Below are 285,962 nucleotides of genomic sequence, written 5' to 3' on the forward strand. Positions count from 1 at the left end.
AAGTTTTCACTGATTTATTTAGGGAGCTGACTGAGCAAGAACTGAATGAGGGAATAATCCAACCACCATGTGTGGTTAGAGGTCTGGAGAGAACAGCCACATCTTCAGACAAGGACCAGCAGAAGAGATTCATATCTCTTAGTCTTGAGAAGAGAAGGCTGAGAGGGGATCTGATCAATGTCTATCGATTTCTGAGGGGCAGGTGTCAAGGGGAGGGGGCCAGGCTCTTTTGGGGGGTGTGCAGTAATAAGACAAGGAACAGCGGATACAAACTTGAACACAAGAGGTTCCATCTGAACATGAGGAGAAACTTCTGTATAGAGAGGGTCCCAGAGCCCTGGAGCAGGCTGCCCAGAGAGGTTGTGGAGTCGTCTTCACTGCAGACTTTCCAGCCCCACCTGGATGTGTTCCTGAGTGACCTGCCCTGGGTGATCCTGCTCTGGCAGGGGGGTTGGACTGGATGGTCTCTGGAGGTCCCTTCCAAACTCTAACAGTCTATGATTCTATGATATCTTCTTCCTGCTAATACCTGTGTACAGCTATAGCAGAAATTGCTCAAATATTTCAAAATGTTGATAGTTCTTTAATTGTTTTGGTAGCTCAGGTTACATAGGATCATGTAAATAGCATATTAGTAGTTTCTCTTCTGATAGTGGAGTGCCCTCAGCTTATACCAGTGTAACAGAAAGTCATTTGTGTTTGTGGATAAGCAGCATTACCTATATGATGCTTTTTTCTACATTATTCTGATTTTATAATTGTTTTAGAAATAAAATATAGAGGATTATAACTCTTTATCTAACAGGCTGAGGGAGCTGGGCTTGTTCAGCCTAGAGGAAAGACTCTGGGGGGACCTCAGAGCTGCCTTCCAATAGCTGAAGGGATCCTGCAGGAAGGCTGCAGAGGGACTTTTCATCAGGGCCAAGGTGGAATGCTTTGCAGCTGAGGGACAATACCTTCTTGGGTATGCTTCATATATTCCCATGATTCCAAGCTGAACTAGGAACAAGAGAAGAAACTCCTAATCCTAAAGCACTGAAGGGATGGTCTGTTGCCTGGAGACATTCCAACCCCACCTGGATGTGTTCCTGTGTGACCTATCCTGGGTGATCCTGCTCTGGCAGAGGGGTTGGACTGGGAGATCTTTCATGGTCCATTCCAGCCCCTAACATTCTGTGATTCTTTGACCAGCTTCTGCAAAAAAATCCCATCTTTTGCTGAAATCAAAGCTTCCTCGTGGAAGATTAAGTGAAATTTAGCCAAAGAAAAAGAAATAGGGAAAAAAAATAACATTCTGTCTTTAAACAACCATTTGTTTTTCTGGACTGTGAGTGTTTCTAATGTTCATTTCTTTTATGGTGTTAGAAAACACCACATCCTTAGTAAATTTCAGTGTAAGGAAACTAAAGGCTTTCCATTTTATTTTGATTCTCACAAAACTAAATTTCAAAGTTGTGCAACTTCTGCAGTTGCATAATTTCAAATAAAATGTGTCCCTTCACAGCCTGTGATTTATTCCCTGGATTCCACACTGGAAATCTTTCGGGACAATAGTATAAATCACACTTTACAGTAGAGTTAAAAGTTATGCATTCAGATCTCAGGCTGGCCAAATATAGTTAAAAATAGTTCTGCAACGCTCTTTACCTCTGGGGCTGCCCTTCTGGCTGTTTACCACCATATAGGCCATGGCCTTTTATGGGCTTCAAAGACCTCTGCCTTTGAAGCTGCAGAGGTTAGGCTGGGAAATCTTTCCACTTGAGGTTGTATACCTCCACTGGCCACATCCTTCAAAGCTGCTGGGGAAAGCATCCAACTGACTTCCTCTTGGTCCCACGTTCGCTTTAAACGTGAATGCTGTGATTTGAAGGCTGAAAAACGCACAGATGAAATGAGACCACACTCCCCAGTTCAGCAGAGTTTAGCACAGAGTTCCACGTGCTGAGGAACTAAAGCTTGGCAAATTAGCTCCAGAGATGGCCACATTAGTGGGAGCTGGACACAGCCCTGCAGGGTTGGCTTTTTTTTGACTGAAGAAGTTGGATGTTCCAGGACTGCCTTTGTTGCGATCATGTAAAGCATATCAGCACGTTATCTTTGAACCCAGTGAGGTTACCCCCAGTCACAGTATGGCATGGGTTTAATTTAGATTTAGTGGGGACTTCAGACTTCAGTGAGTTGATGAGAGCTACAAAAGTCATGTATGTTTAATCACTTGTCCATGAAGATCCCCACACGGTGGCTGGTGTCTTGGCGTGGTAGAAACAAACATTTGGAGAGTAAGATTCCTAATAACAACAACAGATGAGTGAATGGAAAGTTGCTTTAGCAGCTCTTAAATGAGCTTGACTTTATACTGTAATTGGAGAATAGGGCATTAGTCAAAGAAATGCCCTAAAAAAGCCTCTCTTGAACTGCTGAAGGCATTATACAAACAGCTAGGAGGCAGTTGTTGGAGGCTGGTAGGAAGCTCCTGTATCAGCAGATACTGATTATGAAGGTTTCTTAGCTCCTTTCAGAAAACAACATCCTGTCCCAGCAGTGACAGGCTTGCCAAATGGAGACTTTCTGGCCACTAAATGCCTAAGTGCTATTTTGTACTTTGTGGCATGTGTGGTGCCTTCTGCATCTCTGAAGCCCAGAGAAAGGCCAAGGATTCCAATCAGTAATCTGATTTGTAATGGAAAAATCATTTATCATTTACTCAAAGTAAGAAATGATAGAGAGGCTTTAGGCCAACTGAAGAGGTCATCAGAAGGTAAATAATGGGAAACCAGGGAAGACAAATTAAACTAAATTTAATAACAACACATCTTTCTCTCTTTAAATAAAAGGAAAAGCTTAGCTTCAGTTTGTAGAGTGGAAATCATGGAGGGTCCCAACCATCACTATTCACACCAAGTTAAATGAGATCAAAATGGAGTAAGTTATTTCACTGAGGAATGAGAGCAGTGAGCAAAGCTGGTTTCTGCATGTGTTTGTTGGTGGAATTTGGTATCTGAATAGCTAACATTTATTCTGAGTAGATACCCTAATTAAAGCCAGCACAGCCCTTTCCATTAGCTTACACTCAAACTTGCACAGAGCTATCCGTCTGGTTTTAATCAAAACCAAATGGGGATCCAAGTTCTCAGGCTGAAACAGCTAAGAGGAAGTCATTCAGAGGAGGCAGAAGGCAGAAAAGATAAACAGATGATATTCACTAAATTTGTGCAGAGCAGAGGATGTAGATGCTGTGGGTTACTCTGGAGACGTGGTTCAGGCACCCTGTCAAGCTGGAACAAAGTAGTTACAAGTGGTTTATGTCAGCAAAATACTAATATGCTCAAGATGGAGTCTGTCCTTTTCCTTTTGCAGAGCTGGATTTGTGTGACTCTGGAGGATTCTCAGCAGAGGTAAAGCAGCATATTCCACTGCCTGCAGTCTGACTGTGGTTAAGCTGCAGGGTTGGCTTTCTCCGCTCCAGCCGACTCTGCTGAAGGGGCACAGGATTTTAGTAACACCCATGTGTAAATGGTGTGCATCTAAGTGTGTTTGCTGCTCAGAATGGCACCAGACCCTTTGCCAGTGCAATGTGTTAGCTGTGCTGCTCTCTGCCTGGCTCTCGCTACCTGGTGCCACAGCCCAGGCAGTTCAGAGAGGTTCTCCGCTCCTTCTGAATAGCTGCTGCCTTCGCACAGGCAGCAGAGCCCAGAAAATATTTTTTCAAAGAAAAAAAAAACAACAAACAAACCAGGAGGGAGGGGTTTGAAAAGACCCTTACATTGTGTAGGTGTAGCACAGCAAGAGCTCAGCAGTGTTAAGCTGGGTGCCTGGAAATGTTGGGTCCTGCCATCTGCGTTTCTTCCCCATCCCTGTGCACTCTCTCCCTGGCGCAGGCAGGCTCCGCTGTCTCCCTCTCCCTCTCTCTCAAAGGCAGGAAATACTTTTCAGGCAATCTGGGCCTGGTTGTTGAGGCCCCTTTCACAAAACATCAGTCTGAATTTAGTAGACAGAAGTCACTGGGAAAAGCTTGACAGGCTTGTGCTTAGCGAAGGCTCCCTCCAGCTGCAGAGGGTGTTTTTGTTAGAGTCATACATGGAGCAAAACTGCTCAGAATAGAGCAATGAGCTCAGTGGAGAAATCTCAACTTTTGTGCTAGCAGGAGCTGACTGGGACTGGGCTCTTTTGTTTGTTTGTTTGCTCCTTTTTATTTTATTGTATTTAATTTCGTTTTTCTTCTTTCATCGACCAAAGATTCTAGGGAGGTCATATTTCCACTCCGTATTCTCTTCGTCTGCGTAAGGCTGCCTTGGAATCTTTCTGTGCTTTAAACTATCCAAAAAAAAAAAAGTCAAAAGTAAAGGAAGGAAAAGAAAAATCAGAAAAGAGAGAAGCAGGATGCAGCAGTGGAGCTTTCTGCAGTCAGGATCTCAGCACCAAAACTGGAGGTAAAAAAAATACTCTAATCTTTAAATTCGTACATTGAGCTGCAGGCTGTGCCAGCTCTGTTTGGCAAAATGTGCCAGAGCTATAAAAATGAAATTATTCTTCTGCACTTCTCTTTGTGCTGCTAGGAATCTGCTCGATATGCTGAAGTTTTGTTTGTTTGCGTTCGGACGTAAATAGAGCTGCAGGATCTGGCTCGTGTGGCTTTAATGGGCATGAAACAGGAGAGCTGGGCTAGGGAAGGACTTCTTTTGTCACCTCATTTGCCAACAGAGAGGGCATTCAGGGCTACCGGGTATTCTCTGCCCCCCACCTTCCCTTCCCTCCCTCCCTCCCAGCAGCAATGACGGCGAGGAGTGTTTGAGGTGGACATATCAGTTGCACCTCTGCTGGGCTTGCTCTCCAGCCTTTCCTCAGCCCTAGATGGAGTCTGTGGAATAGCTGGCAGTAGAGTCCTTGACGTGTGCCCTCTCAATCTGAAAGGCCAAGGTTTGTTTCTTGGCATTAGCTAAATTAGGTTACATTTAGCAGCTTCTGATTAGACACACAGCTTGGGGTGTGCTGTGCTAGCATTTGGAAGAGGTAGAGCAAGATCCAGTGAATGCCAGCTGACCCTAATTTCCAGTGAGAATGCATGATTTTGCTCAGCCTTTTCCTTAACCTAGCAAACATTTAACTATTAAAAATAACAGGAATCTGCTGTTAAAGAGTTTGGGGGAAATATGGGATGTTATCTTTAACTGGTGTGTGAATGGAGCTGCTGCTGCTGCTTTACATAAAGGAGAGCTGTAGTTGGACATCAAAAAGCATTTTTCATGGCCATCTCTGTGGTATCCTTTGTTCCTGGAAAACTAAGAGGACAGTTGTTGCTTATAAGAAATAGGAGAGGCTTTTTTGTTTCTTTCTTACCTGCATCCCTGAGGCTCTGCATAAGTTATTGGTCAGATTGGTAACTAAACAGGAGTCATCTGCTCACATGTTTCAATAAGTTTTTAAGTGCATTATTACTGAATTATTGGTTTGTAAATGATCGGTGAGTAACAAGATGGCTTTGTGGCATGAAGGGAGGTGAAGGGACTAGTAAGTGCTTCAGAACAGATTAAAATAGCTCCGCTCCAATAAATTGAGGATTTGTTCTCTTTATCGCCATTCAGGTCGAGGCAAATTGTTCATGGTGGTGAGAAATGGCTCTGGGTGGTGAAGGACCTGGGTGTGAAGTGCACAGGTAGCAGCTGGTAGGCAGCAAACGTTCCTGAGTCCATCCTGGGGTGAATTTGAGAGCCACAAACTCTCATTTGCTTAGGGAGGTGCCTCCTCCGCTTCAGGGCTGCGAGAGCTGTGGTAGGTAGGTGGTGGGAACAAAAAGCTGAGAGGAATCTGAGTGGCTGGGGCTCTGAGTCACTCCTCTAAAATTTGTGCTGGGACTTTGATGTCTCAGAGGGTTTTACATTCGTGGCTTTTCCTGCACTGTATTCCCATACTCACTCCTGCAATGATGTTTGAACACAGTCAGTATTAGCCAGGACTCTGCTTACACAAAAAATACCAACGAAGAAAAGCTGCTCCATGGAGGGGGTACCTTCCACTTCCAGATAAAATGACCTGACACCTGAGACACTTGAAGTGTGAGGCAGAAAACAGCCTGGGACCCAGAAAGTATTCTCTCATTTCTCTATGAAGCTTCTTACAGACTATAAGGAAATGGAACACAAACAGCTGCCTGTCTTTTGGCTTAGAAAGTGGATTCAAAGCTCCTGAAGGCAAATCACTTCTCACCTCCTGGTTCTGCTTAGTCCAACCTCTCTGTTATGCCAACCTGGTTTTGGAGTTTTTTTGAGATACTTTTATTTAACAAAATTAGTTCACAGAAAGCTTTTTGGCCAAAAAAACCTCAAACCAAACCAAAACCCCAAACAACCCCCCACCAAAAAACCAACCAACCAAACAAAAAAAAACCCAAACACCAAAACCAACCAACCAAAACCCAAAAAAAACCCCAAAAACCAAAAAACCCAACCCAAACCAAACAAAAAACACAAAACAAGAAAAACAAAACTCCCCTGAAATTCAATTTTTAGATATATAGCAAAAAAAAAACCTAGAACATGAGCCACTAAAGTTTTGACCTTGCTCTGTTCCCTCAGAAATGTTCCAGTTCTTGATCTGAAGCATGAAAATAGCCCAGATAGTTCTATCAGGTGGCTCCTTCAAGCAATGAAGCACCTAATTCATCTGCAGCCCTGAGTAAAATGCATAGGAAAGGCTCCTTTTCTGTAGCAGGAATTGTTCCAATCGCTTTCCTTCACCAGAAACTTAGGTGCTTGTAAACTTCTTTCCTTCTGAACCTTGTGCCTGTTGATCTCAGTGTTAGATTCCATAAGCAGATCTCCTGAGCAAAGGAAGTTTGTCTCTTTGGTCCTGCTTGATGGAGATCTCTGACAACACAAAGCAGGATGGATTTCATCCTAAAAGGAAATGGAAAGCAAAGAGAGGAGCTTAGGAGTGAGCAGCTTTGAACAGCCAGGGCTTCTGGAAATCCTTTAAATTGCTGAGCTAAAAAACAGTTTTCAAATTATGGAACAGCAGAAGGAGGCTCATTTTGACTTTTTCATCTCTTTGTTTGTTTTTTTCTTTCTTTTTTTTTTTTTTTCAATTACAGTGTTAAGCTGTATTTTATATTATAATTTCCTGTTGCTCTAAACATGAATTTTGGGGCTGAAATGTCCTTTCTATGACAGAAATCTTTCCTGAGGAGCAGTAACAGAAGAAGGCAGACATCCTACCATTTTCTTTGTTCTCAGAAAGGAGACATATTTTAGAGTATTCTCCTTTATTCTTTTTTTTCTTTTAAGTCATCTGGTTCCATTTTCTGTTGTTTGTCTGGAGAACAAATTAAAAGGCTTTTCCATGTTGGTGTTCTGTGCCTTTTACAAGAGAAAAAGGAAAAAGACAAAAATGGAGTAGCAGAGGGCTTCAGAGCACTTGAAATAGCATATCCAGAGGGGCTAGATCTTGATTTCCTTCCTAATAGGAAAGAGCCTATGGAGATGACCTCTGGTCCAGCCTCTCACTTGATGTGAGCAGCTTGCTCGGGTCCTCCTCCCCTGGAGTTTTAAGTATCTTCGACGATGGAGCTCAGTGGGAATGCTTAGCAAGAACTGCAGCCTGGCTGTATGCACAGGAGGGGGTTTAATGTATCTTTGTGTAGGGCATAGAACCCTAGAATGGCTCAGGCTGGAAGGGAGCTCAGAGCTTATCTCCTCCAACCTCCCCACCATGCCCAAGGACACCTCCCAACTAGATTCAGCTGCTCAAGGTCTCATCCAGCCTGCCCTGAAACACCCCCAGGCAGGAGGCAGCCGCAGCCTGTGCCAGAGTCTCACCACCTCCTCCTCAACAGCTCCTTTCCCAGCTCCACTCTAACCCTGCTCTGCCTCAGCTTCAAACCATTCCCCCTTGGCCTGTCTCTAGACCCCCTGAGGAGAAGTCCCTCTGCAGCCTTCCTGCAGGATCCCTTCAGGTCCTGGCAGGCAGCTCTAAGGTCCCCCCAGAGCCTCACCTCCTACTGAAGAACTTGTTGCTGAGATTCATGTCTACCTCCATGGACACAGATATGTGTATTTATCTAAATAAAAATTTTCCTCAAAGCCAAAATGGGTACAGAGGTCCCTTCCAACCTGGCATTCTGTGTGTAGTAGGATTGTGAATATTATTTTTAGGTAAACAATTACCAACAAAGAACTTGGCTATGGTTTTGGGCTGCTAACTGCAGCCCTTGCTTCAACATCAATATTTGTTGATGCTCTTACAAGCTACATATTTTATGAGCAGACTGTTGAAAGAGGATTTCAAATCCACTGTTACCACAACTGCCTTTTTTTCCTCTTGCATGAGAAAAATTCCTTCTGCTGAAATCAAGAATGGCTGAGTTTTATCTCTGGCATTGTACATCAGCCCCTGGTCACAAATACAGAGTTTTGCCTTGGGCTGTATCTACATTAGGACCAACTGAACTCATAGAACATGTTCTTTGCTTCTAGCCTTCACTTCCATCCAGGCTTCTCTTTCTCTTACTCCAGCTCCTGGTATTTCCTCTTACATTTCACCTTGTGTCAAAATCCAGTGGCTTTGCATTAAATCCCTTGACCTTTCCTGAAGTTTGTAAACAGCTTCTGTTACCTCTGAATCTTCACTGATCCTACCATCTTAGGAAGAAGTTGTTGAGGAGGAGGGTGGTGAGACTCTGGCACAGGCTGCCCAGGGAGGCTGTGATGCCTCCTGCCTGGGGGTGCTGAAGGCCAGGCTGGCTGAGACCTTGAGCAGCTGAGTGTAGTTGAGAGGTGTCCCTGGGCATGGTGGGGAGGTTGGAGGAGATGAGCTCTGAGCTCCCTTCCAGCCTGAGCTGTTCTAGGATTCTGTATGCTCTGCATAACAATGTCAAAAATACTTTCTGATCCTTGTCTACACCAGGAATGTAAACACGTCCCCTGCTAGTCAGTGAGTGGACTGGCTGCCAAAAGTCATTGCCCAGAGCACCTCAGGTTTCACAGCTCATGGCTGTAATGAGCACCAGCAGCTTTCCTTTAAATGGAAACACTACATTAGAAACATCTAAAAGGCATCAGGAGTACAATCTGGTTAAGTTATATTTTTTCAGAAGACCTCCTGTAGGTAGAAAATTAGTTTTTCACTAGATTTGGCTAGAAATGGAATTTCTTCCTTCTGGAAGGAAACAAACAAACAAAACCCCAAAGCAAACCAAATTCAGGATGCAAAATAATGCCAATATTTTTGGACTGCTACCTCTTGGGGAATGGTCTTTTCTCACTCCATTTCTTTTTTACAAGGGAACTACAGGCCAGTCAGTCTCACCTCTGTGCCTGGTAAGATCATGGAGCACATTCTCCTGGAGGCACTTCTGAGACAGAACAATAGTGAAGAGGTGATTTGGTACAGTCAGCATGGGTTTACCAAGGGCAAATCCTGCCTGACAAACCTGGTGGCCTTCTATGACAAGGTCACAACATTAATAGATGAGGGGAGAGCAACTGATGTCATTTACCTGGACCTGAGCAAAGCCTTCCACACTGTCCCACACCACATCCTGGTCTCCAAACTGGTCACACATGGGTTTGATGGGTGGACCACGAGATGGATAAAGAACTGGCTTGATGGTGCACCCAAAGAGTGGCTGTCAATGGCTCCATGTCCCAGTGGAGGCCAGTGACAAGTGGAGTCCCTCAGGGCTCAGTCCTGGGACCAGTCTTGTTCAACATCTTTGTTGGTGACATGGACAGTACAATTGAGTGCACCCTCAGCAGGTTTGCTGATGACACCAAGCTGTGTGGTGCAGCAGACAGGCTGGAGGGAAGGGATCCATCCAGAGGGACCTGGACAGGCTGGAGAGGTGGGCACAAGCCAACCTCATGAGGTTCAACAAGATCAAGTGCAAGGTCCTGCATCTGGGTCAAGGCAATCCCAAGCACAAATCCAGGCTGGGCAGTGACTGGCTGGAGAGCAGCCCTGAGGAGAGGGACTTGGGGGTGCTGGTGGATGAGAAGCTCAACAGGAGCCAGCAGTGAGCACTTGCAGCCCAGAAAGCCAACCAGATCCTGGGCTGCGTCAAGAGAAGTGTGGCCAGCAGGTCAAGGGAGATGATTCTTCCCCTCTACTCAGCTCTGGTGAGACCCCACCCGGAATACTGTGTCCAGTTCTGGAGCCCCTATTACAAGAGGGATATGGACATGCTGGAAGGTGTCCAGAGAAGGGCCACCAGGATGATCAGAGGGCTGGAGCACCTCTCCTATGAGGACAGACTGAAAGAGTTGGGGCTGTTCAGTCTGGAGAAGAGAAGGCTCCGAGGTGACCTTATTGTGGCTTTTCAATATCTGAAGGGGGCCTACAAGAAAGTTGGGGAGGGACTTTTTAGGATATCAGGTAGTGATAGGACTAGGGGGAATGGAATAAAGCTGGAAGTGGGGAGATTCAGGCAGGAAGTGAGGAAGAAGTTCTTCCCCATGAGAGTGGTGAGAGCCTGGGATGGGTTGTCCAGGGAGGTGGCTGGGGCCCCATCCCTGGAGGTGTTTAAGGCCAGGCTGGATGAGGCTCTGGCCAGCCTGCTGTAGTGTGAGGTGTCCCTGCCCATGGCAGGGGGGTTGCAACTGGGTGATCCTTGTGGTCCCTTCCAACCCTGACTGATTCTATAAGCTTCCATTAAGGTAGGAGGAGAAAGGAATAAGACATCTGCCAGCTGTGATGTTTTTTCCTACTCTCTGGGGATGGAGGAGAGAAAGTATTTAGGGGGAGGATTACAAGCTGCTGACATTTCTGTATAGAAGGACTTCCATCTTTGAAAAAGACAAGGAAAATCAAACCCATTAGGGAAAGAAGAACCTCTGTGAAAAAAGAGACTCCAAAACTTTATGCCCTAGATGACTTCATCCCAAAGGAATAAGTAATTTGCATCATGTTGAAGTCAGGGTGCTGTAGTATCTTTGAGACTACTAAACCCTGGAGCGCAGCAGACTCACAGATCACAATTGTTAGATATCATTGCACTGATTGTCTTCTAAAAATCCTGTGCTGGAAGTGCACTTTTGGCTTAAAACCTCTCCTCCTCGTGGGCAGCTCGAAATTCTCTGGCTGTTGCCACTGGAATGCTGCTGTGGGGCAGGGGATGGATTATCATAGCAGCCAATAAGAATGTAATGTTGCTCACTAATATATAAATATTATTTCTGACTTATATTTTGGGGGTGGGACTCGAAGATCTCCAGAGGTCCCTTCCAAGTCCTAAGATCCTGTGAGCCTGTGGTACCGAAATGCCATGAACAAAAGGCCAATGAGGTAGTGCAATTCTCCAGTAAATACTTGCAGAAGTAGTGCTTCCCTGCTTTAATGACTGCTTGCCAATGCAAAACAGCACAGAAATAGAAAGCTGGGTGCTTCAAATGGGGTTTGATTTGCCACTTAAATTGGGTGTTAATGATGTAGATCTTAAGTAAGCCTTGGATAAATGTGGATTCAGGTCGGATCCTGTCGTTTCCCCTTTCTCATCCTTGAGGAAGAGGCTCAGCTGATCTGAGGCTCAGCACTGGAAATGAACCAAACACAAATGCAACCAAGCTAAACCCCACTGTAATCACACATTGGCTGCAAGTAACAGCCATTCTTTGTGTGGTGATGAGCACTGGTAACACAGCTGCTTCTTGAGGAGAAGGAGAAAGGAAAGCAGCTCCATACTGGTTCCAACAAGCTGCTGAGGCACACTGGCAAAGCCTGGGCTCAGATCTTAGGAACCAATCACCTTTTCACAAACAAGGCTTTGGATGGCTCTGAATGAACACCTTGGAGATCTTAGATGTATGGAGATCTTAGAACACTGCTGGGTGGTGTAATAAATGTTCTAGCAGGTTGTATGTATTTTAAAGAAAGGATATCACCAGCCTTAGAGTCTTACCCTGTTACACTGACAGTAAACTGTATTGAACATGTGTGACAGCTGTCAACATCCATAGAGGAGAAAAGCATTGCAAAGGGGTAATGAGACTGATCCCCAGAGGAGAGGGGAACACTTACCCAGCCATGAGTCATTCCCTCACAGGCTGAGGGAGCTGGGAGTGTTCAGCCTGGAGAAGAGAAGGCTCTGGGGGGACCTCAGAGCTGCCTGCCAGGACCTGAAGGGATCCTGCAGGAAGGCTGCAGAGGGACTTCTCATCAAGGGGTCTAGAGACAGGCCAAGGGGCAATGGATTGAAGCTGAGGCAGAGCAGGGTTAGAGTGGAGCTGAGGAAGAAGTTGTTGAGGAGGAGGTGGTGAGACTCTGGCACAGGCTGCCCAGGGAGGCTGTGGCTGCCTCCTGCCTGGGGGTGCTGAAGGCCAGGCTGGCTGAGACCTTGAGCAGCTGAGTGTAGTTGAGAGGTGTCCCTGGGCATGGTGGGGAGGTTGGAGGAGATGAGCTCTGAGTTCACTTCCAACCTGAGCCAGTCTAGGATTCCATGATTCTTTTGGAAAACTTCTGGGACTTGCACTTGTTTTATTAAAGTATCTCCAGAAGCTTAGCCTATGGCTTTTAGTAATCCTAAATAAAGTAATGGATCATTCACTCTTATCCACCTAAGGCTATAATATAAATACATTCAGAAACTCCCCCCATTTGTCTGGCTCTATATAGCCAGAGTATTAAATCTCTGACCATTTTCCATTGAGATAGTTACAGCTGAGTCTAACTGTTAGAAAAGTTAGGATTTACTATCTCACAGGTGCCAGCACCTTCAAGAGGTAAGCTGTGGTCCTAGATGGTGTGTATCCATCACTGCTAGCATTGCTTTCTCAGAATAAAAATCCATCCAGAAACAAAGTGTGAAGTAAGAGAGGAGTTATGACCTTTGCTTTTTGTCATTCATTTAAGTTTGTCTTGAAAAACCTGCAGGAGGGAGAAGGCTGAGTGGAGACCTCATTGCTCTCTTCAGCTACCTGGGAGGAGGCTGGAGTGAGGCTGGGGTTGGTCTCTGCTCCCAGGTACTCAGAGACAGGACAAGAGGCAATGAGTTGAAGCTGTGCCAGGGGAGGTTTAGGTTGGACATGAGGAAAAACTTCTTCAGTGAGAGAGTGGTGAAGGGTTGGAACAGGCTGCCCAGGGAGGTGGTGGAGTCACCATCCCTGGAGGTGTAGATGTGGAGCTTCAGGACATGATTCAGTGGTCTCATGGTAGGATTATTACCCTAAACCTAATGCTGATCTTTCTGTTGTAGGACATCAGGTGGTAGCATGTTCTGCACCTCTGCAACAGTCAGGCTGTTACACAGAGCCTGCAGCCGGAGAGAGCCATCTCTTCAGTGAAAGCCCAGGGCTACTCTCTGCCCAGGAAGGATTTGTAACTTCTAAAGCAGGAGATATTTTAAATTAACTGGAGGAGTGAAGACCTAGAGGCTTATGTTTTATCTCAAATATTTGTAAAAAACCTTCTGTCTCAGAGCTTGGTATGGAGTTACTGAGGGAGCTGAAGGCAAGCCAGAGGAGGAAGATGTGAGATGAGTTTATAGGAAACAGACTCTTTTCACTCAGACTTCCTTAAACAACATTTGCTGACTGGGGTCACAGAGCAGCAAAGATAAAATAATGATAACCAAATAAATATTTCTCCTTGATCTCTGTGGCTTGCATGTGCCTGCTATGTGAAAAATGCAACGAGCCAGGCTTTCATCTTTCTGCAAGTTCATGAACTAATGCTTTGCCTTAGTTTTTTGAAGCCCTTGTAAAGCATTAACAAAAACTGAATCCTGTTGGCAGGACGCCAGGGGCTGTGCTGCCCATGACACACTCTCTGGAACCCTTCTGCTGCTTGCACTTAGTGAACTCTCTGATGTTCTCTGCACCTTTCTCCCTGTCAAAGGTCTTCTAGTTCCAGCAACATGGAGGTTGTGCATGGTGCAACCAGTCGTCAGCATGGGGGATCTGGTGGGGGGCAGCAGAGATGTCCTCACTTTGGCCAGCTGAGAATCATGGAATTGTCAGGGTTGGAAGGGACCTCAAGCATCATCCAGTTCCAACCCCCTGCCATGGGCAGGGACACCTCACACTACAGCAGGTTGCTCACAGCCACATCCAGCCTGGCTGCAAAAACCTCCAGGGATGAGGCTTCCACCACCTCCCTGGGCAACCTGTGCCAGTGTCTCACCACCCTCATGGCGAAGAACTTCTTCCTAACATCCAATCTGAATCTACCCACTTCTAGTTTTGCTCCATCCCCCCCAGTCCTCCCCTGACACTCTAAAAAGGCTGCCACTGGGGTGTCCCCCTGCATGGCTGTGTCCTATTTCTGCCTGCTCTTGCCATAGTCCTTCCAGCCTGATACCATGGAGTTCAGTATTACACCCTGTGTGGTGGTGGTGGTGGTGGTGGCGGCGGCGGCGGCGGCTGCTGCTGCTGCTGCTGCTGCTGCTGCTGAGCAGCTGCACATTTCCTTTTGATCCCTTTCTTCCACTCTGGGAAAAGCAGAGTGGTTTCTGCTCCTGTCCTGGAAGGCTGAGGGAGCAGAGGGAGGAACAGAGAGGCCTGGCTGTGTGCCTCTTTCTCTCCAGTCATGTAACTGGGAGGTTTTCCTATGCAATCCTGTTCCCCAGAAGGGGAGCTGGGTCTCTGACAGGGCTGGATGGACGCTCACAAATACAGAGACTCAAGAAAGTCTCCTTTCTCTTACCATTTTCACTCCAGCTCTTGCTGCATCTTGTGCAGCCTTCAGGAGAAGCCAGCTGTAGGTGTTGGGGCTGTTCAAAGATATTCTTGCAGGCCTTCATGTTTCCTTGAGGGGGGAAGCAAGAGAAGGCAAAATGCATCTTGAAAAATACACAGCACAGCCAAACTGGAATGGAATTTGATGAGATAAAGAAAGGCTGCTTCCCTCTTTCCATTTTGGAAGCCTGTTGCAAAATGTTGTATTTAAGCTTCTAAGGGAAAAAAAAAATCAGAGGAATCCTCTTTGAAGGAAAATGTTAGACAGGCTAAGCAGAGCAGAGCCTGCCAGCTCTTCTTATACATCACTCTCTGCTTTAGCAGTTGCAAAGTAACTGTCAGCTCCATCAGAATCAATCAAAGCTTCCCAGAAAAGAAGCAAACATAAAAACTTGCCCTAGTTTTCATCCCCATTAGATTTCACTGTAAATCATCACAAAAGCCATCTGAGATGACCTCCTGTTCTGTAAACACTGGGAAGCACCACAGAGGCTGCTTGAGAGGGATTGTGCTGTGGCACGATCCCCCACTGCTCGCTTCCATTTCCTCTGCTCAGGAATTGCCTACTGGCTTGGTGTTGCCAATATTTCTTACTTCACACCCAGGAGCAAGGAATTTTGTCCAGAAGCATTTATCGTTCAGGTTTAGTTTCAAACTTCTGTTCTTCAGAAAGTTAACAATACTGAGCAGTGCTAACCTTTGCACTGTTGAAAAGTAAAGGCAAAATATTGTCAGCCTGGATGGGAGCAGCATGGTAGGTGCCTGGATCAGAAGAGATCTTCTCAATCTATGAAACATTTTAACAGGCTGGGAAGAGTTCATCTGCCTGATTGAAAACTCTGGAAAAATCAGATAGAAAGGTTTCTAGTTGTGGGATAGTAATGACGGAAAGGGAGAAAGGGATAGAAAGGGAGAAAGGGGTGGAAAGGGAAAGAGAGATGGAAAGAATGAAAGAGATGGAAAGAAGGAAAGGGATGGAAAGGGGTGGAATGGGATGCCTCTTCCTTTGGTGATGAGTACAAGCAAACTGGAGAGAGGCATTTCTCAAAGATGCTGCATGTCAAGGAAAAAGTGAGCGTCAATAGCAGAAAAGCAGTGATGAGGACAAAAGCATTTTCCTCTGCCAAGTGCCAAGGCACTTTGTTCTCTGGCAGAGAAAGGAGATCAGTTAGGAATCTCATCAGGGTGTCTAGCAATAGGACAAGGGGGAATGGTTTGAAGCTGAGGCAGAGCAGGGTTAGAGTGGAGCTGAGGAAGAAGTTGTTGAGGAGGAGGGTGGTGAGACTCTGGCACAGGCTGCCCAGGGAGGCTGTGGCTGCCTCCTGCCTGGGGGTGCTGAAGGCCAGGCTGGATGAGACCTTGAGCAGCTGAGTGTAGTTGAGAGGTGTCCCTGGGCATGGTGGAGAGGTTGGAGGACATGAGCTCTGAGCCATTCTAGGACTCATTTCAAGGTCTGGAGTAGTGAATCTTCCAAAGCACTGCTAATGTGCCTGCAGGTGAGTGCAAAGGAAATAGGGTATGGTGCATACAGAGGGAGAAGAGAGACAAAAGTTCCTGGTTGGCCTGTAACAGCCAAGCAATTCTAGCAGGAAAAGCATTCCTAAGCTGATGGTGGCAGATCATGCAGGTTTTGAGGTGTGGAGGGGGATCAGAAAAGAAGGAAGCATCCAGCAAAGCAGGGACTCCTGCATGTGCCAAGGGAATGAGGGCACTTCAGGGATAAACAGCTGAAGCTGCCTGCAGAGGGGGGCACACATAACATGCATTTCTCATGCTCCTGTTTTAGACAACAATGAAAGTGCCCTTGTCAGGGATTTATTTGTCTTACATTTCAGGCAAAGTATTTGCTATCCTCCTGTTTCATCATTTTTTTCCTGCACCCTATGAGGCAGCCAAAGCTGGTGATAGTGCAAGAAAAACAGAAGGGCTCCTGAAGGAAAATTTATTTGTTTTTCATCCCCCATGAAATATTACTCTTCTCATCCAAAAAAATGAAAAACAGTGAGGGATCTGTTCTCCTCTTTCTGCACACGTGTAACTCTATTCAGCAGCAGCAGCAAGATTAACACACCCCCCTTAACCCTTTCAGGGGCTGCTTTCTGCAGGGGAGGAGCAGCCTAACTCTTGGCTGGATGGACGCAGCTAGGGCAGGAGGAAGTTGGATTTTTTAGCCTTTTACCCCTAGTGTTACCGGTGTGTTTTCTTGAGTTTTGTCAGGAATTCCCCTATGTGGCTGCAGCAAAGTGTTTAATTCTCTGTAGAGTAGATGTGGAGCTCCTGGTCTAGCAGGGAAGCTTCAGGTGAGTTACACCCAGGTGCAACTCCAAGCAGTGCAAACTGAGGGCAGCAGAAAGCACTGAGCCCCTTTTTAACAAACCTGACTCTTTTTAGAGGTCAAAACAAAACACAGTGGTCTTGTAAAATGAATTGATTTGGTTAGGGCCCATCAGCAAAAGGTTCTGTGGGAATTTTGGACCATGCACCCTTAGAACTAGTGGGAGAATATAAATAGGGAATGCAGTCAGAGTGAGAATGAAAACGCACTGCAAATATATAAAACGGTTTGACTTTGCATTTGAATGTTTGCTCTCTCATTTGACTAGGGAAGAAAAGAGAATCTCAGGTTTGTATTAACTTCTTACTACCACATTTTGCCTCTGAAAGCAGATAATTTTCTTTGGCCTGGCTCTCTGAGTGATTTTCCATCTTCCTCAGCCTCCCACACGCTAATGACTTGCGCATGGAATTCTCTTACCCCACCAATATATTTTCTTTTTAAGCACAGTCTCCACAGAGGTGGAAAATGTGAATGTGAAATGAAGCTTGTCATCCTCAAAGAAGGTTAAAGACCTAGCAGCATGTACAACTCTATCCTGGAAGTCAGGTCGTCCAGACGTAACTCAGGGAGGTTCAGTTGCACAGGCAGCTCTCAGCATTGCTTTTGTACCTTCGGGCATGTGATTTGTCAAGGCAGCTCTGTGGCCTGGTGGGCAATCAGAATTTGCCTTAGTGGACTGAAATGACCCAGAACAAACTCAGTACTTAATCATCTTTATTGCTGAAATCAATAAGCAGATCCATGCTAAGTGCTGACAGTTCTTATGTAGAGAGTGAGAAGTGGAAGCCTCTGCTCCTTTGAACGTTTTGTGGGCCACTGGACAGAGAACTTTTCCATGTTGTTTTATCTTGCACACAGTAATAGGAGGTGTTTTCTTTGGGCTAATTTGTGAATTATGTTGTGAATTGTGAATTATGTATGAATAATGTTTGTAATGCCAGCTTGTGCTGAAGAGGGTGAAACAATGGCAATGGAAACACAGCCCAGAAGGCAGCCAAGTGCTGGGCTGCAGCCAGAGGAGTGTGGGCAGCAGGGCAAGAGAGGGGATTCTGCCCCTTAGCTCTGCTCTGCTGAGACCTCACCTTCAATCCTGCCTCCAGTTCTGGTGTCCCCAGCATGCGAAGGACACAGAGCTGCTGGAGGGAGTCCAGAGGAGGCCACAAAGATGATCCAAGGGCTGGAGCAGCTCTGCTGTGAGCACAGGCTGAGGGAGCTGGGGGTGTGCAGCCTGGAGAAGAGAAGACTCTGGGGGGACCTTAGAGCTGCCTGCCAGGACCTGAAGGGATCCTGCAGGAAGGCTGCAGAGGGACTTCTCCTCAGGGGGTCTAGAGACAGGCTGAGGGGGAATGGATTGAAGCTGAGGCAGAGCAGGGTTAGAGTGGAGCTGAGGAAGAAGTTGTTGAGGAGGAGGGTGGTGAGACTCTGGCACAGGCTGCCCAGGGAGGCTGTGGCTGCCTCCTGCCTGGGGGTGTTTCAGGCCAGGCTGGCTGAGACCTTGAGCAGCTGAGTGTAGTTGAGAGGTGTCCCTGGCATGGGGGGGAGGTTGGAGGAGATGAGCTCTGAGCTCCCTTCCAGCCTGAGCTGTTCTAGGATTCTATGATGAGACCTAGTGAAGGGGCAAAGCTCCCCATAAAACCAGTGGGTTACAGATGGAAAATCAGGAATAACCCTCAAGTTCTGCTGTACCTTTTTGGGAAGCAGGCAGATTTCTGCACACCATGGCTAACTCCAGATAAGGAAGAGATACAAAGAGACTTTGTGTGCAAGCAGCCATAAGACATCATGGCATTTGCACCCATGGAGCTCAGCATCTTATGACTGGAGGAGTGAAGACAGACCTATTGTCAAATGCTGGCTCTAGAGCTACTTGCCTGTCCATGTGCTTCTTTACACCATCTTTCTTGATATTGGAGAGTTATCAGAGGAACAAAGACAAGTTGTGGTGAATTATGAGGGCTGTCCATTTTTGTATGAAAAGCTCTAAAAACTTGACACAATACAGTCCTATGAATCCCTGTCCTTGTGGTCCCACAGCTTATCTTGCTTTTACACTTTTGTTTAAACTGTTCCTTCCCTTTCCTTCGCTCTCTCTTTTTTCTTTTTTTTTGGTCCCTTTGGAGTGGATTCAATAACCTGGTCTCTATTTCTTGCAGATGTTAACATGATGAACCCCTCTCTGGCCCCGTGCACAGCAGCCATGACATCTCCCCTGGCCCTCTGCAGAAAGTCCTGCTGCTGAGATGTGATGCCATGTCTGTAGCCATCAGGAAGAAAAGCTGGGAAGAGCATGTGAGCCAGTGGATGGGGCTGGCTTTGGAGGCTGTGCAGTGTAACTCAGCATGTCGCCATGGGCTCGCAGCTGACAACTTGCAGACCAGCATGGAACAGGATGAAGTTTCCAGTGTGGACCACAAAGAGCAAAGTGCTTCCTTCCCAGAGTGCTGCTACAGCGGAGAGCTGAGGGACTGCCCTGCAAAGCAGCTGGGCAGTGCTTCAAAGGAGCTGGATGAAAACGACAACCACGAGGATAAGGAGCAGTTTCTGGAGGCCAGCACAGAAACCCTGGTCCACGTGTCTGATGATGACAATGATTATTCAGCACTCAACCTGGAGGGTGTCACTTACCACCACACCACTGCTGCAGGAAATGAGGAAGATGAGGAAGAGAATTTAAATGGATCAGCCTCCTCATCACAGGTGCCACCAATAACAGAGAGCAACAAGGCAGCTGAAGCATCTGAACTAGTTGGAGGTATAAGTGAGGAACCTGCCTGTGCCATAGCTCCTAAAGAGGGGACAGAAGGTGATGATGTTTGTGGCAGTACTGGCCAAAGCCTGGAGCTTTGCAGCACTGAAGCTTTAAGGGAAGTGGTAGATGCAGAGAAGGAAGACTGTCCCAATTCTCCAAATGGGAAGGAAATGATGGTGCCTGAGAAGCAGCTGCTCCATGCTGCTGCTGTTGCACAACAGCACTGGAAACCTGATGGTCCTAAAGATGGGCCTGGAAAGTCTGAGTGCAGTGTGGCAGAGAGTGGAACTGCCTCTGAGTCATGCACCAGCACTGACCCACAGCTGCCACCAGCACTGCAGTCCAGCAACTGCCTGATGCAATCTGCTCCTTGCTCTGGCACTCTGGCAGTGGAGAATGGTCTGGATGAAAGTGGTTTCACAGCCCCTCAAGTGGTCCCTGAAAGCAAAAGCCTTTCCAATGTGGCTTCAGCAGAAGACATTCAGCGCTTACATGTGAGGAACCCTCCAGCCACAGCAGAGCATGCAGGCAGCCAGGTGAAGCTGCGCAAGAGAAAGGTAGGATGCTCACAAACTGCACACAGCTCTTTTCTCTCTTCTCCCCCCATTTTTAATGAGGGTGACCCTACACCTGACTGACTGTGGGTTTCAGCCTTGTTTCAATAATCTGCCAGATACTTCTGTAAATGTTTTGAGGGGGAGAATGCATCTCTACACCAGCTGAGTGTCAGGAGCTCCTGTTAAGGACTGAAAATGGCTGAGGTGTGAGTTTGGAGTGGACTTCAGATTCACTTAATCCATATTAGTATTTTATCCATGTTGTTCAAGGCTGAGTGAACAAGTACCCTCTGGGAGTTTGGGGGTTAGTTTTGGTTTTCTGCTCCAGTGTCTATGTCCTCTTAGGAAGCCATCTCCAGGGGATTGGGAGCCTTGCTGAAAATAAAAAAGAAGAGGGAAAAGATGCAACAAACCTTTAAGAAAGGGGAAAAAAGGAGTGGAAAAGTTTTGCAGTAGTCTTTCAGCTCAGCCCCATGAGTAGGCACAGAGAGGTGTTGCAGGGTTTTAAACAATATTGTGTCATTTTGAAGTAACCAGATTGCTCTGCTGCCTCCACAGGGGAAGGAAGGGTATCAGTACAAAACTGCAGTGGGCAGATCCCCTGGCAATAAAGCTCTGGCTGGCTTTAGTGGAAGGGGCTGTGCTTGCTGTGGCGCTAGAGAGTTCAGCCCACAGCCTGGCTCTCCAGCTATGCTTGCTAATAACCAAGTTGGATTTGTTTACTTCTTTCTGCCTCTTCTCATTTCACATCAGCCAATTTCTTTTGCCTGTTTTTTGTTGGGTGGTTGATTTTTATCAATCTGGTTTCTATTATTTCTGTAGTTTGTGGTTTGTTTGTTGTTTTTTTTTTCTATTGACTACTCTTGAATTAAAGCACAAATTCAGATACCTAAAGTACTATGTAACAACACAGCATCCTGAGCTGCTGGCCACTGCTTCCTTATGTAGAGCCTTTGATAATATTAACATTCTGATAGGGTTAGAAGCTGTAAGTGACTTTTGCAAAGGATTTCAGAAGCCCTGAAGCCACTTTCCCTTTTGCAGTTTATGCCATCACAGTTCATGTGGCAGCTGCTCAATTGATCTTGCAGCAAACATGGCTCTGAGGTACAATTAAGGAGCAAAAAATGTTAACTAACAGTACCACAAATGCTCAGCTTGCTGATCTGTAGAAAACAGTTCCAGATTAGAAACAAAGAAAGAACAAATAAACAACAAACAAGGAAACTAACACCACCAAAAAATAAACTAACATCATATTAGAGAACTAATTGACTATTACGGCCATACTCTCAGTTGCTCTGCTTCAGCACCTGTTTTTTTTTTTCTAAGAACTATTGCTAATATTGATGCCTGCATTTCATATGGCCAGCAAAATGTAACATGCTGTATTTTGTAATAGCTCACATCCTGCTGCTTTCCATGGGTCTCCTTGCAGCTTGTTTTGAGGTCACAAACTCATCTTTTCAGTGCACACTCATGAGAGTTTCATTTGAAAACATATTTCTGTGTGTACTGTTAAATATTTCAATGGAATATAAATATTCCAGTAGGACTAACAGGGAGAAAAAATAAGGAAGGATATGAGCATAGAAACTATCAAAGCCAGGAGAAGGGCCAGGAGGATGAGCAGAGGGCTGGAGCTGCTCTGCTCTGGAGACAGACTGAGAGAGTTGGGGTTGTTCAGTCTGGAGAAGAGAAGGCTCCCAAGAGACCTTGTGGCCATCTAGTATCTGAAGGGGGCTCCAAGAAAGCTGGAGAGAGACTTTTTAGTATGTCAGGGAGTGATAGGACTTGGGGGGATGGAGCAAAACTAGAAATGGGGAGATTCAGATTGGATGTTAGGAAGAAGCTCTTCCTCATGAGGGTGGTGAGACACTGGCACAGGTTGCCCAGGGAGGTGGTGGAAGCCTCATCCCTGGAGGTTTTTGCAGCCAGGCTGGATGTGGCTGTGAGCAACCTGCTGTAGTGTGAGGTGTCCCTGCCCATGGCAGGGGGGTTGGAACTGGATGATCCTTGAGGTCCCTTCCAACCCTGACAATGCTGTGATTGGGTGAATTCAAGGAAAGTTTGAGGTGGCTGCAGCAGCTGCAGACCTGTGCAGTGTAAAGGGGATGGAGTCTGGAGAACTGCGGGAGTGACCTTGTACCATAGTGATTAAAGAGGTCTTTACCAACAACTATAAAATGTTTGGCCAAAGAGAAAAGTTCCAGTCTGGTGTTGCTTGTGGTGTTGTTTATTTCTGAGTTTGCAGGACACTGTTCCTGTGTGCAGGAATGTTATCACTCATCTCTCTATCGTGCCATGTTGCACCAAAGCCTGTGTTGGTAGCAGTCTGTAATGAAAAAATGTGCCTCTGTTTACAAACTTTCCCTGAAAGACACTTCTGTAATTTTAACAAAACATTAGGAAAAAAACACCAAAACCCCGACTTGAAACTGAATCCATCCATAAAAGCCAAGAATTTGCTTTGCAGAGACTTAAGGGCTTGGGAATGGGATATAAACCCTTTTCTTGTTCTCAAGGTCAGCAGTTCAAGCAGTGCAGTTAAAGCCTGCCCCACAGCACTGTCTGATTAATCATAGAATCATAGAATCATAGAATCAAGAAGGCTGGAAGAGACCTCAAAGATCATCGAGTCCAACCTGTCACCCTAAACCTCATGACTATCTAAACCATGGCACCAAGTGCCACGTCCAATCCCCTCTTGAACACCTCCAGGGATGGTGACTCCACCACCTCCCTGGGCAGCACATTCCAATGGCCAACCACTCTCTGTGAAGAACTTTCTCCTCACCTCCAGCCTAAACCTCCCCTGGCGCAGCTTGAGACTGTGTCCTCTGGTTCTGCTGCTGGTACCTGGGAGAAGAGACCAACCCCCTCCTGGCTACAACCTCCCTTCAGGTAGTTGTAGACAGCAATGAGGTCTCCCCTGAGCCTTCTCTTCTCCAGGCTAAACAGTCCCAGCTCCCTCAGCCTCTCCTCATAGGGCTTGTGCTCAAGGCCTCTCACCAGCCTCGTTGCCCTTGTCTGGACATGCTCCAGCAATTCAACATCTTTCCTAAACTGAGGGGCCCAGAACTGGACACAGGACTCAAGGTGTGGCCTAACCAGTGCTGTGTACAGGGGTACAATGACCTCCCTGCTCCTGCTGGCCAAACTATGCCTGATGCAGGCCAGGATGCCATTGGCTCTCTTGGCCACCTGGGCACACTGCTGGCTCCTGTTCAGCTGCTGTCAACCAGTACCCCCAGGTCCCTTTCTGCCTGGCTGCTCTCCAGCCACTCTGTCCCCAGCCTGCAGCTCTGCATGGGGTTGTTGTGGCCGAAGTGCAGCACCCGGCACTTGGACTTGTTGAATGCCATCCTGTTGGACTCTGCCCATCTGTCCAGCCTGTCAAGGTCCCTCTGCAGAGCCCTTCTACCTTCTAACAGATCAACACCTGCTCCCAGCTTGGTGTCATCTGCAAATTTACTGATGATGGACTCAATCCCCTCATCCAGATCATCAATAAAGATATTGAACAGGATGGGGCCCAGCACTGATCCCTGGGGGACACCACTAGTGACAGGCTGCCAGCTGGATGTGGCACCATTCACCACCACTCTCTGGGCTCTGCCCTCCAGCCAGTTCCTAACCCAGCGCAGAGTGCTGCTGTCCAAGCCACAGGCTGACAGTGCTCAGTGTCAGTTACAGCTGCACATAAAGATGTGTCCTTGAAGGGCAGAATATGGACAAAAGGCACATGGGGGAAATTGCTACAGGTATTTTGAGCACCCAACCTCCAGGCAGCACCTTGGAGGATCATAGGAAGATGCTGAACTTCAGACACTTCTATGACAGCAAAGGTCTTAGGGTCTTTGAGCAGACCTCATTCTGCTCTTGCTGGGGGTGGAGTCTCCTGGAAGCCTGTTCCTTGTTAATATATTTTAAGCTGTTTTTAGTTGTGGCCATAGAGCATGACCTTGCCTCTTATCTTTAGATCAGCTGCCTTCAAACTGCAGCTGAGTTGGGACTGTGGCTCTGTGGTGCATGCAGGGTTTTGGCCTTAAGGGCTCAACCTTTAGAATCTTTGGCTGGCACCAGCTACTCCTGATGAATCGCTTTAGCCATGATGGATGGATTGGCTCTGGAGATGCTTTACAGCTGGCTTTGCTCCCTCAACTCACCAGGGTTCATGTGCTTGATACAAGGAACCCTCTTTTTCCCCTCCATTGCTTTCCCAGAAAGGCTTCCTGTAAGGCTGACAAATAGGAAGCACCTGAATTTAATTGTGAGGGCTTAATGAAGTTAGGTCTAATTGAAAGAACCCAGAGTAACCAGGCTTGCCTGGGTTCTGTGTTGAGTGGGAATCAATTCAGCTTCTCCACAACATGAAGCTGACGGGTATTCATGGTTCAGAGCAGCAGAGAGGCATAAACGGACTAACTGTGTGTGGCTGCATCACCTAGCCCCCCTCTGTGCTTTTAGAAATAGTCACCTCACTGCAGAATTGCACACTCGGAATTCCCAACCTCTGGAAGTACCTTTGGAGCTCATGAGCAGGCTATGATCCTTGGGGCATTCCAACAGACCACACCTATGTTCCCAGCTACAACACAACAAAGCTTTTGGACAACGTTACACAGAACCTGAAGGGTATTGATTATTAGGAGAATATCCTAGAATCATCCTAGAATGGCTCAGGTTGGAAGGGAGCTCAGAGCTCATCTCCTCCAACCTCCCCACCATGCCCAGGGACACCTCTCAACTACACTCATCTGCTCAAGGCCTCTTCTAGCTTGGCAGGGAAAAAAAAAAAACAACAATCTGCATCCTCAGATTACAATGATCCCTGGAAATTCTGAAAATGTGGACAGCAAGGAAGGTTGTCTGGATGGCTGTAGGAAACCAAAGCTTCTCAGCTGAAATCTTGACATTGTCAAAGCACTGCCAGATGCCAGTGTGTTCTTAGAGCATGTTTAAGTACCTCACTCAATTTAGGTGTTACAATAATTTTTAACCTTAGAGACTACAGAAGCTAGTTACAGAATTACAGGATATATCTGGCTGGAAGAAACAGAATCACAGAATATATCTGGATGGAAGGAACCTCAAGAGATCAATAGTCCAAACTGGGATCAAACTTTTAATAGAAAACCTCCACATTGGGTATTACCAGTGTTTATTGTCACAGTATTTTACCTTCACCTCATCCATCATATCATAATATTGCAAGACTTGTGATGAGATGTGTCATTACAAAATGCTAGCAGCCATTTAAGCCCTTCAGGCATAACTGAGTGAGATACTGGTATCTATCTTCATAGCACAATGTTGTCTTTTTCTGCATCACCTTTCTCTTTCTTTCCAGAGCAGTGAATTACTTAAGCATATGAAAATTTAGAGTATAATTGTTGACATGGTAACATTAAAATAAGTGGGGCTGCACCCAGGTCTCAGCAAGGTTTCTGATTACACTAAAATCCTTTAGACATTGTTGTCCCAGCCATAACCAATCAGCTTTCAAAACTTGTTTAAACTTCAAAATACAATTTCAAGCCTACACTAAATACAGCAGGGAATCACTTAATCTGGGTGTGATATGTGAAGTTGTTAAGACATACAAGCCTGATCAGTAGCTTTTATTTTGGGGCCAGACCAGTGTGATTAGCATAAATTCTGCTGTGAATTCAAAAGCAAATTTCATGTTCCTTTTCCTGAGTTTTGGTTTATACATCTTGTTTTCCATCTTCTTTCACCAAACCAGCATATTCCCTTGTGTCTCTGGGAAGGACAGAAAAAGTAGAGAATAAGTACAGAAGTAGGATGCTCAAGCTGGGAAACACTAGTTACACCTCTTCCTTTGGCTGGCTAAAATCAAGTTGCATCATGTACGCTTCCTGACCTTGGTTCATTGTAGTTCAGATTCCTCTGAATTGCTTTCACTTATACTGTAATTGTGCCTTGAAGATGAATAGTCCCAGTCCAAGCCCCCTGCCAGAGCAGGAGCACCCAGGACAGGTCACACGGAACACACCCAGGTGGGTTTTGAATATCTCCAGAGCAAGAGATTTGACAAGCCCCTGGGCAGCCTGTTCCAGGCCTCTGACACCCTCACAGGGAAAATTTTTTCCTCCTGTTTCCATGGAACTTCCTATGCCTCAGCTCCCACCACTGCCCCTTGTGCTGTCATTAGGCATCACCCAGCAGAGCCTGGCTCCAGCCTCTGGGCACTCCCCCTGCACATCTTTATCAACAGCAATGAGGTCACCTCTCAGGCTCCTCCTCTGCAAGCCACAGAGCCCTCAGCTCCCTCAGGCTCTCCTCATAAGGAAGATGTTCCACTCCATCATTTTTGTGGCTCTGTACTGGACTCTTTCAAGCAGTTCCCTGAGGTCCTTCTTGAACTGAGAGGCCCAGAACTGGACACAGTATTCCAGATGTGGCCTCACCAGGGCAGAGTAGAGGGGAAGGAGAACCTCTCTTGACCTACTCACCACAGTCCTTCCAATCCACCCCAGGATGGCATTGGCCTTCTTGGCCACCAGAGCAGATTGCTGGCTCATAGTCAACCTCCCATCCTCTTGGACCCCCAGGTCCTTTTCCCCTTCACTGCTCTCCAACAGGTCAGTCCCCAACCTGTCCTGATCCATGGAGTTGTTCTTTCCCAGGTGTGAGACTCTAGAGCTGCCCCTATTGAATTCTATTCCATTTCTCCCTGCCCAGCTCTCCAGCCACCAAGACCATCCAGTCCAGCCTTGCTTCCTGTAGAAGCACTATCCCAGCAAAGTTAAGCAGATGGTTCTCTATCTACATTGCCTGTACAATTCTGGTCTGTGTCTATGCCAGAAGAGTTTTGTTTTCATATACTGGGTTGAAGAATGCATCTAAGGAATTGTTTTTCTTACTTTTGTGAAGGATAATGACAAACACAACTATTGGAGAGCTGATCATGTCATTTTAAAGATGACTGCTAAAATCTGCTGTCTCACATATAGAATTGGAATTGACTTGGGTTCCATTCCTGCCTCTCCTGTTGTTTTCAGGCTTCTCTAGGAGCTGCAGTCTTTAGTATTAGTGCAGTGAGCAGCTCTTACTGAGAGCCACAGTTGCTTCACCACGAAGAATTCACTGCCTTTGCACACTGCTATTAAATGGTCATCATTTTGAAGGCACTGGGAAGGGTCTGGCCAGAGCTGCTAGTAAAGCACAACAAGAACATGGTGTCTTTAAAAAAAACCTGAAACCTTCTTGCCTGTCTTGAATATTTGTTTCCCTTTTCTGCACTGAAAACTTGCTTGCTGAATTCACTGTCTAATAGTGAAGACTTGGTTCCAAAATAGGAATTAGATAAAGCAGCTGGATCTACAGGTTTCAAATGATGCCTGCTACCTGTGGCAGTTAGTGGAAGGTGGTGGTCATAAAGCCCTCCTCTTGCTGTGCTTACATGCCAATGAATGTTCTCTGCTAGTCTCCCCAAACCAGGTCTCATCAGTACTATCTCCATCTGGGAAGCTCAAGAATGCTTTCCCACAGACTTCCTTTGTGTTTGGACTGAGGGAATGATGTATTCCAAACAATGAGCAAAGTATTTAAAACAAGCTCAGAGCAGGGTGGGATGGATGCCAGGCCATTACAGTACAACCTTTATGCAGATTTTTACTTTGACACATTTTTGTGACCCTCTTCAGCAATAAATTTTCCAGGCTGCCAGCATTGTCTAGACTGCAAAGCAAGGGGCTGCTGCACATCAAGTTATGCATTAGCTGGAGCTAAGCTACCTAAAATGGGCATGAAACTGTTTGTATTTATACACAGTTCAGAGTCACTATCCCTTCACCAAGGCAGCATTGCACACTTCCAGGAGCAGTGTGAAGAGCTTTCCTTTCATGCAGTTTATACTCAGAAATTCCTCATCTTGTCCAGATTTGAGATAATTGGCTGGAGGAAAACTTTAAAATCATTTTTTGTTTGTTTTTCAAGTGAACCTTTAAAATTATTTGCTGTTTGCAGTCTGTAAATCACAGAGAGGCAGGTTGGAAGGGCTCCCAAGGATCATCTGATCCAACCCTTCTAGGTGCTAGTGTGGTTTAAATGAGCTGGCCCAGCACCCTGTCAAGCTGAGTCTTAAAGCTGTCCAGTGCAGGGGAATCTACCACTTTCCTTGAGAGATGATCCCAATTGTAGGTGATGTTAAATGCACCAATTACCACTCCCAAACAATGCCACTAGTGCTGTAGTTAGCACCAGGTTTTGAGGGAACCTCTCTTGGAAGAACTGAATGGGCATAGTGCACACAAACCAAGCTAACCAAGCTTAAAGCTTAGGAAATGAGAAGTGGAATTAAAGTATCTGGGCAGAACCTTCTGGTCTGCATGACATCAGTAGCCACACCATGCTTTTGCATGGGCTAAAGGACCTTCCTCCTACAACTGTTCATCTGGGACATTCACTGTGAATCAACAGCCAAGTGAGGGACCGAGAGGTACACAGAGACACAGCTCCCATCACAATCCAGTCAGTGCAGCAGGAACCTGGAATGTCTCTGTTGGAGCACTCCTGCCTGTGTTCAAGAGCCTTTGAAGACACAGCTATGGCAGACAGCAGAACCCTTTAGTGTAGGCATCACCTGTGCTGTAAGCAAAAGGAATTTCAGTTAGTGGTGCTGCATCTGAGGAGGAGGCAGAGAAGAGCAGCCCATGCTGGCCAGCTCTGGGAGCTACACTCACAGAATTGTCAGGGTTGGAAGGGACCTCAAGGCTCTAGTTCCAACCCCCCTGCCATGGGCAGGGACACCTCACACTAGAGATATAAAGCTGAGGCTTTACAGCCTTTGCCACTGCTACCAAGGAGTATTTGGTGGGGGCAGTATGGTGGTGGGGAGGTCCATGGCTGGCTGAGCAATTCCCACGTGGTAGGTAACAGCAAACAAGCAATGAGAGGTCCCTTGTGGGCTGAACCACAGCAAGGAGGGAGTCATCTGCAAACTGTTTTCTGGGGTTGCTTCTAGTTGCTTCTTTCTTTCTTTTCTTTTTCCCTTGCCCCCATCACAGTAGTCCACAGGGTAGAAACACCTCCCCATTTGTTGCCCATGTTTGCATCTTTTCACAGGCAAGGTTTGGGAGGACAGGGGAGTCTATGCCACAGACAGGCTGCATGGAACATACAAAACGAAACAATACTGCTCCTGATGCCAAAACATCTCTTCAAAGCTCCAGAGGATATGGCCTAAAACGGTTATGAATTCAAATCTAGAGGCATATTCTTGTTCCTATGGGAAAAAAAATAGAGTACAGGCAGCAATGCAGCTTCTCTCTCTATGTATGTGTTGGGAGTCTGTGCACTCCATGGCAAATGTAAACCAGGGCCCTGCTCCCCTCCTGACCTCTGTCCCAGCGGATGTCTGAAGCTTATACAGCAATGGAACTTAAGGAACTTGGTTTCTGCACATTGTGTTAATGTAACATTAACACAAGAGTGTCCTTCCATAACCTGCCATCTTGAACAAGAACTTCCTCATCCTCAGCTGCACATGGCTCTTGTAGCCTCACCTCATGCAAGAGCTAGACCAGCAAATGGGATTGCTAAATGTGACCTCTCAGCTAGACTCAGCTGCTCAAGGCCTCATCCAGCCTGGCCTTCAGCACCCCCAGGCAGGAGGCAGCCACAGCCTCCCTGGGCAGCCTGTGCCAGAGTCTTACCACCCTCCTACTCAATAACTTCTTCCTCAGCTCCACTCTAACCCTGCTCTGCCTCAGCTTCAAACCATTGCCCCTTGGCCTGTCTCTAGACCCCCTGAGGAGAAGTCCTTCTGCAGCCTTCCTGCAGGATCCCTTCAGGTCCTGGCAGGCAGCTCTGAGGTTCCCCCAGAGTCTTCTCTTCCCCAGGCTGAACACCCCCAGCTCCCTCAGCCTGTCCCCATAGCAGAGGTTTTCCAGCCCTATGTAATATACCTATTTAAAATCATTTTTCTTGTGTGTGTTTTAGTCTCTTAGGTAACATCCTGAACCTTCTTTAAAAAGATGATTTGCATGCATTAACCATCACTGATACCTGATTCATAGCCATTTGGTATGAAGATATGGAGTACCTGGCAAAATTCAACAATGCTAAAGCTCATGAGTTGTGCAGGATGTCATTTTAGCTCCAAAACATTCAGAGGCAAGACTGAAAAATAAGTAGGTGAAAATTGATTTTTCATGTAAAGTCATTATTCAGAGTATCATTAAGGTTTGAAAAGACCTTTAGGATTATTGAGTCCAACCATTAATTGCACAAAGCACTCTTAGCTCACAAAACCAATGCCCAGGCGATCAATTTGGCTGTTTCCAAGTCTTCCTCAGTACTCCTGGGACAGAAGTTCTTCTATAGCTGGACATTATTATTATTATTATTATTATTATTATTATTAATTTATTATTATTATTAACCTTATTATGGCCATCTAGTATCTGAAGTGGGCTAGAAGAAAACTGGGGAGGGACTTTTTAGGATGTCAGGGAGTGATAGGACTGGGGGGAATGGAGCAAAACTAGAAATGGGGAGATTCAGATTGGATGTTAGGAAGAAATTCTTCCCCATGAGGGTGGTGAGAGACTGGCACAGGTTGCCCAGGGAGGTGGTGGAAGCCTCATCCCTGGAGGCTTTTAAGGCCAGGCTGGATGTGGCTGTGAGCAACCTGCTGTAGTGTGAGGTGTCCCTGCCCATGGCAAGGGGGTTGGAACTGGATGATCCTTGAGGTCCCTTCCAGCCCTGACAATTCTGTGATTCTGTGACTATTGTGGGTAAGTATTCTGCAGGACTTGTACTTTAGCACATTCCCCCAACATTTTATTGAGCTCTTAGAGCAGTTACATTGTCATTCTGACTGTAGGCTCTCTTGGTTTAAGTGGTTTAAATCAATCAGTTTTGCTTTTGCATAGTGAAGCCTATGAACAGTTCTGACTATGGGGAAATCAGCTGCAATTAGTTTCAGAAGAAAGGTGAATATTCCTGAATTTTGCTCTCTTGGGAATGGTAGCAGAAACCTTAGGTTCGAATGTCAATTATTTTTTTTCTAGGTCATCCACATTCTGTCAGACAAAAAAAAATTCTACTTCATCCTTACCTGATACTCTTCTAATCACCATGTTAAAATCACCAATTCTTCCTCTTCTCTCCTGTCTCTTCAGAAATGTTTTGAATTTTTATATTTCCCTTTCCCCCCTCATTTCCTGCGCTAATCTTGGTCACAGTATTAAACTTTTTAGCCTGTTGGAGCTTACACATATGTAAGGTAAAGAGCCCTCAGTAATGTGAGAATCCTCTGTATCTTTCTCCTTGCCAGTATCATTATTTCATGGGACTTGATTCTGGGCTCAAGGTACCAGCCAGGCAGAGCCAGGCAGCCACATGACAGATTTGGAAAGGAATCTTGTTGGAGAAAAGGGTGAACAGCTTCCATGACTGACTCCACTTAGTATGAGGGGAAGACTATCCCAAACACACAGAATGGTAGGAGTTGGAAGGGACCTCCAGAGATCATCCAATCCAACCCCTCTGCCAGAGCAGGAGCACCAGGGCAGGGGTCACAGGAACACATCCAGGTGGGTTTTGAATGTCTCCAGAGGAGGAGACTCCACAATCTCTCTGTGCAGCCTGCTCCAGGGCTCTGGCACCCTCACCATACAGAAGTGTCTCCTGGTGTTGAGGTGGAACCTCCTGTGTCCCAGCCTGTCCCCATTGTTCCTTGTCCTGTCACTGGGCAGCACCAAACAGAGCCTGGCACCTGCATCCTGACATCCACCCCTCAGACATTGATAGACATTGATCAGATCCCCTCTCAGCCTTCTCCTCTCAGAGAAAAGAACCCTGATAAGATCCCCTCTCAGCCCCATGTCTCTCAGTCTTTCTTGGTAGCAGAGATGTTACAGTTCCTCCATCACCCTCCTAGGCTGTATTGGACTCTCTCCAGCAGATGCCTGTCTCTCTTGAGCTGGGGAGCCCAGCACTAGGCACAGTACAGGACAAGTGTTGTAGCAATGGGAATAGCTGCTTGCCCTCTTGCCTAGCATTCCTTTCTAGAGCTGTGTAAAGCTCTATTCTGCCCCATGAGGGAGACTGCCAAAGCCCTGCCTCTTCTGTGCCTTTGCCACAGCTTCCCTAGCAGGTACAGCCTGCAGGGCCTCCGTCCCCCATTCCAGGCTCCCTCCCTGTCCTTTCCATGAGGCTGTGTCCGTGTAGGACAAGCCCTCCTGTGTCAACAGCATTGCCTCATGCAGCACTGTGGTGAGACTTTAAATGTCAGCATCTTAGTCACTGCTCATTGCCTTAGGACTCACCCAGAACTTTCTGATTTCCTAGCTGCTGTCTGCAGAGGCAGTAGTTACTAGCAGCCAAGTATCCTTGTGGAGCTTTGATCTTTGCTTTGAAACCTCTTTTAAAGTGTAAAGAAAACTCATGTATGCTGAGAACAACATGAGAGGCTATTGCTGGATCCAGACCAGGATTCTGAAGGTGAAAGGACACTTCTCCAGCTCTCTCAACAAGTCCCTGGGAATGCTAAAAATAAGCCTTGCTGGAAAAAAAAAATTAAAAAAATAAAAATTGGCACTTGTTATTTGAGAAAATTTCTTTATTCCAGGAACTGCCTCATGTAGCAGAAATTTATTTACCATCTGTGTAGACTTGAAAAATTTTCCATCTTACCAGATACAAAACTGAAATAGTAACAGATTTTCCATCCCTGCACACTCCACTGAGCTCTGCTTTGAGGGAGTGCTGCTGTAAGACCCTGGGCAGCTTTCTGTGCTCCCCAGAAGAGGGGTGGCTCAGTCCTAGGCTGGCTGTCAAACCCTGAAGTGACATCCAGTGATGTCACCTCACTCTTGTTAGAGCATGCCTCTTAGGAGAGGAAAAAGGAGGAGTACACAGACCTAGCAGGTGAAAATGTGCTTAATTATTGTTACAGCTGCTTTAATTACTGTGACAGGACTGACTTCATGGAGGAAAAAAACCAACAAACCACCAAAACCTCCAACCCCCCAAACAAACAGTCACTTGAGACTATAATTTATGTCTGAGTACAGAGGTACTTCCCTGATTTCCTAACTTTGCAGCCATGGGGGGAAAAGAAAGGTTTAAAACCCCCAACAACAAAGCAATCCAACAAAACCAACCCAACCATCCCAGGCACACTGAGCCTCGCACTAACTGCTCCTCTGAAGCACAAAGCCACCTGGCTCCAGTTCTGGCTTTTGCTTTTCAGTATCTGCACCAACGCCCAGGCCAGAAACCATCAGCTATTCTCTGCTATGAGGACAGGCTGAGGGACTTGGAGTTGCTCAACCTGGAGAAGAGACATCTTCAGGGGCACTTAGAGCTGCCTGCCAATAGCTGAAGGGATCCTCCAGGACAGCTGCAGAGGGACTTTTTATCAGGGTGTCTAGAGACAGGCCAAGGGGAAATGGTTTGAAGCTGAGGGAGAACCACAAAATGATTAAGGCAGTGAACATCTCCCTTATGAGGAGAGCCTGAGGGAGCTGAGGGCTCTGTAGCTTGCAGAGGAGGAGCCTGAGAGGTGACTTCATTGCTGTTGATAAAGATGTGCAGGGGGAGTGCCCAGGGAATGGAGCCAGGCATTGGATGATGCCCAATGACAGCACAAGGGGCAGTGGTGGGAGCTGAGGCGTAGGAAATTCCATGGAAACAGGAGGAAAAGTTTTTCCCTGTGAGGGTGACAGAGCCCTGGAGCAGGCTGCCCAGGGGGGTTGTGGAGTCTCCCTCTCTGGAGATATTCAAAACCTGTCTGGCTGTGTTCCTGTGGGATCTGCTCTAGGTGATCCTACTCTGGCAGGGGGTTTGGACTGGAGGATCATTCAAGGACTCTTCCAAACCCTACCATTCTGTGTGTGAGAGCAATGTTAGACTGGAGCTGAGGAAGAAGTTCTTCAGTAGGAGGGTGGTGAGACTCTGGAGCAGGCAGCCCAGGGGGAGGCTGTGGCTGCCTCCTCCCTGGGGGGCTTGAGCAGCTGAGTCTAGTTGAGAGGTGTCCCTGGCCATGGTGGGGAGGTTGGAGGAGATGAGCTGCCTTCCAGCCTGAGCCATGCTGTGATTCCGTAATGTGCCACACTACTGCAGGTGCCTTCAGCCTTTAAGGGCAGAACTGTGAGCCTCAAAGGTCAGGTTTGCCTCTGCAGGGACAAGAAAACCTGCATTAGCAGACTCAAACGTTAGCAGCTGATTCCTTCTTGGGAGAGGTTTTTCACCAGAAATGTCTCATGGAATTATTAAACTCCAAGTGCTAAGGGGGCTGCAAACAGGGATAGTTTTAGCCTTGGTGTTACTCCAGATTCTTCAGGGCAGAAGAGAAATTCAGCAGCTAGCAATGGTTGCTGTCTCCTGGTCATGGCAAGGCCATTGGAGGGAATTGGGGAGGTGTTTCATCAAAAATCCAAAGGAAATGTTTGTCTCGAGTTTATTTTTAGGTTCTTTCTGTGTTTATTGTGAAGCCTGACGTCGGATTTGGCAGCATACAGTGCTTGGATTCAATTTGAAATATGATTCTGTACAGGCAGGGGAAAAAACCTCTGTTGTGCAGAGGATTGTGTAACAGCAAGCACAGTTTGTAGTGGCAGGCCTGGATCTGGGCCATCTGTCTCGTTTGGATGCTCTTTCTTGTTTAATATGGGCTGAGATTTACACCCAGGCCACAGCTCCAGCAGGCACCACAGATATGGGCTGTGACTTCACCCAGTAGTAAGGAGGAGGCTGTATGTTGGGAGGAATCTATGACATCTGCTTGATTGCTCTCTGCCTGAGTGGTTCCCATTACTCCATGACCACCAGGGAGCTTTATCTTCTCCACCATGACCAAAGCACACAGTCTGCTCCCTTTCTATGGCAGTCCCCATGCTGTAGCTGTATCTAGTACGTGGCAGTGGTTGTGAGAGGTTTTGGCAGTGTGAGGAACAGTTGCGTTGTGATCAGCCTGGAGAAGAGAAGGCTCCTTGAAGACTTTCTAGTGGCCTTCCAGTACCTGAAGGGGGCTACAAGAAAGCTGGGGAGGGGCTGTTTGTAAAGGTGTGCAGCACTAGGACAAGGGGTAGTGCTTTTAAACCAGAGCAGGGTAGATTTGGACTGGACGTTAGGAAGAAGTTCTTTACTCTGAGGTGGTGGAACACTGGAACAGGTTACCCAGGGAGGTGGTGGAAGCCTCATGCCTGGAGATATTCAATCTCAGGCTTGTTGGAACTCTGAGCAACCTGATCTTGTTGGGGATGTCCCTGCTGATTGTGGGGTGCTTGGACTGGATGAGCTCTGAGGTCCCTTTCAGCCCAAAGGATTCTGTGATTGGATGACTCCACACGTCCTGTAGGAAATTAGCATTAATTTGTCCTGCTTCAGTCTGCCCTGTAGAGCTGCTCTCCATCAGTGTATTAACGGTGGTTTAAAAAGCAGTGTGAGACTTTTCAGAATGGATGATTGTAGAAGCCTTTTGTTACAATTATATATAGCATTTATAGCATAACCTCCAGCAAACACCCTACCTTTTGGATTTGTTGTTTAGAGACCCTAATTGAAACTTAAAAGATTGGGAGAAAAGGTCCTGGTGATATCTTCAGCCTAAACATGGATAAATCAAAACACAGAAGTCATCTCCTTTATTCTCAGTCAAAGCCAGAGTTGGTGCTAGGACTCAGCTTGAGTTCCTTGAATTCCAGTACCTCATTAAGGGTATATATCATGCAGGTAAAGGGAGCATTTATGATGAAGAGTATTTCCAATAGGCAGTAGCATCATATTCAATATGTAATTTATAAAAGGAAAACAGCAGCTGGAAGAATAGAACCACAGAATAATGTTCACAAACTGAGAAAAAGACAGAAAGGAGAAAAATAACTTGGCTGTGTTTCTGGGGATTTTTGCAAGCTTAAGCCTGAGCTTTAGTAGCCAGGAATGTCCCTAAAATCTGTTACTAAATCTCCATTTAATTATGCTCATCACTTCAAGGTTTTCTTTGCCATCAAAGAGGAGTGGATCAGTTGAGATTGGTGCATATGATCTTTCAGGAGTGCTGATTCCCTCTGTTTCTGCCAGATGTTTTAAGAGAGTTTTCTTGCTAGTCCCTGGAGCCATCCTCATTTTCTTGGCTCCAGAGTGTCAGGAAAGATGCTCTCTGAGTGGGGAAGTCTTGAGATAGGTCCATGGTTTCTAAGGTCAAATCAGCTGCCTCACCTGGGCAGCACAAGGGCTGAGGGCACTGATGAGGAGGATACAGGCAGAAAAATGACAAATCTGGAACAGTGCCCATCTGTCACTGGCTGCTGCACCCTCCCTCACCACATCCACATCAGTCATACAGGAGAATCCTGTTCCTTGTCACTTGGGGATTCATTGGACATGATAATTGTTCTGTAGGCTTTTTATAAACAGTAGGAGAGCTTCCTGGCCACAAGAAAATGTACTGAGGGAATGACAGGCAAATTTCTAAAGCAGCAGTGGGTCTCTGGTGGTAAGGTTTCATTAAATGGACTGCTGTGTGTGAAGAAGAGCTCCTACCACTAGGCAATCTCTGCTCAAGGATGTGGCAGAGGAATTCACTAACCAGAAAGAGAACGCTTGTTCTTTGAAAGAAAATCTCAAAAGAGTTGATAATTAGCTCTCAGAGGAGTCCATTGGTTGTTTTACAGCTGTGGAGAACACAGTGGAGAGCTTATTTCTTGACCTGGCTATCCGATAAATCAGGAAGAGATCAGTGTCATGGAATCTTTTTGAACAGACCACCTCCTGACACTGGGAAAGATCCAGATGAGGTCAAAGCCCTCAGCTTCCTGTCTCAGAGAGGAAAAGGGGAAAAAATCTGATAAACAGAAAGCTGCCCAGAGCTGCCTTGGAAATCTCTAGAGAAGAAGGCAGCAGAGGAAGAATGTTTTTAAAAATAATCCTCCTGTTGGCTGTAGCAAAACAGTGCAGACATTCAACAAAGACCAGGAAAGCTATGTTTGGTGTTCTTCCCAGTCTGATCATGCTGTCAGAACTGAGCCTGAAACACGAGAACCAGGGATGGACCATCCCCCAACAGCTACAACCATCACAAGCACAGCGACCACCCCTGCCACGCAGAGCTTTAAATGCACTTGCAAGGGATGGATGAGGGAAGCAGGATTAAAAGCAGAGGGGAATTCAGCCCAGTGCCCCACTGTTGATTAGGTCAGGTCTGCATTAGCCTCGGGAAAACCTCTCCTGCCTACCATTTCCATACCTTTGAAATGGAGTTCATATCCTTTTCCCTTGTCACAATAGGGGGTTAGCTGTGTCAAACATGCACTGAAAGGTTCTCTTGATTAGCTCTGTGTGACTGCCTGAGCTACACAGGTGGAAGTGGAGCCTTGAAAGCTGTCGTTCAGCACTGCAATGTGGCTCCTGCTTGTGCTATTCTCTTCTATCTGCATTCATCCTCAGAGTTTCCACCCAGTGAGCAAAAGTCTCTCCGTTTTTGCAGCACCCATGCTTCAAAATCAGATTTAGATGAAACTAAACATTCCCACACAAAATTACTTGTAGGTCTTCTCAGCTAGCTGCATGTGCTTCCTGTCTGCCTGAGCTGTCAACAGAGCAATTGAAGGGAACTGTGTGGTGCTTTCCCAGTGCCCTGTCCTGTCAGGCTTCTCCACAAGCAAGTGTTCCTCTTGGCTTTCTGTTCACCTCCCTTCTGCTCAGGAATAGCACAAAAGAGCAGCTGGATTTGAGGGTATGGGGGGACCTTAGAGCTGCCTGCCAGGACCTAAAGGCATCCTCCACACAGGCTGCAGAGGGACTTCGCATGAGGGGGTCTAGAGACAGGCCAAGGGGGAATGGTTTGAAGCTGAGGCAGAGCAGGGTTAGAGTAGAGCTGAGGAAGAAGTGTTGAGGAGGAGGGTGGTGAGACTCTGGCACAGGCTGCCCAGGGAGGCTGTGGCTGCCTCCTGCCTGGGGGTGCTGACGGCCAGGCTGGCTGAGACCTTGAGCAGCTGAGTGTAGTTGAGAGGTGTCCCTGGGCATGGTGGGGAGGTTGGAGGAGCTGAGCTCTGAGCTCCCTTCCAGCCTGAGCCATTCTAGGATCCTATAAACCATCAATGTGACTACTGAACTTCACTGCATATTCATCTTCCTAAGCATAAACATCTGCTGAGCAACTGTGCCATCGACAAGAGACAACTCTCAGAATGAGTAGTCTTCCTCTGACCATGGTTGTCTTGGACATCACACACAGCAGAGGCATGCAAAACAGTTCACTGAAATCCTCTTTTGTTGCTAGCAAACTCTCAGTCACTTCAAAGGACCTCAGTTTTCACCTACAGTCGTCTAGTTGCCTGGGTCTGCTAACAGGTGTACACCAAGTGGTGTTGTTCTGATGTTAATAATGGACATCTGACTTAGAAGTGTGGCCAGCAGGGTGAGGGAGGTGATTCTGTCCAGAGAAGGGCCACGAGGACGAGCAGAGGGCTGGAGCTCCTCTGCTATGAGGACAGACTGAGAGAGTTGGGGTTGTGCAGTCTGGAGAAAAGAAGGCTCCAAGGAGACCTTCTTGTGGCCTTCCAGGATCTGAAGGGGGCTACAGGAAAGCTGGGGAGAATGGATCCAAGCTAGAGGAGGGGAGATTCAGATTAGATATTAGGAAGAAATTCTTCCCCATGAGGGTGGTGAGAGACTGGCACAGGTTGCCCAGGGAGGTGGTGGAAGCCTCATCTCTGGAGGTTTTTGCATCCAGGCTGGATGTGGCTGTGAGCAACCTGCTGTGGTGTGAGGTGTCCCTGCCCATGGCAGGGGGGTTGGAACTGGATGATCCTTGAGGTCCGTTCCAACCCTGACAATTCTGTGATTCTATGACTTAGTGGAGCAGGAGTGTTGGTATCTGTGTGGTGTGATGATAGGAGCCCAAGGAGGCAGGAGTTACCTCAAATAATGATGGAACTGTGCCCTGTGAATCTTTGGTACTGGAAATGCTACAGCTATTCAGCATTCCTCTTCCTCCCACAGCTAGGACATGTTTAGTACTGGCAACACCTGTTTGAGAATCCAATTTCTATACAGTAAGAAATGCTTCCAAATGCCCTGTTATCAGAAGTGAGCAGTCACTGCCCAGCACCTCTCTCTCTAAGCTGCCTGCTGTGTTCCTTGGGGAAGCAGCTGGTGGTGGCCCTGAATTCACTCCAGCCTGCCTTGGCATTGGTTGTGCACTGAGTCAGGTCCTTCCCCAGCTGTGCATTTGTGCCACCCATGCTGAGGCTGTGATTTCACTCTTTGGGCTCCCTTGTGAGTCAGGAGCTGGAGTTTTCAGGCAGTTTCTCTCTTCCTGAGCTCATTTTGCCATGGTGTGTCTCGTGTTCGGCCAATAGAAGTTGGAATACAGCACAGATAGAAATCAAGCCCAATAACCTGATACTGAATACATCAATGTGTAATAGTGTGGGGTTGGCAGCTCTCCTGCTCTGCTGGGATCATGCAGTCATATCTCATGAGATAATGCTTGATTAAATTGGGAAGAAAAAAAAACAGCACTGGAGTGCACTGCAATGCTCTCAAGCTGGTTATCTCAAGTTCTCTAACAGAAACATTTTGATTCCATGAGGACATAGGCTAATGTGTGCCAGCTGCTCTCTACTCCACCAGTCCAAAAGCCTCCTTCTCCTTTCTCAAGCAGTTTTGTTTCCCTGCAGGCATATTTCATGCAAAAGCTATGCCGACCTTTAAAGATGTTGTATGTTTTTGTCACAAGATATGGGGACAGTGTTTGTTTATTTCCTTCAGTATCATGGAACCCTGCATCTTAAAGGGTTTACAAAGGTGTAGCCAAACCAGATTTTCACTTCTCTCTTTATTAACTGCAAACAGCCACAGAGCAATGTTAGTTTGAGGAATATGGGAAAATATTTAATTCAGAGTAATGCTACTGTTTTGTCAGACAGAAGAAGAAGTTCAGTAGTCACATTGATGGTTTATAGGATCCTAGAATGGCTCAGGCTGGAAGGGAGCTCAGAGCTCATCTCCTCCAACCTCCCCACCATGCCCAGGGACACCTCCCAACTACACTCAGCTGCTCAAGGTCTCAGCCAGCCTGGCCTTCAGCACCCCCAGGCAGGAGGCAGCCACAGCCTCCCTGGGCAGCCTGTGCCAGAGTCTCACCACCCTCCTCCTCAACAACTTCTTCCTCAGCTCTACTTCTAACCCTGCCCTGCCTCAGCTTCAAACCATTCCCCTTGGCCTGTCTCTAGACCCCCTGAGGAGAAGTCCCTCTGCAGCCTTCCTGCAGGATCCCTTCAGGTCCTGGCAGGAGCAGCTCTATGGTCCCCCCAGAGTCTTCTCTTCTCCAGGCTGAACACCCCCAGCTCCCTCACCCTGTGCTCACAGCAGAGCTGCTCCAGCCCTTGGATCATCCTCTGGACTCCCTCCAGCAGCTCTGTGTCCCTCTTCTGCTGGGGACAGCAATGAACTCTTATTTAAAGAAGTGAAGGTTCCAGTCCAGGATGTATCCATGTTCCTCCCCACCTTTCCCATTAACCTGAGATGATGTCTGTTGTTTCTCTAGGGATGCACCTAGCCATAAGAAGTTTATAAACCATGGTGCCCTCCTGTCTCACCTAGCTGGCAGAGTTGTGAACAGCAGCTGTGCTGCTCCCAAGGGCCATGTAATCCCAGCTGTACAGTGCTGTGATCAGTTGCTGTTTTTACTGACCGTGCATTGGCAAGGGGAAATAAGCCAGGCTTTAGGAATTCTGGAGCTACATTTCCAGCTCCTAGGTCTTGCTGCTCAAATGTCTATCTACACAAGTGTAGACCTCCCAGTAGGTCTAGGGTGGCTCTCCTCCTCCTCGACGCTGCAATATTGTGCCCTGTTTTGGGCTCCCCAATTCAAGAGAGACAGGGACCTCTTGGAGAGAGTCCAACAGAGGCTATGACGGTAGCTGGGGGGCTTGAATCTCTCTGCTGTGAAGAAAGGCTGAGAGCCCTGGGACTGGTTAGTGTGGAGAGGAGAAGGCTGAGAGGGGATCTGATCAATGTCTTTCAATATCTGAGGGGTGGGTGTCAGGATGAAGGTGCCAGTGGTTTGGTGGTGCCCAGTGACAGGACAAGGAACAATGGGCACAGTCTGGGTCACAGGAGATACCACCTAAGCACCAGGAGACAATTCTGTATGGTGAGGGTGCCAGAGCCCTGGAGCAGGCTGCCCAGAGAGGTTGTGGAGTCTCCTTCTCTGGAGCCTTTCCAACCCCACCTGGATGTGTTCCTGTGTGACCTGCCCTGGGTGCTCCTGCTCTGGCTGATAGGGGTTGGACTGGATGATCTCTGGAGGTCCCTTCCAACCCTTAATATTGTGTCTCTCTGTTTGAAAAAAAAATGGCCTGTTCAAGAAATAGCCCAGCAGCAAAGTCACTGCATTGCAATGGGAAAGTCTTCTAAGAGTCACATTTCTGAAGTATGAATCATAGCAACCCAGGCAGATTTTAATCCTGAAAAGCAGAGGATGAAGGCTAAACCGAAGAGTGGCATTTCAGCTGGTTAGCAAGAAAAGCTCATAAAAAGACAAAAGAAAATACCTTGGAAAATATCAGAAATGCTTCCACTGGGGACAGGTTTTAAACAAATGTTTCTCTTCCATTCTGAGGTAGCTTTATACCTTTTGCTTGAGGATCTGCTATTGTTCCTGCATCATAGATTGGGCTGGGTTGGAAGGGACCTCCAAAGGTCATCCACTCCAAGCCCCTCCAGTGTGCGCAAACATCTTTCAAAGGCACACAAGAAATAGCTGAATTAATTATAAAGAAAAGTGGAATCCTGGGTCTGAACCACAGAATTCTGAAAATTCCAGGCAAGCACTTCCCACATGGTCAGGCACTCAGCTTGGATGAATTTCAGACTGCAATATACACAAGACAGATACCAACAAGGGGACTCTGAGGTAAACAGTGGTTTTTCCATAGTCTTTACCAATTTGAACCATTATCAGTTCTGCTGAAGGCAGTGAGGGAATCTCTTTCTGCATGCTGAGCACTGCATCCAAAGTAGTGTGACCAGCAGCACAGAGGAGGTGACTCTGCCCCTCTGCTCTGGTGACAGCCCACCTGGAGCACTGTGTGCAGTTCTGGTGCCCCCACCATAAGAGGGACCTGGAGCTGCTGGAGAGGGTCCAGAGGAGGCCACAAGGATGATCAGAGGGCTGGAGAACCTCCCATATGGGCACAGGATGAGAGAGTTGGAGCTGTTCAGCCTGGAGAAGAGAAGGCTCTGGGGACAGCTTAGAGCTGCCTTCCAATTCCTGAAGGGGCTACAGGAGAGCTGGGTAGGGACTTTTTACAAGGGCTGGGAGTGATAGGATGAGGGACAATGGACTGAAGCTTGAGGAGGGCAGATTGAGACTGGAGATTAGGAAGAAATTCTTCCCCATGAGGGTGGTGAGACACTGGAACAGGTTGCCCAGGGAGGTGGTGGATGCCTCCTGCCTGGAGGTGTTCAAGGCCAGGAGGTGTCCCTGCCCATGGCAGGGGGTTGGAACTGGATGATCTTCAAGGTCCCTTCCAACCCAACCCATTCTGTGGACCTAACCCATGAACCTTGTAATTGGTGCAGGATTTCCAAGGGTCTGACTGCTTCAGCATTGTGGCTCTTCCATCTGGGAAATCCCTTCCTTGTACAGCATGGTGTGAGCCCTGGAGATGGTAACCCAGCTGCCTCTGATCCCTCAAATCCTCTGATTTCCATTTATTACTCCTTGCTAAGAGTTCAAGGTGAAAGGCAGTCTGCTCTAGCAATGCTTTTTTTGAGCTATATAGAGTCTTCCTTCATGTGGCTGGAAAGGAATAACTGTTCCTTCACCAACATTTCCACTCCCTACAGAGCTGATCCCCATCTCAGTTTGAGGAGCTGCATTTGCCTGGAAGCAGTTTTCCACACACCTAAGCTAAGTCTAACACAAACATCTAAATTTGAAATCCTTTTGCTGAAACACTTTTGCTGAGTTCCGAAAATTCAAGGGTGTTGAGGCTTAACCTGACCCCTAGCTTTGGTTTGGTCTTATGCACAAATACAAATGTTATCCTCTTTCACTGACTCACAGACTGGTAGGGGTTGGAAGGGACCTCCAGAGATCACCCAGTCCAACCCTCCTGCCAGAGCAGGGTCACCCAGGGCAGGTCACACAGAACACATCCAGGTGGGGTTGGAAAGGCTCCAGAGAAGGAGATTCCACAACCTCTCTGGGCAGCCTGCTCCAGGGCTCTGGCACCCTCACAGGGACAAAGTTTTCCCTTCTGTTCCCTCCTGTGGCACCTCCTCTGCTCCAGCTTGCCCCCAGTGCCCCTTGTGCTGTGCTTGGCCATCCCTGAGCAGAGCCTGGCTGCATCCTCCCCACCCTGCCCTGCACATGTTTCTACAGCAGATGCTTATGAAGAGTCCCTCTGCAGCCTTCCTGCAGGGTCCCTTTCCCTTTCATTAGCATCGTTTGCTGGCTGTAGCAGCAGGGTTTGTAAACTGTTTTCCTTGTTAAAAAACCTTCTGATTTCCTTTAATATGACCTTAACTTTTGGAGTTTTGTAGTTAATTTAGGAGTAGCTTAAGCTTCCCTCATTCTGGGAGCAGTCACAATGCTTCCTGCTCTAAACATCTGAGCATGTTCAGGTTTAAGCAGCTCCTTTATCACACCACTGAGGACAGAAGCTAAAGAAATATTTTTTTTCCAGTTCATGACCTAAAGTATTTCCTCTTTGTGGGGAGACATGTTAAAAATAAAATCTCCAGACAAATCACATCTGAAGCTTGACCTCCTGTGTATGTTTGTGATACGTTCCAGAACTGCCCAGTTCAGAGGCTGTAAGGGCAGTCTTTGACCAGGCACCTTCTGATGCCCAGGTTCTGGCTTCAGGCAGGATTTGGCTCTAATTCTATCAATGATCATTTTGCATTCCAGTTTGGAAGGTAAGTAGCTATCAGTGGGGGAAATGTGGAAGCCTGGCTGCCAAGGAAATACTCTTTGCAAAAGAAAACAAATGAATTGCTAATATCTTCCTGGCTTTAGATCATATCACACTTCAGTAATAAAACCTCAGAATATACACACAAGGGAAATACCAAAAAAAAGACAAATAGGCTATAAAGCTCTTGGAAATCTATTATATAATATCAAGGGTAAAACTGTCTAAACATAAATTAATCTTCTAATAATATTTATTCGATGTGTTGCATTGACTTTCCAACTCAAAACCGTGGTGTTTTTTTGGTTTTTTTTTTTTTGATTGTGGTTACATTTTTGTTTTGACACTTAGACTTCCATGTACACAGCTTAGTAGTGCCCTGGGCAAACAGAAGGTGATCTTTGTGTTCTTTAGTGTAACATAAACAGAGAAACCAGAGTGAAAATGTTAACACTTCTCATGGCAAGGTTGATGGCAGCAGCAGTTAGCACCACAAAGAATTGCTAGGACTTCTGAACAGAAGAGCTCAATTCCAGTCCTGCCTCCAGTTCTGGTGTCCCCAGCAGAAGGACACAGAGCTGCTGGAGCGAGGCCAGAGGAGGCCACAAAGATGATCCAAGGGCTGGAGCAGCTCTGCTGTGAGGGCAGGCTGAGGGAGCTGGGGGAGTTCAGCCTGGAGAAGAGAAGACTCTGGGGGGACCTTAGAGCTGCATGCCAGGACCTGAAGGGATCCTGCAGGAAGGCTGCAGAGGGACTTCTCCTCAGGGGCTCTAGAGACAGGCCAAGGGGGAATGGTTTGAAGCTGAGGCAGAGCAGGGTTAGAGTGGAGCTGAGGAAGAAGTTGTTGAGGAGGAGGGTGGTGAGACTCTGGCACAGGCTGCCCAGGGAGGCTGTGGCTGCCTCCTGCCTGGGGGTGCTGAAGGCCAGGCTGGCTGAGACCTTGAGCAGCTGAGTGTAGTTGAGAGGTGTCCCTGGGCATGGTGGGGAGGTTGGAGGAGATGAGCTCTGAGCTCCCTTCCAGCCTGAGCCATTCTAGGATTCTTTGATTCTCTGCTATTGCTTTGTGGAAGTGCAGTTTGCTTGCAGACCCAGCCCCTGTGTCAAGCCTGAGTATCACTTTGAGCAGTATTTTGATATTTCCTCATGTTGCCAGATTCCTCTGCAGCATTCTCAATCTGCTCTGTGCAGAGTTGGTTTACACTCTTTTGGCAGGCTAAGGCAAAAAATTCCCTGGGGGAAGAATCCAGGTTTTTCTTGTTGCTAATCTTCATGTCAAACACCTCCTATCTCCTCTGCTCTGAGAATGAAGAGCTACAAAACAAACAAACTGAAAACCACCACCGAGGCACCACTGCTCAGTGTGCTCTTGTGTGGCAATTAACTCTTGGGTTTTAGATCAAGTGCAAGTTTGTTGGGCCAGGATGGGCTGGAGGCTGAGCTGCTGGAGAGGAGCTGTGGGGAGAGGACCTGGGAGTGCTGGCAGACAACAGGATGCCCATGAGGCAGCAATGTGTCTTTGTGGCCAAGAAGGCTTATGGCAGCCTGGAATGGAGTAGAAGGGCTGTGCTGAGCTTTCCCTGCCCTTCTACGCTGTCCTGGTGAGGCTCCACTGTAACAAAAATTGTGTCCTGTTTTGGGGCCCTCAGGTCAAGAAGCTGCTTGAGAGAGTCCAGCACAGAACCACAAAACTGCTGCAGGCAGTGGAACATCTCCTGTGAGGACAGGCTGGGGGAGCAGGGGCTTGGAGTTTGGAGCAGAGGAGCCTGAGGGCTGCCCTAATTGCTGGGGATAAAGATGTGCAGGGCTGGAGCCAGGCTCTGCTCAGGGATGGCCAAGAACAGCACAAGGGGCACTGGGGGCAAGCTGGAGCAGAGGAGGTGCCACAGGAGGGAACAGAAGGGAAAACTTTGTCCCTGTGAGGGTGCCAGAGCCCTGGAGAAGGCTGCCCAGAGAGGTTGTGGAGTTTCCTTCTCTGGAGCCTTTCCAACCCCACCTGGTTGTGTTCCTGTGTGCCCTACCCTGGGTGCTCCTGCTCTGGCAGGGGGGTTGGACTGGATGATCTCTGGAGGTCCCTTCCAACCCCTAATATGCTGTGATTCTGTGATCCTGATGGGTTCTGCAAGACAGTTGTTATCCTCAGCTGGGAATGGCTGCCTTGAGCTTCCTTCTCTCCCTTTTCAATCACACACTAACCTTCATCATCTGTATGATGGTGACTTGTACAATCAAACTAATGAACTTGAGGGGAGTATTTGGAGGAATGTTTCAAGTAAGTAGCTCTGTAACAAGTATTTGTGTCAAGGAAATGGTAGTGGCAGATTTGTCCCAAAGCACTTCGCATTGCTGTGACACAAAATGTTCTCCCAGCAGCAAGCAATGCTCCGTGAATTGCTTACACACCACAGTGGTGCTCCCAAAGGAGACATCTTTCTGCTTCTTATTCCAAGTGATTTCCAAACCAGTTCAGAAACAGACATTTCCTGCTTTAAGTTTGTTTTTTTTCCTAGGTGGTGCCATTTCAGATCTAGCAGCTGTCTGCTCTGTTCCTTAGGAAGTGCCCGAAGAGCGGGACCAGTCGCGGCTGGATTCCATGGTGCTGTTAATAATGAAACTGGACCAGCTGGACCAGGACATTGAAAATGCTCTCAGTGCAGGCTCTTCCCCATCCAGCACCCCCACCTACAAACGGAAGCATGCACCTGTAAGTCACTTTACCTGATCCTTCTTGTTATTCCAAACAGATTCTGGTTTTAATTCACCTTGCTTTGGCCTTCAGTCCTCACGTTTCTCAGCTCCTTGATTTCAGAACTCTTTGCACAGTGTTTGTCCTGTATTTTGTCTGTATGTAGATATGGATGCTGAAGGCAGCAATATTGGCATCCATTATTGCCTTTTGGCAGTGGCTTTGATGGACTGTAGATGAGCAGTATGGAAGTTACAGTGAATTGAATGAACTGTAGATGAGCAGTATGGAAGTTGCAGTGGGTTTGATGGACTGTAGATGAGCAGTATGGAAGTTGCAGTGGGTTTGATGGACTGTAGATGAGCAGTATGGAAGTTGCAGTGGGTTTGATGGACTGTAGATGAGCAGTATGGAAGTTGCAGTGGGTTTGATGGACTGTAGATGAGCAGTATGGAAGTTACAGTGGGTTTGATGGACTGTAGATGAGCAGTATGGAAGTTGCAGTGGGTTTGATGGACTGTAGATGAGCAGTATGGAAGTTGCAGTGGGTTTGATGGACTGAAGATGAGCAGTATGGAAGTTGCAGTGGGGTTGATGGACTGAAGATGAGCAGTATGGAAGTTGCAGTGGGGTTGATGGACTGTAGATGAGCAGTATGGAAGTTACAGTGGGTTTGATGTGCTATAGGTGAGAAGAGAGCAGGATTTCCGTTCCAGTGGGTTTGGTCAGCTGAGGATTCTCTAATACCCTTTTGAAAGAACAAAAGCTAGTGACACTTCTAATAGCTGAGCATTTTTGTGGTGTATATCCACATTTTCACAGTATCTCCTTGAGCACTGATGGCACAGGAAAGCTGCAACAGGATGTTAACATCTGCTCTCCATTTCTCACCAATCCCTGCCAGCATTCTAGCTAATTTCTTACAGCAAGCAGGGGAGTTGAGGTAATCTGTAGCAGTAAGCCTGCATGACAGTCAGAGCTTGTGTGTGCTTCCATGCTGCAAAGCAGCCCTCCAGAAGGGCAGCTTGCACCAAACATGGTCTGTGTGCTACATGGAATTGGTCCTCTTGGAAAGGACCTCTAAGATTGTTGAGTCCAACCATCACCCATGGCCACTTAAACCATGTCCTGAAGTGCCATGCCCACATGTTTCTTGTGCATCTCCAGGGACAGTGACTCCTCCACCTCCCTGAGCAGCCTATTCTAGTGCATGATCTTCTAGGAATGTTTAAGCCTTTGAGCTTTTGAGCCTCTGAAGATCTAAAGAGCTTATGTTTAGAACATCTCTGCATTGTGTTCAGGCTTATATTGACTTTACAGTAGCCAAGCATTTGAATGTGATGCCAACCCATGGCGTAACAGGGCAGGGGGCGTGGTTCTGCACCTTGGCAGCATGGCTTTGCTAAGCAGAAGCTTCTTAAGAGCAGCTGTACCCAAGCTCACTTCTCCAAAGGCTTTTCCATCCATGGATCTGTGCATTTCTCAGTGCTTCACATTGCACAGGACTCACTGGCAGGAAATATCTGACTGAAATCCATGACCCTAGCTGGAGTGCAGCTCTGTGTCTCTCTGACCCTTTTCAGAAAGCAGCTCACTTGTGCCCTTGCTGTAGAGGCACCTAATTGGCAGCTGCACTTTGGCAGGAGCAGGGATTCACCTGGAATTAAGGAATCAAAGGGTTGCTATTTTCTCCAGTTCAGAAGCAGAACCCCTCAGGTGTCTCTGCCCCATGTTTTGCCTATTCTAGGAACTTGGTGTTGGGAACCTGAGGCTTTGTCTGCACAGAGCTGGCTGGGGTGAATAGCCCAGGCTCTTTCCTGTGTAGCTTTGTGCATGCAGGCTGCAGCTCAACTAACAACCCTGACAATACATGACTGGTCCTACATAAAGCCAGCCCCTTGCCAGACACGTGGCACCATTCATCTGCCAACAGTGTAATCCCCTGCCCTCACTCCAAGCAGTAAATCAAGTGTGCTCAGTACTTTTACTGCCTCCACAATAAAACATACTCTATTTCTTTTCCTTTTTATTCCCAACCAAAAAGGTATGTAATCAGTGTCACTAAAAGTAAGAACATTTTAACCAGATATAACACTTGGCTGATAAGTGCCTGCTGATTCCAAAAGAAACCTAGGGGGCTGTAGATCTGAGCTGTACACACTGCTGGCTGCTGATGTCACTTCAGCTGGGGAATGCTCTACAGATGTTCACTGAGCTTGCAGTGCTGCCAGAGACAGAAGGTGGAAGCACACAGGAAGTACTGAACATCAGAGGAGAAGGTCAGAATTCTGCAGCCTCTGATTTCTCTTACCTTGCATCCTAACAGCCAGGGAAATTACAGATTTGATGTTAGTGGTGATTTATCATCTCAGAGCAGCAGCTGATGCAAAGTACCATGTGGAAGAGGAGAGCAAATGAAGGTGTAGGTACTGGGGAAGAATGGAGGTAATGACTCTTAGACAGAGAATAAAGCATATCTTGTGGAAGTGAGCCTGCCTGAGTGCTTGCATCCTTTAGATAACTAGAGATTGATTCCAGACTTGCATTTACCAAAGAGGCTTCCAACCTTTGGTTTCACAGGATGCTGAATTTGGTTCTGAAAGTGGAGTTGAAGTCCCTTCAGCAGGTCCCTCACACACAAACTTGTCTGCTCCTGATGCAGCACCTCCCTGCCCGGTAGCCAGCTCGGGAGCTAAACCAAAGGCTGGGGTGAGTACAGAGATCACATTGTCTAAACTGCACACATGAGAGCAGGTTGGAAGTGAAAGAAAGGGATGTTAGACAAGAAAGCTGGGGAGGGAGTTTTTAGGATGTCAGAGAGTGATAGGACTGGGGGGAATGGAGCAAAACTAGAAGTAGGGAGATTCAGATTGGATGTTAGGAAGAAATTCTTCCCCATGAGGGTAGTGAGACACAGGACCAGGGCCCAGGGAGGTGGTGGAAGCCTCATCCCTGGAGGTTTTTGCAGCCAGGCTGGATGTGGCTGTGAGCTACCTGCTGTAGTGTGAGGTGTCCCTGCCCATGGCAGGGGGGTTGGAACTGGATGATCCTTGAGCTCCCTTCCAGCCCTGACAATTCTATGATTCTATACTATTCATTACTTGGGTTGGACAACAGTGTGTGGATGACACTGGGTTTAAAAAAAACTAATAATTCAGGTTGCCTCAAAGTGCCATTTGAGTGGCAAACAGCCCTGGAAGGTCCACATTTAGAAACACAGCTAAAGATTGCAGTAAGCTGAGCTGTCACATAAGCAAATAAATCAGGCAGTCACAGAATCATTGCAAGTGACCATTAGGGGCATGCAGTCCAGCTGTGAAGCCAGCACTGCCACATCATCACTGAACCACAGCCCTCAGCCCCTTGGGATCTTTTCCATTTGCCTTAGCAAGACAAAACTTCCTGAAGTGGTATCTCTGGGAACAGTTTCCAAATCTCATGGAGGATGCAGCCAGAGATAAAGATGGTTGCATCATTGTTGTGCTTTAGCCCCAGGCAGGAGCAGAGCCCCTTGCAGCCACTCACAAAACCCAGTAGCATGAACCAGCTGAAGGGACAATGTCACTCTAAGGCAAACAATTGGCAAGTGGTTTCACACACAGAGGAACAAAGGGAAGCCTCTGAGCTGCTGAATCTTTTCCTGCAATGGCCAAGGGCACACTTGGTGGTGAGGAAGGGCAGGTCTGGGAGCTCAGGTATGGCCAGGAGCCCCGCTCTGTATCCAATACTATTTATATGTAGATACCAGGAGTGCAGACCTTTCCTCTGCTGTTGTCTATCTGCTGAGGAACCCTCCTTCATAATGCTCCAGCCAGCAGCAACGAGCTTGGGTGTCCCAGGAACTCCTGACAAGAGTTCCCTTGGGCACTGGCTGCTTCCACTCCCTCCAGCAGCAATCAGGGCTCCTTGCCTAGGCTGAAGACTCTGACCATAACTGCTGCTCCATCTGCTGCTGGTAACCAAGGCAGGAGAAAATCTGGGATTAAATATTACAATATGAAATGTGGTTAGCATGAGTGTGTATATTTACAAAAAGTTTACAAAAAATAAAGGCCAGCTGTCATTTATTGCACTGCAATAGCAACTCAGCTAATGCCTTTGACTGGCAATAACCAACATGCCAATAAACATTTCCATTTAGGATTGCTCACTTGTGCAAAAATAAATGCATTTCTAATTTATCACCACTGCATGCCTGGAGCAAAGAGAGAGCTCTGCACTCTGTCATGGTGCACAGTGCAGCACAACTTCTGAAGTGCAGATGTCGTGCCAGAAGGGGATAGCCCTTTGTGCCAGGAGAAGAGCACAGACACAGCCAGGTATTAAACATCTCTTTTAAACTGAAGTTTCTCTCCTGATAGTATTGTGGGACAAAGCACTAGAGGGAAGAGGGGCCCAGAACAGCTGGTGAGTGTTCAAGCATCACCATCTCCTGCCCATGGCAGGGGGATTGGAACTGGATGATCCTTGAGGTCCCTTCCAACCCTAACAATTCTGATTCTATGATATTTGAGGGACTCTTAACAACTGGCAATGCAGAAGTTACATCTTGTGTGTTAATTCACCTTTAATAAGTATTCATTTGACTTTACTGGGATGGATGCATCAGGCTGAAGAGATCTCTGAACATTGTCTTATTATATAATTTTGAATATGGTTTTGGAGAGATTTCTTCCTGTGCCAGAGTCTCACCACCCTCCTACTCAACAAGAACTTCCTCAACTCCAGTCTAACCCTGCTCTGCCTCAGCTTCAAACCATTGCCCCTTGGCCTGTCTCTAGACCCCCTGAGGAGAAGTCCCTCTGCAGCCTTCCTGCAGGATCCCTTCAGGTCCTGGCAGGCAGCCCTAAGGTCCCCCCAGAGTCTTCTCTTCTCCAGACTGAACACCCCCAGCTCCCTCAGCCTGTGCTCACAGCAGAGCTGCTCCAGCCCTTGGATCATCTTTGTGGCCTCCTCTGGCCTCACTCCAGCAGCTCTGTGTCCTTCTCCTACTGGGGCCACCAGAACTGGAGGCAGGATTGGAGGTGAGGTCTCAGCAGAGCAGAGCCAAAGGGCAGAATCCCCTCTCTTGCCCTCTGCCCACACTCCTCTGGCTGCAGCCCAGCACACAGCTGCCTGCTGTGCTGCATGAGGGCCCTGCTGGCTCCTGGGGAGCTGCTCAGCACTCAACACCCCCAAGGCTCTTTCTTCAGAGCTACTCTCAACCCACCCTGCACCCAGCCTGGGTTTGTGCCTGGGACTTGGGACTGGCCCAAGAACACTGCAGAACCTTGCTCTGTGTCTTGCTGAACCTCATGCAGAGGTTAGTTCCAGCAGCCTTCTCCAGCACCTGGGTTAAAGCTAACTAGCTAAAGAACCAAATATTTTCTTTCTTTTTTTTTTTTTTGTTCTCTTAAACAGCTATTTGGCTGAATGATAACAGCAACTAAGGTCTAAAAGTTGTGGCCAAATCTCTGTCCTTGAACATCTGTTGTGAACAGCTTATCTATTTTGTGTTCAGGTGAAAAAAACCCAGCCAGGATTATTTTGTACTGCTTTTCTTGGCAGTCCTGTCCCTCTTGCTTCAGCAGTGTCTAACTTAGCCCTAATCACACCATGCAGAGGCAATCAGAACTCTCTTCTCACCCAAACAGCTGCTCTGTAGGAGAAGATTGGTTTTCAGATTAGCTTATTTAGAAATAATTCATTTCTCAGAATGCTTTTGGGCACCAGTTATGCCTGCAAGTACCACGTGGCCTAGCCTGACTGCACACTAGAATGGGACTCAGGTGCAGCTCCTGGTCTCGGTGAAGCCCTGGGTGGTCCCTGGAGACCACTTTCCCAAATCTTCTTACTGCTTTGGAACAAAAGGTTGTATTATTTAGATGACAACTAAGTGCTAAAATAATGTAGCCTTTCCCAGACATTTTCATTCATAAGATACTTCCAAATTTCTGCTCTTTCTCTAAAGGCAAATCGTTCTGTGAAGAATTATTTATAGATTTAGAAAGAGACTTCAAGTTTCTTCCTACCATACCACACAGTTTTTTTAATTTAGTAAAGCTGAACTTTATCATAAGTATAAGAAAACTTTAATTTCAGACCTAAATATTCATTAAAAAAAATTCTCAAGGCAGCAACACTCTGAAATGTTTCTGTTTCCCACTGCACTACATAAAATAGTAAATTCAATGAACTCTGAGGTGTGCACACACTGAGAACGCCAAGGAATGACTGCAGACAAATGACACTTAAGGGTGACAGGTTTTGGTTACTGAATCATGAGGGCTGGAGCACCTCTGCTGTGAGAACAGGCTGAGGGAGCTGGGGGTGTTCAGCCTGGAGAAGAGAAGACTCTGGGGGGACCTTAATGCTGCCTGCCAGGACCTGAAGGGATCCTGCAGGAAGGCTGCAGAGGGACTTCTCCTCAGGGGGTCTAGAGACAGCCCAAGGGGCAATGGTTTGAAGCTGAGGCAGAGCAGGGTTAGAGTGGAGCTGAGGAAGAAGTTGTTGAGGAGGAGGGTGGTGAGACTCTGGCACAGGCTGCCCAGGGAGGCTGTGGCTGCCTCCTGCCTGGGGGTGCTGAAGGCCAGGCTGGCTGAGACCTTGAGCAGCTGAGTGTAGTTGAGAGGTGTCCCTGGGCATGGTGGGGAGGTTGGAGGAGATGAGCTCTGAGCTCCCTTCCATCCTGAGCTGTTCTGTGATAACCAGAGTGATAACCATCTTTCATAAACAGCAGCAAAGGTTTCTGACTCCTTCAGCAGTAAGGTTCCTAACTGGACTATTTCTGCTGTCAGAAATAGTCTGCTGTCCTAACTGGACTATTTCTTTTTTTTCTTTCACGGCATGCTGCCATCTGCTGCCTTGTTCTTGTACATGAAGGGCTTTGGGCAGGAGAGCTCAGGCTCTCACAGCAGCATTCCATCACTGGACATGCAGACTGTTCAGCTTTGCATCCTGTTCAGATCTTTTATCAGCGTCTGTAGGATACAGTCAAAGAGAGGTTGGCATTTTCCTGTGAAGCTCTCAGAGAAACAGAGAAGATGAGGATGGTGTTAGAGAAATTCCACACAGCCCTAGAAAGAATTGCTTTGACTTTAGCAGAGGACAAACTCAGCTCTTAATGGACTTAAGATGTTTGCAGCATTTTGAGATTAGTTCCTTGAATTGTAAGTTTCATGTTAGGAAATCCTCTTTTTATATTCACATTTATATTTTACATTAAGTGCTGGCATTCCTGAAAATCATGTCCTGCTTTCAGCCAACTACATAACTGCTGACACAGCAAATCATCACCACTGCCTGTGTACCAGGACAGGCTGGGGGCTGAGCTGGTGGAGAGCAGCTCTGGGGAAAAGGACCCAGGGATCCTGCTGGACAACAGGATGGCCATGAGCCAGCAATGTGCCCTCATGGCCAAGAAGGCCAATGGCATCCTGGGGTGTGTTAGAAGTGGTGTCCTTGCATGAAAGTCAGGACAGTTAGTTACACCAAATCATACTCCCCCTACTCCAAAGAAGACTTTGTCTGCCCTGTGGTCCATGGCTGTCTTTCACCAGATCAGTCCCAGCAAGACCACTGGCATGGCTGTGCAGCCACATTTTGCTTAGTCCTAGAAGCATTTGAATTTCTTTTCTTCCGATGTGCAGCTGGATAATGTCTACCTGTGACTTGAGCAAGGCAGAAGAGATAGCTGCACTTACAGCCAGCACAGGTATTAGATATTTTCCAGGCCAGGGACTGAAGACCAGTGCCTCTGGGGGGCAGGCACATCACTCACCACTGCTCTTCATGCTGTCAGTCCTGTTTGTACTGCACTCAGCCTCCATGAATCCCTGTCTGCACTTGCAGATATGGTTATTTTAAGGGTGCTACCAGCTAAGTGACTGCGGGGGTGTGGATTTGTGATGTCTGAAATTAATGAGCATTTAGGTGGAGAGGGAGTATGCAAAACCTCAAGAGAGAAAAGCTGTGTTAAAGGGGAAAGAGACTATGTCATCTGCAAATGTGCCTTTTGGTGGAAGTTCCTTGTGTTTGATCTCAGAAAGACTTTCAGGCTTGAGTCCAAGACAAGTAAGTGACAGAGACACAGAGTTTGAGTTAGAAAAGCAGCAGCAGCAGCAGTTTAATCTCTCTACCAGTAGATGGAGAGCACACGAAAGTAGAAGCGTGCACAGGAAGGAGGAAGGAAAAAATCTTTGCATGAGCTTCTTGGAGGAGGCAGGAGATTGTCAGCTTGGTCAGTTCAGCTTGTTGATAGGGAATAAATACCCAGATGATCTTCTTTCATGCCTTAAGCACAGCATTCCTTGCTCCAGGAACATGGTTTGGAAAAGTGGCAGGAATAGTTTGCATTACTGAAGGGAAAGAAATCTAAGGCTGCCTTGTCAAGCACGTTTCCAGACACAGACTTGCTGGGAGTGACATCATGGAAAACCATTTTTTCTTCTCCTTTACATATGCCTCTCTTACAAGAGTGCTTCTGCACTCTCCTTCTCTCTCTCTCTTGCCCTCTCTGTATCTCACTCTCTACTATGCCTCATGTGGTGCTTTCTTTCTCTTTTGTCTTCCTTTTCTTTCCTTTTTTCAGTTTTTGGCCTTCAAAGCCAGAGTGGGAGCAAAGGCTCTGGTTAGCTCTCTGTTTAATAGCTGGAAGAGCTTGGTTTGGGGTTTTTTTAATGCACAAAATTCCTCTCAGGGAGACATGCCACACATTCTGATCTCTCCCCTTCAGCAGTTGCACACTATTATGTAGGGGGCTGGAAATGACACGTGTCTGGAAATACAGACCTCGAGCAGCCTGCCACTCTCTGCACTGCCCCATACGATGGAGGTGTTGGGAGCTGCCCAGGGAATGCCATGAGCTTTCTAGTCACAGAAACTACACATGCCACTTTTTACTTTCTTCACACCAGCAGCATACTCCAAACTTTTTTGTCCCCTAGCAGTGATTAGCAAAGCTTTTTTAAGTTGTATGCTTTGAAATGTTGTTCTACTTACCTTACCAAACCAGCTCTATGGATTTTGGTACTATCCCTAGTTTAAAAGAGAACTAAAATCCAAACAACCTGTGATGCTGCTTGAGGTATCCCCTGTATTCTACACCCAAATAAATAGTACTATATATTTACTGTGTGTTAAATAGTGCTGCAGATACTAGGTAGAGATTAATAGCTGATGTGCTACCATGCAGAATGCAGAGAGGCAAGCAGGGTACTGCTTGAGATGGAAAGCTGGGAGGCAGCTTTTGGGTCCCCACTCTGAGCAGACAATGGTGTCTGTATGTGAATGGCACTACACTGGGAAGTTTATCCTTCCATAGCAGTTCTTTAGGTGGAGCCTCACACAGAAGGCAGATGGTGAGGAATCACAGACCATTGAGACTGAAGACTGTAATGTGAAAATAAGGTAGGCTTTTGTTTCAGAGAAGGGAGAGGAGTGGGTGCTGGCATTAATTTGTCAGTAGTCCATGGTCCTGCAGAACACTGGCACTCTTTACAAAGCTGTTTCTCTCAGCCCAGCATATTTGATACTGCAGCAGTATAGCCTTGGGAGTGCTCAGAACAGCTGACAAGTATTGATGAGTAAAAGTGATATTAGATGTGTAATTAAACACACTGTCTATAAACCCTGATGAGTTCCACAGCACCTCAAGTGCTTTGCCAAGATGCATCTCCTGGCAAGCCTGCAGGACCTGTAAGGTACTGCTATTTAGAACTCTGCATTTGCTGCAAGTGGCAGGGTTATCTAGAAGAGAAAGGGAAATTCAGCATAGATATTTAGGCTGAACAGGAGCAAGGAGTCTACTTTCACAATAAACTCAGGTGGCTGATGTGTTGAATGACCAAACAGTTCAGCAGGTTGGTATCTCACTGAGAATTACTAAGATGGTAGCATAAGTGAGATAGAAAAAAACATGACAGAAAGCAGTACCAAACCAGTAGAACTGAGTTGTGTTGGCTCATTGTGGAGCTATGCTGCACAGCCACATACCATTTTCTGCCCCTCATTCTTCTGTTGCTGTTTTGCCAACAAAAAAAGCAGTTCAAGAAGGATCCAGTTTGGCTCTTGCCAAAGCTGAGAGATGTTTCGACATGCTCAGGGATTTCAGGGTGTTTTGAGACCTCTATGTTCTTAGGGGGCGGGGGGGAAGATTTTAATGGATTTCTGACAGTGTTTAGAACACCCTGTGCATTATCTCTAGAAAATAAAGTAGTTGTAAGGAGAGAAAATGGGAGCACATGGGCTCTGTGTTAGGAAAAGAGAGATTTAAGATTTCCTTGTACAATTTCAGAGCGTCTGCTTCCCTAGAGCCTGTTCTGCACTTCAGGAGGACATGCAATTGGCCAAATTGAGCCACTAATTAATAATTTCAGAAAATGACTAGGGGGAATGATTTTTTAAAAGCATTAAATGCTTCAATATTATTTCCAGGAAGGGCAACTCTGTTTCTGTATCTCCTTGTGTCACCTTTGTGGCTGAACAGTAGGTTTCATGCTCCTGAATTACTTTTGAAAGCTTCTTGGTAAATTCTTGCCTATGTATTCAGTAATCTCACAGCCTACTGTCTCTTCCAGAGCGACTTGTGAGAAAGAGAAATTATCCAGCAATTACCACAGCTAAGAAAGCAGGAGAACAAAATTCTGGTGACCAAATTATTTGGTCACTTTGTTTTGGTTACTCAGAGGAAGGGTAGGGAGATAAGGAAGGAGGCGTAAATGCTAAAATACAACACTACAAGTAAGAGCTACCTTCTTGCAGTCAAAAGATGAAGGGAGAAGCAGTAGGATTATTTAGAATCAGAGAATGGCTCAGGCTGGAAGGGAGCTCAGAGCTCATCTCCTCTAACCTCTCCACCATGCCCAGGGACACCTCTCAACTACACTCAGCTGCTCAAGGTCTCATCTAGCCTGGCCTTCAGCACCCTCAGGCAGGAGGCAGCCACAGCCTCCCTGGGCAGCCTGTGCCAGAGTCTCACCACCTCCTTCTCAACAACTTCTTCCTCAGCTCCACTCTAACCCTGCTCTGCCTCAGCTTCAAACCATTGCCCCTTGGCCTGTCTCTAGACCCCCTGAGGAAAAGTCCCTCTGCAGCCTTCCTGCAGGATCCCTTCAGCTATTGGAAGGTTTACATCTGAAATGCTGAAGGCTGCCACAAGTCTCATGAAGTATTTTATATTTCCTCATTTTAGATGAGTTGTCTTTTTTCAGGAAATAGAGGCAGGCTTAATACTTTATGATTTCTGTACCCTTTTTTATTTACCTCTCTGCTTACCTGTCACTGCAGGGCTTTACTTCATTTAACATTCCATTCCAGCACAGAGGCCACCACACTTGCAGAAAAAACACTGCCAATAACAAAGGAGTCCAGGGAATTTTATATTCTCCTGCTGGTACTTCTAAGGAGGCAGAACTTGTAATTTCTGCCAATGGCTTAAGTTCTACCTTGAAAGCAAAACTCACAGTAAAACCTTCAGGAGCCTTATTGACTTTTCATTAAAAGTACTCTATAGGCAGCTTGGACACTCAGCAGTCAATGAAATTAGCCTTCAAAGTACTTTTGGAAATGGGTGGCTCTTTATTTCCTTTTTTTTTTCTTTTCATGTTCCAAAGATATTTGAACTTCTTTGGAGCAGCTCTTCCCTTTCTCCATGTGAAAGCAGCATGCGGCCTCCTCACTGATGGTTTGAGCATGCACACACATAGAATGTTGATAGATTTCCAAACAAATTGCTGTCACAAAGAGTCTCTGGTAATGTTTTCCTCCTGCCCTACATGATATTTATAGAAATATTTTCCCTTTTTATTTTTTTTTTCTGATGGGTGCTTTGACACACCTAGAGAAGAATGTTAGGCTGCTAGATCAGATTATTTGCCAAAGGAGTTTTGAAGAGCAAGAGCATTTGAAGAGCAAGGCCTTGAGTCACCGAGACAGAGCCCATCAGCCTTGAAACTTTTTATTCAGAATTTCACAATACTTGCTAAACTGCAAGATAAGGGCCAAAGGCAACAAACCAGCAGGAGCCAGCTCAGAATGTGCCAGAGTTCATCCAACGGTTGCTTCAGGCTGGAGTTTGCTGACCCTTAATCACTGGAGGTCATCGATGGTTCTGCTGCAGGGTCCTGCAGAACGTGAGTCGGCTCAAATCTCCTGGTGCTGCTGGCCAGGCTGCTGCTGGGGCAGGGTCAAAGCTGGAATACAGGAATTCCAGGGCAGCATTTCATGTGTGTTTGCCTGTCAGTGTGCTCCTCTGCACTGCCATCCTCCTGTAAGGCGTCTGCTTGCTAATGCTGAACTTCCTTCACCTCCTGCAAATGCTGTAGGTGGGTTAACCACAGCACAGGCAAAAGATTCCTCCCAGTTAGCATAGCTTTTACCCTTGCAGTACTGGGTTTTGGCACTGACTGATACTGCTGTAAGCACCTGCTCACACAGTTGAAGTTGGAAATCATTTTTCCTTAAGCCACCTGGAGAAATGCACTTTTCCTGCTGAGTCTCCCTTGGCTCTTGGTGTATTGCCTTGAACAACTGCATTGCAACAAGATCACTCAACTGCTGTAAAGTGCAGAGTGCAAGATCTTAGGGAAAGAAATGGCATTTCCAACCCAAATCTTGCAGCAAATCCAGTATCTAAGCATGCACTGACATAAACAAGCTTCAGTTTTGTGCTCTGTGACTTATACACAGAAGTTCACAGAATCCCACAATGGCTCAGGTTGGAAGGGAGCTCAGAGCTCATCTCCTCCAACCTCCCCACCATGGGCAGGGACTGCTCTCAATCAGACTGCTACTAAGCAATAGTAACTAATTTATCAGTGATGCTGTTCATGGCATAATAAGATCTTTAATGCCTATTTTTATGGGCTGGGCTGTACCATATTATTTGTACAGCTCACAAAAGTCATCTTCATGACAGTGATAGAACTTCAGAACAAGATCCTCATTCCTGCCACCTAAAGGTATTTGAATCCAGTCCATGCAGCATGTAAGATGCATGCAGTACATATGGTTTGATAATTCTTCTACTGCTTTCCAAAGCTCCACAACTGGCAGCATTTCTTATTATCCTCTTCCATATGAAAGAGGCAAAGAAAGAGGAGGTGTAAGGGCATTTTGACCCCTGTGCCACAGGGGCTGAGTGTTTGTGAATCTTCAGAACAGGATGATCCCCTCTGAGAAGAAGTAAGTGAGGAAAAGGAAAGGATAATGGCAGCTCTTCACAGCAAGTGAAACCAGGAAAATCCTGTGCCCATTGCTGGCACTTTTGGCAACAACAAAAGGGTAAATGAAGCTACCTGTGGGCAGTGCTGTACTTCCTAAAGACAGAATATTCTGAATCAAAAATATTCTAGATTCTGCATAGGGTTATGAAATCCTAAGTGCTTTGGGAAAATGCTCATAGAGTAGCATTCACAACTGCAGGACAAGTGTAGGTAGGTCTGGAATACAGGAGACTGGATTCCTTCATACTCTTCCTCGCAAGGACCCTCCCCACAGCAGCAAAGCTATCAGCTGTTCCAGTGTGCTCCTTTGCTGGGGTATCCAAACAGGTTTGATCTCAGTCAGGATCCCACTGTTCCCAGGCTGCTTAAAGCATTGTTTACAAGGCACAAATGATCATTTTCCTTCTACTCCACACCAGTATGCAGGAGGATTCTTGCTTTATACTGGTCACATTCCTCGTGCTCTGTGGGCAATCCTTCTGCCCTGTTTGTACAGAATCTTGCACAACGAGCTTGTGCTCCAAGTCTGTGGCTTCAGTAAAACAAATAATGTTGTCACCACTTAAAAATAGGTTTGTGAATTTAGGCATGTCTGATTTTGAGAAGGAAAGCAAAAATACCAGCAGGCTACCACTATCACCAGTGTTCTTGGGTTTAAATTACTGCAAGTCTCTTGTTTAGTTTCAGTAACAGTCCTACAGCAAAGTTCTCACTCTAAAGACCAAGGTGAGGAGACAGGGAAAAATTACAGAATGATTAATGTGCAAAACATTTCTAAAAACATTACCTCATTATTTTCTCTTCAAATAACAAAGGGCCAGGGACAGACTTTGACATGGGAAGGGACACTTAGATGTCTTTGGGGAAATAATATTTCAGAGCAATCTGAATAGTTGACTGGACTTGGCAAAATGGGTTTGAAAATTCCTTCCATACCAACAAAGACAGACATAGAGAAGCCAATGGGGAAGGCATCTGTGAGCATGCTTGTCATCCAGTACAGATGGCATACTGGCAGAAGGAAACAAATCATAGGGGTCAAAATCCCTGTGTTAGTAGCACAGAACAAAAGAACAGCAATGCAGATGCTGATTTGGACAGTGTTGGGTGAAATATGGAGGTGATGACTGCTAATTTCAGTCTGAAATTGGTGCCTGATGATTATGTCTACAAATGAATCTGAAAACAACTTAAGACAGCAAATAGTTTGTAGTTTGAAACATGGAGGTTGCACTGTAAAATTCATTCAAGGAACACACAAAATCCCTAGCTCTGAGAGGAAAGTGTAAATGAAGACTTAAACAGGAACTGTAAATGCAGTACTGTTTTTATTGATATAAAATGGACTAAGGATATTTTTTTAAATATCTGCCTTTTTGCCTAGCTTGATTTCTCTTTTGAAAAGTTTTTTCTCTCCTACCTATTGAAGAGTGGCTTTTTTATCATTACTCTTTCGGAGTGTGTCCAGAGGCGGTCCACAAGGATGACCCAAGAGCTGGAGCACTTCTGCTCTTGAGGGTAGATGCAAACACATAACTCAGTCCTTACCTGGGAAATGGACACAGTGCAGACAGAAGGATTGTGAGTTCCAAGGCCTGGAGCAGCTCTGCTGTGAGGACAGGCTGAGGGAGCTGGGGGTGTTCAGCCTGGAGAAGAGAAGACTCTGGGGGGACCTTAGAGCTGCATGCCAGGACCTGAAGGGATCCTGCAGGAAGGCTGCAGAGGGACTTCTCCTCAGGGGGTCTAGAGACAGCCCAAGGGGCAATGGTTTGAAGCTGAGGCAGGGCAGGGTTAGAGTGGAGCTGAGGAAGAAGTTGTTGAGGAGGAGGGTGGTGAGACTCTGGCACAGGCTGCCCAGGGAGGCTGTGATGCCTCCTGCCTGGGGGTGTTTCAGGCCAGGCTGGATGAGGCCTTGAGCATCCGAGTGTAGTTGAGAGGTGTCCCTGGGCATGGTGGGGAGGTTGGAGGAGATGAGCTCTGAGCTACCTTCCAGCCTGAGCTGTTCTAGGATTCCATGATAATAAAAGGATCTTTAAAAAGCACAAGTCATTGCCACCTGGGAGCAGATATCCTCTAAGATTCAGTGTAAAAACACTTAACAAATTTTTCCATCCCCTGCTGCAGTTTGCCAGTAGCACTTGCAGTAATACTGGTTAATGCCATCAATTTTGCTGTTATTTCAGTATTATTGGTCAGTTCTACACCGGAAAACATCATCAATATCATCTTCCAAAATCAGAAATGAACTTCCAACCAGTAAATCCCCATCCTGTATGAGTCCACATGGAATACACAACTCCTTCCATAAAACGCTAGGGAAATTCTTGCCTAATTCCTGTTGAGTCCTGTGTGGTTATCTGATGTTCCCACAGACTCTCTACAAGCTATTAAATCTCTCCTTATTGTTTTCACTGCAGTTCTAGTAACTCAGGTGCCCCAAGCAGCAGTTATGCTGTAGCTGTGTTTTTGACCCTGGGCTGTGTGTGTGCATGCAAGAGGTTCCCAGCACCGCACCCAGCAGTGCCTGTCAGCTGTCGAGCTCAGCACTGGAGCTCTGGGGTTTGCCAAGCATCTCTGCTCCAAACAGATCTACTCTGTCAGCTCCTGGGGACTCTGCAGCCCATGCACACCCAGCTGAGCAAATATTTTCCTAAGTAAAATGGTTGTCCTTGCATTAAAGGAATTACATGAGGAAAAATGTAGCAGTTCTGGGGGTAACCCTTCCAAGTGTTGGCCCAGTGTCCAGGCCCAGACAATGGACTCGGGATGCTTCGTTACTGGGATCTCAAAGTGCAAAAACTCAGGTGACTCACCAGGGGGTTCACTTCAGTCAGCAGCTAAACCTCATTGTTTACCCATAGGAGGTAAACAAAAAGTGAGGGAAGAAAGGGGGAAAGTAGAGTGAAGAGAGGAAAGGGAAAGAGGTCTATAGCTACCAATAATGCAAGGGTCCAAAGATGTCTCTCTGGTCATTAACACTGTAGTGACTCCCCTGTGCTGAAGAGCTCCCTTCTTCATCTGCAGGGTGAATGAGACTGGCAGAGGGTTGTGTTCTAGTGTTCCTGCTCTACTTGCCCCTTGTGATGTGCTTGGCCATCCCTGAGCAGAGCCTGGCCCCAGCCCTGCACATCTTTATCCAAAGGAATGAGGGCAGCCCTCAGGCTCCTCTGCTCCAAATTCCAAGCCCCAGCTCCCTCAGCCTGGCCTCATAGGAGATGTTCCACTGCCTGCAGCAGCTCTGTGCTGGACTCTTTCAAGCAGTTTCCTGAGGTCTTTCTTGACCTGAGAGGCCCAGAACTGGACACAATATTCCAGATGTGGCCTCAGCAGGGCAGAGTAGAGAGTGAGGAGAACCTCTCTTGACCTACTCACCACAGTCCGTCCAATCCACGCCAGGCTGCCATTGGTCTTTTTGGCCACAAGGGCACACTGCTGGCTCATTATGGTAATTTCATTTATAGTTAGTGGGTAACTTGTTGATCACCAAGTCTGTGTAACAACTTGAAGCAATTCTGTGCACTCTGAGAAAATTCTTTCCCAGCATTACTGTACTGAGTCAGATAAATAAATTGGTTATCATAAGCTGCATCATGTCAGAAGGCATTTTAAGCAGAACTTTAGGATTCTTTTTGACATGGCTCTTCTAACTCCTCTACAGGATAAACCCGAAGTCTGTCCCCTTCTAATCCACTCTCATTATTTGGGCAGGACTGGAGGATAATTGTTGCTTAACTCCTCCCTATAGCTGGCAGCAGGACATGGGGTTTGTCTTCCCGTTGGGTTTGTGAGCTGGGTGACTGAAAGCTTTCTGAGCATCATGCAGCTCAGCAGTTCATCTCCTCCCCCATGAGACACTCCATGGCACAACTCTTGCTTGAATGGGTGCATTCGGTTGGTTCCCAGGTACCAACTCTCCCAAACTTCATTTCAGTGGTACTTCCTATCACTGACCAGGCAGATAAAGCCTCTAATGAAGGTAAGATTGAACTGGCCAAAGCAGCATCATTTGCCCTGGCATCTGGAATCAGAAAAGATCAGGGCAAAGATAATCTTTAGTGAGCTAGGAGCCAACTGAGTGCTTGGCAAAGGTGAGGAAGGCTTCCCATTGATTTATCCTAAATAGAATTAACAAAATTCCTCTGGGTTGTGGAGTCTCCTTCTCTGGAGCCTTTCAAAACCCACCTGGATGCAGTCCTGTGCAGTATCCCCTGGGTGATCCTGCTCTGGCAGGGGGGTTGAACTGGATGATCTCTGGAGGTCCCTTCCAACCTCTAACATTCCATGATTCTGTGGTAGAGCTGTAACAGCATTCAGGGTTTTGCATGAGGTCATGCTCTGGGATTCTACTGGAAAAGTTCATTTATGCCCAGGTAATTCAAATTAAATTAATGCCCACAAGTGGAATTGGGGTTAATTTGGTCAGCTCAGGAGAAATGAGTATTTTTATAGCATATCATACCTCCCATTCTTGGTGAGCACTTAGGAATCAGCCCAAAGGATAATGAATGGTTTGATAACTGTATGTAGGAATGTGGACAAGATATCTAAGAGTGGCTGGCTTTGAAGTATTGCCAGCAAGGAGTAAGGAGATTCATCTGCTGCAGCGTTCAGCTGAAGTTCAACCTTGCACTAACATCCACTTTCATAGCAAGAGAGGAGTAAATTGCTACGTGGCTCTCTAGAAAAGACTGCAATCATCTGAACTCCTCAAAGCACATGAAGTTAATGCTTAGGTAAAAAAGGTGGGATGCATCCCTCATATTGGGCATCCCACAGGTGTGATAGAGTTGCTGAGGTCTCTCTGTCATTCCCATGCACAACCATTTCTTTCCTAGGTGTTGGGAAGATCAAGACTCGTACTGATCAAAGTGCCTGCACCTTTACTACTGTAGTGTCTCAGCAAAATAAGAGCTGAACTGAAACCTCAGGTGTGATTTCATCCCCTCTAGACACCAGAACCAAATGAACCCTGGCTGCTCAGGGGTTTTGAGAGGGCAGAGGGCCAGCTGTGTTTGTCTGGAGATAGGATACAGAGCAGACAGGACCAGTGATGTTATGCACACTCTCTTCTCTCCTCTTGAGCAGATACTCTCAGTAGTACAACAATCCTCAAGAGGACTCTCCAGACACCACTGGCAGAAGTATTGACTTTATTTTTTTTTATCTTCATCATAATATCCTAAACAAAACAAAACAAAGTGGCATATCTTATCTGGCTTATTCAAATTCATTTACCTCTCCTGAACATTTGAATCTCCTTGTTTGAGCTGGATGATAGATAATTGCCTACAGGACACAGAGATCAAACCAGCAGCTCTGATCTACTTTGTTTTATGCAATTTCTGTGATACCAGCTCATAAAAGCTGAAAGTGCTGAGGTGGGAATTTTGATCTGCCTTTACAAATGAAGGACGAAGTCAAAAGGAGAAAATCTAGGAGAAAAAGCTACCTACAGCTACTTACTGAAATTCTTTATCTCCTAGAAAACTTCAGTATGTTAAACAGCTTGCAAAAGAAATAGCAATAAGAGTGAGCAACCATTTTCAGTACTTGGCAATTAGTGGCAGTCTCCACAATTTACAGGCAGTGAAAGAGGATTTGTGGCTTTCTAGAGTTCTTTGCACCATCCTTAATGGTCAGGAATACTTCTCAATGCTTGTGCAATATTGATTCTAGGGGAGCTGAGTGTGAACAGAAGGTTCAGGCAAAAGAGTTTTTGCAGAGAATGTTTCCTGCTTGGAATAGTCCCTCCTAACTAAAACATGGAATAACTCAGGCTCTCCTCAGGGGACTGGTGCTGCTATGCAAGCCAAGAGTGCACTTGGACTCCTGTGTGCTCCTTCCCTCTGGGAAGTTGTGAAAGCTTAGAAACTGCCAACTGTGATTTTTTGATATGCCACACAAAGTTTGGGAAATTTGGAGCAATTCAGAAAGAAGCTCTGCTCTTAGGCATGATCCTTCTCTGGAGACATTCCAAACCCACCTGGAGGTGTTCCTGTGTGACCTGCCCTTGGGTGATCCTGCTCTGACAGGCGGCTTGGACTGGATGATCTCTGGAGGTCCCTTCCAACCCCTGATTCACAGAACTGGACCTGCCTCATATTCTGCAGTGCATCTGTCTGTAAGCCCAAGTGGGATTTTCATGGGAATAGTGTGGGAACAGAGGTTGATGAGATACTCCTTTGCCTTGTGCCTGCAGAAACCAAACCTAAAACTCAGAACAAAATAAACAAAGTGATCACAGATATCACAGAATGTGGTCCCAAATAAAGGCCACTTTTAGAACCTCTGCAATGAAGCAAGAGCTTCGCCAGGCTGTCTTTGGAGGAAATGTAGCAATTACTGAAAGGTTGGATAGAAATCCTGGCTTTGAATATGAGATTTGCCTCCATTTCATGCATGTGCATCAATAGATGCACACAGAACTCAGTCCTTACCTTGGAAATGGACACAGCATAGACAGGATCCCAAGGGCTGGAACACCTCTGCCATGAGGCCAGGCTGAGGGAGCTGGGGGTGTTCAGCCTGGAGAAGAGAAGACTCTGGGGGGACCTTAGAGCTGCCTGCCAGGACCTGAAGGGATCCTGCAGGAAGGCTGCAGAGGGTCTTCTCCTCAGGAGGTCTAGAGACAGGCCAAGGTGGAATGGTTTGAACTGAGGCAGAGCAGGGTTAGAGTGGAGCTGAGGAAGAAGTTGTTGAGGAGGAAGGTGGTGAGACTCTGGCACAGGCTGCCCAGGGAGGCTGTGGCTGCCTCCTGCCTGGGGGTGCTGAAGGCCAGGCTGGATGAGACCTTGAGCAGCTGAGTGTAGTTGAGAGGTGTCCCTGGGCATGGTAGGGAGGTTGGAGGAGATGAGCTCTGAGCTGCCTTCTGACCATATTCATTAGGTAGGTGCTCGAAGGTATTTGGTGAGGTGGAATCAGATTTAATGACAGATTTTACCTTCTAATATCACATGACTGAAATGAATTTTTACTTACATGAGAGATGGACTCGTTGTAAGGGTGTAAGTTCTCTATGTAAGGAGATGAGAAAAGACAAACCCCCAGGGTCTCCTGTCAGCCAGGTAGAGCCATTCCCCAGGCTGTAGTGCTTAAAGGTGCCATCAGGTCTGAGACACCACAGGCTGCTGAAACAAACGAGGAACAGAGGCTTCAATTCCCTTTTACAGAGCTGGGTGCCCTCTGGTTCCCCAGCAGCTCAACTTTTCCAGTCTTTCAGACTTTGTTGATGTGTTTGCTATTGTAAAAATATTTTACAAGATAAACTTTAGCTAAACTAATGACTTCTGAGCTTGGGAAAAAGCTCTTTATGTGTAAATGAACCCTAGCAGAACCTCTGGTCATTGATGAAAAGCATGAGCACTCTGGGAGCTGCTGCAGTGCGGTTCTGGAGGTAGTGAGTCCTATCTCAGCCTTGGTGCTAACATGCAGGTTCTGTTCTCTTCAGGGAAAGGACACAGCTGTTTGTTGGAACTGCAGCAAACTCATGGTTTAGTATTACCAACAGCTAACCTTAAACTAAAACTGTGCTGACCTCTCCTTCACGTCTTGCATGTCCATCCCAGTAACTAAAGAGCAGTTCCAGTGGTTCCTTATCTGCTGAACTCCTGGAAAGTGTAAACAAGAAGTTTATTTTACACATTTGTTTTGATTCTAGGTCCTGATATGCAAATAAGCTGAGGTCTAACAACTACTAATTGTTAAGCAGAAAATGTATGATAGTAACTGGCAGAGTATTCAGGACCTTGCAGCTGCTGCTCTGAAAACTTCAGCATCCCTTAGGAGAAAGGATTTAATTTTATATTAGGGCCAGATTCTGCTTAATGGTCTGGACAAGCTGCAGACAGGCTGTGGTCTTATCTGTCATACAAACCATCTGTATGTGGTCCTGACAGGTTTTAGAGCACTGAGGGCTTAGCCTGATCCATGGCAAGCCTATGATCACACCACACAGGGCACAAGACTGTTACCCTCTCTCTTTGTGTTGCACTTCCAACCCAGCAAGAGACACACTGCCAGTGAGTGACAGAGGCAGGAAGCCACCAGACCACCCCAAGCACAGGCTTTTGGCAAATGCCTCATGGAAGGAGAGCTGCCAACCACCCAGCAATAACTAGAAGGGGTCTCTGTGCAATGACCTCAGTGTCATGAAGGAGGCAAGAAAACAGAAACATCTAGCCAGAAAACAAAGCAGTTGGGGAGAGGCATGCAGCTGGCTGCAGGAGAACACATGCAGGCAAGCACACAGATCTGTGCTGCCGCTAGAACTGAACTCGCAGTGGTGGCAGAAACTCACCCAGAGACTTCTGAATGTGACTTTAATTTCTTTCTAAACTTGAGTTAATTGATGGAGCTTTGTTGCTGGGTGGACCTTAATTGCCTCCTGCTCCACTTTTAGTCATTACAATCTTTAGTAAAACGCAAGACTGCAGACGAGAAAGACCTTACTGAATTCCCCTTCTAAAGCTGGACTGTGCTGGAAGTTGATGGCTTGGATTTTGCTTTTTCCATAGCCAGATTGGGGGGGGGGGATCAAAATTCTAAAAATTGGAGAACTGAAAACTTACTTGTTTGATAAAATAATGTTTTGTAACCAATCTTGAATGCTAGCCTAAGAATTCTTGTTTGCTATATTATAGGTTTGAATTCACTTCAATGTTAGTGCCACAATATATTACTCTAATTACTATTTCCAAATGGATTTCCCACAGGTTTGCTCTCCTAATCTCATTCCTTAACATAAAAGGCTTTGATTATGAAAGCTTTTTTTTTTCTTTCTGGTGGAGATATTTATTAAATGTTTTGTTGTACTGGGAGTATAACCAAGGAATTTTCTGATCATGGGCTGCAGCGTTGCCCTCACTTCAAGCCAGCTGAATGGCCTTGAGGTTTTTGTTATTCTGTAAAATCGTGGAATTGTCAGGGTTGGAAGGGACCTCAGGGATCATCCACTTCCAATCCCCCTGCCATGGGCAGGCACACCTCACACTACAGCAGGTTGCTCACAGCCACATCCAGCCTGGCTGCAAAAACCTCCAGGGATGAGGCTTCCACCACCTCACTGGGCAACCTGTTCCAGTCTCTCACCACCCTCATGGGGAAGAATTTCTTCCTAACATCCAATCTGAATCTACCCATTTCTAGTTTTGCTCCATTCCCCCCAGTCCTATCACTCCCTGACACCCTAAGAAGTCCCTCCTCAGCTTTCTTGTAGCCCCCTTCAGATCCTGGAAGGCCACAAGAAGGTCTCCTGGGAGCCTTCTCTTCTCCAGACTGAACAACCCCAACTCTCTCAGTCTGTCTTTATAGGGGAGGAGCTCCAGCCCAGCTAATAATAACCCAGCTAATTTTAATTGCTATTCATCCAAATTAAGCAATCTAGAACATACTTCCCAAATGAATTGAAATGTCTGACTGCAGATGACACAGGACACTGACTATTTGATGAGAAACCACATTATGCCTAAGTTTGCTTATCTGGGAGTTATTGACCTCAGTTTTCAGTTCCTGCTCTTGTTCCCTGAAATAGAGCTCTCTGTCATTAGGTTCATTAAGTCCTTCCTTGGTAATTGTTTGTTGTGTTGGTATTACCTCCTTCCTGCCTGCTCAGAAGCTCAGGAGATTGTTCTTCTTTAGAGGATTTTAGCTTTTTGTGTGTTTTGACCACTTGAGTAGGAAAACAAGAGAGCTGTAAACCTTCAGCTCTCTGGCTGTATGAGGAGAGCGAGCACTCATGTGAGGATGCAGTGAGCCCATCTGGCCTGGCAGCACAATCCAGCTTCACTGCTCCTTTGCCAGAAATCTTAAATCACTTCCTGGGAATGCAGCTCATGTGCAACATATGGAACTCATTGGAAGGAGGTCTCCAGTGAATTCCAAACTGCTGTGGAGTTGAGAGCATTTCTCATAAGCACCAATCCTGTTTCCCTACCAGACAGCACAGAAGCAATGTGTAGCTGCATTAACAAACACCTAAACCAACAGCAGGACCTGCTGAGATCTTGACCAAGCTTTGCTCTTGGTTTCATGCAATTTTTCAAGATTTTTTTTTTGTCTCAGCTTTTAAGCAGCAATAGAACCTTCTGATGTAGTTTTTAGCTTGTTTTTACATCTTGATTCATCAGAGTTACACTCTGCTTAGAAAAACAGACTTATTGAAAACTACTGTCCCAAAGGTTTATATGCCACATATGTTCCATTTTACATTAATGAAAGAAAAACATCATATAAAAGATGTTTAAATGCATTGGGAAAAAATACTAATAATTTCCATGTCTAACAACAATTACAGCTGAAAATGCAAACATTTGTGTTACTTGCATCCTGGGCTGCATCAAATGAAGTGTGGCCAGCAGGCCTAGAGAGGTAGGACCTCACATGGAGTGCTGCACCACCTCTGGGGCCCCCAACACAAGAGAGACATGGACCTGTTGGAGCAGATCCAGAGGAGGGCCACAAAGATGATCAGAGGGCTGGAGAACCTCTGCTATCCAGGCAGATTGAGAGAACTAGGACTGTTTATCCTGCAGAGAGAAGGCTCTAGGGAGAGCTGCATTTAAATAAACCTATAGGATGGCCGGGGAGGGGCTGTTTAAAAGGGCCTGTGGTGATAGGATGAGGGGCAATGCCTTGAAATTAGAGCAGAGCAGATTTAGATTGGATGTTAGGAACAAGTTCTGTACCATGAGGGATGGAACACTGCAAGAGGTTGCCCAGGTGGGTAACAAAGGCTTCATCACTGGAGGCATTCAAGGCCAGGCTCAATGGGGCTCTGAGCAAGCTGAACTAGTTAAAGATGGCCCTGCTAAGTGCAGGGGGCTTGGACAAAATGCCCTTAGAGGATCCCTTCCAACCCAGTGCAACCTGTGAAGCTGTGAAATTGGTGTGTTACAGACCAGTGTACGTTTGAGTCCTGGCTGAGCAAAGCCAGAGACAGAACTCTTGAGTTCTGCAGGAGAAAGATTTGTCATTTCAGTCTCATCTCCAGCCACAAAGTTTTTTGTCTTCACTCCTTCAGAATTTAGTAACCTCCCAGTGGACTTTTGTGGGCATGTATTCTAGGATGATTATTTCAAAATGCAATCATTGGAACAGCTTCTTAACTCCATCTCCACCCTTCTCTCCTAGCCCTTCTTTTTTTTTAACAGCAATTAGTTTCATATCGATTGAGACACTCGAGTGGGAGCTGTGTGCTTGTCTCCAGAGTGCTCAGCACACTGAGACCTCAGGTTTTTGGAGGCCTTCTGGATATTCACAAATTCTACCTTAAGATTTTGCAATGTGTCCTTAATAGTCTTATTTTTCTCTTGTAATAGTGATATCATTTATTGTTTTCTTTCAGGCCATGCCAATTATTTCAGAGAAGGAGAAGGCTGGTGAGTAAATATTTCCTTGTTTTCTGGTTGCCTTGCGTTTGGTTTGTGGAACTGAGTTGTTGCTTCCCTGCTAAAAGGCAGGCTTCAGCTGAGGGGGGCTGGTTCTGTAGGATTTCAGCCTTGTGAAGGTTATTGAGTGGCTCCTAGAAAGGCTGTTTTCTCTCTCTGCAAAGCAGGCAGCTTTCAGTCTGACCCTGATCAAGAGGTTTCAACCTACCTGCTTGAGCTGCAGCTGCCTGCTCCATGGCTGTCTTCCTCTGGGTGCTATCTTGTTGTTAAAATCTCCTTTGGTTTTGGCTGTCCTGGTTAACAGCCATGGATGCCAATGGGCTTGTTTGAGGCAGTGGAGCCTGGTGACAGCGTGAGCTTTGCTGTCTTTAAGCAGGGCAGAAACGTTGGGTTCTCTGGAATACTTCATTGGAGATAATGTTGATTTTGGCTGAGTACCTCCAGAGTATTAAAAGGTTGTTTCGTCTGTTCTTTTCTGCTGTATTTCCCCTGAGCACTGGATGTAGTTTGGTGGTAGTGTGTGAACCCTGCTAGACAATGTCAGATGGGTGTGCTGTGATCAACACCAGGGAGCACTCCATGCTGCAGACCTCTCCAATGGCAGCTGCTTTCTTCAATATTTATCTCAATTGATGCTTTGCTCCTGTGCTTCAAATATGGCTTGAAAATAATTCCCAAAATAGCCAAGTGCCACCTGGGATTCTGATTTGCGTCTGCTTGGGTTGTTATCCTGGTCTGGATTGTTTCTTTCCTTATTAAGAGAGAATAATAGGGTTAAAACCCCAAGGTTTGGAGAGAAAAGGCAGAGTGCTAACTCAGTCCTCTCAAAGCTGTGGAGCTGTTTGTTTAAGATGGTGTTATTCTAGCTATGGTCACTCATAAATAATTCCTAAACTGTGACCTACATTTAGTAAGTGTTTTCTGTATAGATTCCACAGGTGCTATTCATTGGTATTTCTTCTTCCCAAGCACTTCATATTTGGCCACATCCCCTGGTAATTATCTCCAGACATGCAAACTGAAAATAACTGTGCCTGCTATTTGCACTTCATTTCACATACTTTGTCCAAGCAGCCATGCAACTTTGTAGGGATTTTGTACACCTGTGTAAGGGTTTGTACAGATTTGTAGGGGCTTTTGTACCTCTTTGTAGGGCCTTTGTACCACCTGTCTAAGGGCTGTGGTCCCCCTGTGTAGGGTTGGGTTTTTTTACATCTTTGTAGGGTTTTTTTTGCATCTTCAGCATTTATGCACCATACAGGATTAAAAGGTAAAAAGTTTCAGGGCATAGAGTTGTAATGACTCTGATTTTATACTAAAGAAATAGAGCTGCAATAAACTTTTGTTATAGCTACTGGCTTGTAAAATCAGGGAAAAAAGAAACCAAACTCGAAGCTCTCTGTTTACTCCTTCAGAGAAAAACTTCCTGTCGTGTCAGTGTGGATGGTATGAAATAAATGCACTTGTGACATACTCTTTATAACCTCTACACATGCAGAGGAAGCTGGCTGTCTCTTCCTTCTCCCTGCCCAGACTTCAGTGTTATGGGTTTTTGTAGCCAGCATTCTAACCACTACTAGAAATACTGGGTGGAACATCAGTTTGCTGCCATTTCCACTTCCATGAGCAGGAGTTAGACTGTAAGTGGAAAGGCAGTTAGCTGTCTTTTAATCAGCTTGGCTTTTGTTTAACTCTACAGCTCAGGATGCCATGAGATGAGGATGGTTGTGTGGAAACAGTAAGCATGCATCAGGGAGGTGATTATTTACACCAAGAGTACTGACTGAAGTCACCTGCTGCTGGGGGTAGTCAGTCCAATTGTTTTCAGATGCGGTTGGATCTCTGTGGAGATGTTTGGGTCTGTGTTTTGCAGTTAACCGACTTTTGTGTGCTCGTTGCTGCTTGCACTCATCAGGTAATGACATTGCTTAAGGTTCATGACTGATAAAGCTGTAAGGAAGGTGTGAAAGCCCTCAAAGAGAATGTAGCATATTTGCCTGCCTGCTGTAAGGGAGCAGCACAAATACTGATTTTTATGTTTATTTGGAAACAACAACAACCTCCCTCTTTCTGGTTTGTGTTATTCCAAACAAGCTGAAGCATGTTGCCAAATATTACAGAATGAAAAGTAGTTGTTGATTTGACTGCTGATGTTAATAATATATAAGCAAAGGGGTTGGATAGCACTGTATTAAAAATGGATTTAAAATCCACTCAAACATCCTTTCTGAGAATCTGAAGGAAGAATTCGTTGTAGTTCCATCTTTCCTGCTTAGTGCTATTCAGTTTCATGTGGCACTGGAATGAGAAATCCAAGCAAGAAGGGGGGCTCTTATTTCAGTATTTCTGGTTTAGAAATTCTATATACATAGGAAAAAAAAAAGGGCAGCAAAAAACCCTCCAAACCCCCACGTTTTTACAAGACTTTCTATTCTGCACTCTCCAGATGCTTTGATACTTTCAAATGCTTTTCTCATGGAGCAACCTTAAGTGGACCAAGCTGCTTAAGCATCTTACAAGTTCACAAACTCCTGATTATGTTTGGAGCAGTTTCTACTCCCTGGAATGAAATCTTTTCTCAGTTTTATGTATTTTCCAACACACAGTAAATGTTGGCTACATCACATCATACAACTTCCAAATGGAGTACATCATGTTGAGTAAATACTTTTAAAAACCCCAACACACACACACTATTTTTAGGTGTAAAGCAAAGCCCAGCATCACCTGAAAACATTGCTGCTTTTGTCAATTAATAACTCCAAGGTTACAAAAGCAGTCAGGTTTTGTTATTATTATTATTTTACAGTGGAAAGTGTAGTAAAACCTGCAGTTGCAGAGTCCCGTTGGCAAAACTCTATAAATGCTTAGAGTATTGAGCAGACCATCAGTTGTTGCCCCACTGTGCCCACTGTTGCTGCAGCCTTTGTGAGTTAGGGCACTGCAAATGCTGTGCTGCAGCATGGGCTGCTGCTGCTGAGAAACCTGATTTTCATAGTCATGGAATTGTCAGGGTTGGAAGGGATCTCAAGGCTCAGCCAGTTCCAACCCCCCTGCCATGGGCAGGGACACTTCACACCAGAGCAGGTTGCTCACAGCCACATCCAGCCTGGCTGCAAAAACCTCCAGGGATGAGGCTTCCACCACCTCCCTGGGCAACCTGTGCCAGTGTCTCACCACCCTCATGGTGTAAAACTTCTTCCTAACATCCAATCTGAATCTACCCATTTCTAGTTTTGCTCCATTCCCCCCCCCCCCCCCCCAGTCCTATAATTCCCTGACACCCTAAAAAGTCCCTCCCCAGCTTTCTTGTAGCCCCCTTCAGATCCTGGAAGGCCACAAGAAGGTCTCCTCAGAGCCTTCTCTTCTCCAGACTGCACAACCCCAACTCTCTCAGTCTGTCCTCATAGCAGAGCGGCTCCAGCCCTCTTCTCATCCTCGTGGCCCTTCTCTGGACACCTTCCAGCATCTCCAGATCTTTCTTGTTATAGGGGCTGCAGAACTGGATGCAGTACTCCAGGTGGGGTCTCACCAGAGTCTCAGTATTCTTGACGTTTCTGGCAATGGTGGGAAAAAAGGAAACCTTTCCAAATAACTGTTTTAAGGTAGAAGTTAAGATGGAGCAACACGCAGTCAGGGAAAATGATGGCTCAAGCCAAGAGATGACTCAGAGCTGGGACTCCTGGCACCTAAAGAAGGCCTGCAGGCCAGCAACCTGTTTCAAAAGAGTATTTTCAGATACATCTGCCTCTCTTCAGAGTAATTTCTGTGTTCCCAAGCCTTTACTTACCCATTGTGATTTTTATCCTTAAATTCTGTTCACAAACTCTAAGGAATTTGATTGGTGGGAGATTCATCTCAACTATCAGTAATGAAGGTCTTTGTCTCAGAGCTGTGTTGTCTTCATCTACAGTCCAAAAATAATTACCATAAGAACCTTTGGTTCTCCTGGCTGTGTGTCAGCATTTAGCTTATAGATGTCAATCACCCACAAAGGCTGATGAGCAGAATTGGTTAACTCTCCACTAACTGCAGAGTCAAGGTGGCTCCTAACACAGGTCCCAACGTTCAAGTATGCTGAACCCACTGCCAGGTTCCTAATTCAGGGCTAACTTCAATTTCTGGAGCAGTGTTCTCAAATCAAAGGTGAAATGACCAAAAGTCAATAAGTCAATATTAGAAGTATTGCCTAAGTCTCTTTGTGGACCTATTTCATGATTTCCCAATTCACCTTCAAATATTTGTAGGGAACAGTGAACTGTTTGCAGCTCAGAGACATTGCTACAGCAGAGCCAGTGGGAGACATGGGGTGAAGATCCACATCTGGTCAGGGACTACCACAGCTTGTTTCTCCTGAGGTGGTGAAACTATGTGCTAGCACATAAACAGGACAGAAGGTTTAGTCTAGCTCTAAATAAATGTTTAGTAACCATTAACACCATTGGTACATAATGTAGGGCATTATAAACCTTTCTTATACATAAAACAACTGACCTGTGGTGTTCTGCTTGAGCACAACTTCAGAAGAGTTGAAATAAAGAGAGTAGAAATAAAATAAGGGAGGTTTCATACACTGAGGGTTATTTTTTAGCCATGAAGTACAAGCTTGGATCAATTAAGAACCACAGGACACGTGACTTGAGCTGAAAAAGCAGCTGGCACTCCATACCTGAAGCAGTGACAATTCCTTAGCCAACTAGCAAATGAAGGCGCTCCTGAGAGCTTTCGTGATTCTATCATTATAGCCCTGCTGCTGGGTTGAAGTTGGACTGGATGATCTTCAAAGCCTCTTCCAACCAGATCTATTCTGTGGCTCTGTGGAAGGTATACTGTGGGAAGAGTGCACAGCCTCTTTGGGTAGATCTCAGTAGGCTAGAGAGAGCTACTTCAGCACAAATACAAGTGTCAGTCTTTGACAAGGAGTAGAAGAGCTCTGACAATCCATTTATCCTCTGTGAATTGGTGGGCAGCAAGCAGATGAAGGATTCAGCACTGTTGAAGCCAGCAGGCTTGTTGGGTTTCTTTCCTGTGCCCGGCATCCAAAACAGAGGGATTAACAAAGGTGGTGGAGTCTCCAACCCTGAATGTGTTTAAAGGTGGTTTGGATGTGGTACTTGGGGCTATGGTTTAGGGGTGAACCTTGTAGAGTAGGGTTAATGGTTGGACTTGGAGATCCTGAGGGTCTCTTCCAACCTGAATATTTTTGTGATTCTGTTTGAAAGCTCCACAGTGTTGATATATGGGCATAGAAATGAATAGATCTCATTTTTTGTCTCTGTCTTCTAGATTTCTGGTGAAGACACTGCTTACTGAAGTGTGGGCTTGATGTCCTTTGGTGTTGGTTTCCCTGGTTGCCTTTGATTCATGAGAAGGACAAGCGAAGGGACCTTTATGTCAGGGTATTTCCCTTCACAGGCTCTAACTGTTGGTGTCAGGCAGCAAAGGACACTTGGTGCTCAGCCCCATGGTGAGGTGAGCTGCAGAACAGCAGGTGATAGGGTGAGGACAAGGTGGGCCAGACCATTCTGTGAGAACTCACAGCAAGAGGACTTTGCAAAGCAGGTAGCAAGAGGTTCCCTGGCATTAGACAAGGCACACAGAAGGCCAAGTGCTTGCCACACTACGCAGAGCTCCTTTGAGTTCATTTCATTTAACTACATCTCTCATCAAAAAGGATTTTCCACAAATGTTCTGCAACCAGGAAGGTCACTTCTGCCTATGAGCAGTGTCCATTGAACCTAGAGCAAGCATTACAAGATTTGGTCTGGCTGGCCACAGGATACCAATTTCCACATAAACTGGAGGGAAATCCAAATGAATCAGCACAGTTACTACTTTACTGGATGCTTTAAAATACCTCTAGCCGCATTCTAGAATAAACTGGGCAAAAATTAATGAATTGCTCCTTTTTGCAGCATTTCTGTGAGACCTTACTCTAAAGTACCAATTCCTAGATAGGTAATCTTTCTTCTACTGTTGGTATTGCAACAGGGCTAAAATTTGTTTTAGCTGAGTATTTGCTTTGTAAACAAAACTGTCAGGTGAGCCCTCACACTTCAATCTGTCACACTGAAAAGCAGGTACAGAAACACTGCCAGCACACACGTGGAGGGCTGCCAAACACTAGCAGATGCTAATAGATTTCATTCATTTCATTACTAGAAATCACAGTCTGGAGTGGAAGGGACCTCCAAAGCTCATCCAGTCCAATCCTCTCTGCAGACAGCAGGGACATCTTCAACTAGATCAGGTTGCCCAGAGCCCTGTCCAACCTCACCTTGAATAGCTCCAGGGATGGGGCTCCAATCACTTCCCTGGGCAACCTGTTGCAGTATTCCACCACCCTCATAGTGCAGAACTTGTTCCCAGATAAAGGTTTGTGTCATCAATAGATACCCAAGGCTGACCTTTCATGCTGGCTCCTGATGATCTCTAGTTGTTGAGGTTTTTGTTTTGTGGTTTTGTTTTGTTTTGTTTCTTTTCCCTTAAATGCAGTAATATCCTAGAATCCTAGAATGGCTCAGGCTGGAACGGACCTCAGAGCTCATCTCCTCCAACCTCCCCACCATGGGCAAGGACACCTCTCAGGATTAAGCACGGTTAAAACCAGGCTCAATGCACTGAAGACAGAATGGCCTCTAAAACTCCCCAGAGTTGTCTGTTCTACATTCCCTTCTTGAGTGTTGAAAAAGGGAAGGTAGGTCCAGGCAGGGTGAATGTGCTCTGAGGGGGGAGTTGGCAGTCTGGAGGGTTGTATAGTGTTGAAGGATGCAAACATCCCAGTGCCCTGCTGGAAGGAAAGGGAAAACAGTTGTTTTCTGGTGGCTAAAATGCCATGAAATCATTGCATAATAGTAAAGTCCATCTGAAGTATCTTGAGAACTAACAGAACCTCCTGTGGATCAAATTCTTAACTATTTAGCCAGCTTCTCTTTTCTGATTCCACCTGTATGAGCATAGCCCAGCAGCATAAGCATAGCCCAGCAGCATGAGGCTGCTTTCACACTCACTTGGAAGAGCTTTTTAAAGCAAAACCTGCTGGAGTTATGTCCAAAGGTGTTTCATTTTCTTCATTTCTTTAGTCTCAGCTATTTTCATCTTTAAAAGAGAGGAAAGCTTACCTGACTCATTTTAGGCCACTAACAAGGCCAGGCTGTTCCTTTCACATTGCATTGGGCCATACCATACACCTTAGTGCTCTTGGAGCCGTGGTGTTTTCTGGATTCTTTTGATGTCTGTGTTAGTTGTGGAACCACTTTTAAATATTTCCTCAACAAATATTGCAGTGTTGATACTCCCTTCAGAGCAAACAAGCAGTGCCTCAGTGCCTTATGCTCCTGTGGGGAACAACTGCATTCTGATTTATCTGGTAGTTTGCTGTCTGAAGTTTTGCAATAGAATTACCTTACTCCAACCAAGGACAGATACTCTCAGAGGAGCAGAGATGTATGTAGGGCCAGCTGAGTGGATTGCTGCTGCCAGCTTGCACACCACATCTTTCTGCTGTCCCCTTTCTCTCCAATCCAGTAGGGGTTTGAGACAATATATGCTTTTTTGTTGTAGTTGTTAAGGCAAGTTATTTTTATCCCAGAAGCTGTGTGACTAGGAAAAAAACCTAATCATGGGCATTTTAGAAAGATTTTGACATTAATAATATCACAAATTGATAAAATGTTGGAATTTCTCTCAGACTTCAACATCTAGTAGTGAAATACAGCTAAATGATAATTTATTATAACTTCCTTGAAAGGGACCTCTGGAGGTCCTTTCTCCACCCCCTTGCTCAAGCAGGAGCAGCTTTGAGGTCAAACAAGGTTGCTCAGGACTGTATCCAGTTTGTTCTTGAAACCAAGGATGGAGCCTGTGCAGCCTCTCCAGGCTGCCTGCTCCACTGCCTTAATGTCTCCATGGAGGAGATGATTTTCCTTATATCCAGCCTGATCCTCCCTGGTTTCTGTTCCTGCTGCTTGTCTCTTGTCCTCCTCACAAGCACAATGTGAAGAGCACAGCTTCCTGTTCTTGCCATCCTCCATAAGGTGCTGAGGAGCTGCAGGTAGGACCCCAAAAGCCGTCATTGGAGGCTGAACACATCCCTCAGCTTCAGCTCAGAGGCCAAGTGATCCACATCCTGACCTGCTTGCTGATGCTCCTCTGGATTTGTTCCCTTTTGTTGATGCCTTTCCTGTACTGGGAGGAGCTCCAATCTGGGTTCAGTATTGCAGATGTGGTCTAACAAGAGCTGAACTGCTGGAGGCAATCCCTTCTCTCCATCTACATGCCCTACTTTGATTGGTACATCCCAGCATGCTGCCAGCTCTGCTGCCAGGGCACACTGCTGGGTCATGCACAGCTTACTGTCTGCCAAGACCCCAGGGCCTTTTCCACAGAGCTGTTTCCCAGCCAGCTTCTTTTCCAATTATTTATCCACCCTTCCGGGCTGTAAAATCCCAACTGGCAAACAAAAATATGGAGGCAAACAGCGTTTGATGGTTTGTTATCAAACATAGTAGAAGGCTTCCTGGCTTGTTACTTCCAGCCAGTTCAGTTTGGTGTTCCATTATAATTAGTTGTAGTGTGCTCACCTTTTACAACACAACCATAAAGACTGAACTGGTGCTCAGTATATTCCAGCTAGCATCATACATTTCATATTAATCAAGTTGCTTTTCAGTCTAAAATTAGTTATCAGTTACAGAGTGGCTTGGCAGCATTTATATTACCCAGCCCAAACTATGGTCTTTTGTTCTAGAGACACCAGAAACAGTCTCCAAGAGGTAATCCCTGCCCCAAAATAGCTTTTAAATCAAAGCAAAGATGAACAAGTTGTTCTTCCTTTCCTTTTTAGGCTATAACAAGGATACCAGAGGATGGTAATAACCAATCATCAAGTTATTTCTAGCCTAATTTTGCTCAGACTTGTGTTGGTTCAGATGAAGTATAAACAAGGTCACTTGGTCCTAATTGGTGCTGGCAAGTAGTCATTAGGCCATAGTTTCCCAAGTGGGATGTGGGATTGGAGATCGGATGATGAGCTTCCCTTCCCAGTGTGCAGACAAAGGGGCAGCTTCTGAGAAGCTGAGGTACTCAGAGTCAGGTTTTGTCATTAACTTTGGGCTACCTTTTCATAGTTACCTGGGAACCTGAGGAGTTAAAAGCAGCTCTCTGTTGTGACACCTGCTAGCTGTACACAGCTTCCCAGTAAAGGCTACCTTTGGGCAGTGAAACCTGCACGTGGCACAGCATTCTGAAGGTACCTGGCTACTTCTGCAACACTTCCTGAGCTGTGCTTCGCTTCTTTGGGTCCCTAGGCAACATTCAAACACAGTGACGTCATAGTATGCTTCTGTGCCTCTGCTGGGAAACAGGCCTTGCGGTGCTGACTTGGTTCAGTCAAAGGTGAACCAGAGAGCTGAACAGTTTCAGTCATCTTTAACACCAAGTGCTGGAAGGGTGGCAAGACAAGCCTTTTCCTTTTGGACCTGTTGAAGAGAAGGGTTCCAGCCCCAGCTCACCTGGGACGTGGGCTGCGCTCCACACAGCAGCACAGGGGGTGTCTTGTTTAGATGTATTTTAGGTACTTCCATGCATGCTTTAAACTCCTCTCTTATCAGACCAGAGAGCTCCTTCTCCCAGGTGCTTTGAGACAAGAGAGAGCTCTCTGGTGTTTGATGGCAAGTCAAGCTTATTTACACTCCACTAAGGGCAAACTCAGGTGAGAGACAACCAAAAGCATACTTTAGATTAGGCACAGCTGGCAGTGTGTCCCTGGTGTCAGCTCAGTGCTAGGGCTGTAGATGACTGCAGCACCACTGGTGGCTCAGGCTGGTTTAGTTTTGCCTTGTTAGAGCTCTTGACTTGTGTGTTGAATGCTTTCTGATACAACAAGTGATGCTTGAGAGAATTGCTGTACCTGCCTGGAGTGTGTTCAGCCTGAGCAACAAGATCCTTTATTGTCTATAAACACAGAGGTTCCATCCTTATCTGATATAAGCTGCTTTCTGTTCCCTTGAAGGGTTTGCAGTGCCTCATAGCATCTGGCTTTGACACTGCCTCAAAGCTTCTCTGCAAATCCTCTTGTGAAATTAGATTGCTTGTGCACACAGCAGGAAGTGGCAATCGGTTCAGATGGTGATTCCTTAGCACATGGCAGATGCCACTGCTCTTTAAAATGTACCAGTGGTAGGACTCTTGTAGGCAAAGGCAGTCAGCCACCTCATGCAGTTGGTTTATGACCACCTTTAATCCACCTTTGTGTTGATTTTGGCTGCTGGTAAATCTGCCCTTCATGACAGTGCAGGAAAGGATCAGATAACTGCATGAAATTATTGCTCAGTCCATGAGTATTGCAAAGAGCCAGCTGAACACCAAGTGTATGGATGGACACAACTGCCAAGTGGCCTACAAACTGGAACTCTGCCAGGCTCTGCTCATCATTCCACTCATGCAACCATGGACTGAACTGGGAGGTAGAAGCTTCCTAAAGCAATCTAAAATGAAATCATAGGAGAAGTGGCAATGGATATAAACTCCAGCACAGAAGGTTCCACCTCAACATGAGGAGGAACTTCTTCACTGTGAGGGTCACAGAGCACTGGAACAGCCTCCAGAGATCTTGTGGAGTCTCCTCTGGAGACTTTCCAGCCTTATCTGGATGTGTTCCTGTGTGACCTGTGCTGGATTCTCTGGTCCTGCTCTGGCAGGGGGGTTGGACTCAATTATCTCTGAAGGTCTCTTCCAACCCCTAACACCCTCTGCCCCTGTGATCCTGTGGAAGTTTCTCTGAGTGAACAGCCCCTTTAGCTCAGTTGGTAGGGATTAAATTCCAGGCCACTCTACACTGGATTCCATTGCACCTGCTGCTGTACTTGGACCCAAAAGAAGAGGAGCTAGTTGGTAACCAGTTTCAGAGTGCTAGCCAGGGGCATCATGGCTCAGCATCTGCCTATAAGGAGAATTGGAAGGCAAAGAGGAAAGTATCTAGAGGTTTTAATGCACAGCAAAATTTTGGCCTGAAATTAGAGAACAGCAGTCAAAATATGTTAAAAAGCAAAGAAAAAAAAAAGTTTTGAAAAGCAAGGAAAAAATCAATAAAGCAAGGGGAAATTACTGAAATAAAGCACTGCTTCCTCTGTGAAGGTTGCCCAATTCATGTTGTCAGCCTGGAGTCAGCCTCTCTTTGTATTACAAGGAAGAAATTGAAAGACTGAGACTTTTGCCAAGAGCGTATCTATCAGTTGACTTACACAGAGCACTGTTTACAAAACAAAGCACATGTCTGCATTAGAAGGATTTTGCTTTTGCTATTGCCATGGGAGGATCTCAAAGCAGGGATGAATCTCCACAAGGTTTGGAGAGTGCCAAAGACTTGTTTTGGTGAGGTAGGTGGGGAGCAGGGGGTGTTCAGTCTGGAGAAGAGAAGACTCTGGGGGACCTTAGAGCTGCCTGCCAGGACCTGAAGGGATCCTGCAGGAAGGCTGCAGAGGGACTTCTCATCAGGGGGTCTAGAGACAGGCCAAGGGGCAATGGTTTGAAGCTGAGGCAGAGCAGGGTTAGAGTGGAGCTGAGGAAGAAGTTGTTGAATAGGAGGGTGGTGAGACTCTGGCACAGGCTGCCCAGGGAGGCTGTGGCTGCCTCCTGCCTGGGGGTGCTGAAGGCCAGGCTGGATGAGACCTTGAGCAGCTGAGTGTAGTTGAGAGGTGTCCCTGGGCATGGTGGGGATGTTGGAGGAGCTGAACTCTGAGCTCCCTTCCAACCTGAGCAATTCCAGGCTTCTGTGACATTCTTACCACTGCTTTGTGTAAGACTTGCTCAAATCATATCCATCTATGAACCAATTCAAAACTTGCCCAAGATGTCAAATTATGATCACAATATTTCCAGTGAGTAAGTCACTACTGAAATAGTTCTCTCTGTGTCAGAAATGGCATTTTGTAGTAAAAATATGTTGAATGTTCAGCCCTAATATGTACACTGAATACATTTTTGTTACATGAGTGTTTCTTTAGCTTGGTAAGGGGCATGTATTTCCTCCAGGAAACTGTAGCAGCTATCCATCCTCAGACTGAGGATACTGCAGAATTTACAGCATAAGTGCCTGTTAGCGAACTTCTAACAATAACTAGAGGGAAGTTTGCATGAATCAATGATCAGAACACAGTAAGTCAAGGCAATTGTTCAGCTGAATAAAGAAGTAAAAGTACAGGCATCTTTTCATCAAGAAACCGAGATCCAAATCATCATCAGAGTAAATTGCCTTTAGTTGTGTTAAAGGACTGAGAGATAAGGAATGAGCCCTTTCTGTTCCTTCCTGAGAATAATCATTTTAGCTTAAGTAAGTTAAGCTAACTCTGCTAATCCACAGAAAGAATTCCACATCTGGAAAATCTTTGCTACATCTGTGTTGGGGTTTCATGCTTTTTGGTGCTTTGTTCACCAGTTCCCATGACTCCAACTTAAATCTCTTTCTTATTTTCTTAAGTACATTCCAGTTCAAGTAAAGATGTAATGATCATTTCATTTCCTGACAGCTGTTATTTCAACTTCCTTTTCTGTCTTCATAAACAAAGCAAAACAAGCCCACAAAAATAAAGCAGCTTTCAAAAAGACAAAGTAAATGTCTTTGCATATTCTGCAGTATGGGAAATCATTAACAGAATGAAGCAGGAAGAGAAGTGTAATTGTCAAAGGTAACAGACAAGTCAATGTTATTGTTAGCTTCTAGCTGTGTTTAGGAAGCATCAGCAAGCACAACACTACCAGGGGAGACCTGCTCCAGCACCAGAGCTCCTTGGCTGCCATGCACTATGCAGCACTGCCTAGAATCTGAACCCTGTTAGCCACACCAAAGCATCTGAGCTTCCCTCCTGGGGTACCTAGCTGAGCTGCACACCCATCCTCCTCATCTGATCTTCCCTCCTGAGGTACCTAGCTGAGCTGCACACCCATCCCCCTCTGAGCTTCCCTCCTGAGGTACCTAGCTGAGCTGCACACCCATCCTCCTCATCTGATCTTCCCTCCTGAGGTACCTAGCTGAGCTGCACACCCATCCCCCTCTGAGCTTCCCTCCTGAAGTACCTAGCTGAGCTGCATACCCATCCTCATCTTGGCTGTCCTCATCCAAGACATGCAGCTTGCCAGGGTTCTGCTGCCTTATGGACTTTCCCCATGCCCATTGCATTAGGACTCTGATTTGGGCCTCTTGAGCTGAATTTCTTTGTGGATCCTTTAGCATTTCCCAAATGATGTCACACATTCACTGTACAAACCATATCTTCACATAGACTGCTGCTCTGTTGCCATGCTCTAGTCCTTCCTTCTCCTGCTCCTAACAGAGGTGCCCACCATTAGGATCTCTTATTTGGTGCCAGGAGCACAGGAATGAGGTACCCTCTGTGCAGAGAGAGCTCTGCTGGGCACTGCAAAAGCAGCTTGCTTACAGTAACCTTAGACATGGCTGCAGCACAAGGCAGCAGATTTTTCCCACCAGGAATACAGCTCAGTGCTGCTCAGGCAAGGAGGAACAGAAAGCACCTGAGGTCAGCACGTGCTTGCTGCTGACACACAATTCACTTTGTTTCAAGCTTCAGTCTCACACTTAACCAGCCTGGTTTTGAGCTTCATTGCTTGGTAGAGGTTAGGAGTTAGTAGTTGATCTCCCTTTAGTTTTCTAGGGGAGCTCCTTCCATGGGTTGGTTGTCACTGATCAGCTAAATAGAGCAAGTGCAAAAGTTTGCATGACCTCTGTGTTCCACAGACTCTTTCTTGTCTTTACACCCAACACAGAAGGCACAAGAACAGGATTTTTTTTTTTTCTTTCACAGAGTAATCAGACAGGAATGTGCTGCCCAGGGAGGTGGTGGAGTCACCAATCCTGGAGATATTCAAGGTGAGGCTTGACAAGCCTCTGGGCAACCTGATCTAGTGGAGGATGTCCCTGCAGACTGCAGAGGGGTTGGACTGGATGAGCTTTGGAGGTCCCTTCCAACCCAGGCCATTCTGTGATTCTATGATTCTGTGTTTAAAAGTGGTATGGATGTGCTGCTTGGGGATATGGTCTAGGGGTGAACTCTGTAGAGCAGGGTGAATGGTTGCACTGGGGATGTTGAGGCTCTTTTCCAACCTGAATGATTCTGTGTTTCTGTGAAGGAAAAGTTCCTTTTTCCAGACCTTGGTGCAGAAACATCTAATCTTCTCCAGAACATGAAGGTGGATGTGACAAGGGATCAGGGCAATCATGGAAAAACTTCCAGAAGTGACAGAAAAACTTCAGGAAATGACAATATTTTTAAAAACCCCTGGAGAACCCCTAGAGCTCCATGGTAAACCAGACACCATTCCACTGGGGACATTTTTACATTTATTTTGGATTGCCTCTTAGAGAGAATGAAATGTAAGTTCTGAGGGGGCTTGGGGGGGCTATGTTTACTCTTTCATAGGTCTGTCTGAGGTCTGTATGTGGGCCATGCTTTGGTTGGTGACCAGCAGCACTTCAGTGAAAAGGTTGTAGCAAGGCATCCATGCCTACAAGTCTTCATTTGAAAGTAGCCTGGAAACACTTTTTCTGCATTCTTCTGCCCTCTGAGGAGAGGGAAACTTGAAAAAGGACTTCACTCTCCTGGAGGGAGACCAATAAAAGCTCTTTCATCTTGCAAGCCCAACATCCAGGGTCCAGCTAATACATCTTGGAGCTAAACTCATTTTCAATATCTGTCAAGGACATCCCTGAGAGTTTGTTTGGATTTTTTTTTTTTTTTACAATTTATTTCAAATCCTTAACCCAAGATGGCAGAGTTTATTGTTCAGGGATGTGATTGTTCAGATGCTTGAATCTTGCCCCCCTTACCAGAGGAGAAGGCTTTCAACGCAATGACTAGGGTGCTCAAGTTGAATGAGGTCAATTACTAATCAAAAGTAATCCTATTAATTGAAGCTCAGAGCTGTCAGACTTGGCAGGGTCAGAGCCTTTCAGCTGTCAGGACTTTGCAGGAACAGAGCCTTTCCAAGCTTGTTCAGTGTTGTAGGCTTTACTTTAAAACTTGGCTTTTCATTGCCCCTTTGGCTTTTCTTATGCATTTTCATGCTTGAAATTTTGACCTTGTGAAACACATTTCTGTTTTATTTCTCACTTTTAACACTGGCTATCCAAGCTCAAATTTGTTATCAGTGCACTGACAGCTGCTCATTGCACTTTCAAGCCCAAATTTCAAGCAGCCAGCCTAGAATCACTCTCAAGCAGCACAGAGAGTAGAAGACTATCCCTGCTTGTCATACAGTGGTGCCACATCTTCTGCTGTAACTTGTGGTGGAAGATTTCATTAAATGTAAAGTATTTCATTTTGGTCCACATGCTAAGGTTCTCGAGTACTTCAATAAAGGGGAGCATCTTTGGACTGAAAAAAAAACTTACCAGCAATCTTAATCTTGTCAAAATGCCATCCTTTCATACTCTCTTCCAAAGAACTTCTCTTTCATTCAGTTCCTTACGCAGAAAGGGTTAAGGAGTGTCCCTGACATGAAAAAAAAGCTCCTGGTTGTCCTTCAAAAGTCACCTTCAGAGACATTAATTCTATAGCAGTGCCTTCAGAAAGCTGTCAGTTGTATGAGCAAAGGGGACTGAGTGGATTTAGTCCATGAAAAAGCAGCCAGGGGGTGTCTGCTGTTTCAGTTAACCTCTCAGTCATAAGCCTGAAGTCTTGATGTGACAAAGGTGATGGAGCAGCTCTCAAGGACTTACCAAACTTTTCAAGCAAAGCAAACCGGCTTTGAGGGTCAGCTATTATTAAAGAAGGTATGAACTGTGGTACTGCTGGAACAGGGCTGGAGCAGCTCTGCTGTGAGGACAGGCTGGGGGAGCTGGGGGTGTGCAGCCTGCAGAAGAGAAGACTCTGGGGGGACCTTAGAGCTGCATGCCAGGACCTGAAGGGATCCTGCAGGAAGGCTGCAGAGGGACTTCTCATCAGGGGATCTAGAGACAGGCCAAGGGCAATGGATTGAAGCTGAGGCAGAGCAGGGTTAGAATGGAGCTGAGGAAGAAGTTGTTGAGGAGGAGGTGGTGAGACTCTGGCACAGGCTGCCCAGGGAGGCTGTGGCTGCCTCCTGCCTGGGGGTGCTGAAGGCCAGGCTGGATGAGACCTTGAGCAGCTGAGTGTAGTTGAGAGGTGTCCCTGGGCATGGTGGGGATGTTGGAGGAGATGAGCTCTGAGCTCCCTTCCAGCCTGAGCCAGCTAATGGGCTGATAGAACAGGTCCAGCCCATGCAGCAGACAGAGCTTAGACTCCATTTTATCTGGCACAGCAATTCTATATGCTCCTGGATTCTAGATGCTTTCTGTAGTATTATATATTCTGCTCACTTTTCATATTAAATCTGCTCTGTTTAAGTAGAGACTCTCCTGAGGACCCAGCTGCTCTCTTGATTTTTGTACTGACATGTTTGATTTTGTACTCCACGCATCACTTAGTCTTAACTGGGAGGTAAAACCCACACAAACCCCAACATTCTCTCCACCAGCAGGACAGTGCTTCAAATCCTTGTACCACCTTAACCACTTCCACTCTTTTGGGTGTGGCCAGGCTTTAAATGCTTGTAGGCTGTTATCATGTCTCTCCCTGTGCATTATTAGCTGTTATTTGGCCAAACAGACCTTGGTTTAATATTTCCTCATCTATCAAACTCTCCAGCCCCTTAATCATTTATGTTGCTCTCATCCGAATTCCTTCAAAACTCGTGGACAGCTTGGTGGTGCTGGAGAGGCTTTGTCCGAAGAGGGCTTCCTTTGTGCTGAGTGTATCTGGTTGACATTCATGGAAATGCTGAGAGTGTAAATAAAACCAGCAGCTGGGGTTCTATTTTACAAGTGAGGAAGATAGTTAATATTATGACTAAAACATCAGCACTAGTAAAGAAGAAATGCCTTAGATTTTACCACTCTGCCCAGTCAAATACTTGAGAGAAAGGTCCTTTCACCATTACTGCAACTAGCAAATGCACCTTTCAGGTGTTGCTTTAACTTTATCAGTCTCAGACGTGAGCTGTTTCTTCTCATTTCTTTGCTTCCTCAGCTTCTTAGGGTGGTATTTTCTTCCCTTTTGCCAGTCATCATACTGTTCCTAGGGATTTCTACATGATTAATATGAAATACTATAAATAAATATGAAATACTTTCCCCACCTCTTTAATTTTTTCCCCCTCACCCCTTCTGCTCTGAAGTATTTAAAGAAACACTTCTGCTGGCTTGCTCCTGGTGCACAGAAAGCTTTGTAAGTAGTTTTTACATGGAGGTGTTGCTGCTGTTAGTTTTGATACTCACATTTTTTTTCAAGGCCTAATTTTGATTATGCCAGAGCCAGCAATCTTGCATTTAACCTGAGGGTAAGACTGTGCCCAACCAAGCACAGAGACTCATATTTCCTATTTATTTACTTTATAACTGTATCAATTCAGTGTTTTAATGATAGCTCTGAAAACTTTAAGCTCACAGAAAATAAACAGAATTTTAGGTTCTCCTATCTATCACACCTCATCACTTAGAAATCTTTTCAACAACGAATGACTACAGCATTTCCAAACTGAAGAAGACCAGAGCAGATAATCCTAATTTCAGACCCAGTTCCTGTGGGGCTATCACCATATAGCTCTTCTTTTTCAAAATAATCGCTTTACTTGGCAGTAAACCAACGTTAGGTCAGGTACAGAGCTACAGCAAAACACAGGTCAGGGTGCCAGCCCTGCAAACAGGACACATTTCACATTTGCACCTTGCTTGTCAGTCTGGGAAGTGCACAGTTTGCTAAACATCTAATAAAGAAATCATAGAACCCTAGAACAGCTCAGGTTGGAAGGGACCTCAGAGCTCATCTCCTCCAACCTCCCTACTGGGAGCAGGGACACCTCTCAGCTAGACTCAGCTGCTCAAGGCTTCATCCAGCCTGGCCTTGAATGCCCTCCTAAAATAATTTAGGAGACCTTGCCAGGCTGTAGCTGGTCTCAGGACCTAAAAGTTAGGCTTAGCACTGCTGTTTCAAACCAAGCCTTTAGTCCCAAAAGCAGCTGGTCTGAGCTCACTATTCTTCCCTAGCCAGCCCTCAATAGCAGTGCAGTGACCTTGACTCTGAGTGAAGATTTTCCATCTTCACTCATCCAGTGGAGCACTGTCATGATGCTCCACAGGGCAGATGTGCCATGTCTCAAATCAGCAGGACCAGCAAAGTGCATGCAGAAGCAGTTTGGGCTAATTAGCTGTGAAGTAAATTAAGTACTGAGATGAAGAAATCCAATTCCTAGAATAGCAACCCAGAGTGTCTCATTAAAACCTCATTTAAGAGTGTAGCTAACCTCATGGAGTAAATATGAAACATTAAGATCTAATGATAATCATTTCAGCTGGAGTGTTAGGTTCCCTTTGTAGGTGCTGGAGGTATGCTGTGTCCATCCATTAGTCACAAAGGATTCATTATGGACACCAGAATGTGGCATTCAGTTGATAGGATGACTGCCTTAATCTTCAGGATAATTATGTTTGACACTCCCTGTAAAGCTCCAGCTTGCATCTGTGATCCATTAAGCTTACAGAAGGTGAAGTGAAATGTTAGATTCTTTATCTGTCAAAGATTAGGCACTAGAACTTGTAATCAGCATTTCCTGCAAGACTTCAGCTGAGGCAAGGAACCCCAGAAGGAAGGCATCCTACAAACCAGCATCAACACCTAGAGGAGTACCAGAGGTTTTTATTTAAAAACCCATGGCAGAGACCAGAAACTGAAACCCTGAGTGGGAGGAAGTCAGGCAGTGTTAAAAATAGATCCCCGGTCTAGCTTTGCAAATAAACATTTGCACAGAAATGGAGCAAGGAGAAGTCACCACTCACAAACTGTCCAGCAGAGCTTTAATTAGTGAGATCTTCGAATCTGCTGGGGGTCTGCTTCCAAACCTTTCCAAATGTTTAGGTCCAGTTTGGATCACACTTCCTGCTTCCTGTGAGAATTCCACTTCTGCTTGGCACTGAGGCCAAAGCCCAGCAGTTCAGGGAGGGTTACATTCTGCTTCTCTTCCCCCTGACAAACAAACCTTCTGTGGAGATTGTGCTTCGCAGAGCTGCAACAGCAGCAGCAGGGATGAGAAGGGAGGAGGACAGCTCAGCCTCTTTACATCACTTAATATAATACACATTACACAGGGCAGCACTAATGAAAACAACTTATATGAGCCCCCTGAACCTCACTAAATCTTCTCAGGAATGAGCTTTTTCCAGCTGACCCTGCAAGCACTGGGACTTGGTCTTTGGTTTAAAATTTCTTGCTGCTCTTTGATCTCTCTGCTCAGAACGCTCTCAGTCTGCATTCTGAATTATCTCCCTGCTTACCTTCATCCTGTCCACTGCCCTGTACACAGCCACCAGCCAGCCACCACTGGATTCTTTTAAACTCCTTTAATCATACTTTGCAAGCAAATCTATTCACAAGCAGTGCTCATGTTGGTCATTGCAGGCAAGCTCAAAGAATGTTGCTTCAACATCTTCTTTTGTAGAAGTGATATCTAAAGAGGAAGACTTTTAATCCAAGCAAGCCACCATCTTAGTAGGACTGGGTAAACATGAACAGGAGAGATGGGAAGAGGGAGTGGCAGATAAAATAAAAACAGAAAACAAGAAAAATAGCTAATTATGGGGGGAGAAATATTATATAGAGAGAATTTGACTAGGGAGTTCCAACTGGGAGCTGTGTGTTTGGAAACAGCTGGGCTGTTTGCCTGCCTTTTATTTTTTTGTTATGGGACCTGCAGTTTTCTATCCTTGTGATTTCACACACAGCCACATCAGCATTTCCACTAGGCAGAAAGTAGCACTTCATGCCATCTACTTTATTCTGTGAGATGTTAGTCACCCTGCCCTAACCCCACTGGTGGGACCACTCACAGAGTCCAGGGGCACAATCCCCTCTCTTGCCCACACTCCTCTGGATGCAGCCTACGACCCAATTTGCTTTCAGGGAAGCACATCTTCTTTCCTGTTATCCAGTTATTCCTTGCTGGTTTGTGTTTGCGGCTGTGGTTAGCAGTGTGTTTTGCTTTGCTGGTTGATTATTTTTGGAGCACACAATGATAGTGAGGCAGCAGCTCAGAAGCAGCCAGATAAGCTGAGGCTTTGAAGTGCACAGGACTCCAGTGAAGATATGGAGCTGTTTGCAAAGCAGAGCCACAATCACACCCTGAAATTTGCTAAATATTGGCAGTGTTTGTTTAGAATCACAGTGGAGTTGAAACTTATCAATGTATAATAGAACGCTACTGTGCTTAGTGTACACAAACCCATCAGCATGCACTCATCACACAACCAGAGGCTGTTCAGGTAGATATTTTGACAAGATCTCCTCAGTGTTCCACAGAGAGAACTCTTCAATGTTTAGACATTGAAAAGCCCATGAAAGCAGCAACAGTCATTGTGGTCTGCACCAGAGACTGCTGCTGGGGAAGGTGGATTCTGTGCATAGGATGAGAGGAAATGGCCTCAGGTTGCATCCAAGGGAGGTTGAGGTTGGATATTAGAAGAGTCTTCAATCTAAGGGTTTTCAAAGACTGGAATGGCCTCCCCAGGGAGATGGTTGGATCCCCAGCCTGAAGGTGTTTGAAAGACATCAAGATGTGGTGCTGAGGGACGTGGCTGAGCACCAGACTTGGTAGAGTTAGAGAATGATTGGACTCAAAGATCTTAAAGGTCTTTTCCAACCAAAATGTTTCCGTGATTCTATGATGCAGACGGGAGAGGGCTGAAGAGAACACTGTACAAAGCACGAGGGAGCAGCCTTTAGGAACTAGAGGAGAAAAGTAGCAGCAAGGAATAATTTGCAAGGGAGTTTGGAAAGGAATAAAAAAATGGAGAGGCTGAGGACAGAATGCATGAAGAGGAGAGGGCATCATACACAGATCAGTAGACAAATCCAGTCCATGGAATGGGATCTGTCCCAGCTTGTTCTACACTTTTTTCTCATCAATAACTAATGTTCAGTTTTACTTCATATTATCTGTGTCACACAGTGGCACTTGAAACAAGAAGGAACCCCAATGTTCTCCCTCAGAACCATCTCAGTAGGAGAGCAAAACATGTGGAAGAGAGAACCCTTCCCCTGCCTCCAGGTCTGGAGGCCTGGGCTTCTCTAACATGCCAAGTTTCACTCCTAGGGCAAGAAATGAGAACAAAAATGTCCTTCTGCAATTGCTGCTCTCAGTTTAGAACAAAAAAGCCAAGATTGCCCTGGCAGGATCTTTTCAGCAAGGTGCCTCTGTGGCAATCACCCTACTGCATACCCATCCCCCTGCACCCATGGTAGGAGGGAGGAAGTGATGGGGACAGTGTGGCTGCCACTGTAAGGTCAAATTCTGCCAGCTGCAGCTTGCTCCCCAAAGAGGCACAGGGACAGCTGAGCACTGGAAAGTAGTGCATGGGACAGACAAACTGCCCAGCAGCCTCACAAGAGGACCCCTCTGTGCTCAAGGAAATGGAATATATACCTGGTTGAAGAACTGACATTTATTTTTGTTTAAACCCAGATCAGATTGGGTAGAGATTTGGCTTTGTCCTGTCATTTTGTTGGGACTCATCAAGCTTCTGCTGAAACTTTTCTGCTTCCCCAAAGTCCATTTTATTTGTCTGTCTGCCCCTTGGAATTCCTCTCAGTCTGTACAGTCTGCTGTGCTTGGTGGCCGCTTCTTGTCTACAGACCAGTAGCAGATTCCTCAGACACTGCAGAGGCTGCAATCCCAGGTCTTCCTTAGCAAAGCAGCACATGTCCAAGTCAACATCCACAGTGTTCCTTTCCCAGTCTGCTCTCCTAGACAGCATTTGGAGCCATCTGCTGAAAGCCAAAGCAGTGGCCCATGCTATGTGCCCAGCAGGCATTTTCAATTAGACCTGGAATTTTAACTCCAAATCAGTCTTCAGTTTTGTGGTACTTTTGGAGAGCTGTGGCATGACCCTTCTGCTCCTGTAATGAGGGGAGAGACAGCTGCAGGCGTCAGATGAGGCAGCAGGCAGAGAGCACCCAGCCAAGATGATCTGCACTGCCATACCTCTCATCACAGCAAAGCTGCAACTGGCAGCATGTTCATGAGGTGCTGTGTCTCTGCCTGGCTGTGCATAGTTTTGATTCATGGATCATCATCACATGGATGAACCAGGGATGAAGATAAGAATTTGCACATTTGTAAACACTCTGGAGGGAGGTTGCTGCATTCGAGCAAGCCTGAAGAGAGTGAGGCTTGCATAATTGTGTGCTTCCTTAGGAGGTGGGTGTTGCCAGAACTAAAACCAAGGTCACCATTGCCATCTATCCTGGTACCTGCTCTCTTCTGGCTGCTCTGCCTTAAAGGGGAAAAAGCATCTTTAATGTTACCTTTGCAGGCTGAAGTAAGGACAGAACCACTGAAGGGCAGAAAACAGATATGTTTGGCAAGCTTAGATCCTGCAGCTTGAACTGCTGAGGTCAGGCTAGAAGGAATCACCTTGATCTAACAAAAATAACCTTGTAATTAGTAATAATAACCTTGTAATTGATACTGATCATAACCTGCCTTCTGCCGTCGGCTGGTTTAAGAATGATATATTTAAGGATGATGAGCAGAAGCAACCTTGAGAGGAAGATTGGAGAGGTACAGCTTTGCTTTTACTAACAAGGCACTTCCTAAGCTATTTCTGGACAGAGAAGAGGGAGAAGGCAGTGGTTGCAGCCCAGAGTGGCCAGGCCTGGGTAACAGGAGAGATGCTGTCCTGGGAGCAGCGGTGGCAGGGCTGATCTGGGTTGGCAGGAGCACTGGGAGGCCAAGGCACAGCTCTAGGACAGCTGGGCAGGTGGGTAGGGATCTGGCCCCTCTAAATATTTGCTTCTGGAATTCCACAAAGTCTCTTCCCTGGGCATGCATGCTGCTCTGCACGTGTGCATGGCTGCCTCTCTCCTAGGTATGCTGTCACCTTCCTCCCAACAGCAGCTGCTGCATTCCCCCCCCTGCCAGCAGCAGACCCTCTGCTTTGGATTCCTGGCAGAATATCTTTGGTCTAGCACACACCTTTACTCACCCATCCAGTTTACCTTTTCAGCATAAGAATTTCTTTGAGGTTTTTTTGTTTGTTTGTTTGGGGGGGGGGGGGTTGTTTATTTGTTTTTTTTTTTCACCTCAGCCATTGAGCAGAAAATACTGAATGAAGTATTTTTACTTGAAGATAGCTGAGTGCTGACTGCATTCTGACTGCCATCACTGTGTATGATTCAAATGCAAAACCTCTGCCTACTGGTGACCTTCCTTAAGTTTCCAGACATGGTGAAGTCAAGAGATAGAGCTGCAGTCTTCTTCTCCTTCTCCTCTCCAGGCTGAACGCCCCCAGCTCCCTCAGCCTGTCTCATAGCAGAGGTGTTGCAGACCTTGGATCATCTTTGTGGCCTCCTCTGGCCTCACTCCAACAGCTCTGTGTCCTCCTCCTGCTGGGGACACCAGAACTGGAGGCAGTATTCCCAGTAGACTCAGATTTTTCCATGCAATCCATCTGGAAATAACTGCAGGTGTGAGATTCAGGGAGCTGTCTCCCTGCAAAGAGCTACACCTGCAAGGGGGAAGGAAATAGGCTTAAGCTGAAAGGGTTCAAAGTAACCCCAGCTGGAGATGTGTTAGAACCAGGGTACCATTTGTTTAGCTGTACCAATCCAGTCCTTCAGGCCATGCTGCTGGTGAAGCTGGCATAGCCACTGATAGCTAAAAATCTGCTTCCTGCTTCTTTGCCTTCTGCTCTGCTCCAGCAGTGGTACTTAGCTGAAACAGGGAAGTACAAACGTTCAGCTCCAGATTTAGACACTGCTTACTGCATCCTCCTCAGAAATGAGCCAGTGCTCTTCTGAGCTGGTCACTACTGGAAGCAGATGTGCCTGGGACAGGGGTTTGTGTCTCAGAGTAGATAGACACATTCTGGTCCTCATATCAGCCATTGTCCCTTGCTCTATGAGGAAGTTTTGTCCTAATCATATGAAAAGAAGCCACCATGCATTTCAAGGGTGCCTAATCATGCTGAACTTCTCCAGGAGCTGGCTTGGCTGCTGCTTTCTCCATCCAGCCTCAGAAAGTAGGGGTGGTGCAGTGAGGAAAGCAACTGCAAGCTGCAGAGGTCTCTTGCTGCTGTTGGTTTTGTTCACAGATGTACACAGAAGGTTAGTGTTTGCAGATGCTCTACAAAGATAAAAGCCAAAGGCTTCAAACAGCTGATGAGCCAATTCTCCCCTCAGTTCCATCAGTGCAAATGCCATCCATTCCTTGGCATCATTGGAATGAAAGATTCGTCTTGGAGGAGATGAGGACTGGTGAAAAGGAACTGGGAAGGCATAGTGGGGGGAATTGCGACAAATTAAGGAAGTGTGAAATAAGTTATCTGGTATAAAATGAAAAGAAAACCTGGGTTTGTTCCTAAAGAAGGAATCCAAAGGGAATGCAATTCCCCAGGCTGAAACTGGGGAGTCTGTAATTTGATTTGTGTATGCCAGCCCTGGCAGAAATCAAGCAATCAGTCAATTTTGATGATAACTAAGTGCTTCTCAGGACAGTTCTGGTGGCTGATCAGCAGCTGGAGTTGCTGTAAAAATGAAGGACTCCACCTTGCATGAACATGGAGACAACTTTGTTGCGCAGCTCTGGCTTTCCCTGATGACACAAGGGAGTGAGGTTTCTAGGCTGGGGTCCCTCACCTCTTCACAAATTTCCATACATAGTATCAGGAAGGGAATGAAAGTCTCAGCTACCTCTGTTCCTCCCTCAGGGAAGCCAGAGGACACAGTAATCAATTAAAAAGGGCAAAATAAGTAAGGTCAAATGGCTTCAATTTTACTGTGACTATTAATCTGAGAAACTTTTTACATATGGCACCTTATCTTTCCATTCAGCAGGGAGGGCTTAGATCCCCCTCTCTTTTTTTTTCCACCTCTTCTCTTTTCTTTTCATTTTTTTAATTCCTATCCCTTCATTGCTGCATCAACATGAGGTATCATGGAGAGGGAACTTGGAATCCTGTGCCACAGACAGGGTGACATGCAAGAAAAATAGGGTAACATGATAAAATACCCAAACTGCAGATACTTAAACTTACTTTTTCTATTTCTTACCTTCTTCCTGTCAAAACATGAAAGATTACCTGAAATATCGGGTAAGCAGGGAAATATTATCCTAATAAATGATCATGCAAGTATGTGCCTGGTAAGTTATTTGATTAAACAGGAAGCTAGAATCCTACAGATATCCACAAATAAAGCCCCAAATCTGAATGACTGTATCGTTAGCTCATTTGTAAACTGTTCCAGATGTAAGATTTTGGCAGCATTCCAGCAGGCTGGCTGCAGGCTGAGCTCTCCTGCATCCGCAGTGAGAACTGCAATGCCTGACTCTTCGAGGCAAAGCTCCACAGGGCTGATGACAAATTACATAAAGTAACAACCTGCCTGCCTGTGAAGAGGAGTTCAAACCCATCTCCAGGAAAAGAATGCCCTTGTTCCCGGGGCCGAGCTGCAGCCCTTTGGATCTGGATGTGTGATCGATCTGCATTATGCATCACCCACTGAAACCCCCTCTGAGGAGGTCATTTAGTGATCATATCAGGGACTCCACTGCTAGAGCCTTGGATGTTATCTGGAAGAACACGAGAGACAGACGACTGGCAGGTGAGAAGGACATTACTTAAGCATGTTCTGAGATGTCTAAGAGACCATAGTCGATGCTGGTGATTAGCGGTGTGATTTGCATAGCGTATGGCCGGTGCCTCTAAGGACCTGCCCAGCCTTTTGTTTCTCTGCCGTGTCACTATGGTGCTGTGCCTGTGCTGGGACTGCGTGTGCTGCTCTAACTAGGTGAGCTAACCGTCAGCTAGAAGAAAAGGAGGAGTGAGTTTTGGTCTGCTAGTCGGTGCTAGCTGCTCGGGCTGCAGTCTGCTGAAGCCTTGTGCTCGGCTGTTAGCTCAGCCCTGCGCTCCAGTTCGCTGCCTTCCCCTCCTCTGCAGCCAAGGAGTGTGTCAGTCGGAGTATCTGGGCTGTGCAGGGAGCCGCTGCTGGCATTTCCTCTGGCAGGGATTGCAGTGCCCTGAGCTCCAAGCGAGTGCCAGGTATGCCAGCGCCAGGCTTCTGAGCTATAAATTACCACCCAACCACAGGGCTACGCTGCAGATTCTGACTGTGACTTCGAAAAACTTGAGGCAAACCATAATAGAGGGCTGGAGGAGAAGATAATTTAGCTCACATTACATTCCTCCTCTGTTGTGATCTGTCTGTTAGACTGACTGCTTTTCATTCTCCCTGCTGTTGCAGCGTGTGGAGGTTTCAGAGCGGGCAGCAGAGATGCACCCTGGGTGAGCCCTGCCAGAGGGATCTTTGGCTGTTTGTCCCGCAGGGAGGGAAGGAGAGAGGAGAAATGTGGATAATGATAAGATCAAGGATGAGATGACCAAGAGGCAGCCTGGATGGCTTTCACATCGTTCTCCTGCACTTATGTTTTGGAGAAACAAGGGCAGCTAAGTGCATGAGAGCCACCCCTGATGGTGTGCTGGTTCCAAACCCCACTGCAGCAATGGGGCAGTGAGTGACCATGGCCTGGAGAGAAACACAGGGGGGGAACTTTTTTTAAATTAGAGGGACTTATACAAACCTTGTTCTGCCTACTGTGGCTAGATCAGTTCTGTGCCTGTTGCCACAGATGGCAAAGCACAAGTGTTTCCTGGGCAGAGGACCTCAGCTGTGTCACTGTTTCACAGTGAAGCCTCATGGTCACAGGGGATGGGGACATTACACTGACTGGAGTGATGGCAAGTGTGGCAGTGCTGTGAAAGTGCTGGACATTAACCTCTGTTCCATGGCAAACTGAACCCAGAGACATGTTAGAAATTTGGACTGCAGGCACGGTGCAGCAGTCACAACACAGGTCCTGATGTTTAGGACATTGCTGAAGCTCCCCTGGAAAGAGCACTGAGAGGAAAGTAATTCCAAATGAGAAGGCATGGACGCTATGCTCATCTGTGAAAGGGAAACTGGTGGGGCCAAGTCAGCTTTTGTTTCATCTGCATGCTGCCTGGTCAGCTGGACACTTGTTTACCCTGGCACTCACTCCCACTCCACCTGCTAGAGATGTTTATATGACCGCTTTGAAGTCAGCTTTTCAATTTGCAGTTCAGCTCAGACTGGCATTTGCATCAGCAGGCTCCAAGTGCCTTTGGCCTGGGTCCATGCAAGACAACTTCTCCCAACTGTCTTCCTTAAAACAGTTTTCCTCTCTGTGGCTCAGAGGCCAATGTGCAATGACATCTAATTTATGGCTGCTGAATGTGACCTACATGTGGAAATACACAGGTTGTATCAGAATGTGGGGAGGCCTTGATAACTGCATATATTTAACCTCCCATATGATTGTCAAATACATGAGGGGCAGGCAACTGCTAATGATATTTTTGAGACTCTGTTAGGTTCCCAGAGACGAGGAGCGACCGTGAGCCTCCAGCCTCTCTAGCTGTGCTGATAAGGGTTGGCACGTTTTGATTCTGCTTGGCAGAGGGCTGTGAGCCCTCACAGCTTTTATCAATGCAAGGCTTAGAAGTTCGAGGACCCTTCAAAGCAGTGACAGTTCCATTTTCCAGGCTGTGCTGGTACTGGAGGCTTGTAAGCCCACAAGCATAGTTGGACTGCTGTCACCCAGAAAGCCAGAAGAAGAGCAGGCTAACAGAAGAACAACAGGTTAACCCCCCCAGTACCTCCAGGATGGGACTGGAGTAGGTATCAGGGTGTATTCCTGAAAATAATTCATGAATAGCAGAGACTCAGGAAGAGAAACAAAACATCAACAAGCTGTGGTCTTGTTCTGTTTGCTCTCTGGACTATCAGCAGTTTAAACTGCTGACTGCCTAAAAGCAGTCAGAAAGGGTCACGGCACTGAAATAAGAAATCCATTTAGCACAGCAATTTGTGTTATCAGGACACGCCTTTTAAAAATGCACATGGGACTTGCCAAGGAAAGGAGAAAATGTGAAATATGCATTCTTCAGGGAAAAGTCATCCAGAAAATGTTCTGCCTCGTAGAAACAAACTACCTGCTAGGCTGCACACAGGAACAGCAAACCTGGCTTCATCACCTGATCCACTCGTCAAACAGGCAGCACCAGCCAGCTCCCAGGTAGGGGCAACAGCACTGAAAAGACCTTTTCCATTAGATTATGGAGTCTGGATGATATCAAAGACAGGCAGCATTAGTCTTGGATAGCAAAAAAAAAAAAAAAAAGCCACAAAAGTATTTAAAAGGCTATTAGAATTGCATGGAACTAAGGGATTGAGGCCAAAGGTGCTCTGATTTTGAGCTGACCCAGTAAATGTATGCAAATGGAGAAGGGCAGTCCCCTCACATCACCTCTGTCAGCTGTCCTACCCTGGTCATGGTGGAGCACAGCAGAGCAGCATCCTCACATTGTTTTTGAGCCCTAGCACCAGAGCTGAGTTACTGACTTGTGTTACAGAAAAAAGCTTTTCCCTGTGAGGGTGCCAGAGCCCTGGAGCAGGCTGCCCAGAAAGCTTGTGGAGTCTCCTTCTTTGCAGGCATTCCAGACCCACCTGGATGTGCTTCTGTGTGACCTGCTCAAGGTGATCCTGCTCTGGCAGTGGGGTGGGACAGGATGATCTTCAGAGGTCACTTCGAACCCCTAACATGCTGTGATTCATAGAATCACAGAATGGTCTGGGCTGGAAGGGACCTCCAAAGCTCATCCAGTCCAACCCCCATGCAGTCAGCAGGAGCATCTTCCACTAGCTCAGGTTGCCCAGAGCTCTGTCCAGCCTCACCTTGAATATCTCCAGGGATGGAGCCTCAACCACCTCCCTGGGCAACCTGTTCCAGTGTTCCACTACCCTCATAGTAAAGAACCTGTGCCTAACACCCAATCTAAATCTGCTCTGCTGTAGTTTGAAGCCATTCCCAGTAGTCCTGTCCCTGCAGGCCTTTGCAAACAGTCTCCATTCTTCTTGTAGCCCCCTTCAGGTACTGGCAGGCTGCCCTTAGGTCTCTCCTAATATATTCTGTGTGCCATCTGGTAGCATCCCATCAGATGGAGCAGCCTGGGTTCAGGAGCTGGGCCCCAGCACACTTGTCTGATGTGCTCTACTCTTATGCCATATGATGGGATATTATTAACTGTCCTGAGGAGCAGCAAGTTGCAGCTGGGCATAGCCACAGGATGGTCAAACTACCCTTGATATCCCCTGGCTTCCCACTGGGTGCCCTGTCTGTCTTAGCCTGCTCCAAGGCAATCTAGACACAGGTTTATGGGCAAGTCTGGTGATCGCAAAACCTGGAAAGCAAACCACTAAAAAGCTCACTAAATAGAATGGAAGCATTTCCAATTGCTGGGACATCAAAAAGGCCCAGCAGAGAGGTTGGTCTCTTCTCCCAAGTACCCAGAGACAGGATGAGAGGCAATGGGTTTGAGTTGTGCCAGGACAGGTTTAGGTTGGACATGAGGAAAAACTTCTTTAGTGAGAGAGTGGTGAGGGGTTGGGACAGGCTGCCCAAGGAGGTGGTAGAGTCACCATCCCTGGAGGTGTTCAAGGAACTGTAGATGTGGTGCTTCAGGATATGGTTTAGTGGCCATGATACGTGGCTGTACTGGATGATCCTAGAGGTCTTTTCCAACTTTAATGACTCCATGATTCTCTGGTGCTGTGCCTTCTTAGGCACTGCAAATCTGGGAGTATAAGACTTACTCAGCCTTCAACAATTTCCAGCTTCTGGTTATACTTCTAGGCATATGCACAGCTATTTATAGGGATTGAGGGAAGGAGAGAAAGGAATTTTCATCTCTGGGAAAATATGAAAGCTGCAGGTTAAAGTGCCTGTCCCTAAAAGTTATACTCATGCAGAAGAGAAATTACTGCTTGAAGTATTTGCTTTGTTCTGAGGTTGGAGAGAGATTTACAGTGTGTGTGGGTGAGATAAGGGTTTAGAAAACAGATATGCTGCAGAACCTGAGACCCCTTGAAATACAGCTTGAGATCTGTCACTGTTTGGCTGTATCAGCATCTCTAGGAAATTCCTGCCCCTCCAGCTGGAGACAGCATCCTATAGCTTCGGTTCTTTGCTCAGGCTCTTATGGAAATACTCAAAATAGCCATGAGGTGGAGGATGATGAGGTATTGGTTTGGTATTTATTTGTAGGCTGACTGCAATGTGTCTTTGTAAACAGACTGTGATTTGTGGGAAAGTGACAGGGGAAGGCTCACCAGGATGGTGACAACAAAAGCAGCTATCTGCATCCCACAGCAGGTAGAGCACACTGGCTGCAGAGGAGTATTAATTCTTTATTCTGCTGAGTGCCTAACGATGCAGTTCCCTCCCTGTGAGAGACCTCAGGAGCTCTGTTGTCATCCATGGACTTACTGCACAGGCTTGTAGTGTAAGAACGTTTTGGGGAAAACCTCAGTTTTGTTCCTGTGATTTATTAGCCTTCCACACTGAGAATTAGCACATTTCTATCACAGGCTCAATGTTAGGGGTTGGAAGGGACCTTTGGAGATCATTGAGTCCAACCCCGCTGCCAGAGCAGGACCAGAGAATCCAGCACAGGTCACACAGGAACACATTCAGATGGGGCTGGAAAGTCTCCAGAGAAGGAGACTCCACAACCTCTCTGGGCTGCCTGTTCCAGTGCTCTGGGACCCTCACAGTGAAGAAGTTCCTCCTCATGTTGAGGTGGAACCTCCTGTGCTGGAGTTTCCATCCATTGCCCCTTGTCCTATCCCAGGGTGTAAGTGAGCAGGGCCTGTCCCCTCCCTCTTGACTCCCAGCCCTCAGATATTTAGAAATATTGATTGAATCCTCTCTCAGTCTACTTTTCTCCAGACTAACCAGCACCAGGGCTCTCAGCCTCTCCTCACCAGGCAGTGCTCCAGTCCCTCCATCATCCTGGTAGCTCTCCCAGCAGATCCCTGTCCCTCTTGAACTGGGGAGCCCAGAACTGGATGCAGTATTCCAGGTGAGGTCTCAGCAGGGCAGAGCAGAGGGGGAGGAGGGGAGGAGAACCTCCCTGGATCTGCTGGACACACTCCTCTGAATGCACCCCAGGACCCCATTGGCTTCTTGGCCACCAGGGCACATTGCTGTCCCCTGCAGAACCTGTTATCCACCAGCACTCCCAGGTCCTCTCCACAGGGCTGCTCTCCAGCAGATCCCCTCCTAACCTGTCCTGCTGCAGTTTATTCTTCCTGTCCAGGTGCAGGACTCTGCACTCATCCTTGTTGAACCTCATTAGGCTTCTCTCTGCCCAGCTCTCAGTCTGTCCAAGTCTCTGAATGGCCTCACAGCCTTCAGGTGTCTCAGCCAAGCCTCCCAGTTTGGTATCATCAGCAAATCTGCTGAGCAGACTCTTTGGACTCTATTTTGTAACCAGTTCCTGATCCATCTCAGTGTCTGTTCTTCTCTCCCACACCTCCTGAGCTTGCTCACAAGAATGTTATGGAAGACAGTGTCCAAAGCCTTACTAAGGTCAAGGCAGACCTGTTGATTGCAAACACTGCCACTCTACCTTTCCAGTCAGCTATAGAAAGTACAACGTGCCTGTTCCAGCACTGCTGCTTTTGTGGTGAAATGCCTGCAAATCCTTGAAGGCAAAGCCCTTCCACCAAAATCCTCATTTGAAATGGCATTTGGAAGTAAGTGTTAGATTCTTATTATAGCCTCTAGTTTTTCATTTCTCACTGTCTATGTGCAAAGGTAGAGAAGTGCCAGAAGAATTGTACCTGGCAGCAGCAGCATTCTGGAGCTGTTTGCTTCCAGCTGCTGGAATGTCTTGATTCATTCTTGCTCCTTTGGAGTCTCATACAGCAGAGGATGGAGCACTCACAGGGAGAATGAAACTCTACATCCTCTGTCACCTCGGGTATTGCACAGAGTCACAGAAACATTCAGGTTGCAAAAAACCCTCAGGATCACTGAGAAGACTCTGGGGGGACCTTAGAGCTGCCTGCCAGGACCTGAAGGGATCCTGTAGGAGGGCTGCAGAGAGGGACTTCTCATAAGGAGGTCTAGAGACAGGCCAAGGGGGAATGGTTTGAAGCTGTGAGGCAGAGCAGAATTAGACTGGAAGTGAGGAAGAAGTTGTTGAGTAGGAGGGTGGTGAGACTCTGGCACAGGCTGCCCAGGGAGGCTGTGGCTGCCTCCTGCCTGGGGGTGCTGAAGGCCAGGCTGGATGAGACCTTGAGCAGCTGAGTGTAGTTGAGAGGTGTCCCTGGGCATGGTGAGGAGGTTGGAGGAGATGAGCTTTGAGCTCCCTTCCAACCTGAGCCATTCTGTGATCAGAGCCAATTCCAGGTCTCCAGCAATCCAGCAGCAACCCTACGTCATGTCCTCTGTCCAGGGTTTTAGGGGTGTGCACAAGAGGAACTCAGTCCCAGGACACTTCAGCAAGAGGGAAGTTTTCCCAATAACTTTGTTGGTTTCTTGGAAATTCCAAACTGATTTTTTTTTTAATGAGCGTAGGCTCAGGAGGGAGCAGCACACTCAGAGCAGCCTGCAAAACATGACTGGTAGGAGCTGAGTAGTTGTGTCCCTCCCCAAGCAGAGAATGAGAGCCCAGATGTGAATGAGTGCCCCTCACTGTCCCACCAGGCAGCCTGGACGTGAGGCAAAGGGAGAACCAACATACCTGGAAGCCACCTGCTAGCCAAACAGCATCATCACTTCTGTTTTTCAGCTTGCAAGGCTTGTCTGTGGTACCTTGCCAGGGATTAGAAAGGAGTGAGAAAGATTAAAATTAGGTTCTGCTCTCCCCAGGCCCAGCTTCCTAATTCCTCCTTGTGCATATTCTTCAACTGGAGTTGGAAGGCCTGGGCAGCACTGGATCAGCAGCATTGTGCCTCTGCTGGAAGGGTTTCCTTATGACAGGCGACCAGGAGGCCTCCTCTCTCCCTGCTCTTTGAACATTCCTGTGAGCTTCCCAAGAGCAGGGGCTCCTGATTCCCAGAGCCAGCTCCCCAGGCCATGTGCTCCTTCTGCACCCAGCAGCTATTTTGCAGATCTGATTGACCATTGCATATCTGCAACATTCCTGCAATCTGCTGAAAGTGCTGAGCTGTTCTGGGTCTGATGGCTTGGAAGGAGCCTCGCTCACAAAACATCTCAACTGCTCCAGCTCTGCTAACATCTGGACATCTCCCTTACGTCAGAGCTGGATGATGAGATCCAGATGCTGTGACTTACTGATGTTTTCATTAACTTCTTAGCAGTTTTGTCCTTCTTTTTTGTTTACGAACTGCAGCTTCTTGCCTCCAACTCACATATGTGTGTTACTGGGGAGAAGGGCTGCAAAGGAGGGGGGCAGCCAGGGAAACGAAATGAGTGCCTGGCCTAGATCCAGGAGAACTGATCTCTTATTAGTGTGCTCTTCCAGGACAGGCAGCCTCGGGGAAGGTCAGCTCCAGCTGATGGGAAACATTTTGCCAAGCTGCTATTTTCAGTCCAAATGAGCTATATGGTTTGCTAATTACCTTCTAATTTAAGAGTAAACACGCTAAGATATAAAGACAACAGGAAACAAGGACACAAGATAATTTTAATGGCAACCTCTTGAGCTTTGCATTTGCAATCATGCCTAAGCCTGACTGCCTTACAGAGAATATTTATGACTCTGAGGGAATGCCACTAGGGCAGCAGGCACAAGAGGCAGCCCAGCTACCCTGCTGGCTCCACACTGGGAAATAGCTGAGTCCTTCTCAGGAAGATGCTTTAAGGAAGATGTTGGCAATAAAAAGGAGCACAAAATCACCACCAAACAGCCCCAGGCAGCTGTGTAGTGAAATGTTTTATGTGTTTGCTAATTTTATATCACAGAATTCCACAGACAAGAATTTCAACCATTTCTAAAGGCTAATTCCTTCAGTTTTTCCCACTGAAAATGCTTGCTGGCAGCACAGCTTCCCTGCCCATGCACATCCCATGAGCAGGCTGCAGTAGATTTCCAGAAACTGACTAAGTTTCTACTTTGCATTGTATGCAGCTAGGCAGCTAAATGTGGGAAGGGGAGTGGAAAAAAACCCAAACCCAACAACATCAGAGCACACTGGCTGCTTGACTGATAGTTATTCACTAGCCACTGCAGCACCTTTAGCACTGTGTAAGAAAGGGACAGCAAGAAAGCCCTGGTTTGAACAGACTAGAATCTGTTGCACGATTGCTGTCTGTGCTCAGTGGGAGGAGATAAATTTGGAAGCCATCCAAATATATTTCATAGAATCAAGAAGGCTGGAAGAGACCTCAAAGATCGAGTCCAACCTGTCACCCTAAACCTCATGACTATCTAAACCATGGCACCAAGTGCCACGTCCAATCCCCTCTTGAACACCTCCAGGGATGGTGATTCCACCACCTCCCTGGGCAGCACATTCCAATGGCCAACCACTCTCTCTGTGAAGAACTTTCTCCTCACCTCCAGCCTAAACCTCCACTGGCGCAGCTTGAGACTGTGTCCTCTTGTTCTGCTGCTGGTTGCCTGGGAGAAGAGACCAACCCCCTCCTGGCTACAACCTCCCTTCAGGTAGTTGTAGACAGCAATGAGGTCACCCCTGAGCCTCTTCTTCTCCAGGCTAAACAATCCCAGCTCCCTCAGCCTCTCCTCATAGGGCTTGTGCTCAAGGCCTCTCCCCAGCCTCGTTGCCCTTCTCTGGACATGCTCCAGCAATTCAACATCTTTCCTATTTATTGTGTACCAAAGCAAAATGCAGAGGTATGACAGATGAACACAGGCAGAGAATTTATCAGTTCACTCAGCTCCTCCTCTAGTGCCATATTTACCATTTTGCAGGGACCCAAGGGCTCTGTGGAGGAAGAGGGGAGAGAAGGAACAGGCCAGACTGTGGTGGTGCAGGCAGTACCTCAGTGTGTGAGAGGCTGCTCATTGGTATCAGCATTGCCAGACTGTAGGGAGATCAATTAGTTCAGTTTTGGAGTTGTGGATGTGTTTGTCTGAGGGTGCTCAGTGTGTCCAAAACCCGAAGGGATGCTGCAGGAAGGCTGCAGAGGGACTTCTCCTCAGGGGGTCTAGAGACAGGCCAAGGGGCAATGGTTTGAAGCTGAGGCAGAGCAGGGTTAGAGTGGAGCTGAGGAAGAAGTTGTTGAGGAGGAGGGTGGTGAGACTCTGGCACAGGCTGCCCAGGGAGGCTGTGGCTGCCTCCTGCCTGGGGGTGCTGAAGGCCAGGCTGGCTGAGACCTTGAGCAGCTGAGTGTAGTTGAGAGGTGACCCTGGGCATGGTGGGGAGGTTGGAGGAGACAAGCTCTGAGCTCCCTTCCCACCTGAGCCGGTCTATGACTCTCCTGGGTTGTGTTGGATCCTATGCAGAGATGAGCTTCCAGGAGCACTGCCATGCACAGCCCTGCACTAAAGCAGTGCAAAGCATAAAGCTTTTCAGTGCAAATGAAAACAACATGAGCAGCCTGGCAAAGAGAAGTTTGCTCTTCTCTCAATTAGGTTGTGGAAGAGCAACTAGTAATGGTGGGGGGGGCATGATCTTGCTGCAAGAAAGAGCATTCAGATGAAAACAAAAGTCTGGCAGGTTTCAAGATGCAAAGAAAAACTTGGATAGAAATGTAGAGGGTACTTGCCTAAGCCAGTTAGAATACTGGTTTAGACTCCTGCTGCTTTTAGCTGATGGTGCAGTGCCAGAGACTCATGTACTGGATCTGAAGAAGAAAACTCTAATCTGGTTCATAACATGAGAAGGTTCTGCCTAGAAAATTTCCTTGAGCTGAACCCAGAGGGGCCAGATTGCCATCAGATATTTATGTTGATGAATTTGTTTGTTTTTCTGCTGGAAGAATTTGCCAAATGGACATATTCCCAGTTCCTGCTCTCCAGTACTGAAGTGCTGACCATGTTCTTCTGCAAACCATGTATTTTGGAATCCTAAGACCCTAATAAGAATTACCTTGTGGATCAAATCCTGCCGTTCAACCTTGTAGCCAGAACTAGAGTTTTTTTCCACAGCTGTGGCAATGGGGGAAAAAGGAAGCTGCTGCTTCCATGGGATTTTTTCAATCTATTTAATAACAGTCCATGCAGACCATAGGTATGACTCTAGCTGTGTTGACTGGCCTTTTGGGTTTCTGCAAGAGGGTGTAGTGAATGAGCTAAGAAGCATTCTGCAGCAAAAATAACCCTCCAGTCAGAGTACTTAAAGTCCTCTTCCTTACCTTTAGATCTAATTTTTGCAGTGGGCCCAGAGCCCCCTGGCAAGCTCTTTATGGGTAGGTTGTGAGTTCACCTTTTTGCATTTCTGAGCATGTGGAACAGCCGTAGATCCTTTCCTAAGGCCAAAAGGAGCACTGTGAGCAACAGCTCTGACCTTCTATTATGAATGCTAAAAAACTCTCACACAGGAACTTGTACAGCCAGGCTGGATGAGGCCTTGAGCAGCTGAGTCTAGTTGAGAGGTGTCCCTGGGCATGGTGGGGAGGTTGGAGGAGATGAGCTCTGAGCTCCCTTCCAACCTGAGCCAGTCTAGGATTCTATGATATCTTTTATTTTAATTTAAAGAGTTCAGATGTGCATTTTCTGAATTTTCATGCTCTGATCATGATTCTTTTTTCCTTTGGAAGAGAAAAATATCTGCAGGCTGTTAGAAGCCTCCAGCTAGCACTGGGATACTTCAAGCAGGGGGGAAATGACTGTGCAAATATTTATCACTGGCATCAGCACAAGTATTACAGAAACACAGACTCCTTGGCTTATTTCCCAGCCATGCCAGCTTTTAGGAGAACTTGAAGCCACTTTTCAATTTGAGTCTGTTCTTTGAAAGTAGTTGGTAAAATCTGTTCCATTTCTTATAGGCACACACTGTCATCTTTAGGCTTTAATGTTTAGCCTGCGACCTAACACAGTCAAGTACCAGATCTGCTCAGTGTACTACTCTGTACTCTTTCAAGAGAAACCTCCTTCTCTACCTGATAGGAATAGGGAAGTGCAATGAATATATCACAGACTCCCAGAATGGCTCAGGTTGGAAGGGAGCTCAGAGCTCATCTCCTCCAAACTCCCCACCATGCCCAGGGACACCTCTCAACTACACTCAGCTGCTCAAGGTCTCAGCCAGCCTGGCCTTCAGCACCCCCAGGCAGGAGGCAGCCACAGCCTCCCTGGGCAGCCTGTGCCAGAGTCTCACCACCCTCCTCCTCAACAACTTCTTCCTGAGCTCCACTCTAACCCTGCTCTGCTTCAGCTTCAAACCATTGCCCCTTGGCCTGTCTCTAGACCCCCTGAGGAGAAGTCCCTCTGCAGCCTTCCTGCAGGATCCCGTCAGGTCCTGGCAGGCAGTTCTAAGGTCCCCCCAGAGTCTTCTCTTCTGCAGGCTGCACACCCCCAGCTCCCTCAGCCTGTCCCCACAGTAAATGCACAATTTTGTTCCATGGCATTTAAACCTTACTGAAGCCTCTGGAGATTTTTGCCCTTCAGCTGGACAGATGCAGAATGTGAGCTTAGCTTGGGAGGTTTTGTCAGTATCCTGTAACAGGCTGCTGGATTTGAAGCCATAAAGTTAGATTAGCTGGCACAGAAATAGTTTTTCAGTGCAGAGAATTTAAACAGCTTCTATCTTACCAGGAGCAAGGGGTTGTGCTGATCTGAATGCACCAGTAAGTTCACCAAAGAAAGAATGCAGGCCAGCAGAAGAGTAAGAACAAGTTGAAGGTAGGTATTTAATGAGCAGAGAGAGAGCCCATGTCTCTCAGTCTTTCAGCTGCCATGAGAAGTAGAAATCATTCAGCAAGACTAAATATTAACACTTCTAACTTGTGCCCTTACACTCAACTGCCACTGCAGCATTTATGGATGACCATAAAGCCTAATTCCTTTACCAGTGTCCCACTGCCTGAATTCCTGTTTTGTTCTATCTTCAGCTCAGATCTGTGTGTGTTTAAGAAGGGAGGTAAAAACAATCTTATTTCTTTTTTTTTTTCCTTTTTCCCAGACTGAAAAAAAAAAAAAAGGCAAAAGTGGTTGCCAAGAAACTTGGCTTACTTCTTTCATGTGTCCATATTCTTCTCCCATTCTTTAATTAGTCGTAGTTATAATGTCTCTACTGCTCCTAAGACATCTTATATTGTAATGTCAGTGGGGTTAGCATCCTCAGACAGCACATCTGAAAGCTGAAACCAGTAGTTTCTGATCCCTGAGCCCACCACTGCTTTTAATAAGATCTCCTGAAGCTGTTAGGAATTAAAGGTCATTACAGCTCTGTGTATATTTGAGCTATTTGGCAAAATTAGCTTGCCATGGTGGCCTGCTGGGGAAGGAGCAGCACATGTGGTTCCAGTTCTTTGGAGCTACCACAGCAAGATGTAATTTCAAACATGAGGTTTCAGTATCCACCACCTGGGGGAAATCTCCACAGGGATTTAACTCTTCTCTGCCCCTTTATTTAAGATCATTCTCTCCAGTTCTTGCTTTGTCTCCCATGCCTCTTCCCACTTCACTGCCATCACTGCAGCTTTCCAGCAGGGGCCAGCTCACAACATTAGCTACCAAATTGTTGGAGACAAGGATAGACCACAGCCAGGTGTTCCTGCAATGCCTGCAGCAGGTGCTGAGCACTCTGGCTAATACATCTCTCTGTACAGCAGCGGTGCTGGAGGTGAGGTGTGCCTGAGGGCAGAGGGTTCATAGCAATGAGAAAAACAACTTTTCTTTTTTTTTGAATCAGAGAAATTTTTTGTATTGTATAATGTGTTGCAAGAAAGAGACCAGAATTGGATCAGGAGGAAAACTTACCTTAAAAATAAGAAAAAGAGAAAAAAAGGGAAAAAAGAAGGGGGAAAGGAAACAAACAGGAAAAAAAAGAAATAAAATTAAGTTAAATAAAAAGAAATAAAAAGGAGGGGAAGGAAAAAAGAAACTAAAAAGAAGCTTAAAAAAAGAAAACAGAAAGGAAAAAAGAAATCAAAGAAAAAAAGAAAAGAAAAAGGAAATTTAAAAAAAAAGAAAATAGAAAGGAAAAAAGAAAACAAAAAAATTAAAATAAAAAGGAAGTAAAAAATAAAAAGAAATAAAAAGGAAAAAAGGAAATAAACAGGAGAAAAAGAAATAAAGAGGGGAAAAGGAAATAAAAATAAATGAAATAAAAAGAAAATAAAAAGGAAAAAAATAAATAAAAGGAAAAAAGAAATAAAAAGGTGGGGGGGGGAAAGTATTTAAACAAATTCACTAGATAATAAGTTTAGAACCAATTGTCATGTCTTTTCTGTCTATAGGCCTGTATTTTGAAGCCAGTAGAGTTAAGATGTGCACAGCACATCCCACCGCCAGGTGCCCACAGGCATGTTTTGATATCAGTTTCTTAGTGCTCATGTGATTGCTTCTATCATAGAAACAGTGTCCAGTTCCAAATATTGCTAAATCTGCTGCCCTGTAAATCTTCTGCTTTTCTATTCTTTTGTCATTATTTGTGTGGCTGCTCCCAAGTCATGGAGTTAAATGGGCCTGAGGGGAAATGAGGCTCAGCACAGATGGTTTGCTCTGTGTAGGGGTACCCCAGAATGTCCATGGGTGGTGTGCTTTATTCTCAGAGCAGAGGTTAGAATGCACTCCCCTGGCTCCCCATTAGCACTTGCTAGACAGCATGAGAAACACACTCAAATAACATTCAGAAATAAACCAGGAAGAGTTTCACAGGACTAGAACTGATTTATAGCAGTTCTTGAAAAGCAGACTGGATTTTATACCAGGCTGGGGGGAGGGCTTTCTTGTTTCAATTCTTTCCATGTTTCTGAATCTTCATGAGAGCTTGGGAATGGGAACATCATCTCCTCTACCTTAAGCAACAGAACTAAAATCTCTGCATGGAGTTGTTCTCTGTGTCTTCTTCCCACTTGTGTGAGTGTTGGCATGTAATTCAATTAGTGGCAGGGTCACAGCAGGCCCCTGGGTGCACTTGCTCTTGAAGCAGAAAGCAAGAAGAGTCATGGTGAGTCTTACAAGGAATCCCATCAAGCTGTAGGTGCAAATTTCAGGCTGCTTGATTTCTCCTCAAAGGGAGCATCATTAACAGAGTTGCACCAAATGTTCATTAGCAAAGTGGTAGTGGCACTGGCAAAGGCCCACAGTACAGGAGCAAGGTTTCCTTGTCCCTCCAGAACCAAGGCAGAAAGTCCTCTCATGTTTGCAGCCCCATGTGCTGCCTTTGCAGCACTCTGCACATGTACACAGAAATAGCAACCTCATCTTTGAAAGGGAGCTCTCCAAGGAAAGACAAGGAAGGAAAATCTGCACAGCCAGCTGTTTTGACCTTCTAAAGCTAGCATGCAGCTTCCCTTTCCAGAGGAGTGTTTCATGCTCCTCACACAGGACTGCAAGGTCTCCATTCCAGTGCTTTCCCTGCAATGTGCATAGGCACTAGCATCATCCCATAAAAGTTCCCCTGGCTCAGCCACTTCCTGGTGGAGGTTGGAGCAGGGGTAGGGTGGTACAAAGCAATGGAACCCCAGGTAGCTTTAGCAACCACCCTGCCCTGTGCCCAAAGTGGGAATGAGCACTGCACCATAGTGGTAGTGGCTGGAGGCATGCTGCTAACCACAGCATTTCGGGCAGAGTGGCTCCTTTCAAGAAGAAAATGTAAGTGTTGAAACCTCCACAGCCAGGCATGAATGAGCTCCAGCTGGCAGTGAGAATGATTCAGCTTCATCTTACTCCTCTCCCTGTGGGGCTCGGCAAATGAATCTCTGACTCTTGCCCTACAAGCAGACAAGTGTGAAAGCTTCATTTCTTTCCTTACAAACCCAGTGTGAGCAGACAGGCTTACCACTGAATTTCTTGGGCACAAGTTAGTGCACCCACACTCTGCTGGGTGTGAGAAACCAAAAATGGGAAATTGTCCTGAAAAGGGGGGAAAAAGATACAGGGCAGGGCTGAAAAACAAGTTTTATAGTCAAAATATAATTCCATGGTGTGGCAACACTATAGATTTGCAGGAGAATCAAGAACTGGTTGCTGTATTAGACAGCCTCCTTGCACTTGTAGCTCAGTGTGAACTAGACTGTGTTGTTAAACAAGCAGAAATGTCACCTAGGTAGAAAAAGATTAAACTGTGCTCAGTCACACCTGTTAAGCAGACAGGTTTATTGTTGTCCATGGGACAGCAATGTGCCCTTGTGGCCAAGAGAGCCAATGGGATCTTGGGGTGCAGCAAGAAAAGAATGGCCAGCAGGGCTGGGGAGGTTCTGCTCCCCCTCTGCTCTGCCCTGCTGAGACCACAGCTGCAATCCTGTGTCCAGTTTTGGGCTCCCCAGTTCAAGAGAGACAGAGACCTGCTGGAGAGAGTCCAACAGGGAGCCAGGAGGATGCTTAGGGGACTTGAGCATCTCCCCTGTGAAGAAAGACTGAGAGCCCTGGGGCTGTTTAGTCTGGAGAAGAGAAGGCTGAGAGGGGATCTGATCAATGTCTATCAATAGCTGAGGGGTGGGGGTCAAGTGGAGGGGGCCAAGCTCTTTTTAGTGGTGCACAGTAGCAAGACAAGGAACAAGAGGTTCAAGCTTGAACATAGAAGTTTTCACCTCAACATGAGGAGAAACTTCTTTACAGTGAGGGTGGCAGAGCCCTGGAGCAGGCTGCCCAGAGAGATTGTGGAGTTCTCTTTCTCTGGAGCCTTTCCTGTGTGACCTGCCCTGGGTGACCCTGCTCTGGCAGGAGGGGGTTGGACTGGATGATTTCTTGAGGTCCCTTCCAAACTCTAATGTACTGTCGTACTGTGATATGTTTGGGGGGGGGAAAGGGAAATTAGAGAGAGAGACTCAAACTGGGATGCCAAAGAACACAAGGCACTTGAACAAAAAGGATGCAGTGTTGCCATTCACTGAAGGTGAGGGAAAGGAGCTCCTCATTGACTCTATCTTCAGGTCAGGAGTGCCATGAATGTGTGACACTGTGTGGTCTGTAGAGGTCTGGTGTCATCATGTACCTGGGTGACCTGACTGCATGCAATATACTGTGCTGTGTAATGGGAGTGAATAGGACACCCTGGATTTATGCAGATAAGACATCATTATTTCTCCAGCCATCTGCTCTGATTTGTTAAGCATTTCTCAGTGTGTTAGAAATCACTTTTGCTCTGGCAGACTTCAGCTTTCTGCAGAAATAAGAATTGGGTCTGGTTCTGAAGAATGATTTCTTTCTTCTCTCCCTGAGTTCCTTCCTCACAGCTAAGCCTATCTAAAAATGCATTACCTCTGTCCTGCTCACCTTTCACACTCCTCAAGCAGCCATACCAACTGTTGACACAGATAACCCACTCATGGCCAGAAGTGACCTGAGTGCTTTATAGCTCTGCATTTACAAGATACTGAAGTGGTTTCTTGGAGAGCAGTGCAATTCCCCTCCAGCTCTGAGCACACGAAACCAAGGAGCCTAACAAAGCAGAGAAGCTTCATTAATGGCAGCAACTGTCCTGTGTGAGCAGGCAGCAGCAGCCAGCAGATCAAAGGTGTCCCACAGCCTTCAGCAGTGCCTGCACATCTGGTTTTGTTATAGCCAATGTATGCCTAAGCCTACTGGTTGACAACAACAAAGCTTTTCTGCTGTTGCTGTTGTTCTAGTATGTGCTAACTTCAGTTTTCAACCCATCTTCTCCTAAAAATATGGAAGCATTTTATCATGAAGTTACTGGTGTGAGATAAGATATGTCTAAGTTCAACTAGGATCTCAAGAGATGAGGTGCTCTGCATCTGGCTGTAGTAGATGTAAAGGAAAAGATCAGACAAAGGTCAGACAGCACTATACTGGAGCTAACTTTCCTTCAGAGTAACACCAAGCTCAGGCCTTGGTCTGCTCTTGTATCAGTAGGGCTGATCTTCTGAATAAAAGAGACAGAAATTGTCATTTGTGTGGCTTAAGCAACCCTAAATAAAATCTTCATTTCATAAGATCTTATTTAGATGGGACTGAGTTTGAAGAGCTGAGTATCATTTGCCCAAAATCTCATTGACTTTTTTTTTTTAATCTGAGAAAAAGAGTTGAAGAGGAGGCTTTTTCTAAGGGCATGTGGTCACAGGGCAGGGGCCAGTGGTTTGAAACCAGAGCAGGGTAGATTGAGATTAGACATCAGGAAGGTTTTACTGTGAGGGTGGTGAGACACTGGAACAGGTTGCCCAGATGTGTTGTGGACACTTCTTCCCTGGAAGTGTTTCAGACCAAGCTGGATGAGGTCTAGTCAGAGGTGTTCCTGCCCGTGGCTAGGGGTTAGAACCAGATGATCTGTAAGGTCCCTTCCAACCCAACCCCTTTTATGAATCTATGAAACACTGAAATGTTTTCAAAGCAGAAAGTTCTTTAAGAGTCATCTCTGCAAAATGCTTTTTCCTTTTGACTTTTTATCAAATAGGAAAACCTTCACACCATCAAATGAAAGCACTGCCTACCCTATACCACGCTTACCCTTATTTCTTTATAGATATATTTCCAGAAAAGCTTTTGCAGTAGATCATTATGGAAGGTTATTCACGTTTGACAAGCACAGACTGTCATGCAGTAGTAAAGTGGTCACCAGAAACGTTCTGGAAAGTACTTTGTGAACAAATACCTGAGCTCTGAAAATGGCCACACACACGTGGGTGAGCAGCAGGGTGGTGGAACACTGGAACAGGTTGCCCAGGGAGGTGGTTGAGGCCCCATCCCTGGAGATATTCAAGGTGAGGCTGGACAGGGCTCTGGACAACCTGATCTAGTGGAGGATGTCCCTGCTGAGTGCAGAGCGGTTGGACTGGATGAGCTTTGGAGGTCCCTTCCAGGCCAGTCCGTTCTATGGGAACTGTGACGAACAGAAACTATAGTGAGCAGTGACCAAACCTGACAGGCTACCCCAGTAATGCACTTAGCAAAACCTTGAGAGGACAGGACAGGACAGGACAGGAGTCCTTTGATTGGTGCCTTCTCCTTCCATCTGGCCTTGCAAAGCTAGAAGCTGATCCAGTCAAGGGGAAGTGCCATGTGTCTTGGCACATGGGCAATTAAAGACAGTGCTGGGTGCCTGGTGGTGATGGAACCCAATGCCCACCTGAGCTCAGGTGACTCCTTCCTCCTGCTTTAGCAGATAGATGATGGTGAGGTACTGAAAATTCCTTGCTCAGGACTTCTCCACAACTCCATGCTCCAGCTTTGCTGTGTGTGTATTTCTGAGTGGCTGCAGTGCTCAGCAGAGAAAAAGACTTCAGCTTACTTGTGAGAATGGAGGAGAGTCTGGGCAATTTGAGATCAGTAAATCTTCCATGCACAACAGGTCAAGAAACCCTTCTCTCTGCTCAGGAAGGAAAACAGATAATTTTGAGTTCTAGTGCTTCTATTTGTAACCTGACATATTTCTTCAGCTAAAGAAGACAAACAGTGACTTTAAATAGGTCTCCTCATTTCCTCTTGTCCATATCACTGCCCAAAGTGCTCTCCACCCTATCCTTGTTGGAGTGATATCCTTATTCATTCTTATTCATGAAGGTTAGGTCATCCCATTCACTCCAAGTCAACAAGACAACCTGACCAGAGCTTTAGATAACAGCAAATGTCACCTGCCATAAACTCCAAGCACAGAGCAGACATTGCATCAACATTTACAAAGGGGTCTCTGTATAAGACCTCCCGATGGCCATTGAGCTGACTTTGGTAAAGACCTGGGCCCTCACCAGTGAGCCAGATGTGCAGAGAGAGGGATGCAGCTGTCTGGGGTCAGATTGGGCTGTTCCTAGAAAGCAGTTTGTGTTCCAGTAGTCTTACTTAGGCCACAGCTTGGGCAATTCTGTCTTAAAGATTTCCTTTTTTTCTAGTGATCCTAAGAGAACTGCAAAACAAGAACAGAGTCCAAGGAGGATCCTAAGTCACCCAGTTCTAAATTTGACCGTTCTGTGAATGTCTTGAGAAGGCATCATCAAAAAGTGTCAGTTTCCCAGTGTTTTATCTGTGATACTTTCTCCCCTTGAGCTGGTGAACCTCAAAGTTTCTCTCCCTTAAGGTCAGCTCCAGCTATCTCTCATGGAAGATGTAAGCCAAGCCTTGAGGATTTATGATGATTAGAAAAAAAAGGAGGATTTGATTGTTCCATTTGACTCACTCTCAGATAGTAAGGCACTTGCTCTCCACTCTGTCACACTGCTGCCCAGACTCTTAATACTTGCATTAAGTGGATACCAAGATCCAGGACTTTCAAAGCATCTCTTTAAACAGTTACTTGTCTGCATCTGCTCTGTGCCACAGTGAATATTTCCAACTGACAGCCCCCCTGCCAGTTTGCATCTTCAGTTGTCCAGAAGAGGTGGACACATAGCAGCTTTCTGAAGCACAGCTGCTTTTGAAGGTCTTTGACTGAAGTATTCACCACCTTGGTTTGTCTCATACCTTGAGAAAAAGTAATTATTTTTTTTTAATGCCAAAAGCTGAGGGTTTGGTCGCTGTGTTGACATTCCCAGCAGAGTATTTGGTAGAGGGATGTGGCTGATTCCATCTCCCAGTCCTCACTCAGCCTTCTCTAGAAATACTATTCCAGGATGGTTTAGTTCAGGATTTGTTTTATGTCTCTCAATGTTGTTTAGTTACAACGTATTCTAAGCAAGGGAACCTCCATAATGCATCTCCCTCTGCACATGAGCCTGCCTAGATACCACCTCACAGCACTGATTTTAGGCACGAAAGATTTCTACCCTTTCTCTAATGAACAATTTCATGTTGCACTGAAGAGAGAGGGATTTGGGACAGGCCTCGTCCTTTCTGCTCTCTGAGACTGCCCCTGCAAACGCTGTGTGTGACATGGCATTCCCAGCACAGCACTGGGTAGGACACATCCTGCAGAAAGACATCTCTTGTAAACAAGATTTAGCAGTATTGGAGGGAATTTCCTGCTGCTGCTCATATTGTTTGGAACACCATTGACCTTGCTGCAGATTTCTATTCTAAGAGCAGACATTCATCTGTGTCCCATCCAGTTGCTTTGATGACAGTAGCTGCTGGGGAGGTGGATAAGGAAATCTAGAGACACTGGTTCCAGTTGTGAGGCCTGCTGATAACCAGCCCAGGCTATGCTCTGGCCAGTCCATGCTGATTTAAACACTGCTGGGAAGGAAATGGCTTCGCCGAGGAAGGAAGCGAGGGAATGCGGAAAGCAAAGCAGCACGCTTCCAAGGATAGCACTAGCCTAGACCCCTCCTGATGCCACTCCAGCACCAACAGTGCACAGCAAGGCAGGGGGAGCATGCCTCAGATGTGTTTCTAAAATGCAGTGGCATTCAAGGCATTCCCAGAAGCTCTTCAGGTTGCCAGTCCTCGGCAAGCAGCTGAACCTGCCCCCCTTGTTCCCACTGTGAAGAGAATGTCACACTCTCAACAAGAACAAAACACCTCCCATGCTTGGGACTGTAATGGCTCCTTCATGGGCAGCTTTCTCTGAACACAAGGAGGAGATCTAGGCACAAAAGCCAAACCACAGGGAGCAAACCAGGCATTTATTTAGTTAGCTTCAAGTCTTCTAACTCAAAACCTCTTGTCAGAATTGTTGTAGGAGACTTAATCTCTGGGAAGTGATTTGTTCTTGGGGCTCTTTGGATGGGTTGACTTCACAATCCCCAAAATGTTTGTCACATGAAGTAGCCTCCATGTGGCAAACGATTCATAGCCCTCACAGGCTGAAATCCTTCTCCTTCTCCCCCCAAAAGTACCTAATCAGAGCATGGAAATTGAAGGTGTAACAGAGACAATCAAAGATTTAATTTTGCTCATCCTGCATGCAGGACATCTTCTTAGCAGGGCTGATTCCTCCAGACAGCCTCAACATTTCATAGGAAATATTTCCATTTGCTGTCTGTTTTACTACATAATACAGAACAGACTCTGCCTATCTAATGCAGAACAGATGTACTCTGAAATAGCCTGAAATGATTAGAAAAGTGAAAAAATGTGCACAGTCTGCACAAGGAAGATCAAACATTCAGTAATTATTCAACACAGCCATTTGATATTGAAACTCTCAAGTACATGACATCATTCTCCATACTTCAGATTCTTGTCTAAAGAACACCCCAAGCTTTCCAGAAAGTCACTTGCTAAGCACTTTTCAACAGCTCTAAGAGAAGAGAATGGATGCTCAAGGTATCAGTTTACGGAGGTATTTGGAACTCAGGCTCTGAGTCGTCTAAGCCAAATGTTCCTTCAGTACCTTTTATGCTGTTGAACACATTGCTGAATGTAAATCTTTCAGTAATCCCTCAGGGGAGGTTCTTGACCCACAAGTGTATTTCTCGTAGGATCCAGCACAGATCACACAGGAACACATCCAGACAGGGCTGGAAAGTCTCTAGAGAAGGAGACTCCACAACCTCTCTGGGCTGCCTGTTCCAGGGCTCTGGGACCCACACAGTGAAGAAGTTCCTCCTCATGCTGAGGTGGAACCTCCTGAGCTGTAGTTTAAATCCATTGCCCCTTGTCCTATCCCAGGGTACAAGTGAGCAGAGGCTGTCCCTTCTTTCCCTCTTGACACTCAGATATTTATAAACATTTATTAAATCCCCTCTCAGTCTTCTCCAGACTAATCAGCCCCAGGGCTCTCAGCCTCTCCTCATCAGGCAGTGCTCCAGTCCCTTCATCATCCTTGTGGTCCTCTGTTGGACTCTCTCCAACAGATCCGTAATATAAAAAAATATGAGGCAAGATTTGGGTCTGCATTTTATAAAAGGTCTGGCTACAGAGTCTAGTGGATCCCTTTAGAATACCCCTGACTGGTCAGGGTTTTAGTACTTTGTTTTTCACACAGACATCTGCAGTGTCCTGCTGTAGAGACAAGAGATGATTCGTTCAATGTTCCTGAAATTAGCATTTAGAAAATCTGATTATTTCACACAATTCTTCATGCTCTGAACTGAAGAGAAGCTGAGCCTGATGCAGGCACACACTGCCCACGTGTGTAGCTGTCAGCTCATTGTTTTCCATACCTTTGACTGAGGTTAATTCAGTCTGAAAGAAAGGGCAGGACCTTCCTTGGATGTTAAATGCATTGAAGCAGGTCCCCTTCCCACCACACCCTTCTTGGATCACATCTGACCCTCCCTGCATCATCATGGCACATACAAAACATGGCATTTCCTTTTTTGCAAGCACTTACCCTAAGAATAAATGGCTTTCCAGGCAGCTTTGGTTTGGGAGACCTTCACAGAGTCACAGCATCAGAGGGATTGGAAGGGACCTCCAGAGATCACCCAGTCCAACCCCCTGCCAGAGCAGGGTCACCCAGGGCAGGTCACACAGGAACACATCCAGCTGGGGTTGGAAAGGCTCCAGAGCAGGAGACTCCACAACTTCTCTTGGCCTCCTGCTGCAGGGCTCTGGCACCCTCACAGGGACAAAGTTTCCCTTCTGTTCTTGTGGCATCTCCTCTGCTCCAGCTTGTCCCTAGTGCCCTTGTCATGTGCTTGACTTCTTTATGTTCTCTGTGTTCTCCAAGGTCAGACTGGTAAACATCTATCTGTTCTGAGGTATCTTCAAACACCAGTGTGCTGCACAAGCAGGACAGAAGAAAAACCTGTAGCCACTCCCTGCACTTTCTCCTGTGGCATTTCCACCCTGATCCAAAGCTCAGCTGTCACCTTTCCCTGTGTCTCTGCTGTTCTTCACTCAGTGTCCCCCTGCCCTTGCTGACACTCTCTGGCACACCTTCCTGCAGTCACTTGTGTATCAGTCAGCAGCTGCCTTCCTACATGTCCTGGCCCTGCTGACCAGCTCCTGAAGTACTAACAGATACCAACAGATATTGGTGGCTTGGTTTGGTTTTTTTCCTTCAGCCTTTCTGTATTTTAGAAAGAAATTTAGCAACATAATAACCAAAGGTTGATCAAACACTTGTAGGTTCATACTGAATTGCATGGAGATCAACACCCTGTTCAAAGGAGGCAGGATGCCAGTCCTGTACCAAGGTTATGGGGAGAAAAAGCTGGAAAACATGAAACCTAGAAGTCTTTGCAGTAGTACTGAGAGACATTGTTTCTGATTTTGGAGGTGCCTAAAAATTCCTAAGGCATAAATGTGCATCTGCTCACTGGCTGAATTTGGGCATTGTAACTTGAGCAGGAGGGCACAGCTTTCACTCTCACATTTCTTTCATCCTGCTCACACCCTGAGCCCATTCTCAGGCACATCTACTCTTCCCAGTTCCCTCTCACAGCTGTAGCTGTCTGGCTTAAATATTTTCCCCAGTGCTGCATGTCTTCTGATCTGAAAAGCAGAGCTCCCCTCTTGATGTCTCCTTTTGTATTCTCCCCTCACGCTCTTTCTGTTAGTCGAATTGTACCTCCTGATCCCAGGCAGAAGGAGAATACTTCACCCCAAACTTTACCAGAAGCTCTGCCAAGTTGTCAAATGTGTGCTCAAATGTAAGCCAGCAGGATGTCTCTCACAGGGAATTTCACCCTATCTGTTTATTATTTCTGCAGCTTTTGTTTTGTTTAACATAACCAGATTCTGGCTTTCCCTTTAAAAATGTCATAGATTTCAATCCCACCTGTCAGAGGGGCCAGTATGCCCAAGGGTTCCTCAGCCTTCTCCTCCTAAAAGCTGCCCAGGTTCTCTGTACACCTTCCTGTGGATTAGAGATTGTTACTTCCAGTGCATAAGCAGCTCTGATAAGGCCAGAAGTGGCAGCTGAATGTAGCACACCAGTGAGCATGTGTTCTGGGCACCTCATGCAAGGGGGATGTGGAGGTGCTGGTGCTGACAGAGGAGGTCAGTTTGGAACAGAGGAGGCTGAGGGGAGACCTCCTGGCTGTCTACAACTACCTGAAAGGACCTTGTGGAGAGGTTGGTGCTGGTCTGTTCTCACAGGCAATTAGTGATAGAACAAGAGGGAATGGCCTCAAGCTGCCACTGGGTAGGTTTAGACTGGACAGTAGGAAACATTTTTTCATGGCAAGAGTGGTCAGGGATTGGAATGTGCTGGAGAGGGAGGTGGTGGAGTCCCCAAGCCTGGATGTGTTTGAAGGTGGTTTGGATGTGGTGCTTGGGGCTCTGGTTTAGGGGTGAGCCTTGTAGAGTAGGGTTCATGGTTGGACTTGGTGATCCTGAGGGGCTTGTCCAACCTGAATGGTTCTGTGATTCTGTGAAAGTCACCATCTGGTTGAAATGCAACCCAAATCCTTCCTGTCCCCATCTGCAGCTGAGAGGAGACACCACTGGAAGCAGATGGTGTGAAACCAGAGTACTCTGTCTTGCAAGATGTTGACCTAAAAGCAAGAGGCATATGTTTGTCTGTCCCTTAATGTCTGCCTTTCCTCTTACCAGCAGACACTGATCTTATTGGCCCTACAGTAGTTGGTATAAATGCCATGATGGTGGGCATCCCTCTGAGATGTTTATCCTCTACTGTATTTGAGTGTGGCTCTTCTGACAGCCCTAGCAGGTTACAAGAGGATCTTGAGCTAATGATGCAGTTTAATGATCACTTCTAGGGCAGGGTGTGAAAGAAGCTAGGCAGGCAGGAACAGATGCACAAATGGATTACAAATATTGATCAAGAATGTTTAAGGAAGCAAAAAGGGAGCAGAAAGACTCCTGGAGGTGTTCAAGGCCAGGCTGGATGAGGCCTTGAGCATCCTGGGCTAGTTGAAGGTATCCCTGCCCATGGCAGGGGGGTTGGAACTGGATGATCTTTAAGGTCCTTCCAATCCAAAGCACTCTATGAATCTAATATGTCCTAATGCCAGTTGCAGACAATATGGGGACAGCTTTTGCAGCAGAAAGAGAAGAGATGCTGCCTACTCCCATCTTGGGGAAGGATAGAAGAGGAAGGAGGATCTTACACATCTGTGTCCATCAAAGAACCTCTAACGATGGAATGAGGAAAGATAAACTTCTCCAAAAGCCTAAAATCTAACAGAGCAGTGGGAGGAGATGTGGATCACCTTAGCAGATACTCTGAAGTGGTTAAAAATTATTTTAACTGATAAATACCATCCAGGGTGGTTTTACTGTCAGTGTTGCAAAGCCATATGCTCTCTTGGCTGGTGTTAGCCAGAGGCACAGGAAAGTGGCCTGCAACTCACTGCAGGCTGCACATTCTCTGCTTTTTCAGTGCACCCTGACCTGGGAGATTGGTAAGGTGGCAAAACAAGGGCTGAGCCCTTCCTGCCCCTGCCTTGGTGATGCTGCAAGTGTTGGTTGGTGTGCTGTCAGCTTGGTGTCATTGTGTGATCTTAGGGGCAGAACAAAGGCAGGAATGGGAGTGCACAGGCAGGGATGGAAAGCAGAAGGAGGAGGCACTATTTTAGCCCCAGATCTCATATATATCAGCTTTAGATGGCCACAAAACCACAACCACCTTTACACAGGTTAAAAAAAAGAATCCAGGATGTGAGCACTGCTGAGATGTTACAACACATGAGCAGAAGCACAACTGAAACATCCCCTCCCATCCCTAGCCTCAGTGCTGCCAAAAGATCTGCAGCAGCATTTGTAAGAAGGAAAGATCAGCCTCTCCTGTGCCCCTTGCATCCTCTTCACTCTTCATGTTGTCCATACCTGTGCACTGCTTAGCACATCCATCATACAGGACACAGCCTAGGCTACCAGGTGATCCACAGTTACACTGCCTGGCAGTTAGAGCATTCAGAGTACGTGTTGGAAGTCCTTTGGCACAGATCTTCTTGATGCATCTTTGCAATCTTTGTGACCTGCTGGCAGGCAGCTACAAGCCTTGTAACATGAGCTGGGGGTGTGCAGCCTGCAGAAGAGAAGACTCTGGGGGGACCTTAGAGCTGCCTGCCAGGACCTGAAGGGATCCTGCAGGAAGGCTGCAGAGGGATTTCTCCTCAGGGGCTCTAGAGACAGCCCAAGGGGCAATGGTTTGAAGCTGAGGTAGAGCAGGATTAGAGTGGAGCTGAGGAAGAAGTTGTTGAGGAGGAGGTGGTGAGACTCTGGCACAGGCTGCCCAGGGAGGCTGTGGCTGCCTCCTGCCTGGGGATGTTTCAGGCCAGGCTGGCTGAGACCTTGAGCAGCTGAGTGTAGTTGAGAGGTGTCCCTGGGCATGGTGGGGAGGTTGGAGGAGCTGAGCTCTGAGCTCCCTTCCAGCCTGAGCCATTCTCTGATACATATATAATCTATGGGTTAAAATGTTCCTCACCAAATAAACCAAATAATTCCTTTCCCTGTGAGACACCCCATCAGCCATTTGTAAGCTAATTTGCCAGGCCAAAGGGATGATGTCAGTAGATACCAAACAAGAGAGTCACTAATGCCATCCCCACCCCAGAAAGGCACAGGCTCCAGCAGCATGCGGTGGATTGCCACAGCTCTCCCAGTGTGCACCAGTCAGTGCAAGGCTCTCGGTTTGATAGCCATACACACACAATCACACTTGGCATGCCAGGGCAGAACTGGAGGCAGCACCATGCACCAACAGTGCAGTTTGTGCTGCTGGCAGAGCTGGCATACCCCTGCCCAGCACTTCAGAGCTGCCCCAAAGCCCCAAGCCATGGCGGTCAACAGAGCAACTCCAGGCTGCTTTGAAGGGATTATGAACAATGCACACCATGGCCCAAGGCATGCACCAAGCATGTCTGCACCCCAGGTTGCAGAATGGAAGGGGATTTGTTCAGCAGCCCCTCCACCCAGACCACAGAGGCTCTCTCTGAAACAATTGATTCTTCTCTGCTCCTGCAGCTGAAAGTGCCACAGGCACTCTCTGTGGAACAGCCTCAGCCAGTGAGTGACTGGACCCCTGGAAGCAGGAGGAAGTTCTAGCTGGAGAAACCTGTGAGCTGTCCTCCATGCCCAGGCAAAAAAGGCCCAAAGAAAACCTCCTTTGTTTCTGCTCCCTTCCTGGTAACACTGACTTGAGTTCTGGTGGCCAAATGCAGCTTGCACAGAGCTGCTGGCTCCCTGCATGCTGTAGGTGGGCACAGAAGATCCAGGAGAGCTTCTCTGGACTGCCATAAGGGGCTTGCACTAATCACCCTTCAAACTGGTGCAAACCATTTCCCTTCTGCAGACTTCTGTTTGCCTGCTCAGCTTTGACCATTTTATTGCTGTCACACGAGCCCAAATCAGGCCTCCATCATCTGTCTGTCTGTCTTTTCCTGGGACTGAGACTAAAGGCTCTCTGGGGTATGAATGCCTGCTTTGTCTCCCTGCTCTGAAGAGACCTAAGGCAAATGTAGACAAGCTCCAAGTTTGGGGGAGGAGGGGAAAGAAAAAAGAAGAATAATTTTGTCCAGGTTTGTAGCCTTTGAACCCATAGTTGAATACTTTGAAGTTAGGAGAAAATTTTTTCCCCAACTTTTATGTTCTCTGTGGAGAAATTACTTCAGCTGTGTGGCCAGGAAGTAATTAATATTCAGGCATGAAATAATGAAATTACTACAAAGAGGATGACTTGGGATCTTACTCACAGTGACCATATCCCACTTTAAAGCTCAGTGAAGAAAAGAATAAATCCAAGAAACAGGATTTATTCCAGAGGCTGAATTTGAGAGCCTCATTAATGACATGTCTTGTGAATATGTATTCATAGTCCTGTTGCACTATGGACAGACACTGGAACAGGACATTTTGGCCAAGCCACTGAGTTGCACTGAAGATTTCAGGTGATGGCTGATGAGTTGCATTTAGTTTGCAACATCCCTTTAGTCTTTAAGATAGTTCATTAGATTCATAGAATCCTGGAATGGCTCAGGCTGAAAGGGAGCTCAAAGCTCATCTCCTCCAACCTCCCCACCATGCCCAGGGACACCTCTCAACTACACTCAGCTGTTCAAGGTCTCAGCCAGCCTGGCCTTCAGCACCCCCAGGCAGGAGGCAGCCACAGCCTCCCTGGGCAGCCTGTGCCAGAGTCTCACCACCCTCCTCCTCAACAACTTCTTCCTCAGCTCCACTCTAACCCTGCTCTGCTTCAGCTTCAAACCATTCTCCCTTTGCCTGTCTCTAGACCCCTTGATGAGAAGTCCCTCTGCAGCCTTCCTGCAGGATCCCTTCAGGTCCTGGCAGGCAGCTCTAAGGTCTCTCCAGACTCTTCTCCTCTCTAGGTTTATCCATGCAAACACGCTGTGTGGATCCCTTCAAAAGACTTCCAAGTTTTCTTCATTCTCTGGACAACCCCTTAAAGGCCAAGCCACCAAAAGATGTTTTTGTCTTTCCTTCCCCACCCTTAGCCTTTTTGGCCAGTTTTAAGCAGCCATAAAGTATCTGCTACACACTTCTGTGATGCTGGGAGAATAACAACCCAGCCTGGGTCAAGGCATGTCCAGAATCAACAGCAGAGCATCTGAACTGAGCAGGAATGTTATTTATTTCTAAACTACTTAGGTTTAACTCTGCTTGCAGAAAACCCTCTTCTTTTGACCAAAACAAATCTCCAAACACTGATGTTCACAGAGTATCCAAACATGAGTCAAAGACAGGCAAGGAAAATTGGGGGCAAGCACTCAGAACCCAAATCCCCAAATGTTTATGTAGATCTTATTTAGTTAGAACTCTTAATTCATCAAGGCTAAACAATGAGTAAAGCGCTCAGAATTTAACCATCTCCTGTGTTCTTCTTTTTCAATGAGGCTCTGTAATTTTACACTTTCAGCCAGCTTTGCACCATTGACCTCACAAGCTAGAAAGGTTCTCCTAAAAGCAGTGAAGCTGAAACCAAGACCTTCTGACTAACTTGAAATCTGCTGCTGTGAGGGATAAATGTGCCAGATCCTAGTGTGTGGGTCACTTGTTTTGCCAGCCCATCCAGGGTGCCACCAGACTTGTATCTTATAACCTGAGGAGGGCAGGGGATTAATATTTTGACCATTTTCCATTTTTATGGGCAAATGTGAGGTAATGGAAAAAATTGGAACAAGGAATTAATTCTATTTACAGCAGAGCTGTGAATTTGCTCTTTCTTCATATCTGTGGCTGTCAGACCCCCACCTCACAGTTTGGGTATTACAATATCTACCTACTGCTAGAGCAGACACTAACTGCCTGAAGGGCAAGGAGTCACTGCCAAAGTGCACTTGCAGCCCAGAAAGCCAAGCAGAGCCTGGGCTGCAGCAAGACAAGTGTGGCCAGAAAGGCCAGGGAGGGGATTCTCCTCCTCTGCTCCACTCTGCTGAGACCACACCTGGAGCTCTGTGTCCAGTTCTGGAGCCTCTGTTCCAGGAAGGATCTGGAGGTGCTGGAAGGTGTCCAGAGAAGGGCCACGAGGAGGCAGTTCTCCCTGGCACAGTTACAATAGCTCACTTTGCACTTTAGGGCTCTTTTTCTGTAATTCATTAATTGTGAAGCTGAGCATTAAGAGTGTACTGCATTAATCATGGAATCATAGAATTGTCAGAGTTGGAAGGGACTTCAAGGATCACCCAGTTCCAACCCCCCTGCCATGGGCAGGGACACCTCACACTACAGCAGGTTGCTCACAGCCACATCCAGCCTGGCTGCAAAAACCTCCAGGGATGAGGTTTCCACCACCTCCCTGGGCAACCTGTGCCAGTGTCTCACCACCCTCATGGGGAAGAAACTCTTCCTGATGTCTAATCTAAATTTCCCCTCCTCTAGCTTGGATCCATTCCCCCCAGTCCTATCACTCCCTGACACCCTAAAAAGTCCCTCCCCAGCTTTCTTATAGCCCCCTTCAGATCCTGGAAGGCCACAAGAAGGTCTCCTGGGAGCTTTTTCTTCTCCAGACTGAACAACCCCAACTCTCTCAGCCTGTTTCCATAGGAGAGATGCTCCAGCACTCTGCTCATTAAACTCCTCCTGCAGTCAGACCTTAAGGAAGGCAGAAAGGAAAAGTTCTGGAAGGATCTGTTGACTGTGATCAGAGGATACATGCTGTGCAAAAAAAAAAAAAAAAAAAAAAAGGATGAAATTGTGTTTGGTTCAGCATATTCTTCTAGCAGGTTTTATTGTTTATGCTTGCTTTGAGTAGATTTTCCCTTCCTTGGCTGGCATGCCCAGGACAGATGTGCAGATTCACAGTGGTGAGGCTGTGCTAGTGATACCTGCAGGGCTCTGCTATGGGGCAGCAGTGGCTCTGTGCTCTGCCTTCCCAACGTGCAGCATGTGATCCTGGTTAAACCCTGCTCTGGAATGCTGACATGCACACAGGATTAGTTCCCCTGCCAGCAGCTCATATGGATTAGGTGAAGTTTTAAAAAAATGCAGATTCTACTTCTCCTTCCCATTCAGAAAGAAGCACAGCTGGCATGGTGCTTGTGATGAAAACAGGCTTCCATCTGAAACTTCTGCAGAAGGGCAAGAGGCATCTCCCCTGCCCACAGCAGCACCAACTACACCCTGTGAGCTGAGAGCCACAGACAGTGTCTGTAGGTAGCTGAAGAGAACCATTTTGACAACTGCTTCACAAAAGACCTCCTCCTAACTTCAGCTTTCCTCAAAACAGACCATTGAGCCCTCTTCCTCCTGCAGTGGGGATTAGCTGCTGCTCTGGATCCATCTGACATTCCCATCCAGGGGCACAAAGCAAAATGAGAGATCCCTTTTCCCAGCAGGATGGAGGCACAGATTACACAAAGGCTGGAAATCAGACCTCAGTCTTAGCCAGCAGCAATCAAATGCTTTCTTCACAAAGTGCAGGCTGAGCTCCTGTCAGTAGGAACATTTCACTGGGTAGATGTTCAGGGGAAGGAATCACTTCCTCACACAGGGACTGATGGCAGGCCAGCCAACAAGCCCTGCAGAAGTGGTCTGCTGTAGCAGTGTGCACCTGCCTGACAGAATTTCTGTAGTAATCCCCTCAAAGCTGAGCCTTGCTGCAGGGTTTGCACCTGTCCAGAGCCATGCTTCCTGCTCTGGTTCTTCCCTTGAACCCTCCCCGTTTAGTCTGCTGAGAAAAGGTGGTGTGGAGACAGCCAGAGCATGGCAAGGAGACATGGAAGTGAGCACCATGTGTGAGCCAGCTGCAGGCACTGGGCTTCCTGACATCTGCTGCCCACATTCCAGGGCTGTACGGCAGATCAGCTCCTGAGGTCCCCCAGTGGGCTGTGCCTCACAGAAAGCAGGGAGCACTGCTGCTGCTGCCAGGCTTCCTCTAGCTGGGAGGCTGCACATTTGTACCCTTCCCATCAGAAGGAAATGCTGCCTTTGTAGTTTGTGGTGATTCTCTCTTTGTGGTGTAAACCCCACACTGATGTGGGTTTAGGGCAACCAGACCAGGAGTGTTCCCAGCTGGGTGGCTCTCAGGGGCCCACAGCAAGAGGAAGCAGCTGGGCATCAGCTCTGTGACTCTGCACAGAAGAGAAGCCCTTGCTGGGGTCCTCTCCCCCCAGCAAATCTCTTGGTATTGATATGAGGGAAATTTGTCTGTCTGCCCAGCTACCTGCCCACCCTAACCTGTGCTTCAGCCTCCCTTGCCACTGAAGGAAATCAAAGAGCCAAGCATTATAAATAAACATGTTTGCTTTTATGACAATGGCACCTTGCCAGTTCACAGCAGCTGAGCTCTGTGCCTACTACTCAAGTCAGATAGAAATGTTTACAGAGTCTGTTCCCAGGCTGAGATGTTAACACATAAAATGAGGCTGAATATGTTAAAACTCAGGCCTGAGAGAGGGGCTGCAGGGGCTTGTCTGTGCTGGCTGGAAGAGATTGCTCTGTAAAAGCTGTAAATGCTAGTTTTGCTGCATGGTTTTATAGAGAGAGACTTCTCCTTCCCAACAGATAACTGTAAAGCTGGTAATGAAAAGGAAATTTATTTCCACTGCTGCCATACCCATGTTAGAGGGAGACCATCCAAGCATAAGACTCAGTGAAGTGCAAACAGTTTTGTTTGTGGAAATGGTCTTTGCCCCCACCCCAATTTCATGTTCCAAATCAAAGCTTAAAAAAATCATAGAATGGTCTGGGCCAGAAGGGACCTCCAAAAGTCATCCAGTCCAAGCCTTCTGCACTCAGCAGGGACATCCCCAACTAGATCAGGCTGCCCAGAGCCCTGTCCAGCCTCACGTTGAATATCTCTAGGGAAGGAGCTTCAGTTACCTCTCTGGGCAACCTGTTCCAGTATTCCACTAACCTCCCAGTGCAGAACTTGTTCCTAACATCCAATCTAAATCTGCTCTGCTCTAGTTTGAAGCCATTGTCCCTCATCCTGTCCCTGCAGGCTAAGCCAACAGTCTCTCTCCATCCTTCTTGTAGCCCCCTTCAGGTACCGGCAGGCTGCACTTAGGTGTCCCTGGAGCCTTCTCTTCTCCAGGCTGAACACCCCCAGCTCCCTCAGCCTGTCCTCAGAGCAGAGCTGCTCCAACCCCCTAATTATTTTCGAGTCCCTCCTCTGTCCTTCCTGTATTGAGGGCTCCAGACCTGCACACAGCACTGCAGGTGACGTCTCACCAGAGCCAAGTGGCAGAATCACCTCTCTGGTTCTGCTGGCAACACTGCCCATGCTGCTCTTGACTTTCTGTGCTGCAAGCTCACACTGCCTGCTCCTGTCCTGCTTCTCATCCATCAGCACCCTCAAGTCCTTTTCCACAGGGCTGCTTTCTATCTCCTCATCCCCCAGTCTGTACTGAATGAATTTCCATCATATAATACAAATCACCCCAGCAGTTTTCCTGCCTCAGATCAAAATGACACTAGGCAGATCATCTGCCAGATATCAGTTAAACTTTTCTGCTCTTCTGTGAGACTAATGAAAGAGTTAATAACCTGAGTGATTGCATGTAGAAAACAAAGCTTGCTAGCAGCACTTTGAAAGCTTTGCAACTGCCTAAAGTGCCATGTGCCAGAAGTTCTATTTTTCTTGTATCCTGCCTATAACGGAATAGGAGTTTCAAATTCTTCTACCTTTCATGCAATAACATTTTTATTAGTTCTAAGGGACGAGTAGAATACCTGGAAGGAGAGGGAAACACGGCTGCAAGCATGCTGCACCTCTGGCTGTCTATTTCTAGATAAAAAGTCAGAGGCAAGGAGTTTGAGCTTTGCCCTGTCTCAACCTATCTGCAAGACATGCTCCGGTTTGAAAGACAGAGACAAATGTGTGTTTAACCCTAGGAGCTGCTTGGGCTGTCCCTAATCTCGACCTGCCACGCAGCTGAAAGTGGAAGCCTTTGAAAGGCTTTTGCAAAAACATTCACCTTTTATTAAAAGGGGGCCGGGGCAGGTCGCTGAGGCTGTGCCTCTCGCTCGCTGCTTAACCTCGCAAGGTTCAGTCGTGCACTTCTGCCGGCCGCCCCTGCTCCCTTGTGTTTGTCTCAGCAAACTTCAAATAGCTCAAGGGCTCGGCTTAACCTGCTAGCACCCAGTGGCCTTTCTCTGAAGACGTCTAAGGAATAGACCACTCGGGCCGCTGGGGGCTCTGCAGCAGTCGTGTCGGGGCGGTTTGTTCAAGGCCGGGGTGCAGTAAGGAAGCAGAGGGGAAGTGCACAAAATGGGTCACAGCTGAGAACGTGGGGACCTGCAATCACAGGCTGCTTGAAGCCTCAGTGTCAGTCACACCGTCCCTCTGCTTCTCCAGCTGGTTCAGTGACCAGTCCCATGAGCTGCTCATGTTGACTACTGGGCTACAGACACTGGGAGAAGCCAGCACCCATTCCAGCAGTCCCAACCATACAAAGCATTCCCTGGTCCCCACCATGCTGCTCGTGATGCTCAGTGTGGATTTACTGCCCAGTCCAGTAAGGATCCTGAAAGACTGAAAAGTGCAGTAGCCTTCAGAAAGAGCAAGCTGGAGCCAGGATGGGGCAAGGAGCAGCAAGTGGGGCAGGTGGGAAGCAGCTCCAGGTGCAGGGGAGGGAAGCACTCCAGTTTGCCCCAGTTCAAGAGTCCATTTTCCTGTTTCTGGCCATCCATAGTCTACCCTAGGGGATCTTGCTTTGGCAGGATGATCTCTCGAGGTCCCTTCCTACCTCTAATGTTCTGTGATTCTGTGATAAGCCTCATTCAGTACAGCAAGCTCCCAGCTAGCAGGAGCTGCTGCTGACAGTGCCCAATGCCCACCACCTCCCTGCTCCTGCTGGTCATGTTGGATCCCAGCCAAAAGAGCAAGAATGTCAATGACTGGTCACGAATTAAAGGGAGGGATTGATACTGGAGTAGATGATTGAAAAGCTGCAACTCAGAGAGGGATCTGGGGGTACTGGTTCATAGTGGACTGAACGTGAGCCAGCAGTGCCCAGGTGGCCAAGAAGGCCAATGGCTTCCTGACCTGTGTTAGGAACAGGGTGGGCAGCAGGGACAGGAGGTGACCATCCCCCTGTGCTCAGCAATGCTGAGGCCACACCTGGAGTGCTGTGTTCATCTCTGGGCCCCTCACTGCAGGAAGGACATTGAGGGGCTGGAGCCTGTCCAGGGAAGTGCAACAAGGCTGGAGAAGGGCCTGGAGCCCCTGGGCTAGAGGAGGGGCTGAGGGAGCTGGGGGTGGAGAAGAGGAGACTGAGGGCAGACCTCATTGCTCTCTACAGCACCTGAAGGGAGGTTGGAGTGAGGAGGGGGCAGCCTCTGCTCATTGGTGGCAAGGGACAGGAGCAGAGGAAATGGTTCCAAACTGCACCAGGGGAGGTTCAGGCTGGATCTCAGGAAATATTTCTTCCCAGAGAGGGTTCTCAGACATTGGAATGGTCTGCCCATGGCAGTGCTGGAGTCACTATCCCTTGGGGTGTTCAAGCAGTGTGTGGAGCTGGTGCTTAGGGACATGGTTTGGTGTTGATCCTGCAGTGCTGGGTTTAGGGTTGGACTGCATGAGCTTGGACATCAACCAGATCTATTCTGTGATTCTGTAACTTGTAAGGTGTGTAGGAAAGCTTGAAATCTCTAACTAAGCACACTCAGCTCTCTTTATTTACCACCCCTTACTGTCTGATTTCACCCCTGTTGACACAGGACCATATCTGTATTGGTGACACAAGAAAGAAGTGCAGGGTGAGGTTTGCTTTCTCACAGGAAAGCTTGGTTGTTCAGTGAGGAATATGCAGGTGGCCTCTGAAATCTTGGAAGGGCTGTTAAGTTGGCTCAGTTTCTCCTAGGATCCTGGAGCTGAGGACTCCCTGCTCCAGCAATTGCAGAGGAATGCATTTGCTAATACTGGTTTGCCAGTGCTGGTTTCGTTGATGTGGTGAATTATGCAGTGCCAGTCAGCCATGGAAATGCTTCTCTTAAACATCCTAACCCATTCCCACACTCCGAGCCCAAGCCAGCTGCTGATCTGTATTAAGTCAAGACAAGACAGGTGGTTGGGATTTCTGTTCCACTTATTTATTAATTCATTATGTGGCTTAAAAGTCCACAATGAAGTTTTGCAAGTGTTTGTCTCACTGGGAGAGATATTAATGCTCAGAACCTTCCTTTCCACCAAGAACAGCAACCAGGAAACATTTTCAAGCTGCTTCTGCCTGCTGCTCACACAAAATATACCCACATGGAACTGTTTAGTCTGGCCCAGCACAGAAATGGGCAGGACTCCTGCAGGATGTCACAGCAGCAGGGCAGCAGTCAGATTTCATCAGTCAGTTGGGCAGGAGGTGGTGGCTGCCAGTGGAAATATTTGGGATACTCTTTCAAAGCAATATGACTGATGCAAGAAGCCCTTCAGTTGCCCAGCTCTACCCACTCCTCCAGCTGTGACCCAGTTTGATTATGGGGCAGATATTTCTGAGCTGTTAGAGCAACCTCTTGACCTTGTGCAAACCAGGTTCTGGGTGGTTTCAGACTTGTACCCCAAAATAAAAAGAATGATGATGAGCAGAGCAGCAACCTGTCCTTTGGGTTTGCTGCCTGGCCAGTGTCTGCTGACACACCCTCAGGACATCTGCTGCTCCTTCTCCTTCTCCATTGACTTCAGTTTTCTCCCAGATCTTCTCATAACCATCCCGGGAACAGACAAGGTGCCAGACTGTTTGGTGGTGTCCAGTGACAGGACAAGGAACAGTGGGGACAAGCTGGGACCCAGGAGGTTCCACCTCAACAGGAGGAGACACTTGTGTATGGTGAGGATGATGGAGCCCTGGAGCAGGCTGCCCAAGAGGTTGTGGAGTCTCCTGCTCTGGAGCCTTTCCAAACCCACCTGGATGTGTTCCTGTGTGACCTGCCCAGGGTGCTCCTGCTCTGGCAGGGGGGTTGCACTGGACGAGCTCTGGAGGTCCCTCCCAGCCCCTAACATTCTCTGATTCTGTATCTCTGTGATTCATGGTATTTTGGTTCTTTGTTGTGAAGTCTGGGTGAGAGATGACTTCCACTGAGGGTAGTTTGTTGGCAATTCATGATCTGTATTTTAAGTAGGCTGTAAAATGCAGAAGAGAAGGCTCTGGGCAGACCTTAGAGCTGCCTCCCAGTACCTGAAGGGAGTACAGGAAAGCTGGGGAGGGACTGCTAATTAAAACAAACAGAATTAAAACACTGCTTCTGGCAAAAAAAAAAAAAAAAAAAAACAAAAAAAAACCCCACACAAAAAAACCAAACACAACAACCTACAGAGTTTATTTGTATTTTAAAAGCAGCATTTATTACAATTTCACAAGAAAGATTAAAGTTTTAGCTAAAGGCAGACATTTTACTTTCTTACTGCATATCTCTTGGGGAAAGAAAAGCTTTAGGTCGTGAAGCATTCCAACAGTGTCTTGATTTAAAAGCCTTAAATCAGATGGAGCTCTGGTGGCTGTGCCAAGGATGACATCGCTGGCTGCTGGCTGCATCCTGGCCTCTGGAGCAGGTGTGGTGACTCACTCTGTGAGAGGCTGAGGACCACTGCTGCTCTGGGAACAAGCAGGGCCGGCAGACACAGCTCTCCATGGCACTGCAGGGCACTGCTTCAGCCTGGTCCTGCAGGGAGGTTGGCACTGCTGTGTCTAAGGGCAAGGGAGGATCTGCAGCCCCAAGGCAGTGCAGGGCACTGCTTCAGTATGGAGAAGAGAAGGCTCCCAGGAGACCTTCTTGTGGCCTTCCAGGATCTGAAGGGGGCTATAAGAAAGCTGGGGAGGGACTTTATAGGGTGTCAGGGAGTGATGGGACTGGGGAGAAAGGAGCAAAACTAGAAATGGGTAGATCCAGATTGGATGTTAGGAAGAAATTCTTCCCCATGAGGGTGGTGAGACACTGGCACAGGTTGCCCAGGGAGGTGGTGGAAGCCTCATCCCTGGAGGTTTTTGCAGCCAGGCTGGATGTGGCTGTGAGCAACCTGCTGTAGTGTGAGGTGTCCCTGCCCATGGCAGGGGGGTTGGAACTGGGTGATCCTTGAGGTCCCTTCCAACCCTGACAATTCTGTGATTCTTTGAGAAGACAAAAAAACCTCCCAAACATTTAATTAGCAGTCTGGCTCTGTGTTAGCCTCACCTTAAATGCTAGCTCTGGGTCTCCACTCCTGTGCTCTTTTTAGCTTCTAAACTGGGTGAGGATATTTGCAAGGAGGAATCAAGATGTGAAGGAAGATGCTTGGTGTGGTTGCTGCAGGACAACCCACGTTCCAGCTCACAGCTCATTACAAGCTGACATCTGAGAACTGGGAACAAACTGGAATGTGAAATCTGCTTATTTGTACAGTACAATCCTTTCCACAAAGGATTATTTTACTTCACAGAGCCAAGGGCAATCTGCAACATCAATGTTAGTAGAATTTCAATGTTGTGTTAATAAGGGACAGTAAAAGGCACTGTAGCTTTACTAACAGCATAGAGCTAGACCATGGACCAAAACATTCATCATAAGCATTCCTCTACTGACCTCCTGGAGGCCAGACTCCTCCAGCTAGGCTTATTAATCCCCATGGGAATAATAATATCCCATTTCAAGAGTGAGAACCAAACACTTGTCTGGGGTTTAGCTGATGGATGGCCCCAACTATTTTTATTTGATATTTCTTTAAGAGAAATAACATCCCTCTCCTGTTCTGAGATCAGCCAGCGTGGTAAGAGGCAGAGCCTGAGAATCTCTGTTGCTGTACTGAGCACTCCCTCTCATAAATACCAAGTTCTCTTTCTCTGGGCAGCTTCTTCTCATGATGCTATTTCTAACATGTGGAAAACTCATTGCTTCATAGAAAATGGCCAATGCTTCCCTCTGCATCTTGCATCCAAAAGTGACCTAAACCTGGTGAAATAAGAACCCTACATCGAATAACGTTGTAAGGCTAGCAGCCAGGTGCAGCAGATTTTCCAGACAGCTTGCAGAAGTGTTTGCAAAGAGGCTGGGTTCAGCCTCCCTGCAGCATCTGCTCATGGCTAGAGCTCACCAGGGCAAACTCTCATGGCCTACTCACCTTTACAGTGTATGAAAGGAGGAGGCTGGTGGCTTTTCTGGAGTGACTTGTCCTATTACAAGAAAGACATGGAGGTGCTGGAAGGTGTCCAGAGAAGGGCCACAAGGGTGAGCAGAGGGTTGGAGCTGCTCTGCTATGAGGACAGACTGAGAGAGTCTGGAGAGGAGAAGGCTCCCAGGAGACCTTGTGGCCTTCCAGGATCTGAAGGGGCCTACAGGAAAGCTGAGGAGGGACTTTTTAGGGTGTCAGGGAGTGATAGGACTGGGGGGGATGGATCCAAGCTAGAGGAGAGGAAACTTAGATTGGATGTTAGGAAGAAATTCTTCCCCATGAGGGTGGTGAGACACTGGCACAGGTTGCCCAGTGAGGTGGTGGAAGCCTCATCCCTGGAGGTTTTTGCAGCCAGGCTGGATGTGGCTGTGAGCAACCTGCTGTAGTGTGAGGTGTCCCTGCCCATGGCAGGGGGGTTGGAACTGGATGATGCTTGAGGTCCCTTCCAACCCTGACAATTCTGTGATTCTAACTTGGATGTAAACCGAGGAGCATGAGGCTCTGCTTCCTCTAGACCAGTGGCTGATATGTCAGCAGGGAATGGACTGACACAGCTCTTCAGTAAGACATTTGAGGGTCACTTTTTCCAGCACCTGTCTGTTTCATGAGATAAAAGAACTGAGCATTGGTAAAAGGACACAGGCTGAAGCATTTCCCATCTCAGCTCTTCCCTGCAAACCGCTGCCTTGTTTGCTTTCCTGGGATCTTTATTCTACAGAAAGAATTTCATTGGTGGTGTTCAGCTGTTCTGATAAATGTTTCTGTTTGCTCTTACAAAAATTGTAAAACTGAGCCTAAGTTACACAGGAATAATAAGGCCAAGCTTCTCTACTAGCAGGTGTGTTCAGTTCATGGAATCATGGGATCACAGAACCATGGAATCACTAATTGGTCTGGGTTGAAAGGGACAGTTCTCTCTTTCTGAGATCAGTAAAACAATGTGAGTTAGATCTTCTCACAAGGCAGTGGAACACAGCAGGGACTATAACTAAGTCTCTGCTTCTGGACTTGCTTAGGATCAGTCACAGTTCTTAGCAAGCCCAGATGCATTTTGCTGTGCCCTGAGAAGCCAACACCACTATGATTCAGCTACAAAAATGGCTTCAGGAGGCTTTTTCCCTTTTCCTTCCCTTTTCCCTGACCTACTGCCATTCCATTTCTAATTTGCTGCTGCTTCTTGTCCTGTGACAGGGCTTTGAGGAGCTTTCCTTGTGTTTAAAACCCCAAAAATCCCCCTTTGAATGTAAATTGTGTTTGGGGGTTGAGTGGAATACCTAGCTGAGGGGTTGAAGCAGGCATGTGGCCCTGAAGGGCAGGATAATAACTGCATGTATGTTACTCATTCTGCCTTTCCCCACTCATTTATCTGCGTGCCTTATGCTGCTGCATCCAGTTGGAGACCTGACATCACATTTGCATATTGGGATGTGCTGCCCAGGGGGGTGGTGGAGTCACTGTCCCTGGAGGTGTTTAAAACCAGACTGGATGAGGCACTTGGTGCCATGGGTTAGTTGATTAGATGGTGCTGGGACTTGATGGTCTCAAAGTTCTTTTCCAACCTGGTTAGTTCTGTGATTCTGTGATTTTCATGCACCATCTCTCACACAGCCCCAGCTGTGCACTGGCCCCAACAGAAAGTCCTTCCTTTTGTTCTCTCCTTACATAGAAGGCAACCCCCTGAAAAGTATTTACCTAGGTGCCACAGAATGACTTCATGGAAACCGCAAAGCTTCCAGCCTAACCCTGAGCACATCCACATGAGTGCAGAACAGCATTCCTCCTGCAGTCCACGTTTGGGCAGGGTGGAGGCTGAAGGCTGGAGGTAGCAATCCAAGGCCCAAGCTCAGTAAATCAATCTGCTGTGCAGTCTCTCCCTCCTCTCCACGCAAGCCTGCTGGCTGAAGCAGTGCCCAGAGCTCCCAGCCATGGGTCACAGGACCTCATGCAGTGCTTGCAACAGGCTCAGGGGAAATTGCAGGCTGTCAACAAAGCCTGCTTGGAAAACAAAGCAGAACAGGATTAAGTGGCTTTCCCTCTGGCAAAAAAAAGAAGTCTAGAAAGAGAGGATTTTTTCCAACAGCTGGGCTGCAAGAAGACTCGATGGAGACAGCAAACATGGCTGTGAGGCAGTGCCTGGAGGAAAGGGAACTTCAGTTTGGAGGCAGCTGAAAGCCAGGACCTGAAGCCCATGGTAGGTCATGGAGGTGAGGAAAGCAGAGCTTGTTATTCCCAGCATCATTTGAAGGTAGAGGGTGAAAAGGTTAACAAAGAACTCTGCTCTGAAGAATTTACTCTGCTCTGAAGAATTTACACTATGGTTTGCTTCATGGCTGTTACAGTGCACAGAGCAATGACAGCTGCAAGCATCCAGGCCTTGTAACCTTCCCACTGGCCTTGCCTTCTGGGTGCCCCTAGGAGTTCTCACTGCAGGGGTCTGGGTGCCTCTAGGTGTGCTCAGAGCAGGGGTCTGGGTGCCTCTAGGTGTGCTCAGAGCAGGGGTCTGGGTGCCTCTAGGTGTGCTCAGAGCAGGGGTCTGGGTGCCTCTAGGTGTGCTCAGAGTAGTGGTCTGGGTGCCTGTAGGTGTACTCAGAGCAGGGGTCTGGGTGCCTCTAGGTGTGCTCAGAGCAGGGGTCTGGGTGCCTCTAGGTGTGCTCAGAGTAGTGGTCTGGGTGCCTGTAGGTGTGCTCAGAGCAGGGGTCTGGGTGCCTGTAGGTGTACTCAGAGCAGGGGTCTGGGTGCCTGTAGGTGTGCTCAGAGCAGGGGTCTGGGTGCCTGTAGGTGTGCTCAGAGCAGGGGTCTGGGTGCCTCTAGGTGTGCTCAGAGCAGGGGTCTGAGTGCCTCTAGGTGTGCTCAGAGCAGGGGTCTGGGTGCCTCTAGGTGTGCTCAGAGCAGGGGTCTGAGTGCCTCTAGGTGTGCTCAGAGCAGGGGTCTGAGTGCCTCTAGGTGTGCTCAGTGCAGGGGTCTGGGTGCCTCTAGGTGTGCTCAGAGCAGGGGTCTGGGTGCCTCTAGGTGTGCTCAGTGCAGGGGTCTGGGTGCCTCTAGCTGTGCTCAGAGCAGGGGTCTGGGTGTCCCTAGGTGTGCTCAGTGCAGGGGTCTGAGTGCCTCTAGGTGTGCTCAGAGCAGGGGTCTGGGTGCCTCTAGGTGTGCTCAGTGCAGGGGTCTGGGTGCCTCTAGGTGTGCTCAGAGCAGGGGTCTGGGTGCCTCTAGGTGTGCTCAGTGCAGGGGTCTGGGTGCCTGTAGGTGTGCTCAGTGCAGGGGTCTGGGTGCCTGTAGGTGTGCTCAGAGCAGGGGTCTGGGTGCCTCTAGGTGTGCTCAGAGCAGGGGTCTGAGTGCCTCTAGGTGTGCTCAGAGCAGGGGTCTGGGTGCCTCTAGGTGTGCTCAGTGCAGGGGTCTGGGTGCCTCTAGGTGTGCTCAGAGCAGGGGTCTGGGTGCCTCTAGGTGTGCTCAGTGCAGGGGTCTGGGTGCCTGTAGGTGTGCTCAGTGCAGGGGTCTGGGTGCCTGTAGGTGTGCTCAGAGCAGGGGTCTGGGTGCCTCTAGCTGTGCTCAGAGCAGGGGTCTGGGTGCCTCTAGGTGTGCTCAGAGCAGGGGTCTAGGTGCCTCTAGGTGTGCTCAGAGCAGGGGTCTGGGTGCCCCTAGGTGTGCTCAGTGCAGGGGTCTGGGTGCCTGTAGGTGTGCTCAGAGCAGGGGTCTGGGTGCCTCTAGGTGTGCTCAGAGCAGGGGTCTACCCATAGAATCATAGAATTAGTCATGGTTGGAGGGGACCACAAGGATCATCCAGTTCCAACCCCCCTGCCATGGGTAGGGACACCTCACACTAGGTGAGGCCAGAGCCCTAAAGTGTTGTTTAGGCGAAGTGAGTGAGTGGTCTCATGGTGACTCTCCTACAGTCCCCATAAGCAATGCAAGTGTGGCAGAAAGCCTTTTCCTCTGCCTGTGCCGCAGGAAATGCTCTCAGTGTACTTCCTGATGCCCTTTAAATCATCACCTACAATTCCCTCTGTTGTTTCCATCATTGCTTTACCCTTTCTTGTGCCCTTCAGGGGTGCTGCAGTACCAGCTCTGGTTGCTGTATTTATGTTCTGGCACTGCTACTTTTGTTTGTTACCTGCCCCAATGTACTTGATGCTTTTTAGCACAATTTCAGGTCACTCATTTCTTCACACGAGATTGGCCCTGCCAAAGATTGTAAGACTGTAGGAAGCAGAAGTGGTTCAACTTGGAACTCTTACAGAAGAGTCAAGTAATGCCCTGGCTATGTGAACAAAATAACAGCTGCAAAAATCAAATGACATAGGCTTTAAAATATCACCATTGCAAAATAATGAGGGAACTATAATTTAATTAGAGTTAACTATTTTCCATTAGAAGAAAAAAAAATAAAGCCTGCTGTAAGGCATTTCAAGTGTAATGGCCTCGGGGAGGGAGTGGTTCTGGTGGCAGTGTCCGAGTGGCAGTTCTGCATTCATGCATCTTAGCTGAGCAGCCAGGCTGCTGTGCTTGTCCACTGGAGAAGGGTGCTCTGCTGAGAGTGCAGAGGAGAGGAAATCAGCCAGAAGGCATCATAACCTTTGGCTGGCTCACTCCTGCAACACAGAACAGTTCCCATTTTCCTCAGGTTTGATGCCACTGAAGTTGTAACTCAAAACAGCTACTTTGGCTGCCTCTGCTCTACACAGCCTTCAGGATTAGTTACTACAGAAAATAAACTGATTCCTGACACTTGAAACACCTTAAGCCAGACCTCAAATGAAATAATTTCTGTTCAGTTGTCTTCCTAAGAAATACTAGAGGGGATTCTTTCCCTTTTCTCTGCTCTGCTGTGACCCCACCCCCAATCCTGCTTCCAGTTCTGGTGTCCCCAGCAGCAGAAGGAGGACACGGAGCTGCTGGAGTGAGGCCAGAGGAGGACACAAAGATGATCCAAGGGCTGGAGCAGCTCTGCTGTGAGCACAGGCTGAGGGAGCTGGGGGTGTTCAGCCTGCAGAAGACTCTGGGGGGGACCTCAGAGCTGCCTGCCAGGACCTGAAGGGATCCTGCAGGAAGGCTGCAGAGGGACTTCTCCTCAGGGGGTCTAGAGACAGGCCAAGGGGCAATGGTTTGAAGCTGAGGCAGAGCAGGGTTAGAGTGGAGCTGAGGAAGAAGTTGTTGAGGAGGGGGGTGGTGAGACTCTGGCACAGGCTGCCCAGGGAGGCTGTGGCTGCCTCCTGCCTGGGGGTGCTGAAGGCCAGGCTGGATGAGACCTTGAGCAGCTGAGTGTAGTTGAGAGGTGTCCCTGGGCATGGTGGGGAGGTTGGAGGAGATGAGCTCTGAGCTCCCTTCCAACCTGAGCTGTTCTAGGAGTCTGCTCCAAGTAAATATATAGTCTGTATGTCTCAGGCAATCCTTATTTTATTTCCCAAGGAGTCCTTGGTGCTGCAGTACAGACAGGTATCAGTGACAGGTGCAACTAGGAGTGGTCAGGTGAAAGCAGAACTTCACCTGAACATGCAAACTGCAGCAAAGACAGAAGGTGAAAGACTGGGTGAAGGGAGAAGGGAAAAAAGGAAAGTAAAAAGAAAGGGAAGTTCCTGTTGATATCAAGCTGAACTGGGACAGTACCAGAAAATGCAAGAGAGGTTTTTTCCCTCTCATTTCCCTTACTAGTGCTACTGCTTACATTAGATAACTGCTCTGGGTTTGTAGCCTGAGAAATCTGAGCTCAGGGAATCTGAGCTCTGGGTATTTGGGTTAAACTAAATGGACCTGCACCCATCTCTGAGTGCCAGAATATGGAAGTGATCTGTCTTTAAGTACTTTATGTTCCTGACAGGGAGTTCTGGGGACTCACTGATTGCACAATGCTGGACACTAGCAACAGAACATCTGTTAGCAGAGAGCGCAGGCTGCAGAGAACTCTTGTATTAGATGATCAAGAAATTCACCCCCTTGAATCCTTACCATGACTTTGTTAAGGAGGTACTGACTGGTATAGCTACCCTGGCAAGGCTGGGCCTTACATCAAGGGGTTCAAACAACATAACACAACCACTAATGGTACTCTAGACAAACAGACTACAGATGATAGCGATAACATGAAAGGAAACTCCCTGAGATGCACAACTGAACACACACCACACACCCAAGCGAGCCCATACGTCAAATGCAGTTGCTGTTTTCCTTCTCTAACATGAGGCAGCACTTCATGTCTTCAGGGCATCCTAGCTATAACTTCTCTCAAGGCACTCACTCCTGTTTGGAGCAACATGCAGCCACACAGAGGAGCTCCCCTCTCTGATATAAAGCAAATGCTCCCTGCTCTGGGCCCTGGTAGTCCTGGGAGTGCAGTAGATATCACAGACTCAGACTGTTAGGGGTTGGAAGGGACCTCCAGAGATCATCCAGTCCAACCCCTCCTTGCCAGGGCAGGAGCACCCAGGGCAGGACACACAGGAACACATCCAGGTGGGGTTGGAAAGGCTCCAGAGAAGGAGACTCCACAATCTCTCTGGGCAGCCTGCTCCAGGGCTCTGCCACCCTCACCATACAGAACTGTTTCCTCCTGTTGTGGAACCTCCTGTGTCCCAGCCTGTCCCCATTGTTCCTTGTCCTGTTACTGGGCACCACCAAACAGAGCCTGGCACCTGCATCCTGACACCCACCCCTCAGATATCGATAGACATTGATTAGATCCCCTCTCAGCCTTCTCCTCAGCCCCAGGGCTCTCAGTCTCTCTTCATAGCAGAGATATTCAAGACCCACAGTCATCCTTGTATCTCTCCATGGGACTCTCTCCAACAGATCCCTGTTCCTCTTGAACTGGGGAGCCCCAAACTGGACTCAGCATTCCAGGTGTGGTCTCAGCGGGGCAGAGTAGACAGGGAGAAGAACCTCCCTAGGCCTTCTGGACACACTTTCCTTGATGCCCCCCAGGTTACCATTGGCTCTCTTGGCCCATCCGTCACCATATGCATGCTGAGGACAGAAAGTTCTAGCAGGTTTGGGCCTTGTGCTGGGTTTAGTTGAGTTTTTTCCTCTTGGAAATGGTGCAAAAGGGAGGCACAAGCCTGGTGTGTCCTGGAGAGTTATGTGATGAGTGGTGCCTAAGGTAAAGGCCAGGAAATGAGAAAAGTCTTGCAGGGCTTGTTGAGTGTTTCCTCAGCCAGTTCAGAAGGGAGGTGTGGGAAACACTGATGTCCTTTCATGTGCTTCAGCCTCTCTACCTGTACAGAGAGAGCTGCTGCCCCCAAATCACCAAGCACAGTGTTTGCAGCATGCTTTGGGAGCCTCCCTGGAAAGCTGTCCCAGTGATGCAAACAAGTCTGTGTCTGCATATGGTACTGGAGGCTCCCATCTCCTGCAGCAGCACTGCCAGGGCCTTCCTCACCAGCTTGTGCCTCTAAGCTCCTAATGTGCACTCAAATACAGCAGTAGTCCATCTCTGAACCCAAACCATAGCTACAAACCAAAAAAGCTATTGGATTTTTTGTTTTTCTTTTCCCTAGGACAGCTGTAAAACACTTAGGTAGGCTACAGCACTGTGGCTGTTGATTGCCTTCTTACTCTCTACAACTCCCTCTTGAAAGGAGGTTGTCCTGAGGTGGATCTTGGTCTCTTCTCCCAACTCACTAGTGATAGAACAGGAGGGGATGGCCTCAGGCTGCACCAGAAGAGGTTTAGGCTGGACATTAGAAAAAATATTTCCCTGAAAGGGTTGTCAGGCTGCCCTGGGAGGTGGTGGAGTCACCATTCCTGGGTGTGTTTCAAAGTGGTGTAGATGTGGTGCTTGGTAATGGACCTGGTACAGTTAATGTCTGGACTTGATGATCTGGAAGGTCTTTTCCAACCTAAGTGATTCTCTGATCTCTAAGACATTAGTGGCAGTAATTAAAACTGAATGTTTTCCTGTGTCAGAAACCGCTAGGAAAAACAGCAGTGATGTGAACTCAGTAACCATGCAGTGTTTTGACAGGTCTCCCTGTTCAGAAAATAATTACCCAAACCACTAAGTATGTAGGAAAAAAATATCTTGCAAGCCTGGCAGATGCTGAGCATGATCCTTCTCATTTTCATCCATCTTTTCCTCTGCAATGGCAGAACATTCTGAGCTGTAGCTGTAACTGCAGCTAACTCTCCAAAGGGAGGCATCCAAGGCTGCTGCTTCCAGTGCCAGAAGCAGACAGAGAGCTGGCAGCTGAAGCACACCCGCCCATGAAGTACTTTTTGGTCAAAAATAGGCAATTCCATCTTGACTCCAAGGCTGACATCCCACCCTTAGCTCATTGCAGATGGGTGCCTCATTGCTCACAGCTGTCTGAAGCCCCCTGAGACCTCAGGCACAACAGAGAGGGAGGAGGTTGCATTCTTTGCTGGTCAGTATGAGCTTGCTTCTTTGGATCCTCACAAACCACTGATCTGATTTCCAGCATTATTCAGGACCAGACCTTTTTAAATCTCTAGTGGCAGATCCTCTCTCAGCTTTCACTATGGAATCATGCTCTGGGCAAGGGGGAAAGGTCCATGTGGTTTAGGAATTTTGTGCCACTTCTTTACCTTTTCTTCCTCTTCCCATGTGCTTTTATCCATAGAAGTGATTCCCCACATTATTCTTCACTTCTTGGCATTAAAAAAAAATAAAATCAAAGTGTTATAATAAACTTGGTTAATCCTGTCCTGGAGTTGTGCAGAGGATCAGGAATGAATAAAATATAGATGAGTGTTAACTAATAAAACAGAATTCAGTATTAACTTGGAGCTTCTGCTCTTCCAAGTGCAGCTGCTATCAGTCATCCACATCCACCCTCAGCATGTTTCAGAAGACCTTTTAACTGCACAGCTGTGATGTTTCCTCAGCTCTGCCTCTCCTTGGTTTCTTCTGGCAGCACTCATCTCAGTCATAGAAGCCCACAGCAGCTCCATCACAAGAAGTCTCTCCCTGATCTCCCATTCTGAGCAACTTCATATGCTAGTAAGGAGGAGCTGAAAGCCCCACAGCATCACAAAGAGAATAAAACTGGAGGGCAACAAAAACTGGCACCAAACAAACCAACTGACCCAAAACCTGGGATCCAACCCCAGGCAGGGGGAAAAAATGCCAACAATTGTTCTAAGGCTCTGACTGAGGGAACAAAAAGGCTCCCATCCACTAGCCTGTTGCTCAGCACAGCTCCATCCTGGAAGAGTTTAGGAACTGAAGATAATTTGGGCTGCTGCTGTAAAAAGAAAAGTGTCCAAGTGTGAAATAAACCACTTCCAGCCAAGGCATTGGCCATGGGTGGAGCATATGCAAGAGCTCAGGAAGGGCATAGCATGTTCCTCTGATATGGATGGCCTCTGGTAGTCCCATGGACATCCTGCTTGGTACTGTGTGAGGTTATGGCAGTGCACACACATTTTTCATGTCTTTTCCAGTTGATGGGGTGGGGATAAAGCAGAAAGCTACAATCACAGCTGGGCACTTGTCTGACTTGCACTTTAGACATGTTTCATGTTGGCTATATTTAAAAGTGTGACCAGGTGACAAATTTGCATAAGCTAGAGCTGCAGGAGCCTTACAGCATTGGCATTTCCATTCTGCCACAAGTGCAGGACAGAAGCTAGAGCTGCAGGAGCCTTACAGCATTGGCATTTCCATTCTGCCACAAGTGCAGGACCATCTCTCACACTCATTCCCTAACTTACCAGGTGTCCTGACCCAAAAGTGTCCCTTTCACCTTCTCAGTTTATTCCTCCTTTGAATGATGACAGTCATCATGAAGTCAAAGTGAACTCAAACTGAACCTGACAAAACCTTCTATTAGGGCTCAAAATCATTAATTTGCTTGCTGATGTCTTCCAGAAGCAGAAGTTTGAAATTTAGTTCTGAGAAGACATTTCCTGGTCCACCAAAAGCAGATGATAGAGGGAATTGAATGAGCAATGTTCATGTAGCTGTCACCAGCACTTTCAGACTGGAAACAAGAAGAAATTTTCAGCAAAGCTTTCTCTGGGGAGACTTTTTCCTGTGCATGAAAATGATACCTTGAAGTAGCTGTGTCTCTGAATTTTGCAGCTAAATGTCACCAAGGGTTACTCTGGCATTTTTGTGGTCTGCTTGAAATAATTGAAGCAAAATCTGCTCTCCTGAGTGATTCATTTGTCCTATCAGCTTTGCTATTCTGGTAAGATTAAATCAGGAAGTTCCCATCAAGCTTCCTTTCCTGGAATTCCAGTGGAAGATTATTACCCTTTGTTTAGACTGTATCACTTCTTCAGCTGATAAGAGCAGACTGTATTCCACTGCAGATTCCACTGCAGCAATTTAGATCTCTTAATGAGCATTCTGTATTGTCCAGTAAATACCTCTGCATGCTTTGGGAAGTTACTGCAAATGAGGACATTTTTTTAATCTGCAAGCATCTAACTGTGTTTCCATAACAATGCTGTGTCTCAGCAAAGCATAGGCAAGGGAACTTTCATCCTTGACAATAGGAGGCATGTTAAAGCTTTGCATCATGCAGCTCTTATTGCAGTCCCACATCTTCATTGTAATCTTCAGGACACAAAAAAAAGGACCTAGCTGGCAGACAAAGGAACGAAGAGATCGAAAGACTAGATCCTGATTCTAAGAGAATGAAAATTCAGATTGAGTCACACATCTGCCTCCAGTTCTCGTGTCCCCAGCAGCAGAAAGAGGACACAGAGCTGCTGGAGTGAGGCCAGAGGAGGCCACAAAGATGATCCAAGGGCTGAGGCAGCTCTGCTATGAGGACAGGCTGAGGGATCTGGGGGTGTGCAGCCTGGAGAAGAGAAGACTCTGGGGGGACCTTAGAGCTGCTTGCCAGGACCTGAAGGGATCCTGCAGGAAGGCTGCAGAGGGACTTCTCCTCAGGGGATCGAGAGACAGGCCAAGGGGGAATGGTTTGAAGCTGAGGCAGAGCAGGGTTAGAGTGGAACTGAGAAGAAGTTGTTGAGGAGGAGGGTGGTGAGACTCTGGCACAGGCTGCCCAGGGAGGCTGTGATGCCTCCTGCCTGGGGGTGCTGAAGGCCAGGCTGGCTGAGACCTTGAGCAGCTGAGTGTAGTTGAGAGGTGTCCCTGGGCATGGTGGGGAGGTTGGAGGAGATGAGCTCTGAGCTGCCTTCCAGCCTGAGCCATTCTAGGATTCTATTATCTTAAACTCTGAAGTAATTTGCCAAAGTTTAAACTTTGAAGGTATTTGTCACTAGAAATCTTAAAATCCAGGTGAGTTCCTAAGGGAAGCTTAATAAAATGCCAGAGAGGAAACTTCAATCAGGATATCTGAGCAAGATTTGTAGTTTAGGTTGTTGCAGTGATCCTTAAAACTCTATGACTTAGCAGTGATGTAAACCAAAAACCATCCACAGCCTCTTTGATTTGGGGCTGTTTTCTGCAATTCCAGCATACTATGTAGCACAAATATGTGAACACATTAACACATGTGCTGCCTGCAGCCTATGAACATTAAATCTGTTTTATTCTGTAGTACCCTGAGGCTCCTGCTCATAAGCATGAAATCTGCCTGGATTTGCAATGGGTTTAACTTCTTAGATATTTGCAGCTAATCTTGAGGAGTTGCCTTCTGGTGGAGTTGGTTTGGGGCTGGTTTGGGTTTTTTTTGCCTAGGGCAAATTCTGGCATTGTAAACAAATGCTAGCTAACAGCTGAATTTCTTCTGCTGCTTGCACCAGAAGCAGGTAGCGCTCCAGGTATGCTTCTAACACAGTCTGCTGGACACCAAATTGTTATTTCCCAGGATTTACTTGAGTGACTGGAATCCATTTGTCTTTCAGTATAATTTCTAAGCCATCTAAATTAGAGAGGAGCACAATGGGATGGGTATTCCTAAATTGATTCCTCCCCATGAGACAGTGACATCTTTATATATTATTATATACAGAGAGACAGAGACCTGCTGGAGAGAATCCAATGGAGAGCCATGAGGATGTTTAGGAGACTTGAACATCTCCCCTGTGAAGAGAGACTGAGAGCCCTGGGGCTGTTTAGTCTGGAGAGAAGGCTGAGAGGGGATCTGATCAATGTCTATCAATAGCTGAGGGGTGGGTGTCAAGGGGAGGGGGCCAGGCTCTTTTGGGTGGCTCACAGTGATAAGACAGGGAACAACAGGTTCAAACTTGAACATAGAAGATTTCAGCTCGACATGAGGAGAAACTTCTTTACAGTGAGGATGCCAGAGCCCTGGTACAGTCTCCCCAGGGGGGTTGTGGAGTCTCCTTCTCTGGAGACTTTCCAAACCCGCCTGGATGCATTCCTGTGCAGACTGCCCTAAGTGATCCTGCTCTGCAGGGGGGTTGGACCTGATGATCTCTTGAGGTCCCTTCCGGCCTCTGATATGCTGTGATACTGTGAGACTGTGATATAATACAGACAGATAGAAAACAGATCTTTATGTATTTATCTAATACAGACAGGTAGAAAACAGATCTTTATGTATTTATCTAATACAGACAGGTAGAAAATAGATCTTTATGTATTTATGTAATACAGACCAGTAGAAAATAGATCTTTATGTATTTATATAATACAGACAGATAGAAAGTAGATCTTTACATATTTATGTAATACAGACAGGCAGAAAATAGATTTTACAGATTTATCTACTACAGACAGGTAGAAAATAGATCATTATATATTTTGTGTGCATTTTTAGTTTTTCAACTCTTAGAAAAGATGAAGTGAAATTCAAACCAATCTTTTCCATCTTCCCCAAATCTATCAGTACCAAGCTCACTTGCACATGAGGGCAGTATCTTCATAAACGAATCCTAAAACTTAATTAATGTGGTTGTGTGTGGAGGAGAATATTCTAATTAACTTAGAGGGGACTAAACCTGAAAGGGTTCATAAAATAACTTTATGTCTAAGCCTAATTGTTGCAAACAAAGATCAAAAGAAGAGCTTATCAAAAGTGGAGACAGTTTATTTCCCTCTTGGAACAAAGGACAAAAGACACAGTGTCTTCTCCTTTCCTTTGAGGTTTCTCTGTCTGCTCCTTTCCACTCCCTTTCCTGATAGGCTGCCCTGTCCTGACGGCTGCTCTGTTGGCTAAAACACAGTCATCAATTCTGGGGGACACAGCAGCTGCCCTATTTTAGTAACAGGAACAATGGAAATAGCATCACATTGTTAACAGAGGTAAAAGTGATTAAAAATGCCCTCTGGAGCTTTCCTTTCTAGCTCACACGGTCACAATGGTCTGGAACGGCTCCAGAACAAACTGTGGCTGCAGAGCCACACATGTGCACAGAAACTGGGGAGCTCTGCTTCATCTCTAGCTTGGCTTGGCTTGGCTTGGCAAACTGCTGCTGCACCAACCAAGAACCACTGATCAGCCTTTTAATGCAGCCAGCTCTTTCAGCAGGTGGCTGTTCAAAACCCAAGGCAAAACAGAAGCATTCCTTTCTAAATGGGGGTGTTCACCCTGGAGAAGAGGAGGCTCAGGGGAGACCTTATTGCTCTCTACAACTACCTGAAAGGAGGTTGTAGCCGGGGTAGGGGGGGGTTGCTCTCTTCTCCCTGGCAAGCAGTGACAGGAGAAGACACAGTCTCAAGCTGCACAAGGAGAGGTTTGGGTTGGATGTGAGGAAGAAATTCTTCCCAGAGAGAGAGATTGCCATTGGGATGTGCTGCCTGGGGAGGTGGTGGAATCACCATCCCTGCAAGTCTTTAAAAAGAGACTGGATGAGGAACTTGGTGCCATGGGTTAGTTGATTAGAAGGTGTTGGGTGATAGGTTGGACTTGATGGTCTCAAAGGTCTTTTCCAACCTGGTTAATTCTGTGATTCTGTGAAATCAATCTAGAGAGCATATTTGGGTTTCTTACAGTATCTGCATGCACAATCTATGGCGAACTGCTACAAAGACATCTGACTAAGGGCCTCTGCTTGCTAACACTCTCAACTGCAGAGCCACACTCACGAGTCTGGGGCATTATGGAGGGTTTGCATAGCAGCATGTTCTGAAAACAATGCTGAGTAACCAAGTACAGAGTGAAGAGGACTTCCAGTACCTGATGGGCAACACAAGAAAGCCAGGAAAGGACTTTGGACAAATGCTTGTAGTGACAGGACAAGAGGGAATGGGTTGAAGCTTGAGGAGGGCAGATTGAGACTGGGGATGAGGAAGAAATTCTTTCCAGTGAGGGTGGTGAGACTCTGGCACAGGTTGCCCAGGGAGAGTGTGGGTGCCTCCTGCCTGGAGGTGCTCAAGGCCAGGCTGGATGAGGCCTTGAGCAACCTGGGCTGGTGGGAGGTGTCCCTGCCGATGGCACTGGATGATCTCCAAGGTCCCTTCCAACCCAAACTGTTCTGTGAATCTAAGATATCTTTAACTTGTGCACAGAGAAAGTTGCATAATATCTGCCTGGCCTGGAAAAGTAGCATAAAGTTCTCCAGAATTTTAACCAGGCACAGAGAATTTTGTTCCCTCTCCAACCCAGAAACACTGCTGAGCACACTAAAGCAAATATCCCCAGTGGGTTTTCATGCCTGTATTAAAAAAAAAAAATAAAACTAATCTCTGTGCTGATGTTGAGGTTATCATATCCAGCATAAGCTTCTTACTAAGATGACTAAGACAAAGATCATTTCAATAGACTTCACCTGCAGAGGAGTGATCAGATGAACTGTGCTGGGTGTGCTCTTTGAGACAAGCCTCTCAGTGCCAGGTGTGATTAGAAATTCCTTTTCCTAGCTGGCACATGGGTTTCTGGTGCAGAGGGACCATCAGGAGCAGCCTGGCTGTTCTGAGGCTCTGTGCTTTGATTCCTCACACGATCAGCCAGGTCAGAAGCAGTGTGCACAAGTGGCCCAGGCACAAAGCAGCAGCAGCAGCTTTTCATTCTGCATGGAATGAGGCTGTTTCAAATGAAGTGTGGCTGAGATCACAAAAATGGTCTGTGAAGGAGCCTGAAAATCCATCATCTAAAAACCAAAGGCCATGATCCTGCTAGCATTTATGCACTCAGATTTCACTGCCCCCTTCCACCCAAACAGCATTGCAGGAATGAGGTTTAAATTCTTTTTTACTGTGAAATAAACAAAGCCCTTTCTTATCAAGGAAGGAGACTGGGCAAGATGAGAAGTGTTCTTCCAAGGCAAGGAAACCAACCCGTCTTACTTGAGTGAGCTTTCCATTTTGCTCTGCATTAGGTTACAGAATAGCCATGGGTAGCTCTCACCTTTTCACTCATACCCTGATATTTCCACCTTAATAGAACTAATTGCTGTGTAAAACAATTTGAGCAGAAATTCAGCAGGATAATTGGAGACCATTCCCTTTCCTCTTTCATTTACCACATCTGTTCTCAGCCAAGGGTTCTGGGCACAGGGTATCCCTGGGCAGCATGGAAGCAATAAATGAATTGCTGGATGTGCAAGGCTGCAGCTAGGATCCTCTGGGTCACAGTTCACTCCATCTAGCAGTGAGCTCATTTCACTGTTTCCCTATATTTTCCTTTTGAGCTCTAGATTCTCAATTCCTCCTCACAACTAGATATATTTTCCTGTCAGTTTGAATGCTTCTCACTTTTCCCTCATAGGGGAATACTGTTCAACAGCTTTGGCTCTCCTGTTCTACCTGCTCTTCACTTGCATTGGCCAAAGGAAGAAGAGATAAGGAACAGAACTAAGGGGGTACTTCTACACCTTGCAGTTGTTGTTGGTAGAAGGTAGCTGTGAAGACGGGAAAGAAGAGAAAGGGAAAAATAAAAGGATCCTACGGGGACCCTACAGGAATGCTGCAGAGGGACTTTTCCTCAGGGGGTCTAGAGACAGGCCAAGGGGCAATGGTTTGAAGCTGAGGCAGAGCAGGGTTAGAGTGGAGCTGAGGAAGAAGTTGTTGAGGAGGAGGGTGGTGAGACTCTGGCACAGGCTGCCCAGGGAGGCTGTGGCTGCCTCCTGCGTGGGGGTGCTGAAGGCCAGGCTGGATGAGACCTTGAGCAGCTGAGTGTAGTTGAGAGGTGTCCCTGGGCATGGTGGGGAGGTTGGAGGAGATGAGCTCTGAGCTCCCTTCCAGCCTGAGCTGTTCTAGGATATAGATGAAGAGAGATAAAGAAACTAGCAGCAGGTGAAAGAAATACCCAGCACAGATGCTATAGACATGAAGATGAGAAACTCTTACTCCAGGCACAGATATCTTTACATGGCCTAGGGGTGGAAAAGTGTTATCAGAATGTGATGCAGGAAGTTTTCCTGCCCTTTAGGAGCAGATGGGGCACCCAGGAACCCCAGGCTAGCTGAAAGCTTGCCTTGGTGGGCAATAGCTCACTATGTCAGAAGCCAGGCTAGGGAGGAGCTGTCCCCATTCTCATTCTGTATGCCAGGCTTGCAGTGTCCTGCAGGGCCCAAATCTCATGATGAAGTCTGCTAACTCCCTGAAATACAACACAAAGAGCAAAGGAGATAAGCTCCTGAACTCTTCAGACACCTGTCTAACAGTTTTGGGGTCCGATTCAGTTTTCACGTATTTGCAGTGGCACAGAATCCTTCTCTTTGACATGAAAGCAGGAAGCCTCCCAGATGTATGTCTGTACATTTAAAGCTTTAATTACTTTCAAGAGAGCTGATGAGTACTTTGAGGTACTTGACTCAGCAGTTTTTGCCACATTAAACTCTTGTACCTGAGGCCAAGTGGGATCACAGAATCAGAGAATGTTAGGCGCTGAATGGGACCTCAAAAGCTCATCCAGTCCAAGCCCCCTGCCAGAGCAGGAGCACCCAGGACAGGTCACACAGGAACACACACAGGTGGGTTTTGAGTATCTCCAGAGAGGGAGACTCCACAACCCCCCTGGGCAGCCTGTTCCAGGCCTCTGGCACCCTCACATGGAAAAATTTTTCCTTATGTTTCCATGGAGCTTCCTATGCCTCAGCTTCCACCACTGCCCCTTGTGCTGTCATTGGGCATCACCCAGCAGAGCCTGGCTCCAGCCTCTGGGCACTCATTCTGCACATCTTTATCAACAGCAATGAGGTCACCTCTCAGGCTCCTCCTCTTCAAGCCACAGAGCCCTCAGCTCCCTCAGGTTCTCCTCATAAGGAAGATGTTCCACTCCCTTCATCATTTTTGTGGCTCTGTGCTGGATTCTCTCAAGCAGTTCCCTGAGGCCCTTCTTGAACTGAGAGGCCCAGAACTGGACACAATGCTCCAGATGCAGCTTTTATTTCCAAATATTTCCCAAATAATTCAATTCACTTCATCAGCTGAGAAATTCCATGTTGTGACCTGTTAGAGTCGAAGTTTTCAGCATGTTTCTGGATGATCTTTGCTAAGACTTTTCCTCAGTGCTGTCACTGAGGGAGCTGGAAGGCAAGCATGTGGTTTCTTAGAGCTTAGGTAATTAAGTTTGTAAGGTCAATATGACATGCATGACAGGTTCTAAAGAGCTACTGGTAAATCAGCTGGAAAGCTCTGCATACACACCTTTCAAGTCATTGTTTTCACTTCCTGAGTGAGAATCAGATGCCAGCAGCACTGTTAATCTGCAGGTGTAACAGACCTTCTGTATCTGGAACAAATAACGATTCCTCAGCAAGGAAAATGGAGACTGCTTCTCTACTGCCTCTCCTGAGAAATATAATGCTACTGAGTGATGGAAAGGCTCTTGTTTCAAAGGAGAACAAGTTCTGCTTTGAGCATGAAAGGTGCAGGGAGTCCTCTCACTGGTAATCACTTGCCCCGTTGATCCCAGCACAGGTATGGCCCTGGCTGCCTTGAGCTCTCGGAAGCTGTGATCCAACAAAGCTCAGGATAGCTCAGTTAGACTTTTTCCCCCACTGTGTTACTTTTCTCAGAGTAGATCTTTCTCACCTGAGAAGTACACCACCAGAAATGATCAATACCATTGCTGGCCCCACATCCTATAAATGATGCTCATACATTTCACTGGGGTCCCTGAAGAAATACTTAGGTTATTTATCTACTTAAGGCTTATTGTTTTATACCACCTATCATATACCTTCATGAATCTTCAGTAAAGCCATCAGAAACAAAAGGGTTTAAACCCATCAGAACTGTGTCTGCTCTGTGTATGCAATCTATCAGAACCCCACAGGGCAAATCACATTACCAGGGCAGATGGGCACTTGGTGGTACTGAATGAAGAAAGGGACTCTTCAGGATGCATCTGTTACTATACTAAAGATAATAGAATCCTAGAATGGCTCAGGCTGGAAGGGTACTCAGAGCTCATCTCCTCCAACCTCCCCACCATGCCCAGGGACACCTCTCAACTAGACTCAGCTGCTCAAGGTCTCATCCAGCCTGGCCTTCAGCACCCCCACGCAGGAGGCAGCCACAGCCTCCCTGGGCAGCCTGTGCCAGAGTCTCACCACCTCCTCCTCAACAACTTCTTCCTCAGCTCCACTCTAACCCTGCTCTGCCTCAGCTTCAATCCATTGCCCCTTGGCCTGTCTCTAGACCCCTTGATGAGAAGTCCCTCTGCAGCCTTCCTGCAGGATCCCTTCAGGTCCTGGCAGGCAGCTCTGAGGTCCCCCCAGAGTCTTCTCTTCTCCAGGCTGCACACCCCCAGCTCCCTCAGCCTGTCCTCACAGCAGAGCTGCTCCAGCCTTTGGATCATCTTTGTGTCTTCCTCTGGACTCTCTCCAGCAGCTCTGTGTCCTCCTCATGCTGGGGGCACCAGAACTGGAGGCAGTGTTTGAGGTGAGGTCTCAGCAGGGCAGAGTCAAGGGGCAACAGGACAGATTAGCAATAGAGTGAGTCAGTGCTATCTGGAAGCTAAATCTCTAAGACCTTGTAGATCAGTTACACAGGTGGCACCTTAGCTCTGGCAAAGTACCCTGCAACCACAGGCTTCAAAACTGCCCATCTACAACAGGAGAGGATCTGCTGCATTGCATTTTCTATTTCAAATCATAGAAAGCAAGTGCTGGGTTTGCTGTGTGGCTTCAGTGGCACAGCTGTTGAACACAACAGCCAGGAAACTCACCTTGGCAGCTGCGCTGGGCAATGAGGTGCACTCTCCAGCCACTGCTGCCTCTCTTTGCACTGTGAGGTCTCACCAAAAAAAGGTATTTCAGAATATGAGAGGACTCTGACTTTAGTGGTGTTGTTTGCTACGATTAAAATAATGTTTCTTCATAGATCCCAGCAATAAGGAATTGTAGAAGAGTCTGGTTTATAAATAGATAGTAATAAGGAGTGGCAAGAGAACCTAATTTTATGTACATTGCCAGTAATAAGGAATAAAAAAATAATATCTTTTTGTTGTTGTGCTGGTTTGGGGCCAGACAGATCCTCTCTTGCCCCGAAAGGGACAAAAGAATGAGACTCACACAAACGGATTGGAGAGTGATGGAAAGTTTAAATGGAAAAGCAATTGGTGAAGCTACAGAGAACTACAAACTACAAAGCATAGTGGCAAAGAGTATCCCAAAGCGTACGGAACCCATTACATAATTCCCAAAGCTTCCCAGTGCTTCCCTTCTTCCCAAGAGGCTTCCCAATCCTTCCCTCCTCCCACCTGAGGGTCTACCCAAAACCCCCAGGGCTCTTTCTTCCCCCTCCCGCTGCTAGGCAAATCTCAGGCTGGCCAGGTCTGAGACTGTTCCCCCCTCCATTCTCCTCCTGGCATTAGGCCTAGACAGGCCTAAGAGGCCTTGAGGATACTCCCCCAGCATTACCTGATAAGAGAGGACATCTCCCGTGGGAGCAGAGAGGGAAGAAAGAGGAAGAGAATGACTCTGCAGATGGCCTTATAGGGTGCAGGACTTATGGGTAGAAATACGCCATTTCCTGTGTCCACCCCTATTGGGTGGGCACCCAGGACACCAGAGGTGTATCTCATGCAGCAGTGGCAGGGGGCACCCAGCCTAAACTGCCACAGTGGTGTTTTGTTTTGTTTTTCATTTTTCATTTTTTCTTTTTAATTTTTTTCTTTTTTCCTTTTAAAAATGTTTCCTTTTTTCCTTTTTTAATTTTATTTCCTTTCTTCTTTTTTCTTTTTTATTTTTTTCCTTTATTCCTTTTTTCTTTTAATTTTTTTTCATTTTTTATTTTTTCCTTTTTCCTTTTTAAATTTTTTCTTTTTTTCTTTTGATTTTATTTCTTTTTTCCTTTTTATTTTTAAATTTCTTCCTTTTTAATTTTTTTCCTTTTTAATTGTATTTCTTTATTTCTTTTTAATTTTTTTTCTTTTTCCCTGTTTTTTGGTGTGGTTTTTTTTAATTCAGAATGTAGATCTTTCAAAGCTTTCATTGCTCAGGTTGTTAGAACAGATTTGCTCTCCTCAGGAACAACCTTATTTCCCATGTCTCTTTGTAAAATGATCTGAAGGCAAAAAGCACAACCTCAGAAACAAGCATGGCATAAAAAGGGTAGCCCTTCAAAAATGTGCCAGGAAACTCCCTGCTTCCTATGTTCCTTTCTCATGTGGCCACATCAGAATGTGTCTTTGCTTTTGCAAGCTCCCATGAACCTTTCAGTCCCTTGTGAGTGCTGCATCCTGTTCACAACCAACATCCCAGAGGAGTCTCCCTCTCTGCAGCGTGCTGCTGTCAGCAGAGAAATGCAGCATGGAGGAGAAAGCATTTCCCAGCTCCATTTAGCAGCCATAACCCCACATGTGAGAGTGACTAATGAACGCCCCAACAGTTCTACTGCTGCTCCTGCTCCCTGCCAGGCCTTGAATCGGCTGATGAAGGCCAACCAGCCTCTTCTTGCTGCCTGACCCTCTCCCCTTGCTATTGCTGGCTCTCATTCAAGTCAGGATCACGTTTATCTAGGTAATATACACCTAATAAATCTTCTCCAACCGGGTTTGTTCTTGCTGGCAAGACAGCCAGCTTCCCCCTCCACTCCTCTCGTCTTTCCTCAGACATCATTAGGGGTGTTGACACTCCAGCAAGTTACTTAAGGTGCCCTTAAGTAACTGTCTGCATGTGCACAGCCCCCAGTCAAAGGCAGGGGAAGTGGTGCCCTGGGTTTGCTTACAGTAAGCACCAGCATGGGCATGAGCAATGAAAGAAGCAGTCAAGCTGGCAGTCTGCAGGAGGATTTTCATTAGGCACAGTATCAGCAGGAGAATCTCACACAGCACTTTGCAATACCTATCAGGGGCTCTGCAAAGGGGACACGAATTGCTCTCCCTGTTTTATCAAGTCTGAGAGAGGCAATGGACATGCCAAAGCTGCCCAAGAAGTTAAAAGAGGAAAAGACTGCAGATAGATATTTTGAGTCTCAGTGCATTGTCCAGAACAGGACCAAGAAGGATTATGAATCTAACCTGACGGACACCAGGCCTGACTCTCTTCACTGGGCTCATTACCACGTGTGCTTCTTCTTCCCTGGCTCTGTAGCTTCATATTACACTAACAACAGCTACTCACCACCCTGTAGCATCATGCTAGTACCTCCCTGATGAGTGCTGAGGTAAAATTAGCCATCACAGTGCATGTGTTCCAGTTGCCATAGTTATTATGCTTTATTGAGTCATGGCTTTAAAATGATTTCCTGAGCCCTGGAGATTCCCCAAGGCTAAAACAGCAGCAGCCTTTCACAGGCTGGGTCAACTGGTTCAGGTGCTTGCATGTGCCTATTTCCTCCAGAGGAAATAAGTTTAATGAATATAGAGTTCAGTTAACTAAAAAGCCTTGGATCACACAAGATGGAAGTAAAAAAAAAAATCTTCATTCTTGAAAGGAAATTTTTCATTGTTCATCTTTTTTTTTTTTTTACTTACTATAATAATTAAAAATTATAATAATAATTAAAAAAACAAACCCAAACCACTTTAATTCCTTCCTCTTTCCTCCTTTTAACCCCAGCTGGGCACTTCATGGCTGCCATAGTCTGTCCCAGGGTATAATGCTGGAAAGTCCAGCATCTCAAGTGTATTATAACAAGACAGCTGCTTCATGAAGCAACTGCTAACCACTGTTGTGACATGTTTAAGGCATCAGTCTTTCAGTTTTCATCTACTCTCGTGGGCAAGCTGCATCTTACATCTTGTTTTAATGAAGGTTACTGTTGTCCCCCTGTGAAAGCTGACCTTTTATCATCATCAGACTGGAGGTCATGTGTGAACATAGAATGAAGTAAAAACTCCCACATCTTGCCATTGGAATTCCTTGGAAGCTTTTGCTTTTGGAGGTGGAAGGTGAACTCTATCTGCTTAAAAGCGAAGAGGGAAGAGCTGGCTGATTTAGTAATGATAGAGCTGCTGTCACAAGAACATGAAGTGAAAACAAGAGCATCAAGGCTGAAAAAAAATCTCTTTCCCAAGCCACAAAAAGCTGAGACATATATCCTGCCTTCATTAAACTCCACCATGAAACTCTTCATCTTTTGATCACTCTGGAGTCCATTTTTTGAGTAAAAGCTTCCTTTGTGTCTCCCACCTCATGGCACACTGTGACTTGTAAGCAGAGAAGCCAGGATGTCAGTTCAGGCAGCTGATGGGCCAGGGAGGTGCCCTGGAGCTCTGCTGCCACCCTGCCCCCAAGGCAGCTACCACAGCTAAACCTAGGGACGGTGCCTTGGCTGAGCCCAACCTTTGTTTCAACCTTCTCTAATGGAGTGTGGTAGGCAGCCCCCTGTGCCCTGCACATCCCTTAGGGCTCACTGATGTGACCACTTCCACCATATACACACACACGCAGCAGAGGTTTCAGCCCTGATAATGCCAGGTTCAGACTCCATGTTTTGAAGTGGTGATTGATGCTAGATGCTGTCTTAACCAGTAACAGAACAGCTATTCTGTATCTTTTAAGTGAAAGGAAGGAGGACTTCTTCTATGTGCTATGTGTTTACTTTGGATCACCTCTGAGCCTTCATCACAGGCTAGAAATTCTAGCTACCCTCTCTATGATTTCTTCTAAATAAGGTTTAGCTTACCCATATCTGCTTTCCCTTCCTTCTTGAAAGTTAAATTAAGTTTGTTGAGTTTTTTTTTTTTCAAAGGTAAATTGTTTTTGTTTGTTTGTTTTAATGTAAAAACATGGCTTTTAGCTGACAGGAAGGCAGACCCACTGACAGCAGAAAAATCTGCAGCCTTCAAAATCCTCACCGGGAACAGCACCTTAAACACAATATGGAAGGTGATGGAAGGGAGGTGATGGAAGCCTCAACCCTGGAGGTTTTTAAGGCCATGCTGGATGTGGCTCTGAGCAATCTGATGTAGTGTGAGGTGTCCCTGCCCATGGCAGGGAGTTGGAACTGGATGATGCTTGAGGTCCCTTCCAACCCTGACAATTCTGTGATTCTGTAATATCCTACATCTCCATGAATTTCTATAAACCAATGGTATTACAAGTAAGCCAAGGAGCTTGCCCTCTGTGTTTAAATTGGAATGGAAATATTTGTTTTCCCTCCTCCTCCTATTTCAGCTTATCTTTATTTATACTTTATCAGATTGCATCTTTGTCAAACTATAGATTCCATTTTTATTTCTCATCCTTTTGTGCATCCATACAATAGAGCCTTTCTTAAGTACAGTGTGAACCTGGTCATTTCATTGGCAGCCTGAACTGTTGAACTCCTGGCACTGATGGCATTCAAAAGCAGACAGAAACACAGAGCTCACTGAGCTCTTCTTTTGAAACAGTTATTTACACCACAAAGAATAAGGCAAAGTTCATTTTCTTTATTGCTTACTTTAAAAACAAAAAAGGAATAACTCCCCTAAGCGTTGCCTGTGATCAAATACAAGCTCCTATCCATCCCAAGCTGGTAATATTTCTAATGCTGTTTATTTCTAAAGGAAGAGTTCTGGAGAAGAGAGCCCATCAGTGACAAGCAAGAGAGCAGCATCTATGATCACGCAGGAGAATGGCTTCACTACCAGTTTTGTTTTAGAGTGCTCTGGAAAGATACTTCCCTTCAGTTTGTGACTCTCTAGTAGGTGAAACAATGACTTTCCTTCTCTGAGAGCTTATCTCTGTGAAGTGATAGTGCAAACACCCTGCCAAGAGGCCTGGAGAATTGCAGGCTCCTTTAAATAATTGCTTTTCAGTAAAGCTAGGAAACGCAAAGGTCGTTATTTTGCTGACAATGGTTGGAATCTGCAGGTCCTCTGGACCGTGGCAATGCCACATTCAGAAACCCCAGGTCAAGGAATCCCAGCCCAGAGCCAGAGGCCTGGAAGCTTGGGCTGAAACTGCTCCCTAATCTATCATGCTGCTGCTCAGAGGACATTAGTGCTAGCCTCTAGGATGGCAAGCGTGTGCCTGACAATCCTGGGTTTGTACCAGCAGGTCAGTTGACTAATTACAAACTGGGACTTGTCTGTGTGCTGCACTATTTCCAGGCAAAAGGATGACAAGGGTACAGTTAACAATTAAGGCATTTGGGCCTGGGAGGGAAAAGAGAGGACAATCAAGGCCTTATTACTCGATGCAGTGCTGCGAATCTCTCCCTTATGCAGTTACAACAGAAGGAGAATTCACCTTTTAAAGTGAATAATTGTGCCTGTCGGGCAGGCCTTTACAATTACTCCAGCATCCAGCCAGAGTTCATTGATTGTATTAAGGATAACAGTATTCCATACAAACAATCTTCCTAGGCAGGCAGCTTCTGAACCCCTGCCTCTCCTCTCCGCCAGGCAGCTGCCTGCTCTTTGAATAGTCAGAGAGATAAAGAAATAAAAATATTAAAGGCCAAGGCTCAACGGATTTCACAACACCCTTTAAGGCTGGATGAATGATGAGGGTGGTTGCAGCCCGCTGACACCCATGCCTCAGGTGGAATGCTCCTCTGAGCACGTCTCACAGCCAGTGCCAGACTGGTGCCTTGCTTTGCAGCTCCAGAAACACACCTGCATGAGCAGCCCTATGGAACTCCAAGTTAGAATGCAAGCCAGGGAGACTGCGTGTCTTCAGGGATTGATAACAAACTGGAATCAAAGCCTTTCTCTTTCAGATTGCCAGCAAGAATCTAATCCAGGTCAGTGATAATCCTCCAGCATCTCTTTAATGATGATCCCAGCAGACCCTGCTCCATCACCAAGTCACTGGTTCTGACAGTGCTGAGGGGATCCAGAGAGGCTGAATGAGGATGGAGTTTTCTCCTTTACTGTGGGGGCTGATTAGCTTTGCAAGCAGGAGAGCTGAACCATGGCACAAACAAGGTGTTTTATCAATTAGCACCATCATGCATTTGCTGGTTTACAGAGAGGTAAACCTTGGTTTAAATGCTGGGAGCTCCCAGTCTTCTGTATCTGGGCCACATTTGTTGGGCATTCACCAAATCTTGTCACTCAACCGTTTCAGAATCTCCAGACAAAGCCCTCTGACTTCAAATCTTGTTTGGCATCCGTCAGGTTTTACTTCACTTGCTACACATGTATCCCACTCTCATTCTTAGCTTTTTTTTTTTTTCAGTTCCCTTTTACCCTGCTGAGTCCTCCAAACTCTTTCCATTTTTTTTTCTGCGGAGTAAAAGTCTATTCTCTCCCTCTTCAAAAGATTCCTGTGAGTCCTATACAAAAGCTTCCCATATGGAGAAGCAGGCTTGGTGCAGGAAGCAGCCCAGGCAGTCGGTGTTTACAAGAATAAACCCTGCTTTGTGCTGGAAGGTATTAACTGGACACATGGTGGTCCTCTGCTGCCAGCATTATCACTGGGAGGCAAATGCCTTGATACCAGAAGGCTTTCCTCTGTGTTCTGGATAATTTTCCATTTCATTTTCTCATTCCTCTTGAGGATGTTAGCAGAGGAACATTTTCTCTCTTTTCTAGAATTCAGACTGAGAATCACAACAAGGGGTTTCCATCTCTTGTCATGACTCTCCTGTTACTTCCTACTCTGACTGCACAAAACTATAGACAAGCTGGGCAGAAAGACAATCAGGCTGGGATCACCTTGTCTGTTCAACAGCTGGGGTGTAGCACACGACTGCCTTCCCCATGTTAGGATTAAGATTCATAGGCCTGGTCCACCTTGTAAACATAGATATCAACACCCTGGTGCCCTAAAAGAAGCATAAGAAATGCAGGTAAATATGGCTATGCCCAAAAGAGCTGGAACCAGTTGAGATGTGAAGAGGTAGTTGATTAAGCAGTCATGCTTTAAGATGAGGAAAATTTTTTCACTGTGAGGATGATGGAGCAGTGGAACAGGCTGCCCAGGGGGACTGTGGAGTCTCCCTCTCTGGAGATATTCAAAACTTGCCTGAATGTGTTCCTGTGTGATCTGCTCTAGGTGATCTTGCTCTGGCAGGGGCATTGGACTGGGTGATCTTTCGAGGTCCCTTCCAGCCCCTGAAATTCTGTGATTCTGTGATACAGTGCAGTTTCATCCTCTTCTGGGTTATTAAAGTAAGTTAATGACCTGGAGCTGCATAGGGGGGTTCCAGAAACAACACTCTGATAGCCAACTGGCCACAGTTTGCAGCCTATAGGAGAGGGAGATGTTTATTCTGCAGCAAATTGCCTGCTCAGGCACGACACTATATATACGCTGTATCTGACAGAGCATAGTGTAGAAATGACAGCTGAGCCTTAGAATAACACCAGTGAGTATGAAATATGGTGCTGGCTTGGAAGAAAATGAACCAATCATAATTTTTGATGGGGCCCAAGCATTTTCAAAATTTCACAGTACTCTTTTCTACGCTGATAGTTTGGCAGCTGCTCAGAAGCAGCTATTTGGTGTAATTTGAAGTGTTGACCAAGACATAAGTATCTGAGCAAAACACATAGGGGTGTAAATGATGCAGGGAGTTGCCTCCTTGGCACAAAGTGATGTAGCTATGCTTTGCTTTGCTGCCTGCAAGACAGGTCTGTGGCTGTTCTGTAGTCCTCAGGAAAAACTCTTGCTGGTTTCCATCCAGGTCCAGACTGAGGCTTTGACCGTGTGCAGGCATTCCCAGGGTTTCACAGCACCCTGACCTGCTGCCTGGGGATGGCGGCAGCCACACCCTGGCGGCAGCCACACCCAACCGGGCAATCCTGCAGCCTCCAGGCTCAGCATCCCTTCCGTGCCCAGGGGTGCTCAGACCTTCCCAAGCCTCCCCAGCTGACAACGTCAAGCAGCCAACGCTGCCTTCCATATTGGCACTCCCCTCTACGACTCCTGGAAGAAGTATTCAGAGCTTTGCCGGCAGCTTTTTGTAAAGCTCACCATCGCCTAAGCGGCCACCAAAACAGCTGAGAGCCATTAAAAATCCCAGCGCAGCCAAGGGGACTGAAGCTATTAGATCGTCTTTGACCACATCAGCTTTGGGTTACGAAGTTCCCTTTGACCCCACCGGTGCACAGCGGCGGGGAAGGGAGATAGGAGGGTGTCTCGTTCTGCTTGTGTTCACGGGTCGTGACCAGGTGAGCGCTTGCCTGGGCGCAAACCTCCTTCCACCCCGCGGCGAAGGGGCGAGGGGGCGCGGAGCGGGCCGGCGCTGGGCGGGGCGGGCCCTGGCGGCAGGGGCGGGGGCGCCTGGAGGGGCCGAGCGGTCGCAGCGCTGCTCCGCGCCGGGTGTCAGTGGTGAGCCGCCGCCGCGCAGGCAGGCAGGGAGGGACGCACGCAGACAGCACGGCAGGCAGCCCCGCGGAGGCTCCGCGGCAGGCGGGAGACGATGATCCTAACACGTAAGCTCTGGGCTCTCCCGCCGTGTGCGTTGGGAGGGGAGGCCGGGGGCGCAGGCTCCGCGCATCGCGGCCAGCCTTGCCTGGAGGCGCTTCGGGGGCTGCGCGGTCGGGTCTGGGGGCACGGGGGAGACTCTTTCGTTACCCCGCAGCGCCGGAAAGGCAGCCCCCTCGTCCCGTCCCGCGGAGCGGTGCGGTGCATCCCGAGCCGCGGGGCTTGGCCCCGCGGGCTGTCTGTGTTGGCTGGGGTGCAATGCGCTCGTTGGGGCCGGAGCAGCTCCAGGTCAGCCGGGAGCGCTGCGGGAGCCCGGGCGTGACTTTGGTCGTTGGGGAGTCGCAGCGACCCGCGGCGCTGGTCGGGACGCGGGGGCTGCAAGGGTTAATGGCCGCAGGACCTAAGGCGCGGAGGATGCGGCGGCTCTCTGGAGGGCACCGTGGCCCATCGCTTCTCTTTTGGTGGGTCTTTTAAATTTCTCCCCGCCTTTTTTTCTTTTCTTTTTTTCTTTTCTTTTTTTTCTTTTCTTTTTTTCTTTTCTTTTTTTCTTTTCTTTTTTTCTTTTCTTTTTTTCTTTTCTTTTTTTCTTTTCTTTTTTTCTTTTCTTTTTTTCTTTTCTTTTTTTCTTTTCTTTTTTCTTTTCTTTTTTTCTTTTCTTTTTTTCTTTTCTTTTTTTCTTTTCTTTTTTTCTTTTCTTTTTTTCTTTTCTTTTTTTCTTTTCTTTTTTTTTTCTTTTTTCTTTTCTTTTTTCTTTTCTTTTTTCTTTTCTTTTTTTCTTTGTCTTGTCTTTTTTGTCTTGTCTTTTTTGTCTTGTCTTTTTTTTTTTTTCTCCCCCCCCCCCTTTTTTTTTTTTTTTCGGGAGTCCTTGCGAGCCGGGAGCCATCCAGTTCCTTTTGAAGTTGTTGGTAATTAGCCCGATGGCCTCCAGGAGCCCGGTGTCTCCCCCCGTGCGGCGGTGGCCGGCCCTGATGTCACCCCCGGAGGCTTTGATCCCGGTGGAGGAGCAGCACCTCCTGCCAGTCGGGATCCCCCCCCGGCCCCTTCTCCAGGCAAACAGAAAAGCGATGCTGTTTTCCAGCCGGGCAGTTTTAGGTTCCGTGTCACCCTCTCTTGTTCTGCAAACAGTCAGCGGTGACTTAGTTCCACCGCCACTGGGAAGTTGTTGAGTGATGTGTGGCCATTAGCCTAATGAGCTCTACTGCCCATCAAGGGCACTTACTCTAGGTACACTTCTCCCCTCCATCCCCCCCTTTTTTTGCTTATTCCTGGGTTTTCTTTGGGAAAATTAGAGTACTGATGAAATAACTACGTTGAAACTATGATTTTAACTGGCTCAGAAGTTTCTGCCTAATGTGTCATAGTACTTAATACAAGTGAATTGAAAGGCTGAGGAATGTAGTTTTATCTTAGTTACCAATTATAGATGCCTTTTTTTTTTCTTTTGGTTCCAAGGGTAAGTGTGACCTGTTTGAATTGCTCTGTCCTGATCACAAAATTCCCAGAAGAAAAAAATCACCAACAATGCTCAGGTTATGTTTTAAGGTTGTTAGTGGTGAACTTAGGGAAAGTAATAGTCAAGCAGATTTCATAAGAGCCTCTGAGTACAAAGCTATCAACAAATCAGTGCCAGAGCGATCCAACATCTGTCTGGTTGCCAGATGGTATTAGGCTGGGTCGTTGATTCCACAGATGCACCCAACTGTCTTGTCTTCCAGGTATCTTAACTAGTGTGCTGTAGATATCCTGATCTGCAGTTTCAGCAGAAGCAGCAAAAAAAGAGAAAGGTTGAGGTGGCCAGGAAGGGGGATCTGTGTCTCTCCAGCAGATGGGTTTGGGTTACTACTTCAGCTTGCCTGTGGGATCCTGATTCAGGCTGAGATTCTTTGATTACAGAATAGAGTATGTGCAAAAGAGGATGCAGATGGTACTTTGAGATGATTCCTTTCATCTGTAAGTTCACAGAAGTCAATGCATTTGGAGCTACCCTTGGTAACCTCTAGAACTTCCTGATCTCTGTCTTCTTTTCATATGGTTTGTTAATTGATTAATTTTTTTTAATTGAAGGGAAGTGTAGCTGCATTGTTTTAAAAAGCAAGGAGCTGTTGTAGAGTTTTGTTTCTAAGTGCCGGTTAAGAGTAAAAATACATCTTGTCACGGTTTTATTTATTTGGGTTTTAAAACCTCAGTTGTGTAGAGTCAGCCTAGGATTTCTGAGTTAGGGTCTTCCAAGAGAGTTCTGCAGCTGCCCTTGCTGTGCTGGAGAGAACGATTGATGCTAGTCATGGAAACTCAGAAGCACCCTGTGTGTTTTGCCTCTGAGGAGGGCAGGAAAAAGGTACTGCAGCTGTCCTTGTGAACTGGTCTCAAATGTTTATATTGGGATTCCTAGAAGAAGGAGACAGGAGGTGACTTGGTCTTACTTTTCTGGTTCTTCTCATTAACAACATTCTAGGCCATGGTTTGTTTGGGGCATGGGAATTTGAGTTCTGCAAATATTTAGAGATGCAGTTTGCATAATAAAGTAGTTTGTTTTTTTTTTTCTGGTCATAATACCACAATATGTTATGCTTGGGCTCCTTGAGAGGTTCAGACTTCTCCTCCAATTCCCCTCTGAGTGGAGTTGTGCTGTTTGCTTCAGCATAAACACAACTGCAGCCTTGGCTGGTTGAAAGGAGATGAAGGAAGAGAACTCATGTGCTTAACAGGATGGTCCTCTGCTGTAAACAAGCAATTTTCATGCTGAACTATCCTTCCTAGCAACAGGAAGAAGGAAATGAGGCTATGCAAAAGGACCCTGACACATTTCAAACAATGCCAGACCCACCCTAGCATTCATACAGTATAGCCAGAAGACTTGGGGAAATAAAAATAACTTCAGATGTTTCCCCTTCCTTCTTGTGCAGATTCTGGAAATGCAGCAATCAAATGATCTGCAGTGCACAGAAAGCTGCTGGTTTGATCTCCACTAAGCAAAGAGATGATGCCTCTATATAATTTATATATCTTCATTTGGTACCACGTTGTTCTGCTTACAGTCTGATCCTCGGGGGTTCAGAGCAAAGGAATTAAAAAGCACCATCTCCTCCCTGGTGATGTAGTGAGTGTAGCTATCCAGTAATTCTGGTAATTTCAGCAATTCCAGGCATAGTTCTTGTGCCTGTGCTGTCAGTGATTCTGACTGGTGCAGGGCAGCAAGATTATCTTGCATGGGATTTGGGTTCCAAAATTGTTTGGGTTTTTTTCCAAATTTATCATTTTACCTTTTTGTTTTCTATTTTTCCTCTTTCTCCTGTTTTAAGTCTGTCTTCCAGCAGTGGTGAGCAAGTCACAGAATCACAGAATGTTTCAGGTTGGAAGTGATCTCCAGAGATCATCCAGTCCAACCCCTCCTTGCCAGAGCAGGGTCAACCAGGGCAGGGCACACAGGAACACATCCAGGTGGGGCTGGAAAACCTCCAGAGAAGGAGACTCCCTCTCTGGGCAGCCTGCTCCAGGGCTCTGCCACCCTCACAGTGACAAAAGTTTTCCCTTCTATTCCCATGGCACCTCCTCTGCTCCAGCTTGCCCCCAGTGCCCCTTGTGCTGTGCTTGGACATCCCTGAGCAGAGCCTGGCTCCAGCCCTGCACGTCTTTATCCCCAGCCATGAGGGCAGCCCTCAGGCTCCTCTGCTCCAAGCTCCAAGCCCCAGCTCCCCCAGCCTGTCCTCATCAAGGAAATGTCATGAAAGGGGCATAGGACTGGGCTGTGGTTGGAGCTTTCTGGTCCTTTACCCTTGTCTGCTGTGATTGCTGACACCAAGGACTGCCCCATCGTGCCCAGCATCCTTTTGTAGTGGGAGAGCCTGGCAGATCAGTACCACTGACAGAACTGCTGGAGGTAAAGTCAGGAATGGCTTCACCAGCTGGCTTGAATTTCATTATCTGCAGTTTCAGGTAACACTCCACACCTTTCTGCAGGGCATTGGTGTCTTTAGAAGAGCACGATAAGCATTGCTGTTTGGTAAGATCAATATGGTCTAGAAGGTGTTTCCCTTGGAAGGGACACTGCTAAATGAGACTGGAGCAGGGAAAAATATTATCCGGCCTCTCTTCTGCTGAAGTCACAATAGGATGACTCACTTATTACTGGGGATGTGTTTTTAAAGTCCAGAAAGCAGAATTCCTTAGACTTGATTGTATTTGTTTTATGTTTGAGTCACTCAAATGCTCATCTCCGTCTCCTCAAAGAGCTTCCTGAGGAGATGCATGAAAGACGTTTGCTGAAGCCAGTGGTAGGCAAAGTTCGACCTTCCCAGTCCTATTCTTGTTGCTTACTCAGGATTAAGGAAACAGTGTCCCCCTGCATTCTTGCATCCTGGGGATCTTCTTTCTCTGACTGTGGACCCACAGAACTGGATGCTGTGCTGCCCACCCTTCCCTAAGCTCTATGCACATGTCTCTGGGAGTAGAGCTCCTCTGCACTACAAGGTACAGGAAACTTCCCAGTGGAGAGCTCCATCCTCTCTTTTAACTTCTCTTCTTTCCATGCATACTCTGTCTGCCTTCCCTATCAGGACTTCCATGTCTCCACTCTATCTTAGGCCTTTCTCTTAAGGTGTGACTATTAGATCCAGCACTGAGAAAAGCATTATCAAGTGTGCAGTGTGACAAGGCACTGCAGCTGTCTGTAGCATCTGGAAATAGAAAGTTCCTGGTAATATTTGCTTTTGGAAAAGCCAAGTCTGCATCTATAATTCTGATTTCATGAAAGAGGCTTTCAGCAGGGACACCACCAAGTCCATGCTGGGCTGTTTCACTGCCACTGGTATTTTCATATAATTGAGGCTGGAAAAGATCTTTAAGATCATCCAGTCCAACCATAACCCAGCTACCATGGCCACTAAACCATGTCCTGAAGCTCCACTTCTACAGCTCCTTGAACACCTCCAGGGATGGTGACTGTACCACCTCCCTGGGCAGCCTGTCCCAACCCCTCACCACTCCCTCTCTAAAGAAGTTTTTCCTCATATCCAACCTAACCCTGCCCTGGCACAACTCAAACCCATTTCCTCTCATCCCAAGGCTGGTTACTTGGGAGGAGACAATACCAGTCTCACTCCAGCCTCCTTTCCAAGGAGCTGTAGAGAGCAATTAAGATCTCCCCTCAGCCTTCAGTTCTCCAGCTTAAACACCCCCAGCTCCCTCAGCTGCTCCTCATGTGATGTCCTCCCCAGGCTTGTTGCTCTTCTCTGGACACGCTCCAGGACCTCAGTGTCCTTGTTTTGTATCAGCATCATTCACAGAGGATGCAGTTTGGGGGTCTGGCTGCTCAGTGAAGTAAGCAGAGTTACTGGTTATGATGCAAGGTTGTCTTTCTTCCATTCAGTTCTGTATGTGTGGATGGCTTTGAGGTCAAGACTTAACTATCAAGAAGTAACTGTGTATAAAATCTGCTTTCTTCTGTTTGAACCATTGAGACAGCTCAGCTCACCTCTTACACCATTACTGTTTCCAGGATCTGAACAGGTAACCCAGACTTCGGGCATTTCTAGAGGACATCTCTGTCACTCTGGACCTACTCACTTCTGTCTCGCTCCACAGCTTGATGAGCCTTTGGTGAGAGCTTTGCATACAGTGTGCAAGTTCTCTAGCTTTGCAGACAGGGTGCAGTGGGAGAGTATTGATGCTGGGCTTGGGAGCAGCAGTGCTTGATATTTGCCCTTCAGTATTTTCTCACAGGTCATCCTAACAAAGTCATCCCTGAGAGAAAGCTAAAGTCGTTCTCTGTCTTTGGAGGAGGATTCTTTTCTCACTCTGGAATCTGTCAACATGACCTCCTTCAGAGGATTTGACTAACTGCTTTCTCTAACCCCAATAATCCCCCTCCAAGACCACCCTGTGTTAATCAGGCCAGATAAATAACCCACATGCCCAATTATTTCTTAAGGGTTTTTAAGCCACTTGACATCTTGTTCCTCTTCATCTGTGAACCTTCTTAATGAACAGGCGAAGACCATCTTTAATCTATAGAAAAAAATCTTTCTTTGGCAGGAAAACTGCCACATGAGGCTTTAGTTTTCTGTCTCTTAGTTTCTAACTTCAGATTGCATTGCTTTTTAATTTTTTTTCTTAATCTTCCTGCATATGCTCAAAATGCAAAGAACCAAAAACCATTTAGAAATCAGTTATGATCCTGCTTTGCAGTGTAAACCAGGAGCTGTGATGGTTCTGTTGTGTCCTAGAACATGCTTCCCCCAAGCCTTCCCAACCAAACAGGAAGCAATGCAGCTCACTCTGGGCAGGTGGCAGCATGCTTAACACCATGAAAATAAGCAGGAATGGCAGTCTGCTACACAGGGTATAGGCAAATACTGTCCAGTATCCTCTGCTGATCTGATGCTTTTCAGAGCGTAACAGGCTGCTCCAGGACCTCTTGGCAGCCAGAGCATCCTCTGATTGTGCCCTCTCCGCCTTCCAGGTTTGAAGGGAAGGCTACGGGAGAGCTGGAGAGAGACTTCTTACAAAGGCATAGAGTGACAGGACAAGGCCTAATGGCTTCAAACTAGAAGAAGCTGCATATAGATTGGACATGGAGCAGGAAGTCTTCCCCATGAGGGTAGTGAGGCACTGGAATAGGTTGCCCAGAGAAGTTGTGGAGGCTCCAAGCCTGGGAAGTGTTCAAAGCCAGGCTGGATAAGGCCTTGAGCAGCTTGGTCTAGTAGGAGGTGTTCTGGCCCATGGCGGAGTTGGAACTAGATGGTCATTAAGGTCCTTTCCAACTCAAACCATTCTAGGTCTCTGCACTCCTGCAGTCAGGCACTGTCCTTCCTTGTGCTCTGATCTAAACCAGGGCTGTTCCCAGTGCTTGGGAGGGGGCTTGCAGCACAACTGAGCTTAAGCAAGCAGAGGTCTCATTTAAAATATGTTGGGTTTGTTTGTTTTCTTTTTTCATAAAAGTAATGAGGAGAGCTGTGAAATGAATCCCCTTTATTCCTGCAAGAGAGTGCTGCTGGTTTTTACGGACCCAGGGGTCCATGCTGAGAAGGGCTTCATTCCCCTGAAACTGATGGAGGGTCCCCTTGACTTCAGCAAGCCTTGGCTCAACTGATAAACATTGTCAGGAAATGCTGTTTCTCCTTTTGTGTTTGGAGCTGGAAAACTTCTGAAGTGAATTCAATATGCTGAAGAACTATGAAAAGGAGATTCAAGTTAATTAGCTTTCGGTTCATAGAAGCAGTATTGTGTTTCCTGTGCTGGCCAAGAGGATTGGTGGGGAGCAATTAAAACTGCTATATTGTGTAAGCTAGTACAGTGTGTAGGGAGGGAAATTGCATCCAGCCAACCTCCACCTCTGTGGATAGTTTGGAAACGATTCACATCTTAGATATGTTTTTATTTAGTTAGCTTTCATCATTAAGGGAATAAACAAACTCCAAACTCCATCAGTGGAAGTAAGCCATTTGCTGGGAAAAAAAAAAAAAAAGACACAAACCAAAACAACTCTATTCAAGATTCCTGATTTTTTTTCTCTTTTTCTTTCAGAAAAAAATATCAATATATGATCTTAAACATCTGTTTCCTTCCTTCTTCATCTGTTCCCACACAAATTCCAAACATACTCTGCTGCTTCTCCCAGTGTCCTGTGATTTATACATAGCATCAGCAGCATAGTTAACTGTCTTGCTTCAAGGCTCCATGGCTTGGAAGAGCCATTCCCATGTTTAACCCAAAGCCAGCGGGAACACAAGGAGCTTCAGCAGTCAGCACCACTGTAGAGCTGAGAAACATTTGGGGTGCATTCAGAGTGTGTCCAGCAGATCCAGGGAGGTTCTTCTCTCCCTCTTCTCTGCCCTAGTGAGACCTCACCTGGAATATTGTATCCAGTTCTGGTTCCCCAGTACAAGAGGGTCAAGGATCTGCTGGAGAGAGTCCAACATAGGGCTACAAGGATGCTAAAGGGACTGGAGCTGACTGGTGAGGAGAGGCTGAGAGCCCTGGGACTGTTCAGTCTGGAGAAGAGAAAACTGAGAAGGGATCTAATAAATGTCTATGAATGTGTGAGGGAGGGGACAGGCTCTGCTCAGTTGCACCCTGGGATAGAACAAGGGGCAATGGATGGAAACTCCAGCACAGGAGGTTCCACCTCAACATGAGGAGGAACTTCTTCACTGGGAGGGTCCCAGAGCACTGGAACAGGCAGCCCAGAGAGGTTGTGGAGTCTCCTTCTCTGGAGCCTTTCCAGCCCTGTCTGGATGTGTTCCTGTGTGACCTGTGCTGGATTCTCTGGTCCTGCTCTGGCAGGGGGGTTGGAGTGGATGATCTTCAGAGGTCCCTTCCAACCCCTAACATCCTGTGAGCCTGTGAACATTCTCCACCTCTTCCTAGTTTTTTTTCTGATTAGTATACAGTGTATGTATTTGGGTCAGAGATTGTTTCTTTCAGGAACTTGAGGGTTTTTTCCCTCCTCAAATGTTTTTGGTAAGAAATATTTTCTTCAAATTGTGCATGCATCTGCAGCAGCTTGAGCTGGTGCCCTGAAGGGATCCTGCAGGAAGGCTGCAGAGGGACTTCTCATAATGGTGTCAAGCTTCAGGACAAGCAGTATGGTTTGAAGCTGAGGCAGAGCAGGGTTAGAGTGGAGCTGAGGAAGAAGTTGTTTAGGAGGAGCGTGGTGAGACTCCCCCACAGGCTGCCCAGGGAGGCTGTGGCTGCCTCCTGCCTGGGGGTGCTGAAGGCTAGGCTGGATGAGACCTTGAGCAGCTGAGTGTAGTTGAGAGGTGTCCCTGGGCATGGTGGGGAGGTTGGAGGAGATGAGCTCTGAGCTTCCTTCCTACCTGAGCTGTTCTGTGATTGTGTGAATTGACTGTTGAGGCACAGGCAGCATTAAGATCCCAGCATGGACCATTTGACTCTGGAAGGTAGATCAAAGCACAGTGAAACAGAGGAGCACATCCCAAAAGACAATTGCTGTTGCAAAAGTTAAGTTGCAGTTTAAAGCTGAAAGGAGGTTGGGAACCTCTCTGGGAAGGTTTTTAGCTTTCACTTCAAGACCTGCAGTCTGTCATCAGTTCTAAAGCCTCTTGGTTCTTCCAGAAATGAAACATTTGTGGGTTGAATGTCAGAGATGAAATATTTTAGGGCAGTTGTATAAGATTAGATCCTTCACTTAGAATAGGAAGAGATTCCAAATGTATTAGAAATTTGGCAAGAGCTTTTAATGGCATTTTCAGAATTCTCTAGCTCTTGGTGGCTGAGCATGCATGGACAAACTTACCAAGGGCTTGAGGGCATTAGCCCTATCAAACACTGGTCTTCATTAATTGCATTTTTGCTTTCTTTAGTCCTTTCTGTGTGCTGCTCTCTTAAAAGGTGTGGAGCACTGAGTTAATGATGCTGCCTAAGGAACATTTAACTCCATGGGTTTGAGAAGAAACAGACTTATGAAAAGGAATTTAATTATTTCCAAGCTGCAGTTGCATATCTTCAAAGCACAAAGCATCTGAGGCAGTGGACAGAGAGCAGGCTGGCTCTGAGGCAGTCCTGCTCTCCCAGCTGTAAAGAGCTGCAGGCACAGGACATTGCACAGAACTGATTTATCATCTTGGGGGCCTGGTCTGCTTATTGGTAGACAGCTGCCACAGTGCAGGTTTTTTCTTGGTTTGTCTCAGATTTCACATCCCTGTTCCTGTAGCTATAGACTGAATGCTTGGATAGTGTGACCAAGTCTAGTGTTGAAACCACAATTCCTGTGTCAGGGATGTAATTCAAGCACTGGGAAAAATGATTACTTGTACTTGGGCAGTGGAATTCCATCCAGAGAAGATATTCTCACACAGACCACAGCCGCTGTTAAAAAATATGGTCCTGAATGATCTTAAGATTCTTGCCAGCTCAGGACAGTGTTCTGGAGTTGACCACATTTTGGTAAAGCACCAGAAATTTCAGAGGGACTTGATACTTAGGGACAGGTAATTTATGATGCAGACAGAAAAGGAAGAGAAGCCCCTGAGCATGCAAACCCTTTGGCAGCCATTTATCTGGGTGGAGCATCAGCCCTGGCTGGGAAAGAATTGTGCTCCATCTGTTCAGGGAGTTCATGGAGTTTTCTGCATTGCATGAGGAGCAGCAAGCAGGTTCATCACCAGCACTGATGTGAGAAATCACACTTTGTATTGCATGGGAGAGACTCTTCTGCAAGCCAGTGCCACGAGGTGATTTTTATATTCAGTTTTGTACTTTATTTTATGAAGAAATAAAACAGTGAAGTTCAACTAGGATGGCTGGGCCAAAAATGGAAACCAAGAAGAACCCCAAACAAACCATTTTTCTTAGATGTGGCATTGGAGCAAACCTTCACCAGGGAAGGTGTTTGCTGCAATTTGCTTTCAAGAGTGTTGATTTGAGCACTCCCACTGCAGATTTTGACAGGCTGCTCTCTTAACGTAGCCAAAAGGTGAGATGAGTAGAGCTAATGTGTGGAGGTGCTAATGTGGCTGTAGAGGTGTCTGAGTGGAGACAAGAGGAAGCCATCGGCTTGGGACAATGATGTTTAGCACTTAGGTGAAAATGGAGCCGGTGCATGACTTGCACCTTGTCCTGAGAAGGACCCTGAAAGAACTGGTGCTTGGCTTATTTCATGGAAGCAAAGTGATCTTGCAGCTGCTAGCTAGACTGCTATGATCATTTCTTTCCTGAAAGGACATCATTGCAGCATCTGGGGGTTTATTTTTTTTGTAGGAGGGGAGGTATCATCCAGCAAAAGCTAAAGGCATCTTTTGTGTTCTCCCTTCTGCAGCTGCCTTATCACAGGGTGTGAATGGAGATTTTTTTTTTTTTTCCTTTCTATGGAGTTTTAAACTTGCAGACTTGTAGGGCTATGGAGCCTCTTTTAAACTTGCAGGCTTGTCGGGCTGTGGACCCTGTTTTAAACTTGCAGGCTTGTCGGGCTGTGGACCCTGTTTTAAACTTGCAGGCTTGTCGGGCTGTGGACCCTGTTTTAAACTTGCAGGCTTGTCGGGCTGTGGACCAAGAGCTAAACAAGAAGGAAGTTACAAGCTTCCATTTGGACTTACCATGTTGGGGAGGAATTGGGTTGTCCTCACTCCCCAGGAAGTGGGTAAATAAGGACTAATGATTCCCAACCACACACAAAAGGAGCTCCTACCCTTGATTTGAGGATGGAGGCCTGCTTTGTGCAATGGACTAGCAAATAAAGCTGTTTCCAATAAAAATTTCCTGTTTCCTCTTTAACACATTTGCCTGCTGTTTGCTTTTGTGACACTAAGAATAAAGCCCTCATTGTACTCTCTTTTTGGGTGGGTTTGGTTTTGTTTTGTTTTGTTTGGGAGTTTTTGTTTTGCTTTGCTTTCTGAGAGGTCTCCTTGTGTATCAGGACATTTAGAAATAATAGCATGATTTTACTCTTGCTGGAGGTTCTTTCCTACCAGAACCTCCTGCTGCTGGGGGAAGGCACAGGACCCACATCTGAGAAGCTGCATATCCATTTCTTGCCTGCAGTCTATGCTGGAGTGCAGCTCACTGTAAAGCTTTAACTGGCAGGGGTGTTTGATTCAGAAAGGAAATGGCACTGCAGCGATGGAGAGGGGGGTTGAGAGAGAGCAGGCACTCCCCACCCTACAGCAACTTGCATCAGCTCAGCTGCCAGGTCTTCCTCAGAAGGGTGCTCCCAGCACACATTGCTTTGCATAGCATGGCAGGTTAATTGGGGCTTCCCAAAAATGGCTTGGAAAGCAGTGTGGAGTTCCTCTGCAAGCTCCCTCTGCTCCCTGTGGCTCTCAGCTGGCCCCAGCCAAGCAGATGCTGTGTTTAACAGTGAGTTCATAGCTCAGCTAATGATCTCTAACACAGGTCCCCTAGGAGACTGAACAAAAGCTTCTGGGTTCCTTCTAAAACTTCTTAGAAATAGTGGGGGGAGAAAAAATCTAAATTTTTAATCTCCCTCTCTTGTCCCTCATTATCCCAGTTGCCATTGATGCAGATGACAGGGACTTGCACTTATTTCCATGTCCACCTGGATATGAAACTGTGGCAGCTGGCAAGCCAAGAGTCGCAGGGCTGATGGTGCAGAGCTGGAAGAAAAGCTGGCATTTGGGAAGTGTAGGAATGAGCTTTCTGCCCTAGGATAGATCAGATGGTTTGGCCGAAAGCTCAGGTTTAACTAAGGGAGTTTATTCTCAAAGGCAGATTCCAGTTAAGTTGTGGTAATGAACTTTTTACCTCTAAAAGCTTTCAGCTGTTTAAATTTGTATCTCTCGTATGAGGAAGCTTGTCCTGTGTGCTCAGCCTTCTGCCCAGCCTGTTCAGCACACCTTGGGCTGGGGTCTCCCCCAGGCTGGCTTTTGATCTGCCTGAATTTCACATACAGGTCCCATCCTACTCTGGCTCCTCAGCAAGCTGGGTTGGAGATGACTTTCCTGTTTGTCTAGTCACAGCCCATGGGTACAGTCTAGGAGCAATCCTGGGATACACCAACTGGAGTTGAACAAAAGGAGCTGCTTTTTTAGGTCCTACCTCCTCTCTGTCACTCCACCACCTCCTTCTCTGCCATATGCTTTTTGAGGATGGAGGTGACATAGAGAAAGCCATGGCCACAGGGAGCTCTCCAAACCCTCCTCCCTCCTGGGAACTTGAAGCAAGAGCCAGAGGCCAGAGCCCTGACTTTCCCAAAACGTTTGAGATGGACGTGGAGCAAATACAGCACCCTCGGCGCTGTGCTGCCCCCAGGCCTGGGCATTTGCCCAGGCTGATGAGTGAACAGGTGCTCTGGTGTCTTGCTCTGCAATTCTTGTGGCCAGCCAGGAATCAGTCAGGTGTTTCATTGCCTACCTTGACTTCCTTGGGGGATTCTCAGAGCTGTTTTGAAAGCCCAAAGGCATCTGACACCTGGCTGCCTATAAAATAGAGCCTGCACAGAACTTGCATATATGTATTTGCAGAAAGGCTACACAAAGCTTCTATAGAGAACCTTAAAAAAAAAAAAGTAGTTAAATGCATGTTCATAATTTTCTAGCTCTAGAAATACCTCACAGGTCAGACACCTGGGGATGCTCAGTCTAGGATCTGTGAACAAATATTTAAAGACATTTCAGAGCCACTGCAGCAGTAGGGAATCTGACACTTTTTTTTTTTAATTGCACTGCAAGCATCTACCTGCATTTTAGGTAAATATTTGTTAGCAGGCATCTTTTTCTTTCTCCAATTTTAAATCAAGTGAAATCCTCATTCAACCCAGACACTTCCACAAGATGAGACTTACAAGAGAGTGCATTTTATTTAAAGTAGTCTTTAAAATTAATTGCAGATTTTTTTTTTTACTTTAGTATTTTCCTTGCTTCTGAGACAGCAGTGTCCTGTTGTTGGTTCTTGCTGTAGCAATAGAAGTTTTAGATGCCATTCAGATTATTTAATTCCCTTCTTGGTTGACTTTCCCATGCATTTCCTTAGGATAATGAAATTAAAATACTACTTTGAGCAAAGTTTTGCAATGGCTTTGCAACTGGAAGTGAAGAATACTTGCTCTTAATGAGTAGCTAAGTCAATACGTGTGTACGTGCTTGTGCTCATGTGGGCCCACAACCCAAAGGTGAAGCAAACACAGGTTGCACAAATGCCTGCTTGTCCTGACTTCAGCCAGGGTGGATTTTTAGCTGTTTATTTATCTGGAATGTTGTGCTTTGGCTCACTTTAACCCCTTGGTTTGGGTATGTAGTCTGGCAAAGCACAAGTAGTTTAACCCCGTGGGAGCCGTTTGGAAAGTCGGAGGGGGGGGGTTGGTGTCCTTTCAGAGAAGCTGAAAGGCTCCTGCTTTTCATCTGCTTTTAATTGTGTGCCCACATCTCTCCGGGAATATTTCATAACCTGCCAAAACCTTGAAATGCTTCCCTTGTTATGTTTGGCTCTTCACTGCCCTATATGCAGTAACTTGCACGGGGAGCAGTGCTGTGCAAAACCCTCTGCGCGTGGTTCCTGCGGCAGGTACCGGTCGGACCCTCTCCAAGTAGGTGGCAAAGTTGTCTGCTGAGGTGTACATAATGCAGCTTTTATTTTCTGGCCTGTCAAGAACAGTGAATATAACCAAAGCCAGATGAACCTGAAGAGTTCCTGATGGCTCACTGTCTGCTCACTCAGCTCTAAATTCCCAGCAGCACTTCCTTCAACTCGTAGAAAAAAATGAACCAAATCTGTCCCCTGAGCCCTTGGAGGATACCCTGAATACCTTTTAACTTTCCTAGTTTGAGTTAATAAGATAACATATCCTGTATTTCTGCTTGGATTAGGTCAATTGATGTCTTCTGTATTCACAGACTAATCCAGCCCTTCTTCAGGACGTTTCCAGTCTTTTGCTGTCATGTGTCTCTGGGTATCATAGAATCACAGAATTATCAGGGTGGGAAGGGACCTCAAGGCTCATCCAGTTCCAACCCCCTGCCATGGGCAGGGACACCTCACACTACAGCAGGTTGCTCACAGCCACATCCAGCCTGGCTGCAAAAACCTCCAGGGATGAGGCTTCCACCATGCTTTCATTTTGCAGCAGGCTGCTTTGGGCAGCACGAGGGAAAATTAGCCTAATTTCCTGTGATACTCCAAGGAACTCATCAATGCCCTGAAGATATGCAGTCAAACTAGGTTCCTGCTGGGTACTAAATGCGTGCTTGGGTGAGCTGCAGTGCACGGTGTCAGTTGTTCTTGGGCTGGAGGCTGTTGGAGCTATCTGCACAGCATTACAGCAGCAGCAAGCAGAGCTCTAGCATTTCAAGCTGCTAGTGGATAAAGGAAACCCATGGCACTGCACAAATCAACATTTAGGAGACAGATATGCACTTGAAATTAAAGACTAGATACACATAAATACATAGAATTTCCCTCTGCAGTCGTGGTTGTATTTACAGTTATGATGACAGAATAAAGCACTGTCTTCTTTGGACTACAGGTAGGCTATATAAATATCTCTGGGATACACAAGGAGATCTCTTTGGTATCCCAGAGATATTTTTATATCCTACTGCTTTGGTAAACTTTAGCATTAAGAGGAGGCTGAAGGGAGATTTCATTGCTGTCTAGAACTACCTGAAAGGAGGTTGGAGTGAGGTGGGGATTAGTCTCTTCTTCCTAGTATCAGGTTGTATAAGGACAGGAAATGGCCTGAAAGTACACCAGGGGAAGTTTAGGCTGGATATTAGGAAACAGTTTTTTCCTGCAGGAGTGATGAGGCATTGGAAGAGGCTGCCCAGGGAGGAGGTGGAGTGTCCCCATTCTTGGAGGTGTTCATGAAGCGTGGCACTTTGGGACCTGGTGGTCTTAGGCTGATGGTTGGAGTCGATGATCTCAGAGGTCTTTTCCAGCTGGTCACGTTGTGCGATTCTGTGAGCACGAGCTCCGCTAGGAATTCCGGTCCGGGCAAAGCAAGTGCCAAGAGGAGCAGAAGATGTGTTGCACAAATGTTGATTGCAGTGCTGGTTCTTCTAGTGCTGACCAAACCTATCCAGAATAATCCATAGCTCCTGCAGTTTTCATCTGTAACCCTTAACTATCAAAATGTTGAGCTGTTGACAAATGACAGGTGACTGCTGGTGGCTTTCCAGAACCCAAGAGGTGTTTGATCATGGGAGGAAAAGCAAACTGGGATAAGCCAACCTGTGTCTCAGTTCAAAGGCACTGAATATCTTTGTGCTTATTTTGTAACAGGAGCAGTAGAAGGCTTTGCTTTGCAGCTGGCTGATGGAGGGTATCTTGTTTCTGCTCTCTTCCAGAAATTGAGGCCAAGGAAGCTTGTGACTGGCTGCGGGCTGCTGGCTTCCCTCAGTATGCACAGCTCTATGAAGGTAGGCACCTGAGCTTGCAAGTCCCTCAGCCCTTGGCAGTGTTTGCACAGCAGAGTGTAACGGTCACCAACAAGTGAGGTTCAGGGGCACAACTGAAGTGCCAGGATGTAAGGTGACCCTTAAGAGACTGGGCTGTGCTTTGCCACCCACCACATGCATCAATGTACCAAACCCACCGAGACTCTGAAGCACACCTGGAGTTTCACATTTGTTTCAGGTTTCTGGTTTAGTCTGAGTCTTCCAAACATCCTCATAGCACAAATTTTACATTAACACCATTGTGCATTCCCCATAGTTACAGCCCTTGGCATCTCCATTGGCAAAAAACCAGGATGTAGTCATCCAGTGCTATGAGCCCAGGTGATCCTGAGAGTCTTTTCCAGCCTGAATGTTTCTGTGATTCTGTGAAATGCAGAAGCTGTGCCCAGCTCCACTGGCCAGCTGTCCTAAAGGAGCAGAGGCAGGAAATTCTGTGGATATGCCTCATGATTCCCACATCCTGTGTGTCTTTCCAGAACAGTTTGGGTTGGTGTTAGGCACAGGTGCACTATGAAGGGAAAAAAGAACATACAAGCCATTGCTGCCCAGGGGAGCCACAGCTCCTCAGAGAGGCTGCTGCCCCCTGCACTGCCTCATGGTTCTGCGGCATGGCTTCACCCTTGTGTGCCTGGTTTTGCAAAGCTTTTGCTCCATTCAAACTGTTGTCTGCATTGCCTCTCTAACCTACTAGGAGCCTGCACTTTTGGCATGCAGTTCCTGCACTCTGAGGCAGATGAACATACAGAAGTTTGGTTTAGAGTGGGACATCCTGGGCTTTTTTATATGTATGTTCTGTTGAGAAATTCCCTCCCACACCACTTGAAATTACTTGCTTTGTAGTGAAATTATGGACTCTTATCTGCCTCTTTCTTTTTTTGATGAAACAGACTCCAGCTGCTGCTTGTAAGACTGAGCCTAGCAAGCCCATTATTTACAGCCAATAGCTGGTGGAAATTACAGCAAATGCTGAGCTGACCTTCTTGAAAAATGAGCTCTTGAGCTTTGATTTGCAGCTGCATTGGCAATATGAGATGATAATAGCACTTTCAAAGGCAGCACTTGGCAAAACTTTCCTCTGCCCGTTCAAAAATTAAATTTCCTCATTATTTCTCTTCCTTTTTTTTTTTTTTGGCTAATGTAAATGCCAAGATTTTCCTGGGATGCAGAGCTGGGACTGTACTTCCACTCTAGTCTAAGGAGAAGGTTCTCAACTGGATATGTGGGCTTGTGAGTTTCATATTACCACAGAATGTTAGGGGTTGGAAGGGACCTCAGAAGATCACCCAGTCCAACCCCCCTGCTAGAGCAGGAGCACCCAGAAACACATCCAGGTGGGGTTGGAAAGGCTCCAGAGGAGACTCCACAACCTCTCTGGGCAGCCTGCTCCAGGGCTCTGCCACCCTCACAGTCACAAAAGTTTTCCCTTCTGTTCCCCTGGCACCTCCTCTGCTCCAGCTTGCCCCCAGTGCCCCTTGTGCTGTGCTTGGACATCCCTGAGCAGAGCCTGGCTCCAGCCCTGCACGTCTTTATCCCCAGCCATGAGGGCAGCCCTCAGGCTCCTCTGCTCCAAGCCCCAGCTCCCTCAGCTGTCCTCACAGGAGATGTTCCACTGCCTGCAGCAGCTCTGTGGCTCTGCCCTGGACTCCATACCTGGACAACACACCCTTGTTCTTTGCTAGCCCCAGCAGCAACAAGAAGAGCAGCAGCATAAGTTAAGCCTAAAAATTAAAAAGGATTTTTGCAAACTATTGACTTTTTCCAAGACATCTCTCTCGATTAAGTTCTCCTATAGGTTTTCTTGTGGGCATCCTAAGGTACCAACATTCCTAGCAATTACATCAGCACTAGTGAAAAATGCCACCTGGATGTGCTCACTCTTTTTGCTTGCACCTTGGACTTCAGTTAGTGAAGGGGAGACCTACAAATGAATGGAATCTAGTCCTGGTGTTCTGAGAACTCACCTAGATGGAGTGACTCCACTCAGTATGCATTTAATGCAGATTAATCAGTGAGTCTTGGTCAACTGCTTTGCCAAATTCTCAGCTTTCTGTAGAACTGCCAGAATTCCTTGTGCTTGGCAGAATATGGCATCACTTGTTTATTCCTGAGGCAAAATCAGGACAAATAATTCATTTGAGAGGTTGTCTGTTGGTCCAGAAAACCCAGACTTAGCAACTGTCTGTCCACAAATTCACAACAGCTCTATTCTTTTCACCATTTCAGCTCATTCTTTCCCTCTCCCCAGAAGTTAAAATATTTTATAGACAATCAGTTGGACCAGGAGAGTTGTTTGCAGCTGTGGCAGGACATTGCAAGGTTTATTCTTGCTTTGCTGCGTGCCCTTAACACCCAGTGGCTTTGGTGGGAGTTTGGGCTGTGTAAGGAATGCCAGATCAGGACCTCTATGACAGTCAGGAATCTGTGGAGGACAGCAAATAAAATATATATGTGGTTGTTGCCTTAGAGCTGTAGTAAATTCTCAGCTCTCTGCCAGCATTGTTTCCTCCCCCTTGCTCTGCCAGTTGTTTACCTAAATAATCTCCTAAGGGAGGAGGCAGCCTGCTCTGGGTGCAGCTTGGCTTGCTTTGCTTTCAGGTCATATCTCAGCAATGCTGTAACAATGTCAATCTTTTCAATGGCTTGATGAACAGCCCAGGAGGTTTCCTTCGAATGTGAGGTGCTAGCACTTTGGTGGGGATTGTATGCTTTAAATCAAGCTAGCCCAAGTCAGTTGCCTGTCTGATGCTGGGTAGGGAGCTGACGTTTGCCTCTTCCCCACTGTTTCATCTCTGCTGTGCTCATTTGTTAATGCTCCACTTTGCATTTGAATTTTTGGTTATCAGAGCTGCACAGCAAACCCTTGCACGTGAGGAGGCAGCACCTCTGACACTTCAGGTGGTAGCCTGTGTTTACCTGAGGAGTGTAGGTCACAGGATGGTGGTGAGGTCAGCTGCAGGCAGCTGGTTGTTCTGAAATAAGTAACTGCTGGGAATCAGAGTGATTTGGGTTCCTTCTGTCTCTTCTTGCAGACCTTCTCTTTCCAATTGACATCACCCTGGTCAAGCGGGAGCACGACTTTCTGGACAGAGATGCCATCGAGGCCTTGTGCAGGTAGGTGAAAAAATCCCTGAAGTTGCACACAAAACCCTTCCTGTGTCACAGAGAGCATAACCTGGGCAAAGCAGAGCCTCACCTGAATCATCTGCCACTGACACTCAGTTATGTTTCATGAATAACCCTTTGCTTGTCGCTTGTTCATACCCACTGTCAGCGTGCTGTTTGCATGGGAGCCATGGTCTGGGCAAAGTGATGCTTGGGGATCTTCTTTAAAACCAAGTTGGGAGGAAAGTGGCAGGAGTCTTTGTGACAGGTATCTCACAGGCATTTTAAAAATCATTACTCATAGAATCCTAGAATGGCTCAGGCTGGAAGGGAGCTCAGAGCTCATCTCCTCCAACCTCCCCACCATGCCCAGGGACACCTCTCAACTACACTCAGCTGCTCAAGGTCTCATCCAGCCTGGCCTTCAGCACCCCCAGGCAGGAGGCAGCCACAGCCTCCCTGGGCAGCCTGTGCCAGAGTCTCACCACCCTCCTACTCAACAGCTTCTTCCTGAGCTCCACTCTAACCCTGCTCTGCCTCAGCTTCAAACCATTGCCCCTTGGCCTGTCTCTAGACCCCCTGAGGAGAAGTCCCTCTGCAGCCTTCCTGCAGGATCCCTTCAGGTCCTGGCAGGCAGCTCTGAGGTCCCCCCAGAGTCTTCTCTTCTCCAGGCTGAACTCCCCCAGCTCCCTCAGCCTGGCCTGACAGCAGAGCTGCCTCAGCCCTTGGGTCATCTTTGTGGCTTTCCTCTCTTGCCCTGCTGGCCACGCTGTATATTTATATATTTATATTTATATTGTTGCTGTTGTTATCATTACTATCATCATTTGATAACTAACCCTCAAACTAGCCAGGAACGTGGACGCAGAACTGTGTTGGCTATAGCCACCTGCACGTGCAGCTGTAGCAGCAGTTACCACACAGGAATTTGTTTGGGGAACAACAAACCAAATTAGCAGAGCAATGCTCCTACACTCCATTACTCCCCTTTCTGAAGCTGGGGAGCAGCTACGTACACAGACCTGCTGCAGCCCTGAGTGCAGTCACCCAGGTGAACATAGGTATAGCTGCATGGGAGCTAATCTCAGAGTTTATCACCCAGCCAAGCCTGGCCTGCCCTCAGCCACGTGCTCCCATGGCTTATCTGTGTTGTTTATGTGCTCCCCCCACAAGCAGCTCAACTCATCCTGCACAAAGTGTCTGCATAGTCCTCTGCTGTGTCAGTAAATTAAATCAGCCCCTGGAAAGGTGTAATGAAGTTGAGAGTAGGTGTGAAGGACGTGGCAGGACCTCACAGCCAGCTGCAGGGGCAGGAGGAGGGCTGGGTAGAGAAAAAGGGTGAGCAAGACTTACTGGTATGTGGCAGGATGTTTCTACAGAACAACAGGCTCAGCATTACCAATTTGATCAGAACAGGGATGGCAAGAGCCTCAGGTGGCTCTTGTTACACTTCAGTGGTGCTGTGCCATCAGTTACCTCCTCTGCTCCTCCACAGTCTTACATGGCAGATAGAAAAGCCTTCAACTTCTCCTATCTCCTACTGCCTGGAAAGCTTTCTGCCCCTCTGCCTCAGCGTGGCAGCTTTCCAAAGTGATTGCTTTGGGACATTGCATGGATGGTACTGCAGTGGCAGTGATTACAGTGGATCACAGAACCCTTGTAAGAAGGGGGTTGGGTTTACAGTGTGCTCATGCCATCACTGCCATACTTGGAACAGAAAGAGAAGGGCAGGAATGTAAAGCTCTCCAGGAACATTTACAAGCTTTTCAAATAAAGAGAACAGCTTTGTTGGCCCAGAAGGGGAAAAACATCCTTCATGTTATAAATTCACACTCAGGGTTTGCCCTACTCAAATGCTGGGCACCTGTTCATCCATATTAAGATGTGTTCATTGCTCTGCTTATTTATGTGGAGCTCTGGAACTCGGGAAGTCCCTGAGCAGAAAGCATAGCGGTGGCAGTGAGTGGTGGTTCCCAGAAGCATGGTCTGCCCTTGCCAGGAAAACAAAGCACAGTCAGGGCAGCAGATGTTGAACCTTGTGCTCACCAGCAAGAATGCTTTTAACCTGGGGTGGTTGATTTCTACGGGGAAGAAAAGTAGCAGATTGTTTCTCCATGGTGAAAGGAGGGATATGCCCTGGAGTATGGAGGTGCAGATACTGTGGGGAACTGGGAAGTCTTCAGTAAGTCTGCTCATTGCAAAATCACCACTCAACCACTTCCAGTTCCAGTCGTTTTCTGTGCAGTATGCATAACAATCCACTGTGGTCTTCCTGTAGCTGGAGAAAAAGACTTTAAGGGCAGAACTATCTCATTCTGAAGCCTGTGGTTTCTGTATCAGAGTCACCTTTCATAAGGTAACTTTAAAACTGCAGCTGAAGTTTCTCTAGAAGCATTCAGACCCCACCTGAAAATAAAACTGCAGTCACTGAGTTAATCATCACAGTTGTCTGAGCCTGACCCTTTACCCTTTGTGCTAGACAAAAGCAGGACATTATCACAGCATTTTCACCTTCAGATTAGTTTTTTTTCCACACCTCCTTTAACTTTGTAAAGCTCATTAAAAAGGTGAAGAAGGCACATGGCTTGGAATGCTGCATTTCTGCCCCAAGCCTGGGTTCGTTCTGACCCAGGCCATGGCCACTGTGTAGACAGTACAGAGCTTGACTTAGCAGAAGACTTAGAGCTGATTCACAGCCCTCAGTCTATCACTGTTTCTTGCCTGAAAATCAGAATAGTTGGGGAGTTATTGGCAGTTTTATTGAGCATTGAATGAGTACTGGATAGGGTGGGTGGGAAGAAAACAGTTGGTCAGCTGTGGGGAGGATCTGCTTTGCTGTAGAACCACCAGTGCTCTGCCAGCAGTTTGTGCTGGTTTGAGGCCAGCCAGAACATCTCTTGCCCCGAAAGGGACAAAAGAATGACACACGCAAACGGATTGGAGAGTGATGGAAAGTTTAAGTGGAAAAGCAATTGGTGAAGCTACAGAGAACTACAAACTACAAAGCATAGTGGAAAAGAACACCCTAAAGCATACAAAACCTCTCACAGAATTCCCAAGAGGATTCCCAATCCTTCCCTTCCCCCCACCTGAGGGTCTACCCAATCCCTCAGGGCTCTTTCTTCCCCCTCCCACTGCTAGGCAAGTCTCAGGCTGGCCAGGTCTGAGACTGCCCCCCCCCTCCATTCTCCTCCTGGCATTAGGCCTAGGCAGGCCTAAGAGGCCTGAGATACTCCCCCGGCATTACCCGATAAGAGAGCATCTCCCACGGGGCAGAGAGGGAAGAAAGAGGAAGAGAATGACTCTGCAGATGGCTTTATAGGGCGCAGGATTTATGGGTAGAAATATGCCATTTCCTGTGTCCACCCCTATTGGGCGAGCACCTGGGACACCAGAGGTGTATCTCATGCAGCAGTGGCAGGGGGCACCCAGCCCAAACTGCCACACAGTTCTAGTTGCCTTCTGCTAATTACTGCATGGGAAGGAATTGCTTTTAAAAAGACTGCAGCAGTCACTGTGACAGGGATTGATTTTATTTCTTTTTTAGCTTTGAAGCATTTTAAATGGTAGTTTTCATCTGAACAGTGTTGCAAATTATTGTTTAATAATCTTGTTAGTGGAAGCAGCCCAGCAGGCAGCTGTGTGCAGCCAGTGGAGTGTGGGCAGCAGGACAAGAGAGGGGATTCTGCACCTGGACTCTGCTGTGCTGAGACCCCCCCTCCAGTTCTGGTGGCCCCAGCAGGAGAAGGACACAGAGCTGCTGGAGTGAGGCCAGAGGAGGCCACAAAGATGATCCAAGGGCTGGAGCAGCTCTGCTGTGAGCACAGGCTGAGGGAGCTGAGGGTGTTCAGCCTGGAGAAGAGAAGACTCTGGGGGGACCTTAGAGCTGCCTGCCAGGACCTGAAGGGATCCTGCAGGAAGGCTGCAGAGGGACTTCTCCTCAGGGGCTCTAGAGACAGGCCAAGGGGCAATGGTTTGAAGCTGAGGCAGAGCAGGGTTAGAGTGGAGCTGAGGAAGAAGTTGTTGAGGAGGAGGGTGGTGAGACTCTGGCACAGGCTGCCCAGGGAGGCTGTGGCTGCCTCCTGCCTGGGGGTGCTGAAGGCCAGGCTGGCTGAGACCTTGAGCAGCTGAGTGTAGTTGAGAGGTGTCCCTGTTCATGGTGGGGAGGTTGGAGGAGATGAGCTCTGAGCTCCCTTCCAGCCTGAGCCATTCTGTGAAGCAGCAAAGCAAATGGAACTTTAAAACCAGCTTATTAGTAAATAATTTTGTCTAGTTCATTTCTAAATGGAAAAGATATAAATAGCTACCCAGTTAAGGTTTTCGTGGGAAAATTTGAAGTGAAAAGTCAGTTTGGACTTGAATAACAGAGGTAGCAATAGCATTTGGTGACAGTAGAGTGACTTTTTGTTTGCTAGGATGCTTCAAGGCACTGCTGGCCTTGCCTTCAGAAGGCTTTATGTATATTAATGACGGGGAATTTATCTCCAGAGGATAACTGGCTGCGCCATGGGCTAATGAAACAAAATCCTGAGACAGACTTCTCCTAAGGGCTGTTGCTAAGTGCAAAGCACATAACAAGCCATGGTGGAAATCCTGATTAGTCTCCTTACACATAGCTACAGAACTGCCACGCTGTACCAGAGAGAGTTCTGAGATCTCTCACCATCAGCACTTCTCATCTACAATGCTGGCTATAATGGATTCACATGCAGCATTCCCTGCTTGTGTCATCTGGTGAGCAGAGAGCTGGCTACCTTTGCAGGGCAAAACCTGCAGGTGAGCCCCAGAGGCCAGCAGAGAGGCTGCCTGCTGCAGTGAAGTGAGAAAGGCTTGTACCATCCCTTAGTTACAGGTGTAATGGAGTTGGGAGTTGCCCTTTAAGAAGGAATCAAGAATCGTCAAATCATAGAATCAGCTCCTCACAGAATCACAGAATTGTCAGGGCTGGAAGGGACCTCAAGCATCATCCAGTTCCAAACCCCTTGCCATGGGCAGGGACACCTCACACTACAGCAGGTTGCTCACAGCCACATCCAGCCTCACTGCAAAAACCTCCAGGGATGAGGCTTCCACCACCTCCTTGGGCAACCTGTGCCAGTGCCTCACTACCCTCATGGGGAAAAACTTCTTCCTAACATCCAATCTGAATTGTTTCTATTTTTGCTCCATTCCCCCCAGTCCTATCACTCCCTGACACCCTAAAAAGTCCCTCCCCATCTTTCTTGGAGCCCACTTCAGATCCTGGAAGGCCACAAGAAGGTCTCCTGGGAGCCTTCTCCTCTCCAGACTGCACAACCCCAACTCTCTCAGTCTGTCCTCATAGGTGAGCAGCTCCAGCCCTCTGCTCATCCTTACGGCCCTTCTCAGGACACTTTCCAGCACCTCCACATCCTTCTTGTAATAGGGGCTCCAGAACTGGAATCCATCAAGCAAATATGTTAAACATCAAAGCTAGATCCTACAGTTACTCAGAGTGGGAATTGTCACTGAAAATGTGCACATCTAATTATCTGCATTGCTACCACTTCCCTTGTGTGCCTGGGCTGAGAATTTTCTCCTGACAGCAAGAGCAAAATTAATTACTTGGGGTCAGAGCCAACAGATTATCTAGATTAAGAAAGGCTTCACACTGTAAATCCATATTCAGATTTATAATTCGGGTGAAGTTAGGTGTTCACACTCCAAGTCTTCTTCAGGCTGCCTTTCTTAAAAGAAGATCAGGCTATGAACTGTGGCCAGAATTACTTTGGCAATGTCTGAGGGGAAGACTAGGAATGATGAATGCAGCCTTTGCTCATCCCTGAGAGAAGCTGCAGTTTGCTCATCCCTGAGAGAAGCTGCAGTTTGCTCATCCCTGAGAGAAGCTGCGGTTTGCTCATCCCTGAGAGAAGGTGCAGTTTGCTCACCCCTGAGAGAAGGTGCAGTTTGCTCATCCCTGAGAGAAGGTGCAGTGTGCTCTTCCTTGAGAGAAGCTGCAGTTTGCTCATTCCTGAGAGAAGGTGCAGTTTGCTCACCCCTGAGAGAAGGTGCAGTTTGCTCATCCCTGAGAGAAGGTGCAGTTTGCTCTTCCTTGAGAGAAGCTGCAGTTTGCTCATTCCTGAGAGAAGGTGCAGTTTGCTCACCCCTGAGAGAAGGTGCAGTTTGCTCATCCCTGAGAGAAGGTGCAGTGTGCTCTTCCTTGAGAGAAGCTGCAGTTTGCTCATCCCTGAGAGAAGGTGCAGTTTGCTCTTCCTTGAGAGAAGCTGCAGTTTGCTCATCCCTGAGAGAAGCTGCAGTTTGCTGTTCCTTGAGAGAAGCTGCAGTGGGTCATGTTTGTGTGGGGCAGGTTCAGGCTTCCAGTGTAATTGCCTTAGGGCTGATCTGGGCCCATCTCAACTGTAAGGCTGGGACTGAGAGGCAGGTCCTGTTGTGCTGATCACCATGTTGGTCACCCTCAAGAAGAAAGGTTTTACAGAGCCAGGGTGAAGGAGGGTGAGAGCCTGGGTTAGGAGTACATGGAGGGCAAGGAAAAGTGAGGTCTTGGAGATGTAAGGCTCCCCAAGAGTAAGATACCATCCAGATGTGAAGATGTATGTAGAGAGAGGTGACTCAAAGGCATTTGTCTCAGTGATAGGGAGGAATATTGTCTTGTCATCCAGACAGTCATGCAGAGAGTGGCCAGGGTGTGAGGCACTGTAGAAATTGAGACTAAGATAACCAGGTGAAAGTGGCTGTAAGTACTATCTGCAGCAGTCCTGCCTGGTCCCTCATCTCCCAGCTTGTCCTCACAAAGGTACTGCTGGGACAGGTTTGGGCAGAATAAGACAGAACTAAAGAATAAGACAGCCCTGCTGAATTTATACCTGGGAATGCAATTACCAGAGGAGAAGCTCCAGAGGCAGTAGAGAAAATTGTGGTTCATTAACAAGCATCAAAGTGATGGGAAGCTCTATAGAAAATGAAAGTGTGCTTAGATGCTTTCAAAGTGTTGTGAAGCAGATGTGAAGGTTAAGGACAGTTGTGTAGGTAACTCTCACCCTGGCAAAGCCTAAACTCGCAAGGCTTAGCTTTTTGCAGCCCCACCAGTGTGGTAGGAAGGCAGCTTTGCATGTCATCGTGGTAGGAAGGCAGCTTTGCATGTCATCGTGGTAGGAAGGCAGCTTTGCATGTCATGGTAGGAGGGCAGCTTTGCATGTCATGGTGGTAGGAAGGCAGCTTTGCATGTCATGGTGGGAAGGCAGCTTTGCATGTCATGGTGGTAGGAAGGCAGCTTTGCATGTCATCGTGGTAGGAAGGCAGCTTTGCATGTCATCATGGTAGGAAGGCAGCTTTGCATGTCATCGTGGTAGGAAGGCAGCTTTGCATGTCATGGTAGGAAGGCAGCTTTGCATGTCATCGTGGTAGGAAGGCAGCTTTGCATGTCATGGTGGTAGGAAGGCAGCTTTGCATGTCATGGTAGGAAGGCAGCTTTGCATGTCATGGTGGTAGGAAGGCAGCTTTGCATGTCATCATGGTGGGAAGGCAGCTTTGCATATCATCGTGGTAGGAAGGCAGCTTTGCATGTCATGGTGGTAGGAAGGCAGCTTTGCATGTCATGGTGGTAGGAAGGCAGCTTTGCATGTCATGGTGGTAGGAAGGCAGCTTTGCATGTCATGGTGGTAGGAAGGCAGCTTTGCATGTCATGGTGGTAGGAAGGCAGCTTTGCATGTCATCGTGATAGGAAGGCAGCTTTGCATGTCATCGTGGTAGGAAGGCAGCTTTGCATGTCATGGTGGTAGGAAGGCAGCTTTGCATGTCATCATGGTGGGAAGGCAGCTTTGCATGTCATCGTGGTAGGAAGGCAGCTTTGCATGTCATGGGTAGGAAGGCAGCTTTGCATGTCATGGTGGGAAGGCAGCTTTGCATGTCATGGTGGTAGGAAGGCAGCTTTGCATGTCATCGTGGTAGGAAGGCAGCTTTGCATGTCATCGTGGTAGGAAGGCAGCTTTGCATGTCATCGTGGTAGGAAGGCAGCTTTGCATGTCATCGTGGTGGGAAGGCAGCTTTGCATGTCATCGTGGTAGGAAGGCAGCTTTGCATGTCATGGTGGTAGGAAGGCAGCTTTGCATGTCATTGTGATAGGAAGGCAGCTTTGCATGTCATCGTGGTAGGAAGGCAGCTTTGCATATCATGGTAGGAAGGCAGCTTTGCATGTCATGGTGGTAGGAAGGCAGCTTTGCATGTCATGGTAGGAAGGCAGCTTTGCATGTCATGGTGGTAGGAAGGCAGCTTTGCATGTCATCGTGGTAGGAAGGCAGCTTTGCATGTCATCGTTGGTAGGAAGGCAGCTTTGCATGTCATCGTGGTAGGAAGGCAGCTTTGCATGTCATCATGGTGGGAAGGCAGCTTTGCATGTCATGGTAGGAAGGCAGCTTTGCATGTCATGGTGGTAGGAAGGCAGCTTTGCATGTCATCGTGGTAGGAAGGCAGCTTTGCATGTCATCGTGGTAGGAAGGCAGCTTTGCATGTCATCGTTGGTAGGAAGGCAGCTTTGCATGTCATCATGGTAGGAAGGCAGCTTTGCATGTCATCATGGTGGGAAGGCAGCTTTGCATGTCATGGTAGGAAGGCAGCTTTGCATGTCATGTGTAGGAAGGCAGCTTTGCATGTCATCGTGGTAGGAAGGCAGCTCCGCATGTCATGGTGGTAGGAAGGCAGCTTTGCATGTCATGGTGGTAGGAAGGCAGCTTTGCATGTCATGGTGGTAGGAAGGCAGCTTTGCATGTCATGGTAGGAAGGCAGCTTTGCATGTCATGGTAGGAAGGCAGCTTTGCATGTCATCGTGGTAGGAAGGCAGCTTTGCATGTCATGGTGGTAGGAAGGCAGCTTTGCATGTCATGGTAGGAAGGCAGCTTTGCATGTCATGGTGGGAAGGCAGCTTTGCATGTCATGGTGGTAGGAAGGCAGCTTTGCATGTCATCGTGGTAGGAAGGCAGCTTTGCATGTCATCGTGGTAGGAAGGCAGCTTTGCATGTCATCGTGATAGGAAGGCAGCTTTGCATGTCATCATGGTAGGAAGGCAGCTTTGCATGTCATGGTGGGAAGGCAGCTTTGCATGTCATGGTGGTAGGAAGGCAGCTTTGCATGTCATCGTGGTAGGAAGGCAGCTTTGCATGTCATCGTGGTAGGAAGGCAGCTTTGCATGTCATGGTGGTAGGAAGGCAGCTTTGCATGTCATCATGGTGGGAAGGCAGCTTTGCATGTCATCATGGTGGGAAGGCAGCTTTGCATGTCATCATGGTAGGAAGGCAGCTTTGCATGTCATGGTGGTAGGAAGGCAGCTTTGCATGTCATCGTGGTAGGAAGGCAGCTTTGCATGTCATGGTAGGAAGGCAGCTTTGCATGTCATGGTAGGAAGGCAGCTTTGCATGTCATGGTGGGAAGGCAGCTTTGCATGTCATGGTGGTAGGAAGGCAGCTTTGCATGTCACGGTAGGAAGGCAGCTTTGCATGTCACGGTGGGAAGGCAGCTTTGCATGTCATGGTAGGAAGGCAGCTTTGCATGTCATGGTGGTAGGAAGGCAGCTTTGCATGTCATGGTGGTAGGAAGGCAGCTTTGCATGTCATCATGGTGGGAAGGCAGCTTTGCATGTCATGGTGGGAAGGCAGCTTTGCATGTCATGGTAGGAAGGCAGCTTTGCATGTCATGGTGGGAAGGCAGCTTTGCATGTCATGGTGGTAGGAAGGCAGCTTTGCATGTCATGGTGGGAAGGCAGCTTTGCATGTCATGGTGGTAGGAAGGCAGCTTTGCATGTCATCGTGATAGGAAGGCAGCTTTGCATGTCATCATGGTAGGAAGGCAGCTTTGCATGTCATCATGGTAGGAAGGCAGCTTTGCATGTCATCATGGTGGGAAGGCAGCTTTGCATGTCATGGTAGGAAGGCAGCTTTGCATGTCATCGTGGTAGGAAGGCAGCTCCGCATGTCATGGTGGTAGGAAGGCAGCTTTGCATGTCATCGTGGTAGGAAGGCAGCTTTGCATGTCATCGTGGTAGGAAGGCAGCTTTGCATGTCATCGTGGTAGGAAGGCAGCTTTGCATGTCATGGTGGTAGGAAGGCAGCTTTGCATGTCATCGTGGTAGGAAGGCAGCTTTGCATATCATCGTGGTAGGAAGGCAGCTTTGCATGTCATCATGGTGGGAAGGCAGCTTTGCATGTCATGGTAGGAAGGCAGCTTTGCATGTCATGGTGGTAGGAAGGCAGCTTTGCATGTCATTGTGATAGGAAGGCAGCTTTGCATGTCATTGTGATAGGAAGGCAGCTTTGCATGTCATCGTGGTAGGAAGGCAGCTTTGCATATCATCGTGGTGGGAAGGCAGCTTTGCATGTCATCGTGGTAGGAAGGCAGCTTTGCATGTCATCGTGGTAGGAAGGCAGCTTTGCATGTCATCGTGGTAGGAAGGCAGCTTTGCATGTCATCGTGGTAGGAAGGCAGCTTTGCATGTCATCGTGGTAGGAAGGCAGCTTTGCATGTCATGTGGTAGGAAGGCAGCTTTGCATGTCATCGTGGTAGGAAGGCAGCTTTGCATGTCATGGTGGTAGGAAGGCAGCTTTGCATGTCATGGTGGTAGGAAGGCAGCTTTGCATGTCATGGTGGTAGGAAGGCAGCTTTGCATGTCATCGTGGTAGGAAGGCAGCTTTGCATGTCATCGTGGTAGGAAGGCAGCTTTGCATATCATCGTGGTAGGAAGGCAGCTTTGCATGTCATGGTGGTAGGAAGGCAGCTTTGCATGTCATGGTAGGAAGGCAGCTTTGCATGTCATGGTGGTAGGAAGGCAGCTTTGCATGTCATGGTGGTAGGAAGGCAGCTTTGCATGTCATGGTGGTAGGAAGGCAGCTTTGCATGTCGTTGTAGGAAGGCAGCTTTGCATGTCATGGTGGTAGGAAGGCAGCTTTGCATGTCGTAGGAAGGCAGCTTTACATGTCATCGTGGTAGGAAGGCAGCTTTGCATGTCATCGTTGGTAGGAAGGCAGCTTTGCATGTCATGGTGGTAGGAAGGCAGCTTTGCATGTCATGGTGGTAGGAAGGCAGCTTTGCATGTCATCGTGGTAGGAAGGCAGCTTTGCATGTCATCATGGTGGGAAGGCAGCTTTGCATGTCATCATGGTGGGAAGGCAGCTTTGCATGTCGTTGTAGGAAGGCAGCTTTACATGTCATCGTGGTGGGAAGGCAGCTTTGCATGTCGTTGTAGGAAGGCAGCTTTGCATGTCATCGTGGTAGGAAGGCAGCTTTGCATGTTGTAGGAATTTGCATGTCATTCTGTGTTTTCAGTGTCCTCTAGGAGCTGGGTTGAACTGGGGCAGAAGGTAAAGAAGGATGTATGATGTATGTAATGAAAGCTGCAGACCTGAGGCAATGGCTGCAGGGCATTTGGGTTTAAAGGGGAAGCTGGGTTTGTGATGAAATCAGGTCAGATGTGTAACAGAGCCTTTCCTTGCCTGGCTGCTATTGCATTTAACCTCTCTCATCGGGTGTTACCTTATCTTGCCTTCAGACTCCGTCCTCTGAGGTGTGCTGGGAGATCTTTTTTTTCCTTAAACACCCTCTGTGGAAGCAGAGGTCTTTGCTCTACCCTTTTCCACCAATGTCAGGGTTTAATTTGAGTAGGAGAAAAGTCTGGGGATGTAATCTCTGTGAAATCAGAGATCGTCTTTATTAGCAGTCAGACAGGCTGGAGCTAGATAAAGCCTGGTGCAGGGATCCAGTGATAACTTCTTGCTGCATAAGTCAAAGGTTGCAGCACTGTGAAATTTGTAAAGTGTTACACAATATAGAACTGAAACCAGTTTAATATTCCCTGGTCTTGAGGTCCAGGAGTTTGAGAGGAGAATGTTTTTATAGCTGAGAGAGGGAGGTGGCTCTTTGCTGCTGTGTGGCCTCATGAACCCCAAAACTCCCCTTCTGTTGTAGCTGGGACATTCACCCTTCACCCACACCAGAAATACAACTCCTCTGAAACTGGACTTGTGCATCTAGCCACAGAAGGACTGAGCCTTCTGCCTTTTAAAGTCAGGGCAGAGATGGGAATGGAGAGCTCTGGATAACTTTGCTAACCTCCCACTGCCCTACTCTATGACCCATGGCAATTCTTCTCTTTCTCATCCTTTCTGCTGTGTTGTGGCTGGGTCTAATTATAGATCAAACTGCACAACTGCTGCAAAAGAGCACCAGTAGGAGCTTTTCCACTTTCTTTGATGGCCTCAGGATTCAGCCCTGTGTAAATACCATCTGCAACCAATCCTGTGCATGAAAGGCTGAGGGAAAGAGAAGGGAGCAGTAATTCTTCTGTGCACACGTTTTCTCTATTCAAGTTACAAATGTCATGGATCTGAAGAGACCTATCTGAAGCAGCAAGGGCAGTCAGCAGTTCTCTTTTTAGCTTCCCAAAGCTGCTGATACAGGCTCTCCTTTACACTCTGCTTGAGTGAATTATGTGAAAATTATACAACTTCCTTCAGGATCACTGAGGGGGTTTAAAGCTGAGTTTTACTCCTGTGGAAGCTGGGCTGCGGTCTGGCTGAAGGAAAGGGCTGGCTCTGCTCCTCTGCCCTGTGCGCCCCCTGCACACACTGCCCTTCATGCAGCTGGGGAAATTCAACCCAGCAAAGTACTGAAAGCTTAGCTTTCAGCTCAGTCAGTCTCCTCATCCAACCCCACAGTACAGCCTCAGGAGTGGAAGTATAAACACAAGGGAACCAAACTAGCAGTGCACGAAGCTGCTGCTTTAGCTTTGCTGCCTTCTGCACCGTGCCCACACTCTGCTGCCTTGTGCCTTGCCGCAGCACCAGCCTTTCTCTCACCACGTTTTAGCAGGGCAGATGCTGGCTCAGTGTTGTCCTTGGAGCAGTTTCTGGGAGGCAAGGGCTGGGAGAGGGGCAGGAGACCGAAGCAGCTCTCATTTAGCTGTGCCCAGATTGCCATGGAGCTGTGTGTTTAACAGTGCCAAGTTCTGCTCTGCTTGAGGCTGTTCATAGCCCTGCAGGCTGAGCTTCTAGGGCAGCAGGGAGAAGAAAGAGTTGTTGGTTTTGTTGTTGTTTAGAGGATACCTACCAGGTCATTAACTCCTCAGGGAGCAGAGGGATGCTTACAGTCCTCCATGCAGTACTTCAAAGTCTGCCACATTTCACAAGGAGGCTGCTTAACTACCTTTGCTGCACCAATTTATTTGTCTTCAGATTTTGGTCCTTGAGAACAACATTTTTTAAATATAAAAAAACTTCGAATTTGGGAAACCAAAATCAAATCTGTGTTTTGTTTTTTGGTTGTTTTGGGTTGTTTTTAATTTTTCTGGAGAGTTGTCTTCTCTGTTTTTAACTGGGGACTGTTGAAAATAATCACTGTTCATAAACAAAATAGGCACTAATCAGTGGAAAAGGAGTTTCCTCTGGGAGGTTTTAGTTTATGAAGTGCAATTTTGCAAACAGACACAGGTACAGAGTGTCAGGTAAGAAACATTCCTTGTTACTTTTAGTCTGTTGAGATTGATTGTTTCAGGGTTCAGATGACTGCTATTTAAACAACTGTAATTATGATAACTCATTGGATACTGTAATTATGATAACTCATTATGATACTGTCATTATGATAACTCATTGCACCACTCAGCTTGCTCTGAGTTTCCATCCACTTCTCTTTACTGGGATTCAGGTAGCTGTGACACACAGTCATCCATCTCTCCCTCTGAAGTTAGGACACAGCCAAATGTAGTGGGTTAATGGTTAAGTATAATTAGTGCTCTAATTGAAACTCTGCTGGTGGCTATTTGTATGCAAAGCAGTTTGGGGACAGCCTTCAGAGAAGCTTTTGAACTGGAACAGCCTTGTGTCAAAACACTGGAGCCTTCTCTTACCCTGGTTTCCTCTGCTTTGCAGGCGCTTGAATACTTTGAACAAATGTGCAGTGATGAAGCTAGAAATTAGTCCACACAGGAAAAGGGTAAGTGCCTCTAACATCTTCTGTTACAGCCTTGAGTGTGACTGAAAATGAAGCAAGCCCTCCAGCAGAGTGCTGAGCTGCAGTCTAGGAGAACACCTGAGAAGAACCTGGCAGGGACACACAGTCAGAACTCTGCTTACCTTTCATTATGTGTTCTCAGTGAGTGAAAACTGCAGGGCTTGCCTGAGGTGAAGGTTATTCCCCTAGCAAACTCTTGCCCAGAGTGCTGCTCTCAGTCTGAAAGGCACTGGTCTGCTCTGCCTGCCAGTGAGGCTGTTCATGCTGTAGTGTTACCTGCATTCAGGCAGGACTGTAAAGAGCAGCCTTTGTGGAGGACATCCTGACCAGCCATGGTGAGCTGACATGAACGTTAGGATGTCTTCACTGGCACCACCTTCACAGCTTTGGTTCTTTGCCATCACATTAGGGTTGTGTTGTTGGGAGGTGGACAGGCTCAGGTAGGCTGTGCAAAGGAAAGCCAATCCTTTGCAGGACTGGACACTCTGTTCCCTTGCTTTTTAATTGCATAGTTGAAAATGAAAGCCATATATTTACAGAGTGCTTCAGCCTGCTTTTCAGAAAGCTTATCTGTCTCCAGGGAGCTCAGCAGCAATGGAAAGTGTGTCCTGAATCTTCAGGATCCCTGTGGAGCGTGGTGAGAAATAAAGGAGCACCTGTCTAATTTCCATGAGGCAGCACCAACAGAAAGCTGAGTGGCTGGGCTTTGCTAGGAAGGTACCGCTCAACAGTTGTCTTAAAACGCTGTGTGTGTCCTAGGAGGGATCAGGAGTTGCTGCTGTCCCCTAGGATATGACAACTGCAGATAAAGATGACTGAGCTAAGGCAATACTGTGCTGCCCTGCCCTTAAGAAGAATGCATACAAATGCTCTGAGATTGTTTACCAGGAATTAATCCCCTCTGTCCCTATCTGTTTGTGGTATGTTGGAAAGAGCATCCAAGCTCTGGAAGATAACCCTCTGAGGCAGCATGTATAGGAACCCTTTAACAGTTAAGGCTATACAGCTGGATTGCCATTTATGACCACCAGAAGATTTCTCCTTCTTGTTCCTGGGCCTTGTTAGCACTGGAATGCTAAGGATTGCTGTTATAGGCCAGCCCAGACCCTTCTTCAGCCCCAAACCCCAGATCTTCCAGAGGCTGGACATTGCCTTTTGTTTCAACCCTTCCTGATTTTCATTTACCACCCATGTTCTGGCAGATGGATTGGGATCCTCTTCCCTTCTGGTGTTGACTTCATTCAAGTCAAGGCTTAGCCTTCAGAGCTTTCTAACACAGGGAAAAATTGTGCTGACAGAAATCTGTGTTTCCTTCTGCTTGCATTTACCTCTTTGCAAATGAAGAGCACTTTAACTGCTCCTTTTTCTTTTTTTCTGTATTCAAACCACATTCACTACCAAACCATCACTACTATCCACTGGCAGCTTCAGATTACTTTTTCTCTCCTGAAGACTTTAAATAAGCAAGCCAGTCTTTTAAGTTTTCATCTGAGCCATGAGTAGAAGTAGTTTGTGGTAGGTGGGAAACAAAGAAAATGATGCTTGCTCTGTGCCTCATGTGTGTTTGGCTGTAAAAATAAGTCAGGTGTTTCACAGGTTTTCCTGAGCTGGTGAAATGTGCTATGAAAAAAAACCAAAACCCACCCTAACAAACAAAACCCCTCAAAAAACCTAGGAGATGCTCAGAAGCTGAAATATGCACAAATAACATACTTGAAATAGCAATAAGTTGCTTGTTCTGGGAATCCATGGTTATGTTCCTGGCACACAAACAGTTATAGCTTGGGGCATGCCATGTCTGTTTGTTTTCAAATTAAAGCCATCTAAACAGATGAAGTGCACCTCAGTCAGTGTTTGCTACTCTGAACAGCAGAGCTGGTTTGGTGGTTTGCTGGTGGTGTATCAGAGTATCTTCCCTGGGTTCACTCTTCCAACAACACATTTCCCATGTGTTTGGAAGACCAAAGATGTCAGTTCCAGGACTGTTCCCTTTCTGTGTTTATATGGAAAGATTGTAAGTGTTGTACACTTAATTGTGCCCTCAGGCATTACTCATACCTCAGACATCATCAGTGGAGATGTTATTTACCCTTTACTTACGTGCAGTACTGCTCTTGCTGCTTGCTATCTGGGAGTGTTAAAGCTTTGCCTCAAGCGAGGCTGAGGTACAAACTTCACAGGACATTCTTATAATGTTAGCTGCTAGCCTGTGGGAGGAAGAGTGGACCAGGGTAGAGCCTGGAGGCATCACACATGTGCAGTGCAAGAGCTTCTCTTGCTATCTCATTAGTCAGAGCGAGGAGACCCTTCTGACTTGCCAAGCAGGAGAGGAATGAAGCTGCTATAACTCAGCGCGCACGAGAAACATCTCATCGTGGCTCAGAGGAGTATAAACACACAGCCACTATCAACAGAATGCACCTCTGGAGAGACTCCAGAGGGACCCCAACCCCTCACTGACTCTTCTTTAAAATTTTATGCATGCCAGGAATTTCCATTGATCTGAGGGCTCTTCACTGTGACCAATTAATTAAAAGTCTATGGATAGGAGAGAGCAATTTCCAGCAGCTTGTGCTGTTTGTTTCTTTTCAGGAAGGTTGTATCTTTTGTCTTTAAAATCTGTTGAAACACGTTGCCTGCCCCACGTTATCTTGTCCTGTGATGGGTTTTGTGGCCTAATCTTGCTCTCCCTGCAGCAGAAGAGTCTTTTCCCTTCAGATGCAGTGAGAACAAGGCCGCGCTAAAGTAGTGCGCATTGTATTTAAATGCAGCCCTCTGTGCCATCCGGGCAGCTCCCCAGCAGTGCTCTCAACCTCCTCCTCCTTTGCAGAGTGAAGATTCAGACGAAGATGAACCTTGTGCGATAAGTGGCAAATGGACTTTTCAGAGGGACAGCAAGAGGTGGTCAAGGCTTGAGGAGTTTGATGTGTTCCCTCCAAAGAAGGACCTGAGTGCCCCCTCCCCAGAGGCTCCTCAGCTCAGCAACGCGGTGAGCAGCGAGAGTGTGCTGACAGACCTCAGCGAGCGCCAGGAGGTGGCCTCCATCCTGAGCCTCAGCAGCACCAGCAGCCACCAGCCCACCCTGCAGAGCGAGACGTCCACCACCAGGACAAACTCAGTGGTGAGCGTTTGCTCCTCGAGCAACTTGGCAGTCAATGATGACTCCTTCAGCAGCCTGCCCTCACCCAGGGAGCTGAACAGCTTCAGCTTCGGCATGAAACCCAGCGAGAAGAACACCAAGTCCAAAACCAAGAGCCTGCTCAAGAGGATGGAGAGCCTGAAAATCAAGAGCTCTCACCACAGCAAGAGCAAAGCCCCTTCGAAGCTCGGCCTCATCATCAGCGGGCCCATCCTGCAGGAGAGCATGGACGAGGACAAACTGAAGCGGCTGAACTGCGTGGAGATCTCCGCCCTGAACGGCAGCCACATCAGCCTGCCCATGGTGCGGAAGAGGAGCGTCTCCAACTCCACCCAGACTAGCAGCAGCAGCAGCCAGTCGGAGACCAGCAGCGCGGTCAGCACGCCCAGCCCCGTCACGCGCACCCGCAGCCTCAGCGCCTGCAACAAGAGGGTGGGCATGTACCTGGAGGGCTTCGACCCCTTCAACCAGGCCACCTTCAGCGACGTGCTAGAGCAGAACTTCCGCAACCGCGGTGGCTTCGCGGAGGACACTGTCTTCCTCATCCCTGAGGACCACAAGCCCGGCACCTTCCCCAAGGCGCTCTCCAACGGCAGCTTCGGCCCCACGGAGGGCGGCAGCTCCGTGAACTGGAGGACAGGCAGCTTCCGCGGGCACGGCCACCTCAGCCTGCACAGGGAGAACAGTGGAGACAGCTCCAAGGAGCTGGCCGTGGGCAGGAGGCGCAACTCCTCCAGCTCGGTCAGCAGCCGCCTCAGCATTTATGACAACGTGCCCGGCTCCATCCTCTACTCCAGCACCAGTGACCTGGCCGACCTGGAGAACGAGGACATCTTTCCAGAGCTGGACGACATCCTGTACCATGTCAAGGGCATGCAGAGGATAGTGAACCAGTGGTCAGAGAAGTTCTCCGACGAAGGCGACTCCGACTCAGTGCTCGACTCCATCTCCCCCTGCCCTTCCTCTCCAAAGCAGATCCATCTGGATGTAGACAACGATCGGACGACCCCCAGTGACCTGGACAGCATGGGGAATTCTCTGAACGAGACGGAGGAGCCTGCAGGGATGCAGGATAGGAGGGACTCTGGGGTGGGCGCATCCCTGACGCGGTCCAGCAGGTGAGATCCCCAGCAGCAGGACTTGGGGTGGCCCCAGTGAGGTCCTCTCCAGCCCGAGTGGCTCTGTAGTAGCCACACCGTAGGTGCAGTTGAAGCTGTGGCCATTCAAGCACACACTTGCTGTTCCCATCACTTCCCAAAGCAGCCACAGGCAAGGGCAGTGGAATCATATCATCACAGAATTGTCAGGGTTGGAAGGGACCTCAAGCACCATCCAGTTCCAACCCCCCTGCCATGGGCAGGGACACCTCACACTAGAGCAAGTTGCTCACAGCCACATTCAGCCTGGCCTTAAAAACCTGGGTGGATGTCAAGTGGAGGGGGCCAGGCTCTTTTTGGTGATTCACAGTGATAAGCCAAGAAACAATGAGTTCAAACTAGAACGTAGAAGATTTCAGCTCAACATGAGGAGAAACTTATTTACAGTGAGGGTGACAGAGCCCTGGAACAGGCTGCCCAGGGGTGTTGTGGATTCTCCTTCTTTGGAGACTTTCCAAACCCACCTGGATGCATTCCTGTGTGGACCCAATGATCTCTTGAGGTCCCTTCCAACCTCTGATATACTGGGAGACTGTGATACCTCCAGGGATGAGGCTTCCACCACCTCCCTGGGCAACCTGTTCCAGCTCTCGCCACCCACATGGGAAAGAATTTCTTCTTAATATCCAATCTCAATCTCCCCATCTCTAGTTTTGCTCCATTCCCCCCAGTCCTATCACTATCTGATACCCTAAAATATCCCTCCCCAGCTTTCTTGTAGCCCACTTCAAATCCTGGAAGGCCACAAGAAGGTCTCCTAGGAGCCTTCTCTTCTCCAGACTGAACAACCCCAACTCTCTCAGTCTGTCCTCATAGCAGAGCAGCTCCAGCCCTCTGCTCATCCTCATGGCCCTTCTCTGGACACCTTCCAGCCCCTCCAGATCCTTCTTGGAACAGAGGCTCCAGAACTGGACACAGAGCTCCAGGTGTGGTCTCTGCAGAGTGGAGCAGAGGGAGAGAATGCCCTCCCTGGCCCTGCTGGCCACACTTCTCTTGCTGCAGCCCAGGCTCTGCTTGGCTCTCTGGGCTGCAAGGGTGCCCTGCTGGCTCATGTTGAGCTTCTCATCCACCAGCACCCCCAAGTACTTGTGGAAGGCTACAGGACATGGGATTCCCAGCATTGGTAGCTCTGTTTGTGTGCTCAGCCTGAGCTGCCCCTGAGAAACAGCCAACTCAGCAAGGCAGCATCAGGAGCAGTGCTGAGGCAGCTGTAAGGGATGATGATTTCTTCAGCCTGCAGTGGTGTGTGGGAGGGAGAAGGATCTCAAGTGGTATTATTCATTTTTGAAGCTGGGTAGGAGAAGAGTGGCAGTGTGCTCTGGTTTGTGTCAGTGGGCAGGGAAAGCTTTGCCTCTCAGACTCTTGTAGACAGCTCTACTTGGCAGGAGCAGGCTGGTCCTTAAGAGCAGCAAGGGCATTACCTCCGCAGGGAAGATGAGACTTGTTTGCTTCCCTTGATTGCTGTAGCATAGAAGGGGACTGGGGGAGTTCCAGTGGCCTCCCAGTTTCTGCTGGGAGTTGTATCATGGGATGAATGACTGTTTTGTATTGTGAGTAGGGCAAGGAGTTGAAAAGAGGAGATGGCTCCAAGGAGACCTTCTTGTGGCCTTCCAGTATCTGAAGGGGGCTATAAGAAAGCTGGGGAGGAGCTTTTTAGGGTGTCAGGTGGTGACAGAACTGGGGGGATGGAGCAAAACTAGAAATGGGTAGATTCAGATTGGATGTTAGGAAGAAATTCTTCCCCATGAGGGTGGTGAGAGACTGCAACAGGTTGCCCAGGGAGGTGGTGGAAGCCTCATCCCTGGAGGTTTTGAAGGCCTGGCTGGATGTGGCTGTGAGCAACCTGCTGTAGTGTGAGGTGTCCCTGCCCATGGCAGGGGGGTTGGAACTGGATGGTGCTTGAGGTCCCTTCCAACCTTGACAATTCTGTGATTCTGTGAATTCTTTCTTTTCTTGATTCCCTTTTTTTTTTTTTTTTTTTTTTTTTTTTTTTTTTTTTTTTTAAAACTGGTGCAAATCATTTAGGGTCTGGTTTCTGCTGTCCTGTAGTCACCCAGAGCTGCTTGTATAAACTTGATGGGCCTCTAGAACTGCTTGGTTCCCCTTGGATGTGTCTTAGGAATTTGGGACCTTTTTCTCAATGGAATTTTCTGATTCCCTCTGCTTTAATAAAGGAAGGGTTTCAGAGAAGGGCTGCTGAAGCCCTCAGAGGGGCAGGAGGCTGTGGTTGACACTGAGCTGTGCACAAGTGCATTCAGAGTGCATGTTGCCATCTGAAGCACTTGCATGTGCTGCATTGCAGCAGGTGAGGCAGGGAAGGTGCAGCTGCTGCCTGTGCAGTCTCAGAGGCCATTTCCTTGCAGTGATGTTTCAGTGACCACTCCTGTCTCTGTCCCCCACCCTATCTGCAGGCACAAGCTGAGGTGGCACAGCTTCCAGAGCTCTCACCGGCCCAGCCTCAGCTCGGCATCTCTGCAGATCAGCTGCCAGTCGGTGGCACAGATGAACCTGCTGCAGAAGTACTCCCTGCTGAAGCTGACTGCCCTGCTGGAGAAGTACACACCTTCCAACAAGCATGGCTTCAGCTGGTAAGGCCTCACTGCCACGTGCAGGCAGGCTGCCGGCAGCAGCAGGGTGGTTCTGCTCCTCCCAACAGCTCCTGGAAAGGTGCAGCGACTCCCTTCAGACCTCTTTGTCCCTCTTTGCAGTTCTGCCTGCAGCCTGTGCTGACAGCTTGGTGGCTTCTAAGGCAGGGCTGAAACCCTTTATGTAAGTGTAATCTTACCAGGCCTGAGAAATGTGTTGATAGGGCAAGTGAGGGGACAAAAGGAGCAAAGGACAGGCCAGCTGTCTGAGCAGGAAGATGTCCACTGTCTGCAGCAAAAGAAGCACTGGCTGGTGATTGAAGCAGCTATGAAGCAGTGGCACAAAGCTCCATACATCTCAACAGCCTTGCTTTCCTTAAGTTACTTTGAAGTGTTTGCATTAGTTTCTCTATATAATTATGTAGTTAAATAGTGACAATTCCCTCCAGTTCCAGCATCACACCAGCCAAAATCTCTCTCTTCCTTCTTTAGAGGTCTATAAATCCACTTAGCTTGCAAGAAAGATGGAGGTAAGGAGCAGAAAAGTTGGGAGACTGATGGCACTTTTTTTATAGGCAGCAGTTTCTGCTGTGGCCATGTGTTTGTAACCCAGCTGAAGGGCTTTTGTCAGAAGAATGAAACAGAAAGCTCTTTTATTATTTTATCTGCAGCCCAGCCTGGGTAACCTTCAGGATGCAGAAGATGCAATAAAATTTTTCTTCGCCTCACCGTAGGTCAGCATCCTCCCTTCCCCTGGAGTCGCAGAGAGTGTTTAGCTCCAGCATCAAAGTGCCTGCTGTTCAAAGGCTGTTATTATGTCAGCCTTCCTAAATAGAGCAGTTGTTTGTTCTGAAAGACAGAAATAAGTATGGAGTACACAGTATCCCTGCGTGCTTCAGATTCTGGCTGGAGCTCGCAGTGTGTTTGCTCACATTCCTCAGGCACGGCTGGTGACAAAGCCAGCATTATTCACACACCTAGCAATAATGCCCTCCACAAGCTACATGGCAATACAGACTGCTTCTGCTTTGCTGGGGAACAGACCAGGCAGCTGTCAGTCTGGGGCACTGCCTGGCTAGCTGGGCTGGGTACTGAAATGTGGAGTAGATCTCCCGGTGCTCAAGCATGCCATTCGTGGCAGCGCTTGGACAGGAGCTTCTCTCCCTGCTTAGGAAAATTAGCTCAGTGTGGCCTTTTTTTCCCTTCTCACTTTATGAAGCCAGTACTCTTGGGGACCTGGGGGTAAATCATTCTTTGGTATTTAGTAACTTTTTCCCTTGGAAAGGCCACTTGTTGAAACTGGAGTGAGAGGTGGGGGTGACAACAGCCACTGGCCCCGCAAGGAGGGGAGTCCCTCCAAGGGGTTGTTTATAGAGCTGAAGTTCTTAGCTGACAAACTCAAATGTATTACATCAGTTTCCTGCTGTTCTGCACACTGGTGGGTGGTGGACCCAGTTTGAGGACTCTGCAGAACAAGGAGCTGACATACAAAAGCTCATTGTTCACTTGTCCATCTTTCCCAAACCCCAAGGAGCAGCCTCATGAGGGGTCACTGACCGCAGCACTGATTGTGACTCTGCTGCAATTCAATCTGGCCCCTGCAGCTTTACCCTCTAGCTTTTGTCCCACTAATATTAATGGAGTAGCACTTCGGGGCAGCACACTGCCCCAGTGTCAAGTCTTTCCTTTAGAGAAGCTCTTTTCTGTACTCTCCCCCTTTCCCAGCCTGATTTGTACTGGCACTGCTTTTCATACCACTGAAGTGCTTCACTTATTTTCACTGAGTTACTGGAAATGTAGAAGACAAATGGTCACCAGAAGTTTAGTTTATTTTGTTTCTTCGTTCTCTGTGCTTAAATAGGGCAGTACCAAAATTTATGAAGAGGATAAAGATGCCAGACTACAAAGACAGGAACGTGTTTGGAGTACCACTGCAAGTGAACGTGCAGCGCAGCGGCCAGCCCCTGCCGCAGAGCATCCAGCAGGCCATGCGCTACCTCCGCAGCCACTGCCTGGACCAGGTGGGTGTTGCTGTGCCCTCATCCACATTCATGCAGCTCCTACAGCCTTGCATCCCAGCTGCCTGCAGCACCCACAGCCTTCCATAACACCTGCCTGCAGCACCCACAGCCCAGCCTTGCAGTAATCTTTATTGGTTCTGGGTCAGACTGAAAAAAGGACAAAGCCAAAGCAGGTCAAAATAGGTAACTAATGCAGGGAAAGCTTTCGAAGCCACAGTTGCCCAGGGAGGTGGTGAAGCCTCATCCCTGGAGTTTTTTGCAGCCAGGCTGGATGTGGCTGTGAGCAACCTGCTGTGGTGTGAGGTGTTCCTGCCCATGGCAGGGGATTGGAACTGGATGATGCTTGAGATCCCTTCCAACACTGACAATTCTGTGATTCTATGAGGAGCTGAAGAGCACGCTCCTGTTCCAGATTCCCTGGACTCCTTGTAAATCCCTTTGCTTTTTCCTGTATGCTCAGGTTGGGCTGTTCAGGAAGTCTGGAGTCAAGTCCAGAATCCAGGCTCTGCGACAGATGAACGAGAGCTGCACTGACAGTGTCTGCTACGAGGGGCAGTCTGCCTACGACGTGGCTGACATGCTGAAGCAGTTCTTCCGTGACCTCCCGGAGCCTCTCATGACCAACAAACTCTCTGAGACCTTCTTACAGATCTACCAATGTAAGTGAGGACTTTCTATGGCTGCTGGCAAATGTGGACCAAGAGTGGAACTGTCTCATGCTGCTCCTCTGGGCACTGTACATGTGGCGTGTGTTGGTCCTTGACTGTCTCCAGCAGCTGTGCTCATAGGCTGCCTCCAAGGGGTGGATTTGTTGTGTTCTAGTTTTGTGACATGTAGAGTGCAAATTCTTTTCATGTCACCTTCCTCTGTTAGTTTGGGAACAAAACCAAATCCTCCATCACCTGCTGTAAAGTTTCCTCCAGCATAAGAAGGACACAGAGCTGCTGGAGTGAGGCCAGAGGAGGCCACAAAGAGGATCCAAGGACTGGAGCAGCCCTGCTGTGAGGACAGGCTGAGGAGCTGGGGGTGTTCAGCCTGCAGAAGACTCTGGGGGGACCTTAGAGCTGCCTGCCAGGACCTGAAGGGATCCTGCAGGAAGGCTGCAGAGGGACTTCTCCTCAGGGGGTCTAGAGACAGGCCAAGGGGCAATGGTTTGAAGCTGAGGCAGAGCAGGGTTAGAGTGGAGCTGAGGAAGAAGTTGTTGAGGAGGAGGGTGGTGAGACTCTGGCACAGGCTGCCCAGGGAGGCTGTGGCTGCCTCCTGCCTGGGGGTGCTGAAGGCCAGGCTGGATGAGACCTTGAGCAGCTGAGTGTAGTTGAGAGGTGTCCCTGGGCATGGTGGAGAGGTTGGAGGAGATGAGCTCTGAGCTCCCTTCCGGCCTGAGCCAGTTGCTCTAACAGCTTGGGTGTCCTTCTTGTGATGGGGACACCAGAACCGGATGCAGTATTTGAGTATTATACTGCACAAACAGCCTCTTGGGAGCCCTTGCTATATTTTGTGCCCTCCTTACGATGATGGTTACAGAAAGACTACAGGAACTTCCTTCAGAGCTCTGCAGGTGGAGGTGATGGTTCAAAAGAAAAGCAGACCTCATCCTGCAGTGCTGGGGTTCTGTCTGTGGATTCTCAAGGTTTATGGAGGAAATTAATTAGACTCTTCACTTCCTTACACCCTGGACAGCAACTCTCTGTGGGTTTAGTGGCACGAAATTTTCAGCAGAGCCTTGCAGAAGTGTTTGTTTCCTTTCACAGGCAGTAGGTCTGAGGAGGAGTTCCCAGAGGTGGTGGGGAAGTATTACCTACCTCTGTGCAGTATTGTTACCTACATCGGTGCAGTATTATTACCTACCTCTGTGCAGTATTGTTGCCTACCTCTGTGCAGTATTATTACCTACCCCTGTGCAGTATTGTTACCTACCTCTGTGCAGTATTATTACCTACCTCTGTGCAGTATTGTTGCCTACCTCTGTGCAGTATTATTACCTACCTCTGTGCAGTATTATTACCTACCTCTGTGCAGTATTATTACCTACCTCTGTGCAGTATTGTTACCTACCTCTGTGCAGTATTATTACCTACCTCTGTGCAGTATTATTACCTACCTCTGTGCAGTATTGTTACCTACCTCTGTGCAGTATTATTACCTACCTCTGTGCAGTATTATTACCTACCTCTGTGCAGTATTATTACCTACCTCTGTGCAGTATTATTACCTACCTCTGTGCAGTATTGTTGCCTACCTCTGTGCAGTATTGTTGCCTACCTCTGTGCAGTATTATTACCTACCTCTGTGCAGTATTGTTACCTACCTCTGTGCAGTATTGTTACCTACCTCTGTGCAGTATTATTACCTACCTCTGTGCAGTATTGTTACCTACCTCTGTGCAGTATTATTACCTACCTCTGTGCAGTATTGTTGCCTACCTCTGTGCAGTATTATTACCTACCTCTGTGCAGTATTGTTGCCTACCTCTGTGCAGTATTATTACCTACCTCTGTGCAGTATTGTTACCTACCTCTGTGCAGTATTATTACCTACCTCTGTGCAGTATTGTTACCTACCTCTGTGCAGTATTATTACCTACCTGTATGCAGAGCAAAGAGTCCCAAAGCAGCTGCAGACTTGGCTTCCATGCAAAGGACATTTCCCTTTGCTTTGCTGTTATGCACCAGGCTGTGCCTGTGGCTTAGCTGTGCTTTGAGCTATTTGAGGGGAGAGTGTGGAAAGTAGTGGAGCTTTGCTGAGAATTGCTTCCTAACCTGACCTGCTGGCCTTACAAAGCTGCTGAAGCCCAGAGCCAACACCAGTCCATACTTGGTTACCCCATGTATGCCATGAGCCATGCCCTGAGCTGTGGTGCTAGTGGTGATGTAAATGCTGCAGCACTCAGGCTCTGATGTTTTCTTCAGAGCTGCAGATCTGGTCTGGGTTATTTCACTTTTCGTCCCCTTCAAGTTTGGAGGAGGGGGCCTTGCCTAAAGACACAGGTCCAGTTCTTCCAGGGGCTGTTTGTTGCTGGTAACCAAGGAGCTGTTTGATGGTATGGGGCTGCACAGCACTGGCTTTCTTTTTCCAGTGCATGACTTTGACTGATCTGCTCAATAAAGCAAGCCTCTGTGTTTGGTAAAGCACTTTCTGGCTGCTTGGTGACCTCATTGTTGAGCAGATCTGCTGGCCAACTGGTTTCATTAACTCACCTCTTCTAGAATGTGTCCATGTGCTGAATTTCTTTGAAAGCCAAAGAATTTTGAACGGGGCTGGACTTGAGTTTGCTTGTTGAGTGCCTGACTCCAGGCTTCTGTCATTTCAGTGCATCTGCAGGAGCATGTAGCTGTTGAAATGAAATCTAAAATTACCTCTGGCCTAGGCACAGCTTCTTCTTGCTTGCATTTCTCATGAGGCAGGAAATAGCTGAGGGTAGGTTAAAACTAGTGGGTTAAAGCAAAAAATTCCTTGGTGTTTCCTCCGAATGGCACGCATCCTGAAGGAAATCACTTCAAACTCCAGTCAAGTATTTGAAGCTGGAGTTTGCTTTGGGATGGATTCATGCTGTGTGTGGAAAATCAATGGGCTGATGAGAGAATTGCTAATATCCTGCAGATGTGCCAAAGGATCAGCGTCTCCAGGCTATCAAGGCTGCCATTATGCTTCTACCCGACGAGAACAGGGAGGTCCTTCAGATTCTCCTTTATTTCCTGAGTGACGTCACAGCTGCAGTGAAGGAGAACCAGATGACACCAACGAACCTGGCTGTCTGCTTAGCACCTTCCCTCTTCCACCTAAACACTCTCAAAAGGGAGAACTCTTCCCCAAGGTAGGTCTGTGGGGAGCAGGGCTCCTTGCTGCTGCTCCTGTACCACAGCTATGGCAATGTGAAGCAGGCAGACGCTAGGACTGGCCCTGTCAGTAGTGATCACCTCGGGGTGCTGGAGGTAGACAGCTGTGGGATCCTACCTTATGTTAGAGAGACCTTATAGCAGCCTGCCAGTACCTGAAGGAAGCCTACAGGAAGGATGGAGAGAGACTGTTTGCAAAGGCCTGCAGGGACAGGATGAGGGGCAGTGGCTTCAAACTAGAGAAGAGCAGATTTAGATTGGATGTTAGGAACAAGTTCTGCACCATGAGGGTGGTGGAACACTGGAACAGGTTGCCCAGGGAGGTGGCTGAGGAGATACTGAAGGTGAGGTCGGACAGGGCTCTGGGAACCTGATCTAGCTAAGGATGTCCCTGCTGACTGCAGAGGGGGTTGGACTGGATGAGCTTTGGAGGTCCCTTCTAGCCCAGACCATTGATTCTATGATTCTGTGATTTGCTAAAATATCAGCAAGTTCATAAGAAGGAATAAACTGGGGGGGGGGTCCAGAGAAAAAGTGTGGTGAGAGCAGCAAGAGGGCTCTGTGCCAGCATGCCAAGCGCTGCTCTGCATCACCAGCAGGTTTGGAAATCCTACTGTTGTTAACAAGCATCTCTGTGCATTAACTAACTGGGTTTGTGTGTGTGTGTGTGTGCTCTTTTCCCCTCTGAAGGGTGATGCAAAGAAAGCCAAGCCTGGGAAAGCCTGACCAGAAAGACCTGAATGAAAACCTGGCTGCAACCCAGGGGCTGGCTCACATGATCGCTGAGTGCAAGAAGCTCTTCCAGGTAAAGCAGCCATGTGCAAAGCTGGTGGCTGGAGTATTGTCCAGCAGGCCTTAGATCTGCTGCTAAGCTGGAAGCCTGTTTTAATAAAGCTTCATGCATAATAAATAGCTTTATTAAAATCTATGCATCCTGATCTGGGTGCCTACATGAATGGGAAGTGGTGCCAGAAGAAAAGAGAAGTTGCTTTGTTGGCACTGGCACTCGAAAGTCATGAGGCTGCATCTGAAATATGTTTTCAAGCTTTTATTGTGCAGCCATGAGGGTCTGTGAACTTCAGCTCTAATTACAAAGCAAGAAGCTATTTCCAGGAATTTCAGTGCTTGTTTTATATTTCAGTTCCCAAGAGTTAGCAGGACTAGGCCACAAAAGCATCCTGGAACGTGACAGTGTCAAGCTGTGGACTGGAGGGTGTGCAGGAGCTAAAGCAGGCTCCTCTAGGGCCTGGGACAGAAAGCCAGACAGGCCTTGGGGCCTGCTTTTCCTCACTGTCATCCAGTCCTTTTAGAACCCTCAGCTGAAGACATGCCTGCCTCTTCTCATGTGGCTGACAGCAGAGCCCTCCTCCCTTCAGTCTGCAGGATAAACTGCACTGTGGGAATGGGTCTGAGCTGTGCAGCAGAGAGGGCACCTCACAGAAAATACAAAGACACCTCCTAAGTGAGGGAGTCCTCTGTGTTAGAGCAGAATCACAGCTGCAGCCTGGCACTGCCTCACATCGAATGCCCGGCCCAGCACACAGGCACCCCCCACCCAGAAACCTGCTGGACTTGTCTTTCTGTGGCTGTCAGTTGCTGGACTGGCTCTGTGATCTGGGGAGAGCTCCAGAGAGTGATTTCACCCTTGTCACCCCTCAGATCCCCGAGGAAATGAGCAGGGGTCGGAACTCGTACACGGAGCAGGACCTGCGGCCCCTCAGCCTGGAGGAGCTGCGGGAAGGCAGCAGCACTGCCGAGCCCTCCGACTACCACTGCTACCTGCAGGACTGCGTGGACGACCTGCTCAAGGAGATGAAGGACAAGTTTAAAGGCTGGGTCAGCTGCTCCACCTCCGAGCAGGCGGAGCTGGCCTACAAGAAGGTATGGAGCCCAGCACTCACACTACAGCCCTGGGCTTCAGCTCAGCTTTAACATGAGCAGGCTCCTGGCATGGCATAGTGGAGAAGGTTTGGTGCAGACCTTCACTGTGCTGAGAGATTGCAGGAGAAAGCCCTTCATCTTCTGACACAGTTGCAGGCTGTCTAGCAGCAGCCTGTCTTTGAGCAGTGCTCAGCTGACAGGCTCTGATCTGTGTTCTTCTGTGCAGGAATGTTTGCTGTGTTGCATCTGCACAGCTTCAGCCATGTGCAAAGCCTCCAAGTGCTGCAACCGTGCACACAGTAGGGAAGGAAGCTTCTCAGCCCTACGCTTGTACAGCTCAGAGCTGGCACAAAGATGTGTTTTAGTGAGTTTTTAAATGTTTAAAAATTAAACTTGAGAAGTTGGGCTGTTTTCCTGTAGTATCACAATCTAACAGTGACCCAGACTGGAGAAGGTATCTGTCACTTCAAAATAATCTGGAAGCCTGTGTGCAGCTACCTTTGGCTGCTCAGAAAACAGCCCTGGTCTGAGCTCACAACAAGCTTAGCACAACACATGCATAAATAGGTGTGCATTGAATCTGCTGTTTAGCCAACATTAAAACAGAAAGTGTCCAGAAGACTCAATCTGAGGCCCCTGTGCTGCTTTTCCCCAGGTCTGTGAGGGTCCCCCACTCCGGCTGTGGAAATCCACCATTGAGATCCCAGCTCCGCCAGAGGATGTTCTGAATCGGCTGCTGAAAGAGCAGCACCTCTGGGATGAGGATCTGATAGATTCAAAAGTGATTGAGCCTCTGGATAGCCAGACAGATATATACCAGTATGTGCAGAACAGCATGGCCCCTCAGCCAGCCAGGGACTTCGTTGTCTTAAGGTAAGGCAGCTCTGCGTGGTGGTGCTGACACCCTGCAGGTGCAGCATCCCCTGCCTGCACACTGGGATGTAGGCAGGCATCTGCTGCTGCATAACTGCAAGTCTTCCGAGGTGTGTGACTTGCTGTTTGTTACAGACTGGGGCTTTTTTTGTCTTTTTTCCTTAGAACATGGAGGACAAACTTCCCCAAAGGAGCTTGTGTGCTCCTAGCAACCTCAGTGGACCACGAGCGTGCGGCGGTGGCAGGCGTCAGAGCCAACGTGCTGCTGTTGCGGTATCTGATCGAGCCCTGCGGGTCAGGAAAATCCAAGCTCACCTACATGTGCAGAATTGATTTAAGGTGTGGATTCCCACTTTGCCCTCCTCTGCTGGTAACTCTTTTTGTGCAGTTCCCATGTTCTGAGTGTACAGTTCAGGCAGTTCAACAGCTTGGCCAGTAGTACACACTTGTGAGAGGCAGCACACATCACTCTGAGATGTCACAGGACACAGGCTGCAGTGCACATCTGACAGCACAGAATCATCACAGAAACTAGAATGGCTCAGGCTGGCAGGGACCTCAGAGCTCATCTCCTCCAACCTCCCCACCATGCCCAGGGACACCCCTCAACTAGACTCAGCTGCTCAAGGCAGACCCCCTGATGAAAAGCCCCTCTGCAGCCTTCCTGTAGGATCCTTTCAGGTACTGACAGGCAGCTCTAAGGTCCCTCCAGTCTTCTCTTCTCCAGGCTGAACACCCCCAGCTCCTTCAGCCTGGCCTCACAGCAGAGGTGGTCCAGCCCTTGGATCCCCTTTGTGGCCCTGCTGTGGCTGGTTGCATTAGAAGCCTCTACTATCTGCTGCCCCATAACTCTTGGTATAAAATCCCAGCCCTTCCTCTGTCAGATGTGTTTGGATGCAAGGACACATTCATTTTAATACTAAGTTACTAACAAGAGGACCAAGTTCTCACAAAACTCCTGTGGGCAGATTTGGGTTTAAGCAAGGCTTAAGGCTGAGCTGGGCAACAAGGAGTGGCAAGGAGTTACCCTGGCTGGGCATTGAGGCAGCTGGCTGTGTGTTTTTATTTGCACTAAGAATGCATGCAGAGTTCCTGGCACCTCACTCACCATTGCCTTTTCTCCACACACCAGGGGCCACACGCCAGATTGGTACACCAAGTCTTTTGGACACTTATGTGCCTCTGAAGTGGTTAAGATACGAGACTCCTTCAGTCATCAGAGTCCTGAGGGCAAGGAAGTAAAGTCCAGGTGACTACTGAAAAGGAACAGCCAGGAGCTCCACACCTCAGCCACACAGACATTACCCAGAGCTGAGGCTCCTCTGCTGCAGCCCAGGCTGCTGAACCATCTGCAGGCCACGGCGTGGAGGGAGGCCAGCAGGAGCAAGAGCCTGGCTGTGAGCACTGCTGTGGGACTCTGGCCATGCCATACACTTGGAAGCTGCTCCCTGTCTGTGGAAGGTCTATAGAGTAGACCTCGACTGGAATCTGTAGGAGGACTGTGCAACAAGAAGAAAAAAAATCTTGTACCTGTTAGCTGGTTTGAACAGATGGTTTGAATTGCTTCTGAGAAGCAGAAGTCTATAATGCAAACTGTAGTGTGCAGGGTGGTGAAGGCTCCTTACTGCCACGTGGCCTCCCTGGCTCCATGTGGCTGTAGCACGGTGAGGGACTGGTGTATCCACTGGAGTAGTTGGTACTCCTCAGTGTGTTCTCACTGAGGGCAGCAGAGAAAGATTTGCACAGAGATTCAGGTGTGAGTGAGTGTGTTCATGGGTGAAAGGATAGCAGAAGTGGAACTTGAAACGTGTCTGGTACACTGATAGGCAACCAGGGTGGGTTGTAGCATGCTGGGTGCAGTTCAGCCCAGAATGGGACTGCCCTGTGGACCAGGAGTAGCAATCCTTCCCCCTCTGCATTTTCCTCAGCTCTAGCCTTCATAAAACCCCTCAGCAGATGTTGCAAGAGGCTTGCTCTGCTTGCTGCCCACTCCTTAGCCAGATGATCTTGTAGGAGTGCTTAGCAGTTGTGTAGCAATGTTAAGTGATGCACTTGTGAGCAGTGCAGCAGCTTAGCCATGGAATGTCCATGCAGCAGTGAAGAGAGCCACTGATGGCAGCTCTTTACCTGCCACCAAGGGGCTGCTGCTTTCCTCCCTCCTGCACTTAGAAGTGTCTGAAGGAGCTTTTAGACATTTTACTGTATACCAACAGCTCAAGGGAAAATTTAACACTGGAGTTGTGGTGCTGAGAGGTGGCAGAGCTCCTGCAGCAGCAGGGGGGGTGAGGTGGCCAAGAAGAGCCTCGGGAGCTCTCTGCCTTTCTCCCCCTGTTTGTTTGCCTACAAGCTGCACGTTAACAGGAACAGAACCTGGATGGGAGCGACTGGGAGAGCTGTGCTTTGGGGCAGAGGTGAGGAGGGTGGGGGGGGTTGTTGTTTTTTAAACCCTATGGGGTATCCACCCCCCTGGTGTGAGCTGTAGGAAGTCTTGAGGTCCTCTGGAAGGTGTCTTTCTGCAAGCTTTACTGTAAAGGTAAAGACTTGCTCCCACGGTGCAGTAATGAGTGATCAATGTGTTTGGTGGCTAGGGTATGAATGAATTGCAAGATGGGATTTTGACTGAGACTTTGTTACCAGTGTCAGTATTATTTTAAGCTTTTTGATGAAGTTTTTGTTGTTGGGTTTTTTTTTTTAATTCTAGCAAATGATGTAGTACTTAACAGTCAGTGTTCCTCCTGGGTAGGAAGCCTGTGTATATTATCTTCTGCAGCCAACACCTTGGACTCTGTAAACTTGTATGTTGTACATAGCATCCCCTTGTAAACATGCATACAGCCCACAGTGTACTGTCAAACCTAGGTAAAGCATGGCAAAGACTATTTAAAATGTATTTATACCTCAGCTATTCTCTTTGGGTTTTTGTACCTCAGCAGCTCTGATGTTTTCTATTGTAAATGTGCTCGACAGGACCCCAGGGGCCAATGGTAGAGAAAGGAGGGAAAGGGTTAAGTCTCTGGAGATGGCTGTACAGAATATACTCAATAAGTGCACTATTAAATGGTTACAGTTGGAGAGGCAGAATGCTCTGGGCTTTGTTCTGCAGTCTTCCCTCCACTCTGCTGCTCAGAGGAGGAGGCCTGAAGGAACTAGGGTTGCTTAGCCTGGAGGAAAGGAGACTCAGGGGAGACCTCTGGCTCTCTGCAACTCCCTGAAAGGAGGTTGGAGCCAGATAGGGATTGGTCTCTTCTTCTAGTAACATGGCCTCAAGCGGCACCAGAGGAGGTTGAGGTTGGAGATTAGAAGAAACTTCTTCCTGAAAGGGCTCTCAGACCACAGGCACAGGCTGCCCAGGATGGTGGTTGAATCCCCATCCTTGGAGGTGTTTAAAAGCCCCAGAGATGGGGTGCTGAGGGACATGGTTTAGCACCAGGCTTGGTACGGTTAGGTAATGGTTGGACTCAATGATCTTAAAGGTCTCTTCCAAGCAAACCAATTCTATGATTCTATGATACCTACCATGGCTCTTCACCACTGCCAACTGCCACCTCTGCCCTGGGCCAGCCCAGTGTTTGCAGCAAGTGAAGGCAGGCACCAGAGCAACTCCAACCTTGCTGCAAGAGAAGTCTTCCTGCTGGCAGCCAGCTGCACACACAGACTCCCCTCCCAACAGCTTCAGGCTTGGGAAAGTAAGAAGAAAGCTCTGTCTTGTGGAAAAGGGCTCTCGAGTTTAACAGGGAGCAAAAGAAATCCCTGCTTAAGAGGGAAGTGTGCAATGCTGGAAAAATCACCACTGCCCTGTTTTCTATTCAGAATGAGGGCAGGATGAGCTCGGGAGTCCCAGGGTGAAGGAGCTGTGGAGTCCCAGGGTGAGTTGTTGAGTCATAGGCTTGCTTTAATGCAAGTGTGAAAGTAACTGGAGAAAGCTGAAGTGCACACAGCAGAGAAGTGAAGCCAAAGAGAAGGCCAGGAGAGGATACACAAACAACTGACTAAAGTGAAAATGGAAGCCAAAAGAGCTGCTAATTCAAGCAGCTTTTCAAAGCTTTTAAAGTCTTAGCCAACAGAAATATCATTGAGACATCTCTGAGAGGATTTTGATGCATAAGGTTTGCCTGGCAGAGGAGCTGGAAGGAGATCTGCTGCCTTTTGGTTACCAACATCATCATCTTCCTTCTCTGCCTGAGCCTCCCAAAGTCCTGGGCACCACTGCTTCCCTCCTGGGCACCACTGCTTCCTACCATGCTCCCCAGGGAGTGGTGAGGGCTGCTGCTTCACAGCCTGGCGAAAGCAAACCTCTTGCTGTCACCACACCAGAGTTTCAGAGAACCTTTCTGCTAAGGGATTGGCATTCGCTTGGCTCTTGGGGGATCTTTTTTTCTTCCCAAGTTAATGCCAAAAATGAAACAGCTCCACAATGTAAAAAAGACCAAACCAAACCAACCAAACCAACACCAAACCACCAAATCAGCCCCAAGTTTGTGCATGGTTGTGGGCCCTTGGAACAAGTAGACTTAGAGCTATTTTTTTCCCCTCTGGAATGATTGCTTTGTTTGTATTTTGAAGTACACTAATGCATGACAGACTCCTCAAGCACTTCAAGGATTTACTCTGAATTTTGCCTAAAGTGCATTTAGGTTGCTTTCAAATCAGCATCTCCCTATTTCTAAAACATGAACCATTTTGACTCTTGTAAACAGCCTCAGCCTATCCTCAAGAGCAGAGGTGTTCCAGAGCTTGGATCATCTTTGTGGCCCTCCTGGAGGCCCATCCTGCCCTACCTTCCTGTACTGCCTCAGGCATACAGAAATGCTCACAAGAAATGAACTTCCAAGCTGAGTCCAAGGACAGTAAAGAGCAGTGAAGGATGTGAAAGAATTCAAAGAAAAAAAATCCATCAAAAGAGGTTGAGGCACTGGAGGGGCAGATTTCTCCACTGAGAAACACATCATCTGGCCATGAGACAGGAGGGCTCTAGTCAATGTCTGTAGCACCAGAAGGTCATTAAAAAAGAGTTCAAAGGAGCTGAGTGGGTGTAGATGGTGGAATAAAAATTCACTCATGGAAAATCTGAGGCAGAAGGAAAGGAAAAATTTTTTCCACCCAGCCAGAGGTCCCTGAGGCTGTGGGACAATGTCCCCCTGAGAAGCCATTTAAAACTGCACAGCTCAAATCCTGGCCTCACTCCTCCACCAGCATCCATAAAGCATCATCAAGAGCTAAGAGGGTCCCTTCCTCAGTATCTAACATGATTGCAGGACTTGCTTACAGGCCACCAGCTTTCACCTGAGCCAGGCAGCCCTGCCTTGTAAGACACAAATGGTGGCAAAAGTGAGCTCCCAGTTCAGTAACTCAGTTTGGAAGCTGTTCATTAATGAGCACTCCAAGTCTATAGACACACTGCCAGCATGGGGAGCAAAGATCACCTGGGACACCGCCACTGGGGAAGCTGTGCAGTGGAGCCCACTGTAACCTTTGAGAAGCAATGGAAAGAAGACACCAACAAGATCAGCTGGGGTCCAGCAGGCTGCACTCTTTGCAGTGCCATAGAACCTGCCAGCAGCACAGCAGAAGGTCTGAAGAGCACAGCTGGGGTTGTTCACTGAGCTGTGGCCATGCACTGGGGGTGGTTGGTGAAACAGCAACAAGGATTTAGCAAATTTTGCAATCTTTGCACATACTTAGTGTTTCTAAACTTGACACTCTTGGGCTGTAGCCAGAGGAATGTGGGCAGCAGGGCAGGAGAGGGGATTCTGCCCCTTGGCTCTGCTCTGCTCAGACCTCACCTCCAATCCTGCCTCCAGTTCTGGTGGCCCCAGCAGAAGGACACAGAGCTGCTGGAGTGAGGCCAGAGGAGGCCACAAAGATGACCCAAGGGCTGGAGCAGCTCTGCTGTGAGCACAGGCTGAGGGAGCTGAGGGTGTTCAGCCTGGAGAAGAGAAGACTCTGGGGGGACCTTAGAGCTGCCTGCCAGGACCTGAAGGGATCCTGCAGGAAGGCTGCAGAGGGACTTCTCCTCAGGGGGTCTAGAGACAGGCCAAGGGGCAATGGTTTGAAGCTGAGGCAGAGCAGGGTTAGAGTGGGGCTGAGGAAGAAGTTGTTGAGGAGGAGGGTGGTGAGACTCTGGCACAGGCTGCCCAGGGAGGCTGTGGCTGCCTCCTGCCTGGGGGTGCTGAAGGCCAGGCTGGCTGAGACCTTGAGCAGCTGAGTGTAGTTGAGAGGTGTCCCTGGGCATGGTGGAGAGGTTGGAGCAGATGAGCTCTGAGCTCCCTTCCAGCCTGAGCCAGTCTAGAATTCTTCAGTCCTGACTTTAACACCTACACCATTTATCAAGTAGGGCTTCTAAAGCACAGAGCAAGTACCAAAGCATTCAGAACTGATCATACAGTAATCCAAACTGACTTGGACTCTCCCACTTCAGTGCCAAGCCTACAAAGCTAGAACTACATTAAAATCAGTACTGAATTAAAAGCAAGACACTGCTCACACTTCACTAGCCATGAACAATCTCATCCACCAGCATCTCACAAGGAGCATTGCTTTGGGATGTGTAGAAAAGCTTTGAAAGCCTTGCTAGAGATTCTTCAACAGCAGGGGAGGCTCATTAAGGCCAGGTGTGTGGGAAGCAGCAGCTGCCCTCCCTCTCCATGGACACCATGCTCCCATCAGCTAAGCCTGGGAGAAACAGAGAACACTCAAACTGTGACATTCTGGTGCTGCCCCCTGAAAATCCTCTGCACCATTCACCTCCCGGGGAGAGCAGAAGCAGGTAAAACCAGAGAACCAACAATGAGTCTCATCCCTCCTCTGTGCCACACTCCTTGGCTGGCTCCACTGGGCCACGCAGCACAGAAACAAACGTCCCTAACCATGTGGGGCAAGGAGGCAACTGAACTGACCACAAACCACAGTTAGAAGGGCTCACAATGACTCACTGCTTCCAGCACTCCAACAGTGTGCACAGCACTTGGGCACATTTGGCTTGGAGGCCTCTGGAAAGACATTAAATTGTATTTGGGGGCCTTTTAAGAAGGATCTCAAGGAAGCACAAAAGTGGAGGTTGTCTAGCTGATGCCTTAACTGTCTACAAAAGAATTCAAGTACATTCACATTTGCCTTCTTCCCCTTTCCAGCCTACAGCAGGAGTAAATGTGTATGGAAATAGCTGTTGGGGAAGCTCCTGTCTTCTGGTAGTAGCTGCAAATAAGATCAGACGCAAAGTTGTCAGACTGCAATTCACCAGACTCATGGGACTGGGGAAGGAGAAAAGGCTCTGCCCTGAGCATCCCAGCAGCTAAGGCAAGAGCAGGGAGAGCAGGAATGGCCCTTCAGGAGGTGATGGAGTTCAGAGGGCCTGCTGCTGAGGACCACAGGGGGTTAGCAGGGCAGCTGTAGCTAACAGACTGCTAGGCATGTGTGGCAACAACTGGCATGGGAGGCAAGGCACTGGCAGACTCCAGGGAGTTCTTAAGTGTCTAAAGGTTTAGGCTGGGGTGGATCCAAGCTGGAGCTTGCTGCTAGAAAGAGCACAGAAGCACTGACTCAGAACTGCACCAAGCTGTCAGAGGAAAGTAGCAAAGCAAGCTGCTCTCTGGGCTCAGCAGCTCTGCTGCAGGAGCAGCTCTTGGCAGTGCTGATCACTAACATTTGGAATTGACTCCAGGCCTCGGAGCTGGGTGGGTGCAGAGCTGCAGGAAAGCCCTTGACAGCAGCCCCTGTTTGTTGGCTTTCCTCCTGCTGCCATCTCTGCACTAGCCACTTCGCTTTGCCTCCAGGCATATTTTGCACAGGATGCTGCAGGAACTTTCTGGTGCTGTTTTCTGAGCAGCCTTGCAGGGGCCCCTGGCAGAAAGGGAGCTTTGGTTGGTGCTGAGCAGGAGCACTGCCCTGGCATACACCACAGGATGTATTGTGCCCCTGGTTACAATGCACCACACACCCCAGCCAGCCCAGTCTGCTGCTCTCTTCTAAAGCCTTGCAGAGCACTACTCATTTTTGACTTTTGAAATACTCTGTCTTACTGATGGAGAGACTTTTCTATGAGGCTTTATACAATTTTTTTCCAAAGCCTCTTTCCGGTGCCTCCTCTTCCTCTGTTGCTAAGCTGCTGGAGCAGTACCCAGGGCTAGGTCCTCTCTGCAGCAGTTTGCTGGTTTCTGATGAAAAAGCTGCTGCCAGAGTTTGTAAAGAATGTTCCCTGGGGCACAGAGGGGAGGGAAATATTCTCCATGGCCTCTGTTTTCTTCCCATGTTGTTTAACAAACAAGCAAAGTGCCCTGCAGTGACTCTGACCCCTATTTAGACAGATCCCTTTCAGGCAGCCACAGGACTGCAGCAGGAAGGAAGTGCAGTCACAGCCCTTAGAGGAGATATACAGAGGGAAAGCAGGAAAAGCATTCTGTGTCCACACAAACCACCTCACTCTGCCCTTGCTTTCTCCCTAATTCCTACTGCAGTAGCTCCCAGAAGTAGTAGCTGGGGCAAGACTATTCCTCAAGGCTGTGCAGGACTTGGTTCTCCACCTGCTGCATTCCCATCACCTTGCCAGCTCTTGCCCCAGCCTCAGGGACAATGAAGAATCCCAAAATCTTTGGCATCAGTGGGAGCTCAGCCAAGGCTCCTTAAGTGGCCCTCAGTCTAGCTCCCCACAGGGACCTTGTGACCTCTGTGCCTCAGTTTCCCCAGTTATACCTCCCTAGGACTTCAAGAGGAAAGAGCAGTGTGATTCTTGGGCTTCAGTAATTTGAAGTGCAGGTTCTGCAAGAAACTGAAACAAAAATACCTAGAGGCCAAGTGGCCCTTTGAACCACCAAGCTCACAACCAGCCAAACAAACCAACCCCACCAAGAACTCCAACCACTGCCATCTAAAGGATTCTGAGAATGACTGTTAAATATTTCCACATTTCTCTGCTAACATCCAGCTTGCTCAAACCTTAGGCAGATAGCTACCTCAAAGCAGCTCTTGAGTTTGAAGTCAGCACTGGCTGACAAAGATGTGGCACTGCCAGACAAAGACGTGGCACTGCCACAGGGCCATGACCCAGCACAAGCACCATGTCAGCTGCACACCCCTCAGGCAGCTGCAGCTGCCCTCTACTCTCCAGGGCTCTTCTCAAGGCAGCAAACCTTGGGGCTGCTGTTGCCCAGCCATCAGCTTCATCCTGACCAAAGGACAAGAAAGCCAAGTTCAAACCAGCTGCTGGACTGCTTGCAAGAGAGAAGGCTTGTTTGCAGGCTGCACCACTGTGGCTATCACAGATTTCTAGCCTCTAAAATGTGCTAAAGGTCCACGAGGATGAACAGGGGGCTGGAGCTCCTCTCCCATGAGGAGAGGCTGAGAGAGTTAGGGTTGTTCAGTCTGGAGAGGAAAAGGCTCCCAAGAGACCTTCTTGTGGCCTTCAGGTATTTGAAGGGGGACTACAAGAAAGCTGGGGAGGCACTTTTTAGGGTGTCAGGGAGTGATAGGACTGGGGGGAATGGAGCAAAAATAGAAGTGAGGAGATTGAGATTGGATATTAGGAAGAAATTCTTCCCCATGAGGGTGGTGAGACACTGGCACAGGTTGCCCGGGGAGGTGGTGGAAGCCTCATCCCTGGAGGTTTTTGCAGCCAGGCTGGATGTGGCTGTGAGCAACCTGCTGTAGTGTGAGGTGTCCCTGCCCATAGCAGGGGGTTGGAACTGAATGAGCCTTGAGGTCCCTTCTATGATTCTATGGGCAGACCCCTGCTCTGAGGACACCTAGAGGCACCCAGGATTCTTATTTTTAAACAACTCAGATTAGTGCTTTATACAAGTTAGGATGCTCCAGGGGGCACAAACTGGGATAAATATATGTCTATACCTACCCAGTTACCTACCTACCTACCTACCTGCATAGTTTGCTATTGTTCCAAGCTATGAAACAGCAAACAGCCTACAAGATGCACTTTGAAAGGAGCTGCTCCCTGGGGGGCTGCTCCCTAGGTCTCAGCTCTCTAAAACTGCTGTCTGCTTTCCTTGCCTTGATTCTCAGGCTGTGTGTGTGACTCACAGAGCCCCCCCTTCATTTCACCAACACCCCAGGAGTGCCCCAAATGCTGCTGATCACACAGAAGATGCTCTGGTTGCTCAGTGTGCAGCACCAGAGGAGCAGGAGCCGAGGCTGAGCAAGCAACAGCTTCTGAATTCCTGCACCCCTGGCACTGCCCTGCTGCTCTCTGCGGTGCCACTTTCTGCTCTGCACACCTCCCCCAAGAGCCTGCAAGCTCCTGTCTGAGCAGCTGTCCACTGCTGGTGCTCTGTCTGCTTGTGATGGCTGCTCGACCCCTCCAGAGGCAGCACTGCAGCCAGGTCAGGCTCCCTCCCCGCTGTATCACTTTGTTTCCCCCTCTGCTCCCCCTCAGCCCTTCCCTCAGCTCAGACTAGGTGGTCTGTTTACTTATGGATTGCATCATGTTTAGCAGTGCTTGGAGGTAAGGGGGCTGTCACCACCCTCTTGGAGAGCCTGGGCTCTGAACAACCTTTCCCCTGAACACTCTGAGCAGTCCTCTGAACAGTCCTTCCCCTAAAATGCAGGAGAAGAGCTTGTCCAGAGGCTTCCCTGGCTGGGACAAGAGGACTGGAGCACAACTCGATGAGAAGTGCTAAGTAAGCCTTGCTGGTTCTTAAGCACAGAGCTGGAGTGACTCAGCCCCCAGGAGTTCAGGATCACCAGAAGCTGTCTGTCTGTTCTAACCTATACAGAGTCACAGAACTGTCAGGGTTGGAAGGGACCTCAAGGATCATCCAATTCCAACCCCCCTACCATGGGCAGGGACACCTCACACTACAGCAGGTTGCTCACAGCCACATCCAGCCTGGCTGCAAAAACCTCCAGGGGTGAGGCTTCCACCACCTCCCTGGGCAACCTGTGCCAGTGTCTCACCACCCTCATGGGGAAGAACTTCTTCCTAACATCCAATTTGAATCTATGACTGTCCTAGAGCAAGAACCTTTCAGCTTCTGATGTGCCCTGCACCACAGCTCAGCTGCTCCTTGTGACCTGGGACCTCCCCTGGCAATAAACTGCCCAAGTAAACTCTTCTGCTAAAGCTTGGAAGAGCAGCCAGTGCAACTCATGCCTCCATCTGGTGTCCCCAGAGAGGGCAGCTGCCTCCCAGTGCCTTGCTGCTGCCAACTATTGCACCCCAGCACTTTCAATGGGGAAGGAAAGCAACCTGCAGCAGCACAGCCTCTCCCCAGAGCTGCTGCCTGCTGACACCACCTGTGCCAGTGCTTGAGAACCACAGCTGAGCACTTCCCCTCTGCTCAGTGTTTCTGGGCCTGCTGAAATGAATTCAGCTTTCACTCAGCTTTTTGGCTCTCCTGTTTCCTATGCCATAGCAATGATGGAGGTGCAAGGACAAACTTGATTTCTCAGTAAACATGAGTAAACCTCAGCCTCCTGCTCCATGGACGGAGACCTCTGCTGTGGCATCTCTTTCCAAACTGACTTATCTCCAGTGAGCTCAGGAGAGCAGTGACACTCCTGATCTCCTCACCAGGCTTTTTCATCAGCTGTATTTAACACTTTCTGTGCCTGCTCTAATAGTGCAGCATCTTAGGGTTCAATTCTGTTGCCTTTAAAATGAGAGGGAAAGCATGGAAGGACATGGGGTGCCAGCAGCAGCTCTCTGGGAAAATACTCTGCAAGAGCTAACCTTACATTAAGCTGAACTTGGTTCCTGCCAGAGCCTCCCTCACAGCAGTGTTGCTGACTTTGTTTAATCAGCTGCTACCTGCACACCCCAGCTCCGTGTTCTGCCCCACTGCCCTGCTCTCCTCCAGTGCAGGAAACCTGCTTGCAAGATGCCAGGCTCCAGCCACCAGCACATCTACCACTGTCAGGCCCCTGCTCCCATGCTGCAATGGCACAGGCAGCAGGGCTGGTGCTCACAGGAACCTTCACTTAGATTTAACTGCCAAAAGGATTTGTTATTAATTATTTAAAGACAGCCAGGTGCAGTGACAAAGGAACATAGCCATTATTTCACCTCCTGCTTTCCCTGCAGACAAACACCTTGTCTCAAGAGGGCAGCTGCCCTCTGCTTGTTAGCTCTGGGATGCTCACTGAGCCAGCTGTAGAATAGCAATGGAGGAAGCTGTGCAGTAAAAGATACCTCAGAGTCTCCCTTGGTCCTTTTCACTCCTCAGTGCTCCACAGAGAATAAGAAACATGCCCCTGTGGGAGTCAAATGCAGCACCTATAAATGAATCCCAGTGCAGACAGGCCTGCTGAGCTAGCTCAGAGGGTATTTGTAGCCAAGACACAGCTTCCTCAGGGAATTCAGTCTCCAAATCAGAGCAGTTGTTCCCAAAACAATCAGAGAAAAGCTGCTTCCTTCTCCTCCTCCTCAAGCACAGTGAGTTCCTTTCACCACAGAAGTGGAAGTAAGAAATTCCCTCTCAAACGCAAGCAGTGAGCTGAAATCACTTCTTGTTTGTGAGGCTGCAGTGCCATGCCTAGGACCCCAGACCACCACCAGCTGCCCAGGTACCTTCACATGGTTCAACCATGGTGCCAGAATGTCCTCCCAGCTGCCAGGGCTTTACCTAAGCGCAGAACTTAGTCTATAGACTCATTTCAGCCCCTTTCTGTATGGTGGCTGCAGGCAGATCCCAGGCTAGGCAGACACTATAACTAGGGATCAGGAATTCTATCCAGCAGCCACCACTGCCTGCAGTGAGAGGCCTCTGATGGGTTTGCAGCTGCTCAGCACTTCAGAGCCTCACTGCAAGTCAGCTGTTAGAAAGCTGCTCTGCCCAAGGACTGAGTCCCAGCCTCAAAGCAAAGCAGCCAGCAAGCATTTCCACTGCAGCATCTTGGCAGGAGTAGGGAGGTGCCCTGAAGCCCTCAGCAGGAACCAGTTTTGCTCCACAGCTACACATGGAAACCATGGCTCCTATGTGTCAAACTGGGGAAAGGCACTGGGAGCCAGCACTTCCCTCATGCCCCCATCGCCAACAAGTGTGCAGCCAGACTGCTTCTTGGGAACGAGCTGGACACACACAGCAAAACAGAGGAGGGCTCTGAAACCTCTGAAGTGTGTGTCAGAGAAATAGTAAACAAATGCAGCACCACAAACAAAACCATTCTGCTGGGGTCATCTCACAGAGGTGAGAATTTCAACAGCAAAACACAACTTGACTGCAGCAAATCCCAAGGTTTATTCCCATGCTACCCAGCCAGGGTTTGTGTCAGCTGGGGAAGGAAAGCAGAGCTGAGCCAGAAACCAGGGATGCTTGGGAACAGCAGGCAGAGTGCAGCAAAACAGCAGCACCAGGGCCAGCCCTGCAGACCTCAGTCCTGGGGAGAGTTGCAATGTGAACACAACCAGCCAAGTTTGTGAGGGCTTGGTTCCTGCAGGCCAAGTCATCCTTGGCAGGGCAGGTGTGAAGTCCCTCATGAGCACTGCTGGCTCATCCTGAGAACATCAGCTCTGCTCTCCAGCCCTGAGCTGTCACAAATCAATAGCCCCACACAAATAAGCTCTAAGAGCCTCTTAGCTGAATTGTTTGTATCAGCTTGTTTGGAAACACATTAAGCTACAGGAAGAAAAGGATCAGACTTGAAGAGGTACACCAGAGCTCAACAGCTGGGGCACAAAGGGAAAGGCAGCACTGAGCTAGAGCCTCTGCCTCATGCACAAGAGCCCTCCCTGAGCCCTCTGGGACATTCAGCTCCCAGGTTTCTCCAGTGAGGGCTTCATGTTGCTGGAGCACAATCAGCTTTTAGCCCTTTCCCTGCTGGACATGGGGTTTAAACCAAACTGATACCACAGAGCTGCTGCTCTCTTGTCACAGCTGCCTCTGGCTTTTGCACCAGAGCCCCTGGACCAGACACTCTCAGATCATTCTGCCCATAGACACCCTGCCAGTCTTTACCCGGGGTGGGGTGCAGAAGGACCCTGCAGCTGCCAGAGCATGGTTTTACAGCCTCAGGAATTAACAGTCCCAATTGGCACATGCCAAGGCACCTGCCTGGGGCACAGTAAGGAACTGTAGCCCACAGGAGGTAACTTGTTCAGAGCAGCTGCACAGGTGAAGCCCTTCTCCACCTGGTGTGTGTGGAGGACAGACTCACACATATGACAGAAAGCCAGCCTGAAAGTGCTCTGTCTGTTTTGCTTTCCTCTTGTGTTTTCTGTAGCCACCTCTGGCTCACCTTTTCTGGTCAGCAGCAGTTTTGTCTCCTTTCCTGTACACCCTTTGGGTGCTGCCCTTCCCCCAGCAGCTCTGGGCTGGGCAAGGCTGGCACAAGAAGCAGTTGGTCACCTTCAAGTGCCATCATGGCCAGCAATGCAGGGCCAAGGCTACCATTAGGGAGAGTCATGTATGGCTTCCCCTCCATCCTGACACACTGTGCTCTGCAGTTGGCTTTTCTCCTCTCCTGTGTTTCTGCACTCTCAAGATCTTCCCCAAGGACCTTGCCATACCTTGCACTCTGCTGTCTTATAGAATCACAGAGTTGTCAGGGTTGGAAGGGACCTCAAGGCTCATCCAGTTCCAACCCCCCTGCCATGGGCAGGGACACCTCACACTAGATCAGGTTGCTCAGAGCCACATCCAGCCTGGCTGCAAAAACCTCCAGGGGTGAGGCTTCCACCACCTCCCCGGGCAGCCTGTTCCTGTCTTCTTTTGGTGCAACGGCAGGTCAAAGGCTTCATGCTTTGGAGCTTCCTTGAAAGGTTTTGGATTCTGTTAGTCTTTGCAAGCAGAGGTATCTGAAGCACCTTCCCCATGAAAGGGTCAAATCCTGCAGCTGCTGGCTAAGGATTGACATGAAATAGCCAAGCAGTGTCTCTATAGGCAAGGCCAGTCTGCCCCTTCTGCTTCCTGCTCTCTCACAGCAGCTTGGAGTTTGTGGATTCTTTTCTTGAGTGGAAAGCATAAAGCAAAGAGAAAACACAGAGGCACAATGGAAATACAGAACTCATCCATTAGGTCCTCTTCTTTTTAAAAACATTTTTGGTTGGGAGTCACAAAACCAAACCCACAGCCAAGCCAAGTTTTCAGAGCAGCTCTGCCTCAGCACATTGCTCTTGATTCTCCTCTGAGGCCAGTCTTGGTTAGCCAAAGGAACAGACTGACTGACACCTAGTGGGAAACTGAAGCTTTTCTTTCTCTTCTGCTATTTAAATCAGCCTTGTCCAAATGACCATCCACGACATCAACAGGTCACCTGCCCTTTCCCTGTTTCATTAGTGCATACAAACCCCCAGGGCTGTCACAGGCAGGCCAATCCACAACAACCCATTTTAAACACACACAGGAGCTTTGCTTAATGGAGTCTGGTGTGGGAGCACAGCACCTCCCTTCCTCACCTCCAGCAGGTCAGTCACAGGTAGCTCTGCCAGCCCTGAAGGTGCTCAACAATAAACGCACATTCCTTCTCAAAACTATGTTTTCTGGAGTTGCTGTTTCTACTCAGCCAGAATCATCTATTCCCTTATTTATATATATATAAATGGCTGACACATACATATTTAGGAACTGATAAGTAATATTTTTTCCCCTTCAGTTTTGGTCTCTAAGTCCATCACATGGTTGCATTTAGTCTGCCTAATGACAGGAATGCCAGGATGGTTTTGCCTCCTCATGAGACCTTGTAGATGCTGGAGACTCTTGTCATAGTGGTCGCCTAACGCTCAGCATCTGCGAAGGGATTTCGCAATACAAGAGAAATGCCAAGCACGGCTCAGCAGGCTGCAGAGCTCTCACAGGCTGATGGAGCTACCATCACCCACATGTGATGGGATTGGTGCAATGCTCTGCTCTGCAAGCCTCCCTGAGAAACCGCTTTACAAAGTCCAGCTGGAGAAGAATTAAACAGAGAGGATTCTAAATAGAATTCCCTGGCAGGGAGAGGCTTTTGTAGTCCTTTCTTCAGGAGAGATCTCCATTCTCTCAGTGCCTCTCTCTGTACTTCCCAAAGATAGTTATCTAGCTTGTCAGGAAATCCATATTCCTCTAGAGACCTTGCTCCTGTGTGTGGCAGGTGAGTGTTTAGAACTAACCCTATCTGGACCTTCAATGAGAACTAGATCATATCATAAGTAGCTGAGAATAAAAAGGGAGACTGCCAGCAGTGCCACTCACATCCAAATCACAGAATCACAGAATGGTCTGGGTTGGAAGGGACCTCCAAAGGTTCTCTAGTCCAACCCCCTCAGTTTGCCCACAGCCCTGTGGAGCCTGGCCTTGAGTATCTCCAGGGATGTGGCCCAAAGCACCTCCCTGGGTGACCCAGAGATACAAATGGTAGGTTTCATAAGGATTACTCAGCTTGATCTGAGCTCACCCTAACACATATTGAGGTCCTGAGGAGTTATTTATAAGCCAAGCCTCTTTCAGGCACTGCTACCCAGAAGTTGTGCTTCCTACATAAAATCCCAGAGCAATGAGCCCACAGTTAGCTAAGCACAGCACAGCACACAAGCAGTCCTTACCTTCTCATTCCAATTTGCCAAACACCATTTTAATAAATTTAAAGAGTTGCAGGGAGTCAAACATGAAAAAAAAAATTAGTAGTTACTAAAATGAGCATTAAACTCTCCTGAGCAAAGCAAAGCAAGGACTGGAGACCATAGCTGTGGATCCTGTGTTTGTAATCTGCCTGCCACCTAGCTGCTCTCAGCTGGCCTCTAGCTGGATATGGGAAAGTCATCTCTCTCATTTTTTCTTTTCTGCAGAGTTTTGGGATTCTTTCAGTCTGGCTTATTTACCATCTCTCATTTTTCCTCTCCTCCTACTTTTGGTCTCTGGGAACAGCAGAAACCACAAAATGGGTTTGATTATCCTCTTAATCTCCTCAGGCAATTTAGTGTCTTTAGTCTAGACTCCAGTGAAACTGCATTTACTTGTTGAGCATTTAGTTCTCAATTAAAAGAACCAAAAAACAACAAAAAAAAAGTTAAAGAAGAAGTTGAGACACTTCTTGTGGTCCCTTGAACAGACTCTGGGACAGTTAACATGGAAAAAACACTGCCTGGCATTCCATGCTCAAGGGGTTTCTTCCTTTCCCTTACTGGTTCCTCAAAGCATTCAATATTTCTTTCTTAATTGTGGCATTTTCCAGCAATCTTATGAATATTCCTAATTACTGATCATCCAGTTCCAACCCCCTGCCATAGCCAGGGACACCTCACACTAGGATCAGGTTGCTAAGAACCACATCCAGCCTGGCTGCAAAAACCTCCAGGGATGAGACTGCCACTACCTCCCCGGGCAACCTGTGTCAGTGTCTCACCACTCTCATGGGGAAGAATTTCTTCCTGATGTCTAATCTAAATCTCCCCTCCTCTAGCTTGGATCCATTCCCCCCAATCCTATCACTCCCTGACACCCTAAAAAGTGCCTCCCCAGCTTTCTTGTAGCCCCCTTCAGATGCTGGAAGGCCACAAGAAGGTCTCCTGGGAGCCTTCTCTTCTCCAGACTGAACAACCCCAACTCTCTCACTCTGTCTCCATAGGAGAGGTGTTCAAGCTTTTGCTTGCTTATGTCCTGCTTCTTTATCTTTGTCTCTTGTGACAATCTGAAGGTGATGGAGAGCCTTACAAGCAATCCTTTCCCCACTCAGGAAAGAGAACTCTCAGCTGCTGTGCAAACAGGAAGAACAAACAGCTCAGAGCCTGCAGAAATCAGCCTGCTTTGTCCCAACAGAAGAGGGCAACCTAATACCATCTCACTGCTCCCGTGCCCACGGTCCCACCCACAAGCCCCTCAGCCAAGTGGTGCAGCCCTTGTCAACAGGGATAAAGAGGATGAAGAATTTCTATCGAAGAAGCCTGTCCAAGCTAAGAGCACCACTCCTAATGCCAGTATTGTCTTTCTTCTCCCACATTTCCATTTCAGGTTGGAGATGGAAACTGCTGAAGCACCTCCCACTAGGGGTTGGGGATGGATTGTTCTTTTTTTTAAACTCAGATAGTTTGGATTCTGTTTAAGACACCATTTTTCTGTTGGGCACTGGGAGAAGCAGCAGGCACAGGGGCTGAATTGCCACAACAGCAACAGAGCAGCTGCTCTCCTCAACCACCTCTATAAAGAGCACTGCTTAAAGGGCTGAAAAGATAGCTAAGTGAAGACAATGCTGAATAAATACCAGCTGAGAGAAAGGGAGGAAAACAAGAACCATGTGTAGGTAAAACCATTCCATTTTGCACCATTACAGATGGAAAGTGCCCATAATCCCCTAAATGGATCACTGTCATGAGATTTGCTGTGATGCTTTCAGGTGTTAAGGGTGATTTCCCCCACACACACTTTTGTCTTCAGCTGTCAGAGACAGAAGGAGGAAAATGATTTGAAGCATCACCACAGACAGAGGTTTAAGGGGGAAAAAACAATAAACATTTTTGTGGTAATCTGTTCTATTTGGCTGCATCTGTCTGAAGAGAAAGGAGGCAGCAGAAGTGGAGAGCCTTTGGAAGGAAATGATCAGAAAGAAGGAAACAATGGAAGCAGAAAGAAAGATAAGTGAAATAAATAGAAATTAGATAAACAAGGGGGGGTGCTGTGCAATCACAGAATGCTACATTTATTTACTGCTAGCAAACCAACTACCCAGGGGTTCACTCAAGGCAGATTTTTAAATCCATGTATCAGAGATGCAGGTCCATGCCAGGTGCATTCTTCTCCTGCATGCACACACCTAGTGCATTAGAGGGGATTCTCAGAGCAATCCTTCCATTATTCTGCTAAAAGCCTTTGGGATCCATTAGCTGATCAAAATGTGCACTTTTTAGTGCTTCCATACCTGTTTCATCTCCATAGAGGAGTCCATACAACTCCTCTACATGCAAAGCTTGTGCCACTGCAGCTACATTGGTAGAAGCTGTAACTAATGCACCCCAGATTGTGGGCGTGACTAAGCAAGGTCAGATCAAAGTGAGTGCTGCAATGAAGGGATGGAGATATAAAGGAAGGAAAAATTGTTGTATCTAACCAATCCTCCTCTGCATGTCTAGCCTTGGGAAAGAGCATTGGACTCTAAGGGGTGGGGCAAGGTGCATTTCACAGAATCACAGAACCATCCAGGTTGGAAAAGCCCCTCAGGAGCACCAAGTCCAACCATTGACCCTACCCTACAAGGGTCACCCCTAAACCACAGCCCCAAGCACCACATCCAAACCACCTTCAAACACATCCAGGCTTGGGGACTCCAATCCCTGGGCAGCACATTCCAATCCCTGAACACTCTTGCTGGGAAAAAAACTTCTCCCTAATGCCCAGTCTAAACTCACCCAGTCATAGCTTGAGGCCATTCCCTCTTGTTCTATCACTAATGACCTGTGAGAAGAGACCAGCAGCAGCCTCTCCACAATGTCCTTTCAGGTAATTGTAGACAGCCAGGAGGTCTCCCCTCAGCCTCCTCTTTTCCAAACTAACCATCCCCAGCTCCTTCAGTCTCTCTTCAGATTTCTTCTCCAGGCCCTTCCCAGCTTCCTTGCCCTCCTCTGCCCTGGCTCCAGCACCTCCACATCTCTCTTGGATTGAAGTGCCCAAAACTGGACACAACACTCCAGGTGTGGCCTCAGCAGAGCCGAGTACAAGAGGACAAGGGGACCATCACCTCCCTGCTCCTTTGGCATGTGCTTGTGCAGACAGACAGCAGGGAGGTATCAACCAGAGCCTCCAGAAAGCAAGAACAGCCAAACCAGGGATCTCTGCGGCTCCTAAGCACATCCAGCAGTGCTGATTGTCCTTTCTCTGCTGTGACTGCCCCCATCTTTGCCATTCCCCTTCATTTCTCTGCATGCTTCCTATCTTTGCTCTTTCTCCTTAACCTTTCTTAGCACTGATTCAGGTTTAAATCATTCCTTCTTCATCCTCACCCCTCTGAAATGACCTCTCTTATCAGCCCATTGTCCAGCCTCTGCTCATGCTGCTTTCCCATAATCTATGATTAGGCTATGTGTTCTGTACTAGTGGGCCTGTATTAATGCTCATCTGGAGAGTGCTGAATTATTACCAGGTCCTTGGTTAGTGCATTAATAGACATAGCAGTGCAATAAATGATCACTGTAAGTGTACAAACAACAATCACTGCTACAGTAAAAACACTTAACACAGCACAGCTGGAACATCACCAGGCAACTGCATCATTCTAATTGCATCCTCATTAATTTCTGGCTTTAATTGGTGCAAAAGGAATGCTGACAATCCCAAAGAAATACTTCAGTGTTATCATAGACCACAGAGCTTAGTCCTGGGTGGCTGTAAATAGATCAGGAGGCATAGGAACTGGAGCTCTGCAGCAATTAGTTCTTCTGACCATCCTGCTTTCCTACCATCAACATGACCTTTATTTACCTAGTTCAAATGCTCACATTTAAGCCTGGGTTAACTAGAGTTGTCTAAAGCTGAGACAGACTCCCTGGCTTCATGGCAAATTACTGTGCTTACCTGCTCTGCATCATGCCCACATGGACTAAACTTACTGAGCAGAGACTTCTCAGATTTTACATTCATGGAGAACCTCCCCAGGCACAGAGTTCCCAGTGGCTGATATATTTATTAGCTAATCTGAAAGCACAGAAGTTCTGTAGGAAGTATTTTAATCAAGAAGGATTTCTCTTTTGTCAAATACTAGAGAACAGGTTCCATATATGGACAAAGAATTGATTCCAGAGCATGGCTTTGCCCAGCAGACTGGAAAATATAATCAGGAGCAGCTGTCAGAGTTCATTGACTGTAGAAATAAGCAATGCTGGACTCACAAAAGACAAACAACTGCATCTAGTTAGCACTGGCACTCTGTATTTCCCTGGAGTACTACAGCAGCCACAAATCCTGCAGAAGTGCTGAGCAAGAGGGTGAGCAGAGCAATAGATTCAACACAGAGTCAGTACTGACACAGCCCAACAGGACATGAGCAGAGTCTGGGGGAGACACTGCTCAGCAGAGAGGACACAGCATCAGAGCCGTTATTTCTGTTCAGAATCTACACAGGTGGCTCACAGAATCACAGAATGTTAGGGGCTGGAAGGGACTTCCAGAGGTCACCCAGCCTAACCCCCCTACCAGAGCAGGAGCACCCAGGGCAGGTCACCCAGGAACACATCCAGGTGGGGTTGGACTGTCCCCAGAGAAGGAGACTCCACAATCCCCCTGGGCAGCCTGTTCACAAGCTTTGACCCAGGTAGGTACTCTGTGCTCATAAGTAACCTGCACACAGAGAACAAAATCTGCTAGATCATTTCTAGCTTTCAGTCCTCACCTGTGCCTTTAAAATTCCTACACCATGACCTTGGAAGAAAGTAAATTAGGCACCACAAAAATTTATACTTCTGCACCTCTTCATGTATTTAAAAAAAAAAAAAAAAAAAAAAGAGAAAGCCTTCACTTCTCAAAAGTGGCAACAGCACTGTTAGTCCTTCAAAAAGAAATCTGTCCAGCACTGTTAGTCCTTCAAAAAGAAGTCTGTCCAGCTGGATCTTCTGTATCATAATTGTCCACTTGAATCACAGCCTGTAAGAATTAAGAAGGTAGCAGCTTCTGTTTTACCAGTCGAGGCTGGCAGTGATCCTGGCAAATTAAATTGCAAGGAACCAGGGCATCTTTTCTCCTGTAAGCAAGACTTCTCCATGTGCCACTTAAAGCTAGCTGAGCAGCACAGGAGCAGCCCTGGCTGGCTGCAGGCAGAAGCAGGCTTGCTGTTGGCATAACCAGGGTGAGAACATTGCCCACACAAGAATACCTTTGCCATTTACCTTGCAACAGTCAGTTCCTGCAGCCTGGGCAGTGCTGAAGCATTCCAGCACAATTGGGGTTGGTTTGCTTACTCAGTGTTTTCCTGCAGCCTTTCCAATGGTGCACACGCTCATCTCACCACATTAACTGTGTCTGGGATAACAGGGATGCTTCTGGAAATCACATTTTGCTTAAGATGGACCTAATCAAAAGAGAAACCAATCAAGAGAGACATTCACCATGCTCAGAGTGAGGTCATCTGGCTCCTTGGGAGATGATAAAGCTGTTACAGACCTAGGCAGCCTCCATAAACAGATGGGAGACTGCATATGGGAATAAAGGCTGGTTGTGCAGTCCTCACATCCATGGCCCCTGCTGACTGATCTCTAGTCTATAAAACCTGGGGTGATTCCATGGCCTCAGAGGAAAAATAAGTATGTGAAAAGAAAGAAGTCTACCAAACCCCTCCCCTCTCCTCATCATCCAAACCTGTATGTGCCACAGCTTGATGGCATCAGCTCCAGAGAAAATCCAACACAGACATAAACACTCATGAGAAGCATCCCCAGCCAAGCATCTCCAATCAAACAATGCACCAAAGCTGTTTAAAGTACCTCAGTGACAGCTCTTTCCCACAGCTGACAGAGAAGGAAGTTTCCACTGGAGCCTAAAACCCAGATTCAGGCTCTTGCAAAACCTTTCCTTCCTTCCTTTACTCCAAATTTCATCAGACTCCTTGACTGCCACTGGACACTCCACAGATGGACTGCAGAAGTGCAAAGAACACAATTGTAATGTTTCTCCTAATTAGCTAAACCCAGCTGCCAGCTGAGAGGCAGGAATTTTTATACATATTCCCATAAATGTGTAAAAGAGTTCCTGCAACTTGGCATTTAGGGATGCACTTCCAACACTGGATATAGAGGCAAGGGCAATGGTTTTAAATGAGAGAAAGGTAGATTTAGATTGGGCATTAGAATGAAGTTGCCCAGGGAGGGGGTGGAGGCCCCATTCCTGGAGACACTGCAGGTCAGGCCTGCTGGGACTCCAGGCAACCTGATCCTGTGGGTGACTGCAGGGGGGTTGGACTGGATGACCTCTAGAAGTCCCCCTTCCAACCCAGTGCATTCTATGATTCTGTGAGAATCAACTACCTCCCTCCTCAATCAGGCTCAAAGCCCAGAGGTGCTGAATATCCACTAGCACACCTGATCTGGAAACAAACCTATCTGAATTTCCTTCTAAAACCCTCAAGCTCCTCCAGAAACTCCCAAAGAGAAGGAGAGGAGGCAGGACTCACCTGTCTGACATGATCACGGTACAGATGAGGTGTGGAGCTCAGCACCATTCACACTGTCTCTGCAGGATGCCAGCACAGGCACTTTTGCACTGTGCTTCTGAAGCAGGAGCTTGAGGATGCAGCAGAAGCAGTCCCTCAACCCTGAGCAGCTGGACCCAGTGGTGCAGGGAATATTGTTGGCTTCCTGGCTCAGGCCCAGGCTGTATGGGAAGTAACAAAGAGGAGCAGTATTCCAGAAGTCTCAGATGTGTGGTTCTTTGCCCACGTTTCTATTTCCAAAAGGCAGTGGAGAGTGCACCAGGAAGGCTAAGTACAGGGATCCCAAACTATGAAGACAAAGATGACTGGTCTGCAGGCATTGCTCCAGCAAATAAATCCATAGCACATTACCATGTGGCAATTGCTCCTGGCCACCTATATCCAAAAATACTCAGGACCATCAGGGTTTCTACTGAGCAGCCCCAAATCCATCTACTTCTGCAGCACAGACTGGGAAAGTTTGGTATTCCACTCCTGCTGCTTTGTATCAGTTCCAGGACAGACCTCAACTATGTTGTTCTCCAAAACTGCTCTGCCAAAAGAGCTGAGCTGTGTGGTGCAGCTCCATTTAAAGGCCATCAAATCTCACCAGCTGCAGGTGTGTCCTACATCAAATTCACTGTCTAAAAATGAAATAACTTTGTGCCTATAAGACAATTAGCCCAGCCCAGCCCTGCTTCAGCTGCCAACAATTAAGAGTTTCGTTGCTCCTCCTCAGAGGCCAGGTGGATTCTATCTATAGCCCATCAGGAGCCTCCCACTGAAAAAGGAGAGATTAGTTGGGTGTAAAGAAGCAAATGAGGATAGCTGCTATAGCCTAGTACAAGTGCATGCTGGTGGAGCAGCAAAATCTCTCTTACAGGAAATGGGGAAGTTGTTTAAGCAATCTATTAGCATTGAAGTCTCAAAAGATTAATTCCAGTTGCAGAAGACAGGAATCTGTACTTTATATACACACTGCACCTGTGCTCTCTTTCTATCTACATTATTTAACATCCCATTTCATGCACATTCTCAGGTCAGTGAATTAGGAGAGCAATGAGCAGATGAGCACTGGATTTTTATTCATTCTGTCACAGCTTCCCAGGCTTATCAAAGAGATCTCTGTAACTCAAATATATGATATTTTGTGACCTTTACAGAACAGAGATGCTCCCAAGAATCCCTCTGACTGCTCTAGGCACATAGCCAATGAAAAGCTACAGCAAAGGAAATGAAGATAAAGTGTTTGTGAGAGCTGGCACATATAAACTTACCCTGCACCTGAGATGCAAATGAAATGCTTTTTAAAATGAAAGTCACAAATACTGTTCAAAATTGGCCAAGAGAGCTGATTCTGCCACTGTGCTCTGCTGACACCTCACCTGCAGTGCTGTATTCAGGTCGAGGGTCCCTGGCACAAGAGGGACATGGATCTGCTAGAGCAAGTCCAGAGGAGGAACACAAAGATGGATCAGAGGGCTGGAGAACAGGCTGGGAGAGTTTGGCCTGTTCACCTGGAGAGATGGCACCAGGGAGACCTTAGAGCTGCATTTCAGTATCTAAAGGGAACCTGCAGGAAGGCTGGGGAGGGACTGTTCAGAAGGGCCTGTGGTGACAGCACAAAGGGTAGTGGTTTGAAATTGGAGTAGGGCGGATTTAGGCTGGACATCAGGAGGAGGTTCTGCACAGTGAGGGTGGTGAGACACTGGAACAGGCTGCCCAGGGAGGTGGCTGAGGCAAGGGATGTTCCTGGAGACATTCAAGATCAGCCTTGGCGTGTCTCTGGGCAGCCTGCTCTAGTTGGAGGTGTCCCTGCTGCCTGCAGAGGGGTTGGACAAGATGCCCTTTGAGGGTCCCTTCCAACCTGATGCAATCTGTGAATCTGTGAATACGCAGAGCTTGTTTTGTGCATAGTTTTTGCCTGCTAACAACTCTTACTCCCAGCTAAGCAGCACTGGGCCCAGGCTTGCTCCCAGCTCTGGAGCATGCATTCCAGCAGCCAGCATTCCAGTACACTTTAAAGTGTGCACTGTGTATATGCCTTCAAGAACAGGGTGTGACATGCCACATTTTCATTGTATGAAGGGCAAAGCCCCAGTGTTCTGCTGGGCAGATATTTCTCATACAAGATGCCCTGATCCTTGTCTTACAAAAAGGGTTTTATTTCTCCACAGAAAAAAAGTATATTTAAAAACATGATTGTTGGCTAAAAGCAATATAAAACTCTCCAGCTGTAACTCCATAAAAGTTTAACATGGCATAAACTGTTTACAGCTTCCACTCGTAGGGACAGGCCTTGCCTCAGACAGTTGAGCAGAGAGATGGTAACTCAGCAATGAGCGGCACAGACCGCGCAAGGCTCGAACTCCACACCGCGCTGCACAGTCACAGGCACACAAACAGCAGCTGAGAACCCTCAGCCCCTGCACTCTGCCTTGTTCTCTTCACAGCTGTGCTCCTCTCTTCTCTGCAATGATGCACCAGTTGCCGTGGTCATAGCAGGAGGACAGGATCTGCAGCTCAGGCACGTTCTCCTCCACCAGCGCATGCAGCTCCCCTTCCCGGAACACGTGGTAGTAGCGCATGAAGGCTCTCATGTCCAGCGTGGCAGCAGGCTGCTCCCCCACAGACACTGCTGAATCCAGAGCAGAGTCATTGGAGTCAGTGGTGGAAGTCCTCTGGAAAAGCTTGCTGCCATTAGGCTTGTCAGCACCATCTTGGCGACAACCACAGCTGTAGTTCCTGTCTTCCCCCAGGCCATTTACAAGCGAAGCTTCGTCACTCCTCCTCTGAGCTACGCTTCCGTGTCCTCCATTCAAACTTAAATCTTGCAGTGCATCTGTGGCTGGTGACCACTGTGGTCTTTCGAGAGGCAGGCTTTCCACGAACACATCATCATCATCCAGACTTTGTTCTTTTAGCAGCGCTCCATGGTGGCCCAAATCCAAACTGCAGTGCCGCGAGTGCTGGATGGGTACAGCACTGTTTGCCCACTCGCTTTCGTTCTTCAGAGACTTCATTCTGTCTGTTTGCTTTCTCAGGGCTGATTCATCAAGGGATCTGGAGAAGAACCATGAGCGGAGAGACCTTCCCAGGGCGCTGTAAAATCTGTTTTCTTCTTCAGAAATCTTCATGCAGCAGGCTCTGGATAAGCAGTGGTCCGTGCTGTGGGCCTGCTTTGCCTCGGTCTCTGGCTGCAGCCTGGTTTGGTAGCTGCAGTCAGAGAGGAGCAGCTGTGCAGGGTGCAGGGCTTGGCTCTTCAGAGCGTGCACCAGCTCAGCCTTGCCTGCAGGCTGGTTGGGCTCTGAGAGGTGCCGTGAGCACAGGGCCTTGTTCCAGGGAACAAAGACATCCTGCTTCTCGAAGCGGCGCTTCTTCTGCTCCATGGCCCACACGTAGATCATCAGCTGGCCCCCGGGGACCAGCACCCTCGCCATCTCCTGTATTGCCTTCACTCTTCTGGCTTTAGTCGAGAAGTGATGGATCACTGTGAAGAAGGAAAGGCATCAGGGAATGAATATTGACAAGGACAGAGCATTTGTGCCTTCAACCGGCTCTATGTGCTTACTCACATCAGTTGCTGGAACCCAAACAGTGCTCCTGCAAGTTAGCAACAGTGCTGAATTTATTGGTGCCACAGTGCAAGGCCACCTGAGAACACTCTCTTACGCTTAGGTCTAATGGATTAAGCCAGGAAAATGCTGGAGAAGGAAATCCATCCCATCTCAAAACAGATTCAGGCATACGAAGTGGAGGTTTCTGTTTCTCTACAGCACCCTTGAAAGCTCATAGCATGAGGAGCTTGCACTGAACTGTCTAGCCTTTAGGTGAATCAGGTAGTACTGTTTGACCTTAGCTTTTGGGACACTTTTCACACCTGTCTTACCAAAAACAGAAAATCTTTTCACCATGTAACAAATACAGCAAACCCTAGTATCAGTTAAAAGCTGCTTTGCATTTCTATGCCAGTGAGAAAATTTAGACAGAAATCTTTTCCATTGCTTTAATGTCATAGAAAGGTACTGCCTTTAGAGATTGTTTTAGTGAGAGAGAAGTATCTCAGCCTATGTTGCATGGCTACAAATGACAATATTGATTTACATTATGTTACTCCAGTAAAAACTAATAAAGTCCAATTCAAACTAAAATTATTAGTCACTATATCCATTTTTCTTTCCAGGCTAAATTCCACACTTTCACATTTCATGGCAATGTGAACCATTTCAAGCTTTCTATGCTCTTTCTGTCTTCCTATTTACCTGAAGGAACCAACTGTAACAGCTAAAGAACAGCCCCAGGGCTACTTTTTCTCTAAGCTCTCAGGAACATGACCTTGTACCGAGATTGCTCCTGTTGGTTGTGTTGGTCTGTGTCATCACTACCAGATTTGATTCAATCAATAATGCAAAGAGGACTGATTCCATCATCTGTTTCAAGTGGACTTGGAGCCAGCCACTTCCACATGCACAACATTCCATCTCCCCACATAACAATACAATGATAGTTATGTTCCCAGCTAAAGGCATCTCCAATACCATCAGAAAAATCAGATTATCTTCACGTGTGCTGCTTGACAGGAGCCAATGCTGCCTGTAGAAGCAGTGTTACTGCAACACCACAGGTATGGGAAGTGTGTCCAACTGGCCCTGTCTTTATTCTAAACAATGATTAAATTACTGGTTGGGGGGAGGGGGGGAATGGAGCTTTTTTACAAGCCAAAAGAATCATTCTTGGCAGATCTTCTCACAAGACAGCAAGCTCAGAGAAGAGTTCCCCACAGGTCAGTCTCCAGGTTTCTCCTCAAACTTTGCAAGAACAAAACCCCAACAAAACTCTTAAAATTTCTAGAACAGGATGGGGGAAAGAGAACTGATACATTCTGTTAGTTAGGCCATACATCACCACAGAACTTCCTGCAAAATGGTATCAAAGCTGACAGACACATGAGAAGCATGAGTTTAGCTGGCAGAAAAGACGTGCCAGTCAGCCAACAGGATCTGTGCAAGCTCTAAGCAAGTCATTTAAGGGCTTAAATATTCTTCATGGTCAAAATCATGTCATGGCTCTGGTGGCTCTAGAGAAATCTAGTGCTATAAACAGGATGATAGCAGCAAAGCCAAGAAGATTATTTGACTATGGGATATAAACCCTTGCTGTTCTCTGGAAGGGGATGTAAAATACTCCATGTAGAGTTAGATGGGCACAGCCATAATGTGTCCCTGCTGAAGAGGGATTGTTTGGTGGACAGAAATACCACATGTGTGGCATCTTGTGAGGACAATAAATCGGATCAACATGGGATAGCAGAGTGTCCTTCAAATCAGCTGATCTGATACCACCGAAATTATGCTACAAGAAGGACCTGGAATGTGGATCACAGAATCCTAGAACAGCTCAGGTTGGAAGGGAGCTCAGAGCTCATCTCCTCCAAACTCTCCACCATGCCAGGGACACCTCTCAACTACACTCAGCTGCTCAAGGTCTCATCCAGCCTGGCCTTCAGCACCCCCAGGCAGGAGGCAGCCACAGCCTCCCTGGGCAGCCTGTGCCAGAGTCTCACCACCCTCCTCCTCAACAACTTCTTCCTCAGTTCCACTCTAACCCTGCTCTGCCTCAGCTTCAAACCATTCCCCCTTGGCCTGTCTCTAGAGCCCCTGAGGAGAAGTCCCTCTGCAGCCTTCCTGCAGGATCCCTTCAGGTCCTGGCAGGCAGCTCTAAGGTCCCCCCAGAGTTTTCTCTTCTCCAGGCTGAACACCCCCAGCTCCCTCAGCCTGTGCTCACAGCAGAGCTGCTCCAGCCCTTGGATCATCTTTGTGGCCTCCTCTGAACTCACTGTTTAATTGGCCAACAAGAAAGCAGATCTAGGTACTTCTTGCATATTAGCTACTCTTTCTTTCACCCTGCATATGTGAAAAATATATTTTGAGGTACATTTCTATCATATTTCAAGGAACTTATTGCTACCTATACCATTTATGCTATTTTTTGCTGATACAGTAAAACAACCTGAAAGAAGTTCAAGCAAGAGTAGAGCTGAAGTTGTAGCCTGTAACCAAGTACTCCAAACTATTCATCACCTCCTTTTTTTCAGTTTGCGTTTCTCAAAATATGAGTAATGCTTTCAAAAAGAGAGGTTGGAGATGTCAAGATGCTTCTCCTCCTTCAGACAATAGGCACTTGTAGGCTCTAAGGTCTTATTTCATTACTACTCTAAGAGAAGTTTAAAATCCTCACCCAGAGTAGTTGACAGGAGTTTTAAGTTCTCAAGTTTTCATTGCTATGCATTTGCTGGGCAAAACAGATCCTAAGAGGGAGCCAAGAGTCTATTCTGATCACCTAATCTGTTTGACTTCCAGCAGCCTTGTTTATACTTGGGTTTGCTTGTTTCAAATGCATGCTGGAACGAAATCCTTTCTCCACACATAAACAAACAAATGATCCACCTGCTTCCCTGGACAGCAGTGCCTCTGTGCAATGCAACCAACTTTCTCTCATGCTTACTGCATTCCTCTCAGCCTCTGCTGGTGAGTCCAAGGGAAGCTTTTCACAACAAATGTAACTGAAGCCACGTGGAGAGAAAAGGGTCCCCAAAAGCTCTCCCCTGCTGAGGGCCAGAATGCACGTGAGTTCTTACCTCCAATGGAAATGGCTGCATTGAAGCACTGGTCCCTAAAGGGAAGGTTAAGGTTGTCACATACCAGAACTTCATCATCTCTCTTCCTTGCAATCTCTACCAGTGGTCTGCAGTAATCACAGCCGAGATTATAGACCTGGCTGTTGACACTGAGATACTTTCCAGTTCCACAACCTAAAGAAAAGAATCCTAGATCAGAAGTTGCATGTTCCAAACATTTGCTGTCCCTCCCAGAGCACTGAAAATAATGGAAGGACTGTCCTAATGCTGAGCTTTCCCAGAAAACAAACTGAAGGTTTGCTCCTGCTGGCCTAACTGCTGCAGGGTTGGTTTGGCCTATTAGAAATGATGTGTTCACACCTACAGGAGCTGGACAGTACCAACACCACTAACACCACTGACAAAAGTCCTCATTACACAGCCCTGGGTAAGAGCAGGGTATGTGTAGCTCTTTGGGGAATAAAAGTAAGTGCAGGTGGGAGGAGGAAGTAGTCGTCCTCTGCAGCCACTAGTGCACATCTGCTTCATACTGAGCCTTTCTACAGCCAGCCTGGGATCCTGTTTCCAACGAGCATAAATGGCTGGCCAGGGAGAAGAACAACAGGGGAAGCTTTATGATCTTTTCCCTCAATATCCTTACAGCTCCCAACTACTTTCTGTTCAGAGGATTTCCTGAATCCAGCCTGTTTTGTCTTTTTTGCAAACTACAACAGATCTCTTTCCCAAGACCTCCCTCAGCCTTGCTAAACTGTGCACTATCTGTCCAGTGCATCCCATTTCTGTCCAAGACCTAGCCCACAGCTGCCATTGTCACAAGCTAGACAGGACAACTTCAACTTCAGACGCAGAACTGAGAATAACTGAATCATAAAGCTTCCTACCATGGCACAGGCCTCTTTCTCTCTTTGTGCCACAGGCTCACAGGATGTTAGATGTTGGAAGGGACCACAGAATATCTTCAAGTCCAACCCCCCTGCCAGAACAGGACCATAGAATCAGCACAGGTCACACAGGAACACATCCAGATGGGGCTGGAAAGGCTCCAGAGAAGGAGACTCCACAACCTCTCTGGGCAGCCTGTTCCAGTGCTCTCGGACCCTCACAGTGAAGAAGTTCCTCCTCATGCTGAGGTGGAACCTCCTGTGCTGGAGTTTCCACCCATTGCCCCTTGTCCTATCCCAGGGTGCAAGTGACCAGGGCCTGTCCCCTCCCTCTCGACCCCCAGCCCTCAGATATTTAGAAACATTATTAAATCTCCTCTCACTCTTCTTTTCTCCAGACTAATCAGCCCCAGGGCTCTCAGCCTCTCCTCCCCAGGCAGTGCTCCAGTCCCTTCATCATTCTGGTAGCCCTCCCTTGGACTCTCTCCAGCAGATCCCTGTCCCTCTTGACCTGGGGAGCCCAGAACTGGATGCAATATTCCAGGTGACGTCTCACTAGGGCAGAGCAGAGGGAGAGGAGAACCTCCCTGGATCTGCTGGACACATTCCTCTTAATGCTCCCCAGGACCCCATTGGCCTTCTTGGCCACCAGGGCACATTGCTGTCCCCTGCAGAACCTGTTATCCACCAGCACTCCCAGGTCCTTCTCCACAGGGCTGCTCTCTCTCCTTACAGTGCCGAGGCACTATACTGCATGCAGATGTAATGCACTGCTCCAGAATGTTCTTCTCCAGGCCTGTGTTGTGCTAAATTGAAATCTTTCAGTGTGTTCTCCAACCCCATATGCACAATAGGCACTTTCCAAAATGAGATTAGGAGACACTCACTGCAGTTATGGGTCAGTGGTGAAGCGTGATTTCTGGAAGTTGACAGCCAAGCAAGTGGGAAGCAGCTTGGCAAAGAGAAACCATCTCAGGATTTTTCAATTGAAAGGCCTGGAGTTATCTTTAGAAACATCACTGCCTCTTGCAGTGCTGCTGCTCCCAGTGATGTTAATGTGCACCATTATCTAGAGAGACAGCAGAAAAGCTGTTGAGAACAGCACAAGTCTTCAGTGGTGAAAAAAGAGCATATTTCTAAGGGGGGAAAAAAACAACACAGCAAGCACTATTCTTTGAAGTAACACTTGAGAGAAATGGAAAAGATAAATATTACTGATGCAGTTCAAGGAATGCAAGCAACAGAAGGTGAGTCTCTGTGTGTTAGATAGAGTAAGGTTTAAAACTGGCATAAAGTGGTGTTGGTTCCTGTGCTGGCAGGAGGCATGCATTTAGGCAAATGGACATGAGTTGGGAAGTTTCAGTTGCTTAATAAAAGGCTTTTGCTGGAGTGCTTCTAATCACAGTGAGTTTTGGAAGTGGGCACCCTGCCAGAGCAGGGACACTTAGAGCAGGTCACACAGGAACATATCCAGGTGGGATTTGAATGTCTCCAGAGAAGGAGACTCCACAACCTCTCTGGCAGCCTGCTCCAGGGCTCTGGCACCTTCACAGTGACAAAGTTTTCCCTTCTGTTCCCATGGCACCTCCTTTGCTCCAGCTTGCCCCCAGTGCCCCTTGTGCTGTGCTTGGCCATCCCTGAGCAGAGCCTGGCTCTGTCCTCCCGACACTGCGCTGCACAACTTTATCACCAGGAATGAGTGCTTAAAAAGTTGCTCTTCTCTGTTAAATAAAATCAATTAGAAATAAAAGTAAATAAAATAAACAAATTGGTAAATAAATTTTAAATTAAATTAAATTAAATAAAAGAAAGGTCCAGGGAGACCTTAGAGCAGCCTGCCAGTACCTGAAGGGGGCCTACAAGAGCCTGTAGTGACAGCGTGAGGGGCAATGGCTTTGAGCTGGAGGAGGGCAGATTTAGCTGGAGATTAGGAAGAAATTATTTCCAGTGAGGGTGGTGAGACTCTGGAACAGGCTGCCCAGGGAGGCTGTGGATGCCTCCTGCCTGGGGGTGCCCAAGGCCAGGCTGGATGGGACCTTGAGCAACCTGGTAGGAGGTGTCCCTGCCCACAGCAGGGGTTGGAAGTGGATGATTTTGAAGGTCCCTTCTGACCCTACACCATTCTGTGAGCCTATGAATATCTATGATTACCACTTCAACTGTCACAAAGCCTACCACAGCCCCACGGCCCCCCGGAGCAGCTCACCGATGTCAGCAACCAGGCTGCCAGGCTGCTGCGCCAGCAGGAAGCTGCGGACACGAGGCCAGGCCTTGCCCTGCAGGCGGTGCAGGTAGGCAGCGGTGTTCTCGTACACGCTGTGCACGTGCTGCTTCTCCAGCTGGGCAGCCTCCTGCTCCATCCTGAAAGCACCAGGAAAACAGGTCATGGACAACACAGCACAGACTGGGGTAGTGCAGAGTTCACTTTGTGGGCACGGGTGAGTGTACAGACGGACACTGCACCCACCTGACAGCCATCAGAGACAGCAATGGACTTCAGTCAAAGGAGCTGGTTGTATTCCATGAAAGTCAAGACAAAACCTGAATGTATTATACAATCCCAGAATGGCTCAGGTTGGAAGGGAGCTCAGAGCTCATCTCCTCCAACCTCCCCACCATGCCAGGGACACCTCTCAACTACACTCAGCTGCTCAAGGTCTCAGCCAGCCTGGCCTTCAGCACCCCCAGGCAGGAGGCAGCCACAGCCTCCCTGGGCAGCCTGTGCCAGAGTCTCACCACCCTCCTCCTCAACAACTTCTTCCTCAGTTCCACTCTAACCCTGCTCTGCCTCAGCTTCAAACCATTGCCCCTTGGCCTGTCTCTAGACCCCCTGAGGAGAAGTCCCTCTGCAGCCTTCCTGCAGGATCCCTTCAGGTCCTGGCAGGCAGCTCTAAGGTCCCCCCAGAGTCTTCTCTTCTCCAGACTGAACACCCCCAGCTCCCTCAGCCTGTGCTCACAGCAGAGCTGCTCCAGCCCTTGGATCATCTTTGTGGCCTCCTCTGGACTCTCTCCATCAACTCTGTGTCCTTCTCCTACTGGGGACACTAGAACTGGAGGCAGGATTGGAGGTGAGGTCTCAGCAGAGCAGAGCCAAAGGGCAGAATCCCCTCTCTTGCCCTGCTGCCCACACTCCTCTGGCTGCAGCCCAGCACACAGCTGCCTGCTGGGCTTCATGAGGGCCCTGCTGGCTCCTGGGGAGCTGCTTAGCACCCAACACCCCCAAGTCTCTTTCTTCAGAGCTGCTCTCAACCCACTCTGCACCCAGCCTGGATTTGTGCCTGGGACTGGCCCAACCCAGAAGGATCTCTCTCTTCCAAGCACTTAATTTCAGTGTTTTCCTAATCCTTTTTCTCCTGCATGACCTACAATTTTCTTTTCTGATGTATTAGTTTATCTTTTGTCAGCTGAATATACAGAACACATAAAATATACAGAATATGCAGAATATATCAAATCAGTAAAGAGTAAATTCCTAGGAGGCACATTTTCAATGTCATCTTGAAAAGTGGAAAACTCTAACAGACTGGACAACAGCAGCAGGCAGCTTTGAAACACAGGCTTGAAATGATATGAGATGTGCCAGAAGTTACTGAATCTGAACTTTCCTCAGAATGCCATTTCAAGTTATGTTGTCAAATCAGATGGGTTAGTGGCAGCAATTTCAAATAAATATTCCTCACAGCCAAATGCCTTCCCCCCCCCCCCCCCTTATTTGACCTTTAAATAAAACAAATTGGATGTTTCATGTCTGCCATCTCTTTCTTCTCCTCCTCCTCCAAGCATACTCTATTTTATTGTTCAACTGCCTAGAAATCCTCTGTTTATAGTCCAAAGACTAACAATAATTTATTTTCTTTTGCCATCTGATACATTCCTGGTTCTGGCTTGTATTTCATGTTTGGTTACGATGCGGATCAGTGTTTCTAAGTGTTTTATCTTTCCACTTGCAGCTCTTTGTTCAATCTTTGCAGCTCTTAAAAAAACATAAAATAAATGAAAGAGAACGTTTCCAATCACTCAGAAGCAGCTGTCTGAACTGAAGCTTAACTTGAATACTTTAAACAAACATAAAACTCAGCCTGGACTCGACTTGGAAGATGGTAAGAATTTTCCCATTGATGTAAACTTCTGTTATACTTTTCTAAAGTGTCTTTACTGAATTCCAGTCTAGGCTGGAATTTGGCTTGGGGTCCTACTGAATCACAAGACTATAAGTTTTCATACAATCCTAGAACAGCTCAGGTTGGAAGGGAGCTCAGAGCTCATCTCCTCCAACCTACCCACCATGGGCAGGGACCCCTCTCAACTACACTCAGCTGCTCAAGGCCTCATCCAGCCTGGGCTTGAACACCCCCAAGGAGGAAGCCAAGATGTCCAGAAATGCCACTGCTTTGTTTCTGCCCCAGTTCTCATTTAAGTTACCTGGAAGCTGCCTGATAAGACTAGCAAAGACCGGAAGAGCAGAAGGTAGGACACATTTTCCCCAGGCTCAACTCCTCTATTCCTGTGCTGCTGCCAAAAGGCTGCTGTGGAGACTTCAGAGCAGAGTAGGGAGTGTGCAGTAAATCGGCACCCAGCTGCTCAGCCACTCTGCAGCAAGCCTTGACAAGTCCCCAGAACGTGGATGCAGCTTCCTGCCAACAAGTCATTTGGATAGCAAACGTAGAGCAGCATTCTCTTCCCTTTTAGTTCCTCCTGGTCATCGAGGTCTGTTCAAGAGACTACAACAGGCCCTTGCTGCAGGTCTCAGGATGAAGGTGCCAGGCTCTGTTTGGTGGTGCCCAGTGACAGGACAAGGAACAATGGGGACAGGCTGGGACACAGGAGGTTCCACCTCAACACCAGGAGACACTTCTGTATGGTGAGGGTGCCAGAGCCCTGGAGCAGGCTGCCCAGAGAGGTTGTGGAGTCTCCTTCTCTGGAGACATTCAACATCCACCTGGATGTGTTCCTGTGTGTCCTGCCCTGGGTGACCCTGCTCTGGCAGGGGGTTGGACTGGGTGATCTCTGGAGGTCCCTTCCAACCCCTGACACTGTGTGATTCTATGAACTGGATGAAAGCTGTAGTGTAATTTTAGCTGAACTTTTGGGCTAATGGCTCATCAGTCCACCACATATTTGCTACAGGAACCAAACTTTCTGAAAGCAAATAGGTTATAGTCCCTTGGCTCTTTCCTGCACTGATGTTTTCCTTGTTTGTTTAAAAAAAAAAAAAAAAAAAGAAAAAAGAGGAGCAAACTAAAAACTAAAGTGAACTGAGCAGCTTTCCAAGAGGCCAAGGGAAATGTACACACAACATCAGGCACTCCCATAGCTACACAGCTCACTAGAAGTTCTCTGACTCCAAGGTAATCTAATTTCCTCCTCTCCCATTAACATTTTAGAACCTTTTAGATAATTAACTTGTCAGGGATAGTGCTTTAAGGGAAGTCATGCTGCTTGGACATATTCTGTCACTGCTGAAGTAAAATTAGTCGTTTAACCCTGTGGCCTTGAAAAGACAACAATCAAAAATTAATAACCTCAGTTTCCAACTTTTTTTTTTAAATCAGGATTTTTTTAGGGGAGGGGAAATCTGTTCAGGCTTTTTTTGTTGTTGTTTCTGAAAGTGTCTGATCTGTAATTTTGACCAATTGTATTAAACACCTCATCCTCAAGTGGACAAAACAGTTGCTGCCTCCCAGTGTAAGTGGTGCCCTGGACACTGAAGCACAGGATGAAGTTCAGGCCAAAAACTCTCCCTCCACCACAAGCTTTCCAAATCTTCCTGCAGTTCTTATGAATCCCTTGCAGCCCTCCTCATCTATCTCATTACACCTCCCCATCCAGCTAAGACTTCCCCTCTTCCTCTGCCTGCTTTAGCAGGTGCTATGTCACCACCACCACTTTCACCTGATGTATAATACTGTGAAGAAGACTGAACCTGGCTTATGTTCAGTTTCTCCTTGCTTCTATCTCCAAGCCAGTCACAATACCTGGAACGTGTTCCAGACTTTTTGTCAGTGGCCTCTTGGAAGCCCCCTGTGATTTTCACAGCAATCATCAAATCCTGTGCTACTCCTGCTTATCTTAAAATCAATTGCTCTTGAATAATTAGAGCCAGAGGCCTTCATCTGATTTGCTCTCCTGCAAATGCCTCTTTTCTCTAACCTTTGATGAGCAGCAGGAATTTACTCAACTCACTTCAAGAGTCAGATATGCAAGACTGCAGTAACTTCATGAGGGCCCCTCCCAGTTACACTCTTCACATGCTGAGCAGAATCCTCAGGCCCAGTTAGGATCAGAAGAACTTCAAAAACCTAGGAAACTCAGCACAGTTGTGTCTCTCTGCATTGCCACAGCAACATAAATCTTGGTTACAGATGCAATTACCTGATTTAATCACTGCCCTTAAACGGAACAGCGTAAGCCACAAGGGACAGGTCTGTGTCCCAGAGCTGCCCTGCAGCACTAACATGTACAGCTCTAGCAGATACTGAGAGCAGGCAAAAAGCAAGGCAGGCCAGTCTGTATTCTCTTCCTTCACCTACAGAGCAGGGACAGCTATCTACACCTTGAGCAATGCTTTCAGATTACTTCCAGCTTGCTTCACACTTACCTGTCTTCACTCAAATCCCAGTAAAGCTTGGTCATCTATAAACCAAAGGTTTTGGTTCTTTTCTTTTCCTAACAAACACAAAAATCCAACAATTCATTGCAATCTTCGTCAAAACCAGACCTGAGATTTCCTTATCACAACTCTGCTTTTCCCTGGAACTGAATTTAAAAATCATAGTGACAAGCACCATCCTAATTGGCAGTGCTTTCACATTTCATTAATGAGGGCAACAGATGGGACTATAAAGGGATGCCAAATCCCTACCAGATATGAATCATTATGTTAAAAAAACCAAGCTTTATTAGTAAATAAAGGATAATGAAACAAAATACTAGGAGTCATGCCATAAACAGTTAAAGTGGCTGCAAGGAAAGTTTAGCAGAAGGCTATAGTAGGAGATGATTTGCTTACATAAGGCTAACAACTCCAGTCATTAATTTCACCCATGCATAAACAGCTCTAATTCCATGAAAAAGCACAGACTGAAGTCAGAGCAAGGGGAGATGCATGCAGCAGATCTCAAACCTTGCTGAGTTGAATTCCTGGATCCAAGAACCTTTCCCCAGTAAAATATGGGAAATTCTGAAGTGAAAAACAAGAGCTGAGACATGTCTGACAAAAACCACTGTTAGATGAAACACTCTCTGTGAACCTAGCATTGTAAAGTCACTTCATGGATTGAAATAAAGTAACTCTCATTGTATTTTTTTCTTACTGAAAGCCAGAAATCACCTTGCCCTAGTGAAAGGCTGAAAGCATTGGGCTGTTCTTTCAAGACCTTGGACTAAATAAGCTTATGGTTCAAGCTCTGGTTACTGGAAATGCCATCCACACAGGCTCACAGGATGTTAGGGGTTGGAAAGGACCTCTGCAGATCATTGAGTCCAACCCTCCTGCCAGAGCAGGGCCATAGAATCAGCACAGGTCGCACAGGAACACATCCAGATGGGTCTGAAAAGTCTCCAGGAGACTCCACAACCTCTCTGGGCTGCCTGTTCCAGTGCTCTCGGACCCTCACAGTGAAGTTCCTCCTCATGCTGAGGTGGAACCTCCTGTGCTGGAGTTTCCATCCATTGCCTCTTGTCCTATCCCAGGGTGCAAGTGAGCAGAGCCTGTCCCTGTCCCCTCCCTCCTGACCCCCAGCCCTCAGATATTGATAGACATTGATCAGATCCCCTCTCAGTCTTCCTCTCTCCAGACTAACCAGCCCCAGGGCTCTCAGCCTCTCCTCACCAGGCAGTGCTCCAGTGCCTTCATCATTCTGGTAGCCCTCCCTTGGACTCTCTCCAGCAGATCCCTGTCCCATGCATTTCGGTAGCATTAGTATCCAGAGGGGAGTTTGCTCTAAATCAGTAAGAGAGCAGAAAGCAAGCAAAGCTCTGGGAAAGGTGCTTGTTGCAAATTGTTTGTCCAGGAGGAGAGGACAGAGGTTTCTCATACAAGAGCTGATGCACAGTGGAAGGGAATGAGCTGTTTTCCAAAACACAGCATTGCAGGCTTACACTACAGCAAGGAAGATACAGGTGGGAAGTTTTAAATCAAGAAGCAGAGGAAAGCACTGGAAATGATTGCAGACTGAGTAGGTCATGGAGCCTCCATCAATGGGTTCTTAAAGAAGTTAGTTAAGCACCTGTCAGGAAACACAGTGATGGGGAGGAAGGGCAATGATGCCCTGACACCTAGCCCTGTGATGCTGTGCTGTCCATGAAGTACAAAACAAGTGAGATTTCAGTGACCTGCCTTAGAAGAACAAAGCCAAAGGGTTGACAGACTGCCCCCCAGTGTGTCTTGCTCCTTAGCAGAGGGGTTACTTCTACAGCTGAATTAGTACAGGTATCAAACTCCTTTCCTCCTGACTTAGTTTCCTAAGAATGCTGCATCACTATCTGAAAGCCCCTGGCCATGCTATGCTACTTACAAGCTTTACCTGAGCTGTTTGCCCTCCTTTGTCACTGTATCTCTCAAGTACTTGTAACCAGTTATGTCCTCTCCTGATTTACCAGAAGTTAACCAAGCATTAAATATTTAGTACTTTTCATCCTCCTTGATGAATCAATCTAGGTGATCTTTTACATCCTCTGTGTTCTCTCCATATGTCTGCATTCTCCATGCCAAGCTATACTCATAGGAAGATTTGATTCCTTAATGCCAGCCTACAGCTCTGGGATTACAGCTTTCTGAATTCCTTCTGTTTCCTCACACTCTGGGTTTGTATTTAAAGTCCTATTTCCAGATGGATTAGTTTTAATTTATTCAGTATAGTTCTCTTTTTTTTCCTCTGCCTATAGAGCACCTCACAGTTGGTCCTTACGTTGTACCTGGTGCTATATACAAAGCCTCCTCAAGTAAAGCAATTTCCAAACTGGCTTAAGACATTCAATTATTTGAGAACTCATCTGCCACTGAAACTTAGTATTTTAATGACAGAAAGATAAGCAGCACATTACCAGAGAGGATCCCAGATAAAGCCTGTCAGTCACAGAATCACAGAAAGATTCAGGCTGGAAAAGCCTCTCCGGATCATCAAGTCCCACCATTATCCCCAATCTACAAGGCTCACCCCTAAACCATAGCCCAAATCACCACATCCAAAGCACCTTTAAACACATCCAGGCTTGCTGACTCAACTGCCTCCCTGCCCAGCACATTCCAATCCCTGACCACTCTGTCCATGAAAAAATGTTTCCTACTGTCCAGCCTAAACCTTAGCTTCAGGCTGTTCCCTCTTGTTCTATCACTAATTAGCTGTGAGAAGAGACCAGCACCAACCTCTCTACAATGTCCTTTCAGGTAGCTGTAGACAGCCATGAGTTCTCCCTTCAGCCTCCTCTTTTTCACACTAACCTTCCCCACCTTCTTCAGTCACTCTTCATCAGGCCCTTCATGGTTACCTTTGATCCCAAGATAAAATACAAAATATTGCACAATCAATTACAGTGATCACAGAATTACTAAGTGAATTCTCCTGATCCCTTTTATAAACTACTTTTGATTGTCACATGTTTATCGTAACTGAGCATATAATTTCCTATCTTAACATTGATTCAGTGTTCAGTATCCTCACACAGTTTCAAGAGAGCAGTTCTTGTGGCAGACAGTGTTGGGTATTAAGTTAACCTTGGCAGATGACCAGCAGAAGGAGAGCAGAGACAATATTACATTTTTATTCTCCCACAAAACTAAAAAAAAATCTGACTGTTTAGCTTTTTTTTTTTTTTTAACTGTCATAGTAAGTCGTGTGTTTATGTTAGCTCTTTTGGAAAAGGGATCTTAGATGTCTTTGAGGGTAGTACTCAGACAAAAGTTTACTGAAGTGCTATCTAACGGTAATTGCTTGCTTATGTAGCTGGCAAGAAGCAGCAATAATCCTGTCAGGGTTCAGAGCTAGGCTTAGACACACAAAAATTGCATTAAGTTGGTACTAACAGCTTGAGGTGTAATCCTCATGAAGAGTCTGGTCCCTGTCACTGACACAGGTTTTTCCAGGCACGGCTGTAGCAGACTAAGCTTAGTGTCCCTGTAGTCAAAATGCCTGGAAAAGATCCTTCATTTCCAGCAATCCCCAGAGTTTTACTCAGTTCTTCTTTTAAATGCTTCATAGTATGAGTGATACCTTTTTACCTAACTTGATAATTTCAAGGCAAGGAAAACAGAAAGCAATTCCTTCTATGGAGTGTAGATCTCTGGAGGCCCCTTCCAACCCCTAACATTCTGTGATTCTGTAACAGGAAAAGCTCCCCGAGGAAGCTGAAATTTCATGTAGAGACCACTAAAGTTCTCCATTTGGAAAATATTTTAATACCATGACCTTTTCAGATGGAATTTGCTTGTTTGGTTTTTTTAATCAATCTTTTCCAGGAAATTACTGTAGGATGGGAAAGAGGAGTTGATAGCTGCAAAAAAGCAGCATCAACAGCAGTGTTTGCTCAGAACTTTGGTCCACAAGCAATTCACTTTTCTGAAATTATTGAGTGTAGATCTAAAATTTTCTTCAAAACTGAATATTTTTCAACAGCAAGAATCAACCCAAAATATACAGTGCCTGTGGCCCAACTGGTTTTTACCTTTAAGCTCTTGTGAGGATACAATCATCAGGCAAGAGCCTGTGCCTGTTATGTAAAGCCTGGCTATGACACAAGTATTTATTTCACTTTTCAATAGTTGACTTTTTTTCTCCCAATCATTCAGTTGATATTTCCATCTCCATGTACCAAGGCACATATATAACTTTCAAAGTACCAGTATCTTTACTGTTAAGCCCCTTTGGTATTCTAAAGTGATTTTTAAATTGCTTCAGAAGCATATACAAATCCAAAGTATTTTTTTCAGCTTCTTTAATCTTTATAAATTAAGAGACCTACAGCCTTCAAGCCATGGTTTTCTGCCACACAGGATTATCCTGTATCTATTATTACCTACAGACCTGCCCATGTAGATCCTGGTATTCCCAAGACATGGACATCTGCTTAACTTTGTGCACTGTAAATCATCTTAGTGACCTCACATAGTCTATTAATAACAACTAAAGGCAGGAATTTGAACATAGATTTGCTCAGGAGGGAGTTTGATGCTGCTTGCATTGTTCCATACTCTGATTCATCCATCCAGAATGGATGGAAGAATATGTGCATGGGAAGTGTTTATCCCTTGATGCAGGGCTGATTTCAAAGCCTGAATTTGCTTTGTATCTCCAGTTGTGGATTTACAACTGGTTTACCTTAGAAAATGATGCATCTCCTTGTATTTTTCCTTCTCACCAAGTTCACCTTAGCATTATATATATGCTGAAAATGTTTTATGCCTTTGAAGATCTCCTTGCCAGAAGCAATGTTATTATTCCTTCCCAATAGGATCACAGGATGTTAGGGGTTGGAAGGGAAGCCAGGAGATCATCCAGTCCAACCCCCCTGCCAGAGCAGGACCAGAGAATCCAGCACAGGTCACACAGGAACACATCCAGATGGGGCTGGAAAGGCTCCAGAGAAGGAGACTCCACAACCTCTCTGGGCAGCCTGTTCCAGTGCTCTGGGACCCTCACAGTGAAGAAGTTCCTCCTCATGCTGAGGTGGAACCTCCTGTGCTGGAGTTTCCATCCATTGCCCCTTGTCCTATCCCAGGGTACAACTGAGCAGGGCCTGTCCCCTCCCTCTCGACCCCCAGCCCTCAGATATTTAGAAACATTATTAAATCTCCTCTCACTCTTCTTTTCTCCAGACTAATCAGCCCCAGGGCTCTCAGCCTCTCCTCCCCAGGCAGTGCTCCAGTCCCTTCATCATTCTGGTAGCCCTCCCTTGGACTCTCTCCAGCAGATCCCTGTCCCTCTTGACCTGGGGAGCCCAGAACTGGATGCAATATTCCAGGTGACGTCTCACTAGGGCAGAGCAGAGGGAGAGGAGAACCTCCCTGGATCTGCTGGACACATTCCTCTTAATGCTCCCCAGGACCCCATTGGCCTTCTTGGCCACCAGGGCACATTGCTGTCCCCTGCAGAACCTGTTATCCACCAGCACTCCCAGGTCCTTCTCCACAGGGCTGCTCTTTAGCAGACCACTTCCCAACCTGTACTGTGTGGCCACAGTTGCTACCTCTATTTAATTCACCGCAAACTGCACATCTCCCTGAGCTAAATAGCAGCACCCCTGAGATAGCTGGGGGTGCAATCCATTACAAACACAGAAGGTGAGAAGGAAATCCGTAAACACCCCCCCTGCTTCGAAGGCACGCTCTATAAATAGCACACAGTACTGAAATAAATATGTTGAGATGCTAGCCTGAAAACAAATCACAAAAACTAAACCCAGCCCCCTGAGCTCCAATGTGGGGCATTAAAAAGTCCAAGAGGCCCTTTTCTAATGGTGATGGAAAGCCTGCTGCATGTTTTCCTCATCTGCTTTAGGAATTTCATGCTCAGAATCATCAACTCCAGAAGCACATTCACCTGGAGAACTACACCAGCAGGGAATGTCATCCTATGCACTACATCAACACGGCTGAAGTGATTCTGCTCCTTCTTTCTTTGCAGAAGAAAAGGAGCAGGTGACCTGACTCCCTGAGCCCGGGCTCCTCCAGCTGACATCCAGGGGGAATGAAATTCATCCCTTTACAAACAGTCACTAGGCAGTGAGCGCTCTGCAAGGCGGCAGGCTCTGGCTGCGTTCACAAAGGTGGTATCCAGGTATTCCCAATTTTTCTAGGGCAGGGAAAATAAATAAATAACCTATTAGAGCTTAGGATTGCTCCAGATCGTTGCTTAGCGCTGTCTGCTAAAGCGCAGCACGTCCTTAATTTTTAATTAATCAGGCAACCACGGCGAAACTTACTATTTCTGCTGCAAATTCCCCCCACGTCTCTTCGATGCCCTCCCCAGCTGCTCTGCCAGCGCCAGCGCCCGTGCTGCCTCCAGGGGCTGCGAGCCGCGGCTCCGCACCGGGAAACGAGCAGGGGGGGTGGTAAAAAAAAAATCACTTAAATCTCAAAAAAAAAATAGTTAAAGCTGCCGTCCCGGGGAGGGGGCGGCTCCATGCTCGGCAAGAGCTCAAGCCGCCAGCCCTCAGCGGCACTTTTAGGGTTGGGGCTTCTTGCCTCCCACCCCCCCTTTATTTTTTATTTTTTTTTAATTAACTGATTTATTACCCCCGGCTAAGGTCAGCCAGGGGCGAGAGCGGGGCCGAGGGGGCTGCCCCGGGCATCCTCCCCGCGTAGCTTGGGCACCTTTCTTTCCCCCCTCCCCGCCCCGCTCCTTACCTGCACCCGCGGGGAGGTGGCAGCGGCTGCATCCCGCCGCGGAGGCGGCGCTTGGGGCCGCGCCGTTGCCGTTGTTGTGCGGAGCCGAGCCGTGCTGTGCCCTGCAGAGCCGTTCCCGGGGGTGGCCCTCGGCGGAGAGGCGCAGGGAAAGAGAAGCCCTCCCCGCGCCTCTCCGCCGAGGGCCACCCCCAGCCGGCGGGTCCCGATCCCCCCCTTCCCCGCAGTGAGGAGGAGGAGGCGGGGAAAAAGGGCCGGCTTATCAGCTCCCCCGTTAACTCTTCTCCTTGCGCTCTCGTCTCATCCCCTGGGCGTCTTCTGCGAGGAGATGAGCAGGGTGGTGCTGGCGGAGATGGCAGCGGTGGAGGGATGCTCCGTCAGGAGGTAGCGGGGGGAGCAGCAGGGTCCCCGAGCTCCGCTAAACCGAGGTTGATGTGATCCGTGCTGGCTCTCCTAGGGATAAAAGCGGCCAAGGAGGATTAGCCCTCGCTCATTTAAAGGTTAAGCTCAAAGCTAACCTCTGGGACTGTGTCCTGCCTGCAAGACTTCCCATCCCGAGAGCGGTGAGGGTTAACGTTTTTTTTCCCCCTGGTCCAGCACCGATTCCTATTAAAGCAGTCTAACCATGGCAGACTGTTTCTATACTTTCATATATTTATAAATGCTTACTAGACAAGTACACAGAACCCAGCCGTGCAGCAGCACCCCGGTGCCATTCATGCTGTAAACACGAGCTACAGAGATAGTCCTGTTCCAAGACCTTATAAATGATGCATAAGGAGATTACAGACAGAGAAGGAGGCAATGAAACAACACAAGCCTGGCAGGGAGCTTGGCACAGCTCACAGAGTACTGAAGGTAATGAACTATCCAGTATGTGGTGGGTTGAAATTACCCCCCAGAATAAAACTACCACACTTGTGTAGCCTTCTGCTCTGATCAGCTTTGAAGGTACCTGGACAGAGGGCTGTGAGGAAATAGTGGGAGCATGGCTGTGCATTGATAGGGTTTTACAAACTGCCAAGATGACTCAGGACCATGCATTCCTCTCATTTTGACAATCACACTTCAACTAAAGGGAAAAAACACAATAGTGACAGGGAAGGTAAGAACAAGCTGAGAAAAGCTACACTGAAGACACAGGAACCTAATATTCCATTAAATATACCAAAGTCATGGAGTAATGATGAAGTGCTTGGTCTACATTATGAAGGCATTCAGCAGCCAGTGCTGTTGGCCAGACCATAATGAACCTTCTTAACTCCTTCAGAGAGCTTTGGCTGACCTGTAAGATGTGAGTGTCCTTTACATTGTGTTGCATTGTCCCTACTATTCCATACTTCCACATGTATCTGCTCCTTTAACTCTGCAAGGTAGTGTCAGCTACAGCGATTGGTACAGACAGATTAGGGTCAGCCATTCCCAGATCCTCTCAGGTATCTTTCTGGCAAGATGCAACCACATTTGCCTCACATTTGCTTCAGGTACCAAGCTCATCTCAGCCAAAGGTGGCAGATAAAACAGTGCACAGTTCAGCACTTGCAGTGCTTTGTACTTGAATTTCCTGAGACCTCCTCCAGTGTCAGTACCACCTGGCCCATGGTATTCCTTCACATAATCATTGATTCATTTTAGAAAGTCCTCAGTTTTAAGCAACTGCCTCAAATTTCACCTTCTTAGAAAAAGACTCTGCTATAGACTCTCTCACAAGTGCCCTGTGGTGAATTCAAACAGCCTTACAACCTATTCTCTTCTGGATGTTCTTTAAACCCATCATTATCTCCTGGTCCTATAGATGCTCTGGCAGGCTTCCTGCCTGTGATGCATTTGAAATAGAAGTCAGTCCTGTAGCTTAATGCACTTGGTGGGGAGGGGTGGGGGACTGGAAATGCAGGTATTAAGGTCTCAACATGGCACACAAATTTAGGCAGAATGAAAACAGAATGCTCTTTCCTTTGAAGTACTCTACATCTACAATGGCATCATAAATTGCAGTCCTCCCTACACAGTTAAAAGATCTCATTAAAATCAATCCTTTTTTTTTCTATATTAAAAAGGATTTAGGTCAATAAATTAAGTGACCAAGAATTAGGAAAGCCAGAAGGCTACCCATGAAACCTTAATTCAGTCCTCTTGTGCATATGGATTGCAATCCTGTACTTAATTATGAACTTGTCTGCAGAACACTAGGCTTCATTTGGAACATCTGAGATCATCTGGTGGTGAGCATGTGAGCCTGGATAATTCTGTCTCCTCCTGTGCTCCCATTCATTTACTGCTTTACTTACAGGGTTCACAGAATCACAGAACTGTCAGGGTTGGAAGGGACCATCATCCAGTTTCAACCCCCCTGCCATGGGCAGGGACACCTCACACTACAGCAGGTTGCTCACAGCCACATCCAGCCTGGCTGCAAAAACCTCCAAGGCTGAGGCTTCCACCACCTCCCTGAGCAACCTGTGCCAGTGTCTCACCACTTAACATCCAATCTGAATCTCCCCATTTCTAGTTTTGCTCCATTCCCCCCAGTCCTATCACTCCCTGACACCCTAAAAAGTCCCTCCTCAGCTTTCCTGTAGGCCCCTTCAGATACTGGAAGGCCACAAGAAGGTCTCCTTGGAGCCTTCTCTTCTCCAGACTGAACAATCCCAACTCTCTCAGTCTGTCCTTATAGGAGAGGAGCTCCAGTCCTCTGATCATCCTCATGGCCCTTCTCTGGACACCTTCCAGCACATCCCAGTACTCACGTGGAAATTTCTCTTTCCTTGGTCTCTCTGAAACTCCTGCCCTTAGAAAACCCTTTATCAGTGAATCAGGTAAAGGTTTTTCCCATAGGGTCACAGAGATTGCTAATCACTCCTTCAAAGTTATTTCTGATTTTTCTCCCAAGGTAAGGAAAAAAATGAAATGGAAGGAAAACAAAGACAAGAAGAAAGAGAGTGAAAAACAAGGAAGGAAAAGTTTCCAGGTTGAAGCAGAAGGGAAATAAAGAACAGAGGTCAGTCTTACGATATCAACAGAGCTTCCTTCTTACAAAGGACTCACTCTCAAATGCCAAGTTTACAAAGACAGTTGTAGATGAAGGCAAAGGAAGGCCTAGAGTTGCCCTGATGTCCTGATTTATTTATTTACAAACGATACTGGACTGTCTCAGCAGATGTTCTGGAATGATGTTTCCTTCCATTTCTGACCAAAACCCCCTATCTGCTACTCTTGGAAGAAGGACTCACCAGGCAAAGCCATTGTTTCTTCTCTGCACTAGGAATGACAAAGACTAAGCACTTTTCAGAGGCTTGTTTTCTGTGGAGATCACAGAATCACAGAATGATTGAGGCTGGAAAAGACCTCTGAGATCATCCAGTCCAGCCTATGACCTAACACCACCACATCAGTTAAACCATGCCACCAAGTGCCACATCCAAGCTTTTCTTAAAGACCTCCACTGGTGGTGACTCCACCACCTCCCTGGGCAGTCCATCCCAGTGCCTGATCAGCCTTTCTGTCAGGAAGTGCTTCCTAATATCCAACCTAAACCTCCCCTGGTGCAGCTTCGTACCATGTCCTCTTGTTCTGTCACAAGTTGCCTGGAATGTTGGGAATATGAAGGAATATGTTAGGCTTCCTGAACTGAAGCTTGTACCTCAGCACAACTAGAGATGTCTGTGCAATGTGCCATGAAGAAAAAGTACAAAATGTTACAGAATAGTTAAAACTTTTTTTTTCCTTAAAATAACCCAATTTGTGGAATCATAGAACTATCAAGGTCGATAGCATCTCAAGATGCTTGAGATGGTAATCTTGAGCTGATAACTTATATCTCTGGATGGTGAATTTGGGCTTCACCTAGACCTGTGATGTTACCTTCAAACTGTAATGTTGGTTTTCAGAGTTCTGCAGCAGAACTAACAGAAACTGGAGCCAGTGGCGGTTGTGCCATTGCCAGTAAGTCAGCATTATTACAGTGGACTAAAAGCAGCATTTCCACTTCATGGGGATTTTTAGACAGGCTCAGGCAGTCACTATTCACTTTCTTTCGTTGTTTTTTTTCCTCTGGAACATGAAAATTCAAAGATTTGAGCTAGCAAAGACACTATTTCCTAAATGAAGGGGGACTCTGAAGGCTCAGTTTCCTCAGTGAAATTAACTAGAAGTTTATTTTACTTGATACTCAATCTCAATGTCACAAAACTTCAATTTTTACAAGAAGTGGCTAAAAATAACTGGTAGTTACTCTCCTGAGTGCTGCAGTCTGTAGAGACTTTCTCACCCTTTCCCAGTCACTTTCTCTGCAATCACTGGCACTTAGAAACCTAATTTCATAAAGAAAATTCAGCTCCACTGCTTCTTATTTGCTTCCAGGAGTTTTAATACTATAAAATAACCTCAACATTGTGATGATAATACTGAGTGCTGAGCTATGCTTCACGGTAGAACTGATTCAGCTTGAATGGGGTAAGAAAGCAGAACTAATTTACTGAAAGTCAGACCTGCTGCAGCCCAGTCAAATGAAACACTCCTAACTGTGAGGACACAGGCTTAGTGTGCAAGCAAGTTCATATTGTGAGGGATTTTCAATGTGTGGCCTTCAGAACCTCCCATGCTGTGAGGATTAACTGGTTAAGATGTGTAAAGTCCTTTGAAGATTACAAGGCATTAAGTTGCATAAGTGCTAAGCACTATTATTTAATTCTGAAGTATTACAACCAAGCTTTGCAGGACAACTCATGGTCACCTCACTAGTCTCACTAGTCACTTTATGACTTCAGTATGGTTATTGCAAGAGGGAAAGCAAGCAGAACTGGCCACAAGAGAGGGAAAGTCATTGTTTCCCTCTCAGACACTAAAGTCAGATACAGCTGCAATGGTGGTGCAGAAAATTTAATTGAAACATAATTATTCTGAAATGCAACAGCAGATCAAAGAAATCTGCACAAAAATGCAGGGCTCCCCAGGGTGCCCTTTCTGCCATCCTTACTTAATCTATGTCCTATCACACCCAAGCAGAGCCACTGATTGTTCTCCAAACCCCAAATCCATAGATGGACCAAGCACATTAATTCCATCATCTGGAAATCTTGCAGACATCAGTAAGCATGGCTAAAACCCATACACTGCTAGGTTTTACTTCATAGATATTTTAGCTTCAAATTAAATACATTTAAAATTATTTAAGGCAACATTTTGGTTGAAAGGTGAACACAGAGGGACTGCTATGATCAATCAGGTTAAGAACAGCTCTTTTTTCAAATGCAGTTGCTTTGATGAGAAGCTCATCTTCAGGGTGGTGAGACTCTGGCACAGGCTGCCCAGGGAGGCTGTGGCTGCCTCCTGCCTGGGGGTGCTGAAGGTCAGGCTGGATGAGACCTTGAGCAGCTGAGTGTAGTTGAGAGGTGTCCCTGAGCATGGTGGGGAGGTTGGAGGAGATGAGCTCTGAGCTCCCTTCCACGTTGAGCCATTCTCTGATTCTGTGATCTTTTATTTTAAATTTATTTTTAATTCAGATATACAATAGGGAGGTACAAACTACTACTTTTTAACAATAACCAAATACTGGCAAATAAACTGCTAGGGAAGGAGCTTTTTGGTATTCTCTTAAACCTTTAAGAAGCTAAAGTTATTGACAATGGAGGTAAGCAGAGTGCTGCAGTCACCATTTAGAACTTTTCCCAAGATGGCAAATCAAATATCTTTTGATGTGTGGTTGTGGGAAGTAATTTTGCTAAAATCACTCCTCTGATATTCCTGGACTGAGGAGGCTAATAAACTGAAATGCAGTGGTTTTGCCAAAAGGAGCAGCTCCTGAAACATCAAGCTGGAGAATTTGTGTGGGCTGGAGAAAACCTCAAAAGGTTTTATGGTCTACATTGTGTTTAACTGCGAAATCCTAGGGAGAGAAGCTTCTAACATAGAGGTGCTATAGTTTTGAAGGAACTGAGACAAGAGAAAATGAAAATATTTACAAATAAACTCTTTTTGCACAAGAGAGAGGAAGCAGAACCTGACAGAAGTGTAAGAGAAATGTTTGTGTTTCATGTGTGCTTTGCCAGGCTTTGTACAAAATCCAAGAGGGATGTGGAGGTGCTGGAACCAGGGCAGAGGAGGGCAAGGAAGCTGGGAAGGGCCTGGAGAAGAAATCTGATGAGGAGTGACTGAAGGAGCTGGGGATGGTTAGTGTGAAAAAGAAGAGGCTGAGGGGAGACCTCCTGGCTGTCTACAACTACCTGAAAGGAGGTTGTGGAGAGGCTGCTGCTGGTCTCTTCTTCCAGGTAATTAGTGATAGAACAAGAGGGAATGGCCTCAAGCTGTGACTGGGTAGGTTTAGACTGGACAGTAAGAAACATTTTTTCATGGCAAGAGTGGTCAGGGCTTGGAATGTGCTGGGCAGGAAGGTGGTGGAGTCCCCAGGCCTGGATGTGTTTGAAGGTGGTTTGGATGTGGTGCTTGGGGCTGTGGTTTAGGGGTGAGCCTTGTAGGGTAGGGTCAATGGTTGGACTTGGTGATCCTGAGGGGCTTGTCCAACCTGAATGGTTCTGTGATTCAGTGAAAATAATATTCAAAGATAATTAAGCTAATTGTTTCCCTGACTCCAGATGGTAAAGAGTTGCTTCTTGTAGAAGAGGTGAGCATCATTATCCCTAGAATGTGCCTAGGGAGGAAGGAGTGCACCCACTTCTGTAGATGTCATGTTGTAGTTCATGGCTTGTCCATAGGTGCTGGCTGATGTGAGGCATCTTCTGCTGAGAGGGGGCTGCTTGTGTGGGAGAGGCTGCAGGTCAGTGGAGGTATAAGGCAATGCCCCTTAGATCTGAGAGAAGCTGCTCTGCTTGGCACAGCAATGGCAGTTCTCTTGGCTAACAAACTGGTGCTTTTGTGGCATCTCTCTCTCCATGGAGATTTGTTATCTCTGACAGGAAACAGAGATCCCTGAGTGCAGTCACTTCAGAGGTGTGTCCCGAAACACACTGAGATGTGTGCTGCCTTCCCTGGGAGCAGCCAGGCAGGCACTTCTGCTCTAGGCTTGGACAGAGCAGAAGGTACAGTTCTGCTTCACCTTAGGGCTTCACTCTGCCTCCTGAATGCACACCAGTGTGAAGTCTGGGAGCCTTTGTTCAGATCTTCCTTCTCCACAGGAGAACCACTTTTCTCTGTCCTGAATAAGGTCACCCATGCTTATGGAAAGATTTGAGAGACTTTAGGATCTGTTTAAAAGGTGTGAAACACCACAGCTCCCTGTGTAACACCACAGCTCCCTGTGACACACCACAGCTCCCTCTGACACCCCACAGCTCCCTGTGACACACCACAGCACTTCAGCTCTCTGTGTCAGAGCATTGAAAATCAGCTTTATTGACTCCCTGAATAGGAGACTCATTCTTTTTTTTTTTTTTTTTTTTTTTTTGTGTGTGTGTGTGAAATGAAGGGATTAGGCTTTTCCAGGAACTGAATCAAAGAGCTGATAGTTCAGATCTGGAAACGTAACTACTAGGGCAAAGCAGATCTTTTTCTCAAACCACACCACCTATTATTCATCTCTCCCAGAAGCTAGCTGAGGACAAGATCCACGTGCTGCCTTCTATGAATGCCACCCTTAGATGCTTAAATCTCACCATATGGATGAGTTTTGGCAGATGCCAAACTGTTGGTGCCATGAGACAGATGAATATTGCAAGGAGCAGAGCTCACAGGGATGAGCACTATGACATCTGCAGCAGCCTCAAAGGAGCGACCCCTCTGTGCTCCTAGCCAAAATCCCTTTGCTAAGGGGCACTGCCCTCTGTCTCACCTGCACTCTGTTCTCTGCCAGAGTTATTAGAGTAAATTTCCTGCCTTGCCCCATTATGTGAACTTCCTCTTAAAGCTTCCTGTAGTACCTTAGCAAAAGGTACAGCTTTTAATGTTTGCTATCCAGCAATTACAATTTTACATTTCCTAGAGTCACAGGATGGATTGGGTTGGAAGGGACCACCAAAGCTCATCCAGTCCAACCCCCCTGCAGGCAGCAGGGACATCCTCCCTAGATCAGGTTGCTCAGAGCCTTGAGCCTGACCTGCACAGATGTGGCCTCAACCACCTCCACCACCCTCACGGTGCAGAACTTGTTCCTCACATCCAATCTCAATCTGCTCTGCTCTAGTTTGAAGCCATTGCCCTGAGTCCTGTCCCTGCAGGCCAAGCAAACAGTCTCTCTCCAGCCTTCCTGTAGCCCCCTTCAGGTACTGGCAGGCTGCTCTTAGGTCCCCGTGGAGCCTTCTCTTCTGCAGGCTGAACACTCCAATTCCTAAGGTTTAACTATTTCCACCCAAACATCAGGCAGTGGTTCTCTGCCTTCTTTGATGATGGAAAGGATGTAGGTAATTGCAATGGGAAACTATCTCCCAGTGTATCTGAGTCATTCTCCACGATGCTATCAAAGTTGGTAACAGCCTCCCTGGGCCTGTCCAGGGAACAAGAGATGCTGATTATATTGTCTTGCCTCTGCCTGCTCTGACAGTGCCTTCTCACACTAAAAAGCTTATTGTATGTGGCCTATTTCAATCCCACACAACTGGGCTGCCTGCAGAGCAGTGCAGAAAAGCCCTAATGAAGACTTTGCTATTTAAAGGATCTCGGAGGCTAATTCAAACAGAGAACAGAGAAAAAGCTTTTAGAAATGTGGGTTTGAGTATTTCTTTTTCCCCAGCTTCTCTCATTGATTTGGCATGCAGGGGAATAACAGAATTGTAACCACTGTGATGAAGCTGTCTGGAACTGAAACTGACACGCTTGACAAACCCTTCTGCTGGGGTCTCTTTCTCTTAATGTCTGATAGATTTGAACATAAATATGTAATTCCTGCAGGAAAAAAAATGAAACTTCTCAGACTTTTTTATGCAGCTAGCCTGGAACTGGTGGGCTAATGGGATTTATTTTCCCTTAAACAGAAGAAATAATCTCTTAGCCATCATCTGCCATTCTGCAGTGTGCCCCTGTGGCCAAGAAGGCATCCTGGGGTGGATTAGAAGGGGTTTGAACCTCCAGAGAGGTTCTTCCTTATGAGATATTGTCTGGCAGTTACTCCTGGGTTCTTATCAAAGTTTACTGTAACATATCTTGGGATTTATTGAAACTCCTCAAAGGAACTTTGTTTTTGCTTAAGCTAAGCAGCAAGGTCAATACAGATCATCAATATAATGCAGAGCCTCAGTGTTCATCTAGTACCTTTATCTGCACCTTTAGTCTCCCAGAATGTAAGCAAGCCCAGTGCCAGTTGTGTCTCAGCAGCATCTGATGCCATGGAATCCCAGTGACCAGATCCATGAGAAGAAAAGGGCTCCCACACAACCCCTAGACAGAGGCCGAGGCCAGCCTTGCTTTCTCAGACTTCATGTCATGCTTCAGAAGAACAGACACAGAAAGCTAATTGTGTCCTGGGCAAGAGAAGTGTGGCCAGCAGGGCCAGGGAGGGGATTCTCCCCCTCTGCTCCACTCTGATGAGACCACACCTGGAGCTCTGTGTCCAGTTCTGGAGCCTCTGTTCCAAGAAGGATCTGGAGGTGCTGAAAGGTGTCCAGAGAAGGGCCATGAGAATGAGCAGAGGGCTGGAGCTGCTCTGCTATGAGGACAGACTGAGAGAGTTGGGGTTGTTCAGTCTGGAGAAGAGAAGGCTCCAAGGAGACCTTCTTGTGGCCTCCCAGTATCTGAAGGGGGCTACAAGAAAGCTGGGGAGGGATATTTTAGGGTGTCAGGGAGTGATAGGACTGGGGGGAATGGAGCAAAACTAGAAATGGGGAGATTCAGATTGGAGGTTAGGAAGAAATTCTTCCCCATGAGGGTGGTGAGAGACTGGCACAGGTTGCCCAGGGAGGTGGTGGAAGCCTCATCCCTGGAGGTTTTTGCAGCCAGGCTGGATGTGGCTGTGAGCAACCTGCTGTGGTGTGAGGTGTCCCTGCCCATGGCAGGGGGCTGGAACTGGATGATGCTTGAGGTCCCTTCCAGCCCTGACAATTCTGTGATTTGTTCTAAAGTCTTTTAGTTACAAAAGCCTTTAGCTTCTCTGCTGATTCACAACCAATATAACCAGAAAACCTTCTCCCTCAGCTGCTGTAGAACCCTTGCCTCCTCCTTAATGACTTTTGCTTCTCACCTACATGGGAAGTTGGCTGGCTAGCATGAGGAGTTCATGCTGGAGGGCAGATGTGACACCCAAACGCAGTGCTGCAGAGCCACTTGGCCATCACTGCTTTGAATGTCTCAGACCACTGGCTGGGGCCATAGAGCTGCCTCAGGCCAGTTCTGGGCAGTAACACTTCACTGTCTAAGCTAAAAAGCAAAGCACGTGAAAAATAGATCATCTCCTTTCCCTCCAAGGGTACAGGGCTCTCTGCCACTTTGCTTTTGCCCCTCTCTGAGCTTCAAGGTGGTCACTGCTGAATGTTCTGCTGGCAGGTCTACAAGGGCCAGCCCTGAACTCTGGCTGATACTTGAGGCTGGAGCCAGATTGAGCTTGTTCAAAGACATCTGTGTGTCTGTGTGCTGCACCTCTCAATAGGCCTGGGGGTGAGAAGATGTTTGACCTTCAAGGAGACAGCTAGCATCCAGCTGGGCCTCACAGTTCAGGCTCTGCTCCAGCTCAGAGCATCTGTTCTGCTCCAGATGAAGTGTCCCTCAAAGCAGAACATCTGCACTCCTGTGGCAGGCATCTCAAGGAGAGCACTTGCACAGACCCACTGCAAGCCAAGGCAGCAGTGAACAGCAGAGACAACTGTAAAGCATCACTTTATCCAGCTCCCTGCTGTCACATTTCTCTGACATCCCTTAAAAATAATTAGCCTCAGACTACCTTAGGAGATTCAGCTCTTACTTCAGGTTGTTTCTAGACTCCCTGAACACAAATAGTAGAGTCTCAAGGCCTCTCTCAGAAATGCATGTGCCACAAAATGTCTGTGTCCTCCCACAGATCCAAGAAAAACTTCCCAGTGCAAGCAAAGGAACTCACAACTTGCAATTAAATACAGTGTCAGGCTTCAGAAGGCTTTCATTGAAGAAGTGAGCAAGAAGCAGCAGATTGCTCCTGGCTGCTTCTCCAAGATGTCAAGCAACACTCCTAACAAATGTCCTGAAGTCCTGTGTTGTAGATAGCAAGGCCACATCTGGAGATCAGAGGAAAATTCTATATTCCAAAGCCAAAACACATCAGCAAACACTTTGCTGCTTTTTGTATTTTGAAGCACTGAGGAAGGCACAGAATTAAACTCTGCAAATTAAGATTTACTCTGTTTCTCTTCAAATCCCCTGAAGCCACAGCTACCAATGATGGAGAAACAACTGCCAGCTTCAAAGGACTAAAACACTGCAGTCATGACCTGAGCTCTCTGCTGAATGATTAGAATCATAGAATGGCCCAGGCCAAAAGGGACCTCCAAAGCTCAATCCAGTCCAACCCCTCTGCACTCAGCAGGGACATCCCCAACTAGCTCAGGTTGCCCAGAGCCCTGTCCAGTCTCACCTTGAATATCTCCAGGGAAGAAGCCTCAACCACATCCCTGGGCAACCTGTTCCAGTGTTCCTCTGCTCTCATGGTGCAGAACTTGTTCCTCACATCCAATCTAAATCTGCTCTGCTCTAGTTTGAAGCCACTGCCCCTTGTCCTGTCCCTGCAGGCCTTTGCAAACAGTCTCTCTCCAGCCTTCCTGTAGCCCCCTTCAGGTCCTGGCAGGCTGCTCTTAGGTCTCCCTGGAGCCTTCTCTTCTGCAGACTGAACACCCCCAGCTCTCTCAGTCTGTCCTCATAGCAGAGCTGCTCCAAACCCCTAATTATTTTTGTGTCCCTCCTCTGGACCCTCTCCATCAGGTCCATGTCCTTCCTGTGTTGAGGACTCCAGACCTGCACACAGTACTCCAGGTGAGGTCTCAGCAGAGCAGAGCCAAGTGGCAGAATCACCTCTCTGGCTCTGCTGGCAACACTGCTTTGGATGCAGCCCAGGCTGCCCTTGGCCTTCTGCGCTGCAAGCTCACACTGCCTGCTCCTGTCCAGCTTCTCAGCCATCAGCACCCCCAAGTGCTTTTCCTTAGGGCTGCTTTCTACCACCTCATCCCCCAGCCTGTATTGATAGTGAACATTATTCTGGCCCAGGTGTAGAACCCTGCACTTGATCTTGTTGAACCTCATGAAGTTCACCTGGGCACCACCTCTGCAGCCTGTCCAGATCCATCTGGATGCCATCCTGTCCCTCTGGGGTATCAACAACACCACACAGCTTGGTGTCATCTGCACATTGCTGATGGTGCCTCAATCTCACTGTCTGTGTCATTGGTAAGAATATTAGCACAGGTGCCAGCACAGACCCCTGAGGGACACCACTGTCACTGCTCTCCATCTGGACTCCAAGCCATTGAGCACCACTCTCTGGATGTGACCACCCAGCCAATTCCTTATCCACTGAACAGTCCACCCAGCAAATCTGTATCCCTCCACTTGGTGAGCAGGATGACACCTGCTGTAGTGTGAGGTGTCCCTGTACATGGCAGGGGGGTTGGAACTGGATGATCCTTCAGGTCCCTTCCAACCCTGACAATTCTGTGACTCTATGATGTTGGGGGGGATCCTGTCAAAGACCTTACAGAAGTGTACTTAGATCCCATTCATTAAACACTGCTGACACAGAGTGGCTCACCTGCAGGAAGACTCACATGGGTACACCTTGCAGAACCACCACTGATGGAGTGAGACATGGCAGTGAGTAAGCATCTCCTGTTAAAGCCCTTGGAGACAGCTGGCTGAATGGCTGTTAGCAGGACTGGTGGGCAGTTCCTCCATGAGTTATCTTCAATGTGCTGCAAAAGAGAAATGCTGTTATGAGGAGATAGTAAAAGCATTGTGAGGATGAGTCAGTAGCCTCAGAGTTGCAGGTGATCTGCACTGGGAAACAGTTGGGGATCTTTCTAGAGATGTCACTGCTGCCTTCGTCAGGCAAAGAGATGATTCTTGCAGAACAATTCCAACCACAAGGATCTTCAAGTTAGTGGTTCTGACATTGCTGTGATTCTCCCACACAGGTTTGGACAATACTCATCATTCTACTCAAGTGACATAAAACTCCCTTTAGATGTCAACCTTGAGGAGATTTCAAGGGACGAGAGGGAGACTTTGAGCATGAAGAATGTTTTTGCCTCGTAGTCTTCCCTCAGCTGTGCTGCTTCACCTCAGGACTCAGTGTTGCTATTACCAGCTAAACTGCAGCTTCTATCTAATAAAAGCAAATAAATCATCTGGAATGGAGATATTCAAGCACCTCAAAATGCTCACAGTCTCACAGTATATCAGAGGTTGGAAGGGACCTCAACAGATCATCGAATCCAAGCCCCCTGCCAGAGCAGGATCACTTAGGGTAGTCCACACAGGAACACTTCCAGGTGGGTTTGGAAAGTCTCCAGAGAAGGAGACTCCACAACTCTCTGGGCAGCCTGCTCCAGGGCTCTGCCACCCTCACTGTAAAGAAGTTTCTCCTCATGTTGAGCTGAAATCTTCTATGTTCAAGCTTGAACCTCTTCTTCTTTGTCTTATTACTGCACACCAGTGAAAAGAGCCTGGCCCCCTCCCCTTGACCCCCACCCCTCAGCTATTGATAGACATTGATCAGATCCCCTCTCAGCCTTCTCTTCTCCAGACTAAACAGCCCCAGGGCTCTCAGTCTCTCTTCACAGGGGAGATGCTTAAGTCCCCTCATGATCTAGGGTCAATACAGTTCCCTTAGGCCCCCAAATAGAGAGAAGAAATGAGGCCTTCTGTCTGTTATTTCCATGAGAGATCTTGCACAAACAGCACCTGTACCCCTGCTTAGATCCCACTGCGACCCAGAGAGAAGTGCACTGACAGCCATGGGTCTACAATATGCCCTTCCACCTTCTGTTCCACCTGTGGGGCTAATTTAGGAGCTAGCTTCCAAACAAGGAAGACTTGATGTGATCTACAGGCATTTGGCCTTAGCCATAGCACCTAATAAAAATCACACAAATACATGTTTTGAGCTGTGGATGAACAAACGTTGCTGGTGCTGAGCTGCTGCCACTTCAAAAGACTCAGAGTTCCATGACAAAGGAATGTCAAGACTCCTAGAATGGCTCAGGTTGGAAGGGAGCTCAGAGCTCATCTCCTCCAACCTCCCCACCATGCCCAGGGACACCTCTCAACTACACTCAGCTGCTCAAGGTCTCATCCAGCCTGGCCTTCAGCACCCCCAGGCAGGAGGCAGCCACAGCCTCCCTGGGCAGCCTGTGCCAGAGTCTCACCACCCTCCTCCTCAACAACTTCTTCCTCAGCTCCACTCTAACCCTGCTCTGCCTCAGCTTCAAACCATTCCCCCTTGGCCTGTCTCTAGACCCCTTGATGAGAAGTCCCTCTGCAGCCTTCCTGCAGGATCCCTTCAGGTCCTGGCAGGCAGCTCTAAGGTCCCCCCAGAGTCTTCTCTTCTCCAGGCTGAACACCCCCAGCTCCCTCAGCCTGCCCTCACAGCAGAGGTGTTCCTGCCCTTGGATCACCTCTGTGCCCTCTTCTGGACTCTCTCCACCACCTCTGTGTCTTTCTTCTGCTGGGGACACCAGAACTGGAGGCAGGATTGATGGTTGGGTCTCAGCAGAGCAGAATCTCCTCCCTGCCTTCTGGGCTGCATGAGGACACTGCCAGCTCCTTAACTCATGTCCTTATAACATTTCATTGCTCTCCCTCTTAGTTTAAGGTCAGGAAGAACACTTTTGGCAGCCTGTCATTGGCCATGTGTACCAACACAGTTAGCAGAGGGCCTAACCTAGTGGAGCCTGCTGGAGCACTTTCTCTGCTGAGTATTGAACTGCACCCTAAGATTCACGAGTTTATTCTGCTAGGATTTTGTTCTGCAGCAGAAGACTTTGTTTCTTCTCAGTAAGGCAGAGAGGGGCATTCTTCTAAAGGGCAGGCTTGTGGCTCCAGAGCATTAGATTGTACTCTGACCTAGAATGATGCCATTACTTGCCTGCAGGGCATTATCTTCCAAAATTAACTTATGGGCTCCTGGCAACCAAACTACTCTCACCAGAGCACCAAAGAGCTTTCTGCAGTGACCAGACAGAGTAGGTGATACTAATTCTCTCTGTTTCTACCTTGAATTGGAAGCAGTGGAAATACTCTAACTACTTCACATTCTTTGTCTTTTTCTTTTTTTTTTTCTTGCAGAAGAAATTGCTAACAGCATTGCACACTTTCCACTGCATTGTAACACAGATGAAGATCTCTTCCTGCTCTGGCTCTGTACCAAGTGATGTGGATAATCTTTCTAATTGCCTGTACTCCTAACTGTAGTAAGCTTCTCAAGCTGCTACAGCACAGGATAAGCCTTGCTCTCTGCCACTTGCCTCCAAACTGGCATCCATTGTATGTCCAGGTTTGCTTTATGCAGTGCCCACAGATGTTGCTCTCACCCAGCTGAGCAGGATCTCCAGGCTGCTGGTAAGACAGCACATCAGCTCTGGAGGAGACCTGGCTGCTTAGGCACAGCTGATGACTGTAACAGGCAGATTGACCCCAGGAGAGGAGGAGGAGGGCAGAAAGAGAGGAGCAGCCTCTGAAACGTTGCTGGATTTTCGGTTGGTCACCTTAGATACCCCTTTGTGCTGCATCTTCCTAACCACCACCAGCTGGTGTTATCAAACAGGCAAAGGATATTGAAGCCTTGCTGCTGCTGCACAGAGTCTTGGAGCACAAATCAAACTGATGAGTATGTCAGCAATGTTTAGTTACATCATTTGGTTTCACTGCCAGGAATTAAGACTCGTGGCTTTTTAATAACCTCAGAGGCCTGCACCTCCAGTACTTTCCTTAGGAACTGCAAAAGTTTTCCTTCAACAGAAAATTTAAACACAAGCTACACAACCCCCTGAAAAGCTGGCCAAAAGCCAGGATGCCTGGAACTGAGCAATCAGTTACACAGCTTTCTGAGAACAGCTCTGCAGAGTTCATGCCCTGAGGCTGTGCCATACATCACAGCAGCCAGGGACAAGGTGCTAAGGATCAGAAGAAAATTCTCAGTATCAATATTAAACCTTTCCCTCTCTTTATCCCTCATGTATAAAAATAGCAGCAGCTCCTAGGGCTGACTTAATAGCTCTGTCAAAGGGCCATTCACACTTTCCAACAACGCTATTAATACAGAAGACATCAAATTCTATTGCTAAGTAACTGGATGTACAGCAGCTGAAAGCACAATGCTGGAGCAGATACACACCAAAACACCTATCAGCGGGAGACAGAACTAAGTAGATGGTTTCACAAATATTTTCCATAAAGCAAAATCTACTAAGAGGCCCAGAAGGATATTTGTATCACTTACCATGAGCTGAGCTTCCTTTGCTGTGACAGGAAAATGAGCTGGCAAGCCACATGCCAATCCTGAGGGTCTCTGCAAGCCCAGCTCTTCTGAGGGCCCTGTAAGCTGACTGGAAGCCACAGCATACCTCAAACCACTGGTCTGCAATGGGAGTAGGAAACTCTCATCTTGCTAACCTGCCTCAATTCCCCAGGAATCCAACCTGGAGCACTAAGGACAGCTCCAAGGATCACTTTGTGCCCAGAAAATGTGAACCTCTGCACTTACATTCACTTCAACAGTGAATTGAGCACAATCAATAACATTGATAAGGCACAGCCACTGGTCTCTGATTAGTCCATCCTCTGTGGATCACACAAACACACTCTGAGGCTCTCTTCACTGTGCACAAAGGTTGTCTAGGCCTGGGTGAGGCTGCACCCAGGGTCAGAAGCAGGGTCACCCACACAAGCAGGGTCAGAAACATGCACAGGCTTTGTGTTCCTACTGCTGAGCTATGAAGAGGAGCAGGAGGAAGCAGGCAGTTGGTAGGGCAACATGAAAAGCCAAAATGGCCATTCCCTGAATCCTCTGAGGGCAAGGCAGCAGTCTACCAGCCAGACCATGCTGGCCTGGAGTAGCCAGCCAAAGGTTCCTGCAAGAGCCAGTGCTGAGCTCAGCTGAAAACATGCCTCACTTGGTGCATTGCTCACTGGGCTCTGCTGAAAGAGAGATCTGCTGTGGGCTGCTACCCAAGCTTGCCTTTGCAGCAGGGACTCCAGCCAGCATGCCTGCTGCTGCCAGGTAACATTGCCACAATGTACTAGGGGGATGCAACTAAAGACCTGGCCAGCAGGCATGGCCAGAGCGTGTCCACACCGCAGGGAGGAACAGAACAGCTCAGGAGAGCTCTCCAGCAGCCTGTCTGTGTGCAGACAGCACAGCACACAGTGGGGCTGGGCTCAGGCACGGGCTCAGGACCTGCATTTACAGCATGGTATGCAAACAGAATGTGCTCCATTTCCCTAGCTTGAAGATCTTCCAGCTGAGACAGCCACAAAGTTAAATGACCTCATCTGTAACTGTCTTTGCTAGGTGTCAGGTTCCCCAAATTCCCCTGCTTACTGCAGAGGGGCTTGGACTAGATGACCTGGGGAGGTCCCTTCCAAACCAGACCATTCTGTGATTCTAATTCCCTTCTATTTGTAAAATTGCCACTTGGAGAAACAGATTCACCCTTGGGCACCCAAGCCTTGGAAAGCCCCACAAAGCCATTGGAAAGACAAGGCAAGCTGCTCCGACCTTTCAGTAGTAGCTAGAAGTGACTCTGGAGAAATGAATGCTACAGCACCAATTACTTGTACCTGTAGGGCTAGCAGCTGCCATGGGACGAATGCCCAGCAGAGAGTTTGTTGTTCAGCACTTACACCACAAACACCACATGTGAGAGTCAGTTGGGTACTCACCAGCCCTTTCTTTCTTGGTGCCCTTCCCAGGATAGTTACTCTGATGCCTTTTAGAGAGCAATACAGCACCAGCCCCAAATCAGCAGGGACTTTTTTAATGGCATCTTTGTACACCATTTATTTTATTTATTGACACAGGCATAGAACTATTACTGAACCACAGGACCAAAGAATGTGTCTGGTTGGAAGAGACCTCCAAGCTCATGCAGACCAACCCTCAACCCAGCACTGCAGGATCAATACCAAACCATGTCCCTAAGCACCAGCTCCACACACTGCTTGAACACCCCCAGGGATGGTGACTCCAGCACTGCCCTGGGCAGACCATCCCTATGTCTGAGAACCCTCTCTGGGAAGAAATATCTCCTAGCATCCAGCCTGAACCTCCCCTGGCTCAGTTTGGAACCATTTCCTCTGCTCCTGTCCCTTGCCACCAAGGAGCAGAGGCTGCCCCCTCCTCACTCCAACCTCCCTTCAGGAGCTGTAGAGAGCAATGAGGTCTGCCCTGAGCCTCCTCTTCCCCAGCCTGAACACCCCAGCTCCCTCAGCCCCTCCTCTAGCCCAGGGGCTCCAGGCCCTTCTCCAGCCTCGTTGCACTTCCCTGGACAGGCTCCAGCCCCTCAATGTCCTTCCTGCAGTGAGGAGCCCAGAGCTGAACACAGCACTCAAGCTGAGCACTCAAGCTGAGCACAGAGGGATGGTCACCTCCTGTCCCTGCCAATTCACCTCTCTGTTTCCTCATCCAGAATGGTTCATTCATCTTCCAAGAGAAATCTACCACCTCTCTGACTAAACTCTGTGAAAATCTCTTGCCTCTCCATCTTGAGAAATTTCAGTAACCTCTGTATTCCTCAATGTTTTTGGTTGGTTGGTGTTTTTTTGGTTTGGTTTGATTTGGGTTTTGTTTGTTTGTTTGGAGTTTTTTTGGGGGTTGGGTTGGGTTTATTTTTGTTCTTGTTTTGTTTGGTTTTGGTTTGGTTTGGGGGGTTTTTTGTTTGGTTTGGTTTGGGTTTTTTGTTTGGGGGTTTATGGGTTTGGGTCTTGTATGTTTGTTGTTTTCTTTTGTTCTGTTTGTTTTTACATTGTATGCCCCTAAAAATCATAGAATCATCCCAGAAAGGCTTAGGTTGGAATGGACCTCAGGGATCATTTACTCCAATCCCCCTGCTATGGGCAGGATGCCTCTCACAAAAGGCCATTAGAGCTTCTCTTGAAACAGGAAAGATTTTCCCCAGGAAAGAATCTCTGGCACTAAGAAATTAGAGTTGCTCTTAGGATTTTCCAAGCACCCAGCAAGGCATAGCCATGAAGACTGAAGAGAGATTGAGAGGAAATTGCCTTGGAAACAATGAACTCATTTCTGCAGACACCTTAAAAGGACACCTCTGGTTCACAGGCTTTGGTGTGCATAACAGAAGTCATTCAGCAGACAGATTGGCAGCTGCTGTGAACTCTGCTGACCAAAAAAAGCAGACTCCAGGGACTTCAGTGCATCTGAAAATGTGCTCCTTCTCCTCTCCTCATTTCATTGCCTTCCTTTGAGGATTCTCTGCTAGTCCTGAGCAGCAGCACTGCCATTTTGTGCCTTCAGAATGGGCAGTGCTAAGCAGGGATACAATCCAGCATCACTCTGGCCTTGTCCATGGTCACACACCCTCAAAAGAAGTCACTGGGCTTGATCTCTCTGTCCTGCCCTCCTACACCAGGCTCAAAGCAAAGGAACACCATCATTTGTACTGAGAACACATCAGCTTCTGGAAGCCAAAGGAAAAGGTGTTCAAGGAGTATTTTTGACAAGAGAATTCCAGTAATGGGGAATACCAGACTTGGCACAGAGAGTATTTTTCTCTCTTCTATGGCACAGAGAGTATTTTTCTCTCCTCTAGGCTACTGTCCTGCAGCAATTGCTCCTTTCAATACCCAGTTGAGAAAAGTGTGTGTGTGCAGGATGTTCTCAGTCCCTCTGCAGCCTTCCTGCAGGATCCCTTCAGGTCCTGGCAGGCAGCCCTAAGGTCCCCCCAGAGTCTTCTCTTCTCCAGGCTGAACACCCTCAGCTCCCTCAGCCTGTGCTCACAGCAGAGCTGCTCCAGCCCTTGGGTCATCTTTGTGGCCTCCTCTGGCCTCACTCCAGCAGCTCTGTGTCCTTCTCCTGCTGGGGACACCAGAACTGGAGGCAGGATTGGAGGTGAGGTCTCAGCAGGGCAGAGCCAAGGGGCAGGATCCCCTCTCCTGCCCTGCTGCCCACACTCCCCTGGCTGCAGCCCAGCATTCTCTGATTCTATGCTAGGTAATGATCTCCTAATTTACATTTCTTTAAACTTAATGTTCAAGAACAAATCTTGAGGAAGCTGATCAGATCAGGAAACTCATTGGATGAATTTCAGACTACAACAGAAAGGATGGACAATGTTTTAGGTGCTGAAAAGGTCAATGTGCAGTTAACCTTCCTAGCCTAGTTCAGTTGTTATTTCCAGGTAGGTTGCCTTGGAGTACACTAAAGAGAGTAAATTACCTCATGCAATGGCATTTTTGTGATTTATTCTCAGTGAATAACTTTCACTTATTAACTCTCAGAGCTGCTGCTGTTCCAAGAGGAACACAACCTGTGAAGATAAGAGCACTGTAACACCCAAGGCAGCCTGCTGAGCTGAGGGATGTGCAGGCTTATAATGCTGGGCTCTGATTTCAACTCACCATCTCATAAATCACTACAAGAGACTCTTTCATTTTCAAGGCAGCCTTCATTATTAAACAGATATTCAGATACCACAGTTATGAGCTCTGCCTAAATATCTACTGAAAAAATATTCCCTGCCTTTTTTGCTAGCTTATCAGGAAGATCAAATTCTTCTTAATTTCCTGCATTAGAAATAACATTCCTGTGCTCACAGATGTTTTATGTAGAGCACTAAGGAGAAATAAAAAATCATCCAATTCCTGATCCCCAAACACACAGGATTCTGAATATGGCTCAGGGGGATGGATTTCACAGGACAAGGACAGAAAGGATGGCATTCTCTTCACGGGATGGTCCTTAGCAAGCTAGCTGAAATAAATCAAGCAGAGATCAGTCCCACTGCTCAAACAGTGCCCTTTGCAACTGGGAAGCAGGCACCCAGCCATAAATCTGGTTTTCACTGGATCAGCTTCTGTCACTGAGCTTCTAAGTCTAGAACTTTCTTCCTATTGAGTAACTTCAGAAGTCACTAGCACAGAAGAGCAGTTATGCTGACACAGGGCACAGTCACAAACTACTGAAAGCAGAACAGGGAACAGAGGAGATGAGGAAGGACAGGGAGCTGCTTGAGAGAATCCATCCCAGAGCCACAGAGCTGCTGCAGGCTGAGGGAGCTGGGGCTTGGAGCTTGGAGCAGAGGTGCCTGAGGGCTGCCCTCTTTGCTGGGGATAAAGATGTGCAGGGCTGGAGCCAGGCTCTGCTCAGGGATGGCCAAGCACAGCACAAGGGGCACTGGGGGCAAGCTGGAGCAGAGGAGGTGCCAGGGGAACAGAAGGGAAAACTTTGTCCCTGTGAGGGTGGCAGAGCCCTGGAGCAGGCTGCCCAGAGAGGTTGTGGAGTTCCCTTCTCTGGAGACTTTCCAACCCCACCTGGATGTGTTTCTGGGTGCTCCTGCTCTGGTAGGGGGGTTGGACTGGATGATCTCTGGAGGTCCCTTCCAACCCCTGACTTTCTATGACTCTGTGTCACAGAATGAGTCCCAGGAGCTGCCTAGCCTGCTAACAGCTTCCCCAGGCTAAGTCCGTGCACAAACAATGGTAACCTCCCCATGGCCCTCTGCACTGCACTGCCATCTGAGAACTTACTGAGCCACCTGGAAACACAGCAAAAGCTTGCTGGAGGTTTTTCAGACTTTTAGGTAAGGTAAGCATGCTTTAGCTGAGCTAACAAACTGCTCTGTGGGGCCCAGCTGGGGTCTTTGGAACAATGCTGAGAGTTCTATAGTGCAGACAAGAGCATAAGAAAGGGATGTAGCCATAGAATGGGCAGCTTGTGGCAGCAGGGACATAGAATGACATAAGCACATGCAACAATATTTGATTAACTGTTATTTAGAGACAATCTTTTTACCATTACTGCTTATTTATTATCATTAGCTTTTAATTAATATATATTTGCTCCTTCTGTGAATGCTGTGCTGCCCATCTCAAATTGAATTTTCCATCACAGTGCCTCTGATCTTAAGAGATTTCCTGTAACCAAAGCAGAAGAAACACAGCACAGAGGATGTGATCCTGACTGCTCATTTCAGAGCAAGGACGGGATTTTGCCTTTGTCTCAATGGTAGTTCCTAGATACAGCTTTAAAGAGCAGACAGTGGATGCCAGCCACATCCTGGGCTGCATCCAAAGATGTGCGAGCAGCAGGGCAGGGAGGGGATTCTCCCTCTCTGCTCTGCTCTTGTGAGACCTCACCTTGCAGCACTGCCCACAGTTCTGGTGACTCCAGCATAAGAGGGACATGGAGCTGCTGGAGAGGGACCAGAGGAAGCCATCAAAGTGATCAGAGGGCTGGAGAACCTCCTCTACTGGGGACAGGCTGAGAGAGTTGGAGCTCTTCAGCCTGGAGAAGAGAAGTCTCCAGGGAGACCTCAGAGCAGCCTTCCAGTACCTGAAGGGGCCACAGGAGAGCTGAGAGACTTTTTACAAGGGTTGGGAGTGACAGGACAAGAGGGAATGGATTGAAACTTCAGGAGGGCAGGTTGAGACTGGAGATGAGGAAGAAATTCTTGAGAATGAGGATGGTGAGACACTGGAACAGGTTGCCTGGGCTGGTGGGAGGTGTCCCTGCCCATGGTCAGGAGGTTGGAACTGGATGATCTTCAAGGTCCCCTCCAACCCAACCCATTCTGCGAATCTCTGACTCAACCTGTTACTGTTACCAAGCCTCCCCAGCTGCCTTGACTCCATCCTTAGCTGCCAGCTGAATGATGGACTATGGCTGTAGTGGGCAAGCAGGGATCTCACACAAACCTTACAGAATTTACAGAATTCTGACAATCCATAATATTGCCCTCCACTCTGCTGTGGACATAAAAAAGGAAATTTAATGGTGCAAAAAATGCTAAAAACATAAAAGCAATTTCATTGTTTGCTACATGTATCACCCTGGCCTCATGATTCCTCCTAGAACTGTGATGACATAATTGACTTTTACATAAAGCCAGATCAGCCTGGCAGGGGAGGTAACAAGACAATCTCATTCTTCTTGGGTTATTATTAAGGAAATCCAAATCTGCTGATTTATCTTTTTTATAATAAGAAGCAGGCAGACCATGACCATCCTGAAGCACAGCAGAAATGTTGCCACTATAAGAGCAGAAGGATGCTGAGATGCTTCAGAAAGCATCATCTGGATTCCACACATCAATCATTGTTTCCATTCTGAACTGTGAGTCCCCTCAAGGAGGCCATGTCTGGAGTTTGCAGGTCAGTGGTGATGGAAAGGATAAACAGAAGTGCCATTAGCCACCCACACACTCCTCCCAAGTTACTATGCAATGTGTTATCAGACCCCAGAGTGTAAACTAGTAACCTGCTGTTATTAGCATCCTAGCCCACAAAAGCAAAGCACATCTTATAAGCTTAATAACATCTTGCAGCTGGTGTTGTAACTTCCTAGTAAGGATGGCCTTTCCCATTGGACACAAAGAGCAAGTGACAGGAATGACACTTGCCAGAGTCACTGCTGGCCCTCCTAACAGTCTTGCAGGTATTGTCCCCTAAGAGACTAGATTAGCAGAGAAGCCAAAGGACCCAGTTAAGATTAAGAAGCCTGTTGAGCTAGGCACAGAGCAAACACATCCTGTCCTGAAGAACGCAGACACGAAAAAAGGAGAGATGCTTGATGAGTGGTGACAAAAGAAAGGCATCACCCAGTGCTTACTACTGGTACAGTAAAAGGATGCAACACATCCACATCTGCTGCTTTACTCACACCTGCTGCTTTAGAATCACAGAATGTTAGAGGTTGGAAGGGACCTCCAGAGATCATCCAGTCCAACCCCCCTGCCAGAGCAGGATCCTCCTTGCCATCATTCATTCAAAGAGAAACATTTCAAAGCTGAGGGTTTGCCCTATGTAATATTGGTTTGGTGTTTCTCTTCAGTCCGGGCTGTATCTCCATTTTGCTCTGGCACAGTGCTGCCCTGGCTCAAGCACAGCAGCAGACAAATGAGTTTATTGAAGACATCTTCACCAAAACATAAAAAGCATGCTGGGAAGATGTTTGTATACAAAAAACGTACAACAAACCCAAAGGGACTACTTTGGGACCTTGGGACTTCTCATCAGGGGTCTAGAGACAGTCCAAGGGGGAATGGTTTGAAGCTGAGGCAGAGCAGGGTTAGAGTGGAGCTGAGGAAGAAGTTGTTGAGGAGGAGGGTGGTGAGACTCTGGCACAGGCTGCCCAGGGAGGCTGTGGCTGCCTCCTGCCTGGGGGTGCTGAAGGCCAGGCTGGATGAGGCCTTGAGCAGCTGAGTGTAGTTGAGAGGTGTCCCTGGGCATGGTGGGGAGGGTGGAGGAGATGAGCTCTGAGGTCCTTTCCAGCCTGAGCCATTCTCTGGTTCCTTGATTACAGACAATGATACCAAGGTATGAAACGGGACTTCTGTCACTGCTTGACAACCAAATACAAATAATCCTTGTAAAGATGCTCCTTGTGTAAGGAGTTCTGGGTTGGGGAATTAAGTCTGAGGTCCCTGGTGTGTCCTGCAGCTTGTCAGCCCCCCAGTGAATCCTGACAGGAGAATTTCTGTTCATTTAAACAGCATCAGTGAATAAAGATGTGAAGGGAAGGAGCTGAGCTGAGGCAAATTCTGCATTATTCATGCAGATAACAACACTTACTCATGCCCAGCATAAATTGAAACCTAAAGCCCAAATCTAGGACACATTTTCAATCATGCTGAGTTATATTTAAATTCAGTCTCTGACAGAAATTCTGAGCACATTTCACGTTCTCACATCAGCACAGAGCATTCCTTGCTGTGAAACTCCCTTTCACTGCCTATGCTGTTGGAAACAGAAATCATGAGTGCTGCAGATTTTGTAAAGGAATGGTAAAAAATGCTGCCTGGGTTTAGCTGAGAAGCAGTGGCCATGAAATTGAGTGAATTGTGCTGGTGGCCAGTTCCATTTCACCTGACATGCTGCTGAATTAAAACGTTTAAATCAAAACAGTGCTGAAAACAAGCAAGTGTTCCCAGTGAGAAGAGAGTGGCACTCGCAGTTCTGCTGTCACCATTTCTGCTAAGCTCTGCCAGCTCAAAACTGTGAAGGGAAGAAAATCATTCCTAGAACATGACACCTGGGCTTTTGCAGCCCATCTTCTTCACAGATACATAGATTGGTTTAGGCTGGAAGGGATCTTCAAGCTCATCCAGTTCCAACCCCCTGCCATGGGCAGGGACACCTCCCACCAGCTCAGGTTGCTGAAGGCCTCATCCAGCCTGGCCTTGAGCACCTCCAGGGCCGGGGCAGCCACACTCTCCCTGGGCAACCTGTGCCAGAGTCTCACCACCCTCACTGGAAAGAATTTCTTCCTAATCTCCAGTCTCAGTCTGCCCTCCTCAAGTGTCAATCCATTCCCTCTTGTCCTGTCACTCCCAGCCCTTGTAAAAAGTCCTTCCCAGCTTTCTTGTAGCCTCCATCCGGTACTGGATGGCTGCTTTGAGGTCTCCCTGGAGCCTTCTCTTTTCCAGGCTGAACACCCCCAGCTCCCTCAGCCTGTCCCCATAGCAGAGGTTCTGCAGCCCTCTGATCATCTTTGTGGCCTCCTCTGAACCCTCTCCAGCAGCTCCAGGTCCCTCTTGTGCTGTGGGCCCCAGAGCTGGAGGCAGTGCTGCAGGTGGGGTCTGAGCAGAGCAGAGGGGCAGAATCCCCTCCCTGTGCTGCTGCTCTCCCTGCTCTGGATGCAGCTCAGCACTCAGCTGCCTGCTGGGCTGCCAGGGACCATTGCTGGCTCCTGGGGAGTTTGTCACCACCTGACACTCCCAAATCCTCTCCTCAAGTCTGCTCTCCAGCCACTCCTTGCCCAGTCCATGTTTGTGCTTGGGATTGCCCTAACCCAGGTGCAGGACCTTGCACTTGGTGCTGTGGAACTTCATGAGGTCTTCCTTCAGAGGACTGAATAAGATCTGAGAGACCAGTGAGAATGGGGCTCCTGGGGCTGGGAAGGATTCAAACCCTTGCACATCAGGTTGGTTTGAGTGGGCTTGTGAGTCAGGCACAAGGTCTGACTCAGAAACGTGATCTAGGTCCAGAACAGTGAAGCAGGCAGCAGCCAGACTGAAGCACCTGATAGTGGTTTAGGTTCACTCTGTGTGAATGCCATGAACAGGCAACTCCATTTCTCTTGTACAGACAATGCCTACACAACTGAGACTCATTTCAGACCCTATTTGAGACAGGAGGTGGTGAAAACATGCTGCCACGTTTTGCTTTCTGAACAACTCCTACCACAAATCCAGCCTGGCCAAAGTCTGTTTGCCACAGCAAATACAACCCCAGCTGATGCAGGGGGAAGGCTCACAGCTTCCTCGCCTCCAAAGAAAAGCACATACTGTGGTAATATGATTACAGGACTTCCAGCAGCTAATCAGAGCATTCAGACAAGCAGCTGCTCAAACAAGTGCTCACCTGACTGTGCTCCCCATAGCCTGGCAATTGAAGGAGTAAGAAATGATGCCAATGAAATCAGCCCTTTCTGAAAACTTCACAGTGTGCTTCCCTACCAATCCAGCTGAGCAATTAAAGGTGCCAGCTTGACAAACCATCTAAAGGTTACATGAACCTGTCAAGGTTCTGGGACCACCGGAAAGAAAATCCATTCTTAGGATGGATCTGACCAGAGTTAGAACTTGGACCACTACCCTGCCCAGTTACCAGGCATCTCACACAGGTTTCACCCAACCCAACCCCAGTTAAGATTACAGCTGTCAAAAGCTAAAATATGGCTTTGATGATAATTGCTCTGACACAGCTTCATTAGAATCACAGAATGTCCAGGTCAGAAGGGACCTCCAAAGCTCATCCAGTCCAACCCCTCCTGCAGTCAGCAGGGACATCCCCAACTAGATCAGGTTGCCCAGAGCCCTGTCCAGCCTCACCTTGAATATCTCCAGGGAAGAAGCCTCAACCACATCCCGGGGCAACCTGTTCCAATGTTCCACCACTCTCATAGTAAAGAACTAGGGAAGAGTCTTGTTCCACCCTCCTGCCACTTGCCCTTTAGATATGTGTAAGCATTAATGAGACTCCCTCTCAGTCTAACCAGTCCCCAGGCTAACCAGCCCCAGAAAGAAGACAGAGAAGACAAAGAAGACAAAGAAGAAAACCAAGACAACAAAGATGGGTTCAGTATGAATCTACATATATGGCTACTGTGCACACAGCCCAACAAACCAGAAGGGAACAGAGTCTGGCAAAGCAGAGGCTTAGCAGCTTCTCCCAAGGAGCCTTCCCTAAGGCCATTTCTTTCCCTTTCACTTGATTGGGTATCTTAGAGGTTAATGAATTCATGGAATGGTTTAGGTTGGAAGGGACCTTACAGATCATCCAGTTTCAAGCCCCAACCATGGGCAGGGCCATGTCCCACAAGACCAGGTTGCTCAAGGCCCCATCCAGCCTGGCCTTGGACACCTTTCCCATCTTCCTGCCCTAGAAAAGATTTATATTTGTCTGTTTGCTGTCCCAGCATGTAAAGGAGGGCAATCAAAAGCATCTCATGATTATCTAGACAAATTACACAATAAAAAAACTAACTGTACTTGAATGGATTAGAACTCCCAATAATAATATCAAAACTCATTTAAAAACCATCAATAAGAAAAAAAAAGCGAGCCATAAAAATGCACCTGCAAGACCATGGGGTAAGTTGACAAGGAAAAAGTCTCATTGCCACAGCTTTTTAAAACAAATAGCTGCATGAAAATAGTCATTATAAATACACAGATTATTGCATGGTACTAAATTCTGCATACAGCAATTTCATTTCATAGAATCACAGAATGGCTCAGGTTGGAAAGGAGCTCAGAGCTCATCTCCTCCAACCTCCCCACCATGCCAGGGACACCTCTCAACTAGACTCAGCTGCTCAAGGCTTCATCCAGCCTGGCCATAGTTTGGAGCTGAGGTGAGCAGGGTTAGAGTGGAGCTGAGGAAGAAGTTGTTGAGGAGGAGGGTGCTGAGACTCTGGCACAGGCTGCCCAGGGAGGCTGTGGCTGCCTCCTGCCTGGGGGTGCTGAAGGCCAGGCTGGATGAGACCTTGAGCAGCTGAGTGTAGTTGAGAGGTGTCCCTGGGCATGGTGGGGAGGTAGGAGATGAGCTCTGAGCTCCCTTCCAACCTGAGCCAGTCTAGGATTCTGTACTTCAGGTCTAAGATGCTGTGTTTGTCTAGAGAAAGAAGCTGCCAGTATTTGATGCTGCCTTGATAGGCTGAGTGCATCCAACATTATCAGCATTATTCAGCTTCAGCAAATGACTTTATTAAATTTTCCTGGCAAGGGCTCAGACTGTATGAAAAGAGGAGTTCTTGGTGCACTTCCAGATTGTTAATGGACACCTTCTTTATGTTTCACTAAAACATTTCAAAGGGCAAAGACACACAGTGTGGATGCTGGGATGGAAAAACCAGAAGAAATTTTCACTGGGCTGACTTTGCTGAGTGAAACAGAGAGAGAGCCTGAACACATCACTGATTTGTCACATGGGGACACAGGGTTGGCCTAGGGGCCCTGGAAGAGAGGACAAGGTGTGACTGCCCTGTTGTCACCACAGGACAGTTAGTGAACCCTCAGCACACTGGTATTGTCTATAATACTGTGCAAGCATTTCCCAGTTCCAATTCCAGTGACTATATTTCATCTGGGGGCTGTTGTGTTCCCCAGGGATCACTACTGGGCCCAGTAAGGCTCAACATATGCATCAGTGACTGGCACAAAGGGACAGAAGGTACCCTCAGCAAGCTTGCTGATGACACAAAACCAGGAGGACTAGATGACCTTTGGAGGTCCCTTCCAACCCAAACCATTTTGTGATTCTATGATGCCACAAATATCCAGAGGCATACAGAAGATTGCCTGCAGAGCTGATTGACCACAAAGATATCTAAACCTCATCACACAGACAGAAATGGTTTTCAGGAAGCCAAAGGGACAGCCTTCTTCTCTGGATTTTGGAAAACAAGATCTAGTCATGAGGCTGAGATCTAATCAGCTACAGATTTCCCCTAAAACCAGAACTGAGCAGCACTTCCCATTTCCACTCCACAGGAAACAAAGGCATTGCAAACCCTGAACAAACCTGAGTACTCCCACCACCTCTAGGACACACAATTGAACTTGGGGTTCTCATGCTTGTATTTACTATTTTTTATCTTACTCCATTATAAGCACATACAATATATATTATGGGATGCTGGCAATGCATAGTAGTATTATTTATGTCAAGCTGTCATATTCTATCAGGCCATGCCAAACAGTCCATTATTCTGCTTTGCTCTTATTTTTCTTTTCAATTCATTTAAAATGCAAAAGCAGTTGCTACAACATTGGGAGTGAAATAGCTTCCTTTCTAAAGCAGGGCTTCAGTTTAGGAACTTGGTATGGAGCAGGTCCAGAGGAGGGCCACAAAAATGATCAGGGGGTTGGAGCAGCTCTGCTACATGGACAGGCTGAGGGAGCTGGGAGGGTTCAGCCTGGAGAAGAGAAGGCTCCAGGGAGACCTAAGAGCAGCCTGCCAGAACCTGAAGGGGGCTACAGGAAGGCTGGAGAGAGACTGTTTGCAAAGGCCTGCAGGGACAGGACTCAGGGTAATGGCTTCAAACTAGAGCAGAGCAGATTTAGATTGGATGTGAGCAACAAGTTCTTTAGTGTGAGGGTGATGGAACCCTGGAACAGGTTGCCCAGGGAGGTGATTGAGGCTCCATCCCTGAAGATATTCAAGGTGAGACTCGATGAGGCCCTGGGCAACCTGAGCTAGCTGAGGATATCCCTGCTGTGTGCAGGGGATTTAGACCTTTGGAGGTCCCTTCCAGTCCAGACCATTCTATGGTTCTATGAGCTTTGGGACTTCCAAAAATCAGATTTGTCATCTCCTGGAGATGGATAGGCGCAGTGTGCAGCACCTAGGTGTTCAGCACAGCTGTATCAAAACCATACAGACCTGGAAAACTCATCCATCAGGCCAGACAAGTCATGAGACAGCAGTTCAGCAACATTGCTGTCAATCAGGTTGGGTCTTATTCCTGCTGCAACGAGGCAGGATGGTCCTTTGATGCAAAATTTATTGGTGCTTAATAGCACCATGAAGAAAACAAGCTTTTGATCTTTCTGAATGTTCCTTAGACTCCCCCTGCTCCTTCACTGAGGCTGGAGTCTGCAGAGTTGTTTCACATATTCTCCTTCACCTGCAGGTGCAGAGGTTTATTTCCCCCTTCTTTAACATCTTATCCCACAGGAGCTGATAGGCTCAGCCTTGGCCAGCAGCTGGGTCAGCCTTGGAGCCAGCTTGCACTGCCTCTATTGAATCAACAGAGGCAATGGCTCAAATGTCTGAAGGGGACCTACAGGAAGGCTGGGGAC

The 285,962-nt window shown here is 47.4% G+C and overlaps 2 protein-coding genes across 3 annotated transcripts; one reads left to right on the plus strand and one right to left on the minus strand.

Annotated features, from left to right (window-relative positions):
• Nucleotides 1–19,248: 19,248 nt before the first annotated feature.
• Nucleotides 19,249–212,950, plus strand: DLC1 (DLC1 Rho GTPase activating protein). Of its 2 annotated transcripts, XM_054383273.1 has the most exons (17): nt 19,249–20,304; nt 46,765–46,914; nt 49,477–49,605; nt 71,440–71,473; nt 179,022–179,093; nt 182,162–182,243; nt 196,124–196,187; nt 199,036–200,462; nt 202,913–203,089; nt 204,948–205,107; nt 205,568–205,766; nt 208,708–208,921; nt 209,634–209,748; nt 210,603–210,824; nt 211,480–211,697; nt 211,863–212,036; nt 212,830–212,950. In XM_054383273.1, exons 1-17 carry the CDS (start codon nt 19,249–19,251, stop codon nt 212,948–212,950), a joined length of 4,614 nt encoding a protein of 1,537 aa, XP_054239248.1. The 2 variants fall into 2 exon arrangements, with proteins under 2 accessions (XP_054239248.1, XP_054239249.1); XM_054383274.1 differs by lacking the exons at nt 19,249–20,304; nt 46,765–46,914; nt 49,477–49,605; ... (1 more) ...; nt 179,022–179,093; nt 210,603–210,824 and having other exon boundaries at nt 182,203–182,243.
• A 24,222-nt stretch (nt 212,951–237,172) lies between these two features.
• TRMT9B (tRNA methyltransferase 9B (putative)) lies at nt 237,173–244,603 on the minus strand. The gene is made up of 3 exons (XM_054383231.1): nt 244,450–244,603; nt 241,363–241,536; nt 237,173–238,215 (listed from the first exon to the last, which is right to left on the minus strand). The coding sequence occupies exons 1-3, from the start codon at nt 244,601–244,603 to the stop codon at nt 237,173–237,175; spliced, it is 1,371 nt and encodes a 456-aa protein (XP_054239206.1).
• Between the last annotated feature and the right edge of the window lie 41,359 nt (nt 244,604–285,962).

The sequence above is a fragment of the Indicator indicator genome, chromosome 8 (assembly GCF_027791375.1).
Source record: "Indicator indicator isolate 239-I01 chromosome 8, UM_Iind_1.1, whole genome shotgun sequence".
NCBI classification, from domain to species: domain Eukaryota; kingdom Metazoa; phylum Chordata; class Aves; order Piciformes; family Indicatoridae; genus Indicator; species Indicator indicator.

Coding starts and splice junctions, on each gene's coding strand:
- TRMT9B (XM_054383231.1), bottom strand. CDS start 244,603: ATGGAGCAGGAGGCTGCCCAGCTGGAGAAGCAGCACGTGCACAGCGTG. Junction 241,537..244,449: donor CAGCCTGGTTGCTGACATCG/GTGAGCTGCTCC, acceptor TCTTTTCTTTAG/GTTGTGGAACTGGAAAGTAT. Junction 238,216..241,362: donor TGCAGCCATTTCCATTGGAG/GTAAGAACTCAC, acceptor CCTTCTTCACAG/TGATCCATCACTTCTCGACT.
- DLC1 (XM_054383273.1), top strand. CDS start 19,249: ATGTCTGTAGCCATCAGGAAGAAAAGCTGGGAAGAGCATGTGAGCCAG. Junction 49,606..71,439: donor GAGCTAAACCAAAGGCTGGG/GTGAGTACAGAG, acceptor GTTTTCTTTCAG/GCCATGCCAATTATTTCAGA. Junction 71,474..179,021: donor TTCAGAGAAGGAGAAGGCTG/GTGAGTAAATAT, acceptor GCTCTCTTCCAG/AAATTGAGGCCAAGGAAGCT.